Source organism: Cryptomeria japonica, chromosome 10 (assembly GCF_030272615.1).
Source record: "Cryptomeria japonica chromosome 10, Sugi_1.0, whole genome shotgun sequence".
NCBI lineage: Eukaryota > Viridiplantae > Streptophyta > Pinopsida > Cupressales > Cupressaceae > Cryptomeria > Cryptomeria japonica.
In genome coordinates this window covers 279,843,650-280,132,007 of record NC_081414.1, presented here as the reverse complement: position 1 = coordinate 280,132,007, position 288,358 = coordinate 279,843,650, and the positions used below count along the sequence as shown (strand labels likewise).

General features: G+C 36.5%; 1 protein-coding gene and 1 long non-coding RNA gene across 4 annotated transcripts; one reads left to right on the top strand and one right to left on the bottom strand.

Annotated features, from left to right (window-relative positions):
• The first annotated feature begins 90,765 nt into the window (after positions 1 to 90,765).
• LOC131075908 (MADS-box protein AGL24) lies at positions 90,766 to 272,529 on the top strand. Of its 3 annotated transcripts, XM_059213613.1 has the most exons (9): positions 90,766 to 91,313; positions 91,403 to 91,606; positions 100,877 to 100,934; positions 174,081 to 174,142; positions 174,242 to 174,341; positions 271,169 to 271,209; positions 271,303 to 271,484; positions 271,580 to 271,751; positions 271,874 to 272,524. In XM_059213613.1, exons 2-7 carry the CDS (start codon positions 91,425 to 91,427, stop codon positions 271,304 to 271,306), a joined length of 447 nt encoding a protein of 148 aa, XP_059069596.1. In that variant the 5' UTR covers positions 90,766 to 91,313; positions 91,403 to 91,424; the 3' UTR covers positions 271,307 to 271,484; positions 271,580 to 271,751; positions 271,874 to 272,524. The 3 variants fall into 3 exon arrangements, with proteins under 3 accessions (XP_059069596.1, XP_059069597.1, XP_059069595.1); XM_059213614.1 differs by having other exon boundaries at positions 91,393 to 91,606; positions 271,580 to 272,529; XM_059213612.1 differs by having other exon boundaries at positions 271,580 to 272,526.
• LOC131859633 (uncharacterized) lies at positions 262,734 to 267,287 on the bottom strand. Its single transcript, XR_009359260.1, has 3 exons — positions 267,007 to 267,287; positions 263,080 to 263,217; positions 262,734 to 262,939 (listed from the first exon to the last, which is right to left on the bottom strand). It is a non-coding gene; the product is annotated as an uncharacterized LOC131859633 (long non-coding RNA).
• Positions 272,530 to 288,358: the final 15,829 nt, after the last annotated feature.

The following is a 288,358-nucleotide window of genomic DNA, read 5'->3' as shown; positions in this document are numbered from 1 at the left end:
ACTGGTGCATTTAATGCAGTATGATTCAACGGTCAGGATTGAACCGTTTGAATTGCTCAACCTAACAGGTTTAGGGTTTAGGGTTTTTGCTACCGACCTATATGTTTCCTATAAGGTCGATGTTGGGTTTCTGTCTGAGGTTGTTGGCAAAAGTTGTGAGTCTCTATCCAAGGAAAGTGATACGTGATTCTTGCTAGACCAAAGGAGAAGAGATACTTGCAAAGTGAATGTGCAGAAGGAAAAGAGGAGCCTAAACGGATCTGCATTAGCATTAAGTGTTGTTAACGGATCATTGTAATACCTGTTGATCTATAACCACTTCAACAGTTGTAAAATCCCCTAACAGGGTAGCCTTAACTGACTTGATTCAAAATCCCTTAAATCAGGTGGTCTTAACCGGCTTGTTTCAAATCCCTTAACCGGGTAACTCGAGGTTGATGAGTTCTGAGAAGCTAGAGAAGCTTAGGAGATCCTTTCAGCTATTGAGTTCTTAAAATCCTCTAACAAGGTGACCCTACCGGGTTTAACCCTTAACCAGGTATCCCTTAACCGAGTGGTCCTTAACAGGATCGATTCCTACCAGAACCTATTGTAATGTCCTTAACTAGACAAGGCTCCTAACAGAGTGGACTTCTAAAGAGTTCAAAAAGTAGCTTGTGGGTGTTCATCCCCACCGTGGTTTTTCCCAGTTGGGTTTCCACGTGAAAAATATGTGTGTCATGTGTAATGCTTTTGTCTTGTGATGCTCTGTTTTATCTGTTCAGCACATGAAGGTTCTATGTTTTATGCCTGTCTATAAAACATATTGAACTCACTGTTGTGAAGATTTGATGATTAAGTTTACTAGTTTATGCATGAGAATATAATGATAATGTCGTATTGAGCTAAGAGAAAAGCTTATTGAGTGACCGGTTCATGACTAATTGAGCTATACTGGATGTTACCGGTTGCACTCTATTTTACCGGTATCTCTGTTTATCAGTCATTTGAGTATTTGTTGTCAAACCGGTTTTGGACTGTATTTGTGTTTGTACTGATTCACGCCCCCCCCCCTCTCAGTACATGTTTGGTACTAGTGGTTCATCATTGAGTTATCAATTGGTATCAGAGTGCTCTAGGTCCTCTGTGTTGTAAGCTTAACTGCTTGAGGAAAAGATCCTAGCCAAATGATGAAGAGGGAAGGTCCAAAGTTCAACAGGGAAAACTTTGGTATATGGAAAGACAGGATGAAGATATTCATCAAAAGCATGGGTGTTCAACACTGGAGTTATGTTGAAAATGTATATGTTGTTCCTACCGATACTCTCACTGATGACGAAAAGAGAGAGATACAAGAAAATGGGCAAGTCATGGAAGCCCTCATCAGTAGTCTATCTGACATTGAGTTTATTGATGTTCAGGACAAGGCAAATCCCAAAGAAGTATGGGATGCTCTTGAAAATATCTATGGTGGTGATGAGCATGTAAAATAGGCTAAGAAAGAGAGCTTGAGAGGAAAGTTTGAAGACATGTGAATGGTTGAAGGAGAGACCATTCAGCAGTATGGAATAAGAATCAAAACAGTTGTTGGAGAAATAAAGAGTGTAGGTGGCAAAATAGAAGATTCCACTGTGGTAAGTAAAGTCCTAAGATCCCTGTTGCCGGTCTATGTAATAAGAGTTACCGCTATTCAGGAGTTGAGATCAATAGACAAGTCTAAGGCATCCTTGGACTCCATCATAGCCAAGTTGATAGCCTATGAGCTGAATAGTTTTAATGGTAGTGTTCAAAAGATAGAATCAGATTTTAAAGCTTCTGCAATACCATCCAGAAAAGGAAAAGAGGCTAGCACTAGTGGGGAACCTAGTCAAAATAGAGAAATGAAGGATGAAGAGTTTCTGATGGAATTTGAAGCTCTTCTTGCCAGGAGATTTCCAAAAGGGACCGGTAAATACAAAGGTAAGCTTCCTTTGAAATGTTTCTCTTGTAACCGGATAGGACATATTGATATGAACTGTCCTAATAGTGACAACAAGGATAAACCAGAAGGGTTCAAGAAATTCAAAGGAGGAAATCGGAGAAATTGTTTTGTGGCAGTTGATGAAGGTGTCATAGATGAGGAATCAGAAGATGAAGAGAATGAAGACATTGTGTTCGTTGTTGTAAAGGAAGATGTGGCAGACAAGAAGGCTCTTGTCTACCGGTTTGATGATTCCAATGAGTGGATCATTGACAGTGGCTATTCTCACCATATGACTGGTGACCAGAGCAAGTTTCTATCCTTCGAAGAGTATGATGGTGGTGTGGTTCGCTTTGGCAATAATGCACCATGCATGGTCAAAAGCAGAGGGTCCATCTCTTTGAATGGAAAGAGTAGTGTTGACAATGTGTACTAGGTTGATGGTCTCAGACACAACCTTCTAAGTGTTGCCCAGCTAATGATAGTGGTCTCACTCTGCAATTCAAGAATGGAGTTTGCAGAATCAAAGGTGAAGATGGTAAATTGGTAGCCAGCGGCATGCAGACTAAAGGTAACCTATTTCATTTGAATGCAAATATAAGTACATGTCTTATGGCTAAGCTTGATGATAGTTGGATATGGCATAGGAGATTCTGCCATGTGAACTTTGATAACATTGTAAAGGCTAGTAAGATCAAGGCAGTTAGAGGGTTGCCGGTGCTGAGCAAACCGGATAATACCTTGTGTAGAGAATGTCAATTGGGGAAAATGTCTTCCTCAACCTTTAAAGGTAAATCTTTCACTGCTGACAACTTGCTTGATCTTGTGCATACTAATTTGTGTGGTCCTATGAAAACTAGAAGTGTGCACGATGATAGGTACTTCATGATTCTCACTGATGACTGCTCAAGAATAATGTGGGTCACATTCTTGAAAGACAAGTCTGAAGCTTTTGGAAAATTCAAAGCTTTCAGAGCATTAGTGGAGAAGGAAAGCGGTAAAAGGATCAAGTGTCTCAGAACTGATCAAGGAGGGGAATTCACTTCCAATGAATTCAACAAGTATTGTGAAGAATTTGGCATCAAGAGGCAACTGTCTGCCCCTTGGAATCCACAGCAGAATGGCCTAGTAGAGAGGAATAACCAGACTGTGGTTGAAGTAGCTAGAACTATGCTGATCCAAGGAAAGGTTGCTCACTCCTTTTGGAGAGAAGCGATGAGCACTGCAGTTTACACTATGAACTGGGTACTCATCAAAAAAGGTAAGGACAAAACTCCTTATGAGTATTGGACCAGTAAGACACCTATGGTTAACTACTTTAAGGTATTTGGTAGCAAATGCTACATCAAGAGGACTGAACATCAGGGCAAATTTGAAGCTAAATGTGATGAAGGAATATTTCTAGGATATTCCACCAAGAGTAAAGCTTTCAAGTGCTACAACAATAGGACTCAGAGAATTATGGAAAGCATCAATGTAAGAGTTGATGAATCCTCTGAGAAGACTGAGGAAACTAGTAGTGAGCAAGTTGTAAATGAACCATTTGCAACCTTCTAGGAACCGGTTGTTAGTCAACCTAGTACCAGTAACAGTGTTCCTGAATCAGTGAATGCTGATACTGATGAAGATGAGGATGAAGAAGAAAAGCAAGAAGAACCAGTTAAGACCATTCCTCGGTATGTCAAGTTGAATCATGATCCCAAGAAGATCATAGGTGATAAGGATGTAGGAATCCTTACTAGAAGAAAGATCAGAGAAAACTCATGTATGATCTCTGAATTTGAGCCTAAGTCATTCAAAGAGGCTCATAAAGATGAAGACTGGATCAAGGCAATGGAAGAAGAACTTGATCAGATAGAGAAAAATGGTACATGGTCCTTGGTACCCAGACCACAGCATAAAAATGTCAATGGCACCAAATGGGTGTTCAGAAATAAGTTGAATGAGGATGGCACAGTGATTAGGAATAAAGCCAGACTAGTATGCAAAAGATATGCTCAAGAAGAAGGTGAAGACTATGGGGAAACCTTTTCTCCTGTAGCCAGATTGGAAGAAGTTTGTATGCTTCTTGCATATGCAGCTTTTAAGAGGTTCAAGGTATATCAAATGGATGTAAAATCTGCATTCCTAAATGGTGTACTTGAAGAGGAGGTGTATATTGAGCAACCAGATGGGTTTTCCCTATCTGAAGACAGTGACATGGTATGTAGGCTACATAAAGCATTATATGGTCTAAAGCAAGCACCTAGGGCATGGTATGAGTGCCTACATTCCCATCTTGTGAAGATTGGATTTGAGAGAACAAGTGAAGATAGCAATATCTACTTGAAGTCTGAAGGAGATCAGATTCTGATCTGTGAAGTTTTTGTTGATGACATCATCTTTGGTGGAGATGACAAGGTGAGTCATGAGTTTGCTTATGAGATGAAGAAAGAGTTTGAGATGTCACTCATAGGGGAGATTAAGTTCTTCATTGGATTGCAGATCCAACAAATGAAAGATGGAATTTTCATCACTCAATCCAAATATGTCAAAGAAGTGTTGAAGACTTTTGGCATGGAAGATAGCAAACCGGTTGGTACACCAATGGTGACCGGTTGCAAATTGACAAAGGAGGACAATTCTGCACTAGTTGATGAGAAGGAATACCGATCAATGATTGGTAAGCTGCATTATGTAGTGCATAGCAGACCAGATATTGCACATGCAGTTGGCTTCACTGCAAGGTTCCAGAAGAGTCCAAGAGAATCTCACTTGAGTGCAGTCAAGCAGATTCTTAGGTATCTGAAGGGAACAGTTGACTATGGATTGTGGTACCCATACAACAATAAATTCAATCTGAAAGTATTCATAGATGCTGATTGGGCTGGTAATGTGGATGACCAGAAGAGCACAACCGGTGGTGCATTCTTTCTGGGTGGTAGACTGGTCTCATGGATGAGTAAAAAGTAGAGTTGCATCTCTCAGTCTGCAGCGGAAGCAGAGTATGTTGCAACTTTCATGAACTGCACTCAGACAATCTGGATGAAGCATGTACTGGAAGGCTTCAAGATCCCTGTATCTGAACCGGTAAGTATATTCTGTGATAACACAAGTGCTATCAATACATCAAAGAATCTGGTTTTACATTCTAGAACCAAGCATTTTGAGCTTAAGTATCATTTGTTGAGGGAAAAGGTTCAGAATAAAGAGATTGCACTGGAGCATGTGTCCAGTAAGGAGCAGTTAGCAGACATATTCACCAAGCCTCTCCCAAAGACAACATTTGTGCATTTGAGAGGTGAATTAGGGGTATTGCCCCTTTAGGAGGTGAACTAAAAGTGATTGTTCCACATCAGTCAGGTACTGAAAAGACAAACCTTTTGTTGATTGGTGTGAAAATGGATGCTACTCCTCAGGGGGAGCAACATGATGAATCAATGATGATTGTACCTCCACTTTGGCATTGTTGTCAAAGGGGGAGAAGGAGTGAAGCGAAAAGACATCTGCAACAAATGGGGAGAATATGTGAAGCAGAGAAGATATCTTTTGTATATTGCCATCAATGCCAAAGGGGGAGATTGTTGGCATTATGTGAACCGACATGAGCCTTATGTGAACCGGCATGAAGACATAATGATATTGTATGTTGTCATTGATGTCAATATGAGACATAGTGTGAACCGGCACATGTGATAAGTGAAGAAAGAGGAACCGGAATATGTGTGAACCAGTTTATATGCCAAAATGAAGCGGCATATTTGTTCAAAGTGAACCGACATGTAGTTATGGGAACCAGAACATGGAAGCATTGTATGACTACCGGTTAGTAGGCAACTTCCACTTTAGGGTTTCCGGTTGGAGTACCTCAAGTCTGTGTGCTTCAATCGATGATCTTTGTGTGATGAGTTAGCAGTATGATGGAGGATAGATCGTGTTGCCATGTAAGCTCTGTGTGCATGAAGGATCTTGCATGAAGATGACTATTCCTATCTACCTCGAGAATGTGCAAAGTCTGTCAAACGGTGATAACGCGTGATGGGTTATATGCCGCCATGAAAATGGTGGATAATGGATGATGGAGAATGTCTTGAGATCGATTCGAGACTGGTGCATTTAATGCAGTATGATTCAACGGTCAGGATCGAACCGTTTGAATTGCTCAACCTAATAGGTTTAGGGTTTAGGGTTTTTGCTACCGAGCTGTATGTTTCCTATAAGGTCGATGTTGGGTTTCTGTCTAAGGTTGTTGGCAAAAGTTGTGAGTGCGTATCCAAGGAAAGTGATACGTGATTCTTGCTAGACCAAAGGAAAGAAGAGATACCTACAAAGTGAATGTGCAGAAGGAAAAGAGGAGCCTAAATGGATCTACATTAGCATTGAGTGTTGTTAATAGATCATTGTAATACCTATTGATCTCTAACCACTTCAACAGTTGTAAAATCCCCTAACAGGGTAGCCTTAATTGGCTTGATTCAAAATCCCTTAAATCAGGTGGTCTTAACCGGCTTGTTTCAAATCCCTTAACCAAGTAACTCGAGACTAATGAATTCTGAGAAGCTAGAGAAGCTTAGGAGATCCTTTCAGCTATTGAGTTCTTAAAATCCTCTAACAAGGTGACCCTACCGAGTTTAACCCTTAACTGGGTATCCCTTAATCGGGTGATCCTTAACAGGATCGGTTCCTACCAGAACCTATTGTAATGTCCTTAACCAGACAAGGCTCCTAACATAGCGGACTTCTAAAGAGTTCAAAAAGCAACTTGTGGGTATTCATCCCCACCATGGTTTTTCGCAGTTGGGTTTCCACATGAAAAATATGTGTGTCATGTGTAATGCTTTTGTCTTGTGATGCTCTATTTTATCTATTCAGCACATGAAGGTTCTATGTTTTATGCCTATCTATAAAACATATTGAACTCACTGTTGTGAAGATTTGATGATTAAGTTTACTAGTTTATGCATGAGAATATAATGATAATGTGGTATTGAGATAAGAGAAAATCTTATTGAGTGACCGGTTCATGACTGATTGAGCTATACTCGATGTTACTAGTTGCACTCTGTTTTACCGGTATCTCTGTTTATTAGTCATTTGAGTATTTGTTGTCAAACCGGTTTTGGACTATATTTGTGTTTGTACTGATTCACCCCCCCCTCTCAGTACCGGTTTGGTACTAGTGGGTCATCATTGAGTTATTAGCGATAAGGTGTGTAAATACAAAATGACCTTATATGTAAGGAAAAGTCCCTTAAAGATCAATCAGTTCTATGCACATCAGACAATAGGTGAGAAATTAATAGTGTAGGAGAAGGCATGGTGCCTTTAATGTGCCTCCAAGTGCATGATAATACATGCAAGCACATAATAAGGTGGGGTAGGAAATATTTTCCTACTATAATAAGATAGCTCTAGGTAAATAATAATATATACAAGCACAACTATACAATATGTGTTAGACACAAGATACCGCTGATAGGGGGTGAATTAGTGGTTTCCAATTTTCTTCTCCCTTGATTACCTAAGTATGTGTACCGGTTAGCATCCTAATACTTAGTAGGCCTGTGGATAAGATAAGCCAAGAAAATGCAATGCAAGCATACACAAGGGCACATCACATGACACTAGTATATACGAGGAAAACCCAAGATGGGAAAAACCTTGGTGAGAAGTGGTGCTGGAGTCTATTGCTCCAATCTAGCCTCACAATGGAAATATCATTACAATGTTTAGGGCACCAACCCAAGGAGCACCAACCCCTGATTTAGGGCACCAACCCAAGGAAAACTAACCCCTGATTTAGGGAACCAACCCAAGGAGCACCAACCCCTGCACCGAGCTCCAACTCAGTGATCTTCAATGAAGATAAATCAATTGCAAATGTAATGGTATTGTTACAAATGAACTTTGTAACTCTTCTGCAAATCTCTTCACATGATCTTCTATCCAATTCACTTTCAGTTCTTTGCTTACCCTCTCACCGTTGCAGCCTTATTTCCTGCTGCAACCTTACCGGTTCAACCTCTTCTTCTTCTTTGTTGGTTCTACTCTCTTCTAGTTCTCCTTCCTCTCTATTATACTGCTCCTTATCACCGTTGGTCTTCTTCACTCAGTCAGATATCCATTATCTGATTACTTCTGGTTCTTAGCTTACCAGTTCTCTTATGTTTCTCACTGTGCTCTTCTCTTTTCTACAATCCTATTTGCCTCTTCTCTGTCGGTTCAATCACTACTGATATACTCCTCTTCCAAACTCAATGGCAGACTACTGGTTGCCAAACTATTGCCGATTGAACTCTTCAACCCTGTTTTCTCTCACACTCAGTCTCTTCTTCTTCTTCTTCTTCTCGTTGAGCACTTGACTAATTTTACTTCTTCACTAGCAGCACCACAATATAATTTAGCAGCCTCTATCATCAATTCTGACTTTCATATTTATAAACAAATCTTCCCGCCAAAAACCAATTCAAACTTCAAATGGTTAGGGTTTCTTCATCGACCTCGAGGCAAACCAAATCCAATCAGATCTCATTCCAGTGATTTACCTCCTGCAATGGATCAATCAACTCTTCCAATCATGTTGCCTTCAACACAAGTTTTTCATATTTAGCAAATATGGCAACCTGCATTCTGATACATCATTCTCATGTTTTATCGATTATCGTGCATGATGTGGTTTACTTCACCTACTCTTATTGGCTCGATTAGTGTGTCTTGGATCTCCTATGTTCATTTGACCTTGAACCGCTATCCTCTGCTACACGTCACATGAATCAGGAAGTCGACATAAATGTTGACCTACCACCATCTACCTCGCCGACATACACTACACCAATACACCACACCATCCTGTGCATGCATGCTTGCCACTTCTACTCCACGTGGCCACTCTGTCGGCATCCACCTTTTCTAGGTCATTTGTGTCGATCTGGATAGGGTCACCGACCAACCTCAGAACTAGGTTCATCTACCGGTTCACAAACCTTGCCGGTTATACCCTAACTGACATGTCATCAACCTTGCATCTTTCTTCTCTTCTAGTGGGATACCTTCACCGGTCATCACTCTTGCCAAAACACCTCATGCACCTTGTCAGCTTTACCAATGGACATACTTATCGGTAACCACCTTGACGACACCATATCATCAACCTTCAACAAACTCCATCTTCAATTTGACAATGTCCTATGTCTGCACTTGCACCAACTTTGCCTTCTTCATCATTTGACCAGTCCTCCTCTTAACTAGTTTTCCAAGATGGCAAGCACATTCTTCTTTCTTTGTAGAGGCAACTCAACATGTCTACCTTTGCAGATCTGGTACACATCTTTGATCTTAATGCACCTAAGGCAACTTAGTATTTCACCAGTTAATCCGGTGTGAGCCTTCAATCACTTGCCTTTAACTGTGTTGTCTTATCTCCAAGAATTATGATGCATTTCATGCATAATAGGAGATAAGCTCCACTTACCGGTGGGAGTGGATCCTTGTCATCTACATCCTGCCATGCACCAATGTGGCTTCCCTGTTTGAGCAACATATCTTCAAACAGACACATGTGATCCAGTTGGGGAACATTCACTGTCAGCCATCTCTGCAAATGGTGACTGCATCTTTATCCAGTGGGAGTCCATCTATTTGACATCCACACAACATAATGGTGGCCTGTACATACTTCACCTTCGGTGTCGATGTTATTTAGATAACATTCCCCCTCTTCATCACAATCAACTGACCAACATCTTTCTCTCTTACATATGCCATCATTTACCTGTTGTTATATCATATCGGTCTCTTTTCCATATATTCAACACAATTCAAACACTAACTTGTGTACCGGTGACTCCAATAGGTGTTGTTGCCAAATGACATTCTCTCCCTTATCGGTGACTTGCTAAGATAGGTGACATCAAAGGCATCACATCTGGTATGCATCAATAACAATACTACACATACATCTCCCATACCGGTTGACATCAATGATAACACAATGCCAACAATATGTGGTCATGAGAGAACATGTAAAATCTATCATCCCCACAAGGGCATGATAGTAAGATGGGGTTGAAAGAATTTTGTGACATGATAAAGATCGTAAGTGATGTAGAGGCACCAAAATCATAAGGTAAAGATGTCCTTCAAAGGCCAAGTAAAATTGTGTGATAGTCCAAGTAATTATATCAATGAATATAATAAGTGTGTGGGTGAGTAACATGTGAGCATGCAAAAAACTTTATTTTTTTAAATTTTCATTATAAAGGTTATAATTGAATATATAATAAATACACTAGGCACATAGTGTATGGTGAAAATATTATAGTAATATTACTATCATTGATGTGAATAATGAATTAGCTATCAAAGGAACTATTTTCATTGATGTCAAAGGAATATTCAATATGAAGTAATAGAGACAACAAAAAATTGAAGAAAGGATTGATTGAAGAAGACTAATGGTAGTGATTAAGATTAGAAATGTTGGCAGCAACAATGAAGAAAAACTAAGAGGGGAACAAGGGGGGGGTGAATCAATTTTCACCGGATTATACAATTTAAGCACAATCTCATATTTAATTAAGTGGAGAAATAACAAAGATGAACACAAAGACAACAACACACATAACACCAATATTTTGACGGGGAAAACCCGGTTAAGGGAAAATCCACGGTGGGAACCTACCCACAATAAGATGATACTCTGTAGTAGTATGTGTAAATATTATAATAGGGAATGCACATGCATTCAGGCACACTTCCTAGAGGTCATTGCTCAAATATGATGACCCAGAAGGCTCCAACCCTCAGGGAAGGTTCACTACCCTACAATAATATTTAGACCACAATCCGGTCAAGATGACAGTTCTAGTAAAGCACATTTGTCTGCCCTACTATAATCTTTGCTCAATACACCACATCGAAAGATAAATTTTCTTATGCGCACATACACCACTCTCTGATAATGCAAACACAACCACCATACCTAAATTACATGAATCTAACACCTATTTATATAATTCATCAACCTTGACTAAAGGTTGGCTCAAACCCTCAATGCCTAATTATAAAATTATATCACACGATACATAAATAAATCACCAGACCAATACAATGTCATTAACAACATAGCATGGACCTAAATCAAATCCTCAAATATGCAACACCACCATAAATCTCGCCAAGATCAACCGCAACTTGTTACACCACTAAAGATACCGCATAATAGGAAGAATATCACCAGACCCAAATGATCTTCAAGAAAATGCACAATAATCAATACGAACCACCAAAAAAAATAAAACATGATCAAGAAACACCAACAAGCACATTAGAACCATCCGCAATAGCTGCACCAACACCACTTAACCAAATCTTCATCGATCAACATGCTAACACTCAAGGACACTTAATAACAACAATTCAAACTAGAAAGATAACTTGCAGAGCACCAAATCATGTGCCATTTGAATTGAAGATACACATGAACATCTTAAACACTCTCCCAAATCCGCAGATCAACATTTGATCATACCGGAGCACAATGGATCAATCACCAAAACACTGAAAACCAATCTCCATACCAGAATCCACAACTCGACCAAATCGACACACATCATCATGAAATCAATAAAAAATGAAGTAGAGATACTAGAGATACTTCATTACTGAACCACAAATCCGCATCAAAAAACCAAACCAAATCAATTCTCTGCAATCACCGAATTACCAAAAAATTCTCAACAAATACCAAAACATAGGAATATGTTGACATCAATGACAACAACATATCCTAGTAGCAGCAATATCCAACAAGAAAGGGCAGTGATTAAAGGTGACTTTTGAAGACTAATATTTAGTCTAAAGAACAACAATTTATATGTTATAAAATAAGTGATTAAAATAAATTTGATTAAGGATGATAGAGGTCGACTATGGAAGAGAAATTAAAATAATATTTGATGTCATGGAAATGGGGAGAAGGCAACAACAAAGTTCAATGTTAATAAGTTGGTTTCAACCATAAAACCAAAACAAAGAACTAAAAACCATTCCAAACATATCAAAAGAGATTTCAAAAAAGCATGAAAGAAGTTTAACAAAACAAAAGAAAGGAGAAGATCCTCCCTAAGATGCTTCCATGATGCCTTTTGATGCTTCTCCCTTGTTCTCCCCTCTCCAAGTCCCAAATGAGTGTAGCTCTCAGCTTTTAGCACTAGCCATGGATGCCATATGGAGATTCAAGATGGTTGAATATGATAAACAAATGCTATGCAAACTGTGTAGATAGTGATGCTGTGAAAAATCTCTATGCTAATACCAATATAACAACAACACTCTAATGCTTCCTTCTTTGCTTGAGGAGAACGATTCTATTTATAGAAGAAATGGGGAAATAAAGGGTTAAGATTGAGCAATCTTAACAAGGGTTAGGATTGAAAGATATTCAATCCATGTGAGACTTTCAATACAATCCCATGTTGACAAGTGTCACCATGAGGAGGCTTGAGGAGAGATAAGGAGCATTAAATGCTTGAGGGGACATGATGGTTACCCTAGGGGGTTGGCTTAGGGTTAGGTTAATGGATATTCCTTTTATCCAAGGGATAAATGAATTTGCAAGGGTTAAATGGCTACCTTAGTCAAAGAAATAAATGCTTTTAAGAGACCCATGAGTCAAAAGGATGGTTAAGTTAGAGGAAAGTCTCTAACCAAAGGTAAAAGGTGAGTTAACCATAAATGGTTATGTAAGAGCCTTTAATGGTTTGGAAGACTTTAGAGGTTAACCATTTGAAGACATAAAGCCTTTAATGGTTATTGAAGACTTTGGAGGTTTTTGAGAAGTGACTTCCTTTTATTTAGGAATGTGACAATGATTAGGATAGGATTAGGCTAATTAAAAGGAGTTAGAAGAATCTAGAAGGGATTTAGGCATGCAAGTGGATTTTGTTGGAGAATGCAAGTGGGAGGAAATTTTGGGATTTTCAATTAAAATAAAATCATTTATTTCAATTAAATGGTGTAATTTGCATTTGGATAGATATTTAAATAAATATTAATTTATTTAAATGTGAATGTGAATTTTGGATTTTATTTAAATAAATTTTAATTTATTTACATGAGAAAAAGGAAGATAAAGCATTAAATGCTTGAAGACTTTGAGGGAAACCATTAAAAGCTTGAAAAGACTCTAAAAGGAAGCCATTAAGTTTGAAGAATTTAAGGGAAACCATTAAAGGCTTGAGAAGACTCTAGAAGGAAGCCATTAAGTTTGAATACTTTAAGGGAAACCATTAAAGGCTTGAGAAGACTCTAGAAGGAAGCCATTAAGTTTGAAGAATTTAAGGGAAACCATTAAAGGTTTCAAGTGGGTGAGGATAAATAGGATTTGAAATAAATAATTTATTTATTTAAAATATGGTGTGCAACTTGCATTTGTAGGAAAATGCAAGTGGGTGGAGGATAAAGATGATTTAAATAAATGTTAATTTATTTAAATGTGAGAGATGGGATTTTGGGGGATTTAAATAAATATTAATTTATTTAAATGTGAGAGAAGATTTAATTAAACAAATATGAATTATTTATTTAATTAATGGTCTGAATTTGGTTAAGTGAATTAAATCAAATAAATCAAATAATTTATTTAATTAATAAGAGAAGAGGGTTAAGATGAACTAATTAAATATTAATTTAATTAATTATTGATTGATGGTTAAATAATCAAATAAATACTAAATATTCATTTAATTAAGTGGACAGATTTATGTGACTACAATATTAAATGGGTAAACTTGATTATATGGGATGACTATACCTTGACAAAGGCAATGATCAAGTTTTTATTTAATAATAATAGCATTGATCTTCAGATGGAGTTGTAGATTAAATACTAGCAAACAATAAAAGGGAATTAAAACTAAGGTTTCAACTCCCTTGGTGGAATCGCCCGTCTTAGAGGCATGAAGATAGTATTTAAGAAGCTTAGGGTGGAGGTTTGAAGTGTGTGATGAAATGAAAAATCCACAGATTTAAAGTAGACCTACCACAATCCAAAATCTAACTTTGTATGGTGGAGTAAAAGAATATCTTTTGAAGTACAAGTAAGAGGACAACATGAGAAATTAGTGAATGTAAGAGAAAAATATTTTTAAGTATAATAGAAGATCCATGAAGAGTATATGATCATATTTGTAAGAGGTATATGCAAACTTGAAAGATATTGCATTGAATTCAAATTTGAAGGTGAGATGGGAGTTAGAAAAGAAAGCAATTAAAGGAAATATCATTTAGATTTTAGAAAAGATTTATGGAGATGATAAGAACAAATTTTGGAGTAGAGCTATGAAGCATATTAGAGAGAGTATTTGAGAAAATTTAAGGAGAATAGAGAAGACATATGAAGACTTTGTGAATACTCTATGAGAAAATTTATGACGACCTTATGGGAGGTTGTATGAAGATCTTGTGAGTAAACTTTAAAGGATTTAGAACAGGTTTTAAACGTGATTTAAGGTATAATTATAGAAGACTCTTAAGGTTATTTATATTGTATTTAAAGAAATATTTGGGTAAGTTGGTTATAACAGTTTTTGGGTTAGATAGATTTTGTTGTGATTAAGGTTGGTGCATCCTATCAAAAGTGACTAGAATCTCTTGTGAATTTGGTGCTCAATTGTGGGGATCGGTGTCTCTAGTTGGTTGTTGGGTACAAACTATTCAAGAGGGGATTGTTGTCTCTAGTAGGTTAGTGCCTACAAAGTTTGTAAAAGATTTTTATATAAGTAATATTTTATTGTGATTTTCTCTTGATAGAGTTTCCACATAAATATTGTGTTCTTATGTTGATGACATTGTGCAATTGATATTATTGTGGTTGTTAGTTTCAAAATTAAAAGTTTAATATCTTCTATTGATTCACCCACCCTATTAGTATAAGATTATTCTCATCAATGCAAAGATAATTCATGAAAATTAACACATGTATGATCAAACAATACCTTAGAATGAATAACAAGTATTACGAGTCAATTTGATCATTGATGGATATCATATATTATAAATATCAAATTGTTATAAGATAAGTGCCATAATAAATGCGTGATAATGACATATGACTTGAAAGTGTAATTGAGCAAGTTTTCATTATTGAAAATTTGTCATCATCAATTTGATTAGTGGTGTGCAAAAATGGGGTTTGTACGACTCATAAAGTGTGATTTGTAAAAGTATTCCTTACCATGTAGGGAGGATGCATAGTAAAAATTAACTTCATTTTCTGATAGCACCCTTGAGAGTTTTACCTCTTAGAGCTCAATTAGCATTTCATAATTTAACATGATGGAGTAGAGATGTAGTTGCATCATAACATGAGGTTATAGGGTATGCACTAGAATTGACCTAAGCAAGCAATTGGATGAGGTAAATTATTTTTTCTCTAAATTTTTAATTTTCATAAATTTTTTAAATTATAGAAAAAAATTTGATTTTTTAAAAAATAGTGCAACCTTGTTATTGTTGACTTTTGAAACTCGTGAATTTGATTAGCTAGGCATGAGATTAACTTTAGCTAGTATTATTTTGGCAACTTTTAATGATGTTATTGATTAATTGTAACGTAATATACTATCATTTTTGTATTATTTATGTATGTAAACTAATGTAAAGAGATTAGTGAATATCCATATATAATCAATAGCTACATAGTATGAGATTGCTTTATCCCAAATGCAGATCAAGTCTTGTTAGTGGTAGCTAGGGTGAGATGCATATGATCAATTTTCTACCACTATACTAATATGTGTATGCTTAAAAATTTGGTTGAGAGGTGGTATTTAGACACAAACGTATTTCCCCTTGCCACAAATAGGATCACGTTGACACTAGAGGATCTAGAAAGGATTAGCCACCTCCACATTGTGGTAAGGTACATGGAGATTTGCCAATAAACATAACAAGGTCATAGAGACTTATATTGTTGGTGTATTAGTCACACTAAATATGGATGGGTTGAGATTGTTACAATGAGATTATGCATTCTAGTATGTTGTATCAATGCAAGTAGTAGTATTAGTTATTGATATTATTATGTTGCTAGATAGTGAGGTTTCAATCATATCCTTTGTTTCATTCCTTGAAGAGCACTAGAGGCTCCTTGTTTGGGGTAGGCATAGTTTGGCCTACTTATTTGATGAATTATAGAGATTTATATATGATACATGGACTAAAAGTTGGTTACCATCACTAGTAGTAGCATGAATAAAACTAGTAGTTCAATGTGATACTAGTAATCAATGTTGATAGTAGGGTTAGGACCCTCAAGGGTTGGAAAGAATACATACCTTTAATTATCTCATATGTACCAATATTACATAAAGATAATCTTAATAGCTATGGAGGATTAGGTAGTTCAAGTGGTTGACTAGGTACTTGAGCATAATTATGAAAATGTTTTTGTTTAAAATAGTGATATATAACTTTGGTATTTTATAGAAAATGCCCCAACATTCATTTTTGTACACTTGTCACTAGTAGTCTTTATTTTGAGAGAGAGAGAGAGAGAGAGAGAGGGTCCCCCATTATTGACTTGAATTCTATAGAAGATGATGAGAGAGAGAGGGTCCCCCACTATTGACTTGAATTCTATAGAAGATGATGAGAAATATGATTAGATAGGTTTGGTTGGTGGTGATGATGTGGGGTTATATTATATCATTAGAGAGTGTGAGAAGGAGAGAGTCGCCCATTATTTTATACTTTAGATTCCCTTAATGGACCACCAATAGCTAGAGTGAACCAATAACCATTGAGAGTACAAGAACTCTAAGACTCCATTTGCCAACTTATACCACTTCAATAATTTCATATTGATAGAGAGTACAAAAATGGCGATCTAGGTATGATGTGATGATTTTTCTAATTTTATTCTAGGTATTTCATATTGTTTATATGTAAATATTGATGATTGTATGACATGTAGCTAGCGTAATAGATTAGTGGCACTCATATCCTTCGCCCCATCATCACACCTAGGGTATCCCATTAATTTTTGTAGATTAGATTACATTTGATCATGAACATGATGGGAATATTACCCTTGTTTTATTTAATTACTTAAGTATGCAAGGCCTACATGGGTATAATCAAAGTGTTTCATGATGCCATGAGGGAGATATGTTCCTTTGTTAGGAAAATCTAGGTAAAATATAGAAACAAATATATAATATATTTAGAGAGAGTAGATTTAGATAGAACATAGAAAGCTTTGACTAGATTTATATATTGTTAGATTAGATTACATTTGATCATGAACATGATGGGAATATTACCCTTGTTTTATTTCATTACTTAAGTATGCAAGGCCTGCATGGGTATAATCAAAGTGTTTTATGATGCCATGAGGGAGATATGTTCCTTTGTTAAGAAAATCTAGGTAAAATATAGAGACAAATATATAATATATTTAGAGAGAGTAGATTTAGATAGAACATAGAAAGCTTTGACTAGATTTATATATTGTTCAAGATAAAAAATTAGGGGCTTAGAGTATGATTTACATGAGAGGTCTAGTGTAGAAGTAGATTGAGGATGACAACCCATGATAATAGGTGAAGTGAGGAGGAGGAGGGATCATCTAGGGAGCCTCCCATTGATTGATATAAACTTGATTCTTATTAGGTTTCATATATACTTGTTATATTGGAGTTAAATCACTATTAATATTATATATCTTATTTCTCATGTGATTTAGATATTGTGACACAACATGAATATGTATATTTATTTTTAGATTTTAGATTTGTGCTTGTATTCTTTTTGTATGGGTGTATGTTCATGATTTTATATATATTCTTTATGTGTATAAGGGATGTGTCACGAGTAATCAATACACACATTCGTCATTAATAATCAATAAAAACTAAAATTTTTAATGGAATCCTTGAATAATAAATCAAATAGCATATAAGGAATCCTATATAATTGAATATTCACATGTAATGAATGAACACGATATCTATTTAAGGTTTATAATAGATCCAATATTAGCTTCTTTGTTTTCTTTTGTATTTGTTTAGAAAACATGTAACCTCTTCAAATTTGTATACTATTTTATAGTGCCCACCAATTTCTTGTAGTTCTAGAAATAAATGATTATTTTGTTCTTTTTTTTAGTCCTTTGTCTTTATATTTTAGCTTGTGCATAAGCTTATATTCATGCCTGTATATTTATTTTAATGATGGAGGAGGAGAAGGTGGCCCATTTGTATAAGTATGACTTACAAGATCGCTATCACACATTCATTTTTGTATGCTTCTTTTTCATTGTTGTATGTCTAAGTTATTTATCTATAAATGGATGGATCCATATAAAGAGATAGAATGTTGTAATATTGAAGATTAACATAGTTCTTATCAAAACCACAAGATGTAAAATCTAGTAGACCCTAATTATCACAATGCATATTAGTGTAAAAAGGGTTCATGATCTACATCCACTTGTGTTGGAGTAATTTTAGGACAATAATCTAAAAAATTATTAATTAGGTCCTTTATTATTTTTTCACTTAAGCTAAACTTAGGTGCTTTATTTTATCTAGGTGTTATGCTTTTTTAGTTGAGTTCACTTAGAGGCACTTCTGTTAGCTTTTTTAGCTTGTAGTTGAGCTTAATTTATCTCCTACTTTGAAATTTATTTAGTTCTTCTAATTTTAGGATTAGCTCATCTCTTTCTTTCTATAAAGAAAGTATTTCATTCATTATAATTATACCTTCAATATTGAATCTTCTATTCTTTTGTGCAATAATACATAATTCTTTAGCTATAGAGCATAAATATTTGCTTGATCTCTTTTGTGTGACAAGTGTTTTTCTTGCAGATGATTATTGGTTCCTGTGGTTGATCATCAACTTCTACAACTTGTATCCCAACTATGGTTTGTGCAAGAAATTTATTTGCTTACACACATTATATAATTGAGGATCAATAGATAATGATAAAGCTTATTATTTTTCCAAAATTTTACATATTGTTTCAAAGAGGAATGTATGAACCTCAACATGTAAGCATGTACAATCAAGAAGAATATAAAACTATGGATATCATGTGGAACAATGTGTCTAATGTGCAAGTTCTAACTTTTATTGGGAGAAAAATACTACCAATGCAAGATCTATCCACATTATAAATTACCTAATGCTAAAATTAAAATAGTTCTATATTAGAAGTGTTTATTTTTAATTAGTTTACTCATTCCTATATCCACGTGTTTAACCTATATTTCTTATCAACTAAATCTTATCCACTGCAAAGTTTTCATGTTTTACCATGATATATAAAGGTGATGCTCCATTAGTAGCTTTCACATATGGGAGTTCCTTTTCATAAAATAATATAGCTTGATGTTCCTTATGGCTAATAGATAGTGAAAGAGTTAATAAATGATGTAGTATAAGGGCTAATTTGTATGTTCTCTAAGAATCTTTACATAGTATCTTTAAAAACCACAATGAAAATTTGTCTTGTGCCTCTTCCCAATCTTTGGTGTGTATGCCCCACAAGGTTATAATCATGTGGGGGACAACATGAAAAGAAGACATGGTAAAAATATAAGCCATATGGATGTTAGGAGAACAAGGACTGTAAGATAAACCACAAACTTATCATTATGTTTCATACTATCCTTCTAAGTGTCGGGCTTAGCTTTAAATAAAATAAGAATGAACATGTGTGCTAGGTTCATAAATGTGTGCTAGGCTCAAAATGGGAGTGTAGACAAAATATGATAAGTTGAACTATTTCAACTATTTACAATATTAATAATACATCACCATCTAAACATTAATAAATAGAAAGTAATTTAAATAATTTCACATGCAAAGAAGTATTTGTAGGACCACCATAATCATCATGTAATAGTTCTTCACAAAGGCTTATAATATCATTGTGTAATATAGGATAAGGGAATATAAAATCAATAAGAGATACATGAAATCATAATGAATTATCATCAAGGTGTAAGCTATCAACATGTAGTATATGACCATGTGAAACTTTGTATTACCCTATAGCCCCTCATTTTAACTAAAATTAGTTATTGAGGCAAAGCCCTAATTGGTATTACAGAAGGGGTTCAAATTGAGAAGTTGGATATTAAGCTTATGATAGTCATCAATATAAGTATTATAATTTTTGGCTATATGATACTATAAAATCTCAATAGAAACTACTAATATTGATATAAACATTAATGTGAGTTGTATGACAAGGTAATATCCTTACAATAATATCTCTAAAATATTGATTATCCTTTTAATACATTTAGACTAGTTAGAGTTTAATAAGTGGTTGTGTGATTATCCTTTTAATTTTGTGTTTTCATATTCACATGTATGTATCTTTCTTAATTATGAAATCAAATTATATTTAACATGTAAATTTCTATTATGTTGAATTGACAATTATCACTCAATGATTGTGTAGTCACAGAAATCCGTCCATTTCAATTAAATAAATATTTTGTATTTATTTGATTAAAAATCCCACTAGACATCAGTTAATTAAATTAATATTTAATTAATTCATCTTCAAACATTCTCCTATTAATTAAATAAATTATTCAATTTATTTTAATTCATTCATTCAACCAAATTCAAAAATCAATTAAATGAATAAATCCTATTTATTTCATTTAATACCCTTTTCCTCTTTTAAATAAAATAAATAAAACATTTATTTAAATCATTTATCCCCCCACTTGCATTTTCCTACAAATGCAACTTGCACCCATTTATTTGAAATAAATCAATTTTATTTTAATTAAAATCCTATTTTCCCTCACCCACCAAATCCACTTGCATTCCTAAAACCCCTTCTAGATTCTTCTAAACCTTTCCTAATTAGCCTAATCCATCCCCTAATTAGCCTAATCCATCCCCTAATTATTGTCACATTCCTAAGCAACTTGGAGTCACTTCTCAAAGACTTCAAAGTCTTTGAAAAGCATTTAATGCTTTGTGTGTTCAACAATCTAACCTCTAAAGTCTTCCAAAACCACTAATGGCTCTTACATGACCATTAATGGCTCTTACATAACCATTCATGGTTAATTCAACTTGCACTCATATGTCTCCTCAAGCATTTATTGCTTTGACCATAGTTATCTCTTTTGCCTTTGCACAAGAGTTTATCCATTGGATAAATGCTTTATTCTTTGAATAAAGAATTTATTCATTCAACCTAACCTTGACCTTAACTCCCAAGTTAACTCTCAGGTCATGTCAAGCATTTAATGCTTATTCCCTCTCCTCTCAACCTATCTCATATGGACACTTGTCATCCTGGGATTGGGTTGAAAGCCATCACATTGATTGAATATCATTCAATCCTTACCCTTGTTGAGATTAGTCAATCTCAACCATCCATTGCTCCCTTTTTCCTATAAATAGAGCCCATTTCTTCACAATCCAAATCCTGAAAACTTGTATGCATCTAAGTTATAGAGAATTTTAGAGAGCATTTAGCATAAATCACTAATATCTTGTTATTTTGGCCTAAAATAAATCATTTTAGCACCATAGCATCTAATATTAGCTTTTATTCACATTTGCATAGCATTTTAGAGTACATATTTCAATCTTGAACCTCCATAAGCATCCATAGTGCAAAAAGCTGCTGAGAGCTACACTAGTTTGAAACTTGGAGAGGAGAGGAACAAAGGAGAAGGAGCTAAGAGCATGTTAGGAGGCATTTGGAGATGTCTCATTATATTTACTTTCCTAGTTAAATATTTCTTCATGTTTTTGGTGTCTCTTTTGATATGTCTGTTTAGATTAGTTTTTGGTTGATTAACACGAATAGTTTGTTGTGTTTTTGTGTGTTATACGACCACAGGCTTTTGTCTAACCATGTCCTTTTTGCAGATCATCATTTGGTGAACCCAACGTGAATCGAAACTTCCAAAAACAATCTTTAAAAAGGAAACTGACTTGTTTGAATGTTTAGCTTGACACATAGGTTGCGCTCTGGCACTTTTGATCCCATTTTAGCGCTATTGCAATTTGATATTCTAACGCTATTGTATTTACAATAGTGCTATTGTCTCAAATTTAGCGCTATTTCTCGTATATTAGCACTTTTTGAGGCTTAAGTAGCACATTCGTAAATGTTTTAGCACTTCTATTTTTGTTGTTAAAGTTTTGATTTTAGCGCTTTTGTCTTCTTTTTAGCGCGTTTGTGTTAAGTAGAACTTCTGTTTGCACACAAAATAGCACTATTGTAACAGAACATTGTAAAAAAGGCCATGTAACCGAGAAAATGAGTTTTCTTAGGCTTGTAGAAGCCCACCATATGTTCAAATTTTACTAACTATTCGTTTCTTGTGCAGGTTTAAACTAACTCCTTTTGTTGTTTAAAAGTTAAAATTTTTCATTTAATGCAATAAAAACTGAACAACACAAATTTCATTTCTCGCAAGTTAGGATGAATTTTGTTTTGGTGCTCTAAAAATGAACAACACAAATTTCCTTTCTTGCAAGTTAGGATACACTCTCTTTTTGGTGCTTAAAAAAAGATAAGACAAAATTTTATTTCTTGCATCAAACTAAGAATTCACAATCCACACTTCCACTTTTGGGCAACTAAAAGAACAATCAACTTGTCTTATTTTTGCCAAATGATTTACTTCATGCATACGTGCTCTTATTTCAGTTGACTAGGATTTCAAATTCTAGTTTACTCAAACACATTGCTTTGGAAGTTAAAAAGAACATCATGATTGTTGGAGCAACATCTCCAAATGGATAAAACATAATTGCAATGACAAGTTAAAAAGAACAAGTGGATTTTGTGTTTGGCACACTTGTGCAAAAGAGTTTGTCAAGTGGTCCTACTTCTAACACACACTATCCTCTCCCTTGGCTTTCGTGGTCCCAGGTGCAAGAGAAAAGTGTTAGTAACACTCAAGTTTTATCTTTTTAAGAGAGGCCTACCAAGAGACACATCACTCTTGGGAATGACCTCACGCGATAAATCCTTTGAGCCACTATAGAAATCAGGTGAGAGCGAAAGTTGTAGCCTTCGATATAGCTGTTCCTACAGTGTAACTTGCCGAAAGGACAAATGGGCCCCACCACAAGTTACAAGGCTCTTAAGTGAGTCACTGCAGAATGAACTTATGTCCAAAAACATTGAACATTACTAAACACCTTTAAATATTAGCCCACCCATTCTATTGATTGAGGATATTTGTGATATAATTCAGTGCAAGAGCATAGATGGTTTTTCTCCCAAGATACTCACCATACATATTTCCTTAAGTAGAAACATAGCTTTTTGAAAAGTCACTTGTGGCTTGATGAAAGTGATGACTCCCCCATCATAGGGATCATCTATTTGTTATGCTTGTGCAATACTTAGTATATCACATCCTTACCTGCCACGACGGGATTCATAAGGTATGTAGTACCAAAGTCAAAGAAATATCAAGATGCAAGCTGAATTTATCGCAACTAGCCATTTGACCTTAGGGATAAAGAGTGTTTGAAGTGTTTTCATTTTAGTCAAAGACCAAGTGCAAATTGAACCGGCTTCATGCTTTGGAAAACACCTAAAATACATTTAAAGGAAAAGGGTCATAAAAAGTCCAAGGATTGGGTTGATCTAGACCCATACTTATTTGTGCCTTTTGAGGCAACATTCTTGTGTTTGTGTGCTTGCTTTGTTTTCTTGTCAAAGAAAAATCAAAAATCAAATTCCAAGAACAAGTATTCATCCAACATAAACATTTCCAAACACCAACAAAAGATCAAAAACAAAGAGAAACAATCAAAATATCAAACTATATGACCATTCTTCACATCTTGAGAAAGAAGAATCTTCATCAAAACATCAACTTGAAGAAAAGACCATTGAGCTCAAAGACTCTTATCAAAAAGAGGAAATTCTTCTATCTTAATAGACAAATCTTTGTCTCTCATAGAGCCTTCTTACGTCACATGCATCTTTATCTTCAAGGGAAATCAAATGAATTTGATCAAGAGTCATTGAACCGCAGAGCTTTCACACAATATCGAGCTTTGAGTTATCACAAAAACAAAGGAGGCAAGATCAATCCTAACTTCTTTCCAAACATTTACATCACATATAACGTAGCTTGGGAAGAACCACCAACTCCCGAAAGAGAAGAGGAAGAATTTATCCCATATGTGACACAAAGATTTTATTGAAGTTAAACATTTCATCCATTATCATATCCATATCTCATCAACTCCATTCCAACTCTCAACACACCCAAAGGTTTTTGCCCTAAGTTCTATTCTAATATTGCTTGAATCAAATGCAAAACATCACTTTTTAGAGTGTCTCTACATCTAGGATAAACTTGTCCTAAGAGACATTTCTACGCAGGTTAAAACTAGTCTATGAGTGAATCCTCTCATTACTAGGTAGTTAAGTCTGTAACACATCTCAGATTTCTCTAAACCTTATCACATCAAACCTTATAAAAAACAAACAAGCAATTCAAGAAGAAAACTTTGGTCACATCTAACTTTAAAGTGCTAGAGATCCATATGCAACACACCACACCAACCATAAATCTCTCATTTTCATCAACAACTCATCATCATTTTCACCCAACTTCAACAAAAACTTATAAACAAAATGGCTCATACTAGATCACGATCTAGACAACAAGAAATTAAAGAAGAAGAGGAAGAAAATATCAATGAGTTCCAAGAAGCCCTTGGAGGAAATGTAAATGATGAAAATCCAGGCACTCCTACTCCTGCGGCAATAGAAAGGGTGCAACACAACCCTCTCTTCAATAGGCTTTTTGATGAGATACTCGAGAGTAATGTTGATGCTCACTTTTTAAAACTTGCTCAAGAAGGAGCCAAACTCCCCTCTGACTTTGATCTTGCACAACTAAGACAAGCATCAGAACACCAAAGTCATAATGAGGATGAAAGAGGTCAAGAACACATAAGATACAACTTTCATCAAGGTAATCCCCCTCCTCCTCCTCCTCCAAGTGAAATAGACATGTTGCGGCAACAAGTTGAAAATCTTGCCCAACAACTTCATAGTGGTGTAAAAACCAATCAATTTTCACTCAATGACATTTGTCCCTATCCCTTTGATAGGAATCTTCATATGCCACCTTTTCCCCGAGGGTTTGAAACACCCAAGTTCGAAAGGTATAGAGGAAAAGGAGATCCTCGTGATCATGTTAGAGAATTCCATTCAGCTTGCCTCAAAGTGGCACACTAGGATATATACCTAATGCACCTTTTTCCCCAAAGCTTGGGAGGAACAACCACATCATGGTTTTCCCAATTACCAGGTGGCATTAGGACATTTGAAGAGTTAGTCCAAAAATTCTTGGCACATTACTCACACAACATTGAACGTGATATCACCATGGCTAATCTATGTAACACTAAACAAAAACTAGGTGAGCTATTTTCAGTCTTTCAGCAATGATGGCGTCAAATGTCTAGCAGACATTCTCTTCAGTTACCTGAACAAGAACTAGTGGAAATATTTATTTCCAACTTAAATGACGAAATGGAATTTCACCTAGATGTAAAAGACACAGTCTCTTTCAATGACATGATCACAAAAGGCTAAAAATGTGAGCGGGCTCTCATCAAAAAAGGGCTTATCAAGATATATAATGAGCTAAAGGATGGCCCTTGCCCACGCTTCAATAATGACAAACCAAGCTTCTGGAACAAAAACAAAAATGTCATCAATGACGGGGTTGTGGATGCAAGAACTATCAAAAGTGCACAACCTGTAGTTCGATTTGCAAGACAAAATCCCCCACCTAAGACTAATAGAGTTGCTCCTCCAAATCAAGGCCGCATCACATCTCAAGATGAACCTAGACAGCGTCAACAAAAACCAAAGCGAACATACACTCCCTTACGGGAACCCATCGAAACAGTATTATGTCAACTGAATTCTCAAAATCTGGTAACCTTACCCAAAACATCAAATTATGAACCTTAAGTCAAACCTTCATGGTGGAGGGATACTGAACATTGCGATTTCCATCAAGGGAGAGGACATAAGACAAGCAATTATCATAGATTGAAAGATCTTATTTAGGATCTTATTGACCGAGGTGAAATCAAAATCGAAGGACATGACCCAAAGACAATAAACAATGATCATCTCATGTTTAAAAATCCACTTCCATCACAAGATCAAAGGGGTCCTTCCACTTCAGGGAGAAACATAGATACCACCAATTATATGATGCCAGTGAACCACCTATACGATGCCAGTGAACAAATTGCAACTATAACCATAAAAAATCTCAGCTCCACTTGCAATGTTGTTACACATCGCAACAAGATTACCATAAAAGCAGCTCCACAAGGCACCCCATCTATCCCAAAGCAGTATAACCTTGTGGAACAATTAGACAAAATGCCGACACTGATATCTATCTTAGAGCTATTGCGCCTATCTCCATCCCATAAAACAATCTTGGATCAAGCTCTCCAAGAGGCATCAGTCCCTCAAACCTAAATACAGATTAGTTCCAAGCCATGGTCGGAAATCTAAGATCATCACCTTGTTTCACTTTCTCGGAAAGTGACAACTCCTCCTTCCAGCAACCTCATAATGCCTCACTCCATATTGAAGGGTTTATCAACTAGCATAGGATCAAGCGAGTATTGATCGACAATGGAGCAGGCCTGAATATCTGTACTCTACAATTAGTCACAGCTTTGGGATATGCAATTGAATCAGTGGATCCCCGCAAGAAGATCATAATCAAAGCCTATGATGATGCAAAGTGTTCATCCAAAGGCGTTGTAGTGCTACCAATCTGAGTGGGCCTTGTGGTGAAACACATCATCTATCAAGTTCTGGACCTTCCTCTACCATACAATTTATTGTTAGGAAGACCTTGGATACACGCCATGCAAGTTGTTCCATCCACCTACCATTAGTGTATCAAGTTCCCTCATAATGGTGTAGAGATCACAATCCTGGGAGATGCAAACCCCTTTGCATATTGTCATAATATCAGTCATCAACCAGAGATTACCGTTCCTAACAATAGAGAAGCCATCTCCTCCACATCATATGTAAGTCTAGCCTCTCTTTCTAGTTCAAACACCATTATACCCAACCAAGAGAAGCTCAAAATGAAAATAGCAGAGGAAGGTCCTAGGGAATACAATCTCAACCAACTCTTTTGTGTGGAACAAATGCCTACTTCTCCTAGAACACATGGTAAACCTCAATGGTTACTTCAACAACCACTGATCAAGCCAGCATGTCCTTTGACACCATTCATCCTAGGAAAGAGTCAAGAAGAAGAAATGAGAGATGAGGACTTAGCAGAATGGATCTATAAAGATCCCATCACCACCAATATTCCACAAGCTAAGCTTCCCACAGATCAATATGGCAAAGGCCTTCTCATTATGCAAAGAATGGGTTATGATGGTCAGAGTGCTTTGGGACCTTGCAAGCAAGGAAGACATGAATCTCTATAGCCGGAATTAAAGCCCAAGGATAATACAGGACTAAGCTTTCAAAAGGAGATCTTTCCTAAGCTCAGATTCAAAGGAAAATCGAGCCAACCACTATATCAACCTATTACAAAGAGGTCACCTTTGATTATAAAAGCAACATCAAACACGATATCAACTTCCCCATTTAAGCTAAAAATCCCAGTGCAACCATCTACAATACCCCTCATCCCACCAATCAAACCAGCGATCCCATCAGCAATAGCAATAACATCAATAGGACCATTGGCAACAACAACTGTATCAGAACCCATAGCAGTATCTACGACACCAGCACTTCCACCACAAGTAGTAGAGTCAACACTACCGATACTCCCCGTATCGGATTCATTGATCCCTATAATCCTTCCTGCAGCACCAATCATTTCAGCTACAAAACTGGTCACACCTGCAGTGTTTAACTCAAAGGACATCCCAGTATAGTATAATAATCAGATACTAGAAAGTGACTTAGAGACCGACTCACATGAATGGGAATTTGATTCCATCCAGCTTAATACTTTAGATGAGGAAGACGCATCACCACCTCAACCTCATAAGGACATCCCTATTTATGGAGAAGCACACATAAAGACCTCTTGGGTTCCTGAGCTGGAAACATCTTCCACAGACCCTATGTCCCATCCTACGCCTGATTCTGATAGGGAGAGTACCATCAACAACCTTCACCACAACGTCTTAACCCTCACTGACACATCTAACAAACTTAACCTAATTGATGAGGTAATGCCCATTATCCATCCGGAACTCATCGAATGGAACCAACCTAATCCGTCGTGTCTTGACCTTTTCCAAAACGATGAGGTGATCATTGACTTTTTGGAACTACAGGATAACATACCAAGTGGGGATCACAAAGCTAGATTCGCCATTGAACTTAATAGTGCAACATACTTTGGGGCGGATGCCAAACCTTTTAGTTGCAAAAATATAACAATAAAACATGGATCTTCCAGTGAAAACCACACTGTGGCATTGTTTGATCCCACAAAAGTAAAAAGAAAGAGCGTATCCAATGGTGAAAACCTCTCTGAGGCACCAGAGGATGAAAGGTTTGACATTCTCCTTTCTAGTACACAGCAGGAACGGTTGACAATTCTCATTGAAGAGATAAAAGAATACAACATGGGGACTCCTGAAATGCCTCACCACATACATCTGGCATCTCTTTTAACTCCAGAGGAACAACCTAAGTTTGTAGAATTCTTCTAGAAGCGTCAAATCAACTTCACATGGTCATATGTAGACATGCCTGGGCTTGATCCTGATTTAGTCATGCATCACCTCACCGTAGTAGAAGGAGCCAAACCTGTCAAGCAAAAGCTTCACAAGATGCATCCTCAGATTGCAGTACTAGTCAAAGCAGAACTTAAGAAGCTCCTAGATGTTGGTTTTATTAGACCAATTGATTATGCAGATTGGATATCCAATATTGTGCCTATCGGAAAACCAAATGGGGGCATCTGTATCTGTACCAACTTCAGAGATTTAAACAAAGCATGTCCTAAGGATGACTTCCCCCTACTGAACATCGACATAATAGTAGACCTAATAGTAGGACATGCCATGCTTTCACTCATGGATGCTTTTCAGGATACAATCAGATAAAGATCGCACTAGAAGATCAACATAAGATAGCCTTCACATGTCCATGGGGCACATACTGCTGAAATGTAATGCCTTTCGGTCTCAAGAATGCAGGAGCGACCTATCAACGAGAAATGACCACCATCTTCCATGACATGATGCACACCATAATGGAAGATTATGTTGATGACTTACTGGCAAAATTACTCACAAGAGAAGGTCATCTATACATATTGGACAAAATCTTTGACAGACTGGAACAATATCATGTTCGGCTCAACCCAAAGAAGTGTGTCTTTGGATTAACCTCAAGGAAGCTTCTAGGATACATCGTCTCAAGCAAAGGTATTGAGGTCGATCCAGCAAAGGTCAAAGCAATTATGGACATGCCACCTCCAAAGAACATCAGTCAGCTAAGGACATTACAAGGATGACTTCAATCTATCTGAAGATTCATTGCACAACTGGCAGATAAGTGTCACCCATTTACACTCCTATTACACAAGAACATCCGATTTCAATGGGATACCAGATGCCAGCAAGCATTCCAGATGCTTAAAGACTATCTCATGAATACACCATTGTTGATTCCACTAGATACAAGTAGGCCTTTACTACTCTATATATCAGCAACAAATAAAGCATTGGGTGTACTATTGGCACAACATAATGCAGAAGGGAAAGAGTGTGTTGTTTACTACATCTCTCGCACACTAGTTGGCTATGAACTCAATTACACACCTATTGAGCGAGCTTGCTTAGCAGTAATCTTGGTAGCCACTAAGCTGAGACACTATCTGTTGACACATAAAGTAAAGTTAATTGCAAAGATCGATCCACTCAAATATTTACTCAGCATTGACAGGCCGCTTGGCCAAATGGGTGATGATTCTAAGTGAATTTGACATTGAGTATGTGGACTGTAAAGATATCAAAGGTCAAGTTATTCCAGATCAATTGGCCGATGCACCACTCATAGGCGATCATCCTCTTATTTCCAATTTTCCAGATGAAGAGATATTCATGATCACAACAGCACAACCATGGAAACTATACTTTGATGGTTCATACACTAGGCATGGCTCGAGGGCAAGCATTCTATTTATCACACCTCAAGGTGACAACATCCCGAAATCTTACAGACTCACATTTCCATGCACCAACAACATAGCAGAGTATGAGGCGTTGATCATAGGACTCAGGCTAGCCATACAATGGAAGTTACAAGAACTACAAGTATATGGCGACTCCCAATTGGCCATTCGACAAGCAACTGATGAATATCAAACTAAAGATGACAAACTCATGCTATACAAACAAATGGTCGACAAATTAAAGGCATCATTTACTACTATCACCTTTGAGTAGATACCAAGAGATCAGAATCGAGTTGCTGATGCTATGGCTACCATTGCATCTCTCCTAGATCTTCCACAAAATTCAACACGCTATGAGTTCTTAGTAGAACAACTTTGGATCCCCGCTTATGATATCCCTGAATCCGAGATGATATGTCACCTTATCGGTTCTGAATCCCCATGGTACGGTGAGTTCTATACCTACCTCCACGATCACACACTTCCTCCTAACCAATCGAATAACCAACGTAAAACCTTCATTCGTCGAATCGCTCGATATACCATTATTGTTGAAACCCTATACCGACGCAGTCTTGATGATACTCTTCTTTGATGTCTAGAATAGGATGAGATAACAAAGGCCTTGGAAGAGGTACATGAAGGAATTTATGGAACTCATGCAAGCAGTCCGTCACTCGCCAAGAAACTCCTACGCACTAGATACTATTGGCCATCTATGGAAAAAGACTCCTCCTACCTTGTCAGAAAGTGCAAGAAATGCCAAGTTCATGGAGACCTGATACATGCACCGGCACAGGAATTGCAACCAATCACAACACCATGGCCTTTTTGTCAATGGGGCCTTGACCTTGTGGGTAAAATCCATCCATCTTCATCCAACGGCCACAAATTCATTATTGCTGCCACCGAATACTTCACAAATTGGATCGAAGTTGTTCCACTTACCCAAGTCACCGGCAAGCAGATCCCCTCATTCATCCTCAATTACATCATCTGTCGATATGGTGTACCAATGTCCATCATCACAGATAACAGTCTTCCTTTCAAGAATCGGGATGTTCGTGAGCCTTGTGAGAAGTTTCACATCCAACACCGCTTTTCCACGCCCTATTACCCACAAGGCAATGGTCAGGCCGAAGCATGAAATAAAAACATATTAAGAATCCTCAAGAAGACAGTCAATGATGCCAGTCGTGATTGGCACGTTCAATTGAATCCAGCACTATGGGTATATCAAACTAGCATTCGAACCCCTATAGGAGCAACTCCCTACTCACTAGTCTATGGCGCAGAAGCTATCTTACCTATTGAGGTCGAGATACCATCACTACGGGTTTCCTTGCACAATCTCATCGATGATGAGGCATACAAAGTATCATGACTTCGGGACTTAGAGCTACTTGATGAGAAGCGACAAGATGCATACAATCACCTCAAGGCCTATCAGTGGCGCATGAGTAGAAGCTATAATCATTGGGTTAGACCTCGTACATTTGAGGCAGGCGATTTTGTTCTTCAAGAGAATCCTCATAACCGACCAAACCATGAACATCAAGGAAAGTTTAAATCAAATTGGCTGGGTCCATATGTTATCACTATTGTATTTGGGTCCGGGACATATCAGTTGGCTACTTTAGAAGGAGAACCGCTAGCAGATCCGATCAACAGCGTGCACCTCAAACGGTTTTATACATAAGATGCATAGAGCATCAGGCTCCCATACATACCGGCAAAAACACCAAAAACATTTAGATAAATGACCTGAAGAAAATACAAAAACATCAAAATAGTAAAGAAAAATCATGCATCCAAACAGTGAACAACCACTCTGGTGGCAGCTTGGGTAAGTACGATGGTGAAAACCTAGCAAACAGACACCACTTGTAAAGGCTATGACTCCATTGTCTTTCAGGCTTGTTGCGATCACATTTATTTCATACACACATCCATCAGTCCAAACCATGGCTTCTTATTGATCTGCAATCCAAGATAGTACTTCATGCGTCTTGCATCCCGCTTTTTCATAGTCATGTCTAAACTGGGGGCAATGCCCTTAACCTATTGATTAAAGTGGATTCTACATTGTTTTGTGATTCACTGAGTTCTTCATTTCAAAACTATCTCACAAACTACCAAAAACATTCAAAAATATCTCATAAAATACCAAAAACATTCAAAAATGTCTCACAAAATACCAAAAACATTCAAAAATGTCTCACAAAATCCAAAAACATCAGAAAACATTGAAAATCACACAAACACATGGCAACACATTGTACATACTCATCCGAGTAGATACCAAAATAGCATTGAAAAATACTCGCACGATGACCACCTATCAAATCGACCAAACAATCAACATCAACACTCAAACTGTCTTCAACAAGGATGCATCCTTCCTTACCAAAACAAAGACAAGATGACATTTTCTTTGACAAGAAAATTTTGTTTAAAGCTATCAAATGCTTGGTTGATTTGTCGGTTATTCATTCGTTTATATATATCAAGTTCCTACAGCATTGTTTGTGTATCTTCTGCGCATTATTCTGATGAAGTTCTGGGGCATGTACTAATGGTGTCTACGTGGGAAGTTCACTAAGCTATGTGATCATAGGCAAAATACAGTCATAGATCACTATGGCTTGCTGACTACATCTTATACCTCGACCATATGAGCATGAACCATTACCAAGGATCCATATTCTTTATTCTTTATATATGTTGTTTGCTTACAGGTACAATGCTCTTTCTTTGGTTCCTCCTCCCTCATCCAAATTGGATAAAGGTTTTTATCTCTTATTACGGTATGAACTTGTCTCAGGATATGATCAGCCCAAGATCAAGGAGGACAATCCAAGTCATGCATGAAAGGAGATGATCCTTGTCTGTTCCACAAGCAATACTCAGGTCAACTTGACCCACTATATCAAGTTGTTTGTATTAACTTGCTATATCAAAATCCATGTAAGGAATACTCAGGTCATCTTGAATCATTATGTCAAGTTGCTTGTATTTTCTTACAACATTTTAAAGCTCGATGATGAACAATAAAGCACTATAGATCGTCACTTCATTTCATTTGTTTATATTGCATTCTGTTGCATACCATCCATCCATTTACTCATTCATTATTCATATACATGATTTTGCATGCAAGTGTGAGCAAAGTTAAAAGTGAGTAGTTATGCGAAAATTGAGCTGGTTTTGGATACAATCCCGATAGAGTACTCTGATACATCATCAAGTGCATCATGCAAAGTCTAAAAAACCTTGCATTCATCTATCATCATCCCATCATCATTTCATTACATTTTAGTTGCATTTGCATTACTCTTTAGCCATTCATTAGCGTACATTTAAATATCATTTAGTTGCACTTACCCCATATAGTTCATTCTCATTTTACTTGCATTAGTATCATTGTATCCTTTCATTATTACCCTCATAACATTTAGATTCACTTACATAGATAAATGTCCTCATTTGCATTTCCTACCATGATTACTCATTACTATACATTCATTTAACATCCGTTAGTGATCATCATTTATCATCATTTTCACACTTATGTATCATACATTTGTTTAGGTTTCCATAGTTGCATACATTCATTTATCTATCCATTAGTTAAAGTGCATTCATTCATCCATTTTAGTATATTCTTATACTTATTTTGTCTCACTTAGGATTCATTAGATTACATTCATTATCCCTCTTAATTGCATTAAGGTGCAGTTATTCATCAAACATGAGTTGCATTATAATCACATTATCATTTTACTTCCTCATATTTTGACATTTAGAAATCATCATTTAAGCATTTGTACTTTACATTTTGTTTATCCACATATACATTCATTTTTAAACCATCTAGATGCTTATTCATAAATAAATCATTCATTCAAAAGCATTACATTAACATCATTGCATATCATTATCTCATCATTATATTATAAAGAACAAACTACTATCTATACCATCACAAATCATCATTTTCTTATGCATACATAAACATCATGACATTGCATACATTTGGCATTTTATCCCAAAACATCAAAAGCACACATATATCAACTTGCATCCACATGTTAGCATCCAACATCATACAACATGCATATAGACATCATGTAAGAATAAATCATCATAAAACATGCATATAGGAATCATCTCATAAACACATATATATAGCAAAGTACAAATATCCATCTAAGCATAACTCATGAAATCACTAGAAAGCATAAACTACATACATATCACAATGCATATCATGACAAAAATATGGGATCTCCTCATATATATCATCTCATGTATCAGAGTAAAATGAAGTCTACAAAATCGGCTACCAAGAGCCATCCAAGACATAGTCCAAAATGAAAATATAAATACATGCATGCAAAATGCTCTCTCAGATGCCACTCTGACCAGATGTTGCAACACCATCACCACTTGCTCCCCCACTAGTCCCTACACCATCTGATCTCTCTCTCCATGGAGGCCCCATAAAACCCCCACTAGCTACTGCACCACCTGACCTATCTCTCCGTAGAGGACCCATCACACCCCCACTGCTCTGCATCCTCTGCGACTGCTCTGATCTAGCCTACCGCATCTGTGAATAACTCAGTACCTGTCGACTAGATGGCACCTCCTTCTCATCTAGGCCCCACCAGTAATCCACCTCTGCACCTGCTCTCCATATCTCCCTTGCCAAAGCCTCCACAGACGGCCCCTATCCCGGTACTCCCTCCAAGACCTGTACTCTCTCTTGCAATTGGATCACCCTATCCATGGCCTGATCTCTCTCCTGTAGCACCACCGTCAGCTCTGACTCTCGTGCAAATAGCTGCACATCTCTAGCTACAACCTTCGCCTCCAGATCCTCCACCTGTGTCTCGACTGTTGTAAGTCGAGTCTACAAATGTAATATCATATGATCCCGAAGATCTCTAGTGGCTCTCTCCCTTGTATCCATAGGTGCTTCACCTGTAGCTCCCTCTCCAATGGCTCCCTCCCCTCTATCCATCGGTACCTCCCTCTCTCCCATACCTCTCCCACCCAATCTAACTCCTCCATGCATCCAAGGTCATTGTGATATCCGCAATGGCAAACCGCCTCTCCCTCTCCACTGAACTCAACCACCATCTCCACCTTCACCTCCAAATCCACCACCTCCACCATCCCCCCACCTCCACCTCCAAATCCACCACCTCCACCATCCCCCCCTCCACCTCCTCCATCACCACCATCCCCTCTCCCTCGTCCATCTACTATAGGTCCTCGACCTCCTCTCCTCCTCCATCTCCGTCCCCTCTCCTCCTCAAAATCTAGAATCGACTCTGTCGGATCTAATATCCGAGGAATCAGATGAGCCACCATATACTGCGTATACTCCTCCGACACCCCTGCATCTACCATCCTTGGTATTATATCACATGGCCTCACATGTAGCATCTGAAACTCTGCCAATGCCTGATCATAAGGTAGTACTGGCCCCCATGCATACCTCTCTCGGACCACTCTGGCATACTCTCCCAATCCCCTAGGCAATCCATGTTGCCGTCCAAACTGTCTCAAAACTCTGCCAGACAATTGTCTCTCCACATGGTAGGTTGTCCTCCCAATGAGGAATCGAGTCATGAATACATACGGCAATGCCTCCGCATCATCCTCCCAGGGCTCACACTCAATATAGGGTCTCCAGATCACTGCATCCGGATCATCTAGTGCCCACCACCACCACTTTAACTTCCCTAGGTGGGGCTGACTAATCATACCACTATACATATACACATATGGCTGGTCGACTGCCCGAAATCTCAGACTAACTAGTCAGATAACTAGTAGGTGCTCTCACACCCAAATATGCAGCAGTGTGACTCCCACTGCCAATGAGCCCCTCCCTCAGTATGCTACCTCATGAAGCTTCTGATATAAGTGCGCCAGCACGCATGGTCCCCATGCAAACCAGGTCCCCTCGGTCATCATCTGCTCAATCACCTACCCCCAACCAACAGCAAGTCCATGTGATCGACGATCTGGGCACAGTAGTCCCCCCATAATCCCTAACAAACTGCTAGTAATGGCTCATACAATGCAACAATATCCTCCCAGGCTATCGAACCATCATTAATATAGACGTCCTCATCAAAGAATCTTTGCACCGCTAGGGTCCCCCATGCTCTATCATATGTCACCAGCTCACCTCGAATGGGAATATGCATGATGTGCCATACATCCTCCAGTGTCACAGTCATCTCCCCCTGTGCCAAGTGAAACATGCATGTCTCACTATTGCAGCACTCTGCCAATGCTGTCATCAAACCGTGATTCATCCGAATCATGGGCATATACATCATATCATAGAGGCCAGTCACTACAATACAATCCACCTTGGCCTCTGTCAACTGATCGCGCAGATCCTCCTACACAAGTGCATCAACCATCATCATCAGTTGTTTTGTTTCAAATTTTCTTAAGTTTAAACCTAAACTATCGACAGATACTTTGATCAAGTATCTTCGAGTCTCAACAAGTAAGCAATCATGGCACACCTAGACTTCAACAGACATTTATCCTAATGACCTAAGTCTCATCAGGGTTGCTATGGTTCAAAACAACTCTCACGTCACATCTCCATCCATCCATCATTGGCATCCAGAGATTATTGTTTAATCACACTGCGACATTTATTTTTCTACACAAAAGCGCTATCTTGCACCCAAAAGCGTTATTTCTTCACAAAAGCGCTAATACCCTAACAAAAGCACTCAATAAATTATACAACAACGCTTAAACTACAAAAGCGCTACAGTAGCTATATAATAGCGCTACTTCACAGCAATAGCGCTCAATTAACTCCTCAATAACGCTAAACCAGCAATAGCGCTCAAACAGCTATGCAATAGCGTTCATATTTGCAAAAGTGCTCAAACAACTGCACAATAGCACCATTGCGACACAAAAGCGCTAATTAAATCATCAAAAGCACGAAAACACAGTTTCAGCGCTATTGTCTCAATTCAACTTGGACCTAGTTAAAAACACATCCAAAATGCATAAAATTCAAAAACTCAAATTCACATACTGTTGGTCTGTAGTCATCTGGCTGCTGGAATCGTCAAACTCGCTCTAATCGATGCTCTGCTACGGGTACCGACATCCTAACTGCTGCTTACTCTTCTAGAAAGTCACTATCAGAGCTATAATTTCACTATGGTCACGGATACGAATGAGCCTATTTTCATCCCTTTCTCCCTATATAAACCCTTTTGCCGTAACTCTTATTTTCCCCCACTCACCGTCGTGGTCCCCGTAAACTTCCCTAGCCTCCCATTTCTCCATTTTATCTATGATTTCTTCTATTTTTCACTAGCATACCTAACTTATCTTCTATCACCCCGCCAATTTTCATTCTTTTTAGAGAGATCGCTCGATTTTTTGACATTTTTCGGCCCATCTCTCGAGGGGGCATACCACCCATTAAATTAACATTTTATGGGGCATTTCTTCACACCTATTTTTCTTTCCTTGAAACGACGCGACAAACCGCACCGTCTCAAAGAGGGGAAAATGTAGTCACATAAATCTGTCCATTTTAATTAAATAAATATTTCGTATTTATTTGATTAAAACCCCACTAGCCATCAGTTAATTAAATTAATATTTAATTAATTCATCTTCAAACATTCTCTTATTAATTAAATAAATTATTCAATTTATTTTAATTCATTCATTCAACCTAATTCACAAATCAATTAAATGAATAAATCATATTTATTTCATTTAATCCCCTTTTCCTCTTTTAAATAAATTTAATAAAACATTTATTTAAATCATTTATCCCCCCACTTGCATTTTCCTACAAATGCAACTTGCACCCATTTATTTGAAATAAATCAATTTTGTTTTAATTAAAATCCTATTTTCCCTCACCCACCAAATCCACTTGCATTCCTAAAACCCCTTCTAGATTCTTCTAAACCCTTCCTAATTAGCCTAATCCATCCCCTAATTATTGTCACATTCCTAAGCAACTTGAAGTCACTTCTCAAAGACTTCAAAGTCTTTGAAAAACATTTAATGCTTTGTGTGTTCAACAATCTAACCTCTAAAGTCTTCCAAAACCACTAATGGCTCTTACATGACCATTAATGGCTTTTACATAACCATTCATGGTTAATTCAACTTGCACTCATATGTCTCCTCAAGCATTTATTGCTTTGACCATAGTTATCCCTTTTGTCTTTGCACAAGAGTTTATCCATTGGATAAAAGCTTTATTCTTTGAATAAAGAATTTTTTCATTCAACCTAACCTTGACCTTAACTCCCAAGTTAACTCTCAAGTCATGTCAAACATTTAATACTTATTCTCTCTCCTCTCAACCTATCTCATATGGACACTTGTCATCTCGGGATTGGGTTGAAAGCCATCACATGGATTGAATATCATTCAATCCTGACCCTTGTTGAGATTAGTCAATCTCAACCATCCATTGCTCCATTTTTCCTATAAATAGAGCCCATTTCTTCATAATCCAGATCCTGAAAACTTGTATGCATCTAAGTTATAGAGAATTTTAGAGAGCATTTAGCATAAATCATGAATATCTTATTATTTTGGCCTAAAATAAATCATTTTAGCATCATAGCATCTAATATTAGCTTTTATTCACATTTGCATAGCATTTTCGAGTACACATTTCAATCTTGAACCTCCATAAGCATCCATAGAGCAAAAAGTTGCTGAGAGCTACACTAGTTTGGAACTTGGAGAGGAGAGGAACAAAGGAGAAGGAGCTAAGAGCATGTTAGGAGGCATTTGGAGATGTCTCATTATATTTACTTTCCTAGTTAAATATTTCTTCATGTTTTTGGTGTCTCTTTTGATATGTCTGCTTAGATTAGTTTTTGGTTGATTAACACTAACAGTTTGTTGTGTTTTTGTGTGTTATATGATCACAAGATTTTGTCTAACCATGTCTTTTTTGCAGAGCATCAGATTGTATATGAACATATGAGCTATTTGATGTGACTTGGAGTTGTGATTGCTTAGAATGAACAACTCATAAGTAGAATTATTGAAATTTGGATTGCAACTAAAATGATTTATTAGGGTAATCTAATTATACTTGTAATTGTGTTATGCAAGAAGGTGGGTGAACACAAAATAGGAATGAGAGACAATAATACTTAAGCACATGCCTCTTGAAGAAGTTGCAAGAATAACCTTATTCACTTAAGAAGGGAATGAGAAATATAATTGTCACGCTTAAGGGTCTTATACTAAGGGTCAAGTTTATATGTGTTGAGAAGGTATATAATTTTTGGTCATATTTTGAAAGAGGGCATTATGGTTTGGAAACCCTTGGGTTAGGATAAAACTCGTATGGATCTTTGTAGTGAATTTTAAATAGGTCGATATGTGATATTGTCCTTTGGACTTGATGAGACCCTTTAAATTTCCACTTGTTTGAAAGTGATGGGTTATAGTTTGAGAGAGAATGTTTAGGGTTGAGACCCCTATATATCCTATGGATATTGAAGGTAAGGCTATTTCCCACTTCTCCTTCTGGAGAATATGTGGTTGAAGAAAAGAAGAGATGGTAGTAGTAGAGAAGAAGGAAGATCTCACACTTGGAGAAGGATATCAACTTGAGAACTCAACAAGGAGAGATAAGTTATCCTTCACTTTCATTCTTAGTTTTAGTATAGATGTTGATTATGGATGGATTACAAGGAAAGACAAGAGTTAGTGTGAATGCTAGGGAGAAGTGTGTTAATGAGAGATTGTTGTATGCTAGTATGATATCACCATAGATTTTCATGGTGTATATTATTTCCATCTTGCTCAGGGGTATGGTTGTGACCCTAGAGGTCTCATGATGCCATTAAGGATGGGAGGAGAGAAAGATTTCATTTTTTATTTTTCATTATTTCATCTTTAATGAAAAATCATGTGTTTGTCTTGAAAATGGTAGCATGTGGGATATTTTCTTATGTTTTGGTTGAGTTAAAATCATTTTGTGATGGAAAAGCAAGCTCTTAAATGATATTTTCTATTGTACTATCTCTAATGTAAATCGTATGTTCTTGAAAATGATAGCCTATGGAACATTTATGTGGATATTCTCCTTCTTCAATACTTGTGTGAATGGGAAAGCCTTGAGTAATTCCCTTCCTTCATAATATTCTAGTAAATAATATATGATGGTTGAGACATGGTAGTTTAAGAAATACCTTGTTGTGTTTTAGGTTGAGAAGTTTTGTAGAGAAACTCGTATCGGTTTTCTTTTTTTCTTTGGAGTACATTTAATGAGCATTTTATGAATGTCTAGAAATACTTAATTTGAGCAATATTTCATTGTGTTGATAAAAAGTATCATTGTGTAATGAAAGAGTATGCTATGTAAATTGTTGTTAAGATCAATTCCTTCCTACTAAGTGTGATAAACTTGCTATTTCAAGTAGTATAAGCAACGAGTGTACTATATTTAGATGGTTTAAAAAAAAGGATAAGAAAAGGCCCTATGATAGTAGATCATACTAAACAAAAGGGGATCCTTGTCTTATTTCAACTTTTGAGCTGATTGATTCTTATTAGTCACTTAAAATTTCAAAAAGAAAATAAATATAAATAATTTTATTAGTCACTTAAAATTTCAAAAAGAAAATAAATATAAATAATTTTTTTTGTACAATTCATACTAATTTAAGCATGTTGCTTCTTCTAAATTGCCCATGTTCTATCAGGGGAGTAATACTATAAAACTTGGCTAGTTGTAAATTCCTTGTCCTAATAAATTGCATCATGTATATGTCTGTGTATATTTGATGTATCCTAATATCTAAGTGCTTGACTTTACTATCAAGTGACAGGTAATGGGTATTAGCATATAAAGATCGGCTTGGAAGTAATCTTGCCATGCACATGCACTTTGGATCTTGCACAATTGCATTTAAAAATGTTGTTGTTCTAGGCTACTGAGGTGCATATAAATAAAAATAATCAACTTAAAGAAAATCTCCCAAGCTATGCATATTAGAATGAATACCATCATTCTTGACTCAGTTTTATATGTTGTTCGCAAGATATTATGATCCATCCTCACCAGTGTTTGTTGGTAAGTGTCCAACATATCTCCTTAAGATACGTGACGTGGCTCAACTCCCTGTAAATGACATTAGAGTGGGGTCAGAGATTTGAATCCACTGAAGTAACACTGATGGTGAGATATTTGTTGGTACCAGCTTCGACCAACTCAACTCTCTATAGTGTGAATAACCTCATGCACTAGGAGATTTTTAATTATTAGGAAAAATAAAGTTATCTGATGAAATAAAATATATTTTAATCTGGAGATGATCAAGATCGATATCCCATATCCAGGCATGGAGGTCAATGATGCCTCGGAGACGTACATTTGATCTGCAAAGTATAATCATATCATCACTAAAGTATCCATCGTTTTTTTAGAAATGCCACAAAAAATGATAAAATATAAACTTAAGCCATGCAAGTGTCAAAATGACTAAGGACTCAAAAGATTCACGACTAACATAGTTGAATCAATTTTAGACTTGACTATAGAGATTTATTCTTTGTTGTTGCATCACTTCCCCCTCATGTGCACTATATTCGCTCAAGTTGCTTCTGTGGGTCTTGAGTTGGACGTCTGCTCACCCTTGATTGCAATGATAATTTTTGCATGGAAAGGAACCAAATCAGTGCCACACAATATGAAGAAAACGTATATAAACTATTATAGTTGATGCACATATAAGGAAACTGCTATACAGACCTTGTAAGGCCGAAATTCACACTATTCTTAGAGTACGACTTGTACCGTACTATTTCATCACCCTCTATACGGTGGGATCTTTTAGCAGCGATCCTTGGTAGATTTGGGTGCGCTGTCGTCTCATCTGGCCTTGAGCGATAGATCAAATCAACTTTTAGCATCAGAAATAAAATCTTAGAAAGTGTGTGTGCACGAAGGATAATCCGTGCGAACTACCGAGAAAAGTAGTGGGGGGTCTCATTAACAGCCAGCCAAACTAGTTATAAATTATCATCTTTATTTCTGGAGGCGAGCTGTCACGTTCGGCTAGGGAGTCCAGTCACTTTCTACAGCAGTATCCCGACAAATTATGTACATATGATAGAGACAAGTTTAACTTTCGATAATATATAATAATACCAAAACATATGGGGAGCAACGTCAATCAATTGGCATTAAAAGTTACTCTTATTCAGTTAAGTTTGAGCAATACATGAATCACCTCGTTGCATGTAATCAAATGCGCATGTGTTTCTTTTTAGAGTTGAATTCTATAATGTTGAAAGTTTAAGGTTGGTGCCAGAAGACGTGGGCTGCGCAACAATGGGGATTTAAGTATTTGACGACATAGTGACCCTAGGAAGGACAGATAATTGAAACAATGTCTTCAAACTCTTAGTGATTCCTATCATGTTGAGCAATAAACTATGTTATATTAAATAGGGAAGAGGATCTCGTAGTTGAGCATCTTAATTTTGCGCAGAATCTTATGTAGAAATTTCAAAACACTCCCAAGTTTCAATAGCGGCTTCTTGGCAAGTCCTTGCTTATAGCTAAGGTTTCGAGGTCAAATCATCAAATATGCTGCCACATCAGTATGCTTTTTGCCAAGGTATCTAAAACAGCCAAAAAAAAAAGGTGAGACCTACAGATATGCATCCCACATGGTTTCGCAAATCATCAAATATGCTGCCGCATTAGTATGCTTTTTGCCAAGGTATCTAAAACAGCAAAAAAAAAAAGTGAGACCTACAAATATGCATCCCACATGGTTTCACAAAGACAATAACGGCTTTCTTTATTTTATTTTTATTCATGATAAGTTGCAGTTAATTGCAGAGTCTTTTCTTAGCTGCAAACTTTTTTATTTTTTATTTTCATCAATGCTTAATAAATCTGCACGTGTAGAATGTGACTGGCACTTATATTTTAGTTTTTTTGGTTCTTTCTATAGTTTGTTTTCTATAAATCTCTTACATTCAATCCATGCGAGATTATTTTTTTGGATCTTTCAGTTATTTTTTTAGCTTGCTATTATTAGCTTGTCTAATCTTAGAACTCAGTCCTATATATATGTAAGCTGCTACAACGTTTTGATGTAGGAAATTTCAATATAGTAAATTTCAATTTTAGATCTGTGGTTTTTCCATTTATCTTTGTCGTATGCACTGAATAGATAAATCTTTATTTTGTAAATAGTGATTTTGTAGAATTCATTTATGTATTAATCTTCAGCATTGTGTAAGCACTTAATTACTTAAACCCTTCAATTGGTATTAGAGATTGGTTGCAGACTTTTTCTATATGCAGATAGCACTTCTTTCTTGAAGAAATTTCAATGACAAATGATAACATATACTTGCGAATTCTGCTTTTCACTAGAGAGAACTATGAACAGTTCCGACTTAAGTATGTATGAGTGATTGTGTGCAATTTCAAGTGCGCAGTTGAAGGATTTATGCTCTGGATTACAACATAACATTAGAACAGAGCAGTGTTGCAGAGTTGAGTAAGATACAATATTTTGTGCTTAAATCGGAATTGTTTTTGGCATTTGTAGATGTTGCTTATCAGTTCAGACATTCCAATTATTATATGTAATCATTTGTAAGGCAATGAGTCTTCCGGATTGTAGCGCTTAATGCAATTTGAGCAGTGAGCTTTAGGCAGTGTGCTTGAATGCATGTGCATTCCCCCTATGTAATATTTTTATACTTCTATTAGAGTATATAATATTGTGGGTTTAAATCCCACCATTGTTTTTCCCTTAATCGGGTTTCCACGTAAAAAATCTGGGTGTTATGGTGTTGTTGATCTTTGCTTTGTATTTTTGTACTTTATTTTTTTTCATTTGCATTAAGTGGTTGAAAGAACAGGTTAATGAAGTTAAAAATTGCAAAACACTGATTCACCCCCCCTCCCCCCCCCCTCTCAGTGTTCCTTGATTCCAACAAATATTAGGTCTATAAGTAGAAAAAGTTTAGTAGTCCTCCAATCATAGGCCTATAGAGATATTTATCAACTCCTAGGGACTTATCACCCTTACTCAAATGACAACTAGTAGACATGGGGCTAGTCATTATTTAAGAATTTTTCATACAAAACTTCTTCAAAATCTCTTTAAAATACCTAACCCAAGATATAATACCATCGTCTAGTTGAGCAACTTGAAGTCTAGGAAAGAAAGACAACTCACCAATCATTGATATCTCTATTTTTTTTGCATTTTTTCTGCAAGTTTCTTACATGCACCATTATCTCTACCAATGATAATGTCATCAACATATAAAACAACTATCAAAAACTTTTCTTCCTTAACCTTAAAATAAATATTTCTATATGTTGTACCTGTTGGAGATTGTTGGTCATTGATGCTGCTAGGATATGTTGTTGTCATTGATGTCAACATATTCCCATGATTTGCTCCGGTGTGTTTGGGACGATCTTATGATCCGGTTAAATTGCAGTTTTGTTTTGTTGATCACTTTTTTGCAGAGTTCAGTATTTCCTCCAATATATTCCAATGTGATCAGATCTTGTGTTGAGATTTTGGGAGATTGTTTAAAATGGTCTTGTGTATCTTCATTTCAGAAGGTTCATAATTTGGTGCTCCGCAAGTTATCTTTCTTCGTGATAGTTGTTGATTAGTTGTGTTCTTGAACTTCTAAACGTTGACAGATGAAGATTTGATAAGTGGTGTTCATGCAGTTATTTCTAATGTTTCTAACGTTCTTGTTGGTATTTCCTAGTCATGTCCTATTTGTTTTGTTGATCCGCATTGATTGTTATGCAAGTTTTTGATGGTTTCTATGAACCGGTGATGATTTGCGTGTTATGCAGTATATTTGTTTGTGTAGTGTGTTGCAATTGATCTTGGGGTGATTTTCGGTGGTGTTGAGAGTTTGGGAATTTAAATTAGGTCCATGTTATATCATGTAAATCATTATATTGGTCCAGTGGTTGATCTTTGTATCGTGTGATGTAATTTTGTATTTGTGAGTTGAGGGTTTAGTCGACCTTGTTATCAAGGCTAATGATTTGTATATATAGGTATTATATTCATGTAATTTTGGGTATCAAGGTTGTGTCTATGTTATCAAAGAGTTGTGTATGTGCGATCAAGTGATTCATCCATCGACGTTGTGATTAAGAAAAGATTGGTGTTGTAGGGCAGAAATTTGTGCTAAACTGGAATTGTAATCAAGGATTTACAAATGGTATTCTTTCAATTCATTTCTTCCAGATTGTAGTCCGAATCTTGTTGTAAGTCAGTGAGACTTCCCTGAGGGTTGTAGCCTTCCAAGTCATTGTATTTGAGCAATGAGCTCTAGGTAGTGTGCCTGAATGCATGTGCATTCCCCATTGTAATATTTTCACATACTATTGCAGAGTATCATCTTATTGTGGGTAGGTTCACACTATGGTTTTCTCTCTTAACCAGGCTTTCCACGTCAAAATATTGGTGTTGTGTGTTGTTCTTTCAATTTGATTATCTTTTTTGTTACTATATTTTATTAGATCTATTTTTGTGATTAAGTTTGTAGATTTAGTGAAGACTGATTCACCCCCCTTTCAATCTTCCTCCTATTTGCTGGTAACAATTGGTATTAGAGCTAGATCCTTTAGTAGAATCTTAACCGCTTGAGGAGATCAGAGATGGCAGCTCAAGGAGTTATCTTTAAGAAGGACAATTTGAGGTTTGATGGAAGTAACTATGCTATATGAAAGAACCGAATGGAAGTGCACTTGAAATGTCTTAGTGAAGATTACTGGAAGATTACAAAAAATGCCTATTTTGCTCCTCTGAATGGACCGGTTACTACTAATGAGATCAAGGAAGCTAAAAATAATACTAGAGAGAAGGAAGCATTGCTTAGTGCCTCGACTGATTTTGAAATGACAAATGTAATGGAACTTTAGACCGCACATGAGATCTGAGAAAAGCTTGAAATCCTATATGAAGGTGATAAACAAGTGAAAGTTGCTAAGTTACAGAGTTTGAAAGGAAAGTATGAGACATTAAAGATGGGAGATGATGAGAATATACACTCTTTCATGGCTAAGATGAATGATCTAGTCCTAGGTATCGAATGTGTCGGTGGAACCCTTGAAGAAGATGAAATTATTGCTAAGGTGCTAAGATCTTTGCCTCCTGCAGACAAACATAAGGTTGCTGCTATTGATGAGATCCAGAGTGTGACTACAGTGACAAGAGATATGTTGGTTGGAAAGATTGTTGCCTTTGAGCTAAGCAAGTTTGGAGATTCACATGGAAAATCATAGATTGCATTTAAAGCATCAACATCTATATCCGGTAAGCATAAGTATGATCCTGATGAGTGTAGAATATCTAGATATGAAAGAGAGAGAAGAGAGATGGAAGAGCAATAAAAGGAGTTGTATGAGCTTGAAGCATTGATTGCCCGAAGATTGTCTAAAGGAGCTGATAAGTATGATGGAAAATTGCCTTTGAAATGTTTCTCTTGTAATAAGATAGGACAATTTGCTTCTAGATGCCCAAAGATAATGGCTAAGTATGACAGGCATGATAAGTTTGATAAGCATGATAGGAATGATAGATATCAGAAGCATGACAAGTATGAAATGCCTTACAAGCCTAACCTGAAGTATATAAATTGTACAAGAACTGTTATTATGTTGCTAATGAAGGTATTACAGATGAAGAATCAGAAGGAGATGAAGTTGTATTCCTTACCATTAAGGAAGATGGACCTATACCTGTTGATTCCATAAGTTGTACTATTCAAGAGAACACTTTAGCTGCTAAAGTTGAAGAGAAAAATGAATGGGTGATTAACAGTAGTTGTTCACATCATATGACCGGTGATAAAAGACAATTTGTGAGTATGGAAAGATATGATGGTGGAATAGTTAGATTTGGTGATGACAAACCCTGTGTGATCCATTGGAGAGGTTGTATTTCTTTTGATGGTAAGAACTTGATACTGATGATATCTTGTATGTTGAAGGTTTGAAGCATAATCTTTTGAGTGTTGGATAGATGGTTGATAAAGGTTATGATCTACAATTCAAGAATGGAAAATGCAAGATCCTAAATGCCTCCGGTATAGAGATTGCATCTGGAACTAAGACTGAAGGTAACATTTTTCATTTGAATGTCAGTGAGAAAAGTTGTTTGATTGCCCATATAGATGAGAGTTGGCTATGACATAGGAGAATGTGTCATGTAAATTTTGATTTAATGATTGAGATCAGTTCTATACAAGTTGTTAGAGATCTGCCTAAGACTGTTAAGCCTGCTAATCTAGTATGTAAGGAATATCAATTGGGTAAGCAAACAAGAATTTCTTTCAAGATAAAATAGTATAGATCTGATGGATTTCTAGATATTGTGCATACTGACCTGTGTGCACCTACAAATATTAGAACTATGTAGGGTGATAGATATTTTATACTGCTAATTGATAATTATTTCAAGATGATGTGGGTTGTCTTTTTGAAGGAGAAATCAAAAGCATTGGAAAAGTTCAAGAAATTCAAAGCAAAGTTTGAGACTAAGTCTGGTTTGAAGGTGAAGTGTCTGAGATCTGATAGAGGTAGGTGAAGTGTCTAAGATCCGATAGAGGTGGGGAATTTTGTTTCGGTGAGTTCAATTCATTCTGTAAGAAGCATGAAATTAGAAGACAATTATCTGCTCCTAGAACTCTTCAATAGAATGAAGTTGTTGAAAGATGGAATAAAACTATCTTGGATGTTGCAAGGACTATGTCGATTGAAGGAAATGTTTCGAAGATCTACTAGAAAGAAGCTATTATTACTGTTGTTTACACATTCAACAAAGTTCATATTAAAGGTGATACCAATAATACTCCTTACGAGCTATGATTTGGTCATGTTCCTACTGTGAGATATTTCAGAGTACTTGGTAGCAAATGTTATATCAAGAGAGATGAGGATATAGGAAAGTTTGATGCTAGAAGTGATGAAGGAATTTTCATGAGATATTCAACTACAAGAAAAGCCTACCAGTGCTACAATAAGAAACTGAGAAAGATAGTAGAAAGTGAAAATATGAAGGTAGATGAGAACCTTGGGAAAGAGATCAAAGCATGTGGATATGATGATGGACAACATATTATTTTAGCCCCTATTTAGACTGAAGAGCCTAATCAGAATGATCCGATAGAAACAGTTAATCCAGATGTTGTTGCTACTGGTGACGAAGTACAGGAACCTGAAAAATCAGAACAACCAAAAGACTTCAAGGTATGTAAGATTGAATCATTTTGAAAATTAAATTATTGGTGAATGAAGTTGGTGAAGTTGTCAGAAATAAAGCTAGACTGGTTGGCAAAGGATATTCACAAAAAGAAGGAATTGATTATGAGGAGACTTTTGCTTCGGTGGCTAGACTTGAAGTTGTTAGACTATTACTTACATATGCTGCTTATAAAGATTTCAAGGTAAATTAGATGGATGCCAAATTTGACTTTTTGAATGGTGATCTTGAGGAAGAAGTCTACATTGAGCAACCAGATGGATTTTCAGTGCCAGATGATGGAGACATGGTATGTAAACTGAAGAAATATCTTTATGGATTGAAGGAAGCCCCTAGAGCTTGGTATGCTAGAGTAGATAAGTATTTATTGAAATTGGGATTTAATAAAGGTGTTGCTGACAGTAATCTGTACTTTAAGATTGAAAATGATAACAACCTGATTGTTGAAGTCTTTGTTGATGATATTACCTTTGGAGGTGATGATGACTTGAGTATGAAGTTTATTAGTGATATATAGAAAGAATTTGAGATGTCTGTGATTGGTGAGATGAAATTTTTCTTAGGTTTGTAGATTTCATAGACTGGAAAAGGTATATTCATAAATCAAACTAAGTATGTGAAGGAATTGTTGAAGAAGTTTGGGTTAGATGACTCCAAACTAGTTGGATCTCCTATGGTGACTAGATGTAAATTGTCTAAAAATGATGAATCTTCGAAAGCTAATCAAAGTTTGTACAAATCTATGGTTCGTGGACTGCTATATCTTACTCAGAATAGACCAAACATTATGTATGTTGTGTGAATGGCTGCTAGATATCAAGTTGATCCAAAAGAGAGTCATGTCACTACTATGAAGAGGATATTCAGATAGCTGAAGGGAACTGTGGATTATGGTTAGTGGTATCTGAGGAATGATGATTTCATGCTATGTGTCTACACTGATGTTGATTGGACTGGTGATGTAGATGACTGGAAGAGCGCTATTGATGGAGCACTCTTTTTAGGAAATAAATTAGTTTCATGGGCTAGTAAGAAACAAGATTCAGTTTCCTTATCTACTATTGAAGCCGAGTACATTGTTGTTGCTAGTAATTGCACTAAGGTAGTTTGGATGAAGCAAATGTTGAAAGATATTAGTTATCTATGATGACCCTACTGTCATATACTGTGATAATTCCAGTGCTATTAACATGTCAAAGAATTTGGTGCAACATTCAAAGACTAAGCATGTGCCAATCAAATATCATTACTTGAGAGAGCAAGTCAGTGAAAAGAAGGTGAAGCTAGAGTATGTATCTACAAAGGAACAAATAACTAATATTTTCACTAAGCCTTTACTAGAGTATCATTTGGTGGAGTGGTCTGTTGTCTTTGTTGTGTGTCTCAGGGAGAGATAATCATGATTTAGTTATCTGTTTTGAGATATTTGGCATTGTTCTCAAAGGGGGAGAGAGATCATGTGAAAAAATGCTTTATATGTCTTGATCTTAGGATGAGTTTTCGCCGAAGATACTTTCTTTCTTTGCATTGACTGTTTTTCACATTCATATGTTGCCATCAATGCCAAAGAGGGAGATTGTTGGAGATTGTTGGTTATTTCTATTGCTAGGATATGTTGTTGTCATTGATGTCAACATATTCCTGTGATTTGCTCCGGTGTGTTTGGGAAGATCTTATGATCCACTTTTGCACTTTTGTTTTGTTGATCACTGTTTTGCAGAGTTCAATATTTCCTCTAGTATATTTTGGTGTGATCAGATCTTATGCTGAGATTTTGGTAGATTATTTGAAATAGTCTTGTGTATCTTCATTTCAGATGGTTCATGATTTGGTACTCTGCAAGTTATCTTTCTTCATGACAATTGCTGATTGGTTGCATTCTTGAGCTTCCAGACGTTGATAGGTGAAGATTTGATAAGTAGTGTTGGTGCAACTACTTCTGATGTTTCTAATGTGGTTGTTGGTGTTTCCTAGTTGTGAGCTATTTGTTTTGGTGATTTGCATTGATCGTTGTGCGATTTTTTGATGGTTTCTATGAACCGGTGATGATTTGCGTCTTATGCGGCATTTCTGGTTGTGTTGAGAGTTTGGGAATTTGAATTAGGTCCATGTTATTGTTAGATACTTGATCAGCCCCAAAGACACTGAGAGGGGGGGTTGAATCAGTGTCTAACCAGTGGATGAAATATTTAAACTTGTTTGTAACTTTATAACCCAAATTAATATACCAGTAAAAAAATAATAATGCAGTAAACAGAAACAAAAGTATAACCATCAATACACACCATAACACAGATATTTTTTGGCGAGGAAACCCGATAAGGGAAAAACCTCGGTAGGATTTTTGACCCACAATATTTACTCACAGGAAAATATGAATAAATATTACTTGTACAATAGGGGCCTGCACATGCAGGAAGGCCAACAACCTAGAATAACCAAAGTCTTTCTTGCCAATACCGGGAACCTCTTTTGTAAGATACAACATTAAGCATAATAGAAGATTACCAAAATGGAAAGTACCTTTCTTATCTCCTTTTATTTTCTTCAGATTGTCAATCAACTCATCTTTCAACCATTCACATATATCTATCTTAGCATCATTGTTAACCATATCATATGCACTTTTAATACATAGACTTGAAACTGGGTTCAGTCGGTTAGCATGTGTGGCCTTGTAACCTAAAATCATACTTATGAATCTAACATTGTCATCTTTTACATCATTAACTCTCAGGGATTTGTTGTCATGGGTTGCACCAGTTAAATTCATCACTGTGTTATTAGGAACCTTCTTAGTTTTACCTGGCCTGCGACCGGTGGAGGGTAAGCTAGTCACTGCCCTAACTGCTTCTCTAGTGATTTTATGAATAGAGTCAAGCCAAAAGAATTCTCCATGAACTCTGCTAAGTACAATCCTTACAACTTAGGAAATTTCGGGATGTCAAGGATTTCGACAAAACCTAGGGTCTCTATAACCTTATGCTCAGGTTTCACAGTTCCATTTTCATCACAGATAACATTTTTGTACATTTCCATGATTTCCTCATAACCTAATTCCTCAATATGGCAATGTATGTAAATTCTAGGGTCTTTTGCATATGCAACTCCTTTAGGGATTTTTGAAAAAGCACCTAGGGTATCATCATGTTTGGCTACTTTGGGGATAATCTTGAAAATGGGCCTAGAGCATTTAATTACTTCTATAACAATAGGGTTTGCAATGAATTCTGGAGCAGAGGAGGGAGCCATTGATAAATACCTTAATCTGCCTGATAGGTTTAGATGCTTGAAAGAACTTGCTTCACTTCTCGCTTTGGATGCCTTCGCTCGGGTTTCTCGCGCTCTCTGAAAGTTTGAATGCTCGGTGAATTAAAAAGAGGGAAAAATATTGATTTATAAAGTCTTTCCCTTCAACAACCACAATAAATGTCTGTCGGTTAAGTGAAACTTAACACATTTACCGGTAAAGAAGAAGTTCATATTCTTACCATCAACCGAGGGTAAAATTGCATGATTTTCAATTTGTTGCAATTTCCCCAAGGGTTACTTTTTAGTTGGATGAGAAATCTCCTGTCGATGGAGTGATACTTTGTTTTATCGGTGAAGGAATAGTCTCATCAACATTCTGATCTCTCTTTCTAATCCATTGTTTTGAAAATTCTTGCTTTACCTAATCTACCTTCTCTTTGCCTTTCAAAGTGAGTCCTTTATTATTTGCCGGTGATGCCTTGCTTCTACAAATTTCACAATATGTCCAATCTTGTTACAAGCATAACAAGTCACATTATTTTTCTAAACAACCTTTCCATATTCTATGTTGGTTTGTGTTCTGCATTGATTAGATAAGCGTCCAAATCTTCCACAAACATAACATCTTACATTCATTCTGCAATTTTCTGAATTGTGACCAATTTTGTTGCATTTGGAACATTGACTGGTGGGTGCAATAGTGTTCTGATAGTTTCTAGATCTACATTGATTTTCTCTATGACCATACTTGTTACAGTTAAAGCATTTCCCATTAAATTTGTAGGCATTAGGTTGTCTTACTGGTTTGTTGTGATCATGATTGTTTGCAGTACTAGAGCTTTCACCAACTTCAAATCCAAGTCCATTAGTGACTCCATTAGGTTTCTAAATTTTCAGCATATCATCAAGTTCTTCTGAACTTTTCTTGAATTTCTCTTTATGTTGATTTGCAGTAGCCAACTCATTTTCCAAAAATTCCTTCTATCTCATAAGTTCAGTTTTATCATGTTCCATGTGAATCAGATCTATCTTTAACATATCATTTTCATGACTGAGTCTTATATTTTTAGTTCCAACATCATTGAGTCTCCTAGTCAAGTCATCTTCATTCTTCTTTTTGTCTTCTGTGTCTTTACAAAATCTCATAGTTGTGTCTTGCATTTCATTAATCAAGGTCATGTTTTCTTGCCTCATCTTGCTTACAAGATCATTAAGAGTTTCCTTTTCATCATCATCACTCTGTATCTTCTCATGAAGTTCTCTTCTTTTGTTTCTAGCAATAGTGAGATTATCCTGAAGTCCTTGAATGAATTCCTATGCAATCCTTAGATCATCTTCAAGTTTGATTTTCCCCAACTTTTCTGCATCAAAGTCTTCAAGAGTTGTTTCCAATTGCTTTCTCAAGTTTTCCATCTGTACCAGTGTCAGAATCTTCCTCAAGTTGTTAGGCTTTTGAAAATAGAGGACCAATCTCTGATACCAATTGTTAGGATTGATGATAGTCCCAAAGATACTGAGAGGGGGGGTGAATCAGTATCTAACTGGTTAACAGAATTTCTGACCTTATTAAGTATTGTGCATTCCAAAACAGTGTACCGGTAAACAAGAATTAATGTAGTAAATAAGAACAGTAAAGACAACATAGAAAGCACACCGTAACACAAGATGTTTATTGAGGAAACCCAGTGTGAGAAAAACCTCGATGGGATTTGTGACCCACAATATTCACTCACTGGCCAATGAATGGATATTACTTACAAGAGGGGCCTACACGTCCAGGAAGGCCAATTGCCTAAAGCTCACTACTCAATTACAAAAGGAAGTCTCACTGACTTACAAGTGGATTATGAAAATCCAGTATAATGTACTGCTACAAAACAACATCTTCTATGCCAGGTTCAGTACCGGTTTAAGCTCATACAATAACCATAAACCCTTCTACAAAATTTGCCTTAATATTCGCTCTACATATCCATCATATCTATCCTCTATGCATATCACTCAAATGATCTACAAGATCTCATACTTATATATGATTCTTATTACAACATGCCATGTCGGCTTACAAAAAGATATTGCAATTAAATAAAAAATACAATAATCAAAATTTTGTCGACTAGGATGTCGGTAAACATTATTGTCGTTGTCGGTGTAGAGTCTGTCGGTGTCACTGCCTACCGGTGCCATAAGATTGCAAGGTTTCCATCAATGACAACACCTTCAATCACCTTTAACTATCGTTAGAGTGTGCAATGCCAACAGAAGTTCCTTCCATAAACTAATCTCCATAGATTCCAGAAACAGTATCTTCCTCAAGTTGTTAGAATTAGTCTTGAGGCATCAGGCTCTAATACCAATTGTTGAAATTCAAGAACACTGAGAGGGGGGGGGGGTGAATCAATGTTCTACCAGAATGGAGAATTTTTAACCTTATTAATACAACAAATCAGCAATCAGTAAACATAAAAGCATATAACAATAAGCAATAATGCAGCCACAAAGATAAACACCATAACACCATAGATTTATACGTGGAAACCCTCAAAGAGGAAAAACCATGGTGGGATGGGACACCCACAATATCTATCCACTAATAAGATGAATAAATATTACAATAAGGATCCTACACATGCAAAAAGGCCAACAACCTAGAGCACACTTCTCATCACAAAAGAGGTCTCACTTACAGAAAACATCGAACAACAATCCAGAATGAAGATTGAACTGCAAGTATAGCATCTTCGATGCCTAAATACAGTTCTGGTTAAGCTCAATACCAAAATCCTTAAACCTCTTCCACAAACCCAATTCGATCACCTATGATCGACTAAATCCTCTGCATGAATGATTAAAACATTGTTTGCATTTAATCCCATACCATAAAAGATCTCCATAACAAATGTAAAGAGATCTTACATCATATTTATCCCAACCCAGGACCTAAACAATTAGGTCGGCCACCTAAAAGATAATACAATAAATTCATAACTTAAACCTGCAATCTAATGATCAACCAAGTTGGCCAAAGACCGAAACAACATAATCCAATCAATGAATCCAATCGATAACACATCGGAAGCATCAACCCACACGTTACATAATCCGGTCCATAACCTAGAAGAATAACCACCAAACCTATAATAGGTCACCATAAGACAAATAAAATACCACGAACATGAAAATAATCAACATCTTGGATCCCTTTTAGAAGCCGGACCAACACCACTTATGAATAATATCAGAAAGATCTTCAAAAGCTCTACTGGTGAAACCCTCACCTAATCAACAAACCAGGCTTACCAGCATATAAGATAGCATCAGATCACCAAATCAATACCAACTAGCTGAACATATATCTTAACAACATGAATAGCAGATCTAAGCCAAAGCATACCGAAGTATACTGGATCAACATGATCTCACCAACCAGAAACCAAACATCCTACTGGGACCAACTGAATACCCATAAATAGCCAAAGCAGCTAGTCTTGACATCAATGATAAAACATCAATGCAACACATAATCAATTCCTCCAAATTGCCAACAATCTCCCCCTTTGGCATTGATGGCAACACTAGATGTGAAAAACATTGAAGTGCCAAGAAATGCCAAACAAGTCTCCCCCAATGGAAGACAACCAACAATCTCCCACGACATGATATGACAATAAGGTTTTGAAAAGAGATATTTGGTTCAGAACCAAACTCCCCCAATGGGATACAACCAATCTGAAATTCAGTTCCTCCTCCTTGTGCCAATAATCTCCTCCTCAGACTGAGATCCCTATTAAGCTCTGTATTTCACATAAATATCTCTCCCCCTAGTGTATATAACTCTTTATGTTTTTCACATGAATATATCTCCCCCTTTGACATCAATGTCATAAATTTGAAATAAATATCAAAGCAAAATCGTAAACCACTAAACCATATGGCTGACTACCCCCCCTAAGTAGTAGCATCATCACATCAATTGAGAATGAATGATAGCTCTGATAATGCATACCGGATTGATGCCAATCAACATCACTCAGGTCTCTATCGGAGGGCAAAAAACCTCAACCTGTCTCTCAAATGTTCAAATGATTCCTCAAACCAATGTGACTTCATTTGCTTCCACCTATTCTTTCAGATAATTATACTTGATAGAAATACCGAATTCATTGATATGTCAATAGCAACAGAGTTATCATAGTGAATAACTACCTGTACATTACAATCCAGTTTTATATCCCTCAACATATGCTTCATCCATAGAACCCGTGTACAGTTAGTGGCAGCAACAACATACTCATCTTCAGCACTAGATAAAGAAGTACATGATTGCTTCTTGTTGATACATGAAACAAGTTTCTTTCCAAAAAAGAAAGCTTCACTGGATGAGCCTACCTGGTTACTTATATGGCTATTCCAATCCACATCTGAACATGCTCAAGGTGTAAAGTCATTATAAAACAAAAAACATACCAGATAATCCGTGAAAATATCTGAAAATCCTTGCTACCAAAGCAAGGATTCAACTGATCCAATTCCTCTTCCATAGATTTCATCAAACATTCTTCCTTACAAGCTTCAATAACTGATGTCAGTACAATTAAAAAAATTAATCATACCTCATCAGCTGCCAACCTCTTCTTGTTCAATTATTTTATCTTCTGAATGATTCAACCTTACATACCTAGGAGTCTTCTGACTCTCTGTTCCTCTTCCCTGATCTTCTATTACTATAGAATTTTCTGATACTGCAAAAGTAACTGGTTCAACATTCTATTCTGGTAAAGATGTTACCAGTTCAGTTAAGACCATTTCCACTACCGGTTCTTGCTCATAAATTCTGATTTGACTTCTGTTATGCTCATCCACCTGGCCATTATTGCACTCCATAATTCTCTATAATCTCTTTTTATAACATCTATATGTTTTGCATTCATTAGAATAACCAGGAAATATTCCTTCATCGCATCTAGGATCAAACTTCCAATGAAATCATCTCTCTTGATATAACAATTACTACCAAAGATACTTAACTGTAGATGTATGACCAAACCATAACTCATAAAGTGACTTATCGGTAAACCAAACTAGGTCCAAGATCAAAGATCCAAGAAATCTTTGTTGGTTAACCTTCAAACTGACTTCCAAAGATCTAAAATAGGCTTTCAAACCACTACCAGGGGCAATGCAAGATCTATCATCAATTTGCCTCCGCCTAAGATGAATACCTTAGTTACTAGATGAGTTTCCTACCAATGCAAGAACATTATGCTCTACCAGTTGAGTAACCAAAGTATATCCTTCAACAAAATGAACATCTGGTGCAATTGATTCTATTGGCTGAGCTTTAGACTTCATAACCCACTTCTTCTCATGCTCCTTCTGAGTTTCATCAACCTTCTGCTTTCCTTCTCATTAGATTTATCACTTCCTGTCAGTGGGTTCTTGCTTCTATAAAATTTAGTAATATGTCCTACTTTGTTGCATGCATAACAAGTGATATTGTTCTTCTGAATTGCTTTACTGTAATCTTGACCATTCCTTGACTTGCATTGATTATCCATAAGTCCAAACTTTCCACATGCATGATACTTCATATTCATTCTAAAATCTTCTGTCCTATGACCATACTTCTTACAATTTGAACATTGGTTGAGAACTACATTATTATTCTTATTTTCTCTATTTCTACAATGCCTAGCCATATGACCAAATACGTTGCAAACAAAGCATCTACCATTAAATCTATATGCATTAGGTTGCCTTATGGTGACCTCTGATTCTAGTTGACCTTCTGATCTTCATTTCTAGTACCGGAGCTTTCTCCAATCTCAAATCCAAGACCTCTAGTATCTCCAGTGTCCCTTTGATCCTTCAATAATTCATCAAGCTTCAAAAATCTAACCTTGAACTTATCTTTGTATTCATTTGCAATAGTCAATTCATCTCTTAGGATTGTTACCATTCTTTTCAATTCTTTCTCATCATTCTGTGATTGCACCAATTCAGTTCTCAACACATCATTCTCATGAGCCAAGCTAATGCATTCCTCATATCTATCTTTTAGAGATATAGCAATATTTTTTTCATTCTTCTTTCGGTCCTCAATCTCCTTGGACATCCTCATAGTTAAGGCTTGCATTTCATTCTTCATGACAATATTGTCCTGACTCATCTTCTGATGTTGTTCCTAAAGGGCATCCTTCTCTTCATCATCCTAATTTTATAAAAGTTCTTTCCTTTTAACTTGGGTAGATGACAACCTCTCCTATAGAGTAAAAATGAATTCCTTCGTAGATATCAACTCATCTTTCATCTTCATATTCCTCAATCTTTTAGCATCATAGTCTTCAAGTTCTACTTGAAGTTCCTTTCGTAAACTGATCTCCAAGAGATTTCGGAAATAGGATCTTCCTTAATTTGTTCGACTTAATCCCGAGGCACCAAGGTCTAATACCAATTATTGTGATTCAAGGAGACTAAGAGGGGGGGGGAGGGTGAATCAGTTTTTTACTGGAATAGAGAATTTTAACCTTATTAATACAACAAATCAGCAACCGGTAAACATAAAAGCATATAACAATAAGCAATAATGCAACCACAAAGATAAACACCATAACACCATAGATTTATATGTGGAAAACCTCAAAGAGGAAAAACCATGATGGGATTGAAGACTCACAATATATATCCACTAATCAGACGAATAAATATTACAATAAGGGACTTGCACATTGAGGAAGGCCAACAGCCTAGAGCACACTTCTCATCACAAAAGGAGTCTCATCGAATATAGAAAACATCAAACAACAATCCAAAATGAAGATTGTATTGCAAGTATAGCATCTCCCATGCCTGAATACAGTTCTAGTTAAGCTCAATACCAGAGGCCTTAAACCTCTTCCACAAACCCAATTCGATCACCTATAATCGACCAAATCCTCTGCATGAATTATTACAATATTGTTCACATAATCCCATACCATACATGATCTCCATTACAAATGAAAAGGGATCTTACATCATATTTATCCCAACCCGAGACCTAAACAATTAGGTCGGCCACCTAAAAGATAATACAATAAAGTCATAAGTTAAACCTACAATCTAATGACCAACCAAGTTGGCCAAAGACCGAAACAACATAATCCTATCAATGAATCCAATCGGTAACACATCGAGAGAATCAACCCACACGTTACATAAACCGGTCCATAACCTAGAAGAATAACCATCGGACCTATAATAGGTCCCCATAAGACAAATGAAATATAGTGAACAATTAGAACATGCAAAATGATAATAATCAACATCCTGAAACCCTTCTAGAAGCTGCACCAACACCACTTATGAATAATATCAAAAAGATCTTCAACAAAGCTCTGTCGGTGAAACCCTCACCGAATCAATAAACCAGGCTTACCAGCATACAATATAGAATCAGATCACCAAATCAATAAAAACTAACTGAACATATATCTTAATAGCATGAATAGCATATCTAAGCCAATTCCATAAGCCAAAGCAAACCGAAGTATACCAGATCAACATGATCTCACCAACCAGAAACTAAACATCCTACCGAGACCAACTAAATACTAGTAAACAGCCAAAGCAGCTAGTGTTGACATCAATGATAAAACATCAATGCAACACATAATCAATTCCTCCAAATTTCCAACAATCTCCCCATTTAGCATTGATGGTAACAGTAGATGTGAAAAACATCCAAGTGCTAAGAAATTGCAAACAAGTCTCCCAAAATGGAAGACAACCAACAATCTCCCACAACATGATATGACAATAAGGTTCTGAAAAGAGATATTTGGTTCAGAACCAAACTCCTCCAATGGGATACAACCAATCTGAAATTCAGTTCCTCCTCCTTGTGCCAATAATCTCCCCCTTAGACTAAGATCCCTATTAAGCTCTGTATTACACATAAATATCTCTCCCCCTAATGTATATAACTCTTTATGTTTTTCACATGAATATCTCTCCCCCATTGACATCAATGCCATAAATCTAACATAAATATCAAAGCAAAATCATAAACCATTGAACCATACAGATGACTACTCCCCTTGAGTAGTAGCATCACCACATCAATCCAAAATGAATGATAGATCTGATAATGCATACTGGACTGATGCCAATTAGCATCACTCAGGTTTCTATCGGAGGGCAGAAAACCTCAACCTATCTCTCAAATGTTCAAATGATTCCTCAAACCAATGTGACTTCATTTGCTTCCACCTATTCCTTCAAAAAGTTATACTTGATAGAAATACCGGATTCATTGATATGTCAATAGCAACAGAGTTATCACAGTGAATAACTATAGGTACATTACAATCCAACTTTATATCCCTCAACACATACTTCATCCATAGAACCTATGTACAGTTAGTAGGAGCAGTAACATACTCAGCTTCAATAGTAGATAAAGAAGTACATGATTGTTTCTTGTTGATCCATGAAACAAGTTTCTTTCCAAAAAAGAAAGATTCACTGGATGAGCCTATCTGGCTACCTATATGTCTATTCCAATCCACATCCGAACATGCTCAAGGTGTAAAGTCATCATAGAACAAAAAACATACCAGATAATCCGTGAAAATATCTTAAAATCCTTGCTACCGAAGCAGGGATTCAACATAATCAATTCCTTCCTTCTAACAATATCCATTGCAAACCAATCAAGCCAAGTTTCAATAACATCCAAGACTGTGTGTTGTCATTTTCTAACTGATAGAATTCCTCTTCCATAGATTTCATCAAACATTCATCCTTACAAGCTTCAATAACTAATGTCAGTATAATTAAAAAAATTAAGCATACCTCATCAGCTCCCAACCCTCTTCTTGTTCAATTATTTGATCTCCTAAATGATTCAGCCTTACATACCTAGGAGTCTTTTGACTCTCTGTTCCTCTTCCTGATCTTTTGTTACTATAGAATTTTTTGATACTGCCAAAGTAACTAGTTTAGCATTCTGTTCTGGTAAAGATGTTACCAGTTCAATTAAGACCATTTCCACTACCGGTTCTTGCTCATAAATTCATATTTAACTTTTGTTATGCTCATCCACCTTGCCATTAGTGCACTCCATAATGCTCTGCAATCTCTTGTTATAACATCTATATGCTTTGCATTCATTAAAATAACAAGAAAATATTCCTTCATCACATCTATGATCAAACTTCCAATGAAATCATCTCTCTTGATATAACAATTACTACCAAAGATACTTAACTGTAGATGTATGACCAAACCATAACTCAAAAAGTGACTTACCAGTAAACCAAACTAGGTCCGAGATCAAAGATCCAAGAAATATTTGACGGTTAACCTTCAAACTAACTTCCAAAGATCTGAAACAGGCTTTCAGACCACTACCAGGGGCAATGCAAGATCTATCATCAATTTGCCTTGGCCTAAGGCGAATGCCTTAGTTACCAGATGAGTTTCTTGTTGGTGCAGGAACATTCTGCTCTACCGGTTGAGTAACTAAGGTATATCCTTTAGCAAAATGAACATCTGGTGCAATTGATTTTGTTGGTTGAGCCTTAGACTTAATATCCCACTTCTTCTCATGCTCCTTCTAAGTGTCATCAACCTTCTTCTTTCCCTTCTCATTAGATTTATCACTTCCTATCGGTGGGTTCTTGCTTCTACAAAATTTAGCAATATGTCCTACTTTGTTGCATGCATAACAAGTGATATTGTTCTTCTAAATTGCTTTACTATAACCTTGCCCATTCCTTGACTTGCATTGATTAGCCATATGTCCAAACTTCCCACATGCATGACATTTCACATTCATTCTACAATCTTCTTTCCTATGACCATACTTCTTACAATTTAAACATCGTCCAAGAACTGTATTATTATTCTTATTTGCTATATTTCTACAATGCCTAGCCATATGACCAAATGTGTTACAAAGAAAGCATCTACCATTAAATTTATATGCATTGGGTTGCCTTATCAATGACCTATTATTCTGGCCGACCTTCTGATCTTTATTTGCAGTACCAGAGCTTTCTCCATGCTCAAATCCAAGACCTCTAGTGTCTCCAGTGTCCCTTTGATCCTTTAATAATTCATCAAGCTTAGAAGAACTAACCTTGAACTTATCTTTGTATTCATTTGCAATAGTCAGTTCATCTCTTAGGATTGTTACGCTTCTTTCCAATTCTTGCTCATTCTATGATTGCACCAATTCAGTTTTCAACACATCATTCTCATGAACCAACCTAATGCATTCCTCAAATCTATCTCCTTGGACATTCTCATAGTTAAGGCTTGCATTTCATTCTTCATGATAATATTGTCTTGACTCAGCTTCTGGCATTATTCCTTAAGGGAATCCTTCTTTTCATCATCCTAATTTTGTAAAAGTTCCTTCATTTTAGCTTCAGCAGATGACAACCTCTCCTCTAGAGTAAAAATGAATTACTTCGTAGATCTCAACTCATCTTGCATCTTCATGTTCCTCAATCTTTCAGCATCATAGTCTTCAAGTGCTACTTGAAGTTCCTTCCGTAAACTGATCTCCATAGATTCTGGAAACATGATCTACCTCAAGTTGTTAGACTTACTCCTGAGGCACCAGGCTCTGATACCAATTGTTAGGATTCAAGAACATTGAGAGGGGGGGATGAATCAGTGTTCTACCCAAATGGAGAATTTTAACCTTATTAATACAACAACTCAGCAACCGGTAAACATAAAAGCATATAACAATAAGCAATAATGCAACCACAAAGATAAATACCATAACACCACAGATTTATACATGGAAAACCTCAAAGAGGAAAAACCATGGTGGGATTGGAGAACCACAGTATCTATCCACTAATCAGATGAATAAATATTACAATAAGGGGCCTAAACATGGAGGAAGGCCAACAACCTAGAGTACACTGCTCATCACAAAAGGAGTCTCACTAACTATAGAAAAGATAGGACAACAATCCAGAATGAAGATTGAACTAGAAATATAGCATCTCCCATGACTGAATAGAATTCTAGTTAAGCTCAATACCAGAGGCCTTACACCTCTTCCACAAACCGAACTCGATCACCTATGATCGACCAGATCCTCTGCATGAATGATTACAATATTGTTCACATAATCTCATACCATACATGATCTCCATTACAAAAGCAAAGAGATCTTACATCATATTTATACCAACTTGGGACCTAAACAATTAAGTGGGCCAGCTAAAATATCAGACAATATGATGCACTGCAAAAAGGATGTTAGGAAACACACAAGACATGCAAGTCAAACATTAGTGTTAGTAGTATCAATCATAAACAAAATACAAAGGAAACTACAATCCTAAGCATGCATATCAAGAGAGATATCAAACACTTTAAAGAAAGCATACAAATATGGAGAAAAGATACAAAACACTCCCAAATGCTCTCAAACATGCTCATAGCTTCTCCTCCCTTGTTGCTCTCCTCTCTAAGTTCCACATGACAGTAGCCCTCAGCTTTTTGCACTACTATTGCAGTCTAATGGAGATTCAAGATTTATGAAAAATGATTAAAAGTCTATGCAAATGCAAGATAAATATGAGAAATCCTAATTAAGCTATATTGATTTTAACCAAAATAACAATGTAGATTATGATTTACTCCTAAAATGCTGTCTCAAATTTAGTATAGATTAGATGCATACAAGATTTATGGATCTGGATTATGAAGGAATGGGCTCTATTTATAGGAAAAATAGAGAAATGGATGGTCGAGATTGAGTAATCTCAACAAGGGCCAGGATTGATGGGTTTATGATCCATGTGAAGGCTTTCAACCCAATCCCAGGATGACAAATGTCAACATGATATGGCTTGAGAGGAGAGGGAAGAAGCATTAAATACTTGAGATGACATGAAGGTTAGCTTAGGAGGTAAGGTTAGGTTTGATTTGAATGAATAAAATCATTATCTAATGAATAATGCCTTTATCCAATGGATAAACTCTTGTGCAAGAATTAGTGAGGATAACCATGGTCAAAGCAATAAATGCTTGAAGAGACCCATGAGTTAAATGAGGGTTGAGTTAGAGAGAAAGTCTCTAACCATGTGGGTGAGTTGAGTTAACCATTAATGGTTATCTAAGAACCATTAATGGTTTGGAAGATTTTAGGGGTTAACTTGTTGGAGACAAAGCATTTAATGCTTTGAGAAGTGACTTCAAGTTGCTTAGGAATGTGACAATATTTAGGAAATGGATTAGGCTAATTAGGAATGGTTTAGAAGAATTTAGAAAGTGGTTAGAAGATTCTAGAAGGGGATTTAGGATGAAAGTGGGTTTGGTGGGTGAGGGAAAATAGGATTTTAATTAAAATAAAATTAATTATTTCAACAAAATAGGTGCAACTTGCATTTGTAGGAGAATGCAAATGGGGGGGTAGTTTAGGGATTTAAATAAATGTTTTGTTATTTATTTAAAAGAAGAAAGGGGGTTAAATTAAATAAATGTGTTATTCATTTAATTGGTTTAGAGTGTGGCTTAGTGAATTAATTTAAATAAATTGAATAATTTATTCAGTTAATAGAAGAAGAGGTTGAGGATGAATTTAATTATATATTAATTTAGTTAACTAATGACTGATGGTTAAATAATCAAATAAATACTAAATATTCATTTAATTAAGTGGACAGATTTATGTGACTACATTTTCCCCTCTTTGAGACGATGCGGTTTATCGCGTCGTTTGAAAGAAAGAAAAATAGGTGTGAAGAAAAATGCCCCATAAATGTTAATTTAGTGGGTGATATGCCCCCTCGAGAGATGGGCCAAAAAAATTCGAAAAAGAGAAAGAAAATGGGGATAGGTAGAATAGAAGAAATTATAAATAATGGTCAAAGAATGGGAGAAAACGAAGTGAATACGGATAAATGGCAAGCCAGTGAGTACCCTTAGGTCATGCAGGAGAGACGGTGCAAATGCGGTGTTTGTGCTTTTGATTGATACTATACAATTTATCAAAATTGGTTGGACAATCTGGTGCAATCGGTTTAATTGCCCTGGTCGAGTCAAAGTGTGACAATTGATGTCAGTTGTTCGCTTGGACAAGATAAAGTCTGAGTAAGTGAATCAAAGTAACCTATTGTGACTTAGACAATTGATGTAATTGCCCGATGAAGTAGAGGTATCTGAAGTAAAATACTCGTTGAGACTTAGACAATTTATGTAATTTTTCATTGTGATTGTGTTTGATTGGTTGATCAATTGATAGTGTTTGTGTTGTAGGTTGTTTGTGGTGAATCATAGCAGCCTCGTTGAGACTAGGTCATTGTAATAAATGCATGTTGTAGTCTGGGTTTGCCATAATCGATTACCTCTTGAGACCCGAAGATACTTGATCAAAAAGTATCTGTTGATAGTCTAGGTGTGCGTGAATCAATGTGCCTATGTAAACAGAGTAACTTGCTTTTCTTATAGGATGACTTAGGATGGGAAACACAGCCCCTCATGTTAGAGATGGATGGTGATGAACGTGGCTTGATTGGGTTGATGGGAAATGATGTAGGGTATGTGATTTATGATGATGACCTAGATGGGGAGGGTGAGGGGGGGGATTCACTGTTAGATAGAAGGTATGGAGGACCTAGGAATTATTCCTATGGAAGAAGATTGACAAAAGAGAGTATGCATTTTCATTACTATGTATGAATGATATGCAGCAATATGGATGTATGGATGGATAGAATGCAACAAAATGCAATATAAATAGATGAGATGAAATGACAATCCATAGATTATTCATAGTGTTTTATTTTCATCATCGAGCATGGTAGTACCGTTCTTGGTTGAGGTAGCAGGAACCAAGTTTGAGCATTTCACCTGCAAGCAAGCATCATAAATAAAGAAAATTACCCTCCATTCGGGTTCATGCGCAAATGGTCTATGTATACGATGTAGTCAGTAAGACATAGTGATTCATGACTGTATTTTTGCATATGATCATGTAGCTTAGTGAACTTCCCATGTTGACACCATTAGTACATGCCCCAGAACTTCATTGGAACAATCCATAGACAGTAAACAAAACGATAATTAGGAACCATCCCAGCTACTCTAATCACTTGTGGATATCTTGGAGTAGCATAGGAACCTGATATGAATAAATAAATAACTTAACAAACCGACCAAGTATGTGGTAGCTTAAACAGAATTTTCTTGTCAAAGAAAATGTGACCATGTCTTTGTTTTGTAAAGAAGGATGCATCCTTGTTAAGACAGATGCGTGTACCTGTTTTGATTGATTTCTTGATTTGATAAGTGATCATTATTTGGGTAGCTCAAAATGTTTGTTTGGTGTCTTTTGCGATGTGTATGTACATAGGATTTTATATGCGTTGCAGTGTTTTTTATTGATTTTTGATGTTTTATCATTTTTTTTGGATTTTGTGAGTGTTTTTTAATGTTTTTGGTATTATTTCCAACCAATTTTGAATAAAGAACTCAATGAATCACAAGTAATGTAGAATCCACTTCCATCAATAGGTTAAGGGTATTGCCCCCAATTAGATGTTGATATGAAAGTGGAATGCAGGACACATGAAGTACTAACCCTAATTGTAGATCAATAACAAGCCATGGTTTGAATAATGAATGGATGGATGCAATGGATGTGATTGCAACATGTCTGAAAGACAATGGAGCCATAGCCTTTATGAATGGTGCCTGTTTGCCATTTTTTCACCATCGTACTTACCCAAGGTGCCACCAAAGTGGTTTTCACCATTTGGATGGATGATTTTTCTTTACTATTTTAATTGTTTTGTATTTTCTTTAGGACATTTTTCTGAATGTTTTTGGTGTTTTTCTAGTATGTGATGGAGCCTGATGCTCTGTACAACTTATGTATGCAACCATTTGAGGTGCATGTTGTTGATCGGATCTGCTAGCGGTTCTCCTCCTGAAGTGGCCAATTGATATGCCCCAGACCCAAATACAACAGTGATAACATATGGACCCAGCTAGTTGGATTCAAACTTGCCCTGATGTTCGCTGTGTGGTTGATTACGAGGATTCTCTCTGAGAACAAGATCACCTACCTCAAATGTACAAGGATTAACCTAATGATTATAGATTCTTCTCATTCGTTGTTGATAGGCCTTGAGGTGGTTGTATGCAGCTTGTCGCCTTTCATCAAGTAGTTCCAAGTTTCGAAGACGTGAGACTCGATATGCTTCATCATCTATCAGATTGTGCAAGGAAACTGATAGAGATAGTATCTCAACCTTAATAGGAAGGATGGCTTCTGCTCCATAGACCAGTGAGTAGGGAGTTGCGCCTGTAGGGGTTCGAATGCTAGTTTGATACGCCCATAGTGCTGGATTTAATTGAATGTGCCAATCATGGCCAACATCATTGACTGTCTTTTTAAGGATATGCAATATGTTCTTGTTTGATTCTTCGGCTTGACCATTTCCTTGTGGGTAATAGGGAATGGAAAAATGGTGTTGGATGTGAAACTTCTCACAAAGCTCACGGACATCCTGATTTTTGAAAGGAAGCCCGTTATCTGTGATGATGGACATGGGTACACCATATTGGCAGATGATGTAATTAAGGATGAATGAGGCAATCTTCTTGCCGGTGACTTGGGTAATTGGAACAACTTTGATCCACTTTGTGAAGTATTCACTGGCAGTAATGATAAATTTATGGTCGTTGGATGAAGATGGATGAATTTTACCCACAAGGTCAAGTCCCCATTGACAAAAGGGCCATGGTGTTGTGATTGGTTGCAATTCCTATGTTGGTGCATGTATCAGGTCTCCGTGAACTTGACACTTCTTGCATTTTCTGACAAAATAGTAGGAGTCTTTTTCCATGGATGGCCAATAGTATCCAACGTGCATGATCTTCTTTGTGAGTAAAGGACCGCTTGAGTGAGTCCCACAAATTACTTCATGTACCTCTTCCAAGGCCTTTGTTATTTCGTCTTGTTCCAGACATCGAAGGAGAGTACCATCAAGACTTCGTTGGTATAGGGTTTTGATAATGATGGTTTATCGAGTGGCTTGGCAGATGAAGGTTTTTCATTGGTTATTGGATTGGTTGGGAGGAAGTGTTTGATTGCAAGGTAAGGGAAGAACTCACCATACCATGGGCATTTGGAACCGACTAGGCGACATATCATTTCAGTTTCGGGGACATCATATGTGGGGATCCAAAGCTGTTCTACCAAGAGCTCGTAGCATGTTAAATTTTGAGGAAGATCCAGGAGAGATGCAATTGTAGCCATTGCATCGGTAGTTCGATTCTAATCTCTGAGTACTTTCTCAAATGTGAGTTGTAAATGATTCTTTGTAACTATCCACCATCCTTTTATATGTCATTAGCTTATCATGCTTAGTTTGTTACTCATCGGTGACTTGTCGGATGACCAACTGAGAATATCTATATACCTGTAGCTTTTTGAGATCTACATTCTTTTCCTTTTGCATTGTGTTGTGCCAGCAGTAGTCCTAATGCTGTATTTATAGCTGAAATATATAGTAATAGAGGTCTACTTGGATCTGGTGGGATCAACAATGGTGTATTCATCAAGTAGTCTTTAAGCATTTGGAATATGTGTTGGCACTTTGTATTCCATTGAAAGCATATGTTCTTGTGTAATAGATGTGTGAAGGGATGGCACTTATCAACCAATTGTGCAATAAATCTTTGAATTGACTCTAGCCGCCCTTGTAGTGTCCTTAACTGACTGATGTTCTTGGGAGTTGGCATATCCATGATTGCTTTGAATTTCACCAAATCTACTTCAATGCATTTGCTTGAGATAATGTATCCTAGGAGCTTCCCTGAGGTTACTCCAAAGACACATTTCTTTGGATTAAGACGAACATGATATTACCCTAATATGTCAAAGATTTGACCCAGTATTGCCAGATGTCCTTCTCTTGTTAGGGATTTAGCGAGTAAATCATCGATATAATCTTCCATTATTGTGTGCATCATGTCATGGAAGATGGTAGTCATAGCTCTTTGATAGGTTGCCCTTGCATTTTTCAAACCAAATGGAATCACATTCCAATAGTAGGTAACCCATGGGCATGTGAAAGCAGTTTTATGTTGATCTTCTGGAGCAATCTTGATCTGGTTGTACCCTGAAAAGCCATCCATAAGAGAAAGCATTGCATGTCCTGTTGTGAGATCGATGATCTTGTTGATGTTTTGTAAGGGGAATTCATCCTTAGGGCATGCCTTGTTCAAATCTTTGAAGTCTGTACAGATATAGATGCCTCTATTAGGCTTTCCGACAGGTACAATATTGGAGATCCAATCTGCATAATCGGCTAGTGTGATGAAACCAACATCTAAGAGATTTTTGAGTTTTGTCTTGACAAGCACATCAATCTGTGGGAGCATCTTTCTGATATTTTGTTTGACTGGTTTAGCTCCTTCTACCTTGGTTAGGTGATGCATGACTAAATCAGGATCTAAGCCAGGCATGTCTGCATATGACCATGCCAAGTTGATTTCACGCTTCTGGAAGAATTCCATAAATTTTGGTTATTCCTCTGGAGTTAGTAGAGATGCCAAATGTATTTGGTGAGGAGTCTCAGGGGTCCCCACATTGAATTCTTTTGTTTCTTCGATTAGGATCGTCGATCTCTCCTGATTTGTACTAGAGGGGAGGATGTCAAACCTTTCATCGTCAAGAACCTCAGAGAGGTTTTCAAATTTGGATACGCTCTTTATTTTTACTTTTTTGGGATCAACAAGTGTCACTATGTGGTTTTCACTAGAAGATCCATGTTTTATTGTGATGTTGTTGCAGTTGAAAGGTTTGGCATCTACCCCAAAGTACGTTGCGCTATTAAGTTCGATGGCAAATCCAGCTTTGTGATCTCTGCTTTGTATGTGATCCCATATTTCTAAAAAGTCTATGAGCGCCTCATCATTTTGGAAGTGATCAAGACATGGTGGATTCAGTTGGTTCCAGTCGATGAGTTAGAGGTGGATGATAGGCATGACCTCATCGATTAAGTTGAGTTCAGAGGAGCCGTTAGTGAGGGTTAATATAGATAAGTGAATTTCATTGATGGTACTCTCCTTGTCAGGTTTTGGTGTCAGATTTGACGTAGGGCCTGTGGAAGGTTCTTCTTGTTCACGAACCCAAAAGGTTTTGATCCATGCCTCTCCATAAACTGGGATATCTTTACGAGGTGGTGGAGGTGATGTGTCTTCCTCATCTGAAGTATTTAGATTCACTTAATCAAATTCCCACTCATGTGAGTTGGTCTTTGAATCACTCTCTAACATCCAATTACTGTACCATGTTGAGATGTCTTTTGTATTGAAGAGTGTATTGGTCACGGGTTTATGCACTTTTATAGGTGGGATTGTTGGTGCTGTTGGGAGGATTATCGGTGTTGTTGATGCTGCTACTAGGAGTATCGATGTTTTTGGTATAGTTGGTACTACCGCTGTTATAGATGAAATTATCAATGTTGTTGATGTTGCTGCTAGGACTATTGGTGTTGTGGATGCTACTAGTGCTGCTGCTACTATTTTTTAGTTTGGTAGGTGCGGTTGGTACAATTGCTAGGAGTATCAGTGTTGTTGGTGTTACTGCCAGGGTTATTGGTGTTGTTGATGTTGCTGCTAGGAGCATTGGTGTTGTTGATGGCTTTGATGCTACTGACGGGATTATTAGTTTGTTTGGTGTCATAGAAATAATCAAGGAGGGCCTCCTTGGAGTAACTGTTTGATACATGGGTTTGTTGGGTTTACCTTTGAATCTAAACTTAGGAAGAGACTCCTTTTGAAAACCTAATCCACTTTTATCTTTGGGCTTCAAATCAAGCTGGAAGGGCTCATGTCATCCTTGTTTGCAATGTCCCAAAGCACTCTGACCATCATAGACCATTCTTTGCATGATAGTGAGGCCTTTGCCATATTTATCAGTAGGAAGCTTAGCCTTTGGGATTTCGATATTGATAGGGTCTTTGTAGATCCATTCTGTGAGGTCCTCATCTCTGGTTTCCCCTTCCCGACTTTTACCCAGGATGAACTATGCCAAAGTGCATGCTGGCTTGGTGAGTGGTGGTTGAAGCAACTTTTGAGGCTTGCCATGAGTTCTAGGGGAAGTGGGTAATTGCCCAACACAAAAGAGTTGGCTAAGATTATATTCCCCAGAACCCTCCTCAGTCATTTTCATTTTCAACTTCTCTTGCTTTGGTATAGGGGTGATTGAGTTGGAAAGAGAGGCTGGACTAACATATGATGTGGAAGGGATAGCTTCTTTGTTGTTAGGTACGATAATATCTAGCTGATGGTTAATATTGTTACAATATGCAAATGGATTTGCATCGCCAAGGATTGTGATTTCTACACCATTATGGGGAAACTTGATACACTGATGATAGGTAGATGGGACGGCTTGCATGTCGTGTATCCAAGATCTTCCTAAGAAAATATTATATGGCAAAGGAAGGTCCAAAACTTGGCAGATGATGTGCTTCACCATTGGGCCCACTCTGATAAGTAATACAACAACTCCTTTCAAAGAACGCTCTGCATCATCATAGGCCTTAATGGTTATCTTTTTGCTAGGATCCACTGATTCTACCGCATATCCCAATGTTGTGACCAACTGCAAGGTACATATATTCAAGCCAGATCCATTGTCAATTAAGACTCGCTTGATTCTGTGTTGGTTTATAGATCCTTTAATGTGAAGGGATATGTTATGTGGTTGTTGGAATGAAGCATTGTCACTTTCAAAATGAGTGAGGCATGGTGATGACTTGAGACTGCCAACCATGGCTTGAAATTGATCTGTGTTGAGGTTGGCGGGGACCGACGCTTCTTGGAGAGCTTGATCCAAGATTTTTTTTTTGTGAAAGGGATAAGTGCAAAATCTCTAATATGGATATGAGTGCAGGCGTTTTGTCCAATTGTTCAACAAGATTATATTTCTTGGGAAGGGGTGTCATTCCTTGTGGCGTTGCTCTCATGGTAATTTTGCTATGACGCATAACAACATTGCATGCAGGATTTGGATCTTTGATGGTGAGTGTTGCAACTTGTTCATTAGCATCATAGAGGTGATTCATAGTATAATTATAGGTATCTTGTGTATAATTAGTTGTAGTATCTGTGTTTTGCCCTGAGGTGGAAGGACCCCTTTGATCATGTGATGGAAGTGGAAATTATTGAACATTAGATGATCGTCATTTGATGTTTTAGGGTCATGTCCTTCAATTTCAATTTCTCCTCTGTCAATGAGATCCTGAACAAGATCTTTCAATCAATGGCAATTGCTCATCTTATTCCCTTTTTCTTGGTGGAATTAACAATGTTCATTATCTATCCACCATGGAGGTTTGACCCGAGGTTCATAGTTAGATGTTTTCAGTAAGGTCACAAGATTGGAAGAAACCAATTGACACAATATTGTTTCTATGGGTTCCCCTAAGGGTGTGTATGTGTGTTTTGGTTTATAGTTCTGTTGTTCTTGTCTTGGTTCCTCTTGTGGTCCATTCGACCTTGATTTTGTGGATGAGTGATGGTGTTGTTTTTAGGAGGGGGATTTTTCCCTGTGAATCTGACCACAGGTTGTGCAATATTTACTGTTCATGCATCTACTACCCCATCATTGACAATGTTCTTGTTCTTGTTCCAAAATTTGGATTTATCACTATTATAACATGGATGAGGGCCATCTTTGGGTTCATTGTAGATTTTGATAACTCCCTTTTTGATAAGGGCTTGTTCACATTTTAATCCTTGAGTGATCATATCTTCAAAGAACTCTATGCCTTTCATGTCTAAATGGAATTCCATCTCGTCATTCAAGTTGGAAATGAATATTTCCACTAGTTCTTGTTCAGGCAAATGAAGAGAACGGCTGCTAGACAGCTGCCTCCATTGTTGTAGGAAAGCTGAGAACAACTCCCCTAGTTTTTGTTTGGTGTTGCATAGATCTTGCATGGTAACATCTCATTTTATGTTATGTGAATAATGAGCGATGAACTTTTGGACTAGTTCCTTGAATGTTCTAATGCCACCTGGTAATTAGGAAAACCATTGTGTGGTTGTGCCTCCCAAACTCTGAGGAAAGAGGTGCATTAGATAGGTTTCCTCATAGGCCACCTCTAAACAAGCTGAGTGAAATTCTCGTACATGATCTCTAGGGTCTTCTTTGCCCCTATACTTTTCAAACTTGGGTATTTCAAACCCTCACGTAAAAGGTGGCATATGCATGTTCCTATCAAAGGGATAGGGACAAATATCGTTAAGTGAAAACTGAGTAGTCTTCACACCACTATTGAGTTGTTGAGCGAGATTTTCTACATGTTGTCTCAACATGTCTATTTATGTAGGAGGAGGAGGCAGGGGATTCCCTTGATGATTAAGGTCATATTCGAAGTAATCTCTATCTCTTCCACCATCATTACGGCTATTTTGTTCTGATGTCTTTCGTATCTGTGTGGTATCAAAGTTGGAGGGTAGTTTAGCACCCCCTTGAGCAAGTCTTAGAAAATGAGCATTTGCATTGTTTCTAAGGATTTCGTCAAAAAGTCTATTGAACTTGGGATTATGTTGTGCTCTTTCTATATCTTATGGAGTGTGAGTGCTAGGATCTTCATCATTTGTGCCTCCTCCAATGGCTTCTTGAAAATAATTGAGGTTTTCTTCCTCCTCATCTTCGATCTCTAGTTGTCAGTTTCTCATTGATCTTGTTTGAGCCATGTTGTTTAAAATTTTTGAGGTTGGTGAAGGTGATTACGAGTTGGTGATGAAATGATTGATGGAAGGTAAATGTTTTGTGAAATGTTTAGAAGATGGATCTCTAACACTAAAGGTTTGATATTACCAAAGTTCTTTTGTGAATTTCTCTTGTGTTTTCAACAATTTTGATGTGATAAGGTATAGCAAGGTTTGAGATGTGTTACAAACCAAGTTGCCTAGCAATGAGAGGATACACTCGTAAATTAGTTTTAAACTATGTAGAAATGCCTCTTAGGATGATGGATCCTAGATGTAGAAACACTCTATAAGTGATTTGTTGGTTTGATTTAAGCAATAAAAAGAACTTAGGACAAGACCTTTTTGTGTTTTGAGAGTTGAATGGTTTTTGTGATGTGTGAAGGTGAAAGTGGATATAATATGAACCTCAATGAAAAACTTATGTCACAAAGCGGGTTTCTACTTCTTCCTCTCTCTCAGGAGTTGGTGGTTCCCCTCGAGCTATGTTGTAGGTGATACAAATTTTTGGAAAGAAAGCATGGTTGATCTTGCCCCCTTTGTTTTTGTGATAATTCAAGGCTCTATACTGAGTAAACGCTCTATTTTTTAAAGTCTCTTTGTCAAATTCATTGGATTTTCCTTGAAGATACAAATGCATATGATGCAAGAAGGCTCTGTGAGAGAGAAAAAATTGTCTATTGATATGAAAAACTTCCTTCTTTTGATAAGAGATTTTGAACTTAATTGTCTCTTTTTCAATGTAGTCTTTAGATGAAGACTCCTTTTTCTCAAAATGTGAGGGATGGTCATACAAATTGATACTTTGTTTCACTTTTTGATGTTTGTTTTTGTTGGTCAAGGTTGATGTAAAATTGTGTTGGATGAATACTTGGTTTAAATTTGTTTTGAATTTCTTTGACAAGAAAACAAAGCAAGCACACAAGCACAATAATCTTGCCTCAAAAGGCAAAATAGGTGTGGGTCTAAATCAACCCAATCATGAAGTCTTTGACCCTTTTCAATTGTTTTGTATGGTTTTCTCCAAAATCCTGAAGTCGGCTCAAATTGTTACTGGTTTGACACAAGACGAAGACAACTCAAACACACTTTATCCCTAAGGTCAATGGCCAGTTGCGATATTTTGAGCCCACATATTGATATTTCTTTGACTTTGGTACTACATACCTTATGAATCCCTCTGTGGTAGGTAAGGATGTGATATACTAGGTCTTGTGCGAGCATAATAGATAGATGATCCCTATGATGGGGGAGTCACCACTTTTATTAAGCTACAAGTAGCCTTTCAAAAATTCATGTTTCTACTCAAGGAAATATGTATGGTGAGTATCTTGGGAGAAAAACCATTTATTCTCTTGCACTGAACTTTTCACAAATATCCTCAATCAATATAATGGGTGGGTTTCTATAATAAAAGGTGTCTAGTAGTGTTCGATGTTTGTGGACATAAGTTCATTCTGCAGTGACTCACTTAAGAGCCTTGAAACTTGTGGTGGGGCTCATATGTCCTTTCGGCAAGTTACACTGTAGGAACAACTATACCCAAGGCTACAACTTTCACTCTCACCTAATTTCTATTGCGGCTCGAAGGATTTACCACGCAAGGTCGTTCCCAAGAGTGATGTGTCTCTTGGCATGCCTCTCTTAAAAATATAAAAGTTTGAGCATTACTAACACTTTTCTCTTGCACCTATGACCACGAGAGCCAAGGGAGAGGATAGCGTGTGTTAGAAGTAGGACCACTCTACATATTTTTGCACAAGTGTGCCAAACACTGAAAACACTTGTTCTTTTTAACTGGTTTATTGCAGTGTGATTTAAATGCTATTTGGATATGTTGCTCCAACAAACATGGTGTTCTTTTAAATCCCTCAAAGCAATATGGTGTCTAACTAGGAAAATGGAAATCCTAGTCAACCAAATTGAAGCACGTTTTTGCTTGAAGTAAAATCGTTGCATGTAAACAAAAATTGACAAGTTGTTTGTTCTTTTTAACTTGAAAAACATGAAATGTTGATTGTGATTTTTAGCCTTGCAAGAAATGAAATTTGTGTGTTTGTTTTAAGTCCAAAATGAAAATTTGTTCCTAACTTGCAAGAAAACAAAGTTTGTTTGTTTGAGTTTGTGGTTCTAATTAACTTGCAAGATGAAGTTCTTTTTGAGCCCCAAACTAAAAATTTGATTGATTTTTATAACCCAAAATGAAAAGTGAAGTTGTTTTTAATCCAAAAGGGAAAGTGAATTTTTTTTAATCCAACTTTAAAACAAAGTTAGAAAGCAAAAAGAAATTAAAATTCCTAACTTAACTCCTCGAATCCTGCAAAGAAGATAGCAAAAAACCTGCACAATAAAAACAATTTGTTAGTGAAATGAAGGTCTTGGTGGGCTTCTACAAGCCTAAAATTTTGATTTTTCGGTTACATAATATTTTTTTGCTACTTTCTATTACAACAACGCTACTCTGTGTAGACACAAAAGTGCTACTTTAATACAAATATGCTAAATGACTAACAAAAGCGCTAAAATAATGCCAAAGGCGCTATGAAATGGACAAAAGAGCTAAATTAATCGGTCAAATAGAATGAAAATTTTGTCAAACAGAGAGCGCAAAAGTGCTAAACTAGTGACAATAGCGCTATTTAGAGAACAATAGCACTAAAACAAGGACATATGCACTAATTTGCAGATAAAAGCGCTAATTCGCCAATAGAAGCGCTAAATCTCTAACTTTCAAAGGTGCTAAAGCATATTCAATAGCGCTAAAGCGCAACTTGTGTATCAATTTCAACAATTTTTCAAAAAAGTTACTAGTTTGATATCAAAAGGTTGCGTGTTCGATTCACGTCGGGTTCACCAAATGATGCACTGCAAAAAGGATGCTAGGAAACACACAAGACAAGCAAGTCAAATGTTAGTGTTAGTAGTATCGATCATAAACAAAATACAAAGGAAACTACAATCCTAAGAATGCATATCAAGAGAGATATAAAACACATTAAAGAAAGCATACAAAAATGGAGAAAAGATACAAAACACTCCCAAATGCTCTCAAACATTCTCATAGCTTCTCCTCCCATGTTCCTCTCCTCTCCAAGTTCCACATGAGTGTAGCCCTCAACTTTTTGCACTACTATGGAAGCCTTATGGAGATTCAAGATTTATGAAAAATGATTAAAAGACTACGCAAATGCAAGCTAAATATGAGAAAGCCTAATTAAGCTATATTGATTTTAACTAAAATAACAATGTAGATTATGATTTACTCCTAAAATGCTCTCTCAAATTTAGTATATATTATATGCATACAAGATTTCTAGATCTGGATTATGAAGGAATGAGCTCTATTTATAGGAAAAATAGAGAAATGGATGGTTGACATTAAGTAATCTCAACAAGGGCTAGGATTGATGGATTTATGATCCAAGTGAAGGCTTTCAACCCAATCCCAAGATGACAAATGTCAACATGAGATGGCTTGAGAGGAGAGGGAAGAAACATTAAATGGTTGAGATGGCATGAAGGTTAGCTTAGGAGGTAAGGTTAGGCTTGATTTGAATGAATAAATTCATTATCCAATGAATAATGCCTTTATGCAATGGATAAACTCTTGTGCAAGAATTAGTGAGGATAACCATGGTCAAAGCAATAAATGCTTGAAGAGACCCATGAGTTAAATGAGGGTTGAGTTAGAGGGAAAGTCTCTAACCATGTGGGTGAGTTGAGTTAACCATTAATGGTTATGTAAGAGCCATTAATGGTTTGGAAGACTTTAGGGTTTAACTTATTGGAGACATAAAGCATTTAATGCTTTTCAAAGACTTTGAGGCTTTGAGAAGTGATTTCAAGTTTCTTAGGAATGTGACAATATTTACGAAATGGATTAGGCTAATTAGGAATGGTTTAGAAGAATTTAGAAAGTGGTTAGAAGAGTCTAGAAGGGGATTTAGGATGCAAGTGGGTTTGGTGGGTGAGGGAAAATAGGATTTTAATTAAAATAAAATTCATTATTTCAACAAAATAGGTGCAACGTGCATTTGTAGGAGAATGCAAGTGGGGTGGTAGTTTAGGGATTTAAATAAATAAAAAATTATTTATTTAAAAGAGGAAAGGGGGTTAAATTAAATAAATGTGCTTTATTCATTTAATTGATTTAGAGTGTGGCTTAGTCAATTAATTAAAATAAATTGAATAATTTATTTAGTTAATAGAAGAAGAGGTTGAGGATGAATTTAATTAAATATTAATTTAATTATCTGATGACTGATGGTTAAATAATCAAATAAATACTAAATATTCATTTAATTAAGTGGACAGATTTATGTGACTACACAATAAATTCATAACTTAAACCCACAATCTAATGATCAACCAAGTTGGCGAAAGACCAAAACAACATAATACAATCAATGAATCCAACCAGTAACACATTGGGAGCATCAACCCATGGGTTACATAAACTGGTCCATAACCTAGAAGAATAACCACCGGACCTATAATAGGTCGTCGTAACCCAAATGAAATACCACGAATAATTGGAACATGAACATGATAACCATTAGCATCCTGAATCCCTTCTACAAGCCACACCAACACCACTTATGAATAATACCAAAAGGATCTTCAACAAAGCTCTACCGGTGAAACCCTCATCGAATCAATAAACTAGGCTTACCAACATATAAGATAGCATCCAATCACCAAATCAATACCAACTAACTGAACATATATCTAAATAGCATGAGTAGCAGATCTAAGGCAATTCCATAAGCCAAAGCATACCAGAGTATACTAGATCAACATGATCTCACCAACCAGAAACCAAACATCCTACTGGGACTAATTGAATACTGGTAAACAACCAAAGCAGCTAGTGTTGACATCAATAATAAAACATCAATGCAACACATAATCAATTCCTCCAAATTGCCAACAATCTCCCCCTTTGGCATTGATGGCAACACTAGATGTGAAAAAATCCAAGTGCCAAGAAATGCCAAACAAGTCTCCCCCAATGGAAGACAACCAACAATCTCCCACAACATGATATGACAATGAGGTTCTGAAAGAGATATTTGGTTCAGAACCAAACTCCTCCAATGGGATACAACCAATCTGAAATTTAGTTCCTCCTCCTTGTGCCAATAATCTCTCCCTTAGACTGATATTCATGTTAAGCTTTGTATTTCACATAAATATCTCTCCCTCTAATGTATATAACTCTTTATATTTTTCACATGAGTATCTCTCCCCCTTTTACATCAATGCCATAAATCTGACCTAAATATCAAAGCAAAATCGTAAACCACTTAACCATATGACTAACTACTCCCCCTAAGTGGTAGCATCACCACATCAATCTAGAATGAATGATAGCTTTGATAATGGATACCGGACTGATGCCAATCAACATCACTCAGGTCTCTATCGGAGGGCAGAAAACCTCAACCTATCTCTCAAATGTTCAAATGACTCCTCAAACCAATGTGACTTCATTTGCTTCCACCTACTCCTTCAAAACATTATACTTGATATAAATATCAAATTCATTGATATGTCAATAGCAGCAGAGTTATCACGGTGAATAACTACTGGTACATTACAATCTAGCTTTATATCCCTCAACATATGCTTCATCCATAGAACCTATGTACAATTAGTAGTAGCAGCAACATACTCAGCTTCAACAGTAGATAAAGAAGTAAATGACTATTTCTTGTTGATCCATGAAACAAGTTTCTTTCCAACAAAGAAAGCTTCACTGGATGAGCCTATCTGGGTACCTATATGTCTATCCCAATCCACATCTGAACATGCTCAAGGTGTAAAGTCATCATAATATAAAAACTATACCAGATAATCCTTGAAAATATCTGAAAATCCTTGCTACCAGAGCAGGGATTCAACATAATCAATTCCTTCCTTCTAAGAATGTCCATTGCAAATGAATCAAGCCAAGTTCTAATAACATCTAAGACCATGTGTTGTCCTTTTCTAACTGATCCAATTCCTCTTCCATAGCTTTCATCCAACATTCATCCTTACAGGCTTCAATAACTGATGTTGGTACAATTAAAGAAATTAAGCATACCTAATCAGCTGCCAACCTTCTTCTTGTTCAATTATTTGATCTTCTAAAGATTCAACCTTACATACCTAGGAGTCTTCTGACTCTTTGTTCCTCTTCCCTGATCTTCAGTTACTATAAAATTTTCGGATATTGCCAGAGTAAGCGGTTCAGCATCCTGTTCCAGTAAAGATGTTACCGATTCAGTTAAGACCATTTCCACTGTCGGTTCTTTCTCATAAATTTGTATTTGACTTATATTCTGCTCATCTACCTTTCCATTAGTGCTCTCCATAACTCTCTGCAATCTCTTGTTATAATATCTATATGCTTTGCATTCATTAGAATAACCAGGAAATATTCCTTAATCACATCTAGGATCAAACTTCCAATGAAATCATTTCTCTTGATATAACAATTACTACCAGAGATACTTAACTGTAGATGTATAAACAAACCATAACTCATAAAGTGACCTACCGGTAAACCAAACTAGGTCCAAGATCAAAGATCCAAGAATTTTTTGACGTTTAACCTTCAAACTGACTTCCAAAGATCTGAAATAGGCTTTCAGACCACTACCAGGGGCAATACAAGATCTTTCATCAATTTTCCTCTGCCTAAGGCAAATTCCTTAGTTACCAGATGAGTTTCCTGTTGGTGCGGGAACATTCTGCTTAGTCGGTTGAGTAACCGGGGTATATCCTTCAGCCAAATGAACATCTAGGGCAATTGATTCTGCCAGTTAAGTCTCAAATTCCATAACCCACTTCTCATTCTCCTTCCGAGTGTCATCAACCTTCTGCTTTCCCTTCTCATTAGATTTATCACTTCCTGCCGATGGGTTCTTCCTTTTACAAAATTTAGCAATATGTCCTAATTTGTTGCATACGCAACAAGTGATATTGTTCTTCTGAATTGCTTTATTGTAACCTTGACCATTCCTTGACTTGCATTGATTAGCCATGTGTCCAAACTTTCCACATGCATAACGTTTCACATTCATTCTACAATCTTTTGTCCTATGACCATACTTCTTACAATTTGAACATTGACCGACAACTACATTATTATTCTCATTTGTTCTATTTTTACAATGCCTAGCCATATGACCAAATATGTTGCAAAGAAAGCATCTACCATTAAATTTATATGCATTGGGTTGCCTTACCGATGACCTCTGATTCGGGTTGACCTTCTGATCTTCATTTTTAGTATCAGAGCTTTCTCCATGCTCAAATCCAAGACCTCCAGTGTATCCAGTGTCCCTTTGATCCTTCAATAATTCATCAAGCTTTGCAGAACTAACCTTGAACTTATCTTTGTATTCATTTGCAATGGTCAGTTCCTCTGTTAGGATTGTTACCATTCTTTCCAATTCTTGCTCATTATTCTATGATTGCACCAATTTAGTTCTCAACACATCATTCTCATGAACCAACCTAATGCATTCCTCAGATCTATCATTCAGAGATATAGCAAGATTTTCATCATTCTTCTTCTTGTCCTCAATCTCCTTGGCCATCCTCATATTTAAGGCTTGCATTTCATTCTTCATGACAGTATTCTTCTGATTCAGCTTCTGACATTGTTCCTTAAGGGCATCCTTCTCTTCATCATCCTGATTTTGTAAAAGTTTCTTCCTTTTAGCTTGGGCAAATCACAACCTCTCTTGCAGAGTAAAAATGAATTCCTTCGTATATCTCAACTCATCTAGCATCTTCATGTTCCTCAATCTTTTAAATTCATACTCTTCAAGTGATATTTGAAGTTCCTTCCTTAAACTGATCTCCATAGATTCTAGAAGCAGGATCTTCCTCAAGTTGTTAGACTTACTCTTGAGGCACCAGGGTCTGATACCAATTATTGAGATTCAAGAACACTGAGAGAGGGGGTGAGGGTGAATCCGTGATGTACTAGAATGGATAATTTTAACCTTATTAATACAACAACTCAACAACCGGTAAACATTAAAGAATATAACAATAACCAATAATGCAATCACAAAGATTAACACCATAACACCACAAATTTATATGTGTAAAACCTCAAAGAGGAAAAACCATGGTGGGATTGGAGACCCACAATATCTATCCACTAATCAGATGAATAATATTACAATAAGGGGCCTGCACATGCAGGAAGGCCAACAACCTAGAGCACACTGCTCATGACAAAAGAAGTCTCACTAACTAGAGAAAACATCTAACAACAATCTAGAATGAAGATTGAACTACAAGTATAGGATCTCCCATGCCTGAATACAGTTCTGGTTAACCTCAATATTGGAGGCCTTAAAAATTTTCCACAAACCCAATTTGATCACCTATGATTGATCAAATCCTTTGCATGAATGATTATAACATTGTTCACATAATCCTATACCATACATGATCTCTATTACAAATACAAAGAGATCTTACATCATATTTATACCAACCCAGGACCTAAACAATTAGGTTGGCCACCTAATAGATAATACAGTAAATTCATAACTTAAACCCGTAATCTAATGATCAACCAAGTCGGCCAAAGATCAAAACAACATAATCCAATCAATGAATCCAATCGGTAACACATTGGGAGAATCAACCGACACGTTACATAAATCAGTCCATAACCTATAAGAATAGCCACCAAACCTATAATAGGTTGCCATTATACAAATGAAACACCACAAACAAATGGAACACGAACATGATAGCCATGAGCATCCTGAATACCTTCTAGAAGCCGCACCAACACCACTTATGCATAATATCAAAAAGATCTTCAATAAAGCTCTATCGGTGAAACCCTCACCGGATCAATAAACAAGGATTACTAGCCTATAAGATAGCATCCGATCACCAAATCAATACCAACTAACTGAACATATATCTGAATAGCATGAATAGCATATCTAAGTCAATTCCATTATCCAAAGCATACCAGAGTATACCGGATCATGATCTTACCAACCAGAAACCAAACATCCTACCGGGACCAACTGAATATCGGTAAATAGCCAAAGCAACTAGTATTGACATAAATAACAATACATCAATGCAACACATAAGCAATTCCTCCAAATTGCCAACATAGTCTTGTTGGCCATTTGGTGGAATTGATTATGTGTTGCATTGATGTTTTGTCATTGATGTCAACACTAGTTGTTTGGATTGTTTACCGACACCCTTCTGGTCCGGGCAAGTTGAGTGGTTTTTGATTAACTTGGATCCGACATGATCCTGTAGACTCCGGTACAATCTGGTGATAAAATTGGCTTGTTCATGATACTTATACTCATATTTGGTCAGTTGGTTTTGGTCCGGGGATTGGATGCTATCCTTCTCGCTTAGAAGATTGGTTTCTGGTTCCGGCGAGGGTTTCACCAATAGAGATTTTGATGGAGATCTTTGATGAATTACATAAGTGGTGTTGGTGCAGCTTCTGATGGAGGTTTCAGGATGTTGTTGGTGATCATGTTTGAGACTTTCTGGTTGGAGATCATTGCTGAAGCGTGTGGACCTATACTTGGTCCCGGTTGATCTAGGTTATGGACCGACATTAATGTAACATGTGGATATGACCTATTGTTGTATTTCTGGGATGTCTTATGTGTTGATATTATTTGTTTGGTCTAAGGCTGACATGGTTTGTAATTATGTAATTAGTTTATTGTCTGGTGGTCAACCTGATTATTTATGGTTAAGGGTTTGTATAAATAAGATGTAAGATCTCATTGTAGATCATCATGGTTAATGTAAGAGGTCATGGTCAAGGAATGTAATGTGCGAATAATGTAATATCATTTAGGCAGAGGAGTTGGTCGATCATTGGAGATCTAATTGGCTTTATGTAAGAGGATTTAGTCCTCCGGTATTGAACTTAACCAGAACTGTACTCAGGCATAGGAGATGCTATCTTTTGCAGTTCAACACTTCTTCGGATTGTAGTCTGGATTTATATGTAGTCAGTGAGACTCCTTTTGTGATGAGCAGTGTGCTCTAGGCTGTTGGCCTTCCTGCAAGTGCAAGCCCCTTCATTGTAATTCACATACTTACTGCAGAAGTATTATCTGACTGTGGGTAGGCTTCCCACCATGGTTTTTCCCTTTATCGAGTTTTCCCTGTACAAATCTTGGTGTTGTGTGGATGGCTTTTATTCTGTGATTATTGTTTATTCTTAATTGGATTAACTGCTATTTCAATATTATTGTTTTGGGTTCTGGTATTAAATTTTAAATTGCTAATGCTTTCGGTAATCTGTGATAACTGATTCACCCCCCACTCTTAGTTGTCTTCCGGTTATCTGAACTATCTAACAATTGGTATCAGAGCTTTGGTCCTCTCTACAGTAAGTTTAACCGCTTGAGGAAGATCCTATGGCGACTAATAGTTCAAGTTCATCCAGTTCTTCTAGAGCTATCTTTCGAAGGGATATACCAAGGCTTGAAGGAACAAACTATACAATATGGAAGATTCAGATGGAAGACTCATCTAAGATGGCTTGGCAAGGAGATTTGGGAGATCACACAAAATGATATCACACCCTATAATCTGAGATCTAGAAATTCTCCTTCGGTAAACCTGCACAAGGATCTTGAGAATGATTGTAGAGCAAGAGAAGCCCTCTTGTGTGCACTTTCTGATCAACAAATAATGGGATTAATAGACAAATCATCGGGAAATTCTATATGGGATAAGTTATAGTCTCTTAATGAAGGTGACCCTACAATGAAGATTGCTAAACTTGATGGTTATCGGGTGAGATATGAAAACCTGAAGATGGAATAAGATGAAAGGATTACTGCATTCATGGAAAGGGTAAATGAGATTGTTATGGGAATTCAATGTTGTGGTGGAACTCTGAGGGAAGATGAAATTATTTCTAAAGTCTTGAGAGCCCTACCACCGGCTTACAAAATGAAGGCTAATGGTATTAATGAATTGAGAATAATGGCTAATACATCTGTCAACAGATATACTTTGGTTGGGAAACTATCTTCTTTTGAGCTTGAGGAATTTCGACCTTCTGGAGCTGTGAAAACTGAACCTTCTTTTCATGCATCTACATATGCAACCGGTAAGCAAGATTGGAAAGCTTTATATGCAAAGGAGTTAGAAGATATGAAGAGATAAGATGATGAGTTTGAGAAACTTGAAGCATTATTTGCTAGAAGAGTACCGAAAAGACCAGTAGGAAGTAAGTATGAAGGAAAAGAACCTTTTAAATGTTTTGCATGTAATAAGATTGGTAATTTTGCATCTAGATGTCCTGAAATAAATTCAAGATTTGAAGAAAGAGTTAAAAGATCATTTAAGCCTAACCCTGGATATCAGAACAAGTATAGATTCAAGAAAAACATAGACAAATCATGCTACATAGCGGATGAGGAAGGCATTACTGATTCAAATGATGAACTGGTAGAAGACTCTGCTAGTGGATCCGACAATGGGAAGGAATGGGTATTCCTGGCTATCAAGGAAGATGATTCGGCACTGGAAGAGAATGTACCTGAGGAGAAGGCACTTGTTGCTAAAATTGAGGACAAGGATGAATGGGTAATTGACAGTGATTGTTCACATCATATGACTGGAGATAAAGGGAAGTTTCTATCTTTGCAAGAATTTGATGGTGGACTAGTTAGATTTGGAGATGACAAGGCATGTATGATTAAAGGAAAAGGAACTATATCATTGGATAGTAAGAACAATACTCACAATGTTTATTATGTTGAAGGTTTGAAGCATAATCTTTGAGTGTAGGACAATTGGTAGATAACGAATTTCAATTATAGTTCAAGGATGGAAAATGCAAAACCATTAACAGTCTGGTAGGGCTACTAGGACTTGTAGGCCTTATTGCAGTAGTTGGCACGAACCATTAGAGGGAACCTAAATTGGTGATTGAAAAGAGTCTTCCTGACCTAGGGGACTTCAACCCAATCCCTAGATAGGCACTGATGAATTGGAGAGAGGACCAAACCTTGTTGGGCTATAGGGTCCTTAAGAATCACTAGAAGACCTTGTGAAACACTCAAGGTAAGTGACCTTGTGAGGAACCATTTAGGAAGGTAGGGATTTGGGACCTGTCAAATTGATCTTTCTATACCCCTAAGAGTCTTTTGTGATTTCTAGAGTCCTTGGTTTGTCCTTGGATTGGGGGAACCTATTCAATACCTACACCGGGGCTCTGCATCACTTCTGGTGGAGCTTTCTTTCTTGGAAAGAAGTTGGTTTCATGGATCAACAAGAAACATTCATGTACTTCTCTATCTACTACTGAAGTTGAGTATGTTGTTGTTGCTACTAATTGTACAAAATTTTTATGGATGAAGCAAATGTTAAAGGATATAAATGTGGATTGTGATGCACCGATAGTTATTCACTATAATAACTCTGATGTTATTGATATATCAAAGAATTCGGTATTTCATTCCAAGACAAAGCACATATCTATCAAGTATAACTTTTTGAAGGATAAGGTGGAAGCAAATGAAGTTAGACTGGTTTATGTGAACGCTAAAGAACAAATTGCAGATATTTTCACTAAACCTTTATCCAAGGAGTCATTTGAGTACCTGAGAGACAGATTGGGAGTTTTTGCTCCTCCAGTAGAGACTTGATTGATGCGGTTTGGCATCAGTTTGACATGCATTATCTGAGATACTATTCATTTCGGCACTGATGTGGGATGGTACTACTCAGGGGGAGTAGTCAGTTTTGAGATTCAAAGGCTTATGTTTTTGCTTTGATATTTCTATCAAATTTCTGGCATTCATATCAAAGGGGGAGAGATAGTGATGTGAAAAAGTAAATGTCAAAGGGGAAGATATATTATTCACAAGGGGAGAGATATTGATATTCAGAGCTATATGTAGATGAGTGTTGGCTATCTTCCACAGGGGGAGACTTGTTTGACATTTCTTGGTACTTAGATATTTTTCACATCTAGTGTTGCCATCAATGCCAAAGGGGGAGATTGTTGGCCATTTGGTGGAATTGATTATGTGTTGCATTGATGTTTTGTCATTGATGTCAACACTAGCTATTTGGATTCTTTACTGGCACCCTTATGGTCCTGGTAGGTTGAGTGGTTTTTGGTTAACTTGGATCTGGCATGATCCGGTACAATCTGCTGATGGAATTGGCTTGTTCATGATACTTATACTCATATTTGGTTAGTTGGTTTTGTTCTGGTGATTGGATGCTATCCTGCTTGCTTAGAAGATTGGTTTCTTGTTCCGGCAAGGGTTTCATCGATAGAGATTTTGGTGGAGAGCTTTGATGAATTGCATAAGTGGTGTTGGTGCAACTCATAATGGAGGTTTCGGGATGCTGTTGGTGATCATGTTCGAGACTTGGCGGTTGGAGATCATTGCTGAAGCGTGTGGACCTATACTTGGTCCCGGTTGATCTAGGTTATGGACCGACATTAATGTAATGTGTGGATAGGACCTATTGTTGTATTTCCGGGATGTCTTATGTGTTGATATTATTTGTTTGGTCTAAGGCCGACATAGTTTATAATTATGTAATTAGTTTATTGTCTGGTGGCCGACCTGATTGTTTATGGTCGAGGGTTTGTATAAATAAGATGTAAGATCTTATTGTAGATCATCATAGTTAATGTAAGAGGTCATGGTCAAGGAATGTAATGTACGAGTAATGTAATATCATTCAGGCAGAGGAGTTAGTCGACCATTGGAGATCGAATTGGGTTTATGTAAGAGGATTTAGTCCTCCGGTATTGAGCTTAACTGGAACTGTACTCAGGCATAGGAGATGCTATCTTTTGGAGTTCAACACTTCTCTGGATTGTAGTCTGGATTTATATGTAGTCAGTGAGGCTCCTTTTGTGATAAGCAGTGTGCTCTAGGTTGTTGGCGTTCCTGCAAGTGCAGGCCCCTTCATTGTAATTCACATACTTACTGTAGAAGTATTATCTGACTGTGGGTAGGCTTCCCGCCATGGTTTTTTCCTTTACCGGGTTTTCCACATACAAATCTTGGTGTTGTGTGGATGGCTTTTATTTTGTGATTATTGTTTATACTTAATTGGATTAACTGCTATTTCGGTATTATTGATTTGGGTGTCGGTATTAAATTTTAAATTGCTAATACTTCCGGTAATCTGTGACAACTGATCTCCCCCCTCTTAGTTGTCTTCCAGTTATCTGAACTGTCTAACAGTGATAAAGTGACTATGAGCTAATATGACACTTTTGACAAAGGTTTTGTAAACATTCAAAACTTATGAAACATAAATATGAAAGAATTGAGACAAATGGGAATTCATGAAGGTGAATATTTTTTTATTTTTTTTTAAGTGTAGGAGTAAAATGTAAACTTTTAGGATTCAAAAAGGATTTTTTGAGGTTTTTAACAAGGTTAAACAACAATAAATCGACACACCAAACAAGATGTTATAAAGATGTGAATTTGGTTAATATTATATTTAAATTGGCATAGTAAGACACCTATAGAGGCTACAAATCTAATTTTTTCCTCTATGAACATATTACTATCAATCCTTGTAATAAAGGTCAGGTCATTTGAAATAATACAATTCAATAAAAATAATATATCTCATTATAAAAAGAATTATTTGTTTTCCTTGCAAACATCGTAAGTAATTAGTCACTTTTTTTATAAATAAATTCAAGTTATTGAAAAATGTACAAGATAAATCAAAATTATTCATTACTCTATTTATTTGGCAAAATTATCTAATATTATGCTTTTTACATTATCATATAGAATTCTTACTCACATATGTACTTGATATAGCATAAAATTTATCTAATTGTAAAGTATTTAGTTGAAAGAAGGAAGATAAGTAAATTGAACTTAAGTCATTTGCATATAAGGATATTAGTTATAGTAAATACATAATTCTAATAACACTTAAAATTTTGTTTACTTAAACTTATCCTTTTGTTTTTTGTTAGGGGTCAAATAGGTTTAGAAGAGACTCGAAACCATTTACAAATAGATTTTGGGGGGTCCAAAACCTGTAGACAAAAGACTATAAGAAGATAGTTCATAGACAAACAACAACCAAATCTTAGACAAATAGCAGGTAAACAACAACCAACCAACAATGGAAAAGAGCTATTACAATATAAAGAGAATAACCATAAAACCAACCAGCTCAAGGATACCACCATCTTGAGCCTATGATAAAAATTGATTATCAATAAGAAGACAATTTTTAATCACCACTTTCCTTCGATTGAAAAGTATGACACCTCCAGCTTCCCAAAGCTCCACCTCAATAGGAGCCACAAAGACAACACTAACGACACTACTAGAACAAAGAGCATCAACAAACCCCCTTACCGCAAAACACATCTCCTGCAATACCCACCTCCACCACAATATGAAACATGACTACCTCTATATGAAGATCAAAATAAGAATCATCAAATAGTTGCTTGACTTCAAAATAGCCCACAAACTCACTCTCCACCTCAAAAGGAGACACAAGGGTCAGATCACCGAAATACAAAGGAAACTCCATGTGGTAGCACCAGAAGATAAAAGCAATGATATCCAAGATATCCAAAAACCAGTCAACATGGGGATCAAAAAAAGAATTGGTCATAGAGCACTCCACCTAAAGAGGAATAACTTGAGGAAGAGCCAAAGAGAACCCCCTAAAAACCCCACTAACCAAAAACAAAACTTTGAAACTGGGCCAAGAGAAAAAAGGCCACAATTTTAGCCAAAGGGGAAAACACAAAAAACCCCTTCACAACATGGGAGGCAACACCACCCAAACAAAATAGATAAATATAAACAAAGGGGGAAGAATCTCGTAGTTGACCCCTCAAAACAACCAACACAGAAAAGAGGGTGAAAGAAAAGATTGGAAGAATACTTGATCATACCCTCCAAAACAAAGCTCCTAAAACAGACAAAACCAACCCAAAATAAGCCTAGGAAGCCATACCTACAACCAACATCAAAGGAAATGGAGCACACCAAAGCCAAAACAACCACAATAAACCCAGGGAAAATAAAACCCCACTGCACAATAGAGAGATTTCTACCTATGGAATGGACACATAAAAGAGTCCCCACCTTGATCAAGACCACAACCCATCTGAAGAAAAGTAAAACACAACTCTCAGTGAGGCCCAAAAGAGAAAAAACTAACAACTCCCTCTAGAGTGTGAGCAAGAAAAATCTCCTTGACAAAATGATAGAGGAGACAACCTGCAACAAGAGTCATGAAGTCAATAGGGCGAAAGAAGAGGTTACCAACCCCCAAGGAACAACATAGGTCCAAATACCTCAAACAACACATAACCCCATCCATGAAACAGGGCACCACAAGATCGGCCAAAGAGTCCTCCCCAAAGAACAAGACCCCAATCCAAAAAGAACCAAGGTCCTAGATCAAAAAAGAGGCTCTACCACGCCAGATCTGCGGTGGAATAGGGACAAGAAAGGACAAAGCCACATCGGGAATCACCCTGCCATGCTAAAAGAGAAACACACATGCAGAGACTCCAACATAATCACTATTGGCAAGATAAGAACCATGGAGTCTAACGACCTCCATAAGCAATTGGCAACCAAAAGGGAAACCTTGGAACCAATCCACAATAGTCGTCGACTAGCCTCCATCATCATCATCATCATCCAAATCATCTGCATCTCCCATTCCATCTTCACTATCAGTAGATGAAACCCTACCTGCAACACTCCCGCTCATCGTCTCTTGCTCATGAGTTTTTTCTGAACAAAAAGATTTGTTGTTTGTTTTGTATTTTTAAACCTATCCTTTGTTTACTTTCTCTAATTTTTTGAGTAAAATTAAGGAATAATGCTCTCCAAAAATATTGTTTTCATATATTTACCAAATGTCTTTTGTGTTCAATAGGTAATATAATTAAAGAATGACATGTCTCACAAATACAATACCCTCATATATCCTTGTATTAAAAGAATCCAAGAAAGTTGCACTATATAAATGAATTGAAATATTTCAAACAAGGGATTCAATGCAGCATGTTCCTCCAAAATAGTATAGTTAGGTGGTTAGTTTAGAGTAGAAAACATAAAAAGATTTGATTAGTTTAAAGATGGAGGGGCAAGAGAAATATAGATATATTGTAGTATACATCCTTCAGAATTATGAAACTATGTTATACTATACACCCTTCAATTATAATAAAAAACCAATTATAGTTAGACACGTAATGAACTCGTGGGAACACAAGAACCAACACACACTCTGGGTTCTTCCATTCACTAAATGTGCACATCCATTTCACAGAGCCGCTTCCAGAGCTTTCCGACTGTCCCGACTCCCGTACAAAAGTTATTTGAGCTTTTTATCCAATTCTTGTAATAAAATCAATGGTTTCTCTTGTCCAATAACCTACCGCAACTCCGCGCAAGGAAACAGAGTAATTAAGAGATAACACAACCATTGAAGGATTTTTATTAACCACTATTTTGCGCGGACTTCAATGAAAGAATTTTATTTTTAGGGTACATACAGTGACTGCGACTCTTAACAGAAAGCCTCCTTCGCATATCATCTCCTCGGCAATTAATTGAAAGTGTACATTCCGAAACGTGGAAGGTGTTGATTCAATCCGGACAGCTTATACTGCATTCTGCAGGAAAAATCAGACAAATCAGGAAATAATCTTTCGTATACTACCCTGTAAAAGAGATAAAACCTACCTAAAATAGCATCGTATCTTATCCTTTCATTGTATACTTAAGGCTGGATTTGAGAGGTTTGATATCATAACCAGAGCACGGCTCGCCGGTATGGATGTTTTTCTGTATTTTACTTAGGGTTTCGTTAAGTTTTGCTCGTTCTGTAAATAATTGTGAAATTTCAAAAGTTCTTTGCAGGTAGAGTTTTTTGGGGTTTGAGATGGGGAGAGAAAGAATAAAACTGAAGAAAATAGAGAAAGTAAGGGCGAGGCATGTAACTTCCTCGAAGCGTAGGAAGGGTTTGATAAAAAAGGCTAAGGAGGTTTCCGTTCTATGTGACGCGGATGTGGGGCTTATCACTTTTTCTGCAACGGGAAGGCTCTTCGAGTACTCCACTTCCAGGTATCCTTCTTCGTGCCTGCTTTTTTTAATTTTCTGAAAAAGTACAGTTTTGACTAGATCTACATATACGAAAGTTCGTAGCTATGACGAATTCATGACAAGGCAGTCTTCATAAATATTTGCATACATTAACAGACGTACAATGCAAGTGGTTTTTCTGGACTTACGAATAGTGGTATTAAATTTGTATAATGCAAGTGATTTTTCTGGACTTGCGAATACTGTTATTAAATTTGTAGAATGTAAGTAGTTTTTCTTTCAGAGTTACTAATTTATCTGTATGTTTAAAAATTTATTAAAGTGTTTATGTTTTTTGGTTTCATTATTATTTTAGTTTAATTTTATTCAAGTTTGTGTTTATTTGAATTATTTATATATTTAAAAATTTCAGATTTAATCTAAATTATTATCGATTTCTATTATTTAATTTTATAGTATCAATTTTGCAGAGTGACAATCTTGTCTTCATTATTTCATATAATATTTCATGCTAATAAATTTTTTTTGTTTTAAATTCAAGGTATCTTATAAGAACAGTTAATGTTATAGACTCTACTCTTCATTTTAACATTAAAATTATTTTTTGATGCTTTAGCAACTTTCTTTAGTTTTTGGTGAAGAAGAAATGTAAATCTCAATTTTAGATACTCTTAACTTGTTGATCTTTTATCACAAATATTCACATTATAACAAAATCTAGAAAAAATTATACACATTCTTCTAATTTTTTTTTCACTTGTTGATGATATAGAAACGAGTTCTTATAATTTGAATATATTTCAAGATTGGAATAGATCTTGATTTTTGAGTGGATCAAATTTGTTTTGTGTAGGATGAATCCCATGCTTTCCTGTTGTCTTGAAGTGAAAAAACACTTTGTAACATGCAAGATTGGGTTGGTTGACCGTAGGCCTTGGAAATTATGTTTCTTAAATCTCTAATATTTGTTAATTTGTAATGATTGATTGTGTTAAAAAAATTGTGAGGAGATCACTAGATTGCAAGGGTTGTATTCTTCTAGATTGAACCCCTTTATTAGACCCAATCTATTATTGTGAAAGAATATCAAAGACAACAATCTCAAGCGTGTAAGAATTCTGGATGAATTTGATGTAGACTAAGGTTCCTTTGAGTGCTTCCAAGTTGGTTCCTCTAAATATCACGAAATAATAATAAATAGTATATACATGTACCAAGTTGATTCTTAGCAACTAGTAAAATAGGTGAGTTAAATTGAATTTGAAACCTAAAATTTTAGGGGTCAATGCCATGTGGTGTGAGATTGCAATTGCATGCTAAATATCAAGGTAGGGTATGAATATATAGAAATGGGTACATTGATAGGAAAATAATGAATATTATTGAAAAATGTATAGGAATATGTGTCAATATGATGGATTGTGTTTAAGTATGTGTAAATAGGGATGGATAAAAGAATAGAGAATGAACTCAACTTTGTACAAGTATACTTTTTCAATACGAGATTATGTTAGGGAATTCCATGATTAAATGGATTTAAAATTAATTGGGCTTATGAATTTTACCATTACATTTCTACATTTCTCCCTTATTTTGAGGTGCATATGAATTATAAAATGAGCATATACTTCAAATTCTATGAAAACTCACAATAAAGTAAATATTCGTACATAAAAAGGATATGAGGTTCATGTACATTATTGATAGCTTTGTGTGTTTCTCATCCTTAAAATCTGTATTCGAGGAACCTACAAAATTGAAAAAAGATATACAATACATTGCTTCTGTCATGAAACAAATGATATAAGAACTACAAGCTAACATTTCTATAAAAAAGATAGAAAGAAAAAGAGAGTCTACTTGTACAAAGTGGTAATTTGAAATGCTTTTTTGAATGCAACAATAACAAAGCGATATAAAACTTTATGCACAGCCATGTCATGTGGCAGAGGTCCATTTGGACACAATGGTGAGTCTTTGCATATGCATTTGTGGCTATTTTAATAGTCTATGGATTGAGTATCTCTCATGCAAGTAAAGATAAACACAACTATAATTTGATTTTACTATCTAAGCGAGAGAGTTGGTACAAAATTTTGTGTGTATAGAAAATGGTTCTACTTGAGAGTAAAATGCTATCACTACCTATCAATTTTGGCAATTTGAGCCGTCTGCGGCATCTAGATTTGTCACTTAACCATGAATTGAGGAGGTTGCCGGTTTCTTTTCAAAACCTGAGGCTCCTGGAGCATCTCAATTTATGGGAGTGTAGTCAACTCATATTCATGTCAGAAGAGGACTTAAACTGTCTGCAAAACATAACAAAGCTTAAATATTTGGTTCTCAATTTCTTCAAGTAATTGGAAGAGTTGTCCCATCACATTGCAAATAATGTGTCCTTGACAGAGCTCTATTTGGAGGGTACCAGTTTAAGGGGACTGCCAGATAACATTGGTCAACTCAGCAAGCTGAGAGGGATGCGGATAGAAAATTTGTCGTCGACAAGCTTGCCGAGCTCTCTTGGAGCTCATCTTTGTTTTCAAAATTTGCTAGAGTTGCCCAAACAGGATGTGTATATGAACTCTGAGCTTCCCATTTGAAAATGATCTCAACTATAGGTTTTAAGGATAGGGTGTAGGTGTATTTATTTTGATTAGTTTAAAAATATAAAATTATTTTCTTAAAACTATTTAAAAATATTTTTATATTCATTTTCAACATTGAATTTACATTTTGTATTTTTTTGTCTTTTAATAGAAAATATAAGAACAAGCACCCAGAAAGTGTGGGAAGGGCAATGAAAATCAAATCTGGAAAATATCCTTACATACACCCCACTCCATGTAATAATAGAAATTAATACCAAAATTGACAGCCACATCGTTGAAGAATGGGAAATTGGACACTCCACGCATGAGTCCTATCATATTTCATCAAGGAGTTAGCATCCTCTGGCACATGAACTTATTCGCATGAACTCCCTCATTGGCAAAGAAATCCACCACTCTATTGGCTTCACGGAAGGCATGAGAAATATAAACCTTTTGAAAAGATTTTGAAATGTCTAAAGTTTTATTAACCCACTTTTCAATAGTCCATGAAGGTTTTTGAATGCCCTTAAGGTATTGTATAATGTTGTTCGAGTCTCCTTCTAACCACACGATCTTGTAGGCAACAATAGTTTCAGCAAGGTGGTTTGTTTGACATCCCAAGGGGAGTGCCACTACTGAAAGGAACCTACCATTATCGTCATGTCTTCCTTTGTTATTTGCCATATTTAAAAGAGTCTAATATTATGTTTATCTAATTAATTTAATTACAAAATTATTTGTTTGGGTAAGATTTGTACCTAGATTTGTTGAAACTATTAGAGTTTGGATCTCAAATTCAATGGAAAGAATTAGTCTCTTCCCATAGATTACTTCATAGGGATTAAATCTGGCAGTTTCTTTTCATGTGATGTTGTAGGTCCATATTGCTTTTGGTAGTTTATTTGGCTAATTCTTTCTATTAATCATCTTTGTGTTTGTTAATATATTACGTAATTCTTAATTAGTTTGTGGCTTGACTTGTTCAATGGATTAAGAGTGGTAGGGAGATGAGTTTCTTTGTGTGACTTGGTATTGCTTAATAAAGGCTTGAATAACTCTTGACAAGAACTATGATCATTAATTAGATACAATAAATTTGGGTTCTAGTAATCATAAAAGACATTTATATACATTAAGTCAATAACTTCTTATCTTGAAACTCACAAACATTATATTTTTCTCCATTTCGTCACATAGCCAATGAAAACCAAAATATGTTTCTTTTCTTTTGATGCTAGGCTAATAGATCTAGTAAAAGAAAATCCCCATCTCTTCAAAGGTTACGCAACTAGTTGAGGATGAAGCAATATTTTATTTGAATGAGTGGGTTTGTGGGCCCATTGGTATTGGTCACACTACTTAATATATTTGTGATGTTTTTATTCCACAAGGGCTAGTAATATTGGATGCCCATAGGATTGTGCATAGTTCTTCTAGTAGAGCAATGCTCTTTAGATGGTTACATATGGTTACAAAGTGCTAGGATAAATAGTTACAATAAATGTATGAGTATTATATGAGAATTATGTGTGCTATATTTTAGAAATGATGATGGAGGAATGGTGTTGAATTTGGATAAAATCAATTCATCTTTGTTTAAAAATTAGTATTCTTAGTTTGATGATACCTCAAGATCTATATTATCTTAATAAACTATATGATTCAAATCTCAATACTACAAGTGTGATCATAATTTCCACAAAAATGATTAATTGTATGGATATAATTTGCATCATGTGAGAATGAAATATTAGAATGTATTTATATAAAATTACTTTGATTTAGCTTATTGATATTTGAGTTTGTCAACATAGTGTCTAGAGAGATAGTTTAAGAGTTTGTTAACTTGATGGGTTAATAATTTGTTGTAATTCAAACTCTTATAGTAGGTTGGATCGATGGTGATGAGAAATATTAAAAGAAACATACATGAACATGCATATGACTTATATGCAAATGTGAGTCTTGTCTCCTAGCTATTTAAGTATGATATGCTAGTTTCCTTATTTTTATGTATTCCTAGATAGACTAATTAGTTATATATTGAATACTTTAAACAACATTAAATAGAAGAATGTTGTACAAACATGTGTTAATTAATCATACAACTAGTAGAAGGGGATGGGAGACTTAGAATTTGATTTTGGAAAAGTGAGTTTCATGTTCATTACTACTCACCTCTAGATTGAACTAAGGTGATCTCGGGCCACTTAAAATGAAAGTTTGGGAAAAATGATATTTTTTATGTAGTTGGAGAGCACATGATTATATTGAGAGGGGGAGCGAGGGCATGAATTAGTATATCAACAAACTTTTACTTTTCAACACTTGATTAGTCATAGTAGCAATATTTCAAAAACTTAATCAATCACAAATGCAAGATATAGAAAGAGGAACACAAAAGAACACGCTATCTATGTGGAAACCCTTACAGGAGAAAACCACAACAAAATATTTATTTTGTATTAAAAGATACTTACAAATTTTGTAGGCACAAACCCACAGGAGACAACAATCCTCTCTAGATTATTTTGTAAGCACCAACCTATTGGGGACATTAGTCCCCACAACTGAGAGCCAACTTAGTAAGATAAACCAATCCATTTTAAAGAAAGGCACCAACCTCCAAAAGAATAAAGTGGTTAATATCCTTCTTGAATCAAATCTGAAACACCTTCAAAAATATGCTCAACTGGTTCCTTAAATATACTTATTCTCTTCAAGAATCTCTATTAATAGGTCTGCAAATATTCACCCTTAAGTTTTGCAATAAATAAGCTCCAAAGTCCACTTATTCTCCTCATACTCTTTAAAAAAATTGCTTAAAAAGGTCTGAAACTAACTACTCAAAAGCCTAATCAAGTTTGCCCACAAGTCTTAAAATTATTTGCTCATAGTCTTCACAAATTTTTGGTCATAAATGTTACTTAGATCTACTTAAAATTTCCTTGAATAGGAAAGATATTCAATGAATTTCTTGTAGAATAACCTCCGAAAGATTTCTTATTTATACCTATCAAAGTGCACCCCTTCACTAAAGATTACACGTCTTCATGTAGATTAGCCAATGAGGAAGAGGATTTTTTATTTAATTTAGGGTGACTCCCTATGCAAGGTCGAATCAAACTTAAAATTCATTTTGTTTTAATTATTTTTCTAAGGAGGTTGACGCAAAAACAACAACCCATTAATTTAATTTTGATTATTTTGAGAAATGGGTACTCGATATTAATAAGGTCAACCAACCAAGAGGTTAGCATTTGAACTTTTTAAAAAAGGATTAAATGACATCAACATAAATCCTTTTTTCTCATGAAGTCCCAATGCTTCACCTCTATGAGCATCACCTAGATGCAATGAGTGCTAAGTGTTCCATTCATTCTCATGAGAGATGGGTTCTTGTGAACCACTACTCATGAATCATGGGTAAATGAGTTTGACTCAAAAACTACACAGTTAAATCCTGATAGAAATATCATAATCTGACTTGCTATGGAAAATATCTCCTACTTATCCTTATTTCTACTTTTTATTTGGTCTAGCAATGTCTTGACAATAAATATTTGATATCAATGCCAACAATTTTTTAACATTAAAGGTTGAATATATCGAAGTACATGCAAGCGAGGGCTCCATAATGATGAGTAAATATTGAATATATGGGAATAAATGTAAATTAAGATAGATAAATATGGACAATGATCAAATCATGAACCAAAATTAAAACAAAAGTTTGTCATTGTTGATAAGTTATTACATTAAAATACAACAACAAAATAAATACAAATCTAAAAAAATTACATATATAATAATTTTATTATTATACTTTTTTTTTAAAAAATCATTAAATATATAATATTTCACATGTTTATGATTAAAATTCTTTCAGGTTCACACTTAATTTAGAGTTAGTGAGAGTACCCAACATTTAAAGATTGCAATATTGAGTTTAATAATGAAGTGAATTTGTCATGTTTTTGAATAGGGGAAAATAGATTTTGAAGGGCCCCTAAAACCCTTTACATCATTAGATCAAAAGATAGACATTAGAGAACACCAGAAAAGCAAAAGACAACAGACATAGAAAAGACAGCTAGGCCAAAAATAAAAAGCCAACAGCAGAAAGACAACACAAAGAAAATAAACACCAGACAATAGAAAAAGCAGAGAAGAAAAGGCAATCCTAGGTGAAGTTCTTTAGCAACTCGACAACTTCTAGCTCCAGTTGCTCCATGGTATCAACAGTCCGCTTGATATCATCAATGTCCCTGCTTTGGTTTTGCTTCTTTCTGGTACTTGCACGTGTTCGTTTTCTAGGACCCGCCTTCTTATCTTTAGGGGTACCATCCTTCTCCTCAGTAGTGTCCCTGAGGGCCTTTTCCCCTTGGACAAGTTCGAGTTTGCTGATAAGGACCTTGATACTATCAGAGGTGGCCTTTAAAATATTGTAACTCTGCTCCCCAGTCTTTTTGAGAGTCTTCTCAATCCATTCCATCCTCTTTCCAGTTGCCCCAGCTCTATCTTCCAGGGTTTGAAACTATTGCGTTGGGCATTTATGATTTCCTCTGCATTGCTGATAGATTTAGTAAGCTCACTTAAGCAGTCAGGTAAAAACCTAAATTTACCAGTGCCAATAACTTCCAAAGCTTCAAGTTTGCTAGCCTCCTAGACCTGTTTGGCTTTTATGCTTTTTATTTCCTTTTGAACCCAAAGGAAGACTTTATTGAAGCAGTCCATGTCGTTTTTGATACAGAGGTCGAAGTCTAGAGGGGAGCCATCCTGAGCCTTGTCTCCCACAAGGTCTAAGTTCACCTCCAGACTCACCTCCTTCCACTCTGCTGTCTTAATTTCCTTCATGGGGGTGTTCTCCCCAGTCAAGCCCTTACTGTGATCCTTGGAGCCGGTAGTAAGGGGAAAACGATTCTTAGCTCCCAACTCCTCACCTCTCAGCATCTTTACCCTTTTTCTTGTGGATTGAGATAATTTGAACCTTCTCACTGTTTGTCTACATGTCATCTTCAGTCTCCTCTTCTTCCTCGTACCAACTGTCATCGTCTCCCCCCTTCTATTTTTGACTAATCGACCCTTTACCCTGATCCTCTTGCCCATTTTTCCTTTTATGCTTGCTCGACTCAGTGATATGGGGGTCCACCTCGACATCCACCTCTGTGTCGTATCCATCATCATCCAAATCACCCAAATCCTCTTCCGACTCAGAAACCTCAGATATAGCTAGTTGAATAGTGGTGTTCTTGATATGGTTGTAAAGAACCACCATAAGACCCTCATGTAGAGCTAGATTGGTCTTGGGATTAGAGATAGCATCCATAATCCCAGCATTTAGGGCACATAACAAGTAGTAGGGGAGGGAAATTTTCTCCTTGTACCGGAAATGATTAAGAATAACAAAGTGCTAGATATAAATTCTGGTATATCTACCATCTAAAGTTATGAATTCCATGACAACAAACAAAATCCGTCACCAAATCAACTTGATTACCTTAGGGGAGTAGTAAGTGTGGCTTCCCTTCACCAGTTTCGCTTTCTCCACCTCGTCCTTGGGGAATTTCTTCACAACATCATCTGACAGCTTCTGGTCCCTGTAGAATTTGATTCCATCCATTGACATACCCGTAGCCTCAGCAATCATGGTTTCATTAACCTTAACCTTCCTACTACCAATGGTCAGGGTGCCCTTATTCCACCTCTTTTTGAAAATCCTAGTGATTTCATGCCTTTTTTCTTGCATTCTTTCCATGTAATCCGTCATTTTTGTTGCTTGCAGCACAGCCCAAACCTGGGGACGGTCCCACCATTTATTTATTTTTGTAGCCTCCACGCACTTGCGATTTCCCCCTATTTTCTTATCGATATTAGACAAATGTAAATTCCAACAAATACCACTCTTCTTTATAGACTTTCTTTTTAGCAAGGAAGAAGCCTCTAGAAGCAAATAGATGTTTCTTAAGCTTCTGCTCCAAATGGAAAGAAGCACCCACAAAGCATGCAAGATGTTAAGGCAATTAATAATGTACCTCCCTCTTGGTTGCTTACGATACCGTTTCATGATGTCACAACCACCCCTACCATTTCAAGAAATGATATCAAATCCTGCCTTGTTTTCTATGATATCTTTCATAATTTAAAATTTTATGTGCCACTTGAGGGAGCTTCCCCTCTCCATACCAAATCTTTATTTGCCTGCTTTGTACTGCCTCATTGGCAACCCAATTAGCGTTCTTGTTGGACTCTCTAATTCTATAATCATGAGAAATGTGATACTAGTTGAATCCCTCAAGCAACTCCCTAGCCATGTCAATGATTTTTAATCATCCACGAAGGTTGTTGCTTACCAAGGAAGCAATTGATAATATTTTTAGAATCCCCCTCTAGCCATGAATATTTGTCTCTTAGTTGATGAGCTAATTTAATAGCTTGGAGGGTGCCCATAGCTTCAGCCAAGTGATAAGTGAATTTGTCATGTTAGTTTATGCTTTTAAATTATGATATATTTTTGAAATTATTATATATATTTTTCACGTAATAAACAATTATTTTAGGTTAAATAACAGTATTTAATGTTTAAACTTGTGTAACTTTTTTTATTTAAGATTTAATTTATGTGGATTAATTTATTTTAAAATATATAATTAACATTTTTATATTAATTTTTATTTTCCATTTTTATTGTTTTCTAAAGCATGAAGATGATCTTGAAGAAATATTCTGAAACTTTTACTGGAATTTTAAATATCGAGGTAAATTTTCACTACCATATTTTTATTTATACCTGCTAATAGAATTTATTTTACAATTTTTTTATTCATTAAATGTAAAAGACATAAATGAATAGAAATATATGAAAATTCATTGCATGGATATCAATATATTCTTTAAATATAAGTTTTTTTTGTTTCTTCAATTAAAGAAATCTCTTTTATTTATGATTTAATGGAATCAAAGGAAATTATAATTCTATTGCATTAGTACTATAAGTTATGTAACTAAAACCTTGAGATAGATGCTTGTTTTGGAAAAAAAAATTAAAAAAAATCACGAAATAATTGACATTTAAAGTTGGTTATTCTATTAAGTAAAAAATGGAATTCAAATAGATTGACATCTATTTGTTTTGAGCTTCATTTATTTGTTTAAGATAATATCCAAGCAAAAGGCTATTTCTTGTTGAGATGAGCTTAAGGTCCGAGAGTTTCTTCATATATATATATATATTAAAGTATAAGTTTATTTAAGATTAAGCATAATATATATTTTATGCACATTAATAATTCTTAATAAGTCTTTCTAATTTTTAATAAAGATCATGCTTTGAGTTTTTTAAGTTTTTAGTAATATCTGTAGGATATATTTCTAAAATTATTGATAAATGATTGAAATAATTCCTTTCTAAAATTATTTTCTTGAGACAAGTTGGGTTTATTTAGGATGTCAAAAATCTTGAATGTAATCATTGAATTTTTATGATGTCTCCCTAGTCGTTTAAATATTTAATTTATTTAATCGCCTTTTCATGATAATTTAGATTAGTCTCATTTTTAACCAAATCTATTCCAACTATTAGATCATGAAGAACTAAATAGGTGACAAGAAGAGTAATCTAGGTTTCTAAGGTTTTAATTTTGAGGGTTTAATTCTCATTTAGCTAAGAATTATTTTCTTAACATTGGATGTAATATTTATTGCAATGAGTATTTAAGGAGTATTTATTAGCTATACATCACCATTTGAATATTTTAAGGTTCTGGAGGAGTATCCAATTTACCCATATTTTATAGTTTTTCATAATTCTAAAATAAAATCACTTGAAGTATTTTTTATTTAATTTTAGTAATATATTGATATATCATGCTATTGTATATAAAAATTTGGACCTTAATCTACTACATTTAGCATAACTTATTTTTTATGTTTTGTACTTACCACATTTCAATATCTTTTTTTTAAATGTATATATTGATATTAAATTTAGATGTTGGATCGCTATAACATTTATATATTAATTGTTTAATTATAAATAATTCTATAAGGAAAATGGTATGAAAATTTAGGCTCTAATCTCCTAAATTTACCACATATATTTTACTTGTGGCATTTCAATATCTTTATTTAAAATTTATATTGATAGGAAATTTGTATGTTGAATCACTATAAAAATTATATATTAATAGATAAATTTAGTTATTGTTCAATTACAAAAAATATTGTATAAGGAGATGGCATAGAAATCTTACCTAATATTGAATATTATGCTTCTTTGTACCAGATTCACCAAGGTTCATCTAGTATTTTCATGAGGCCATTCTTAAATAATACCATATTCTGCCATTCCTAATTTAGAATCTAACAAATAATTTGATTTATGATTCTCGACATAAGAAGTAGAATTAAGGATAATTTTAGAATCAAGGTCAATAAAAAAGTTACAAACTCAATTCCTATCATACTTTGAACCTTAATTACAATCGTTTGATATTTGGTCAAATGTATCTCCATAGCTACATGAGTATGGTTGTTTCACTAGATTTCTTGTAGATGATCAACTAAAAGAGCTAAATTCAATCTATTTTATACTTGGAACCTCAATATTATTATACCTTGATGTTTGGTTGAATATTGTTCCAAAACTACTTGAATCTAATGATTTGGATGGACACATCTATCTAATAATCTTGGTCCAATCCCAGATGCTTTATCCTTTAATAGACAATTATCATCACTCCTAAAAAGGTTATTGGTCAATTGGTCAATTGGTCTTACTACCTTTTCTATATAATTTGTTTTGGATAATTCCTTTCTATAATTATAAAAATTTCTCACCTCTAGAATTTATTGTGCATTCATTCAAACTCGTAATTTCTCCTATATGCAAATTGGAAAGACCTAAGTTTATTAGCTTAGTATCAACCTTCTTATTTACACTCTTTGAGATGACTCTAGTTGATCCTTTTAATTTTCTTGAAAGTAGGACTTTGTACCTTACATATTGCATCAAATAGTGTTGCAAGTTCTAAAGTTTGTACCTCCCCTTCAAATCAGGATACAATCCAATGATATACTAGTTCATCTTAGTCCAGTTGTCATGGATATTAGCAGCAAACTTTAGTAGACATAGGAATTTAAAATTATATTCCACCAACAAAATTACCAACCACATCAAAGAGTGGAATTTGTTCTTCTAGGTAGAAAACTATTTATCTTTTAGTATATTTACAACTTATTTTTAATAAAATCCTAAGTAACAATGTCACTATCAATAACTAATATTATCTCTTGATATTCATACCATTTTTTTTTTATTAGTGGTAAAATAGGTTTTGAAGGGACCCAAAACCCTTTACAAATGAATTTTATTGTGATCTAGAACCCACGTACATGTTGATGCAAAGAGATAGATCATAGAAAAAAAGTAGCCTTACAATATTTTGCAAGAAGACAGATCATAGACAATTAGAAGTGAAACAACAACTAACCAATAATACAAATAGAAAATTTAATGGTAGTAATTTTGAGTTGTGGAAACTTATGATGGAGGATATTCTCGTGGATAAAGAGCTATGGGTTGTAATAAATAATAAATTATACCACTAAGTATGAAACCAATAGATTGGGAATCAATGGATAGAAAGACTAAGGCTCTTGTGAAACTCTATTTGGTGGATTCTGTTCTATTAAATATTCATGAATAGAGTGCAACAATAAATTATTGGAAAAAAATTGGTGAAATTTATTATGCGAAATCCTTGTAAATAAATTATTATCTTGGAACTGAGGATGGTTGATCTATAATCAATCATTTGAATTCATTAAATATGTTAGTTTCTAAATTGATCTCCATTAGAGTTAAAATGGATGAGAAGAACTATTGTTTGATTATTATGTTTATTTTCTGATTTGGGGGAAAACCTTGTTATAACCATTGGAATTAGTAATACCAAGTTCAAGATGCATGAGGTGGTTACATCATTACTTTCTTAACAAATTTAGAAGAAAATTTATAATATTACTAAGGAGGCCCTTTTAGTTCATGGAGCTCTAATGAAAATGGAAGAAGATCTAAATCTTGTTAGAGATCCAAGTCTCTTGGTAAGTCTAAGACACTATGTCAAAATTATAGAAACTTTGGTAATTTATAAAAGAATTGCAAAGAGGAGAAGAAGAATAAAAGAAAAAAGGGAACAATTTTGATAATGACTTCGATAAATCATTCTAATATAACCGTGATGTCTTTGGCTTAGCCTTAATTATAGAGACATTAGAAGATGTGTGGCTTATTGATTTTGGTGCATCCTTCCACATAACCTCACATTAGGGTTGGTTTACAAGGTATGGAGAGTATTATACATGGGAAGGTCTACTTGGGTGATGGTTGTCCCTTGAACATTATTTTCTATGAAAGATTTTTTAATAAATTCCCTTACAAATAATTGGAGGGGATCAATGGCATGTTACATATCCTTGTTTTGGCATACAACATTTTATCTATAAATAAATTGAATAATGTAGGTGTGTACACCATTTTCTCTAATGGAGGACTAGCTAAGGGTGTTAAGATTGGTACCTTTTTGTAGCTTTATCTATGCACAATTCAATAGAAAATTTCTGCTATAGTGAATAGAACTGTAGAACCTTCACCTTCATCATTCAAACTAGCAAAAAAGAGGTGTGTTATAAACACAGATTGCTATCAAGAAAATATTTTTATGGCATTACAAAATTGATCACATAGGTAAGAAGGGTCTTTAGACTGGTATTAAAAGTGAAAACCTTATGGAGGGGTTGAATGATAATAATATTAAATTTATACAATTGTTAGATTTTACTTTGACAAAACTTAAATGAGACATTGGACTTAGTATATTTTGATATATTTTATGTTGCTAGTGTTTCTTCAAATTTTAAAATTATAAATATTTATGTATCTTTCATCAATCATTATAACGGGGTATGTATTTAGTCCAACAAAAGTAAAATTTATATATTTAGTAATTTTATAGATTTGAATGGTCTTTAGAAAAATTAGACTAGTTAAAGGATAATGTGTTTGAGAAATGAAATTGGTAGTGAGTTTTATTTAGCAACCTTTGATAGGAGTTATAAGTATCATGGAATAGAAAGGCATTAGACAACTCTATATTCCCTTGAGTAGAATGAAGTCGCAAAATGGACAAACAATAATTTCATGAAAATCTAGGAGCATGCTTTTGTGGGTTAGTATAAAATAATTGCTTTAGCAAATATAGTTTACATGACTTGTTACTTGGTTAATAAGTCTTGTTTATTAGCTTTTGTTAAGAAGACACCTATGTAGGTTAGGAAAAAATCACTTATTGATACTGTATGCCAAAAATGTGGTCTTCAACCCGCAAGAAGAAAAACACTTCAAATACACAAATGAAGCATTGCATTAGAGTTAGAAATCATACACAAGTTAGTGGATTTAGAACTCCTAAAATTGCCTCATTGTCCTCTATCTCTAAAAATCTTCAAGATTCAAGGTGGCCCTCACTTGGAAGAGCACTTTATCTCTTACATAACAACTTAGAGAACGAGACTTTAGTGATGTGCTAAGATCAAAATGGATGCAACTAAGATCTTAGCTAAGATGAGATGATGGATGAAGATAGGATGCAAGATGCAAGACTAGATAATTAAGATATTAAATGTATTCCAAATTGAAGATTAAATGATGCTACATGAGTTAATTAAACTAGATGAGTATAAAATACTATGAGATGATATGCAATTAACTAAATGATATGCTAAAATGAAGCTAAAACACTAATCCTAATTCTAAATGGCTTGGATGCTTGAATATGGCTTGAATGATTGAAGATGACAAGATGAGCTCCTTAACTTGCAAAATGACTATAATTTAGATGCACAAGATTGAGATATCAATTGAAGGAGAAATGGGCTCTATTTCTAGAAGAATTGGAGAATTGGATGGCCAAGATTGAATTGGCTTAAGGAGGGTCAAGATTGAAAGTTATCAATCCATGTAAGATTTTCAACCCAATCCTCCCATGTTGACAAGTGTCACCATGAGATTGCTTGAGAGGAGAGGGAGGAGACATTAAATGCTTTAGAAGACTAAATAGTTAATCCCACGTGGGCAAATGCATAGAATAAAGCTTTTATCCAATGGACAAAATCTTGTGCAAATCTCAATGTGTTGAAAATGTGAAGTTTTTTAAGAGCATTAAAAGCTCTTTGGAGACCTTGGAGGTTATCTTGTTGGAAGGTAGATAACCTTCAAGACTTTTGTGTGAGTCCTACAAATTTGGGGAACTCAACAAAGTTAGCTTGTTGAAAAGATAAAAATTTAAATGCATTTCGAAGACTTTCTTATAAAATTAGAAGTGACTTCCCTAAAATTTAGGGATGTGACCATGATAGAAGAATTAGACTAATTAAGTGGGTTTTGAGAGGTTCTAGAAGAATGCTTAGGAAGTTAATGGAAAATGTAGGAGAATGCAAGTAGGAGAAATAAGAATTTTTAATTAAAATAAAAAGATTTATTTCAACTAAAATGAATGCAACTTTGCATTTGGATAGATATTTAAATAAATATTAATTTATTTAAATGTGAATGTAAATTTTGGATTTTATTTAAATAAATCTTAATTTATTTAAATGTGAATGTAAATTTTGGATTTTATTTAAATAAATCTTAATTTATTTAAATGAGAAAAAGGGGAATAAAGCATTAAATGCTTGAAGACTTTGAGGGAAACCATTAAAGGCTTAAGAAGACTTTAAGGGAAACCATTAAAGGTTTGAGAAGACTGTAGAAGGAATCCATTAAAGGTTTGGATTTGTAGGAAAATGCAAGTGGGTGGAGGAAAATATGATTTTTTAGATAAAATAAAAGATTTATTTTAGCCAAAAGGAGATACAACTTGCATATGTTGTAAAATGAAAGTGGGGTGAGGGAAATAGAGATTATTTATTAAATGAATTTAATTAAAATGGAAAGGGGATTTTAATTAAATGTTGAATTTGATTAAAATGGCTAGAAGGGGATATTTAATTAAATGTTGAATTTGGTTAAAATGGCTAGAAGGGGATATTTAATTAAATGTTGAATTTGATTAAAATAGCTAGAAGGGGATATTTATTTAAATGTTGAGTTTAATTAAAATGGCTTAGATTGAAGAAAGCGGGAATTAATTAAATCTTTAATTTGATTAATGGTTGATTAGAAAAAAAAGGGATATTGATGAAACCTTAGTTTAGTCAATAGGCAGATTAGGGTAATTAATCAAATGTAAATTCATTTAATTAGTTGTGCAAGTTTTAGGTGTCTGCATTTTGCCCCTCTTTGAAGTAACGTGTGAACACATGTTGATTCATAGAAAAATGTTTGATTTGTCGTCAATTTTTTTTTGATATGATGTTGCTTGTCCAAATGTCGATATGATGCCCTAGATATGAAAAATTGTATCGATATGAAATTTGATGATAGAAACAATGTTGATATGAAACTGATATGATAATGCCCCCTCGAGAGATCATTCGTGCCTTAAGGGCATGAAGGATCTCTTGAAAGAAGAATAATGTTATATGAAAGATAGAATAGTGAATAGGTTGATGACATGTATGGGTTTGATTGGATTGATAAGATTGATCAGATTGATTGGATTGATAGAATTGATAATATTGAGATCAAGTCTGGTTTCAGGAATGACACCTCCTGTATAAGACAAAGATGATCAAAACGTTTGGTTTCAGGAACGGTATATCTTGTATAAGACATGATCAAAACGTCTGGTTTCAAGAAAGATGCATCTTGTATAAGACATGATAAATGATAATTGGACAAATGATGAAGATATGAAGCTTAAGAAAGATTCCATGATGATGCATTAGATATGCATATGATGGATGTAATGATGAAATATGATGATGCAACTAAATGTAATGATATGTCACTAAATGCAATGATTAAAATGATATGCTACTAAATGAAATCTAATATGCACATTAACATGATAATTCAACTAATGCTTGATATGATATACAATGATAATGCAGCTAATACAAGATTAAAATGCATTCTCGTTCCCAAATGTTGCCATCTGTTTGGATCAAATTGCTAGTGCTTCCTTTGTTTTCATAATCGGGCCTTGATATGTTGAAAGTTGATACAAGCATCATGGTATAATTAAACCATAATGACCTGAGTATAACTTACATGGATTTTGATATTGCAAGATAGCACAAGCGTTGAGGTATAATTGAACCAAGATGACCTGAGTGTTGCTTGCTTAAACAAACAAGATTAAACAAGAGTTAACCTTAGGGCAATGCAAATCCGAAATGTCCTCAGTGATATGCCACCTAATTGCTTCGTAGGAAAAATTTACATGGTAAAAGGCTTCACTCACATATAGCAAAAAAAGAAAACATCACATTCCTTCCTTGCTTCTCTAGTTGTGAGACATCGTGGAGGTGCTCAGGAGATATGGTAAGCAAAAAATCAAAACCACAAGTAAACATGCATGCTATTTGAAATGTATTTTTATCATATAAAAAATCTTGCAAGTATGATCTTTGTTTAGTTGTAATCAGTTCAAAGATCCTTGATGTTTTCCCTCTCGTGTTTTTGCTCTTACGTTGATATGTTCCTCGTTGATTGGCACAATCCTTGTTTTTTTCTTAATGTGTGTTTGATCTAATGCTAAAACTCAAAGCTGAGATGACCCAAGCAAGGTCAATATTTTGCCTCCACCTTAGATACTACTCGATATGGATATGGACAACTGATCACCAAGCCATGGTAGGATATGATACAGATAACTGTTTAGATAAGCAAGGACATGGACTACGCTAAGTATGTCCGGGATAGGTGCTGTGTGACAAAGTTTTCTTTGATGGCCATTGGCCTAGATCAGATGGTGCCAAGATATGTACAAGCACTTATAGATACAACAATTTCCTATCACAAGTACCGTGTGTTGCTAGGTTTTCACCACTTGTTTTTATTGCACTTTTTTATTTGATTATCTATTTTTTCTATTTTTCTTGCTTTTAATTTTTTTTTTTTGTGTGTGTCACAAGGCACCTGTTTGCCAGTTTTTCACCATAGTGACGCTTTTGATATCTTTTTAATTTTTTTTTTTCTTGCTTGATCCGTGTATTGGACAACTCAAGTGTAGAACCTCTTTAGATGAATGCTATTGGTAGGCTCGTCGTGAATGTCCGCTTCTGATGTTGATAGTTGATAGGCCCCTGATCCATAGGCAGCTATGATAACAAATGGTCCCAACCAATTGGGCTCAAGCTTCACCTTCTTCTCTCAGTCTTGTTGATTGTGGGGATTCTCCTTTAGGACAAGATCACTAACTTTAAAGGCCCTGGGAATGACCTTATGGTTCTAGCTTCTACACATTCTTTACTGATATGCCTTGAGATGGTCATAGGCACGTTATCGTCTCTCATCAAGAAGCTCTAGTTCATGCAACCTATTCACCCGATATTCCTCATCAGGGATGAGGCCTTTCAAAGATACTCAGAGAGATGAGATTTGCACCTCAAGAGGCAAAATTGCTTCTGAACCATACACCAATCAATATGGTGTAGCCCCTGTAGGTGTCTGGATACTAGTCCTGTATGCCCAAAGTGCTGGATTGAGTTGCACATGCCAATCTTTGCCAGCATCATTTACTATTTTCTTGAGGTTTTTCAAGGTTTTTTTGTTTGATGCTTTTGCTTGGCCATTCCCTTGAGGATAGTATGGTGTGGAAAAGTGATGTTGGATATTGAATCGCTTGCATAGCTCTTTTACAACCTGATTATTGAAAAGACGTCCATTATCTGTGATGATGGAACTAGGGATGTCATATCTGCAAATGAGATAGTTGAGGATGAATGATGAGATCTTCTTTCCAGTCATGGTGGTCATTGGGACTGCTTCGATGCACTTGGTGAAGTACTCAGTGGCTGTGATGATGAACTTATGTCCATTTGACGAGGAATGATGAATCTTTCCCACTAGATCGAGTCCCAATTGATAGAAAGGCCAAGATGTGGTGAATGCTTGCAACTCTTGTGCTGGTGCATGTATGAGGTTACCATGAATTTGGCACTTATGACATTTCCTAGTAAATTGATAGAACTCTCTTTCCATTGTCAGCCAATAATATCCCATTCTCAAAAGTTTCTTGGCAAGAGTAGGACCACTTGAATGCATACCACAAATACCTTCATGAAGCTCATGTAAGGCGAAGTTAGATTCATTATGATCAAGGCATTGAAGAAGAGTACCATCTAGACCTCAGAGGTAAAGTGTCTCAGTGGTTAAGGTATAGCGGGCAACTTGTCTGATAAAGCTTTTTTTTTGGTTGTAATATAGGGCGAGTGGGAGGGTATTGTTTTTGAGATAGTCATAGATCTTCCTGCATAGAGGGGAATCAGAACCGGTTAGGGCACAAATGACTTGGGATGTGGAATTGTCATAGGCTGGGAAAAACAATCGCTCCACTAGGAATTCGTAATGATTTTGTTTATCTGTAATTTGTAGAAGCGAGGTGATAGTGGCCATTGCATCAACAACCCTGTTGTCTAGCCTTGGAATCTCCTCAAAGGTGATGTGCACAAAGTAGTTTTTGAAATCATCCACCATGCGTTTGTAGGGCATTAGCTTATCATCCTTTGTCTAATAGTCATCATTGATCTGATTGATGAATAATTGAGGGTCTCCATAGACTTTAAATTCTGTGATTCTCCATTCCACGGTACTTTGATTCCTGTTACTAAAGCTTCGTACTTAGCAATGTTATTGGTGCATGGGAACATTAATCTGTAGGATCTTGGAATTGTATGTCCTTCTGGAGTGACAAACATGATGCCAGCACTCGATCCATGTTGTGTATAGGATCCATCAAAGTATAGGGTCCATTGCTTAGGTGTGATAGTGAGCACATCCATATCCGGAAATTCCACCTGTAGTGGGTGTTGGTCTGGGAGTGGTGCTTCTGCCAGTTGATTTGCAATTGCTTGTCCTTAGATGGCCTGTAGTTCTGTGTATTGAATGTCAAACTCACTTAGGATCATAACCCATTTTGCTAACCTCCCTATGAGAGCGGCTTTGCTGAGTAGATACTTGAGAGGATCAATTTTTCCTACTAGCTTGATTGTGTGGGCTAGCATATAGTGGTCGAACTTTTGGAAGGAAAACACCATTGCTAAGAAAGCCTTTTCGATGAATGTATAATTGAGTTCATATCCGTTCAAAGTCTTGTTGATGTAATAGATAGCCCTTTCTTTGTCTGTTGGACCTTCTTGTGCTAGCAGTGCCCCCAATGATACTTTCATTGCTGATATATAGAGGATGAATGGCTTGCCTGCTATTGGTGGCACCAAAACTGGTGGATTCATCAGGTATTGTTTGAGCTAGTGGAATGATTTTGCACATTTGTCTTCCCATCTAAAAAGCACATTTTTATGTAGTAGATGTGTGAATGGGAGACATTTGTCAGCTAATTGAGAAATAAATCGTCTAATGGATTGTAGTCGACCTTACAGAGATCTGAGTTGGCAAATATTCTTAGGAGGTGGCATCTCCATGATAGCCTATACCTTGGCTGGATCTACCTCATTGCCTTTTTTTGATACTATGTAACCCAAGAGTTCTCCATATGTGACCCCAAAAACACACTTCTCAGGGTTTAATCTGACATTGAATTGTTCCAGTCTTTGAAAGATCTTATCCAGGATGTCCAAGTGTTTTTCTCTTGTGAATGATTTGGCTAGTAAGTTATCTACATAATCCTCCATGAAAGTATGCATCATGTCATGGAAGATTGTTGCCATGGCCCTCTGATAAGTTGCACCAGCATTTTTCTAGCCAAAAGGCATGACGTTCTAGCAATATGTTCCCCATAGATAGGTGAATGTTGTTTTATCTTGATCCTTTGGAGCTATCTTGATTTGGTTCTAGCCAGAGAAACCATCCATGAGGAATAACATAGCGTGCCCTGCTATTAGATCAACAATAATGTCGATTCTTGGCAAAGGAAAGCCATCTTTCAACCATGCTTTGTTGACATACCTAAAGTCTGTACAGATTCTGATGCTTTTGTCAGGTTTAGAAACTGACACAATGTTTGAGATCCATTTGGCATAGTCTATAGGTTGGATGAATCCGACATCTAATAACTTCTTCAACTCTAGTTTGACCAATAATGGCACATGTGGATTCATTTTCCTTAATTTATGTTTGACAGGTTTAGCTCTGGGAGTGATGTACAAGTGATACGTGATTAGATTTGGATCTATCCCTGACATGTCTGCATAAGACTAAGCAAAGTTGATTTTCTTCTCTCTAAAGAATTGGATGTAGTCTAGTCGTTCCTGTTCTATCAGTGATTCTGCCAGATGTATGGTTTTTACTGTTGCTTCAATGTCGATATTTATTGATTGAGTTGGCTTAATCAAGATTGGTGACCTCTCCTTATAATGTTTAGGAAGAGTGACAAGTCTCTCATCTTTAGGTGCCTCAAATAGGTTTTCACCCTTTGATACGTCCTTTATTTTCACTTTTTTGTTTTTTTGATCTAATATTGCCATTAGATGGTTTTCATGATTAGATCCATTTTTTTATTATACTTTTGCTACTGAGAGACTTGGCACTCCCCTGATTCAAGATATTGTTATGTGGTTCACTGGTGGAGCATGTTTTGGGGTTAACTGAGCAAAGGTATTGAATAATAGTCTCATTGTTTGGGAATATAGGTATATCATGGTGCTCGGGTTCTTCTGAGTCTATGAGGTCAGGATATATGAGCGGTAGGGAGTCATTTTATGGGTCAAGATCAGCTTTCGTAAGTGTCATGATGGAGATATTGTCATTGTTGTTTATGACATCGGTGAGGTCTATGATATTCTCGAGGTTTTCGATGGTACTCTTGTCGACATTGCCTCATTCGTATTGTCGTTGCTCATTCTCACTAGCGTCATAGATATGTTGTGGTCCGAATTCAAATGGTCGAGATCTTGAGCCTTGTCCCTCATGAGAAATGGGTGTGTATGCGTGGATTGTATCCACCTCAATATATTCAATAACATCACAACAACTATCCCACTCATATTCATTGGAATCGGTTTCAGAATCATTGTCCCAGGTTACCTCGCTAAATCTGACAGGTATATTGTATGGTGAGAAAATATTACTGATAATTGACACAAGTTTAGTAGATTTCTCTGATTAGGGATTGGTGCTTGTTTGTACTCTTTGAATTTGTTCATACAATGTTTCCTTTCTGAGTAGCAATTTCTTTAGGTTGCAGCTCAACCTTGGTTTGATCAGGTTCTTGTACATGATGTACTTTTTTATAAGAAGCTTCCTCCCTTTGAATAGCGAGTTCTTCTTGTTATTTATTGTTTTCTTCATGTTTTTGGTCCTTCCTTGTCTTTTCTGATGCTTGGTTAAGTGCTTCTTGCCGTGAGTCTTTGCTATGTTTTTTCTTTTCTTTCCATTGAGGTCTTTGATTGCGATTTTGTTTTGCACAGGCGGAACATGTTGGCCATACCCAAGTCCTATTTTGTCTTTTGCAAATTGTGAATGAGGTTGTATGTGTTCTATGATGCCTTCTTGGCGCTTGCCAATAGGCCATTTTCCTTTGTATCCCATTCGTTGCATGATCGAGAACCCATTTCCATATTGTTCTGTTGGTACGACTACTTCTAGAGTAGCAACTCTGATTTCTTCCTCATCCTTGTATAGCTAGCTAAGGATGTCTTTATCTTCTAATTCTTTAGCCAGTGTGCCTATTTGGATAAATTTACCATCAAACTTTGTGATGGGTTGTATTGCCTGATGTCTTGATGTGGAAGGTTGTCCATAAGACCTTGGTGAAGTTTTTGATTAAGGAAAATTAGGTTTTAAGGGACCCGAAACCTGCTTACATTATGATAGAAGAACAAGAAAGAAACAAGAGAAGATAAGAACAAGACAAAACAACTGCAAAAAACCAGCAGTGAGGACAAAAGGACAGCAAAGAGCCAGCGAGAAACTGGCATCCAAAACCCAGCATTACAAGTCAAATAAAAACTTTTATAGACTCCTCAGCATTCTTAACCAACAACATCATGGCCTTAGCGGCTTCTCTGAGATCATTGTTCTCTTGTTTCAACTTAACGTCTTTCGTTTTTGTCTCCATATCAGTGGTGGTCTGCCTGGTCCTTCGCCTGGAGATTTGATGAGTAGAGCTGGAGGTCGGTATATCTTCAATGATTACCAAATCCTTTTTCTAATTTTTCCTCTCTAAGTGATCCACCAAGGCATTCATGTTTTGAGAAGAAACTCTCAAGACCTCAAGACTGTGGTTCATGAAGCTTTTCAATGTCTTCTCAGTTTGAGCAACTCGATTGATGATGTTATCGTTATCCGCCTCAATATTTTCTTTTACAATTCTAATAACATCCTCTAGATGTTTCAAATCCTCTTTTATTAGGTCTTTTTCCGACCAGTCCTGCATCTCAATTTCCTCGTTAGCTTCACTGATTTCCACCTCCTCACTTTTTTTCCCCAAATTTGTTTCCTTAATCAAACTGTGTATCTTATTTTACGGGTCCCTCTGTTTGCTCTGAATGCTTGTTATATTGTCAATAATCCACTTCTGGAGATTGAAAGACTCTAGTGTGCAATTTCGGGTATTATTCAATATAGTATTCGTCGAATCCCTACCTTGCTCAGTGCTCACGGATTTAGGGTTGTCTTCCTCCATTGAGTTCGGGGCAACATTCCTGCTATCCAAACCCATAGGGTTAGAATTAGGGTTTTCAGAATTGGCATCTTTTTTCCCTTCCTCCTCTTCTCCAACATTCTCTTCCTTCTCACTCTCCATTTCAGTCTCAACCTCCTTCCCCTTATCCTCCTCCAAATCATCATTCACCTCTGTGTCCACAATATCAATGTCAGCGCTCCCTTTTTTATGTGTAGGGGCATTAAACAGGTCATCATCAGACTCAGAATCATTACAACTCTCATAAACATGTGCATTAGTTACTAGGTAATCATCCTTGCTAACCCTAGCTTTTTCCTTCAAGTGTTCGTAAATGAGCAAAATAAGCCCTTGATGGGCTATGGGGTAAGATTTGGGCTTTTTGGCATGGTCAGCTAAGCTCTCATTTAGAGAAGCTAAATAAAAGGGTAGAGAAATCTTAACCCTATTGCGGAAATGATTGAGAATTGCATAATGATAATTATAGACTTTAGTAAATCTACCATCAACAGTAAGGAATTCCATCACAACCCTTAACACTTTCTACCAAAAAGACTTTACCTGCTGGGGGAGGTAGTAAGAGACGTTGTCTTTCTTTGCAAGCCGAGCCTTCTCATCCTTAGTTTTCAGGAAGTTTTTAATTGCTTCAGCAACAAACTTCCGGTCTCTATAGAATTTTGTTCCCTCCTTTTGGAGTCCCGTGACCTCCGTAACCAAATCCTCATCAATCTTCCAGGTCTCCCCAAACAAAGTGACTTTGTTGCTATTCCAGGCCCTAGTAAAGCCTTGAGACACCGAATTTCTGCTACCATACAACTTTTCCATATAATCGATGAATCCATATCTATGAAGCCTCCTCCACACTTTCTGCTCACTCTTCCAGTTCTCGCAACCAGAGGGCTCATTCTGGTTTAAGTTACCTCCCATATTGAACAGCAGGTCGAAGTCTCCAATGGTGTATCTCACAATTTGCAGACCAAGATTTAACCACAGATTTGGGGTACCAAAACAGAGTCCCGTCCGTGATTTAAAAAAATAATAATGGCCGCACAGATCCAACACTTATTATTATAATCCCCATCACACATATGGTCATAAAAACGATGCCTAATAGCAATCATTAACTGACAGTTCATTTGCCCCCAAACTTTGTCTTTGACTTTCAGACCCCAAAAGGTAATCATGATTTTAACTTGACCCATTGATACGGTCAAATAATAATTGCTCCCTAACATCCCTTTTATATTGGGCCTCTCCGATATATTTAACATCCACCTCTAAATTGACCCCTTCATTAGCTAAAAGGTCCACAACCTTATTGCCTTTCCTTAGAGTGTCAGTTATGAGGATACTAACATAGTCATTTAATAACTTTTTAGCACTTTCAATCAAATTAGTAATATTCCAAGATGAGGAACTAGTACCTTTAAGAGCTTGAATGATGTTGAGGGAGTCCCCTTCCAACCAATTTTTTTAAAATTTGAATCCCTGAGCAAGCTGGAGGCTTTTTAGCATAGCCCGAGCTTCAACCACATGATTATTTTGGACCCCAAAAGGAGAAGCAATAGCAGCAATACAAACACCTTGAGCATTTATGATGACTCCTCCCCCATCGACCTTCCCAAGGTTGCCTTTAGCAGCCCCATGAAAATTCACCTTAATCCATTCATAATCAGGAAATCTCCAAACAATATTATCTCTCCTTGTCTTATTGTGGATTAAGTTCCATTCAGTAAAGATGCCTTTTTCAATTTCATTCATGTCAGTAAAAAACCATTGTTTATTGTTCCTGTGAGGAATATTTATGTTATCTTTTATAGCCCTACATACTTTTTCATGTTAGGTCTCGGGGACAACTGAGAGGGGGGGGGGGTGAATCAGTTGTCCAATGAATTCAAACAAAAAACAACTTAACCAACTTAATGCTTAATACCGGTAAACTAGCTAAGTATGCTGGTAGACAGTTTTAACAGTTAATTGCTATATTGGTAAAGATTAGTGCATGAAACATAAAGACAAAGTCATCCACAACACATAACACCAATATTTGTACGTGGAAACCCTGTAAGGGGAAAAACCACAGTGGGAAACCTTACCCACAATCAGATGATACTACTGCAGATAGTAAGTGTACATAAATGGGGTCTGCACATGCAGAAAGGCCAAGTGCCTAGAGCTCACTGCTCAAACACAAATGGGAGTCACACTGACTACAATTGGATGGTTAAATCCAATAAGAATGTACTGCTCAAAATAGCATCTCCATATGCTGGATTCAGTACCGGTATAATGCTGATATGCTTTCACAAAAACCTAGCTTCACCTTCAAATGATGTCTGCATGTATAGCTCTGCTTAATCTCGCATATACCTTCACACAATTCTTTTTCACATTCCACACTTGATCTTACAAATAAGATCTTACATTTATACCATAACCTAAGACCAATTTTAGTAGGCCGGCTCTACAAGATATTACAATAAAAACATTTTACAAACAATATAATATCCGATGCAATAACCGATTGAACATGTCGGCTTAATGCATTTACAATAATAATTAATCATCTTCATAGTATGCCGCGCTGATCTGGAAAAGATAAACCTGTCGGTGTAACCCTGGACCTATTTGCCGGTAAAAGCAAATATACAAATATGAATATACCAATGATTAATTCATTAAGACAAGATGTCCACACGATGTCTTCGATATTACCAAGTGTTTTCCATATCTTTCCAAGTGCCGGTGATCATTATATCCTGCCGGTGTACCATATACCAGTAAATATGCAATAGTTGCTTGCCGGTGAATGTTGTTGGATCTCCAAAGTGCTAGTGTTTTAGTAGGTGTTGACATCAATGACAAAACCATACCAAAATACCAACAATCTCCCCCTTTGGCATTGATGGCAACACAAGATGGAAAAACCATCAAAGTGCCAAAGTAGAAATGCCAAATACCAAAAACCAACAATCTCCAAAAAGATCATAACCAGAAATCAAAATACATACAGAGAGTAATAATCTCTCCCAAACAACAATCTCTCTCCCTGGGAGCAACATGTGTTTTCCTTGTGGTTTTCAAAGTTTTTCCATACCAATCTCTCCCCCTTTGACATCAAATGCCAAAGTTACAACAAAACCAAGTTCATATACAAAATACCAATCAATTCAATATACCAACTACTCCCCTTGAGAAGTAGCTTCCTCATCAAAGACCGGAATAAAAGATTTGTCTTTAAATTCTGTCGGTTGATGACAATCATCAACTTCCTAAGTTTCTACCAGTGGGGGTATGACTCCAAGCTGGTCTATGAGATATTCAAAAGTCTCCTTAGGTATGACTCCAAGCTGGTCTATGAGATATTCAAAAGTCTCCTTAGGCAGAGGTTTAGTGAAAATATCTACAATCTGCTCTTTAGTATTCACATAAACCAGTTTTATTTCCTTTGCTTCAACTTTTTCCCTTAGAAAATTCAGTTTGATAGAAACATGTTTTGTTTTAGAATGTTGTACCAGATTCTTAGATATATCAATTGCTGCAGTGTTATCTAGGATCTGTTCTGGTGAAGAACATTGCAAGACCTTAACCGGTCTGGTTTCTATTCTGTAGATAGTGACTTGTGAGTTCCATCTCACCGTAGTTTTTCCCATTTGGGTTTCCACGTCAAATATCTTGTGTTATGGTTGTATTGATTTTGTGGGTGAATGCTTTATTTGCATTTTGGTTTGCATGTGTGGTAATCGGTCTATCTGTTAAACTGTTTTACCGGTTTATCTTCAGACTGTTTAAGTGTTTTAGTGCAGTGATTTTGGCATACTAATTCACCCCCCCTCTTAGTATTCATCAATTGGTATCAGAGCCAACCTTTCTATAAGTTTAACCACTTGGAAAGAGATATGGGGGAATACACCTTGAGGGAACTTACTAAACGGCTCACTCAGTCTGAGCAAGCCTATGATGATCTTATGGTCAAAGACAAGGCATCTCAAGCAAAAAGGAGAGAACATGCACAAAAGCTGATGGAACTATCTAAAAATAGTTCTGCAGATGAAGCAGATATGGAAGCCATGATAGCAGAAATAAATAAGTTGAATGAATCAAACTCCAACCTAAGAAAGGAGTTGGAAGGACTAACTATCCGATTTAGTCAAGAGCTTGAGAATAGGAGGAAAGCTGAAGATCTGGTGAAGAACAGAGATCATGAGATCTCCAAGTTGAAACAAGAGATTAGTACGCTGATTGCTCACCTTCATGAGAGCTAAATGGAAAAAGAAGGAGTACAAGATGAACTGAACATAGCCATCTCTGAAAATGCAAGCCTAATGGAGACAAATATTGCTATTTCCAAAGAACTCTCTGAGTCAAAGGAAATACTTGCTAAGTTCAGCAAAAGTACTGTTAAGCTAGAGAAAAAGCTTGAGACATCTAGGCCAGTAAAGAATACTAATGGACTTGGTTTCTCTAGACATGAGGAAGGAGAATCCTCAGGAACAAATGCTGAAGCATCAAAGAAGCAACCAACACTCAAAGGAAAAGGTAAGCAAAAATTCAAACCTGTTTGCTTTAACTGTCTTAAAGAAGGACACACTACCAATGTATGTAGGAGCAAAGCCTACAATAATTTTCTTTACTTTATTAACAATGTACCTAGATCCAATAAATTCAATGGTCATTGTTATGCAAGCAACAAGTTTGGGCATAGAGCATTTGAATGCAGGTCTGTGATGAATAACACCGGAAGATATCCTCAAAGGACCCAAGGAATTGGTCCTAAACCTTTTGTGAACCGGAACCACAACCGGTTTAGCGTTGTCAATCATCAGCCAAGAAGCGGTGGCCATCAAGCGGCAACCAGATGGAGAGAAAATTTTATGATCTGTCATGGTCATGGTCACACTGCTGCTACATGCAGAAGGAAGAATGGAAACATGAACAATGGACCTTGGAGAGTGCCTGGATTGGTTTGCTATCACTGCAACAAACCGGGTCACATTGCAAGATTCTGCAGAAGCAGAAAGAGTATATTTGATGATATACCGGTCACTCAGGAAGGAGAAATAGATGTTGAAACTGTTCAAGCGGACATGAACAAACTTGGAGGAAGAAACCAACAATGTTGGAAGAGGAACCGGTTTCTGCACCTTGTGTGGAAATATCGGAACCGACAAACTAAGCTTCAAAAGGCTTAGGGGGAGCAAAACAGGGAAATGTTTTCGAACCCCCAGTTTACACTGGTAAAAGACCTTAACCGATATGTGATACCTGTCGCATGGCAAGAAGACCGGAAACGGTAAAAGGCAAATTAGGGTTTACGCCCTAATAGAGGAGCATTAATGGCGGTAGGTGAGAGACATGTATAAAAGCATTTTTCAAATCATTTCTCACTATCTGTTTTCGAGCAAAGAAAAGTTTTTCAGAGAGCAGAGCGAAGAAAAGGCGATTTGAGCTGAGATTTCAAGAGATTGACAAATCGTGAAGGAGATTCAAATTCAATTTGCAAACGGTCAGGTGAACACAAAGCGGTGATTCGACAACCAACGGAGTGTGGAGTGAAGGAGAATCCGAAAGCCCTAAATTCACGTTTTAAAGGTATTTTTCGAGTTCTTAAAATATTCTACAATGGCTTCCGCATCTCATACCAGTTCTAGTACATCCATTAAGTCTGAAGGTTTCATTCAAAGGAAGTCAAAGTATAATGCCCTATCACAAGTTCCGGTCGGAGTGATAGTGGAAGAGGGAATTTCTGACTATATTGATTGCAAGATTGAAGACCTAGGGTCTCTAGCCATCCACTCTCAACTAGGTCTATTTTGTGGAAAGGACAAGAAAATCAAACCGGAATATAGTATCTTAGAGAAAAAGAAACTCCATAATGTTGTATACTTTCTGGAAGACTTTATAGAGGATCATATTAGGATCATTTTGAGCAGAGCCCATGGTGACAAGATGTACCTGGAGAGGACGTATGATATCACGCCAAAAGCAATTCATGCAGTCACCGGTTTCTACAACATCGGGGAAGTGCTAGCCCTAAGAACGGTAAGCAAAACTAAAATGGCCAAGCTCACCGGTTCAACAAGCGACTCACGAGGCATGACAGTCAACTCCATCAAGGATGATCTTGTTAAGTATGCCTGCATGGTGATAGGCTACAGAACATTCTCAGCCAGCAGGATTAACTCTGTATCTGCTGCAGCAGTAAATGCCACTTACCGGATGATTAAAGAGGATGCATCATTTGACCTGTGCATCGGTATACAGAGGCAACTCCTGTCTAATCTGAAGTCGATCAAACAGGATAATGCACTGAGATTCAAGTTCGGACAACTATTGGTTGGGTTGTTCTTCTATTTCCAAGGCTACTTTCCTGGAGTAGGAGATGTCCAGTGGTCTCATGACCAACCGGTAACCAAGAAGATCAAGGAAAGCATTCAAGCTATCAGAACCAGTTACCCTGATGTGCTGAACAAATATTTTGATGAGTTCAGACAGAAAATGAGCCAAAGGATGAGGATCTCAGGTGATATTGTTAAGAAATATGAAGATGACATCTGTTTCACCATCCAGGTGGACAAATGCCTAATGGAGGTTGTTGAGCCTAGAATGGAAGAAGTGGAGCCAATGGGCTATGAGGTGATGTACGATATGATCGAAGGGTATGTCTCAACCCTTATTGCCTCACCTCTTGACCCTAAGGAAAAAAGGACCAGAACCTATCTGAAAAGGATTGCACCGATCGAGGAACCCTCTGTTAAGAAAGGAAAAGAACCGACAGCAAAGAAGGCAAAGGTAGTACCTGCAGCATCGACACCAGCTACTACTGCAACTCCAAGAGTGACCAAGCGGTCACCTACAAAGAAGAAACCAGAAGTGGCACCGACAAAAGTCTTTGAAAGAAAAAGGAAGACTAAGTAAAATGAATCGGACTCTGAGGAGACTGAGTCTGATGAAATGCCAAAGAAGGCTAGACAGACAAAGAAGATGAAGAAGAATGAACCGGCAGCGTCTGCACCGGTAAATATCGATATCTCCTCATATAAACCTTTGACACATTGTCAAAGAACAGTAAAGAATATTAGGAGAAAATTACTTCATGACTTAGTAGATTATTATGATGATTTTAGTGATGAGGAGAAAGAAGAAGTACTATAGGAGATTATTATTTATTTGTGTAAGAATGACCGGTCGCCATCAGAGGTTAAATCTCAGACACCGAATTCATTATATAAAGCATTAGATAATAAATGGCGCATTGCCATAGAAAAAGAACATGAAATTAGGGAAAAAGTCTTTGCACAATACTTTCCCGACCTCTCCAACTCAAAATTATTTGATGTTTTGGACCAAAATAAAGGACTCTTCTTCACAAGGAGAAGAAGACTCTGGCTGTTAGAGGGAAGAATTGATGATGTTGAAAAAGACACTCATTAGCATATGAATCATGCTATCCAAGCTCACAAAGCACGTATGGCCAACTTGCAAGCGGAAAAAGAACCGGTTATATCCAAACCGGATGAAGTTTTTGATGAAAAAGGAAACCCGGTTGAAGAACCAATCGACACTATTGATGTCAATGCCCTGGACATAGAAGATGTCACTTAGGACATACCTTTTGAGGGAACAGAATAGGTGCAACAGGCCGAATAGGGTAGTGAGCAACCCGAGGACAGACAGGAAGCGGCTGAGGAACGGGCAAAGAAGAAGAAGAGGGATGAAGATGAGAAAAAGCAAAAAGAGGAAGAGAAGAGAAAAGAGGAAGAGGAGAAAAGAAAAGATGAAGAGAAAAAGAAACAAGAAGATGAGAGGAAAAAGAAAGAAGAAGAGGATAAGGAAGAAAAGAAGAAGAAGGAAGAAGAGAAGAAGAAGAAGGAAGAGGAGGATAAAGAAAAGGAAAAGCGGAAGGAAGAAGAAAAGAAGAAGAAGGAAGAGGAAGAGAAAAAAGAGGAGAAGAGGAAGGAAGATGAGAGGAAAAAGAAAGAAGAGGAAGACAAGGAACAAGAAAAGAAGGAAGCAGAGAACAAGAAGAAGGAAGAAGAAGACAAGGCAGCGGAGAAAAGCAAAGCGGACAAGGCAGCGAAAGCGGTGAAGAGCACACAGATGGAGACTCCGAAGGCAACCGGGAGTCAAGCCAAACCGGCTGATATCTCCAGTCCTATCGATCTCCAATCTGCAAGTGAATCGGAGGTAATGCAGAGCATCAAGGTTGCTCAAGAGCGCCTTGAAATCATTCGAAGGAAAAAGGAGCAAGATATAATTCAAGCTGTTGTAGACACCCTTACCGGTTTGATCCCCGGTACCAATCTTCCCAACACTGAATCATCACTAGCACAGCTTAAGCTACTATGTAATCTAGTGGATGATCAGGTGCAGAGCCTGGAAGAAGCAGTTGAGGCAAATGTCAAGAAAGAGCATCAAAAGGCTCTTAACATTTCTCTGGTAAAGAAGTTGAATGAACTCTGGTCTGAACTATTGAAAGACCAAAAGGATATAAGGGACGCTTTGGATGAGGGAAACCTGCTACTAAGCAAAATCTGTCAACCCCATCTATTCTACGATGATGTGCTAGCTCAGAAGCAAAAACTTCAAACGGACTTACAGTCTTATTTGAGCACATTTAAGCCACCTTATGATTCCTTTGCAACTTATGGGCAAACCTTTCACCGGTTTCAGATCCAGTCAGCCAAAGTGGAGCAAGAGATTAGTACACGGTCTAGAGATTTGTAGGAGCTTTAACTGGTTTTACTTCCACGACTGCAAATTCTTCAGAAGTGTTATTTGAACCTGGATGCCTTGACAGTTACGCAGGAGATGAGCACAGTTGATGCCATGGAAGAACAGGTCTCCCAGATGCAAACAGAGAAAGAAGTGGCCACCTCCCTACTTGAGTCCTGGTCTCTATCAATGAAACAATTTTTGCAGGACTATAAATCGGTTTTTGACAAGTATTATTCCTTGTTGTCATAAACTTTTATTATTTTAATATCAAATGGAAACAGGGTTATTCCGCGGTGCTTTGTCATTGTTGGCAAAGGGGGAGAAGTACTCTATCTATTTTGGAGAAGTATAGGGAGAAGTATCTGGTTTTAAAATTTTGCTATATGCTTTGATATATGCTATATGCTTTGATATCTCAATGTTTATGCTCTGTATGCAAAATTGATATACATTGTATTGATTAAGGGATAGTGTATATGCTTAGGGGGAGCAATTTTTGTTAATGGCATGTTTTTGTTGTAAAACACTTAGATGTTAAAATTTTATTCTCCTAAGTGTTGCCATCAATGCCAAAGGGGGAGATTGTTGGCATTTTTGATGTTTATGTTGTGATTGTCATTGATGGACACACACTTGCATTGAGATCCCCTTTATATGTATGAGCTGGAGCTCAACCGGTATCTGTTCCAACTGGTATGTTGTATTCTAGTCTTTAGACTATTGGTGATTTTACAGAATGTGTTTCCCGGTCTGAAGCGGAATGTCGACCCCAAGCAGTTCGTAGATCTCAAGCAGTACGAGGGAGCAAAGCGGCATAACACATTCTTACCAGTCTTCTTTTTTGTCAAACCGGCAACCGGTATTTTGTATGAACCGGTAATACTCTGTGATGAGTTACCAATTGACATTTTGTTATGAGTTACCAATCCACTGATTGTTTGACGGTGCCGGCACACTGGCGGTGCTTCTTGTGTTGTGTTACTGAGTATGTCTAGATTCATTGAACCTAGGAAATTGAAATGTAATCCTATTGGACCGACATGAAATCAGACTCCTTTAAAAGGACATCATGTCTAGGGTTTTAGGTTGTTGCTGAAAGGGTTAATGTTGAGCTAGGGTTTAAGGTGGTTGTTGAGTTGTTGTAAGAGCAATCTTATCTGAGAAGATCAAGTTGTAACTAAGTGAGAGATAGAGAAGACTGAAGTAATGCTGGAATGCATTAGCTGTGAGCTATACTGGATCTAACCAAGCAGTCTATGCTATTAGATAGATCAAACAACTTGTTGATTACTCACATCTTTGACAAGTCTGTAGCCCTTAACTGGGTAGGCCCAAAAGCCTTTTGTAAAATCCTCTAACAAGGTGGTTCACCTCTGTGAATCTAAAATCTTCTAGCAAGGTAGTCTTTAATCGGACTTATCTCCTAATAGAGATTGAGATTCCTAACAGGATCTGTTCTGGTGAAGAACATTGTAAGACCTTAACCGGTCTGACCTTAACTGGTCTGGTTTCTATTCTGCAGATAGTGACTTGTGAGTTCCATCTCACCATGGTTTTTCCCATTTGGGTTTCCACGTCAAATATCTTGTGTTATGGTTGTATTGCTTTTGTAGGTGAATGCTTTATTTGCATTTTGGTTTGCATGTGTGGTAACCGGTCTGTCTGTTAAACTGTTTTACCCGTTTATCTTCAGACTGTTTAAGTGTTTTAGTGCAGTGATTTTTGACATACTAATTCACCCCCCTTCTTAGTATTCATCATTATCATAATAGATAGTAATAGGTTCCTTGCATTTTACCTTTATGTCTTTCAACATTTGCTTAAGCCATAGTACCCGTGTACAGTTAGTTGCTGCTGCAACATATTCTGATTCTGCTGTTGATAAAGATGTACAACTTTGTTTCTTACTCAACCAAGAAACTAATCTATTTCCAAGAAAGAATGCTCCGTCGGTGGTGCTTTTTCTATCATCCACATCTCCCGCCCAATTTGCATCTATGTATGCACACAGATCAAAATTTTTATCTCTAGGATACCATAATCCAAGATTTGTAGTGCCTTGTAAGTACTAGAAAATCCTTTTTACTGTTGATTCATGATTTTCTCTAGGATTACTATGAAATCTTGAAACAATACATACTGCATTCATAATATCAGGTTTGGTTTGTGTCAAATATAGTAAACCTCCTATTATAGATTTGTAGCTAGTCAGATTAACAGGTGTAGATTCATCCCTTTGTGATAATTTGTCATTTGTTGTCATAGGTTTGCTTACCAGTTTAGAGTTTTCCATCCCGAATTTCTTAAGTAACTCTTTTAAGTACTTGGATTGACTCAAGAATATACCTTTATCAGTCTGTGAAATCTGCAATCCTAAAAAGAATTTTATTTCCCCAATCATAGACATTTTAAATTCTTGCTGCATTTTAATAGAAAATTCCTTACATAATCCATCTTCTCCTCCAAAGATTATATCATCAACAAATACTTCTATAATTAAGATGTCATCATTAGTTATTTTGTAATATAAATTGTTGTCTGAATTTCCTTTAGTAAAACCAATCTTCAAAAGATACTTATCCAATCTTGCATACCAAGATCTTGGAGCATGCTTTAATCCATATAGAGATTTCCTTAACCTGCAAACCATATCATTGTCATCTATCAAAGAAAATCCATCAAGTTGTTCGATATAGACTTCCTCTTCAAGATCTCCATTCAAAAATGCACATTTAATATCCATTTGATAAACTTTGTAGTTCTTGTGTGCTGTAAAAGCCAAGAATAATCTGACTGCCTCAATTCTAGCTACCGGTGCAAAGGTTTCATTGTAATCAACTCCTTCCTTCTGTGAATATCCCTTACACACTAGTCTTGCTTTATTTCTGACAACATTGCCATCTTCATTAAGTTTGTTTCTAAATACCCATTTGGTTCCAATTACATTTTTATCTTTAGGCCGGGGAACTAATGTCCAAGTGTTATTTTTCTCAATTTGTTCTAATTCTTCTTCCATAGCTTTAATCCTAAATTTATCTTCACATGCCTCATTAACAGATGATGGTTCAATTTGAGAAATAAGACATACCTCTTCATTTGCCAATCTTCCTCTTGTCATAACTCCTTTAAACTTATTTCCAATTATTTGATCTTCAGAATGATTCAATCTTACATACTGGGGTGTCTTTGTTTGCTATTGTTCCTCAATTACTGAGGAATCCTCAAAAGGTACCGGGGTAACTGGATCTTCATTTTGTACCGGTGGATTTAGTGTAGGTTCATTTGTCAAAATTTCTGTTGCCGGTTCATAGTCTATAAACCTTGAAGTTCTTCTGAATTGTTCATCAATCTTTACATTTGTACTCTCAACAATTTTCTGTAATCTTTTGTTAAAACATCTATATGCCTTGCTCTTAGATGAATAACCAAGAAATATTCTTTCATCACTTCTAGGATCAAATTTTCCAATATACTCATCTCTTCTGATATAACATTTGCTTCCAAAAATTCTGAAATACTTAAGAGTAGGAGTATTACCAAACCATAGTTCATGAGGGGTCTTACCGGTTTCACCTTTGATGTGAACTTTGTTGAATGTATAGACCACTGTACTGACTGCTTCTCTCCAATATACATGTGGTAGGTTTGCTTTTGATAACATACTTCTTGCTACATCCAAGATAGTTCTGTTTTTCCTTTCAACAACTCCATTCTGCTGTGGTGTCCGAGGTGCTGATAGCTGTCTTTTGATTCCATTCACTTCACAGAATGTATTAAATTCCTTAGATGTGAATTCTCTTCTTTGATCTGATCTTAAACATTTGATTTTCTTACCGGTTTCATTTTCAACCATTGCTTTGAACAGTTTGAATTTTCCAAGTGCTTCTGATTTTTCTCTGAGAAAAGTTACCCAACACATTCTAGAATAGTCATCAATGATTAGCATGAAATGTCTATCACCTTGTAAGCTTTTAGTTCTAGTTGGACCACATAAATCAGTGTGAATCAAATCAAGAGCATTATTGGATTTTTCTAGAATACTTTTGAAACTAGCTCTAACTTGTTTTCCAAATTGACATTCCTTACATACTATATTGTGAGGTTTGACAATTTTAGGTAGATCTCTAACTGCTTTAGTAGTACTAATCTTTACCATGCAATCAAAGTTTACATGACAGAGTCTCTTATGGCATAACCAATTTTCATCTATATGTGCAATCAAGCATGTCTTTTCACTGATATTCAAATGAAAGATATTAACTCTAGTCTAATTACCAGTTGCAATTTCCAAACCAGTTCTATTCATGATTTTGCATTTTCCATTCTTAAATTGTAACTGAAATCCTTTCTCAACTAATTGACCAACACTTAAAAGATTATGCTTTAATCCTTCAACATAGTAAACATTGTTAGTGTTATGCTTACCATCAAGAGATATTGTACCCCTTACCTTTGATTGAACAAGCTTTGTCATCTCCAAATCTTACTAAACCGCCATTGTATTCTTGAAAGTTCAAGAATTTACCTTTGTCTCCTATCATATGATGTGAGCATCCTGAATCAATGATCCATTCATCCTTTATTTCAACTTTAGCTGCTAGGGCTTGTTCTACCGGTTGAGCAGTAGGTGCCAGTTGATCTTCTATTATAGCAACAAAAACCCATCCATTGTCTGCTGGATCCTCATCAGAATCATCAGTCACACCTTCATCAACAATGTAACAAGATTTGTCTTTATTCTTCTTAAATTTGTATTTTTGATATTCAACATTAGGCTTGTATGTTCTTCTAGCTTCTTCTCTTAGTCTAGCATGTCTATCAGGGCATCTTGAAGCCATATGACCAATCTTATTGTAGTTAAAACATTTAAAGGGTGCTTTACCTTCATACTTACTTCCAACTGGACCTTTAGACATTTTCCTTGCAAATAGTGCTTCAAGCTCTTCAAGTTCTTCATTTTCTTTCCTGCTTTCTTCAAGTTCTCTTGCATAAAAGGCTTTCCAATCAGATTTGTCAAATGATGGAGCAGATGATGTTGATGCTTTAAAGGCCAAATCTGTCTTAATAGTAGCAATAGGACCAAATTCTTCAATTTCAAAAGCTGAATGGTTTCCAATCAATGTATCCTCTTAAAACTTTTGAAACAATTTCATTCTCACTTAAAGTTCCTCCACAACATTTAATACCCAAAACAATTTCATTTACTCTTTCCATAAAAGCAGAAATCCTTTCATCTTCTTCCATTTTCAGATGTTCATACCTGACCCAAAAGCTTTCAAGTTTTGCAATTTTGACTATGGAATCTCCTTCATTCAGTGTTTCCAAATGATCCCAAATAGCTTTAGCAGTAGACCTATCTGATAGTCCCATGATTTGTTGATTTGATAATGCGCTCAAAAGTGCTTCTATTGCTTTGCAATCATTTTCATCATCTTTTGTCAAGTTAGCTGGACTAGGCTGACCAGGTACAGCAACAGTATAACCATTCTTTTTAAACATCCCAGATGTCTTTTCCAATGCAATTTAGATGTGTCTCCATTCTGATCTTCCATATGCCATAGTTGGTTCCATCAAGTTTAGGACTGTCCTTCTTGAAATAGTTAGTAGACATTGGATCTCTTCAAGTTGTTAAACTTCTGCAAAAGAGGACTAAGCTCTGATACCAATTGTTAGGTCCCAGGGACAACTGAGAGGGGGGTGAATCAGTTGTCCAATGAATTCAAACCAAAAACAACTTAACCAACTTAATGCTTAATACCGGTAAACCAGTTAAGTATGCCGGTAGACAGTTTTAACAGTTAATTACTATACCGGTAATGATTAGTGCATGAAACATAAACACAAAGTCATCAACAACACATAACATCAATATTTGTACGTGGAAACCCTGTAAGGGGAAAAACCACGGTGGGAGACCTTACCCACAATCAAATGATACTATTGCAAATAGTAAGTGTACATAAATGGGGTCTGCACATGTAGAAAGGCCAAGCGCCTAGAGCTCACTACTCAAACACAAATGGGAGTCACACTGACTACAATTGGATGGTTAAATCCAATAAGAATGTACTTCTTAAAATAGCATCTTCATATGCTGGATTCAGTATTGGTTTAATGCTGATATGCTTTCACAAAAACCTAGCTTCACCTTCAAATGATGTCTGCATGTATAGCTCTGCTTAATCTCACATATATCTTCACACAATTCTTTTTCGCATTCCACACTTGATCTTACAAATAAGATCTTACATTTATACCATAACCTAAGACCAATTTTAGTAGATCGGCTCTACAAGATATTACAATAAAAACATTTTACAAACAATATAATATCCGATGCAATAACCGATTGAACATGTCGGCTTAATGCATTGACAACAATAATTAATCATCTTCATAGTATGTCGTGCTGATCTGGAAAAGATAAACCTGCCGGTGTAACCCTGGATAACCCTGGACCTATTTGCTGGTAAAAGCAAATATGCAAATATGAATATACCAATGATTAATTCATTAAGACAAGATGTCCACACGATGTCTTCAATATTACCAAGTGTTTTCCATATCTTTCCAAGTGCCGGTGATCATTATATCCTGCCGGTGTACCATATACCAGTAACTATGCAATAGTTACTTGCTTGCCAGTGAATGTTGCTAGATCTCCAAAGTGCTAGTGTTTTAGTAGGTGTTGACATCAATGACAAAACCATACCAAAATACCAACATTTCAAAGACCACCTGAGAGGTGCACTTAGCTTGCCTAAATATTCTGTTATTTCTCTTTTTCCAGATTCCCCAGCAAGTCATGGGAAGGATCAGGGACCAAAGGTTCTTGATAAGAGGAAATTTAGTGGGAAAGGACCATTGCCAAATAATTTCCTTGAGACTCTTGTGCATAACCCAATCAACTTTCCAATTCACCCAAAACTTACTCCTGATTTCCCAGGTGAAGGAGCAATGGATAAACAGATGATCAACTGATTCTTCCTCTTTCTGGCATAGCTCACATCTGTTAGGGAACATAAAACCTCTTCGGACCAAATTATCAATAGTAAGGATCCTATTGTGAGTAGCAAGCCAAAAGAACATGTTGACTTTAGGGATAAGAATTCTATTCCAAACTTTACCCCATATAGGGTTGTTGATCTGGGTAAAAGTGTTTTTATAGGCTGAGGCAACCGTAAAGTCACCCCTTGGATAACTCTTCCAGAGGAAAACATCATCGTAATCTTTGTTAATAGAAAAGGACAACAACTCCTACTGAAGCAGGGAAAACCGAACATGTATAACATCAAGCTTAACCCATCTGTTCTCCTGCCAGTAGTTACACACCATAGACCCAAACCTCCTTTTACATTCCTCAATAACTTGATTGTAGTCTTGATTAAAGAGAGGTTCATTTTTCATCCAAGGATCCTCCCAGAACCTAATTTTGTCACCTTTTCCAAGGACCCATCTAGCTCCAGCTTTGGCCACTTTTATGGATTTAATAATACTATTCCAAATGAAAGACCCAACAGGGATATCTTCAGAATTGAGGAGATCCTAGAGAAGCTGACCATGAATATATTTGTGAAACCAAATCCGGTTCCAATCTTTCTTAATGTCATAAGCTCTCCATATTTGTTTAGCAAGAAGGGCTTTACTGAAAGTTTTGAGAGCTTTAATACCAAGACCTCCTTTTCTCTTTGGCTTACACACTTTGTCCCAATCAACCAAGGATAATCTATTTCTTTCTTCAACCCCTGACCAAAGAAATCTCTTCTGAATCCTTTCTAAGGCATCAACAAATTTAGCTAAGATGCCAAATAGACTGAGAGCATAGATAGGGAGATTCTGGAGAGTAGCTTGAAGAAGCTGCAACTTTCCAACCTGAGATAAAATGTATCCTTTCCAGCCAACAAGTTTTTTGTTGAGTTTGTCAATTAACATATTCCAGAAGGAATTTGGGGGAACTAATCCCAAAGGGGGACCCAGATAAGTGGAGGGGAGCATTTCCACCTTGCACCCAATAATTTTAGCAATTCTCTGCTGTCTTATGATAGGAGTATTCATGAAGTATATAGCAGACTTGTCCCAATTGACTTGCTGGCCAGTAGCCAAAGAATAAGAATTAAGAGCACCTTTAAAGGCGATAGCCTCCCCAACAAAAGAGTATCCCTTTAAGATAGTGTCATCAACAAACTGTTGGTGAGAACAAAAAACATTAGTAGAGGAAGGTTGAAAACCCTTGATAATTTTATTCACTTTCATTTTTTGGATCAGTCTACTCATGGTCTCTGCCAAGATGGTGAAAAGGATAGGAGATATGGGATCTCCTTGTCTGAGCCCCCTAGATGATTTAAAGAATTTAGAAGGAGATCCATTAATGAGAATTGAAAACAATGGGGTGGAGATCAACTCTCTAATAATTTTGATTATCTTCTCATCAAATCCAAAAGCCTCCATAATTCTGAAAAGAGCTTGCCAATCCACTCTATCATAAGCTTTCGCCAGATCCAACTTTATCAAAAATCCTTCTTTATTGGCATAATTGAGGGAGTGAATATTATCATGAACAAGAATGATAGTCCAAAATCTGCCTGCCAGGAACAAATCCTTTTTGCTCCTCAGAGATGATGAAGGGGAGGATAGCCAAAAGTCTGGAAGTCAAAAATTTAGATATGATCTTATAAAAGGAGTTACATAAACTTATTGGCCTAAATTTTCCCATGGAATCCGCCGCAACCACCTTAGGAATTAAGGCAATAAAAGTGGAATTGATTTCCTTAAGGATTCTTCTTGAACCAAAAAATTCTTTTATCGCATTGACCATGTCTTTTCCCACAATATGCCAAAATTCTTGGAAGAAGAACATGGGGAAGCCATCAGGTCCCAGAGCCTTATCCCCTTGAAAGGACAAGAGAACTTTTTTAATTTCCCCAGTAGAGGGGATAGCAGAAAGGGCCTTATTTTGATTAGGATTAATAATCTTGGGGATGATGTCAACCAGATCCTGTTGTTGGGTATAATCAATCTCCTTGCTACCAGTGAGGAGTTGAGAAAAGAAACTAATAACTTCATCCCTAATATCATCCTCATTATGAAGAATTTTTTCCTCAACAATTAATTTGGAAATTCTATTCGCAGCTTTATGTGACATAGAAGTCATCTGAAAAAATTTAGTGTTTCTATCCCCAGCCTCTAGCCAAATAGCCCTAGATCTCTGCCTCCAATAGGTTTCCTCCCTTGAAATAATGTTGTGAAGTTTGATTAATATATCATCTTCCTTAGCTTTTGGATACTTTTTATAGCCATATTTCTGTATTGAGTTTTGGATCTGATCTAATTCCTCCTTCAACTTTTTTTTTGAGTCAAAAATATCACCAAAGACGTTCTTGTTCCATATCTTAATGTTATCTTTGATGTTTCTAAGTTTTTTGGCAACTTTATACATGGCTATTCCATTCACATCAATATTCCACCAGTTGGCAATGGATTTTTCAAGAGAGGGGTAGGAGATCCACATTTTCTCAAACTGGAAAGGGAAGCACTGTTTACTCTTAATGGACTTAGCAACAAAGGCAATGAGATAATGATCCAAACCAATTCTATTGACAACTGACAGGGAGCATCTATGAAGACCTTGGTGAAGTTGGCAAAGTTTAGATAGACACAATACTCTTCAAAAGAGTACTCCCCCATACCTTGGTCCTTTACCTTCATCTTTTTCTCAAAATTCATAGATAGGGACATGAGTTCTTCTTGATGGTTGGATACTGAGGAAGCTTGGGCCTCCCTGTTATGTGGAACCAGGCTATCTTGAGCTGCCCCCATAGGATTGAAATACTGAAAAGGGTTATTATCTATAGATATTGAAATTTCCTGTCCATTGTAGGGGAACTTGATACATTGATGGTACGTGGAAGGCACCACTTGCATTTCATGGATCCATGGATGACCCAATAATATATTGTATGTCAAGTTTATGTCCAAGACTTGGGACATAGTGTCTCTTTGTACATGACCTACCTGAATGAGTAGTATTATAGTTCCTTCAGATGACCTCTCTTCATCATCATAAGCTTTGATAGTGATTTTCTTTTTGGATCAATAGATTGCTGAGAGAAGCCCAATGCACAAATAAGCTTTAGAGTACATATATTGAGACTAGATCCTCCATCTATTAATACTATTTTTACTCGATGTTTATAGATTGAGACCTCGATATGGAGCGGGGTGTTATGCGGATGACTCAAGGAGACATCATCATGTTCCAAAAAAAAAAATTATGTGGCGCCGTCATATTGCCCACCATGGCTTGGAATCGATTGATATCCAAATTGTTTGGAATGGTTCTTTTGACAAGAGCTTGCTCCATGATATCCTTGTGTTTTGGTGAAAGTTTGAGCAACTAAAGTATAGATATCTGAGTGGTTGTTCTCTGTAGTTGGTCGACCAAGTTATATTGAGTCTTGGGGAGAGTTGTTGATGTTGATGTGTTCCCCTTCAAGACATATTTCTGCGCTCTTGTTGTCACATTTATCGACGCATGTTCTTATTTGTCTTTGATTTTTATGACATTCACTTGATTGTCATATGTCGATATGTGATTGATGGTGTTTTCGTATATGTGATTGATACGAGCTCCTTTGGTGTTGTTTGGCGTTGATGCTCCTCCCTTGTCGTAATTGGGAAGAGGATATTTGAAAGCTTCATGGTCACCATTGGTTTTATGACCATCGACCGTTAAGTCTCCCTTGTCTATTATGTCTTGAACTATGTTCTTCAACCTCATGCAATCATTTGTGCTATGCCCCTTATTTCGATGATAATCACAATAATGTGTCATTCCACCATGGTGGTTTGACTTGGGTTCAAAGTTGCTTGTGGTTGGCAATGTGATGATCTTATTAGTTCTCGAAATGCTGATTCCAAGGTTTGTCCTAATGGTGTGTATATTTGTCGATACGGGAAAGTATTAGTATTGCTTCTTTGGTTTGTATTGTTCCCTTGGTTGTTGTTGTTGTTGCCTTGGTGATTTTTATTGTTTGACGTGGAATCTCCTTGGTTGGTATTTCATTGATAAGTGTTAGTGCCTTGATTAGAACTTCTTTGATCAATATTGGATGGTGTGGGTTGTCTGATAATGTTAACACTGGTTGTTTAGACTTTACATTGTTGGCATCAATTACCCCATCATTAATAACGTTTTTGTTTCTTGTCCAAAATCTGGACTTGTCTGAGTTGTTGTTATTGTTTTGATTGTTAAAAGTGTTATTGTTTGACAAACTCACACCTTCCTTAAAGAACTTCAAGGTTCCTTTCTTGATGGAAGCTTCTTCTACTTGGATACCATTTTGTATTAATTTTGCAAAAGATGGTATACATTGTAGTTTGAGATGATAACTCATTTCACTATTCAGATTGTCTATGAAGATTTCCATCTTTTCCTTTTCAGGCACATCTCGTGGATATCTTGTGACCATGCACCTCCATCATTGTAGAAACACCATGAATGTTTCAATGTTCTTTTGTTTTGTATTGCACACATCAAGCATGGTGATCGTGTGTTGGATATTACAGGAGTATTGTGTTATGAATTTATTCACCAACTCATCAAATGATTTGATGGGAGGTGTGAGTTTTGACAACCACTCCATTTTTTTCCCTCCCAATTTTTTTCGGAATAATCTCATTAAGTATGTGTCATTGTGAGCAAACTCCAAGCTCATAGTATAAAATTCCCGAACGTGATCACAGGGATCACTCTTACCATTGTATTTGTCATACTTTGGTATATCTGAATTTGGGGGAAAAGGTACCATGTTCAATCTCCTATCAAAAGAATAAGGACAAATTTTGTCTAATGAGTATTGTACAGTGGTTCCTTGTTGCATGTCCTGTATTTGTTTTTGAAGTGTTTGGAGTTGTTGTGTAAGAACAGTTAGGGGTGCATTTGTCCTTCGCTGGGGAGCTTCTCCTTTTTATTAAGATTGTCCCAATTGCGGGTATGGTCTTGTTTGTGAGTGTTATCTTGTTCATGGGTGTGATCTCGGTTGCGTATGTTTTCTTGATCGTACACTTCTTCTTCTCTTAGTTGTTCTTGATTGTTAGCATAGTTTCTCATCCTTGTTCGTGAAATTATCTCATCTGTATTCCTTAAAAACTTAGGAATATTGACTCCTTTACTAGTAAGCATGAGTAGATATTTTTTCTTATCTACTTCTATAAGTTTTTCTATGAGTTTTTGGAAAGCCGCATTCTCTTGACATTCTTGGAGAAGTTCTTCGGTGATCTCTGTTTCTCCCATATTTTCATATTCATCAAAAGGATTGGACAATCTACGAATCAGGCTTGATTTTGGTTGTGATTCCTTCTTTTTGTTTCTCTGAGATCGAGTGATAGTGGGCATTAATATATGTCTACAGTAATGAATTTTTCTTCTTCTATTGGGGTTCTTGGTGGAGTTGGTGGCTCAGGTCGAGCTTCGTTGGAAGTGATAAAAAACTTTGGAAATAAGGCAGGGTTAATCTTTCCTCCCCTATTAAGGCGTTGGTTGAATGCTGCTTTCTGAATGTAAGCCCTAATTCTCAAAGGTTCTTTGTCAAATTCGTTGGTTTTTCCTTGGATATACAACCGCATATGACGCAAGAATGCGCGATGTGATGTAAAGAGTTGATGGTTGATATAGAGAAATTTACTCCTCTTGGTAAGTGACTTAGAACTAGGTTGTCTCTTCTTCAACTTAGTCTTTTGATGAAGACTTCTTATTCTCAAAATATGGGGAGTGGTCATACATAAATGAGCAATGGTGATGTTGATGTTGGATATAGATACTTCGTTTTAGAAACTTAAGTTTACTTGTCAAGTAGAAGTTTAGTTTGATTCGCTTCCACGACAAAGTGTGTCAAATGATATGAGTCAAGTTTCACCATGTAGAAACTTAATTTGATAACTTGGGAACCTAACTAGGTATTTGTTTTGATAGGATTTGTTGGATGGTGGAACCTTTCATCACTATTTTGATACTCCTTAATTTTGTTGGATGAAATTTGATCTCAAGAGAGTTGAAAATTTGATACCTTTTTCTAAGGGTGCTTAATTGGATTTGAAAATTCTCTTCTCACCAAGGTTGCTCGTTGGTCTTTGTTTTGAACTTGATTGTTATATTGATTGATTTGCAAGATATTTTAATGTTTATGACAAGAAGACATAGCACACATGAAAACAATGGTCATCCCTATGCTAAACATTGAGTGCATGTTTTGTGAGGATGTTTTCAAATCTCCAATGTTATCACTGGTTTGATTTACAACAAAAGACACATCAGATAGACTCTTTATTCAAAATGTCATTGACAATATCATAGCCCACTATTCTTGATACTCCATCGGCTCAAACAACCTTGTCACCCCCTAGAGGATGACTGGTTTTTTTCCTTTTGCCAGAAATTAACCCAAAGTGAATTTCTTCATAGTTGAGTAGTTATCTTGGGAGATATATGGTGAGTGATCTTGGGGGCGGATTCTTCCCCACCCTTGCACTATGATATTTCCAATGTATGGCAACTGACTTGGTTCAAAGATTCTAATGATAAGGCTTGTAGTAAGAATTCCGTTCGATGCAGTAAATGATAAACTCAATTAAGAGGCTTCCCAACCTTTAGAAGAAAGACTTTTCACATCACAAAGATACTAGGGGAAGGCTATCAAATACATACTTCTGTTGGAGGGGATTTTCCTCAGCCTTCACATTTGCTTATAGTGGGTTGGTAAACTTGACGATAAAGTCGTTCCCCACTTGGGTTATACCCTTCACATTAGCTCTTTCGAGGCTCCAGGAAGGTAGACCCTCTTAAGGTTTTAATGCTTTGAAAGTAAATAAAGCAATGAAAAAGTGGATTTGACTTTTTGATCACCCAAATAAGGGGAGAGCATATACCTACCACTTTAAGACAAAGTAAACAAAGTTCTTTTTAACTTTCCAAAGCAATGATTTGCTAAGTCCTATTTTGGAGATGTTTCTCCAACAAGCATGGTGTTCTTTTAAGCCCTTCACAAAATGTGTGTTTCAAAACTTTGGAAAATAAACGTGGTCAACAAAATAAAATCGTGTATTTGTGAACAAAATGAAAATTGTGTAACCAGTCATCAATGAGGTTTTTTTATTTTGTACCAAATAAATGAGGTTCTTTTTAGTTTGCACCAAAATAAAAGTGAGATCCCTTTTAACTTTGCAAAAAAATAAAGGTTTGTTTGCAGTTCTTTTTAACCTTTTGCAAAATAGGAAGTGAGGTCTTGTTACAAACACCAAAGAAATGATTAGGTTCTTTTTAGTTTGCACCAAAATGAAAATGAGATCCTTTTTAAGTTTGCAAAAATAAAGGTTTGTTTGTAGTTCGTTTTAACCTTTTGCAAAATAGAAAGTGAGGTCTTGTTTTAAACACCCAAAGATATGATGAGGTTCTTTTTAGGTCCTTGCAAAATAAAAGTTAGTTCTTTTTTAAATCCCTTTGTAAAAGAAAATTTTGAGAAAAGAAATCAAAATCTACTTTAACTCCTTGGAACCTGCAATAAAATATTAGACCTGCAAAAACCTCTCAAAAATTTAGTTCATATGGTGGGCTTTACAAGCCTAAAATTTCCTTGTGTTACAAAAATTAGCTCTCTTCCTATTACAAAAGTGCTACTCTCACTAGTACATTCAGAGCTGATTTGTGACGAATTTTTGTCGGAGTGCCGACAAAATCAACCGTCGAAAACTCGGAGCCAGATTGGTCAACGATGCCATGCCTGTCAAAAATACGACAATCCAATGGACTCTGTCGACGCTGTATGTCCGCCGATTACATTGTCGGTCGAAAGCTTGGTATTCGTCGTAATTCCGACGATGATAATTTTTATCAAAAAAAAATAATTATTATCGATGAGACCCAGCGATGTCTCATCGATACAAAAGAGCCATCGAAGAAAGGAAACGCCGATGAATTCCAGAAAGGACTCACCGAAGATAATAACTTCATCGACAAAAGATATCGAACCTGAGTCTGATTTAAACTTTTAGGGATGAGAATTAGAAAGCAACCAGACTAGGAAGATTTTGAAAGCTAAAGTCAAACTAGGAAAATTCTAGAATTTGTTAAACAAAGTCTGATTTAAAAAAAAAAGAAAAAGCAAACATGTTCTTCTAATGAAATTTGAAAAAATTGATGCAGAAAACCTAGCACAAATCTGATAATCAGAATTTCAGAACGAGAGAAGGAAATTTGAAGTTCAAAATCTGAGAATTCCGCCTTGACCAAGCTTTAGACCTGAAAGAAATGAAGAAATTCCTAAGAGAATTGCTTCTGCTTTGTCTTTGAATGCCTGAATTCTTCCTAAGAATCTGCTATGAACCTGCATTTACAATTCAAATTTGCCTAGAACTTTGGAAAGGATGCTTGGAAAAGTTAGAATTCCCAAGGATGAAGAGAAAATTGTGAATAGTAAATTGCCAACGTTGATGTTTATAGGCAACTCAAACTTTTCTCTGCCTTGTTTTTTAGTTTTTAAAACTTAAGGGCAATTCCCTTTTGTGTTTTTAGAAGCTTCTCTTCTTCATGAGCGAACTTTGCTTTATTCACTCTATTTCCAAACTTGGCCTTGTTGTATTCCCTTTGCCAAGTTCAAACCTTTTTATTTGATCCAACACTTAGGCAAATTGTGCTTTCTTGCTTTAATTTGTTTTTTTTCTTTTCCTTCGATCACTTTGCCAAATTCAAACATGACTTGGGCGAATTCTTGCTTTTCCTCTCTTTTTTGTTCTTACCAAATTTCCAAACATGACTTGGGTGAATTCCTTCTAATTCCACCTTTGCTTTAATTGTTTTTCTCTTTGTTTTTGTTTTATTTTACGTCTTCCAAGACTAAGCAAATTCGTCTTGTGTTCAGCTTTTTTGTTCTGGTCCACATTTTTATTCTCAACTTGAGTGAATTTCATCCTTGATTCTGACTTTGCTTTTCTTGTTTTAATTCACTTCAACTCAACCAAACTTTCCCCTCTCAACTTTGGCGAAGTTTATTCTTGCTTTCTTTTCTTCCAAAACTTACCTTTGTCCACCAAAGCCAGACTTCATCATGACTTGGGGAATATTTCCATGCTGCTAGGCAGACTTTGCACATTGGTACGCAACTTTTCACATGAAGTAGGGCGGACTTTGCTATAGGTGATAACAAAATGATGTGTTGCATAACCCATGATTACATCAATGATACACTTCTCACATCATAAACAATATGAAATAGAGAAAAACCAAGATCTGAATTCAATGGAAGAAAATCAACATCAAACAACAAAATCACTAAAAAATACCTCTACCACTCCGAAGTTGACAAAACCAGCTTTTTGTCAATATCTAGGTTGTGGAAAAAGGCCTCTGTTTGCAAAAGTTATGCAAAAATGAAAAAAGGCCAATATTAGGCACTTTTGAAGCACAAGGGGGCTACAATTGACTGAGCCTTTAGTTCGCCATGTGACCATGCCTAACGTCGCAGGTGAAAAATAAGCCCAGGCTATGAAGATAACAATTGCACGAATTTTGTTGGGTAATCCATTCCACAAAAAGATCCTCAATCTTCCTCAAGCTCCACGCCACTGTGAGCTCACAAGAACTTTCACCATATAAGGCAAACGCTGCCACATATAAAGTGCTTAAAACCGAGTGATGCAGGCAATGTGGGATAATAAGACCAATGCACAAAGGACACGAGCCCATCACTATATATGGTTTTGCCTCAACCAAGCCCTAATGTGAGACTTTATAAACTTTCCTTGAAGTCAATAAATCGACCAATAGGAAGCCTCGAAATATATAACCATAGGGCCAAAACAATCAATCGGCCAAAACATGAAGAACGTTGATCACCATGCAAGGAGTCGCACCAAGAAATAGAACTCGTCGATGCAAACTTGGTATAAGCTATCAATCAACAACAATAAACGCCCACTAAAAAAGCGACCACCTCTGGTTAATGAAGTGTACAAGGCAAAAAAGGATGATAGGTAATAATATAGAGAAGCTTACCAATGATGAGGAAAAGTGTAGGCTGCCAAAGTTCTAACGTAAGCCCTCTGAAAACCAAAACTGCCTCTTCATTGATCTAAGCACCAAGCCAAATAATGTGCTTACAAAACAGGGCACATGACAATAAAGAAAATCAGACTAAGAAAAATAATACCCAATCAATTTGATTTGAAAGACTCCACCAAGAACATAAATCTTAGCCAATGAAAACAAATGCATTGATCATCAAATGAAATGCTAGAAAAGGGAAAACCACAGCTAATAGGAATGATCAATGTCTTCAAATACGGCCTAGCGAACACAAGAAGTTCCCAAGCAAAACGTTAGTCTGATCGGACATGAATAAGCCGAAATGAATATGAGCCTGTCAAAATAACAGAAAGGGCTAATCTGCCAAGTAAGCTTCACGGGCCTATGAAATACAAATCGTGCCAAATAACAGTGGAAGCCATCCAAACTAATGGATCTACCAACGCAGCCAATACTATAACAAAGAATAAAATTTGAAGGAAATATCACCAATTTGGAACTCTCGGGACTTCAACAACTCAGGCTAATGATAACTCTCAATGAAAGGGGGCGTAGCATTGTCTGCTTTGATACCATGTTGGTGAAACCACCCAACCCAATAACAACAATCTACAAATAAACAACAAAGTGGCTTGTCTGGAAATTGTGAGGCAACTATCAATAGTGAATACAGAACATCTGATAAGCCATAGGAAACAATCAATTGTACTTGGGTTGTTAGTATTTTCGGATTTTATTGTGAAAAGTTCAAAGAGTTATGGCCTGCTGCAGACAAAATTGGAATATTATGGCATGGCTATGGGGGATCCAAGGCCCAATTTTGATCCTGAAGGATACATAAGGATAGCTTGGTCATCACAAAAGTTGAAGGCTAGAGAGCATAAATCTTACCTACCGGATGATCTCATTAAGAACATTGGTAGAGAAGAGGCCAGAGTGAACTGAATAAATTTTGAGAAAGCAATGCAGGCTTATAAATGGAAGCTTTTTAGAAGGAAAATGGATGAGAACGTGTTACAAAATATTGAAGACCCCTTGGAGTTGGCCAACAAACTTATGGAGCATGAATTGAAAATACTTAAGGGAGTCCCCACTCATGTTTTTAGGGATTATATTGATACTATTAGGAATACAGAGCCTTTGGCTCATATGTCTCCCACTTCCACATCTGGCATCATTCCATTCACTCCTCGAGAGGATTACCCTTGGTTATGCAGAGGATACACTGATAGACTTGGCAATAGGAGAACTGAATGTCCGAGAAGTGGCTGACATTAGATTCTTGGAGCATGAGGATTTCATTGCTGATAGTGACTTCATTGCTTCCAAGGAGTTCACCGCATTCCTCTATCAACATAAAGGATTTCAAATTAAGAATAACATGAGAAATAGTGAAGAAGAGCAGCAGCTTCAAAAGTTACAAGAGGAGATGGATCTTGTGATGAGAGAAATGACACCTGAGAAGGGAAGACAGTTGCTTAAGGAAGCTGGTGTGCTATTATACTCTAGATGGGACATGAACTCTGCCTTGTTGTTTGATGGATTCCTCAAGAAACAAGACCCAAGTAGGCAAATGATGCCAAAAGAGATTGACAAACTCTCTAGAGGATCAGGATATGATCTAGATCAGAAGGCTCTTCTACAGTGGGCTATCTATCCCAAAGATAAAAGACGTATATTGGTTGATACAGAAGAAGCTTTTGGACATTTGATGGTGCAGTAGGTTGGAAAGACTAACCCTAGAACAACTGCCAAACTAAATTTGGATGTCGCTAAACTAAACCAAGATCAGATAGAGTTTCTGGTCTGAGAAAATTCTACATACAAAAGCCTATATGAGAAAACCGATGAAGAAAAATAGAGGTTGCAAGCAAGATTGCTTCAAATTGATACAGGTACCAGTCAAATAGGGATGACATATGGTGTTGACAGAGATGCCATGGATGCCTTGATAGACACTATGTATTGGAGGAACATGGCCGAAAAGACATCTCGACAAGTAAAAAAGGAACAACAAAAGATGGATAAGTTAGTTCTCGAGGTCATTGAGCATAGATTCGACTGTATGGTGCAAGTTGCAGAAATATATTGGAAGACATACACTGGAACGGTCAAAGCTTTGAAAGAGCATGAAAGGCTCAAGTCTCGGTTGGAAGGCATGATGAATGACAACAGTCTGATGAATCCATGTGAGAAAATTGAAGCTGAGGCTTACTTGAAGTCCCATGATGAATTGACAAATCAATTAAGGAAAGAGCTTCAGAGGATGGATGATGGGAATACCCCTAGGGTGCCCTTTTTTTACAGTAATGGTGAGTATCGATGGAACAGTGGAAACAAGAGTTCAGTGATGAGAAGAATCGAGCAGTAGCAGAGTTGGATTTTGACAAAGAATCGTCACTTTGTGTTAACCATATTCTATCCAATCATATCCAGACAAAAAGCGACATGAGGACACTAAACAATGACGTTCTAATGTATAAAGATGATAAGTACATTGAACACATAGGAATGCTGAACTTGTTTATCTCCCAGTTTGTTAACAAAAGTGCTAATTAATAGTTATGTGCTGAAAAGCCACGATGCTTGGTGACAATGTATACCCTCATATAAATGAGGGAACTTTTGTAACAATAAGGATCATTAGAGAAGAAGTAGAATATAGCCTCAGGCTTACTATTGTACCATTTTGCGAACATACATAATATAATCAGTCATCTTTCCTTTGTGTATATGTTGTGGATTACTGCATCTTTCTGTAGGTAGTTGCTTGTGATATTATCTAAAGGAGATAAGGTTACTTGTGTTCTTCCAGTAAAACTCTGTGTTTCATATTGTGGATTTGAATAAAAGATTTGCTTGCGAATATAGTTTTGTATATAGTGTGCCTGCATATTATATCAACCATGGTGCGCTTGCATATGTATATAGTTTTGTTTATAGGTGGAAAGCCTGAGGTTCAATGTCAAACTTGGTTGCTCTGATACCATATGTAATATTCCATTAATTCTATACTTAAAGAAAATAAATTGTGATCTATATTAAGATAAAAAATTGAGCATTTCAAAATAAAACATAACTACTTTAGTTGAAGGAGAAAACTAACTAAATGTTCTTCAACATAATAAGAATCTAACTAATTTATCTAAAAGGAAGGTAATCTTTTAACAATAAAAAATATTGAACAAATATTATTAAGCTAATCAATATGAGAAAGGAATTCAAATGGCAAGTTTCATTTTTTAGGGAAGAGATAAAGATTTAGAGGTTACAATTCATTTAACTTTCCAACTGAAAGTTTTTATATCAAGCCTCGACATAGTTTGGAATAGGGAGAGCATCATCAAGGGCTTCTCCATTCAATTGTAGACTTGCCAGTCTCCCATGCCCCTTCATTGGAAGAGACCCAACCCTTCATGAGGGTGCATTCTAAGGATTGGGTCTCTTTTACATCTGGCCATCTGATCTTGGTGTTCAAAACCTACACGCAACTAGTCAGTCACACACTATAGGTAACCCCTAACTACTATGACCATTTGACTAGTAGGTGTATCTAGTTCATGTGATCTAACAATCACTTAGATAAAGCATCACCATCTTGGCCAAGTTTTTAACATTGCAAGCACCAATGCGTTGTTAGTGTTCTCCTCCCTTGCTCGACTTGTACATCCAATTCTTGAGCTCAACAAACTCACTAGTTACCAACCATCTAAACAAGCCATCTGCTTAATGTATACTAACAATAATGATTATTAACGACCATCATATGATAAATAGCATACACTTGAGCCAACTAACTCACTGGTTTACTAACAAACTATCTAGCGAACTGCTTAATGTCTACTAAGAATAACGGTCATAAATGACCATCATAAGATAATTAACATACACTTGAGTCAGTTGATTCATTGGTTACAGAACTTCTAGGTTTAGCTGATCCAGTTCGTTAAATAACAGTCTCATGTCTACTGACATTAACGGTTTACAAGGACCTTCATGGGATTGTGACATAACCCTATAAGCCAACTGCTACAAATCCCCTATCTCTAACAAGCTTCAACTGTCATCATGGAATTAAACCTAATACAACATTGGTTCCCTTATTTAGTTAAATTAACACATCATATTATGACTCAACAAAAAATACGGTTCTAATATATTTTTTTGTCTTTGTATATTCCCAAAAGTATGCATCTAATTGATGATAAGAATCCTTCTTCAGGTCTTGCAACCATGGAGATTGGTTATAATCTGATTATAACCGATGTGCATTGATTCCAAGATAAACCATATTCAGTTGAACTATGAGTTAAGAGTGGAAAACAAATAAACATAGAATAGATGCAATACTCGGCTATTATGCCCTCGTGGGCTAGCAAACATATTCTATAGTGAATGCTTTGAGGTTGCTACTCAACCATACTATGCACAAGATATGAATGCAGTATTCAATTTTCTTATGAATAAGGTAAGACAGTGTATTCGATGAAAAGTAACAGAATATCGTCATGATTTATATCTGTGAATAAATTTATCTTCCTTAAGTTCAAGACTTGATAATGAATGAGTAAATCATTTAGGCTCTACAATTTATCTTAACAAGAAAGATCATGAACATGCAATAGCTATACATCGGCTACTCAAGGCAAAATTTACACGGCTATGCAAGACAAAATAATCACAGTTAGGCATGATAGTATGCTCACAGCTATCAGAGCAAGATTCTTTTCAATTTATTTTACTTTTTCTTTTAATGAGTAATATTTCCACAGTCAATTATTCATACACGATTAACCTCTGCATTTCAGTCAGATATGAAATAGATACATACCTGATGTGAGAGGAAACGAGGAAGGAAATACCCCTCGAATGCAACATTTGCACGACTATGATAGAAGAGAATCTGGAATAGTCTTTGTTTCCTCCTTCTTTCCCCACTACTAAAAGTTCACATATGCAAAGGAAAAACAATTGATTATATTATATATATTCTCCAAAATAGTATAGTGGTAAGCCTGAGGCTATAATCTACTCCTTTCTCTAAATTTCCCTCTATATAAAAGTAATATAATATCTAATACTACATTAATAGTAATCAAATTTGCTAAATGTAATATAATATATAATACTACATTAATAGTACTTAGAATTGCTAAATAGATAAATAAGTTTTTAATCTATAATGTAGATATATGTAAACTTTCAATCTATTAATCGTAAATGCTTTTGGATATTAAGTAGATGATATCCAGTCCGATAAATATACGATATAAAAGTATGGGAAGAAGTGAGCAAGGTCTTTTACATATAGGGTAATAAAAGTAATGAATAGTGGCCCAGAATTATTCAAAAGGTCAAGAAATAGAGCAAGCTCGAGAGTCAAATTCAAAAGACAAAGACATCATATGATCATTGAGCAGTGATCTGAAATGCAAATTATAGCAAGGTATTGTGACTATAAGATAGAAACCATCCTAGGAGCCTCCAATATATCAAAAGTTGAGAAAGTAGCAAGCTTACTGTACAAAGACAGTGATCACTATAAAGTTGCAGTCAAGTTCAAAGCATTGATTTGTGGGAACAAAGGGTTTTATATGGGGATTAATAAACATGCATTAGGAGTTGTCCTCCTTACAAATAGTGCAACATTAAAAAGGTATTATCAAAGCTACAACCACAATTCAAAGAGGAAGCTTACAAAGATAGGACAAAGCTAGGTACAGTCATAAGTCAAGACAAATACATAGTTGAAACTCAGTCCAAAATAGTGAAGAAGTGCAACAAATGACATGAGAAGTCTAAAGAAGTTTTATAGCAATCATGAGTCAAGGATTAATGAAGAGATTTTTTGCATCCATGATAGAATCCTTAAAAGCATCCATGATATAATCTCAAACACACTTTTTACCGTTCTCTTGGTGATTGTGCCCAATTGTGTATGTCATGCTTATGTATGAAAATGGCATTTTGCAGCTTTCCACCGACGATGTATTTGAGATGTCTTTGATTTAGATATGGCATGAGCTTAGTCGTAGAGTGAGACTAGGGAGTTGGACCATCTCAACCATGGTGCACCTGCATATGTATATAGTTTTGTGTATTCATTAAAGATTTTCATTTAATTTTAATCAACTAAAGAGCAATATTCATGACTTACAAGTAATAAAAAAACTTACAAGGATGAGGCATATTCATTACTTACAAGTAACAAAAAATCTTACAAGGATGAGGCATATTCATAACTTTTGCAGTTCGACCTTGGATATCAACACTAGAAGCAACTCATATTGTTCATGTACATACAAGACAATATGGGAGTTCATTATACCCAGCAAATTGTGGTGTTGTTGTTTGTGTTGGCTCTGTTGGACCCTGCAATTAAGATCCAATATTCATTATTCAATAAGATTATTTGTGCAACATAATGAAATATTGAAAAGTGTGTTATCTTGTTGAGCTTCTCTTGGTTTTGAGAATAGTTTAATATTCTCTACTTAATAGGGCCAACCATGTGAAGGTGGAAGCTCATTTGGCCCCTCCCTCCCCCCCCCAACATCACTCTAAATTCCCCGTTAACATCTTATAACATTCATTCATTCATTCTTTCTACCATTAATAAAACATAGCATTCATTCATTAATATCACATAACATTCATTAACACATAACATTGATTAACATTAATTAACACACAACATTCATCAATATTAATTAACACATATCATCCATAACCATTAATTAGCACATAATTACATTCACCGGCACATAAAAATTAGTCATTATCAAATAAGTTAGATTACAATCATTTCTTTCTTTGAAGCTATGAAAAGACTAAGTGGAACATCAGTTTCTTCATCATTTCCCCCCTCTGCAGATGTTCCGCCAACTGCTCGTGATCTTGATGTATGCCTAGTCCTATACTGAGGACGAGGACGCTGAAGCGAAGGGGGGTCCTCTGCAATAACAAAAAAATGGGTTAAATTCAAAAAAAATTTATTGTTACAAGTATTTCATTAATTTATAGAACATAATTGTTGTGCTCTTTACCTGATGGGGCCACATCATTTTGTGTAGCCTCAACCTCAACATGTTGAACACCCTCTAGATCCTCTGGAGTTGAAATACTAAAGGTTACATTAATGCTGAACACCAATTGCAATTATATTTGTTTAAAGCAATAACAGTGGTCCTCTTTACCTGAGTGGAGAACATCGCGTTCTTGATGTTGTGTACCCAGATCATGCTCCACTTGCTCACCACTGACTACATGCTCTAAAATATTAACAAAAAAGGTTACATTAATTACTACTCTAATTACAAATTAAGATGTTTAATTGTATTAATAGCTAAATAAATCAATTTGAATAGCAAATGAATACCTCCACTACTGGGATGCACATCAGGACCTTCATGTGCAGGTGGTGTTTCACAATTAGCAGGTTGCATTCCAATGACATGCACATTGTTATCATTGCTTGCTTATTTAAAACAAATATAGTCACTTTATATTGGAACTCAACAACTCTGGAATGATGTTCTTGTTACTACTTACTAAGATTGCCATTAGTCTTATGTTCAAAGTTATTCTATATATTCTAGTCGGTTACTTCTACCGAATCTTACAATCGGTAAGCACAGAACAGTCAGTAAGCACAGTGCAGTCGGTTATAGAAGAAAGTAGTCACAGAGTGTAGTATACACCGAACACTCTACCGAGTAACACTCTATGTCTACCGAGCAGCAAGAATGATATACCGAGTGAACACACACCGAGTGAAACGTGTTACCAGATTCACTGAACCTGGACATATATGGGAAACGTGTTACAATGATTGAGGAACAAGTAATCGTTATCACATTGGAAATTGCACTTAAAGATTGTGTATGATTTTGAGGTCATCTAACCAATGAAATATTTTGCATGGTTATTCATTCAAGAAATCATGTTTGTAAGATCGAAGCATGGACCAGATCACCGACATAAGAGATCTATTTATACAGTATGAATTCAAGATTAGATATATGTGCAAGTATATATGTGCATGTGTGTGTGAAGCAAGACATGTACAAAAAGGAAAATCATAAGATATCACAGAATGTTATGACTGTTACAGTTGACAGAGAAACACAAAAGTCACTGAGAAGGATTTCAGAGAATAGTCAAGGAACAGAGTAAACGAAAGGGTTTACCAAGTTACTATATGGGTTACCGAGGTATGCTATAAGCTAAGTAATATCATTTTGAGCACATAGAATTTGCTATAACATTTCAGATGTAAAGTTGCAGATATTTGTAATGATTTATTGTAATATTTTGAAGTTGTAAGAGAAACCTTTAACAGGGTAAAAGACTCTAACAAAGTCTATAAATTGTAAAGCCTTTAACCAGGTGCAACATTTAGAATAAGTGTTGTAAAATTCTTTAGCAAGGTAGATCTAACAGATCTTGATACTCTTAACAGGGTAAGCTATCAGAAATAGCTAAACATGTAGCTCTAACCGAGCAACCTTTATTATTGCAGTAGTGAAGTTGTGGGTGTCATCCCCACCGCAGTTTTTCTCTCTAACCAAGAGTTTCTGCGTAACCAAAATATATGTGTTATGGAGTGAATCATGTATGATTGTTATCTATTTGTTTTAGCATTATATTATGTTACTGCACTATTCAGTTTATGCTTAACAGTAAAGTTATTGTTGAAGAAAAGTTTTGAAGTACTGATTCACCCCTCCCCACTCAGTACATTAGCTTTCCATATTGGGCCTAACAGTTCTTGATGTTAGATGCATTTACCTTGTTTAATAACCCATTGATACTCTTCTGAAGGGCATCCCATGTCGTGCGTTGGTATTCCACGCTGCTCTTGTCTTCCACATCTTTCATCATTTGAGCCAGCTTAAATGGGGGAAAGTAAGACATAATAGATTAGAAAGGTCCACATATGCACTAGAATATCTGGGCATGAACCTGTGGAAAATTTGTTGGAAAATTGTGGGTTGCCCCACAGTATGCGCCAAATAATGTATGCCAAAATGCGGTCTTCAACTTGCGAGAAGAAAAACACTTCAAACACACCAATGAAGCATTGCATTAGAGTTAGAAATCATACACAAGTTAGTGGATTTAAAACTCTTAAAATCACCTCATTGTCCTCTATCTCTAAAGATCTTCAAGATTCAACGTGGCCGTCACTTGGTAGAGCACTTGATCTCTTAGATGACAACCTAGAGAATGAGATTTTAGTGGTGTGCTGAGATCAAAATGGATGCAACTAAGATCTTAGCTAAGATGATCGATGAAGATAGGATGCAAGATGCAAGACTAGATGATTAAAATGTTAAATGTATTCCAAATTGAAGATTAGATGATGCTAGATGAGTTAATTAAACTAGATGAGTATACAATACTATGAGATGATATACAATTAACTAGATGATATGGTAAAATGAAGCTAAAATGCTAATGCTAATGCTAAATGGCTTGGATGCTTGAAGATAGCTGGAATGCTTGAAGATGACAAGATGAGCTGCTTAACCTGCAAAATGACTATAATTTAGATGCACAAGATTGAGATATCAATTCAAAGAGAAATGGGCTCTATTTATAGAAGAATTAGAGAATTGGATGGCCAAGATTGAATTGGCTTAAGGAGGGTCAAGATTGAAAGTTATCAATCCATGTGAGATTTTCAACCCAATCCCATGTTGAAAAGTGTCACCATGAGATTGCTTGAGAGGAGAGGGAGGAGGAATTAAATTCTTTAGAAGACTTAATGGTTAATCCCATGTGGGAAAATTCATGGAATAAAGCTTTTATCTAATAAATAAAGATATTATCCAATGGAAAAAATCTTGTGCAAAGCTCAATGTGTTAAAAATGTGAAGTTTTTTAAGAGAATTAAAAGCTCTTTGGAGACCTTGGAGGTTATCATATTGGAAGTTAGATAACCTTCAAGACTTTTGTGAGAGTCCTACAAATTTGGGGAACTCAAAAAAAGTTAGCTTGTTGAAAAGATAAAACTTTAAATGCATTTAGAAGACTTTCTTCCAAAATTAGAAGTGATTTTCCCAAAATATAGGGATGTGACCATGATAGAAGAATTAGACTAATTAAGTGGGTTTTGAGAGGTTCTAGAAGAATGCTTAGGAAGTTAATGGAAAATGTAGGAGAATGCAAGTGGGAGAAATAAGAATTTTTAATTAAAATAAAAAGATTTATTTCAACTAAAATGAATGCAACTTTGCATTTGGATAGATATTTAAATAAATATTAATTTATTTAAATGTGAATGTGAATTTTGGATTTTATTTAAATAAATCTTAATTTATGTAAATGAGAAAAAGGGGGATAAAGCATTAAATGCTTGAAGACTTTGATGGAAACCATTTAAGGCCTATGAAGATTTTAAGGGAAACCATTAAAGGTTTGAGAAGACTCTAGAAGGAAGCCATTAAAGGTTTCAAGTGGGTGGGGATAAATAGGATTTTAAATAAATAATTTATTTATTTAAAATTGTGGGGCAACTTGCATTTGTAGGAAAATGCAAGTGGGTAGAGAAAAATAGGATTTTGTAGATAAAATAAAAGATTTATTTTATCTACAAAGAGATGCAACTTTCACATGTTGTAAAATGCAGGAGGGGTGAGTGAAATAGGGATTTTTTTATTAAATATTGAATTTAATTAAAATGGAAAGGGGATTTTAATTAAATGTTGAATTTGATTAAAATGGCTAGAAGGGGATATTTAATTAAATGTAGAATTTGATTAAAATGGCTAAAAGGGGATATTTAATTAAATGTTAAATTTAATTAAAATGGCTTAGATAGAAGAAAGAAGGAATTAATTAAATCTTTAATTTGATTAATGGTTGATTAGAAGAAAAAGGATATTGATTAAACCTTAGTTTAGTCACTATGCATATTAGTGTAATTAAACAAATATAAATTCATTTAATTAGTTGTGCAAGTTTTAGGTGTCTACAGATACATACAAGAGAATTTGACTATGAGGGATATGATCATATGCCTAGAGGGGAGGTCAAATTTGGAGAACAAGAATTGTAAATGCATCTTCATTGGTTATGACATTGGTGTGAAAGGATATGTAGCTTTGGGGTACTATTGTTGAATGAATTTTATATAATAAAAATGTTACTTTTAGAGAAGCTAAGCCTTCTCCTTTCACTCCTTTACAACCACAAAATTGGTAAGAAAAATATTTAGTACAGGAAAACCGAAATATCAAGGAATTTAAAAGTAAAGCCCATAAAGGACCTAAAGAGCACGAGAACTCATAGAGCTCATATAGTTTCAAAGAGGAGGTGGAACGGATACACCTTAGCTCTCGATGAGGTCTATTTGGCACAAATAGTAGCCAAAAAGATATTCTCCCCCTTATAGATATATTTTTTTACTTTGATTACTAACATGATGAGCCTAGAATAAAAGGAGGTTAGAGCATGGGTAATGTAAATTACCAAAAAATCCCAATTGAATAAGAAACAAGTCTTAAAGAAACATAGTGCATGGGTTCTATTACTTTTTCATGATAGACATAAACAAATTCAATATAAATGGAAGTTTAAGAAGAAAATTTCTTGAGATGAAAATATTGATATGAGGTTGGTTGTAAAAGGTTATTCTCAAGTTGAGGGAATTTCAATTATGATGATATTTTCTTTAGTTTCAAAGTTGACATCCATTCAATTCCCTCTATCACATAAGGGAGAAATTATTCATTTGATACATTTTTGTAAAAAATATTTTCTCTCCTAGGGTTGTATGAGGAAGAGTGAAGGGCTTTCACATATTTATAGGAAGAAATCAGACTTTGTTCACTATATTTTTCTTCTCTTCATTTGTGTTTTGCATTTTTTATGCATCTAGAAATTTTTGTTGTCAAACTCACTAAGTTTCTAGTGATTACGCAACAAAAACAATGGTGAGTACTCTTGAGAAACACAATGAGTTTGATTGGTAAGTTAAACTATGAGGAACTTGGTAAGGTGAAAAACTTGCGAGTACTTGTTGACTTAGCTAGTGGTCACCAAGATTACCAACTCTATCATGGAGAATAAAAAATAGTTTCTAGGGGTTTCATCATTTAAATTGGTAATTGTATGCTTTTTGAAGCTTATTGAAGATATTCTTAGCTCACCACTGAGTCCAAATTATTTGAGGAAGTCATATATTCTTTTTTCTAACATCTATATTGGACACTAGTGGATAGATATTGAAGTATTTGATGTGGGAGTTTTATTACTAGATCCAACAAGTAATCAAAATTACAGAGCATTTTGGGTCAATTTTGATGTTGCCATCATGCTTGGAAGAGTTGGAAATCCTAAAATTAAGTGCTAAATCATTAATTTTGGAAAATTTTACAAAAAGGAAAAGCAACTGTTCAGAGAATTGAACAACCCCCAAGAACCAATTTGTACTTCGAAAAAGATTGTGCCTCAATATTGAATTACAGGGTTTGAAAATAAATTAAAAAAATTAAAATTTTGTTATTTAAATAAAAGTAAAAAATAATGAGAAATATTGTCTTAAAACATAGTACCTATGTAGAAGTTATGTAAAGTACATACATGCATAGGCCTTTTTTTGGGCATTATGCCTAGAAAGAGGCCACATGCCTTATAAATGATATAAACCCATAAGCATGGGGTTAGGCAATGCCTTTGGCTCCCTTTTTAAAGTTTATGATTTTTTAAAAGGCATTTATGTTTGACTTAGCCTCATAGGCATTATCTATTGTGAACCTCATCCAACTTAGCCTTTAATTCTATTATATATTAGGCAGGCTTTGTAGCTAATATTTGACCCTTATACCAAATCTTACCCTACATATTGCAAATTTTTTAAACTTAGGAAAACCCTAGATTTTTCTAACGGTTTGTTAACTTTAGCAAGATCCTATATTATTTGAAAATCTAATTATTTTAGCAGCATCCACAAATTTGGTAATAATTCCACCAAATTTTGTGGTAGGAGGCTTTTCAAAATTATGACCCCTCTCTGTTGATATGTTGCACTTTGAAGACTCATTTTGTGGGCTCTTGTACTTATTTTGTTTAGTATTTTCTCATTTGGTGTAATTTTCTATGATCTACACATTGGTGAAGAAATTTTCTTATTTTAAAGCATGGATTTTTGAGAATCTATAAATTATGTTAGGTAATATTTACATAGTTCTCATTTTTTGAAGTTTAAAGTTGTATAACTTTTGCATACAACCTTAAATTGAAGTGATTGTTCATTTGGAAGTGCATTATTTTTATGTGCTTTACAATGGTGTTGTTTATTTTACTTGGTATTAGCTAAAAAATATACTTTTCACATACGCTAATTGCTTAAGGATTTGTAAGAGAATTGAAGTCAAGTCTACTCATTCTTTCTTGCTAGTAATTTTAACTACACTAAATATAAGGTGCCAAATTATACTGCTTTGGGTTTCCTTCATTGAGCTAACTAAGGGGTTTGCAAGTGGTGTATTTGTGCTTGTGCTTTTTTTCCTTCACAAGTGGGTCTCTTTAAGTTTGATTTTCTAACACCATACAACTATACCAAGTGGCATAAAATGGGTGGAACACCTTTAATGTGGTGTAAATGGAGTCTTAGCCTAAGAATGTTCTGATTAAATGAGAAAAACAGGTTTTAAGGACCCGAAACCTTTAACAAAAGAGAGTAATATAAAACATTAAGAGTCCTGAGCATAAGAACCACTAACAGAACGACTGACAAAAAGGCCAGCAAACCAAAAGGACAGCAAAAAAAAAAACAGCGAGGAAACAAAGAAAGCGCTACACAGCTATAGTCTTCAACAGATCCTCCGCCTTCTTCACCAGCTGGTCATAGGTGGCCCCAACAACTTTGAGATCTTCCAGGTCCTTGTTGGGTTTGTTTTCTTTCTTTTTTCCTTGGAAGAGTATGATGGTGGCATGGTTCACTTTGGTAATGATGCACCATGTATGGTCAAAGGTAGAGGGTCCATCTCTCTGAATGGAAAGAGTAGTGCTGACAATGTGTATTGGGTTGATGGTCTCAGACACAACCTTCTGAGTGTTGCCCAGCTGAATGATAGTGGTCTCACTCTGGAATTCAAGAATGTAGTGTGCAGAATCAAAGGAAAGAATGGTGAATTGGTGGCCACTAGCATGCAGACCAAAGGTAACCTATTTCAGCTGAATGCAAATATCAGTACATGTCTTATGGCCAAGTTCAATGATAGCTAGATATGGCATAGGATACTCTGCCATGTAAGCTTTGATAACATTGTGAAGGCCAGTAAGATTAAGGCAGTTAGAGGGTTGTCGGTGCTGAGAAAACTGGAAAATACCTTGTGCAGAGAGTGTCAACTGGGGAAAATGTCTTCCTCAACCTTTAAAGGTATACCTTTCATTGTTGACAATTTACTTGATCTTGTGCATACTGATTTGTGTGGTCTTATGAAAACTAAGAGTGTGCAGGGTGATAGGTACTTCATTATTCTCATTGATGTCTGCTCAAGAATGATGTGGGTCACATTCTTGAAAGATAAGTCTGAAGCTTTTGGAAAGTTCAAAGCTTTCAGAGCATTAGTGGAGAAGGAAAGCGGTAAAAGGATCAAGTGCCTTAGAACTGATCAAGGAGGGAAATTCACTTTCGGTGAATTCCACAAGTACTGTGAAGAACATGGCATCAAGAGGCAACTGTCTGCCCCCGGACTCCATAGCAGAATGGCCTACAAGAGAGGAATAATCAGACTGTGGTTGAAGTAGCAAGAACAATGTTGATTCAAGGAAAGGTTGCTCACACCTTTTGGAGAGAAGCGGTGAGCATTGCAGTCCACACAATGAACTGAGTACTCATCAAGAAAGGTAAGGATAAAAATCCTTATGAGTATTGGACCGGTAAGACACATGTGGTTAGCTACTTTAGAGTGTTTGGTAGCAAATATTACATCAAGAGGAGCGAACACCAGAGCAAATTTGATGCGAAATGTGATGAGGGAATATTCCTAGGGTATTCCACCAAGAGAAAAGCTCTCAAGTGTTTCAATAGTAGGACTTAGAGAATTATGGAAAGCATCAATGTGAGAGTTGATGAAACCTCTGAGAAAACTGAGGAAATCGGTAGTGAGCAAGCGGTAAATGAATCGGTTGTAACCTTCTAGGAACCGGTTGCCAGTCAACCAAGTACCAGTAAGAGTGTTCCTACACCGGTAGATGTAGATGCTGATACCGATGGAGATGAGGATGAAGAAGAAAAGCAAGAGGAATCTGTTAAGACCACTCCTTGGTATGTCAAGCTGAATCATGATGCTAAGCAGATCATAAGAGATAAGGATGTAGGAATCCTTACAAGAAGAAAGGTCAAAGAAAACTCATGTATGATATCTGAATTTGAGCCTAAATCATTCAAAGAGGCACATAAAGATGAAGACTGGATCAAGGCAATGGAAGAGGAACTTGACCAGATAGAGAGAAATGGTACGTGGTCTTTGGTAACTAGACCAGAGCATAAAATGTCATTGGTACCAAATGGGTTTTCAGAAATAAGCTGAATGAGGATGGCACAATGATTAGAAACAAAGCCAAACTGGTGTGTAAAGGATATGCCCAAGAAGAAGGAGAAGACTATGGAGAAACCTTTTCTCTTGTAGCCAGATTGGAAGGAGTTCGTATGCTTCTTACATATGCAGCTTTTAAAGGATTCAAAGTATATCAAATGGATGTAAAATCTGCATTCCTAAATGGTGTATTTGAGTGTATATAGAGCAACCAGATGGGTTTTCCCTATCTGAAGACAGTGACATGGTGTGTAGGCTACATAAAGCCTTATATGGTCTAAAGCAGGCACCTAGAGCATGGTATGAACGCCTGCACTCCCATCTTGTGAAGATTGGATTTGAGAGAACAAGTGAAGATAGCAATATCTACTTGAAATCTGAAGGAGATCAGATCTTGATCTGTGAGGTATTTGTTGATGACATTATCTTTGGTGGAGATAACAATATGAGTCATGAGTTTGCAGATAAGGTGAAGAAAGAGTTTGAGATGTCACTCATAGGGGAGATTAAGTTCTTCATTGGACTGCAGATTTAGTAGATGAAAGATGGAATCTTAATCACTCAGTCCAAGTATGTCAAATAGGTGTTGAAGACCTTTGGCATGGAAGATAGAAAACCGGTTGGTACACCAATGGTGACCGGTTGTAAACTATCCAAAGAGGATGACTCAGCATTGGTTAATGAGAAGGAATACCGATCAATGATTGGTAAGTTGCATTATGTAGTGCATAGCAGACCAGATATTGCACACGTAGTTGGCATTACTGCAAGGTTCCAGAAAAGTCCAAGAGAATCCCACTTGGTTGTAGTCAAGCGGATTCTTAGGTATCTAAAGGGAACTATTGATTATGGATTGTGGTATCCATATAGGAAGGATTTCAACTTGAAAGTATTCACAGATGCTAATTGGGCTGGTAATATGGATGACCGGAAGAGCACAACCAGTGGTGCATTCTTTTTTGATGGTAGACTGGTCTCATGGATGAGTAAGAAGCAGAGTTGTATCTCTCAGTCTACAACAGAAGCAGAGTATGTTGCAGCTTTCATGAACTGCACTCAGACAATTTGGATGAAGCATGTATTAAATGGCTTCAAAATTCCTATATCTGAACCGGTAAGTATATTTTGTGACAATACTAGTGCAATTAACATCTCCAAGAATCCGGTTTTACATTCTAGAACCAAGCACTTTGAGCTTAAGTATCATTTCTTGAGGGAAAAGGTTCAGAGCAAAGAGATTGCACTGGAACATGTTTCTAGTAAGGAGCAGTTAGCAGACATATTCACCAAGCCTCTCCCGAAGTCTACATTTATGTACTTAAGAGGTGAATTAGGGGTGCTGCCCCTTCAAGAGGTAAACTAAAGGTATATGCTCCACATCAGTCAAGTATTGCATAGTCAAATTTTTCTTCAAGATTGATGTGTGGAAGGATGCTACTCCTCAGGGGGAGCGGCATAATGGAACAGGGAAGCTTGTGCCTCCACTTTGGCATTGTTGTCAAAGGGGGAGAAGAAGTGAAGTGAAGAAGATTTCTGCAGAAATTGGGGGAGAAGATGTGAAGTGGAGAGATATCTTTGTATATTGCCATCAATGCCAAAGGGGGAGATTGTTGGTATTATGATAACCAGTATGAGGACATGATGACATTGTATGTTGTCATTGATGTCAATATGTTCAAGAAGAGAGAAACCAGTATGTTACCAAGAACCGGTATATGTAAGAACCGGTATATGTGCCAAAGTGAACTGGTGTGTTTGTTCAAGGTGAACCGGCATGTGAACATGGGAACCTGCACATGGAAGCTTTGTATGACTACCGGTTGGTAGTCTCAACTTTAGGGTTTCCGGTTGAAGTGCTTCAAGCCTGTGTGACTCAACCGGTGACTTTGTGTGATGAGTTAGCATTGTAATGAAGAACAGATCGTGTTGCCACATCAGCCTTGTGCGCGTGAAGGATCTTGCATGAAGGAGAGTGTTCCTATCTACCTCGAGAATGTGCGAAGTTTGTAAACGGTGAAAACGTGTAATGGGTTATCAACCGCCATGAAAGCGGTGGAAAACGAACGATGGAGAATGTCTTGAAATTGGTTCAAGACTGTTGCATTTAATGCAATGTGGTCAACGGTCAGGATTGAACCATTTGAATTTCTTAACCTAACAGGTTTAGGGTTTAGGGTTTATTCTATAGACCTATCTGTTTCCTATAAGGTCGATGTTGTGTTTCTTTTTGAGGTTGTTGGCAAAAGTTGTGTGTGTGTATCCAAGTGAAGTGATACGTGATTCTTGCTAGACCAGAGGGGAGAAGTGATACCTGCAAAGTGTAAGTGCAGAAGGTGAAGAGGAGCTAAAGCGGATCTGCATTGGCATTGGGTGATGTTACCAGATCATTGTAATACCTGTTGATCTCTAACCACTTCAACAGTTGGGAAATCCCTTAACAGGGTAGCTTTAACCGGCTTACTGTAAATCCTTTAACATGGTGACTCAAAACCATTGAATTCTTGAAATCCTCTAACAAGGTAACCTTTAACAGGGTATTCTAGCCATCCCTTAACCGGGTGATCTCTAACAGAATCGGTTCCTAATAGAACCTATTGTATCAGTCTTTAATTGGACAAGGCTACTAATAGAGCAAACTTCTAAAGAGTTCAAAAATAGCTTGTGGGTATTCATCCCCATCGTGGTTTTTCCCAGTTGGGTTTCCACGTGAAAAATCTGTGTGTCACGTGTGGTGTTATTCATGTGATGGTTTAAGTGATTTGTGTCTGAAGGTAAATCATGTCGATCTAGCTGTTTATATATCTTTGATGATAGATTACCTGTTCATGCACTAGGGTGAAATGGAAATGAAGTATTAGATTGTATGAAAAGATAAGTGTCGACCAGTTTATGCTTGTCTCAGTTATTCTGGGTTTTGTCGGTTGTACTCTGTTTAAGACCGGTGTTACTATTTGTCTGCCAAAGCACAATGTCTACTAAAAAACTGGTTTGATTCACCCCCCCCTCTTAGTACCGATTTGGTACTATCCGTTCATCATTGAGTTATCAGATACTAGAAGAAGAAGTATACATTGAGCAACCATATGGTTATGCTCTGACTGATGAGAAAGACATGGTGTGAAGATTGCATAAGGCTTTATATGGATTAAAGCGGGCACCGAGAGCATGGTATGAAAGGATTCATACACATCTGATGAAGATAGGTTTTCTGAGAACCAGTGAAGATAGCAACATATATCTCAAATCTAAAGGAGATAAAATACTGGTCAGCGAAGTTTTTGTAGATGATATCATATTTGAAGGTAATGATGACATTAGAAATGATTTTGTAGATGAAATGAAAAATGAGTTTGAAATGTCTCTAGTGGGAGAAATAAAAATTTTCATAGGCTTGCAAATACAACAAATGAAGAATGGTATTTTCATTACACAGTCTAAATATGTGAAAGAGGTCTTGAAGACATTTGGTATGAGTGATTGTAAACCAGTTGGGAAACCAATGGTTACAAGTTGTAAGTTGTCTAAGGAAGATGAATCCACATTATTGATGAGAAGGAATATAGGTCAATGATTGGAAAATTGCACTATGTTGTTCACAACAGACCAGATATAGCTCATGCAGTTGGGCTAGTTGCTAGATTCCAGAAGAATCCTAAGGAAACACATTTGATAGCAACCAAGAGAATTTTTAGATATTTGAAAGGTACTGTTGACAATGGATTATGGTATCCATATGGAGGAAACTTTGACTTGAAGGTGTACACAGATGCAAATTGGGCAGGAAATGTTGATGACAGGAAAAGCACAATCGGGGGAGCATTTTTTCTTGGAGGAAGACTTGTTTCATGGAGTAGTAAGAAGAAGAGTTGTACATCACAATCTACTACGGAAGCTGAGTATGTTGCAGCTTACATGAATTGTACCTAGGCTATCTGAATGAGGCACATTTTGGAAGGTTTTAAGATAAAGATTTCAGAACCTATAAAGATCTTATGTGATAATACAAGTGCCATAAATATTTCCAAGAACCCTGTTTTGTACGCACGAACCAAGCATATTGAATTGAAGTATCATTTCTTAAGGGAAAAAGTGCAGAGTAAATGTGATCTTGGAGCATGTTTCTACCAAGGAGCAACTTGCTGATATCTTTACTAAACCTCTGCCTAAGACTACTTTTGAGTATCTTAGAAGTCAGCTAGGGGTTGTACCCCTTCATGAGATTAGTTGAGCATGATGTAGATTACATATCTCGAAGCTACTTGCAGAATTTTACAGCAGGATTAGTGTAGGAGTGGAATTATTCAATAGGGGGAGCATCAAGTTGCAGGTTATTGATTCTGAACAGTGACATTTGATATTACATGTTTTACTTTCAATTTGGCATTGTTGTCAAAAGGGGAGAATAACTATGTGATTTATAGGATTGTCAGAGAGAAGGAAGACAAGTGGAAGACAAGGTGAATACTTGGTAATGTAAACCAAGATTCTTATTCACAATCACAACAATCAATGGTATTTGTATTTCTATCAATGCCAAAGGGGGAGATTGATGGCTTTTGCATGAAGATTGCATTAATGATATGTTATGTTGTCATTGATGTCAATTAATTGGTAATGATATTGTTGTAATGATGTTTTGTAACCGGTAGGAAGAGCTAGTGAAGGAAACTATAACCGGTAGGAAGAATTTGTGGAGTGAACCGGTATTGCTATGTATTGGAGAGCTGAACCGGTAAACCCTACCTATTGATTTGATAAACCCTAACCGATTAAGTTTGGTAAATTGGTTATATTGATTTATGATCTGATAATGAGCGGTAATGATTATGACACGTATGATTATTGTATGAAGAGAATTTGAAAGTGTTTTTGGCGCATTGTTGAAATAGTTTTTGTCTAGAGAATGAGCAAATATATTGCATATAATGTGAATCACATGATGAGTTACTGAGTTCGATGAAGCGGTGATCAAGGAGCGATCGAGGTTTTCTTGATTGATGTGCAGAGATTGCTATGTAATCCAATGGTCATAATTGAACCGACTTGTTTGTAATCTCTATGAGAGAATTAGGTTTTTGTTGTGTTACCGGCCTAATTGATTTATTTATAAAGTCGATGAGTTGTTTAGTTTCAGAGTTGGCAAAGTTTTAGTTAAGTGTGTGGTTGTCGAATCGGATGATGTATCTGCAGTTTGAGTAAAGGCAAATAGGAGCATGAAAAGCATTTGAACAAGCAAGTTTAGTGCTATTCAAACAGATCAGCAAACTCCTGTTGTTTTCTAACAATTACAACATAATTGAAATCCCCTAACTGGGTAAGCTCTAACAATTTTGGTGCATTTCAAATCCTCTAACCAGGTGATCCATTAGCTTGGATTTCAAATCCTCTACCAAGGTTACTCCTTACAGGGTATTGCTTTTGACAAGGCATTATAACGGGACTTTTGTAAAGCTTTAAAAGGCTAGGCTCCTAACAGGGCGAACTTCAGAAGAGTTCAGATAGTTATCTTGTGAGTCTCATCTTACCGTGGATTTTCCTATTTGGTTTTCCACGTCAAAAATATTGTGTCAAGTGGTGAATATTTTTGTGCTTGATTTTCTTAACTACTTAATCCACTTTGATAAGTCATGATAACCAGAAGCATTATGAAATGAAGTTTTACTTATGTTAGTAAAAGCATTTGGATGTTTATGAGTTTGAAGTTATTTACTGTTAGTTTGTTGTAACAGACAACCGATTCATCTTGAGAGTTTTTATTTTGACAGTGATATTGCATTGATAGTTTTAAGTTTACTTTGAGAGATTGATTTTGAGATTGGTGAAGTTAGTATCAGTTTTTCTTTCTACTGATTCAATCCCCCCCCTTTCAATAGTTGACCGGATTCTTATTCTTTCATCATACCATCAATCCTAACCGCCTGTGATTTAAATTGGCTTTTGGCTGGAAGAATGGGCTATAAATATGCAAGCCAAAGGTATTGTTAAGTGCTGCTGAATGGAAGAGGATAGAGTTGCTGCGAAGTGATTGAGTGCTTCATGAGAGAGTTAGATCAGTCAGAGTGAAAATAGCAGAAGATAACAGTGACTGAGTGAGTGAAGGTTAAACCGGTGATAAGATTTGACAAAGGGTTTAACCGGTATGGTTTGAGCAACTAGTATAGCAGCTAGATTGCATCAGAGAAGATAACTGGTAGGTGCTTGTACTGACGGGAAGACTGCAGAGGGTGTTGAAGTGCATCTCAGTGTAGGAGAGATACGGCGAAGCAGTTGCAAAGAAAGGTAACCGGTAAATCAACAACAGAGAGAGGTGAACCGCTGCAGCAAAGAAGGTGTCTCACCAGCAGAGTGAAGTATATGAAATGCCTACAAGATTCACTTGTAACAGTATAACTACTTTTTTATTTGATGCTATCATTGTGATCACTGAGTTGTAGGTCGATGCAAGGGTTATAGCCAATAAATCAGTTAGGGGTTGGTTCTCCTTAGGTTGGTGTCCTAAATCAAGGGTTGTAGCTCCTTGGGTTGGTGCCCTAAACTTTGTAACATATTTAATTGTGAGGCTGTATTGGAGCAATAAACTCCAACAATATTGCTCACCGAGGTTTTCCCCATCTCGTGTTTTTCTCATACATACTGGTGTTATGTGTTGTCCCTTTGTGTGTGTTTGTATTTGTGGTGGTCTCTCCTCTAACCAGTAAGTCTGCATTGAGTTAGAATCCATGAACCGGTATGCTCACCTAGAATAGTTGAAGGGAAATTTTTTGAGAACCAGTGATTCACCCCCCTCTTAGTGGTGCATTGTGTCTAACAATTGGTATTAGAGCATAGGTACCCTGTTTATCAAGCCTTCTCTCACTAGGGTTGATCCTACCTAGGACACAATGGTAAAGTGTGATTCAATCCCTACTCATTTGTTTAATGGATCAAACTATGCCATTTGGAGTTGCAGAATGGAAGTCTACCTTTCCTCCCTAGGTTATGATGTCTGGATGGTGGTTATTAATGGTCTTCCTAGGAATGTTAGTCCTCCCACCGGTCCTCAAGAAAAAAGAAGATCCTTGTGAAATGATGAAGCCATGAAGGCTATTTTTAGAGGACTAACTATTGATGTTCTCTCACAAGTGGGTAAGTGAAGATCGGAAAAGAGTATGGGATAGAATAAAGAAGCTTTCTATGGAAATGAACCCTGCACCACTAGATCAGTTTGTGAGAGTGAAAAGAACAATGCAATAGACACATGTACAAATGACAAAGGCAGATCAGATTGTTGTTGTAGCAATGGTGATGAGGAGACTCATCTCTGCATGGCCCATGAGATAGATATTCGGTATCACACATCAAAAGGGGATAATATAGATAGGTCCCACCGATTTGATGTGTCTGGTAGTGATAATGAAGAAGATGAAGATGAAGGAGATAAGGTAGATAGATCTATCCAGCAAGATCTATTTGATAGTGAAGCTGAAGCAGAAATTAATCTTTAATGAGAGCTTGTAAATGCACTTGAAGAACTCAAAAGAGTAAGGAATGAATACAAGCTATATAAGAATGTTGCCATTGTAGAGAAAAACCGATTGATAAAATGCCTTGAAGAATCTGAGAATTGCATCTCAGAGATGAAGTCTCACAAGGAAGATACCAAGCAGTGTCGATGCAGTGATCTAGCCTCTAAGCTTGAAGTAAAAGATAAAGAATATCAGAAGCTGCTTGGATAAATGGAGGTTCTCTGAAATGATCTCGTGAAATGTCAGGATGAGCTCAAGGTAAGGATCCGGTTTGACAGCAACAATGATGCCTTGGACAAGATGTTGAAGAAGCAAAAACATGCCAAGGACATAGAAGAATTAGGAAGTGGTCTCGGTGAATGCTCGACTAGCAAGAATGTCTCCCACAATGACATTCTGTTTGTCTCCTCAAATGGAGATAGCACGGGACATACCTTCACTATCCGGAATACTCCCCGGAAGAAGGTTGACCTTACCACAACCAGTGAAGACTTGCAAACAAGAATGAAGACCGGTGCTGCAAGAAGGAGGAACAATGCAGATCCTAAAGGTAAAGGGAAGGTGGGAGAAGACAGCCTCATCGAAAGCAGGAAAATGAGAAGACAACAAAGAAGACCTCCTTGCGGTAGAAGACAAGGAAGTGCTACTGCCCACAGAACAAACCAAGTGTGGGAGAAGAAGAGATCGGATGGAAGAGCTGCACAAAATGGACAACCTAAAATCCATCCGCAAAGAAGCAGAAATGGAGATGCTAAACCGACAACATCTCCCCATGCATGGAAGAATAAATTTGCAAGTCATATGCCCTCCTTCTTCGGTTATTTGTTTGCATGTCATGGTTATGGTCAAAGGGCAGAAGATTGTAGAAAGAGATCTAGAAGGAATAATCTAGGATCTGATAGACATCATGCATATGAGCATAATATATCCAAGAGTAGATGCATGCATATCCCCTCTTCCGACTATGCTAGGAAGAATCCATTTGTTGTTCCTAATAATGTAAATCTTGTGTGTTATAACTGCAATGGATTAGATCATAGAAGTTATGAATGCAGGAAGAAGAATATGCATTCCTATGGAAAATAGAGGAATAATCATGCTCAGTGTGAGAGCAGTTACAGGTGATATGAGCAGCATAGACCTGCTTTGAACAAGAGGAGAAATGTCCCTGTAGGAGAAAGAGGTCCACCAGTTTCAGTTGCTAGTCACAACAACATGACTAGAAGAAGATGGTGAAACCGGTATGCTAGAAAATTCCCCAATCATGAGGTTGGGATGGATGTTGTGTGCTACTATAGTACTACTTCTAGTTGTGATGCAAAATCTGGAAGAGAAAGGACCTATCAGTGGAAGATGGCAAGACCTACTCTCAAGCATGAAAATAGGAAGAAGAATGAGACCAAGCAGGTATGGAGGAAGAAGAACATGGACCGGTGCTGTGCATTCAATGAACAGGTGATATCTCCTAAGGCTTAAAGGAGATGTAGGACCTTAGGGAGAGTAGTATATTGAATTAGATCATTCACTCCCTCAGTGAAGGACACTTGGAAGAACAAGGTGCTGCCGGTATGAAGGAAGAAAATGAGATGATAAGTCTTTGTAGAGGTTGTTGTTGGCATTGAGTTGTCATTGATGTCAACCGGTATTATAGGCTATCGGTAGAAGTATGTCAAATTGGTATGAAGAAGATTAAACCAACATAAGAAAGATTAACATGAAGGCTTGTCAACCGGTATGGTGGAAGGCAAGTAGTTATTGAGACTATCAGTAACCTTACTGATATGAGGAGAAATGCAGGCGTGTGCTAGCATGTTGAGTGATAACCGGTAGAGCATAAACCGGTTTGGAGGTTGGTTGCCTGTTTATGATGAAGAGGCAGAATGTTAAAATGATCACAAACCACCGGAGGTGAAGATGTGCACTACTGATTAGCAGGAGGAGAAGGTCTCACCAGTAAAGGCTTGTGCCAGTATGGGTTTGGTGAATATTAATGTGTAAACCACCCTTGTGTCGGTGAGATGAGTATATGATCGATGTGATGCCATGTGGAGCTGAGGTGGCAAATACGCAAAGGTCGGTGAAGTTTCCATCGACATGGTTGTTGAAACAACTAGTCGAGACTAATAAAACAACCACAAATCACGGGATGATAACAGATTGATGTGGCTTGAGGAAGAAATACTGATAGAGAAAGATTAGGAAGTTGTTGGCGCCTGGATCGAAGCAAAGAAATTAGACTGCAAGTGGACCTCGCGAAGGAAATAGTTGGGTCATAATTAAGTTGATAGATTTCAAGGCCGAGGATCATGGTCGGGATTGCTATCTTTAGCAAATATACATTGGATAATGGAAAAGGCATATAGATGCATTCCTCAAGTGCAGGTGATTGATCCAAGGCAGATCGGATCGGATCTGATGTAGATTTAGTCGGGTGAAGGAAACCTAGCCACCCTTAGTTTGAATTGATTCTTGGTGGGAAAGCTCAAGTTTAAAGATAATGACTTGAGACTGTGATTGTTGCTGCTAAAGAGTGAAGGCAAGTGTGAAATTGTTGTCTAAGAGACGAAGAGAAAAATAGTTGAAGTGTTTATGAGTGAAGGCAGTATCGGTAAGGAGAAGCAGAGTAAATCAGTGTAACGAACAAACCGATGAAGTGTGCATTGAACACATAGGTGACAAACCAGCGAAAGCTGCACCTGATAAAGAGTGATCAAGTGTGAGTTGAAGAAAAAAGACATTGTGAGAGGGGACTTAGAAAATTTATCAACAAAGAAAACTTGCAGAGTAGGTGGAGAGAATACAGACCGGTAAGGTTGAAACCGACGGAGCAAAATATTGTAAGGTTGCAAAACTTCATTTTCAACAGTGATTTTATTTGTATAACTGAGTTTTATATTATTTTCACTAAGTTGGAGCTTAGTGTAGGGGTTATAGCCTATAAATTGTGTAGGGGTTGGTGCTCCTTTGAGTTGGTGCTCATAAATTAGGGGTTGGTGCTCCTTGGGTTGGTGCCCTAAATATTTTAATCAGAGATTCTTTGTGAGGTTGGATTGGTGCAGAAGATCTCCAACAGCTATTCTCACTGAGGTTTTTCCCACATTGCATTTTCCTTGTATATCTGGTATTGTGTGATGTATTCTTGTGCATGTGTTATGTTAATGTTTTAGCAAGTCCTTTCACACACCTTGTTTGCACTATTTGAGCTACCAGATAGCACTCAATTTATTTTATATATTACTGGTATCTCCCTGTTGAGGTGAAAGTGTTTAAATAACTGATTCACCCCCCTCTTAGTGATCCATTGTGTCCAATAGCTCCCTTGTCTACACACCTTCAGATCAGTGTTGGATCACTACAATTGTGTCAATCTATGACAAGATAACAATTGGAATCAAGTACAAGGTGACACAAAATGTCAGGAGTCTCAGGAAGGGGTTCCAGTAGTAATGATGGACCAGTACAGGAAACCGGTATGTGCAGGATGTTATCGACATGAATACTAACAGGTACTTGTAGGTTATGTAAGACATTGAGGTTGGAGATCATTACAATAGCTCCGATAGCATGGAATGTGGAGTTTATGTCTCAAGTGGTGTTGATAAAGACCTGAGAGATATATGGTGGTTCGGTTGTTGATCATGCATATTTTTGGGCTAACCAGTTTAACTCTTGGCACAATGATGACATTGTATGGCATTGTGTACATCCAGGATCATGTCATAGGTTGTGGTGAAATAATGGATCTGAAAGATCATCAGATGATCACATATGCAAAACTCAACAGGTATATGGAGATGATTGGAGTCTCAGTATTGAACCTTAGATGTATGAATCAGGGGGAGTTCAAGTGTTTATGAAGCAGAGCTGGCATGCTTGAACTTGTAAGGATACTGACTGCCCAAATTGCAGATGATGAAAATTACAGTAGGAATACCCAGGAGAATTTCATGGTCGAGGGTATCTACTTGTCTTTTGGCTGGTTGTATTCATAGTACAATCACATTTGATTATAAATAAATTTGGGATCAAACGGGAGGTGATGCAATTTGACCGACAAGCAAGTAGTATTCACTAACACATCTTTCTGCATTTGAGTGCTTTAACAAATAGTATCATATTTGCATACTCAATTGGTGTCAGTTGATGGAATGAGTCCTCCATCTCTAGTATTGTGTCTTGAGAAGATTTAACAATTTGTAACAATCGGTCTCAAAGGAGGAGATACCTCCGGAAAAGAAAAAGGGGAGAAGGATTTCTGTCAGTGTTTGCTAGAAACAAGGAGGAGTGAGACCCTGATAGTACCCTTTTCCATTGTTGTCAAAGGGGGAGAAGGATTTTGTAGTATACAACATACTACATGTGTTATAATCCATGGTATGTCAGATACTACATGAGTTGACATAAATGCCAAAGGGGGAGATTGTTGGCATTGTGTTGTCATTGATGTAAACCGGTATGGGATGACTATGGGTAGAAGAGATGTTCGTGCAACATTGTCATGTAGGAGTACAAGATGAGACATCTTTGATATCACCTTGTGTTGCAGAACACTGGTACGGTAAGGAAGAGAATTTCATTCAGAGGAATGATCAGTGGAGTCACCAGTGCACAAGATTAGTGCTTAACTTGTGTGGATGAAATGGATAGGTTACCGATACAGTGTATCATCGGTAAGAAAGAGTATGTCAACTGGTAAGTGAAGGGTTGACAATGAGTAGGATGCTTGGATGTTGTTTGTGATGGAGAGGTAGAATGTTACCTAAATTACATAAACATCGGAGGAGAAGAATGAACAAGTCACTGTTATGTTGTGCGGATGCAGAACAACATGACTCCCACTGGATAAGTAATGCAGTCACCATGTGAAGTGATGACTGACAATGAATGCGCCCACACCGGATCACATGTGCCTGTTTGAAGATATGTTGCACAAATAGGGAAGCCACATGAGTGCATTGCAGAAAGCAAATGACAAGGTATCACTCCACCGGTAAGTGGAACTTATCTCCTATTATGCATAATATGCATCATATTTCTGTGAGATAAGAAGAGGTAAAACCAGATGTTTAAAGGCTAACACTGAATCTACCGGTGAATAAAAGGGATGCCTCAAGTGCATGAAATCATGGATATGCATTGGACCGACATAGAAGGCATGTTATGCCACCAGAACAGAAAAGGAAGAGTAAAGAATTGATGAGTTTTCCAACTTGACAAACCGGTTGAGATGACATTCAGTCTAATGATGAAGAAGGCAAAGTGGAGCAGTTGAAAAAAGAGAATGAAACCGGCAAGCAAATTCTTTAGATAGAAACCGTTGAAGGTTGATGACATGGTGTGATCAGGATGGCTACTGGTAAGCATGAGAACCAGTAAGGAAGCAAAGAAGGTAAGAGATGTGCTTCTACCTGATGAGAATGAGCATGCTATGGATAGACATGTCTAGCGACTAGTCAAGGTGTTCCACCGACAGTTCAGCAAAGAGCAGACATGAAGGTTGATTGGTAAAGTATGAGATACTGGCAAGGTTAGTGAACTGACATAAAAAATAACCGGTTGAGTGTTTGGTTGGTGATCCTATCTGAACCGACACAAAGGTCCAAGCTGGCAGTTAGTCAACAAAGGTGCCACGTGGAGTCAAGGTGGTGGACTTGCATGCAATGGTAGATGGAGTGTGCACCGATGAGGTTGTTGCAGAGTTCGTCGACATTAATGGTAGATCCAATAAATCATGGGATGTGTGGCTGAGGCGTTGCAGAGGTTTGTGGCTCGAGATCTAGGGAAAATTGATTGTGCAGGTTAGGTTGGCGAAGGAAACAGCTAAGCCATTTATGGCGTTTGACCAAGGGATCAACTGATAGATTGAATGCAGAATGTAAAACATAGAAAGCATGTTCTAGAAGGCACGAAAATGGCAGTGATGTGAAGATAGTTGTCTGGGCGATCAGATCGAATAAGATCTGATTGGATTTGGTCTGCCTCGAGGTTGAAGAGGAAACCGTAACCGCCTGTGATTTGAATTGGGTTTTAGCGGGAAGATTGGGCTATAAATATACTAGCCAAAGATATTTTTAAGTGTTGTTGAATGGAAGAGGATAGAGTTGCTGTGAAGTGATTGAGTGCTTCATGAGAGATTTAGATGAGTTAGAGTGAAAATAGCAGAATATAACAGTGACTGAGTGAGGGAAGGTTAAATCGGTGATAAGTGTTGACAGAGGGTTTAACCGGTTTGGTTTGAGAAATCAGTATAGAAGCTAGATTGCATCAGAGAAGATAACCGATAGGTGCTTGTACCAATAGGAAGACAACAGAGGATGCTGAAGTGCAGCTCAGTGTAGGAAAGATCTGGCGAAGCAGATGTAGAGAAAGGTAATCGGTAGAGTGTAAACCAGTAAAGAAGTAGCAGAGAGAGGTGAACCAGTGCAGTAGAGAAGGTGTCTCAACGATAGAGTGAAGTATATGAAATGGTTACAAGATTCACTTGTAACAATATAACTACTTTTGTATTTGATGCTATCCTTGTGATCATTGAGTTGTATCTCGGTGCAGGGGTTGTAGCTCCTTTGGGTTGGTGCCCGTAAACTAGCCGGGGTTGTAGCTCCTTGGGTTGGTGCCCTAAAGTTTATAACAGATTTCATTGTGAGGCTAGATTGGAGTAGTAGACTCCAACAACATTGCTCACCGAGGTTTTTCCATCTTGGGTTTTCCTCGTACATACTGGTGTTATGTGTTGTCCCTTTGTGTGTGTTTGCATTTGTGGTGGTCTCTTCTCTAACCGGTAAGTCTGCATTGAGTTAGAATCCATTAACCGGTATGCTCACCTACAATAGCTAAAGGGAAAAATTTTGAGAACCACTGATTCACCCCCCTCTGAGTGGTGCATTGTGTCTAACATCCTTCGAGTGTTGATTAAATTAAATGATAAATCATAACAAAATTCATCATGAAAACATATTTGAAGACAACTTGTTGTAGCTTGATGGTCCTTGTACTCAAATTTGCTCGAGGAAGAATATTTTCTCTTGAATTAGAATGATAACTTATTGTTCAAAGATATGCAAATCAATTAGAGATGATACCTTTATGTGGGGTTCTCAAGGTATTTGCACTTTTAGGTTGATCTTCAATAGTCAAGTTAATTTATTGTGATCGGATCACAAATGGTGATAATTGACACTTTGACAATTTCAAATTTGGGCTTTTTAGGAGGGACTATGGTGCCTAGTGCCCTAGTCCACTAGGAGTATGGTCCTAGACACCTTAGTCTACTAGGACTATGACATTTAGAGCCATATTCCATCCATGAAAATGAAATAGAGGAAGATGTGGAGTGCACAGGCCCAAAACATTGGATCATGTCACCTCATAAACTTATGATGACAATTTGGACATGAAAACGCAAAAATAGGCTAGAAATGACCTAGAAGGAGGCACACTAAAGCGAGGGACCAAAAAGGAGTGTGAATTTGTGAAGGGTTTACAATTTATAATGTTACATTTAATACCAACTTTAGCGGGAGTATGAAATTATGCTTATACTCATAGTAAAGTAGAGATGAAGAGATAGAGCATATGTGGACAAGACAAGCTACGGATGGATGACACTAATTTTGAGGGATGACCAAGCCCCCAAGAATAGGATTCTATCAATCTATGCAAAAACCTTCAAATATACACAAAGCAAATGCCACTAGTACTAAAGCAAATAAAAGATTCCAAGACAGCTAGTTGAAGAAACCTTGATTTCAAAAATGTCTTAAGTGCTAATATCATTATCAAAATGTTATTGTAAGAGAAAAGTGGATTATAAAAAGAATAAGGATATACAGTCATCTATGAGACAAGAAGGCATGAATTTCACTGACAATTGACACTTCAGCTGAAATTTTTTCAGTAACGGACATCAAACAAGGTATAAAGAATCTGGCAAGTGGTAAAGCATAAGATATTGATGGTCTACAAGTAGAATTTTAAAAATGGAGAGTTGAGCTCCTAGCTCCACATATCAAGTAGATTTTCAATGGAGTTATCCGAAACATCTTTCCAGTTGAATGAACAACTAGTATTGTTATTCCTCTCCACAAACGTGGATATGTCAATAATCCTTCTAATTACTGTACTATTATGGTCAACCCTCTCTTTGGAAAACTTTTTGGGAGTAAGATAGAACGTAGGATCAGTAAATGGGCGGAAAAAGAGGGAAAAAGGGCTAGAGGACACGTTGGTTTCTGATCAAAACACTCCAACATTAATCATTGCATTACGCTAAGACATTTCATTGAAAAAGTGTGGGACAATCAAGGTGAAAAAGCCTTTTGTTGCTTCGTGGATTTTAAGAAAGCCTTTGACACTGTGCCTAGGGACAAGATTTGGTGTAGAATAGAAGAACTTGGTTTTCCAAAGGAACTTAGGGTTGCTGTTCATAAACTATATGAGCAGGTTAGAGCTAAAATCAAAACTAAAGATGGAATGTCTAAATTTTTCGGCAGCGTCATCGAGGTCAAGAAAGGGTGTCCTTTATCTCTCACTTTGTTTGGCTTATATATTGATAAAGTTGAAGAGTGGTTAAACAATACCAAATGGGGAAGGTATCCAGTTGGCAAGATATGTGGTGAAATTGCTTTTATATGCTAATGATCTTATTCTTATTGCAAAATCTGCACAAGGTTTGAGAGAGCACTTGAAGGATCTTGAGTTATTTTGTCAGGAAGTTGGGATTTAAGTGAATACCACCAAAACCAAGGTCGTGATCTTTTCTTTGAAGAAGAGGCAACAACAGGTTGACTTTATATTCGAAGGCAGCCCCTTGGAGGTATTGGTTGAATATAAGTACTTAGGAATTGACTTCCACAATAAGCTCAGCTGGGAAACATGTAGATAAAAAAAGATACAGGGGGGTTGGAGAGCTTTATACCTTCTTCAAAGTAGATGTAGGAAAGCGGAGTTGTGGGAGTGGAAGACTAAGAAAATATTTTTTTGGCTTGCTAGTGGTTCCGGTTATCTTTTATGGGTGTGAAGTTTGGGGAAATAGCATGTTATACTTCAAATGGAGACAAATAGAGAGAGTACAAAAGAATCTAATCACGAGCAGCCTCAAAGTCAAATAAACAATACCATATGAGATCCTTTTGGCTGAAGTTGGTATGTACCCAATTGAGGTTTCGACGGTCATTCAGTTGTTATTTTACTAAAAAAAGGTAGAAAGTATGGATAACAAAATAAGTCATAGGAAAAGGACTTGGAAGAAACAAAATAACAAGTGGATGAACAAGTGGGACATAAATTTGCACGACTGCCCCAACAACAAAGAGGAGATAAAAAAGTGGGTCTTAGAGAAATTTAGGAATGCCATGTGGATAAACTAGCTAGGAGGCAAAAAACCGTATTATATTAAAGAATTCAACCCTACTTGGGCACATGAGGAAAATGAATATTTGAGATCCACGACCAACGGTAAGGCCAAAATTCTAATTGCATAATTAAGGACTGGATCTCACCATTTGAGATGTGAAACTAGTAGATGGAAGGTTCCTAAAGAAGAGTGGGAGGAAAGAGCATGCCTGTTTTGCAGCAAGAGGCTAGTAGAAACAAAATGGCATTTCATTATGGAGTGTACAACATATGAAGACATTCACAACCAGTTTGGGAATGAATTAAAAGTAAATAGTCTGAACGAGCTTTTTGAAGAGTTAAGACTTCACAAAACAACAAACCTCTTAATCAAGATTCACAAGAGAAGATCCAGCATGGAAAAGAATTTGAAACTGGGATAAGTTGAACCTCTGGGTCCCTTACGCCGTTGGGTCTCATGGACATCATTAAAATTCATTCATTCATTCATACACAAGAAAAAAAAGTGCCAAATATGCAATTTTGATCTGTGCACTTTGTTCTGTCTCTATTAATAACAAGATTGATAAATATAAATAAAAAGGCATGTCTTACAACCTATGTACCTTTATCTTCCATTTTTAATTATGTAATTTCATATTTTGATGAACCATTATAATAGATACAACTCTATATTCATTATAATAATTTATAATAAAAACAATATTTTATTATCATTATTAAATTAAATTTTTATTCTTAAATTTTTTTAATAACTTAAATGTTTATAATCATATTCTATTAAATTTTTTAATTTATCTTATTATATTTTTATTATCAATTTAATTTTAATTATTGCAATGTAAATTAAATATTTTTTATTGATATATAATAGAAATGATAATGTGACATTTTGTGTAAAGTTTAAAGGTATACTAGCCTTACATAATTTACTAATTTTTTTTCAAGGTACTTGTAGGCTGATATTGAAGATTTAGGAAGGATAAAAGAAGAAATGCAAAACAACCACCGTACTTTAAGGTAAAACATAAGTAAATGTTATTTGAAATCATGAAGCAAGTATTTATTGTGAGTAAATAGTCTTTTTTTAACAAAAGATTTGTTATTGCTTTTTCATAGGCATATGGATGGAGAGGACCTTCAAGAGCTAACCATGCAAGAGTTACAAGAGATGGAACAAAAGTTGGAAGTGGGACTACATAGAATTCGATCAACAAAGGTATACTGTTATTTTATTGTAAGGGGAAATAACATGTTTCACATAAATAAGCAATTAATTTTAATAAATAAATAATCTAATTTAAGATAAAAAGTTGAGACAAATTATGTTTTTGATTACTTTAGTAGGGAAGGGGCCCTGAACCCTTACAAAACAACAAAACTAGAGAGCAAGAGCACAACCATTGGCATTAGATACCCAGTTAGCACAGAGACAACTCTCAAAAGTAATAAAAAGCTAACATACCCACATAACTAAACATAATAAGCTTATCCAACTTCCTATTATCCATAATACAACTACTAGCATATGATTGAAAAGAGTCAATAATCATATTAGAGTACTTATCCAAATAGAAACACCCAACATAAGGTACACAAGCCTATTTAGATAAAATTCCAAAGTTAAACTAATACTATCAACTTTTAAAATTAACACGGACCAAAAAAATCACCAACCTAACAACAACCCAGTCGTCCTTGATGAGGTTTCGCTACCGCACAAGCCACTGCATCTGTTTCTTCTAGATCTCAGGGTACAACGTGTCCTCTTTTTGCTCCTCTTGCCAATTGACATCCTTCTTCATTTTCTTTGCTTTTTTCTTCATCTTGCTCTTTCCCAAGACAAACCCCATGGTTGCTTTCCGTATGATTCCATCAGTAATAACACATAGGGAATTTAGGCCCTCACCCATTAATTGATGTCTTTGCCTATACTCCTCCACCTTCACTCCCAATTTCATGACCTTAACTTGTAGCTCAATTATTTGGTTTTTCTATTTCTTGGCACTAAAATTCTCCTTTTTAATAGGAGAGTCTTGGGAACAGGGTACCATTTCCACATCCTCAAAAGTATTTTGAGGCAGGGAGTTCTATTCTGAAACAAACCTTGTCCTCCAGAGAACCACTCAAATTCTCCAAATTGTTCTTATTGTCCTCCCCTTGTTCCACCACTTGCACAGAAATTCCTCATCCTCCATCTCCTTACTAGAGGAGTTGTCATCATTATCAAGGGTAAAAACTTCCTCCAATTCAGGGGAAACATCTTTGGCTTCAATTTTTTCCTTTTTGTCTTTGGCAAGGAGATGAGCTGACCTTCATTCACTAGAACTACCCTCATGCTTCTCTTTTTCATTTAGGTTGTCTTCATCTGCCTCAAAGCCATGCAAATATAAGTCAATTGTAATGTGCTTCTTGCTAGAATCCTTTCTAGTCTTTCTAGCCTTAGCCAAGTTATTATAAGGGGTTCTATCTTTTCTTTTTTCAGGATTAGTCTTGAGTAGGACAACTTCTAGGGATTCTCGTTCTAACTCGATAGAGGTTTTTTTACCTTTAGATTTGGCAATAGGGTTATTCTCATTCATAGGCAGAGGGTTAGTTTCAATGAGTTCAATTCTCACATATGAGTGTTGGGCCTCATTTATTTTCTCAAAATTCCCTAGTAGGGTTAACAAATGGCTATGGCAAGGATTGTGGTCAAACACATACTTATACAAGACATAAATAAACCCTTGGTAGAGATCGATTGCCTCATTCAAAATGCTAGTAGACATCAAAGTGAAAAGATAATATGGCAAGTTAATTCTCTCACCATGCCTAATTTGGTTCAAGATATGGAAACAATAGCCGTGCATAGTAGTGTATCAGCTATCTAAAGTAAAATATTTCATAAGAAAATAACTTGCTTTTGTATAGGGTTTAGGGAGGACCGAGCGATCATACCCATTCTACACCACAACCGGCCTTTTGCCCTTCTCAAAAAACTTCTTCAGATAATTCTTGTAGTCACTAGTGCTTCTTTTCTCAACTTTCTTGCCCTCATTCCTCAACCCAGACACCCCCGCAATTAGCTCCAGTGAGACGACAAAGGAGATTCTACCAATTGAAACTTCACCATTCTGCTAGGAGTTGCATAATATCGACGAGAGAACTTTATTATAGCCTTTCATGGCAAGGAAAAAAGGCATCATCCCTGCTCTAGAGAAAAAGTCCAAAACCTTTTCATTTTTTGGACCTCTTTGCAACTTTTTGGCTCTTACCTCTTCAATGAACCCCCCATGTTGATAAACAAAAACATAGTAACTTTGTTAAAGATTTGAAAGCAACACAGAGAGAGCCCACAACTCATAATTCTAACTCCACCAAATGATGAACAATTACCAAAAAAGTAATTTTTAAAATGATCTTCACCACTGCCCTTACAAATGAAAAAGATATTTCACATCATGAAAAAACTTGCCAATATGAGAGATACAACTGCTGCCTTTCCATCTAAATATTTCCTCATCCTTAGTCATTAAGGCCAAGTGCTAAAAATAGTGCTCCATACCACTGACATCATAAATAAAATTAAAATATTTCTCTCCACCATAAGTCCTAGTAGGAGTCCAACATGGTCCCCACAACACTAACCAGGTCAGCATCCAAGTCATCTCCATAGTTTAAATTCAAAAAAAAATGGTGCTCATTCTCATAACAAAAACAAAAACATCCAAATCATTTCTTCATTAATACCAGTATAGGATATTGAGTTGGACAAAAATGGCTTAGCCCTTTCCTTCACCAAATGTTTTTTAATCCTAGTAGGGCTCTATAGATAATTGAAAAAAACCCATTCATTATGGTTTAATCCTTGATTAGCAACTTCATCAGATGCACTATTCCCCTCCCTGAAAATGTGCTAGATCTTAATTTTGGAAAAGAAGCTCATAGGCCTTTTACTTTCTTCCACAATATTTTTTGATTTCTCAGGGAATATTTATCTTTCCATTCAAGTAGTCTATAATAAATTTTGAGTCACCTTCCAAGATGACATTTTGACAATTTAAATTATACAGGTGCCTAGGCCCTTGCCAAGTAGCTATTGCCTCCACCCTGTTAGTAGATCCTCTTTCTAGATTTATATAGTACCCTTCTATCAAATGTCCCCTCTTATTTTTGATAATGCCTCTTGCTCCTGATAAACCAGGATTTCCCTAAGAGCAACCATCAAAATTGCGTTTGACCCATCCATCGTTTGGAGGGGTCCAATGGTAGTCTTTTCTTAATATCAATTTATCCCAATTCAATTTTAGAAGATTCTGAGTTATGCTCCACTGTTGTTTTATTCTTAATTCCAATAGACTCAACATTACCTTAGAAGGGCTGAAGGAAGCAACATTCACATTCTCTTTAATTTGTTGTTTTATTATATGGAACAACGCTTTAGTGTGTTGAGGCTATTCTCTAAATATCCCGTTGTATCACTCCTTCCAAATATTTCATGCAATGAAAGGGGGGATTTGAGACCACAAGTTTCTTATAACTAGATGTGTAAAAGGATTGTGATTCCACACTCCATTAAGTACTTCATACTCTTTGGAAAGGTCCACATTATCATAAAATTAGCCAATAACTCCTCCCATATATCCTTTGCAAATTTGCAGTGTAGAAAGATATGGCCTATAGTTTCAAAATCCTTGCAGCAAAGAGTGCACCTATTGACAAGAGAGAAGCCTCTTTTATTCAATTTATGTATTGTTAGAATTTTACCATGGGCAATAATTGACCAGAAACAATCAATTTTTGGGATTAGGCTTTTAACCCATATCATATTCCAATTTAATTTCGCCTTTGGATCTTCCTTAGTAGCCTTTTAAGCAATTTTAATTGAGAATGCACCTGATTGATTATGATGCTATATCCATTCATCCTCTTTATCGAGAGAAAAAAAAAGGTACAGTCACCCAGGGTAGAGGCTAACGACTGTGCCTCCACCATCATTTGTCTTATTTTATCACTAGAGATGTTTTTGTTGTTCCTAACTTGATCCATAAAGTTTCTCCACCTGACTAGATCCCCTTGCTATGAAAGATAATCATAAATAGAGGTGCCACAACATTGGATTAGGACCTTTTCAATCATACTAAATTGGTTCAAGTTAGTAAGAGATTTATCTTTTAACTAGAAATCATCCTAGAACCTGGTACACCTTTGATTTCCAACCAATTTTTTCCCTCTTGTTCGTAATATAGACCTGATTTTGGATATATTATTTCATATGTAGGATCTAGATGGCACCTCGTTGTCAAGAAGAAGAATGCTACTATTGGCATTGTTTAAATATTTGGTTTTGAATATTTTGGCCCAGTCCTTGACACCTTCAACCAACTGCCATCCAATTTTAGAAATTAAGGCCTTGTTGAAAGGTTTAAGTTTTCTTATCCTAAGCCCTCCATCTTATTTGGAGCTGCACACTCTATCCGAAGATACCAAGGACATTCGCACTTTTTCTTCTATACTGGTCCAAAGGAAACATTTATTATTTTTTCAATCTTGTCAACCACACATCCAGGCATCTCAAAAAGAGAAAGATAGTAGACTGAGATGTTCTGTAAACAATACTTGACCAATTCGACTTTAACAGCCAAACTTAGAAGTTTTTCTTTCCATCCTGAAAGCTTTTTCTGAAACCTTTCAATTATGCCATTCCAAAAAAGATTCGTAGGGTTTTTAAAAATAAGAGGCAGTTCCAGATAGGAGTCCAGAAAGGAAGCAACACTACAAGGAGTAGTTTAGTGATTTTAGATTGAAGATTAGGGAAAACATTCAAAAAATACATTCTGCTCTTTTCATAATTATTGTATTGACCAAATATCTTGGCACAATTATCAAGGATCTCGTTCTAGCCTTTAGCTTCAGAGATGTAGGCTTCCCCAAAATTAATAGTGTTGTCCTTCAATTGCTAATGGGTGATAGGATCCATAATAGAAGAAACTTTAATACCTTTTAATCTATATGCCTCTTTAAGCGTTTGGGTATACCTCTCTGAGACTTTGGCAACAATGATGAACAGGTAGGGAGAGAGAGGTTCTCCTTGGCAGAGGCCACAACCATAGGAGAAGTATCCATGAAGGCGATCCATTAACTAGTATAGAGAATATCGGAGTGGTAAAACATTCTACAATTATCCTTAGAAGTTTTTCTTAAAACCAAACTTCTTAAGCACTTCAAAGAGGAAGTTCTAGGATACTCTATCGTAGGCTTTTGAGATGTCTAATTTGAAAGCCATACGAGGTTTTCTACTATGTTATATCAAGTGGACCAGTTCATGAATGAACTGTGATAACAACATCCATAATATGCCTCCTTTGACAAAGCATTTTTTGTTAACATATATCATTTTGTCTAGCACTAATTTGAGCCTATTAACAATAACTTAAGAAAAAAAAATTATACAAAGTACTGCATAGGCTAATAGGTTTGAAATACTTAATGAAATAACATTATCATTTTTTGGAATGAAAGTAATAAAAGTATAATTGATTTGTTTAAGGAGTTTGGCAAAATTGAAGAAGTCCTTAGCAGCATTGAAAACATCCACTCCAACAATATCCTAGAAATCCTGAAAAAAGTTGGGGGGAACCCATCTGGTGTCGGGGCATCATAAGCCCCAAAAGAAAAGACAACCTCCTTCACCTCCTAAAATGAAACTTTGGAATTAAGAAGTTTCAGGTCCTCATTTGTGATAACCTCGGGAATAACCTCAAGAAAGCCATCACGGTCCCTAAAGCCACCCCAACCATTATTGTTTTGATTTACAAAGAAGCCAACAACAAGCTCAACAATCTCCACCCCATCCTCTGTTATAGATCCATCCTCCTTTAGTTATCATATTTTGTTCCTACTTATGTGCTTCATAGTAGACTGGTGAAAGAACTTGGTATTCTTGTCTCCTTTTGTGAGCCATTGAATCTTAGATTTTTGTTTCCAAAATACCTCTTGTTTTTTATTTAGTCTAAACCATTTCTCCCTCAGAAAAATATCCTCCAAATATTTATCTTGAGACACAAGATTTCCTTCAATCTTGTTCTGTATGGCCTTCAACTTGGCTGAAATTGTCTTTTTTATACAAGGATGTTCCCATAGGAGCATTTTTTCCAGCCTCTCACTTTGTTTCTCAGCAATTTTAGCTTTTTGGTCACATGAAACATGGGGGTGCCATTAAGCGAAACATTCCACCATTACTCAACCAAGGTTCCAAAATTCAGATGAAGATTACACATGATCCCATATCTAAACAAGTAGCGCCATTTTTTGACACCATCCTCCCATGAAAAAATAGTAGCATTATGGTTCGATCTTGACTTTGGGAGGGAGGTAAGTGACAGGGAGTCAACATTTCTCTAGTTACTTGAGACCAATAATTCTTCTAGTCTAACTTGGATAAGGTTTTGTCCTAGTCTTCTGTTGGTCCAAGTGAATTTTGAACCATTAGGTCTATATCCATCAGACCTGCCAAGGAAATAAAGTCTACGAGGTCATTCATACTATCATAATAGTCTTCAAGGCCACCAAACTTCTCAGAGGAATACAGGGGGGATTTGAAAACCCCATCCAACATCCATAAGTCACCTAGGGAGCTCGAAATAAAGGATGCTAGCGAAGGCCAAAGGCCAACACAAGGGGACCTTGCATTGGGAGCATAGATATTTATTAGGATCCACTCAAAGAAGGTTTGCAGGCTCTTTAGTTTGACAATAAGACATTTTTTGGTAGAGTGGATCAATCTACTTGTAAAGGAGGTTAGACTCCACATAGTAGTAATACCCCCTGATCTTCCTTTAACATCACTAACAAAGAGCTCAACAAAAGGCCAGATGGCCTTGACAGTTTTTTGAAAGGTTTTTAGATCTCATTTTTTATGCCTGTAGCACCTGAGAATATCATATTTTTGATGGAGCAACATACATTTTGACATACGCTGTTTCACAAGTCTATTTAAGCTTGCCACGTCCCAAGATAGGATCTTCATCAAAAAACAAGTTCCAAGAAACCACTAAGTCTTGAGTAGTTCAAACATCTCTCATTTGAGGGACACACATTTGCTTTTTCTTCTTCTTTGTTTCCGAGAGACCATCCAAGGTCCTCTATGTTTTACTAGCAATATCTCTTGTTGCATCCTTGTTTCTGGTGTCTTTCTATGATGGTCTACCAACTCCATTCTCACCTCCCACATCGACTTTCATCTTCTTTTCATTTTTAGCACCTACTTGAGTCCAATACAGGTCATCCTCATCTTCTTCATCAAAGATCTTTCTTGACTTATTGGGTGTGTGAATTGAAGAAAACCCAAGGATATGTAAGTTTTCTTTAAGATTAATAAAATTGGCCTCCGATTTCTCCTTGGGGTTCCCATTCATATTGTCCAAATTTATGTTCACCTTATTAGGATTTAAGCAACTTATGGCATTCTCTATTTTAATTTCTCTTGGCTTGACCATTCAAGTGGTCTGTCAAGGTAGCTCAACAAAGTTATTTTTTAAATCCACAACCATATCCACATCTGAAATCCCATCTTTCTCAATATTATCCTTTAGACTATTTTGTGGAGCAATATTCAAACTTTGCTAGGGATTAGGCCTCAAGATCGGATTCGACTTCATCCAAGAAGAAGCAGTTGTTAGGTCATCCAACTACTTTTTCTTGTTTTCAAGAGGTTGTTCTCAATATCCTCAATTGAGGGAGTAGGCACAGATTTGGGGTCCCCTTTTGGTTGTGACCCATTGTTCACCAATCCCATGTCAAGTTGAGTAGGAGTATTCAAAGTCAGTTGTTTCTTACCAAGCTATTTTTTGCAGTCGGAACTAAGATGACCATATCTTCTGCAAGATTGACAAAAGGCTAGAATTTTAATATTCTATAGTCTGATCCTAAGACCCAAGCCTAGAAAAGAGTCAGACCTAGGTAAGCATAATATTGTTAATAGCCACATTAACACAAATTTGAGCAAACACGAGTCTAGATTTGGATTGCGTGATTCTATCCACCGCTATGAATTTACCAAAGGAATTAGCTATCCCTTTAAACATACCCAAGTTCCAAAATCCTAGGGATAACCCAAGAAGATGGATAGAAGTAGGTGCAGCCACTCCCAAGTCTTTCCGAGGGTCCATTTTCATAGGGATAAGAAATTATTACTGACATAAGTCCACGAACCTTTCATAAGAATCATGACTAAATCTTCATGATTAACAAAACTAAAAAGGAAAAAGCCATTTTCCATAGCATTGATAGATACACTGCCTTTAAGTTTCCACCTAGCACTAGTCCATTTCTTGACCTAATCAATAGAAGGTTGAAAAGAAAAAAACTTTCGAACAAGAGAGAGGCTAAGCTCAACAATAGCCATATTGAGTAGCACATAAATAACCTCAACATGTATCTCTTTCATGATGCAACCCACTAGAGGATTTACCCATTTTAGGGGGACTTCCCCCTAACAACTTATCAATGAATCTGTTAGGTTCCTGATCTACAAAAAAATATTTAAGATGGTACTAGGGTGAGGATGGAGGTGGAACATTTACCTCGATCTAAGAGTCAACTTTCTGACTTTGCATAGAGGAATCAACAAGGGTCACATGATTACAATATAACTATAACTATGATATTTATTTTTTAGTCTGATGCGTGTTCAACTAAGATATTTAAGTTATCAACTATTTTGTCAACATGTTAGAAAATTAAAACTTTAAAACACTTTTTCTAAACTAAAATAATTATGTTTGTTGTTGTGGTTGTTGGACTCAAGGAACACTGAGAGGGGGGGTGAATCATTATTCTGCAATTTTTAAAATTCTTAATCTGTCCTTTAGACCATTGATTCAAATCAACAAAAGTAAAGTGTAGAAACACAAAGCAAACAACAATAACACCATAACACCGAGATTTTTATGTGGAAACCCGGTTAAGAGAAAAACCACGGTGGGATTGAAACCCACAATATTAATATACTTCTAACAGAGTATAAAAATATTACATAAGGGCAATGCACATGCATTCAGACACACTACCTAGAGCTTACTACTCAATATTTACAATAAGGGCTACAAACCAAAAGGCTTATTGCCTTACAAAATGATTACATATTATAATTGGAATGCTTGAATTGATAAATAGAATCTATAAATGCTTGAATTAGTTCTGGTTAAGCACAAAATACTATATCTTACTCATCTCTGCAACACTGCTCTGTTCTGATATTCTGTTGTATTCTAGAGCACAAATCCTTCAACTGCGCACTTGAAATTGCGCACAATATCTTATACACGCATCACACACCATCATTGATCTCCGAAATGATCATATCAATCGGCCTAATATATCCGCATGATTAATTTAGATTTATTTCATGTCGGCCCAAAAACTGCATAACACATAAATGAAACGTGTTACCCAAGTCGACTTAATCCAATCCAAAACAATGAAGCAGACCAAAAATAATTGTCCACGCACTTGCCGCATGTCAGTACAACAACCTCGAACACACAAGCAACCATCAAAATCAGTCTGCATGATCCACACAGAATCTTCACACGTTGTTGCTAATGAACACTATTTTACTCAAAAACATGTCTACCGGATCTCCCAACTTACACAAGACTTATCACCAGAGGCCACAATCCTGGAATAAGGCATATTACACAACCACAACGCATATTTGATATTCGCGACACCAAAAACTCAACACAACCGATCAGCCAACCAAAAAATTGTACACTTTGTCGGATGCCCTATGTGTTTCACTGGACCTCAATCAATCTTCCAGTATGAATGAATTATGACTTGCAGATAGAATATCTGACACTAGTTTCCATCAATGACAACATTTGATCATCAATGTAGTGTCTCTTGCCAACAGTGGTTCACTTTAATTATTATGAAATCAACCTCCTCCCATAGTAATTGAAACTTTGTAAGAGGATCTAAAATTTTCTATTTTTTTAAGAAATTATTTACTTTGATGTCTACAAATTGTGTTTAAAAAGGGTGGTGTTGACAGGGATTGTTTAGGAGTTCCCTAGTCTAGGTTCATTCTCCTCTAGTTGAACTTTAGTTACTATGTCAATAATATAATATAATGATCAAAGATAACTAGTGATCATGCATATATGTATTGTGCTAATGTAATGTTGATGCCACATGATAATGGTTTGTTTTCCATAGATCCTTTGTTCTAAATATGTTCCATGATTCCTCTTAATTTTAATGTCCTAGTAATGAATTAGGGTTGACTAGTTTATAAAATCCTAACATTCAAATTTAAATATTTGCACTTTAGTTGGATCATAATGGTTAGTCAGAAAGGATAGGCATGGGCCATATTTAAAGGTTTAAATTTACACATGTTTAGGGGTCAAATTCACACTCACATATCTAAATAAGGTTCATTTACTCATTATCAAAATCGATTGAGTGTGATGGAAAATTGAGAAAGAAAATTGAATCTAGAAACTTTGGATGCACAATGAGGGAATTGGGTGAGAAATAGATTATTTTCTAAGTAGAATATTAATCATTTTTCATGTTATTCATTGCACTAGGATCAAATTTGGTCAAGAAAAGTAAAAAATAAATGGGAAGTATATAAGGTATATTTTTTTACTATTCCATTTATCCTCCACTTAGAATTGATTATGAGCTACTATGAGGATATTTGCTAGATAAAATGAGTAGTCAACAAGAAAGTGAATATGTACACACTCATAAAGTGTACAAATAAGTTGCGTAACATTTTGTTATATTATCCTCATAGTAAGTGTTCCATCTTGAAACTTATCATAATAAAAGAAAAAACTTCAATAAGTTTCATTTATTAAGAATTAAAAATGTTAGGATAAAAGTGCAACTTATCTTGTAATCCTTTGTATATTTTATGTAAATTGAGAAAGTAAGTGGTAGTAGATCCTATACGAGATGTGGAAGTTGAAGGAAAAAATCTACTTGAAGAAAGAGATCACTAATTTCTTGTTTCATAAGAAGAGAAGAAATCTCAAATATGTCTAATGAATATTGGTTGATATTAGATAAGAAGACATAAATAGATCCTCTTAACAATGGACCAACGAGCGGGAAATTCAAATTTCAAATAGGTTGATGGTGGAATTTTTGTGCCTGGTGTTGGTGATCATGAAGGTTCCCAGGCCCCCCAGGGTCCTGTGGGGGACAAGGCGACAAACAAATAGGTTGAAGATAAAGATTCCAAAGTAGGGGACCCACATGATAGAGGTAAAGTAAAGAAATGGACGGCTCTATTTGGAGTTAGGCCTTTCCATCATTCTGGACTTCCAGAAGTTAAAAATCTTTCTGATCCGACGACAGGGTTTTTTCTATATCTATGTCAGATAAGCTATTTGATTTCTCTGTCTCTGGTCTGGCTATGACTTTGGTTGGGCAATTTGTTGGTTTTAGACCTAACATTGATATTGTTAGGAACTTTATAAGGAGAAAATTCTTTCTCAAAGGCCAAGTGGATGTGGCGTCTTTACCTAGGGGGTTTTTCTCCTTTGCTTTTAATAATGAAGAAGATTTGAATAAAGCACTCTGTGAAGGTCCGTGGATGTTCGGCAAGTCAACTTTGGCTTTACAGAAATGGGCTCCTAAATTACTGTTGCATGATTCCTTCTTCGTGTCGGCTCCTATGTGGATGCGTCATCCTGGCCTTCCATTGAAGTTTTGGAATGAGGAGGTTTTTAAAGGGATTGTGGGCTCCTTTGGGGAAAACCTGTCAATCGACCCAATGACTGCAGCCAAATCTAGGTTGGTTTTTGCTCGTATTTGTGTTAATGTTAATCAAATGACGGATATGCCTCAATCCATTGAGATTTTGTCTAAACTAGGGAAATGGACCCAAGTGATTGAATATGAATCTCTCTCGTTTGTGTGTTTTCATTGTAAAAAGTCGAGTCATTGGGGGAAATCTTGTCCTTCCAAGAAGGGTAAGAATAGTAAAACTAATAGTAATCCAAAGAAGAAATGGAAAATGAAAGGGAATAATGATGGTCCACCTTCAGAGTTAATCCCTGAGAAAAGGCGACCGAGTTGGAAAATGAGGAAAATAAGGGTATGAATAACTAAAAGGAAAACTCTGATTGCACCTGTTCTAATAGTCAAAAAGAAAGTAATGAGGAGGGAGAGGATGGTACTTAAGACCTGGTTCAAAATACGGAATCTGTGGATTTGAAGGTTGATCTTATCATCCAGGGTAAAGTTGCTGATTTATCCAGTAATGATGTTTCAACTTCATCTAATAACAAGGAAAATGAGGAAGACTTTAATGAAGCTCGGGATTGTAATATCTTGGAAACGGTGCCTTTGTTGTTATTAACCAATGGAAGTCCTAAGCAGATTGAAAATATGAACCTGAACTCCCAATGTAAAACTCCTACTAGAAGTATAGAGACGGTGGGTCTTGAGAGAAATCCCTGGATTTCTGGTAATAAAGAAGGCAAGTCAAATAAGGTAGGACCCAATGGAGGTATTTCAACCAGAAGCAAGAATAAGAAGGTTGCAGATGTTGGAAATCAGAACAAAAAATAGGGGAGACCCTATCTAAAGAATCAGAGGGAACAAGAAAGTTGGAAGAACCGTGCTGATGGAACACAAATTTCCATCGAGTCAACCTTATCTCTGGTTAAATTATGAAGACAATTTCATGGAATATCACAGGGTTGAACTCCCCCCACAAGAAGAATGTGTTGCGTAATATTGTTAGAGATCATAAACCGAATGTAGTTCTTATTCAAGAAACTAAGATGTGTAAGGATAAAGTGAAAAAAAATAGAATTTTCAAAAATAATGGGGTGACTCATACTCACTCAGAGGGTGCCTCAGGAGGCACAACTATCTTTTGGAATCAGAATTCCATTAAAGGTAAGGAAATTGCTTCAGGGGTTAACAGGACCTCAGTTTTGCTTGAGCATATTAGGGATAACTTTGTCTGGGTTATCTCTAATATCTATGTGCCTAATACTAAAGCTGGAAGAGCTAAATTTTGGAGGAGTCTGGCAAAAGAGAGACAAAGGTTTTTAGATAAAAGCTGGATGATTATGGGAGACTTCAATACTCCCTTAAAACAGGATGAAAAGATGGGAGGATTTCCTTTGCAGTTAGATGGAAGACAAGATCTTATGGACTTTATCAAAGATCACGCTTTTATGGATGTGAATCTCAAAGGGATTAATTATACCTGGACCAATAGAAGAACTGGCCCTGATCTCATTCAAGTTAGGTTGGATAGATCCCCGATCTCCCCCGATTGGCTCTGTAAGTATAATTGTTCTCTGGCGTCTATTATTAAGGTTGGTTCTGATCATTATCCTATCTCTTTCACCGCCAATCCTTCTTCCTCAAAACGTAATTTTCTGTTTAGATTTGAAAAAGCATGGTTATCCCACCCCTCTCTGGAAAACTTAGTTTCTGAGTGGTGGAATTCGGAGGTTGAGGGTACTACTTTATTCAGTGTGGCCAAAAAGCTTAATATTATCAAAGCCAAAGTCAAAATCTGGAATAAAGAGACTTTTGGAGATATCTTCAAAATGAAAGCCAATATTAAGATAGATATTAAAGAAGTTCAGGATAAAATTCAAGAGGGGCCTTTCTGAGGATTTGAGGAATTCTGAAAACAGGATGCTTTCCAAATACCATGAAATTATCTCTAATGAAGAAACCTTTTGGAGCCAAAGATCAAGAGCGTTATATTTGAAGGAAGGCGATAAAAATACCCGGTTTTTCCCCGTGACTGCTCTTAAGCATAGGGCGGCCAACAAAATTTCTAGTTTATCTAGTAATAGGGGTATTTTGTCGGATGAAGATGAAATTAGAAAGGAAGCTGCGGATTTCTTTAGTAATGTTTTGGGTGGTGAGGATTCTCTAGATATCAGAAATCAAGACCTTCTTTGTCAAGCTATCCCTACCAGTTTAAATGAGGATGACAACAAAAATCTTTCTAGGATCCCTTCGAATCAAGAGATAAAAAAGACAATCTTTTCCTTTCTTGGAGACAAGTCTCCTGGTTCGGACAGATTCCCTATGTTCTTTCAAAAAATTTGGAATATTGTGGAGAACGACATCTGTAATGGTGTTAAAGAATTATTTGGGTCTAGATGGCTTCTCAAAGAACTCAATGCTACCTTTATTGTCCTCATCCCTAAGATCTATGGAGTTGATTCTCTCAATAAGTTTAGACCTATTAGTCTTTGTAATTCTTTTTACAAGATAATATCTAAGGTGCTCACTTCTAGAATGCTGGATATCCTTCCGCGCATAATTTCTGTCCAACAAAATGGTTTTGTTCCTGGTACACAGATTCTAGATTCCATCATTTCGGTTCATGGGATCATTCATTCTCTAACTTTCGCTAAAAAACATGGCTTTTTTCTGAAGTTGGATATGTTCAAGGCCTATGACAGAGTGAATTGGCAATTCCTTTTCAAAATTATGAAAGCTTTTGGGTTTGGGGAAAAGGTGATTCAGCTATGTTCTCAGTTGACTAGTACGACCTCTTCTGCTGTTATTATTAACGGATCTCCCTCCAGTTTTTTTAAAAGTTCTAGAGGCCTAAGACAGGGGGATCCTATCTCTCCTATCTTGTTTAGTATTTTCGCAGAAAGTTTGGGAAGATTTATTATGAGAAGTGTGGAGGAAGGGAAAATCAAAGGCCGTAAGTCTTCGTCATCCAACTTAACCTATACTCATGAACAGTTCATTGATGACTCTATTACCATGGGAGAAGCTACCATAAGAGAAGCTAGAAATATGAAGATTGTCATGGATTCCTATGGAGCTGCTTATGGGCAAAAAATAAACTAGGATAAGAGTTCTTTGTTCTTCATCAACACCCCTGTGGATAGACAAAGAAGGATTGAAAGGATCCTTGGATGTAAAATTGCAGAGTTTCCTTCTACTTATCTGGGTCTCCCTTTGTGCTTAAAGCCTTCGGAGAATTTCTGGATGAAGCTGGTTGATAGATTTAATTCTAAACTAGCTAGGTGGAAGGGAGCCCTCCTCAACCAAGCGGGTAAGGTGATGATGCTTAAGGCTACTCTTCAAAATTTGCCTATCTATTCCCTTAGTCTGCTTAAGATCCCCATGAAGTTTGCTGAGGCCATTGAAAGAATACAAAAAAAAAATTAATGGCCGGGAGTGGAAGATAAAAATAGAATCCCCCTTATTGCCTGGAATAATATTTGCACTCCTAAGGCTTTTGGGGGCCTGGGAATAAGGAGCATTATGACTATGAACAATACCCTATTAGCTAAACAAATTTGGAGAATGAAAGGGGAGGAAAGGGAATGGAATTCCATTTGGAAAAGAAATACCTTCATATGCAACCGCCCGATGAAGAATTTATGGATAATTCCTTCCTTGTGGATGGCTCTGCTATTTGGAATGTTGTTCAAATTGCTTAAGTCTGGGCTAATGCTGGAAGAAAGTGGAAACTGGGTAATGGGAGAATTATCAGATTCTGGGAGGACAGATGGCTAATGGATAAACTGCTGGAGGAAATCTCCATTCTTAATGAATGGAAAGACTGGTTTAAAAGCAGGTATGGAGACCTTGTTAGGGACTATTGGAGAAATGGTAAGTGGATTGAGTTTAGCCAGGTTTGTTCGGGCCTAAGATTTTTGGAGACCTTGCTCTCTTCCAAAATCTTCATGGAGCATTCTGAGGATTTTATGATTTGGAAGGAAACTTTTGATGGGTGATATTCTGTTTCTCCAACTGTCTCTATACATTACAAAGTTCCAGATGAGATTCCTTTGTGGGTGAAAGTGTGGATGAAGAATTTGACTCCCAAAAATAATATCTTCTTTTGGATCTTTATCCAAAATAAGGTTCTAACCCTTGATAATCTCCATAAGCGTGGATTTGTTTTTCCTAACAGGTGCTCTCTTTGCTGCAGGGAGGAGGAGTCTGCCAGCTAGGATATTTGGAATATTTGGAAATCCCAATTCTCAAGGAGTCTGTCAGTCAGGATATTTGGAATATAATTCTTAACAAGTGGAAGTTGAGCTGGGTTTTCCCGTACTCTCTGGAAGAGTTCTGGTAGCAAGGGTTTTGCCCTAGCTCTAATTCTAAGAATGTTGAGCTTTGGAAACGTATTCTTTCCATTGTCATCTGGAACATCTGGAAGGAGCGTAACAACAGGATTTTTAGGGAAAAAAGTGTGAACCCTGAAGTGGTGGTGGATAAATTTATAGAGGGATCCACGATTGCTTATATGGCATTGATATTGGATTATCTACTAAAGAAGATTTTAATGAAAGATGGAACCTTTCCAATTGCATAAATAGCAAGGATAAAGGAAGAGAAGGTCTTTTCTAGAGATTTTCTCCCCAGGGATGGATCAAGGCCAATTTCGATGGGGCATCTAAGGGAAATCCTGGCAATGCTGGATATGGGGAATTGTCAGGAATTTTGCTGGAGGTTGTATTGTGGATGTTGCTGGTCCTTTGGGTAACCAAACGAGCCATTATGCTGAAGCTTCGATTGCCCTTAATACTCTGATTATTGCTAAAAATCTCAATCATGACAAATTATGGTTGGAGGGAGATTCTCTTAATATTATTAAATGCCTAAAAGGTGAAGTTGAGCCTTCGTGGTCCATTGAAAATATCATTTTTAAGGCCAGAGAAATTATTACTAGTTTTAAATCTGTTATTATTGAGCATGCCTTTAGGGAAAAGAATGTCGTTGCAGACGGACTTGCTAACCTTGGCGTTATATCCGAAAAACAAAGCATATGGAATGATGAAGATAATATTGAGTTCAATATTAAAGACCTCATTAGAAAGGACAAAATTAAGGGAAAAGAAAGATTGCATTATAATCATGGTTGTATCAATGATTAAACATCAAAACTTTAAAAAGGATATGATAGCTTATCAGAAGGGTCTACAGAGTTTTAAATAAGAATATTAAAAATTTGCATGCTTTGTGGGTTCTTATTTTCAAGTATCCGAGTGTCATCTGGAAGCTCGCTTTGAATTTGCTGAAGAAGAAAAATTGCAGGATGAATTCAAGAATGGGAGGTGACCTTAGAAGTGAGGAACCCGATAACCTTTCTAGATGGCAGGAGATGCCCAAGGTCTAGGCAAAGCTAGAGAAGGGTTTTATGACGCCGTTCATGGAAAAACTGGTGGATTATGACAAAAGTAGAGTTAACTTCATGGTTACTAGAGTGACTGAAAACTGGACAAATGACACTTTCAAAATCCATGGTGTGAAATTCAAGCTGGACCCAGACCTCTCTATGGTCACAGGTATGCCCCATACTGGTCTCAATTTATTTAGGAACTTGAAAGTCTCCAATAATGCTGTGAAGCTCTCTTCGCGTAAAGATAAGAAGAGAGCTAAATTAGGCAAAGCATCTAGGGGGTATTATGATACGTCTAACATTAAAAAAATTTGGTGTTTTGTGCTTAATGCCATCATGGAGTATATCATTGTGGAGGGCCACTTCACTAGGGTCCATACCTATCACTTTGTGCTTCTAAACCACTTTAGGCATGAGAAAAGGGTGTCTCTTCCTTATTACATTTTGAGGTCCCTGTCGTGCTCGTTGAACAAGCACGGTAAGAATCCCTCTTCTCCTGTGATACATTATGGTCTTATTTTGCTCATTTATGAGCAATGTAAGATTTTGGCGATTCAGGAAAACAAAAGGCTGTCGGTGTCCTCGAGCAAAGGCAAGAGGAAAAGTGAGGATTTTGGGCCCAACAAGGATGAGCAGAAACAAAGTAAAAAGGCTAAAAAAGGCTCTGCGGAGAAAAATGTGGAGGACACGGATTTGGGCCATAAACATAAGGATGTGGAGGTTGATCCTAAGTATATGGGAAAAGAAGGTAGTGATATGGAGTCTGATGATACTGATAGGGTGGAGAGCTCGAAAGATGAGGAAGTGGGGGAAGAGGAAGGTGGAGAAGAGGAAGATTCCGATCAGAAAAGCTCCGTCAAGGAAACATCGAGAATGGACAGTGGTAATGAGAAAAAATCAGGAAGAGGATGAGGGTAATAAGGAGGAACCTACCCACAATGCGAGCCCTGGTGATCTCAACAACCAGCCCATGGAGGAGCTGGATAACCAGAAAAAAAATAGGAGGACAAGGAAATGGAAACAAAGCTAAACAAGGATAAGGAGGATACGAGCATGGAAAATGATAGAGTTGGTGATGAGATGAATACTAGTACGCTTATCATGGATAAGCTTAAGAACCAGTCTGATGCTCGTCTAGGTTTCAATAGATGGGTTTATGAAAGAATTAATAAAATGGAAAAAAAGGCTAAACTTTAGGGAGAGCAGGGACATAAAGGTGAAAGTAACCTGGAGCAATAGAAAAAAGAAATGGACGAAAAGGTGGAGAAGCTAGAAGTTTAGATTAGCAAGCTGGTGGAAGGGAAGGCTACCATGAAGAACTTCCTGATTTTGATTCCGGAGATCATCAACTCTGCGACTAGGAACGTGGAGGAAATAGCCAAATACCTTGATGGTCCCAGCCCTACCAAGTCTATTGTGGACCTTGATGCTGAAGAGGCTTCTACTGAGGCTGGAAATGTGGATAGTGGTCCTGGTGGTGCGGCTAAAAGGACTAGGGCGAGCTTGAAAAAGGATGCCTTGGCTTCTTCAAAGGAAATCCTAATTCTCAAGGAGAATATCAAAGAAATGCAAGGGATTAGCGAGAAATTGGCTAATGCCCTTAAAAACATAATGGAATTTGTCTTTTTTCTGTTTTTGCTGGTTGTTGCTGGTAGTGTTGGACTTTTGTGCTAGCTTTTGTCCAGTTCTTTGTTGGTTTTTCTGCTGTCTGTCTCGTTTAGTTTCTTAATGCCTTTATCTTTTATGGTTCCTTTGTAAAGGGTTTCGGGGTCACTTCAAAACCTGATTTTCCGATAATAAAAAACTATTCAATTGCATTTTGTAGATTCTTTCATCTTGAATATGTTTTAGAAGTATGCCACTTAGAAGCTAGATGGATAAGGATAGATGATATCTTTAAAAATGGTTGTACTCACTAAAAATTGAAATATGGTGATTCTATTATGAACCATTCAAATATGTCTAATTTGATTTAAGTTCTGCTTGATTTTCTAATTATTATCTAATTATTAAGTTTTAAAAAGAACCAGTGCTCCATTCGGATGCATCCCCCCCCTTTTTGGCTGCATCTCGAAAATGGGGACATCTCTGGGATGGGGGGATGGGGATGTGATGTCTCCCACCATCTCGCCACCGCCACCCAAGTGCCGCCGGAGACAGGGTAACGTCTTCGCGTCTCCCAAGGAGACATGGAGACATCTCCACGTCTTCTTGGGAGACATCTAGATGTCTCCCCATCCCTCAAGAGTCGTGTAGACGTCTACCATCACCCCCACATATATGCAATGTTTAAAATTAATTTTCTTTTAAAAAGTGAGTTTTGTCATTTTGTCTTTGATTCTAGTCTCTTTTGGAATGCTATTGCTATTAGTATTTGTATTTGGCTACTCATTATAATGATGAATCATGCAATCATCTTTATTATTATAGACTTTGCAATGGCATCAGATATTCATATTTTCCTTTTTCAATATAATATAAATCTCCAATTTGACAATTTCAGTTGTCAAATTTTATTTAGCAATTACTAATTAGCATTGAAGAAATCTTGGTATTTAGATTTAGTATTTCAAATTTTCTATAGTTTCATTTGAAATGTAATTCTTATACTGTTACAGTTATCCTGTCATACATCTTTTCAAAACTAGTTTTTCAAGTACTATATGTATATGTATAACTATATCACCAACACTACCCCGCAACCCCCCCTCTGTTGTCCCCCCGTCCCGCAAACGTGTCCCTGCATCCCCCCGTCCTGCAAACCTGTCCCTGCATCCCCCCGTCTTCAACGTTGGTGGAACACTAAGAAGAACACAAATGCATCTTACTACTCTCTTTACTTAATTCCTGGTAAAATTTGATTGTTGTCATTAGTAGTAGTGGGGTAGAGCCAAAAATGCATAATATTATTGCTACTCTACTTTTAGAGGAGATGAGAAATTAAACAATGAATGAAGGCTCAAAAAATGATTTGCATGTACAAGGAATACTCAATAGAGGGGTCTAGTCATCAAATAATTATAGAGCCTTCCCTTAAGAGAAGCATGCTATTATTGTAAGACACCTTATTATAAGCAAAGAAAATTGCTTAAATAAAACTCAAGGCACCAAGTAAATTTATAATTCTGATGGATAATTTAAGAAGTCAAAGATGTATATAAATTCTAGGCACAAATGTTGATATAGCATTCCAATGAATTATTTAGATGCCTACTTTCATAAATTTTTATATAAATAAATCAAAGTAGTAAATATACAATTATAGTCTTTTAGATTGAACCATTGAGGCTTTCAATCTATGGAATATGTGCAAAACATACATGAGTATTGAAGATGATAAGATGTCACAAGTGAAAGGGTTTTAATGATAGGAATAGGAGAAAGGAAAATAATATGAATGCTGTAAATAGAAGGTCATATAGATATTCATATTCATAGCATCTAAGATGTGAGAGGGGTACAAGAACATAGGTAGAAAAGAAGAATAAGAGAATAAGGCATTCAAGGGGAGATTATAAAGGATTGGTCATGAAACATACATCTAAAGGGAAAAAAGGATAAAGTAACATGGACCATGAGATTTAAAAAAATAATTATTCTCTAAGAAAGGGCTAGCATATGGAATAAATAAATATCATTGGTTCTTATAATAAAAGAGTAACTTATGAGATAAGAGAACATAGGATAATAAGTGAGGAGGATGAGTTATCAATTTTGTAAAGTTATTATTTAAAGTGGACTACATTTAATGAGATTACCTCCATGGGACCAAGAATCCAAATTACATCCTAGTAAAACATTGGATTTGAAAGGGTGTGGATCAGTCCAAGGAATAGATAGAAGATGATAAAATGATGGACTAGGAAACATAAAGAGAGTAAAGATATTGAAGTTGAATTTATATTTATCTAGGGATTTACAAAGGAATGTGAGGCACAATATTAAGCTTGTTGTAGAGCCTTAGCATAATATTTATTATCGAAAGTGTTATCTTGTTGGTTAATTGTAGGGAAAGTAGTAGAAAATGAGATACAGGGGTAAGTAGCACATGTGATTAAGTGGTTTGGAAATGTTCATTGGGGGTCTCATTTTGTAGGATTACATGTGATTTAACCTTGCACATGTATATTTTTTAATGACTAAACATTGTATAGGCGGTTAGTACTTAATAGCAGTTAAGAATGCAGTGACTAAAACTATGAGTTTCTGCATCTTCGCCTTTCTTTGCCTCTATAAATGGTTGCCCTCGTCGTTGAATAAATAATGAAGCATTCCTCTCCTTCATATGTTATCAGAGAAAATCATGTTCTTGTACTTGTGCGTTGGAAGTTGATTGTTTTGGCGGTTTGTAGATCAAGATTTAGATCCTGTACTAATTGTCATTGAGGAAGAGACGATTTGTATGAATTAATCCCATTTACAGATGGAATGGAGATTAGGAAGCGTAGCCAAGTGAGAGAAAAGCTGTCTTTGCTGATGGATGCGTGATGTGATAATGTTGTGCTACAATGTAAGGGACTTAAGAGAAGCATCTGATCTCTAGGAGTCGGGTAAGGATTGAAATAGTTGATTAGGCCGTTATGAACTTGCGCCTGCACTGAAATATGAGATTTGACGATATCTGCAGATCCGAGCAAGTGAGAAATAAATGAAAGTTCTGCAAGCCATATTGATTTGCCTGTTGCTGTTACACATTACTGCGATCCACTCACTGGTTCTATTGAGGATGGAATTCAACGCAGAAGGAGAAATCAGATTATAAAGATGAGGCATTTATCCTGCACTTTACAAATTGTGTTGTCCGTTCCCATTACTTACAATGTAACTTAATGACTATTTCATCTCCTTTCGTCATTCTAATTGTGATTGCAAAAAGAAGAAACAGAAAGATTTACACAATTATTTTCAAGTGGACATATACTGTGAAGAATTGATTGCATCTAGTCAAAAATCAAGCAAAACAAAAGACAGACCACAAAACACACAATAGTAAGTTATGAGCGGCTACCTTTTCTTATGAGCGAATACCTCATAATCACTGCCACCAGTCTTCGTGGGGTAGTGTTCATGTTTCTCAATTGCAGCATCAAAGGAATCAGATTATATGGTTAATGATCATATTTTTAGTAAATAGATTCTTCTGAAGTATGACGCATTGGAGTTGACAAGCTATTTGAAAAATATACTTCTTCTTCTTCTTGAAACCTGAACCTTTATGCTGGTAACACCACTCACAAAGGAAGAATTTATGAAGGTCGGCATAGTTTCATTGTGTGGAAATTTTGGTTCAAACAGTACGTAATTGGTAGAAGTAGTTTCTGTAGCAACATTAGTTGTGAGTGTGTTCTTGAGCTTGTATTATTAGTTTTGGGTTTACCATTGAAGACTAGAAGAGAGTTCTGGGCAAAAGCATGGATGATCTTGTGATAGATATGAAGGGAAATGGAGCATTCCAATATAACCTCTAAGATCAGTATGCATCTAGAGTATGATGGTATTTCTTCAAAATAGATTATAACATGCTGATACGAGCACATATTTCTATGTCATAAAAGCAGAAACAAATATAGTTGGTTTTCCATACATTAAATTTAAAAGGAAAAATGATGCAATCTACAAATCTAAGAAAATTTCAGCAGCATTGCGGCATACAAATTCAACGCTCTAAAATCATGAAACAAGAAGAATGAGATAGAAGAGAGAACACATATATACGTGATAAAAAACCTTTTAGATAAAAAACCCTACACTACAAAATGTCAAGCCAATGTATTATTCAACAACAAGTTACAATACATTTTCAAGCTCTAAGCCTTTAAATGGAGGTTTACATCTTGTTCCATCTTGGAGAAAATTTGATAGCATAACCTGTATGCAATTAACTCCTCTCATCTCATCAAATCAGCTAAGACATCAACATATATGTAGAGCTCAACACAAAGAGATAGGCACCCATGGTTTCTAAAACTATCTTCAATGCTTAAGAGGTAAGTTGTGTCATAAAAAGAATCTTGATATTCCCATGACACAGTTCTCATAGCAACTTCCAAGGAAACAACACCTATCTCATCCATAATGGTCATCTTGCCAAATACAATGTAAGTACAACACAGAAATTACTAAGACTAGTAATAGGCACATTTCTTACCTCACACTAGTTGTCAAAAATGAATTTCACCACAAATGTCATTTGCTAAAATACAACTCCAATACATAATAGAGGTTGAAAACCAAGACCCTTTAGTCAACATAGGAAATTGTCAAATCAATTTCCATTCCAAAATGAAAATATATGACAATATCTTCCCAAAACATATCATCTTCCAAGTGGGTGCCAACTTCCTGAGAAATAGGAAATATGTTACATCATCACCTATCATGTAGAATGCCACCTCACCAAGAGGTCCCACAAAGTGAATGGCAACTTAGGAAGTTGATAACTTAGGATAAATTAGTTAGGCAACAATTTATTAAATAATTCAACATGTTAGGATTCTTAAGGCTAAGACACCTAAATCTCAATATTCTCCCACTTGTCGAGGACCTGTCTGGAGTCTACAACATCAACTTCTAAGGAGCCAAAATGATGAAACCACATCATCAATGTCGTCCATGAAATCACATAGATCTTGAACATGCTCTTGTGCTCCAATCAAGACATTCACAATAATATCCATGATGTCCACCATCTCAAGCAACAATCCTTGTCATCCTCCAATATGCTACCTATAGAAGAAAGGAACAAGCCAAGGTGAATATGCACCATTCCAAAGATCACAAGCATAAGATCACAGTGATATCAACTTGGCTACAGGATATTGCCACCACTCCACTATGCTCGCAAGCTATATAGAAGCATCAACAATGTCAACTTCAAAGCCCATAACCAAAACACAATTGTGAAGTAATCCTCCAGAAAACAAGATAGAACATCAACGAAAACAACAATCTAAGCGACTACTCCCATCCAACTAATAAAACCGTGAGATTGAAAAATAGTACCCACAACAAGTGCTAATCCATCGAATCACACATACCTCAAAGGTATCCAACAACAGTAAACTCATGCCACTAGCATAACCAACCCATAAATTGCAAGCACAATTTGCATGTGTAAACAACTTGATGAAGACCAAACATATCTAGGAATTTCCATTGCATGGGTAATACCATATCCAAAGAGATCAAAGTCATATTTAGTCTACCAATTACAATACATTAAAAATGTAACCATGTAGTACCAAGAACCATCCACAAAGATATGCAAATCCTATAAGCAAAATTGCTACAAAAAACATATCTCGCAACAAGTCTCCATAGCTCTCCCAGGTTCTCCACATCTAACAAAGGAAAGAGATAAACGAACCTACATGTCATCACCAAAAAATAGTAAAGTACAAGTGACAACATATGACCACAAACTAGTGATCACCATAACTCCTCCCAAAATCTTAAAAAACAATGTTATGTGAATCCAAACATCTTGGAAGATAACCAAGACCAAAGAGAGAACTTCCCAATCATAAGCATGTAGCATGTCCTACTACATACACCTCTAAATGCAAATTGTGCCAAATATGATCTTCTCCACAAGCCCAAGAGAGAAGCCACAACAACATCCAAACCCATTCAACCTTGAGAGATCAAAAATAAAGTATGCATCATGTATATATATGGATGTAAGCCTCTCAAAGAAGACCATACTACTCCATTTCCCATTTCAAGGAAATAAACTACTACAATCCCCTATGATCATCATAAAAGAAAACATATACCAATGAGATAACCATGATTTCCATCTCTCACAATGTATTCTTCATTGGTATTTTGGTATGGTTTTGTCATTGATGTCAACAACTACTATCACTTATCAACTCTGGCACTTTGAAGAATTGGAAATATTCACCGGCAAGCAAGTGACTTATGCACAGTCAATGGTATCTGGTACACCGGTAGGATATAATGTTCACCGACACTTGGAATGATATGGAAAACACCTGGTTATGTCGAAGACATCGTTTGTACACCTTGTCTTGAAGATTTGTTAATTGGCATATTCGTATTTGCATATTTGCTGTTACCGGCAAATAGGTCCAGGTTATACACCGACAGGCTTATCTATTCCAGATCAGCACAACACAATATGCATATGTTTTATTATTGTTGTATATGCATCAAGCCAACATGTTGAATCGGTTATTGCATCGGATATTGTTTTATTTGTAAATTGATTTTATTGTAATATCCTTTAGAGCCGACCTACTAAAGTTGGTCTTAGGTTATGATATAAATGTAAGATCTTATTTGTAAGATCAAGTGTGGAATGCAAAGGAAAAGATAATTCAGTATATGTGAGAATAAGCAGAGCTTTACACACAGACATCATTTGAAGGTGAGGCAAGGTTTTTGTTAAGACAATCAGAACTACACTGGTACTAAATCTAGCATAGTAAGATGCTATTTTGATAAGTACATCCTTATTGGATTTAACCATCCAATTGTAGTCAGTGTGACTCCTATTTGTGTTTGAGCAGTGACCTCTAAGCGCTTGGCCTTTCTGCATGTGCAGACCCCATTTGTATACACATATTATCTGCAGTAGTATCATCTGATTATGGATAAGGTTTCCCACCGTGGTTTTTCCCCCTACAGGGTTTCCACGTACAAATATTGGTGTTATGTGTTGTGGGTGTTATTGTGTTTCTATTTCATGCATTAATCTTTACCGGTATTGTAATTAACTGATAAAACTGTCTACTGGCATAAAAGTTTGGTTTACCGGTATTAAGCATTAAAGTTGGTTAAGTTGTTTTGGTTTGAATTTATTTGACAACGGATTCAACCCCCCCTCTTAGTTGTCCCTGGGACCTAACAATTGGTATCAGAGCATAGTCTTCTTTTTGCAGAAGTTTAACAGCTTGAGGAGATCCAATGTCTACTAACTATTTCAGGAAGGATAGTCTTAAACTTGATGGAACCAACTATGGCATATGGAAGATCAGAATGGAGACACATTTGAATTGCATTGGAAAGGTCATCTAGGAAGTTACAAAGAATGGCTATATTGCTCCTACTCTCGGTCAGCTTAATCCACTTACCTTAGGAAAAGATGAGGAAAATGATTGCAAAGCTAGAGAAGCACTTTTGAGTGCATTATCATATCAGCAAATCATGGGATTATCAAATAGATATATTGCTAAAGCTATTTGGAATCACTTGGAAACATTGAATGAAGAAGATTCCACAGTGAAAATTGCAAAACTTGAAAGCTTCCGGGTTAGCTATGAAAATCTGAAAATGGAAGAAGATGAAAGGATTTCTACTTTTATGGAAAGAGTAAATGAAATTATTTTGGGTATTAAATGTTATGGATGAACCTTAAGTGAAGATGAAATTGTTTCAAAAGTTTTAAGAGGATTGCCACCGACATATAAAATGAAAGTTACTGCTATAAATGAGTTAAGAACAATGCCTAATACATCAGTAACTAGAGATACATTGATTGGAAAACTTTCAACTTTTGAAATTGAGGAATTTGGTCTTGTTGCTACTATAAAGATAGATTTAGCTATTAAGGCATCAACATCATTTGTACCATCATTTGACAAATCTGATTGGAAAGCCTTTTATGCATGAGAACTTGAAGAAAGCAGGAGAGAAAATGAAGAACTTGAAGCACTATTTACAAGAAAAATGCCTAAAAGTCCAGTTGGAAGTAAGTATGAAGGTAAAGCACTCTTTAAATGTTTTAACTATAATAAGATTGGTCATATGGCTTCTAGATGCCCTGATAGACATGCTAGACTAAGAGAAGAAGCTAGGAGAACATACAAGCCTAACCGTGAATATCAGAGATATAGATTTAAGAAGAATACAGATAAATCTTGTTATCTTGCTGATGAAGGAGTCACTGATGATTCAGATGAACATCCAACAGACAATGGATGGGTTTTTGTTGCTATAACAGAAGATCAACCGACACCTACTGTTCCACTGGTAGAGCAGGCCGTGGCAGCTAAAGTTGAAGTTACGGATGAATGGATCATTGATTCAGGATGCAGAATATAATGGAGGTCTAGTAAGATTTGGAGATGACAAAGTTTGTTTAATTAAAGGTAAAGGTACAATATCTCTTGATGGTAAGCATAATACTGAGAATGTTTACTATGTAGAAGGTTTAAAGCATAATCTTTTGAGTGTTGGTCAATTAGTTGAGAAAGGATTTCAGTTACAATTCAAGAATGGAAAATATAAAATTATGAACGTAACTGGTTTGGAAATTGCAACTGGTAATCAAACTAGAGGTAATATCTTTCATTTGAATAACAGTGAAGAGACATGCTTGATTGCACATATTGATGAAAGTTGGCTATGGCATAAGAGACTTTGTCATGTAAATTTTGATTGTATGGTAAAAATCAGTACTACTAAGGCAGTTAGAGATTTACCTAAGATTGTCAAACCTCACAATCCGGTATGTAAGGAATGTCAATCTGGAAAACAAGTTAGAGCATCTTTTAAAAGTATTCCAGAAAAATCCAATAATGCTCTTGACTTAATTCACACCGATTTATGTGGTCCAGCTAGAACTAAAAGTTTACAAGGTGATAGATATTTTATGCTAATCATTGATGACTACTCTAGAATGTGCTGGGTCACTTTTCTCATAGAAAAATCAAAAGCACTTGGGAAGTTCAAACTATTCAAAGAAATGGTAGAGAATGAAATCGGTAAGAAAATCAAATGTCTAAGATCAGATCAAGGAGGAGAATTTACTTCTAAGGAATTTAATGCATTCTGTGATGTGAATGGAATCAAAAGACAGTTATCAGCACCCCGAACACCATAGCAGAATGAAGTTGTTGAAAGAAAAAACAAAACCATCTTGGATGCAGCTAGAAGTATGTTATCTAAAGAAAATCTACCACATGTATATTAGAGAGATGCACTAAGCACAGTGGTCTATACATTCAACAAAGTTCACATGAAAAGAGAAACTGGTAAGACCCCTCATGAACAATGGTTTGGTATTACTCCTACTCTTAAATATTTCAAAATATTTGGAAGTAAATGCTATATTAGAAGAGATGAGTATATTGGCAAATTTTATCCTAGAAGTGATGAAGGAATATTTCTTGGTTATTCATCTAAGAGCAAGGCATATAGATGTTTTAACAAAAGGTTGCAAAAAATTGTTGAGATTAAAAATGTGAAAATTGATGAACAATTCAGAGGAACTTAAAAATATATAGACTCTGAACCGACAACAAAGATTCTGACAAATGAATCTATATTGAAGCCACCAGTACAGAATGAAGATCCAATTACACCGGTATCATCTGAAAATTCCACTGTAACTGAGGAACAACAGCAAACAAAGACACCTCGGTATTTAAGACTGAATCACTCTGAAGATCAGATAATTGGAAACAACTATAAATGAGTTAAGACAAGAGGAAGACTGACAAATGAAGAGGCATGTCTTATTTCTCAAATTGAACCATCATCAATTAATGAGGCATGTGAAGATAAACACTGGATTAAAGCTATGGAAGAGGAACTAGAATAAATTGATAAAAATAACACATGGACATTAGTTCCCCGGCCTAAAGACAAAAATGTGATTGGAGCAAAATGGGTATTCAAAAACAAACTCAATGAAGATGGTAAGGTAATCAGAAATAAAGCAAGAATAGTGTGTAAGGGATATTCTCAGAAAGAAGGAATTGATTATAATGAAATCTTTGCACCGGTAGCTAAAATTGAGGCAGTCAGATTATTCTTGGTTTTTGCAACACACAAGAACTACAAAGTATATCAAATGGATACTAAATGTACATTTCTGAATGGAGATCTTGAAGAAGAATTTTACATTGAACAACTTGATGGATTTTCTTTGACAGATAACAAAGATATGGTTTGCAGGTTAAGGAAAGCTTTGTATGGGTTGAAGCAAGCTCCAAGAGCTTGGTATGCAAGATTGGATAAGTATCTTTTGAAGATTGGTTTTTATAAAGGTAATGCTGACAACAACTTATACTATAAAGTGACTAATGATGACATCTTGGTTATAGAATGCATGGTTGGAAAAATTATGGCAATGGAGAAAAAGGTTAACCAGATGGGAGATCCCAAGGAAATGGAAAACAAAATGAAAGATTTCAGCACCAGAATTGATAAGGTAGAGCTCAATGTAAAGAAGATAGCCGATCAAAACTTCCAAATCCTCAAATCCTCGGTGGACAACATGAACATCCTTATTAACAGGTTTGAGAATGATGCAGATAAGGAGGGTGATAAAGAGCAGTCGAACAAGAAAGGGCATGAAAGGAGGACTAGAGCGAACACAAAGAAAAAAGGTGACATCGAAGGTCGTGAGCTGGAGGATCTGAAGACCTCAGTGAATAGCATGAAACAAATGGTTGTTCATGCTAAGGAAATTATGAATAGTATTTAGTTTCTGTTGTTGTCCCTGTTTAGGTCTCTTTGCTGTCTTTTTGTTTTCCTTTAGCTGTCTATTCCGAGATACTTTATTATGCTTTGATGTGTTTAGTTGATCCCCTTTGGTGGGTTCATTTTGTTTTTTAAAGTGACCAGGCACTTTTTTTAAGCAGTTCTCTCTCCTGGCTTGTATAAGGTTTGGGTACCTTTCAAATACCTGCTTTTACTTAATCAAGACATCTTGGTTATAGAAGTTTTTGTTGATGATATAATCTTTGGAGAAGATAGATTGTGTAAAGACTTTTCTATTGAAATGCAGCAAGAATTTGAAATGTCTATGATTGGAGAAATAAAATTCTTTTTAGGATTGCAGATTTCATAGACTGGTAAAGGTATATTCTTGAATCAATCCAAGCATTTGAAGGAGTTACTAAAGAAATTTGGGATGGAAAACTCTAAACTGGTAAGCACACCTATGACTACAAATGAGAAATTATCACTAAGGGATGAATCTACACCTGTTAATCTGATAAGGTACAAATCTATGATAGGAGGCCTACTGTATTTGACACAAACAAGACCTGATATTATGAATGTAGTATGTATTGTTTCAAGATTTCAGAGTAATCCTAGAGCAAATCACGAATCAACAGTAAAAAGGATTTTCTGATACTTACAAGGCACTACAAATCTTGGCCTATGGTATCCTAGAGATGAAAACTTTGAATTATGTGCATACACAGATGCAAATTAGGCAAGAGATGTGGATGATAGAAAAAGCACCACCGACGGAGCATTTTTTCTTGGTAGCAGATTAATTTCTTGGTTGAGTAAGAAACAAAGTTGTACATCTTTATTAACAGCTGAATTAGAATATGTTGCAGCAACAACTAACTGTACACAGGTATTATGGCTTAAGAAAATGTTGAAGGACATAAAGGTAAAATGCGAGGAACTCATAACTATATATTGTGAGAACACTGCAGCAATTGATATATCTAAGAATCTGGTATTACATTCTAAAACTAAACATGTTTCTATCAAACTGAATTTTCTGAAAGAGAATGTTGAAGGGAAAGAAGTAAAACTAGTTTATGTGAATACTAAAGAGCAGACTGCAGATATTTTCACTAAACCTCTACCTAAGGAGACCTTTGAATATCTCAGTGACCATCTTGGGGTCATACCCCCACCGATAGAGACTTAGACAGGTGATGTTTGTCATCAACCGGCAGAATCAACAGAGAAATCTTTTACTTTGGCTTTGATGAGGAAGCTACTTCTCAGGGGGAGTAGTTGGTATACTGGATTGGTTGGTATTTTGTATTTAAATCTGGTTTTGTATTGGCTTTGGCATTTGATGTCATCAAAGGGGGAGAGATATCTATGGAAAAACACTTTATCTTTTGGGGAGAGATTATTCATTTGGGGAGATTGTTATTTTGAGAGAAATTGATTACTCTCTGTATCTGTATTTTGATTTATGGTTATGATCTCTTTTTGGGAGATTGTTGGTTTTTGGTTTTTGGCATTTCTGTTTTTGCACTTTGATGGTTTTTCCATCTTGTGTTGCTATCAATGCCAAAGGGGGAGATTGTTAGTATTCTGGTATGGTTTTGTCATTGATTTCAACACCTACTATCACTTATCAACTCTGGCACTTTGAAGAATTGGAAATGTTCATCGGCAAGTAAGTGACTTATGCACAGTCACCAGTATCTGGTACACCGGTAGGATATAATGTTCACCGACACTTGGAATGATATGGAAAACACTTGGTTATGTCGAAGACATCGTTTGGACACTTTGTCTTGGAGATTTGTTCATTGGTATATTCATATTTGCATATTTGCTGTTACTGGCAAATAGGTCCAGGTTATATACCGGTAGGCTTAGCTATTCCAGATCAGCACGACACGATATGGAGATGTTTTATTATTGTTGTAAATGCATCAAGCCAACATGTTGAATCGGTTATTGCATCGGATATTGTTTTATTTGTAAATTGATTTTATTGTAATATCCTTTAGAGCCGACCTACTAAAATTGGTCTTAGGCTATGATATAAATGTAAGATCTTATTTGTAAGATCAAGTGTGGAATGCGAAGGAAGATATAATTCGATATATGCGAGAATAAGCAGCGCTTTACACGTAGACATCATTTGAAGGTGAGGCAAGGTTTTTGTTAAGACAATCAGAACTACACCGGTACTGAATCCGGCATAGTAAGATGCTATTTTGAGCAGTAAATCCTTATTGGATTTAACCATCCAATTGTAGTCAGTGTGACTCCTGTTTGTGTCTGAGTAGTGAGCTCTAGGCGCTTGGCCTTTCTGCATGTGCAGACCCCATTTGTATACACATACTATTTGCAGTAGTATCATCTGATTGTGGGTAAGGTTTCCCACCGTAGTTTTTCCCCCTACAAGGTTTCCACGTACAAATATTGGTGTTATGTGTTGTGGATGTTATTGTGTTTCTATTTCATGCATTAATATTTACCGGTACTGTAATTAACTAATAAAACTGTCTACTGACATAAAAGTTTGGTTTACCGGTATTAAGCATTAAAGTTGGTTAAGTTGTTTTGGTTTGAATTTATTTGACAACTGATTCACCACCCCCTCTCAGTTGTCCCCGGGACCTAGCATCCTTCACAACCATCTAACTACAACTCAAGGTCCAGTAATATGAAAGAAACGCATAAAGCACATAAGAGGAAAATAGGTCATATCTCTCAAGTAATAAACCATTGAGTAGACCAAGATTGGGAAATGGGGATGCTTGTCCAAGATATCCTTGTCAACACGACTCATCCAAGAACAATCTCCTCATAGGTCTATGTTTAACTCACTCCAACTGACAAATCATGAAGGGTAATCATCTAAGCACATATATCTCATCTCAAGAGAACTACAACCTTACCTATGTCTCCTTGTATCTATTAGTACTAACAAATTATCAATCCATGCTAATGTCCAAAAGCATCTCTGTATTCACATGAAGCTCTCAAGCATATGACCAAATGTACCCAATACAAAGAGAACCATGCAAACCACTATCAAAGCTCCAATCATGAAAACATGAACCCATCATGATATTATGATATAACCATCGTTACCTATGACATCACATGCTCTAAGTGAACATACCATGGTCTCAAGAGCATTGTATTATGCCAAAACTCTAATGCATAATCAAGAGTATACAATGACATAACACCAAACATACTCTAAACCAACATCACCTGTCAAGCACCACCAACACCTTAATAAGTCAATTCAATAGTCCTCCATGGAATCAATATGTTACCCATCCTCAAATAGTGTACATGCAAAGGTGAAAGAACCCTTTTGTGGCAACAGGATCTAAGAATCCCTCTAAACCATCTGGATCACTAAAAAGGAACATCCATCACCTTGTGATGAATACATAGTCATTGTTAATACTCCCACTAAACCATGCTACCAAGCTCTCTAAGAATCACATGAAATGAAATCAAGATCTCCAAACCAAGGAATACACCATGCTAGAAGACCCCATATTCAACTATCCAGGTACTCACCCATCATCCATCCTCTCATCTCAAAAGAAACCACTCCAATGCATAAGTGACCACAGACAAGGCCAACTAACAAGTCTAAATTTAACATTGAATCAAACCTCGTGGATATAGATATTCCTCATGCGAGTCATCCCACTGCAACCAACTAGGCTGTATACACCTACAGATCGCATGACTCATAGATCCAATTGTTGAAACATGCAACCCCATTATTGCATTAGCAAATTGCAAAACTGAGATCTCAAAGAGAATAATCATGTAGACAACATGACTCAAGCATCGAATCAAGCACATATCTAATTGGCTAATCATGTCCATATTGAACACCATAGTCTAGGAATGCATCAAGCATCACTACAAGAAAGCTAAGTGACTAATAATGTACCAACATCTCCATGCAGAGGCAGTGTCACACTTCCTCTCACCATACATGGCATATACATGTAGAGTTGCAACTATCTCATCCAAAGTCACTCTGAAGAAGAAACGAGATCTACAAAAATAGCTTTTTAATTTTCCACAAAAATGCAAATTTTCTTGACCGTGAAAAATAAAAAAAACCACTATGTTTGAGAACACCCATACAAATCTATACCCACTTCACATCTGGAAGACTTAAAAGTCTAAAAACACCAAAAGATTAAACCAAAACAATGGAAACATTATCGTATATGAGCATCACCATAGATTTTATGCATAAAAATTATAAAACAGTTAGATCCAAGGAACATGAATGCAAGCCATGCAAGTACAACCATCCATAAAGAAAAAGTAGTTCACGAATTCTAGACCCATTTATAAACCAACTCCACAACCACCACAAGTACATACATTCGAGGGAGATTAGCTATTCCAAAAGCTTCCAAATTATTCAATGATCAACTTCGTAGCCTTCATGAATTTGGGGATAATGAAAAAAATGCCTAATAATATCAGGGACTAAAACAAGTACCCGGTACAAGCACATTCACACCATAGCTTAGACAATTCAAGTTTCTCCATATTGCCAGGGAGCCTAAAACAAACACCAAACATGAAAATATTGTTGCTCACAACCATAAAATGTAACATCGCCACCATGCATTAGGGTTATAATGTTGTCAACTAGGAGATCTAGATCAATATCATATTAAATAAAAGCTTGTGATCAAACTTCATGAAACTTTATCTTCACCATTCTTCAAAATGCCTATTATCTCTTGAAAATCTCAATTGATTGTAAGACATCCACTCATCAAGGATTAATTATTAACCAATTTCTTCAAAACAATTTTTTTCAAGCTTTCCAAGCTAAGAAATATTAACAGAAGAAATACCCAGAATCTCAACACCATGAATCCTCACATGCAAGCACATGCAAATCATGGAACTAAGCTTTGATACCAACTGAAGGGAAATGGGGTATCCCAATATGAACTTTGAGATCAGTATGCACCTACAATATCATGTGTTTCTTAAAAATAGATTGCAACATGCTGATACAAGCACATACTACTATGTCGTAAAAGTGGAAACAAATATAGTTGATTTCCTATTAATTCAAACTTAAAAGGAAAATTATGCGATTTATAGATTTGAGAAAATTTGAGTAGCATTATGGCATACAAATTCAATACTTTAGAATTATGAAACAAGAAGAATGAGATAGAAGAGAGAATACATGAATGTGTGTGAAAAACCTTTTCAGGTAAAAAACCCCAATCCAAAACATTGAGCTAATGTATTACTCAGCAATAAGTTACAATACATTTTTAGGCTCTAAGCCTTTACATGGAGATTTACATCTTGTTCCATTCTGCAGAAAATCTAGTAGCAAACCCTTGTAAAATGAACTCCTCTCCTCTCATAAAATTATCCAAGGCATCAACATATATATAGAGTTCAACACAAAGAGGTAGATGCCAATGGTTTTGAAAACCATATTCAATGCCTAAAAGGTAAGTTGTGTCATAAACAACATCTTGCTAGTCCCATGACATGTTGCTCATAGCAAGTTCCAAGGCAACAACACCTATCACATCCATAACATTCATTTTGCCAAATACAATCAAAGTACAACATAGAAATTACTATGACGAGGAATAAGCACCTTTCTTAGCTCAGAGAACCTATCAAAATTGAACTTCATCATAAATGTTGTTTGCTAAAATACAATTCCAATGCATAATAAAAGTTGAAAAGGAAGACTATTTAGTCAACATAGAAAAAGTTGCCAAATCAATTTCCACTCCAAAATGAAAATTTATAACAATATCTTCCCAACACATAGCGTCTTCGAAGTGGGTGCCAACTTCCTAAAAAGTAAGAAATATTCCATATCATCACATGCCATGTAGGATGCCACCTCACAATAGGTCCACAAATCGAATGACAACTTAAGAAGTTTATAACTTAGTATACATCAATTAGGCAGTGATTAGTGAAATCTAAGCATAAATGCATTACATAAACACCCATTATCTTTGTTTCTCTTGTGATCGTACATTAAGATCCTGCATGCATAAGACATTATTCTTCATCCTACTAAAGCAGTTTAATCTCTTCCTTGAAGAGAAGAAAAAACAAGATGAACACCAGAACTTGCGAGGACAAAGTAAACAACCTTTGATCATTAACTTCATAAAAAGTGCTTTTACATGTTGGAGATAATGGCAAGGCAAACAATAAACATTGCATACATTCTTGGTTACAACTACTCAAAGTATAAAGCACCTACAAACTGAAAATACAACTCTTAGTGTCATTAAGTTTTGCACTACACATAGCTCTCTTGGAGACAAAATCTGGAATTGGAACTTCCTAGAACCCTTTCAGAATGAGAAAGAAAGAGAATAAGAAAGTGCAAAGAAAACCCTAGAGAAGCCCTAGAATGCTTCTCATTGGTTTGTGGATTTTCAAGATTTAAAATTGAGTCTTCAAAATCTGCACCTTGACATTGGATTTTGCAAATTTAAAATTCTGCACTCTCCCATTCTCTATCTTGAATCAACACTTTGAGTCTGCTAAAGATCCTTCGAAAATCTGAAAAAATCTCCTTCCAATAGCTTGTTAAACTTAAATTTTGCTCATTGTCCAAAACCTTCTATTTTTAGTTGTTGTCCTGCTCCTTTTGCAGTAGACTTTTTCCCTTTGATCCATAAATATAAAATACCTCCTTTGCTAGAAAGGTGCTTTGTCATATCACTTTCTTGCGTGAAAACAATTTACCTTTGTGTAAACAACTTTCAGATTTATCAAGATTGTCCTTTTACTACAATTTTTCATTTAGTGAAAAATAAAATAAACCCTTTTGGGATAGTTGCTCAGTCACTTTCACCTTTTGTATACTCTTCCTTTTGATTGTCAACCCATAGCATTCATTTTCTCTTTGTGGCCAAAAACAGAAAACCTTCCTCTTTGTGATAGTCACTTTTTGCACATTTCCCTTTGAAAAATACTTTATTTCTAATAAGTATTCATCTTTTGTACCTATTTCATCCTTGTACTCTTGCGAGAGAAAGACATTGTCATTGTGCCTTACTATTGGTATGTGGCGACTGATCATGCAAGTACTCTAGACTCATTGGGCGAACATCTGGCAAGCGGAGCTTGCCAGACGATTTATTGTACGTACAAGAATATGAGATAACGTGAATACGAGAATACCTGTATGGGGAGAAGATTATGAGAATATTCCTTTCGGGTTAAAATTATTCTTTGTTAGCCGACTTTGTATGTTGTCCTCAAACTGTATGTTATAAGCAGATGGACTGCATAGGACATGTGATATGTTGTACTGGTTTACTGGATAATAAGAAAATATTGGATGGTTGTGTTCTGTGGATGTAGCCCATCTTGGGTGAACCACGTTAAATCTTTGTGTTATCTGTGTTATGCATTTTCTTCATCTTTTGTGTTTGTATCTGCATATAATTGTTAATTTATATTTGCTCTGGATCTGCGTAAACCCAAAAAATTAGTATCAGAGCTGTGTATTTCTATAAATTGACAGGGACTTTCAGATTTGAGTGGGAGCAATGGAAGAAACCAAATTCAAGGTCGAGAAGTTCAACAACTAGAATTATGAGTTATGGAAAATGCAGATAGAGGATAATTTGTATCAAAAGGATTTGTGGTGGCCATTGGAAGGAAAGACAAAGAAACCGATCATGATGTCAGATGAAGATTGGGATAGTCTGGACAGAAAGGCAGTGGGAACCATTCAGATGTGCCTTGCACCATCTGTAGTATGCAATATATCAAAAGCAACAACGACAATATATTTGATGTCAGCACTAGCTAAACTGTATGAGAAACCCTCAACTTCGAATAAGGTATTTCTTATGAAGCATTTGTTTTATATAAAAATGAGTGAGGTAGGATCTGTAGCAGATCATTTAAATGAATTTTATACAGTTACCAACCAATTGTCTTTTGTAAAAGTTAACTTTGATAAAGAGGTTAGGACTCTCTTAATTTTATGTTCTTTACTAGAAAGCTGGAATAGCTTGGTTATGGTTGCAAGTAACTATGTCTCTGGTACAAACACTTTGAAAGTTGATGATGTTGTTGGTGTTATCCTAAGCGAGGAAATGCGACGGAAAATCACAAATGAGACTTTAACATCACCAGGTACTGTTTTGAATGTAGAGAACTGGGGAAGATCTAAGGAAAGAGGAAAAGGCCCTAGGCGTGAGAAGTCAGGAGGGAAGTCAAAGAAAGGATGCTCTCAATATAGAGGACGAAAGGATTGGTGGTACTATGGAAAGCCAGGACATTTAAGGAAATATTGTTGATCTTGGAAAAAAAAAACAAGGAGATGGAAATGAAGATGACAGTAATGAAGCTAATATTGCAAGTAATACTTTACAAGATGCATTGATTATGTCTTTAGATAATGTTAGTGATTCTTGGGTAATAAATTATGGGGCTTTATTTCATGCCACACCCCATAAAAAATATTTTTTAGATTATGTTTAAGGTGATTTTTGATAGGTATATTTGGGTGATGGCGAGCCCTACTAGATTGTTGGAAAAGGTAAGATAAAGATCGTTACAAAATGGAAATAATTAGTTATTGCAAGAGGTAAGGCATGTTCCTAATTAAAGAAGAAATTTAATTTCTACAGGACAACTAGGCAGTGAAGGCTACATAGTTACCTTTACAGACAATATCTGGAAGGTCACTAAAGGTGCATTAGTAGTAGCTAAAGGTGAAAAGGTAGGCACATTATATTTGTGTATTGGTAATACTTATTCTACCTTAGCTACTATAGAAAAAGTTGTAGGGATAACTACAATAAATGTTGCAAGGACAGATTCAAAACTGTGGCACCATAGTCTTGCGCACATGAGTGAGAAAGGGATGAAAGTCCTTCACTTTAAAAATTTGTTGCCAGGATTGAAGGAGATATATTTAGAATTCTGTGAAAATTGTGTTTATGGTAAGTGTATGCGGGAAAAGCAGGTCGATAGAACTCAATATGTGGAAAACGGAGCTCTATGGAGCCTTGCTCACACACACACAGGACTTCTTGGTGCAAGCTATGGAGTAATGAAGTATTACTCAACTTCCCAAGGTTGGTCCCATGGTTCTCTATCTTACAATGTCCCTCAAACCAATGTTTTTGCTCTCAAATCACTGAGCAAAATGGTTTAGGGATGGCAAATGCAAGAACGAGGGATGCTTTGATAGATTTTAGTATGAGATGCATCCTAAGCTATGCATGATTCTAGAAATGCAATAAACTAGATGATAAGATGACAAGGTTAGTATGAGTACTATCCTAACATGATATATTTAGTCTCTGATTGAGCTAAAATGATAAAGAAATTATTCTAAACATGCATATTTAGACTAGTTCCTGATTTAAAAGAGGCTAAAATGATGAGCATAAAAATGATATGAAAGCTTGAATGTATTTGAGCATAAGTATGATACTACAAATTTGGAGGATGATTTCAAATGGAGGAATGAGAGCTCTATTTATAGCAAAAGCAGGGCAATGGATGGTCAGGATTGAAAGAGTTGATCAAGGGTTGAGTTTGAAAGTTGGGGATCCATGTTTGCAATTTGCACCAATGAAATGGTGACAAGTGTCAACATAGGGTTGGGTTGAGAGAAGGGGTTGGAGACATTAAATGCTTGAGAAGACCTTAGGGTTATCTAGAAGGTAAGGGTCAAGCCTAAATTAAGATTACCCATTGGATTAAGAGTTAATCCAAGGATAAACCCTTGTGCAAATGATTAAGAGATAATCATGGTCAAAGCATTAAATGCTTGATGAGACCCTTGGGTTGGATGAAGGTTGAGTTAAAAGAAATTCTTTAACCATGTAAAAGGGTTTGAGTTAACCATTAATGGTTATGAAGACTTTGGGGAATTAAGTGGTTGAAGGCTTGAAGCCTTTAATGGTTATCAAAGACTTTGAGGAATTAAGTGGTTGAAGGCTTGAAGCCTTTAATGGTTATCAAAGACTTTGAGGATTTGAGAAGTGACCTCCCCTTGCTTAGGGATGTGACAAAGTTTAGAAGATGGGTTAGGCTAATTAGAAGTGATTAGAAGAGTCTAGAAGGGATTAGAAAGGGGTTTAGGAAGGCAAGTGGGAGATGTAGGAAAATGCAAGTGGATGGAGGGATAATAGGATTTATTGAATTAAATGATTTATTCAATTTGGTTGCAATTTGGGGAAATTAAATAAATTAGATTTATTTAATTTAGGATAACTATTTAATTAAATTTGAATTTAATTAAAATTGGATAGGGGGAATTTAATTGAATAAAATGATTTATTCATTAAATGGGTATAGTGAATTTAATTAAGTAATTTACCTAATTAAATAGAGGAATGCGGGTAATTTAATTAAATTGGATTTAATTAAATAGAGAAATGAACATAAAATATTCATTTAGGAATATGGTCATTTTTATACGTCTACAGTAAGCAAAAAAGAGTCAAATTTCTGAAGGTTGGGAAAGAGAAGAAGAGTGAGAAATTAGAGCTTGTGCAGTCGGATGTATGGGGACGGGCTCAGGTATCATCTCTTGGGACATTATTTTCATGATCTAATTCTATTTTTAGGTAAACAAAGAAGAGTGAGACATTATTTTCATGCTTAGCTCCCATTGTTGTTTAAATCATATGAGTTGAGACTTAGTCCCATTACTTGTAGGAAAAAGAGGCATGCCAAATAAATGGGTCTATTGGTTGAAGGAGCAGGATAGAGGAGAGAAAAAGATATAAGGCAAGACTCGTGTTTAAAGGTTTTACACAGAAAAAGGGAATATATTTTGATAAAATATTTTCTCCAGTTATGAAAATGACTTAAATTAGAACTGTTCTAGTCTTGTGGCTGCAAAAGACTTGCATCTTGAACAACTAGATGGTAAAACAATTTTTTTCCATGGGGATGTGGAGGAGGAAATCTACATGCAATGACCACAAGGATATGAGGTCAAAGGTAGGAGGAATTAGTGTGTAGGTTGAAGAAGAGTTTGTATGGCCTAAAGCAAGCAACCCGACAATGGTATTTAAAATTTGACAGTTTCGTGGCTGAACAAGGTTACCACAAATCTCATTCTGATCATTGTGTTTATTTTAAGAGATTGGATAATGGCAGTTATATTATCCTGTTACTTTATGTTGATTACATGCTTGTTGTTGGGTCTAACATGCAACATATAAATGAACTTAAACATAAATTAGTAAAGTCATTTGCTATGAAGGATTTGGGTGTAGCTAAGAAAATCCTTGGTATGAGGATTTCACAGGATAAGAAAAATAGAACATTAACTTTGTCCCAAAGTGAGTATATAAAGAAGCTGTTGAAAAGATTTAACATGCATAATGCAAAAGCAGTTGGTACACCTTTGGCTAGTCATTTCAAATTGACTAAGGAGATGTGTCCTAAGACGCAGGAAGAGGTAAATAAAATGTCTAGCATCCCATATTCATCAGTTGTTGGTAGTCTAATGTATATGATGGTATGCACATGGTCAGATATTGCACATGCAGTGGGAGTTGTGAGCAGGTATATGAGCAATTCGAGAATGGAACATTGGAATGTTGGCAAATGGATTCTCAGGTATTTTAGGGGTACTACTAGCAAGGCATTATGTTTCAAAGGATAAAATGTTTCTCTACGAGGATATGTTGACTCTGATATGGCAGGGGATATTGATACAAGGAGGAGTACTGCAGGGTATGTTTTTACTGCAGGGGGAACTGCAGTTAGTTGGATTTATAGATTGCAAAAGGTTGTTGCGCTTTCAACTACTGAAGCTGAGTATGTAGCTGCTACTGAAGCTAGCAAGGAGATGATTTGGTTAGAATATTTTTTTGGTATGAGAATATGAGAATACGAGAATATGATAATACAATAATATGAGAGTACAAGAATACAGGTAGGAGAATACGTGTATGGGGAGAAGATTACAAGAATATTCCTTTAGGGTTAGGGTTATTCTTTGTTAGCCAACTTTGTATGTTGCCCTAAAATTGCATGTTATAAGCAGCTGGAATGCATAAGGAATATGATATGTTGTTGTACTAATTTATTGGATAATAAGAAAAGATTGGACAAATGTGTTCTATGGATGTAGCCCATCTTGGGTGAACAAGGTTAAATCTCTGTGTTATCAGTGTTATGCATTTTTCTTCATATTTTGTGTTTGTATCTGCATATAATTGTTAATTTGTATTTGCTCTGGATCTGTCTAAACCCTAAAACTTACCCCCTTTCCTTGACTGAAAATACTTTCTAGTTTGTTGAGATTTGTCTCCTTTCACAATTTGCCTTTGAACTTAAAATAATCACCTTTGGGCAAGTAACTCTGCATTCATCTAGAAATATTCTCCTTTTCTAAAATCTATTTACCTAAGTGAGTGAAATTTTACTTGTACCTTGATCTTAACTGCCTAAAAATGAGCAGATTTACACCACTCACATGCCTTTTCCATTAAAAGTTTAACCTTTTGTTGAAATTTTTTTTAAGCATCTTTAATAGGATCATAGCATACAAATTTTTGCTACCTCCATTATCTCTTCACTGGAACCCAAGGTGAATTCAGTGACAATATTGACATCATCCATCTTCAGCAGAGTGTTAATAACATCGTTCAAACTCCTATTAATTCAAAAGCTCAACTCATAGGGGATCTAAGTTTCATCATAAGTTCTAATATCAGTGACCCCCTTTATCCCTTTTATGCACATATTGCATTTTGGTTTCAAGCTACGTGAATATTTTCCTTCAAAATATAACATTTTGTTGCCTTCTCCAACCAATATTAATATTAACAGTGATTAGCACAGCAAAATCGGACTGCCCATTTATACTCAAGGCTGAACCGAACTCTATGTGATGGTGATCTATTTGCTCCCTCTACGACATTGTAGGGAATGATAGGAGCCAATCAGAATGCATTCTAGGGAATTCCTTTAGTGTGACCTTAAAACCTTGCACAACACTCATTTTTGATATTTTTATTTGAAGTTGTTCTTGCCATACATCTTACACAATCACGCCACAACCATCACTACCTATTGTTAGCAGCAATCAAGAAGGAAGACTGAGAGGGGAGAGGGGGGTTGGGGGTGAATCAGTCTTCACCGGATTTTATAAATTAAACTCCAAAATATAAATTGATAAACTGCAGCAATAAATAGATAAGCAAATTAACAACACATCAAGATTTTTGACATGGAAAACTCAATTAAGGGAAAAACCACGGTGGGAACCTACCCACAGTAAGATGATATTCTGCAGTAGTATGTGAAAATATTACAATGGGGAATGCACATGCATTCAGGAACACTGCCTAGAGCTCACTGCTCAAAAGATATTTGCCCGAAAGGCTACAACCCTTAGGGAAGTCTCATTGACTTACAATAAGATTCAGACTACAATCCATAATAAATGAAATGGAAGAGTAGCATCTCTAAATGCCTGATTACAATTCCGGTTAAGCACAGATGTCTTCTCTGCAACACAAATCTCTCTTCAATCATAACATCGAAGGATGAATCACTTGTTCGCACATAAACCACTCTCTGATAATGCAGACATAATACCGACACCAAAACTAAGTGAATAATTCACCTATATATACAACTCATCAACCTTGATAACAAGGTCGACTAAACTCTTAACCCTCAATTCACAAAATTACATTACATGATACAAAGATCAATCACTGGACCAATATAATGTTTTACATTACATAGCATGGATCTAATTCAAATTTCCAAATGATCTCATCCACCAAAAATCACGCCAATATCAAGCGCAACACGCTACACCACCATAAATACCGCATAACACGCAAATCATCACCGATTGATGTAAACCATTAAAAATCGCACAACGATCAATGCGGATCGCCAAAACAAATAGGACATGACTAGGAAACACCAGCAAGCATGTTAGAATCATCACAAACAGCTGCACCAACACCACTTATCAAATCTTCATCGATCAACATCAAAAAGCTCAAGAGCAAAACCAATCAACAATTGCCATGAAGAAAGATAACTTGCGGGGCACCAAATCACGAACCATCTGAAAACAAGATATCCCAAACAATATCCCAAAACCTCAGAATAAGATCTGATCAAACTAGAATATATCAGAGGAAATATCGGATTCTGCAAACCAGTGACCAGCAAAACCAAACTACAAAACCAGATCAGAAGATCTTCCCAAACTCACTGGAATAAACCACAGGAATATATTGACATCAATGACAACATCATATCCTAACAGCGGCAATGAACAACCATATCCAACAACTCCAACACCCATGTGATGCATTATAATGCTACCAACATTCACTCATGCGAGTCATGAGACACAAAGGTGCTTTCCTGTTTATACAATGCGAACCCGTTTCCATTCACATATTAATCTGCCCTTTGCTATTTACTAGTTTGTGCTTTTTTTTTCTAACTTTATCCCTTCTTTTGCACATTGAAGTGGTTTTCATTCAGTCCTCCCTCTGCACGATGAGGCACGCAGATTCAATGTTCGGTGCATCCTGGACTAAGCAACCTACACACCCAAATCGCCTTTATCTCCCAACACAGTATTTTTCTATGGCTTCTTGCTCTGGAGTTAAGGGAGAGCATTGATTTATGGTTAATATGTGCATTTCATCCCAATCGGGTTTCCATCGATGCTCTCAAAATATCAGACCAATGCATAATAAGTGGCCTTCTACTACATTCTGCCCATCGATACCAAACCTTATTATTCCTTCCATGGGGTTTGATGTATTACTCATAACCTCCATACTTTTCCTCCAGGAAATCATGAGTGCGTATCTCATCGTCTGCCCAGGTGCTTTTTTGCTTGTCTTTCTTCTTTCTGCATCACTGTTCAACACCACAGAGCCACGTCAAAGTCATGATGTGCTACGAATCCAAGGGCTCCGACAACTTCCTTTCAGAGTGTAGCCACTACTTAAGTTCAGTTGACTGCATTCACTCATTCTTGTCACCATACGCTTTCTTGATGTTGTTATTTCTTCCTTGTTCCTGTCTATGTTTAGTCACTTTGTTCCCTGCCCAATTTTCTTAATCTTACTTAAAACTGTTTTGCCAGTGCAAGGAGCTATCATCATCATCACTTCCTTTGTAATGCATGATCAACAGGCACCAAGGAAATATTCTATGCAATTGGATCTCCTTATGCATCTTCAGGATCAAAGTGGCCTTCTTAAGGATACCATCATGCTGTCAGTTGGAGAATACAGAGAGCACAACCAACCAAAGTATCGTGGCGCCAATCAAAGGAGTGAATTTGAACCACTATTTTGCTCTGTTTCATTTAATTTCTATTTCTTGCAATAGTAACATTGTCCATGTTGCTCTCCAAATCACACATAGATATATCATAATATTGTGGTTTCCTAAGCTCAGAGATAAATGAATCCCCTTCGCACTGCAAAAATTGGATACCTTGAAGTCTACCTTCACCTTGCCTCTTTTGCTCGCAACATTATCTTGTGTACCTGGGCTAGATCTTGAAACAAGCTTCACGTTGATCATGAGCTCCTTCATCATGGAACCCTAAACTCTTGTCTTCGCAGGCGTGCACAAAGAGATTTTCGTGTTGACACCCTCTGTTCACTTTATCTTTTGTTTTACACCCGCCCCGCACTATTTTTTGATGTCCCTTTTTTACCTGCGGGATGCTGGGTATTCATTCTCCTTGTAACGGCACGCTCATTGGCTTGCCCGCAATGTTCCTTTTGTATCCAACCCTTGGTCCCGAGGTGTCGGGAAGAACAAGCTTCTTCCCATTCCCGTTGCCCCCCACTGATTTTTGTGCTCTCATAAGTCACGTGGGGTGAAAGGAGAGTCACCCTTCTCTCCCCGCTGGCCCGCACCTCCTTCTCGTGGCCATTAAAGGTTGCACGGGGTTGAAGTAAACAAGAGGCTTTTAAATTTTTTTAATAAATTATTTCCTCCTTGCACATGATTTTCAATCATGTGGGCCCGCCGTAGCTTTCTCCATGCTCATACATTACCTTGAGGGAAATAGATTTATATTTGCATAGTATTTTGACTTAGCACTTGAAAGCTCCCCTTTTCATAGCTTGGCAAATTATAGCTCGAGATGTATTTTCCTTGCCTTGTTAATGTTGACAAATATTTAAATCACTATTAAAATGATACAAAATATTTTCACTCTATTTGTTCATGTGAGTCATTTCAAAATATTTTGAATTAACCCTCTCTTTAGTATTGCCAAACACCTAGATTGATAAATGATCCAAATAATCCAGGAATTATATTATTTAAATTGGCTCAATTTAAATAATATTCATTTCACATATCAAACTTTTTTTTGGTCTTATGGGCCCTATCATCAGTCAAGCCTCGGGTTGGCCCAACTAAAAAAAATATCATTCTCAAACAACTGATCGCTGAAAATGACCTGATACCCTAGCTGGATGTGTTTTGGATGCGGAAACTCGAACAGGCTTTCATTAAATTTGATATTTTTGCAATTCTGAGTTCAAGCCAAACCCACTTGAGTAGCCTCTAGAACTGGCTTTGAAAACTGATCAAAACACTTGATTAAGTATGTCTTACAAAGAATCCATAATGCCCAACCATAACCCTTGTCGATTCTTGCGGCAAAAGATTTTAATTTATGAAGTTGCCTTTTGAGTTGTTTTCAGAAAATGCACTTGTGAAATCAACCTGAAACCCCTTCAAACGGTAATTTGAAAAAATATTAAAACTCTGTTCCAGAAGCTGCCACTAGGTAAGCTAACACATTTGGGTACCCTGAGTAGATGTGCAAGAGGGTAAAATATTAATCTCCCAACTTGCCCTCCTTGAAAACTTCTGAACATGTTGCTTGAGAAACCCTGAGAAGTTCATTTAGAATGGGTCTTGAAAACTAATCAAATGATGAGCTGGAGGGCTATAAACTGGGCCAAAGGTAGATAATTATGTAGGGAATAATGGGGTACAACCAATTTGATGTGCAAGTCGATTGGGTGTGAAATAAAAATTTACATGTGGGGCTATAAACTGTTGTTTGACATAGTCCAGTTTACAAAATTGAACTTTTTGCAAACATAACAGACTTTGAAAACCTGTCAAACAAATTCATGGGGCTATACCACTTGGCATGTGCAACCATCAGTTTAACATAATCTTCAACTGGCACAAAGATGCAATACCTCAAAGAGGGCTTACTCAAAAAGGTGAAACAACTGCAAATTTACAAACCAACTATGGACCTCCAAACAAGGACTTCACAAACATGTCAAAACTGATCAAAGGAGGTTGCAAATGGACACAGGGAATCTCTAAAAGGTGCATAACAGTTCTGCAAGAGAATTTCTCATGACAATCAATGTGTGCAAAAATACAGGCTCCCAAAATGAGCTACTTGAGCTTATTCAACAGGATGCATTCTGAATTCAAAAATCAAAATTTCGAGCCTAGGAAATTTTGAAGTTCCAACAAAACCAACAAAATCAAAAACTTGATCCTTAATAACTTCTTCTTCCTCTCTTGCAATTTTCTTAATTCTATTAACTCTTCCCACAATTCAATTGGAATATCTTTTCTAAATTGTTCTGCAACAACATCTAATTCAACACAATACAATAGAAAATCTTTTATAATACTACTTTTATCTTCATCATGGGCCTTAATGTAGAGATCACCTACCTCTTTTGGATTTTCTCTTTGTGCAAGCAATTCAAATAGGTTCTTTGCATTAAGTGGTCTCTTGAATTTCTTGACCTTTGGCTTCTGAACGTGTATCTAGTATTTCTCTGGTTCTTCTTCTTCGGACTCAATTTCTATTGTTTTCCTCTTTGCTTCTTTTGGATTCTTTTGTTTTGGGGAACTAGATTAGGGAAGTTCCTTCAGTGACTTATTTTGCAGAGGCTCCAGATGAAGCAACAAGTCTTCTAAAACACTTGTACTCAGTAACTTCCCCTTCAGTTAAATTTGCTTTAGCCATTGACTCTTGAACAACTTTCTTCACATTCTTTTCTTGGGTGTTCTTTGAAAGTTTCATGTCAATCTTTAAAAACTTTTCAGTTGTAGTTCTAAACCATTCTTGTGTTTCATCAATAGGGCTCTTTAGCAGAACCTGAGTTGTGCCCTTTATCATTTCCTCAATGACTTCATAGCCAAAAGGTGGAATCCAATTTTTCTTGGCATGAAAGCTTCCATATAGCATTTGTCAATTGTGAACACAAAAGTAATATCATCTTTGTATTTCTCAAACATTTCTTTAGGAATTATTTGCCTCCTCTACATATTGAGCTAGAAAAGGGAGAAATAAGCGGTGAATGCATCTTCCCTTGCCAATTTCAAAGAAGGAATATCCCCAAAATCACTCAAACTAGTAATGGCCCTCATTAGATCCTTGGTGATGAGATGGGTTTGATCTAACCACATAAACTCATTGTGAAATCTACTAAGTGCCAATCTAACCCATTTTTCATCATGGCAAAAATTCAGAAAATCATGCCAGGTGTTCAATCTCTTTTCAACAAGGGTTTTAAATTCAGGTTTTACCTGACTGCTCTTTGCAATCACCTTTTCTATCCATAGATCCAGTATTTTCCCATGGTGACTGAATTCATCGAGCTTTACATGAATATAAGAGCGGATGTCTTCAACCAATACAAATCCAATGGGTATGTTAGAGAATGTGCCAGTCAGATCGACCTGCATTGCCTTATACGGAGTTTACTCAATTTCTAGACGGGGCTCAGTTGCAATATCAACAACAACAGGAGTGTGCATGGTCGTAGATTCAACAAATTTCAACTCAATTCGATTAGCTGGGAAAATCCTAATTGCCTTGATCGCCTTCAACACTTACAATTCCTCTTTGATTCATGGTAAAGTAAAATTTGTCAAAAAGTCCTCCTTTTAACCTTTCATCTACTACTTCACATTAAATTCTTATGCCCTGTCATCCACTACCTCATTTTCTGTAATGATGTGCCAGACTTCCGTGATGAGTTATGATTTCAATAGACTTAGCCAGACCTCCACACACTCTGCTATGGCATTAGTGCAGCCTCACTTTCTTTGGTAGAGAAAGAGTACGAAATGCTAAAATAAAAAGTGACATCTCTAAAGGTAGATCTAGAGAGAGGAAAGAAACAAGAAAGGAAAGCCAAGTGTAGTAAGTCTGAGAAGATGGATATGAAGAATCCTTTGGAAAACAAAAACGATGCAAGACTTGAATCCAGCAAATGTTCGCAATCCAACACAAATCACAAAGAGGATCCATCGGTGGCAAACGTAGTAGAGTCCAATAAATCCACCAAGGAAGATAAAGCTAAGTCACCGGTTGAGAAATAGATAAGTAAAAGAAACAACTTATTCACTGGTTCTTGTTATAAATACAATAATATAGGTCATAAGATTGTAGCATCTGATGTTTACCGGAGCTTGTCTTGACTTGCATTGGTTAGCTTTATGTCCAAAAATATTGACTGTATAACATCTACCTTTAAAATGATTATATCTATCTTGGTTTATGAATGATTCCTACATTGATTAGCTTTGTGACCATATTTAATGCATGCATAACATCTATCAGAGAAAAGGTTAGAATTTTGATTTATGCTATTCCTACATTATACTGTCTTGTGACCTATTTTATTGCATTTATAACAAGAACCATTGAAGAAGGTGTTTATCTTACTTACGTGTTGCTTGACCAGTGACTTACCTTTATCTTCCTTGGTGGATTTATTGGACTCTACTACTTTTTCCAGAGATGGATCCTTTTTGTGATTTGTGATGGATTGTGAATATTTAATGGATTCAAGTCTTGCATCCTTTTTGTTTTTCAAAGGCTTCTTCACATCCATCATGTTCTCAGACTTACCAGACTTGAGTTTTCTTTCTTGTTTCTTTTATTTCTCTAGATGTCACTTTTTGTTTTAGCTTTTCGCACTCTTTTGATTTGCATTTCACTATTTTGTTCAAATACTCCTTAGTCTTCTTATTATATTCACTTTTGACTTTCAGATCTGCAATTGTGCCATTTGCTCGCTTAAAATATTCACTGACTTCATTATGCCTTACTTTAAGCTTCCAGATTTGCTCTATTAGCTCCTCAATGCATTCATTTGCCAGCTGGACATTTTCTTTCAGATCTTTGTTTTCTTTTTCTACTTCCTCAAGATCCTTGAGAGCATTCCTAAGATCTTTGCTTAAATCCATAGGTTCAACTCTCTGAATCTCCTCTGAGTGGTTTAACTCTTCCAAAGGACTTAGCTTTGATACCGATTATTGAATATCTAGAAAACTAAAAGGGGAGAGGTGAATCAGTATTCTCCTTGAACTTATTAAAACTTCTAACTAACCAATCATATAACATAATTTAATGCAATAAAGAAAATTAACATAAAACATATAACATCAGATTTTTACGTGGAAAACCCAACATGGGAAAGACCACGAAGAGAGTGATCTCTCAAGTATAGTGTAATATGTAACCAATTACATAGTACAAGGGGTGGCTCACTGTCAATGAAAGCTCACTGCTCCGAGGGCTTATTGCCCAAATACAAAAAGGCTCACTTCCGAATGATAGGCTTATAGCTTGAGTACAAAAATTAAACTGCTAGAGTTGCATCTGACATATGCAAGAATCGCAGTTCCATGGGAGTGCACAAACTACTTTTATATCCTATGTACATGCACCGCATAATAACATTCACAACCATAAATTTTTTCACATATACAATATGTACAAAATAGTCATTTTTCAACAACAATGCTTCTATCTTGCAAAACTGATGGTTATATATATCTGTATCAAATATTCTGATAAGTCGACTCAATCAGAGAAAGGATGAAACCGGAAAGCACACACACGCTACAACAAAATAACTTCATAAGATGTTGGCTTTAGTCTTGAATCCAAAATACCTCATTGAATACACTTTCTTCATATCCGGATAGGACTGAATCCAAAACTTGCCATATAGAACATGTCTTCATCATATCCAGATGGAGCCAAACCAAGATGCCTTCCAGTAAAGTAGATATCAAAACTCAAAACTATACGAAGTAGGCACCAAACCAAGCATACATACATTACATAATAAATAAGAAAAAGAAATGGATCAATAACATATGCTAGAGCAAACTGTCAAAGCAAAATATAAGCTAGAACCAGACCAAACCACATCAATGGCATTGTGGAGGGGAAAAAGCTAGACCGAGTGACTAGGATCTAATCCCACTTTTTCCAACACATTGGGAATACTAAAGAGCTTAGGGAGATAGCACACTTTGTCTACTTCTTGTGAGAAAGAGAGAGCAAAGGATTATCTCTTAGGGTTTCTATTCCTCTTGTTGTATATGAAGAGAAGATGTGAGAAATAGGGTGTGATTGATTAACTAGACTAGGAGATGAACAATGAAGCATATATGAACTAAAATTATAGAAACTTATAGGACTGAAGATGAGATACTGAAAGCAGAGCAGGGGGAGGAATTTGAATGTGTACCTAGTGTTGAAAAATGAGCCAAACTGACTTTGACAAGGGTGCCACGCCCTGGTCCTATTTATGCAAACAAGAAGCTGCTACTGAGAGATTGCAAACTTGAGGTCCTGAGCTTCCACCCTACCAAATTTCACCTAAAAGTGGTGGGACCAGGTGTTGGCATGATTGGCATAACTAATGCAGATCAAGAATGGTGATTGAACCGGTAAAGGACTATTTGTGATGACATTGTGATGAAGAGATTGAGATTGCATGATCGAATGACTTTGATCAGTTATGTGTGTTGTCATTGATGGCAAATAATGTTTACTATGTTGTATTTTGTCATGTAAGTCTTTTTGGTCTACCAGAAATACCTTATGGGTATTATAGATAGTGAACTGGGAATTAGGACCTTAATCGGTAAACGGGGAATGTTTTGATTTAATTTGATGATTGGTGATGATTGAAGTGTTGTGGTTTGGAATGTGAGCTTGTATCATTTTAATATATATCTGAACGGAACTGCATCATGTTTTGGTTATCGGAAATCATGTTTATAATTCCTGTTGTATTTTTACTAGGGTTTAAGGATTGGTAAAGAATTCTCTTAATCGGTAATGATTTTTGGTTTGGTGGTGATCTACATCAAGTTCAAATGTTGGTAATGATGTGGCACAAACCATGTGAATTGTTTGAAAGATATTTTGGCGCATTTGGAGAGCGAATTTATTGGGAATATGCAAAGTGATTAACGGAGTATTCTAAGGGTTTGACTTTGTATTAGATCGAGATGTGATGATCATTCAACAGTTGTAATTGATTTGTAATTGATTGTAATGATTCATATGATGATGAATGATGATCTATAATGAGTTGTAAAAGATCTGTGATGATCTATGTTGTAAGTGTTAGGGTTTTGTAACTGACTAAGTTGTAAAGGTTATTTATGTCGGTATAGTTGATGTTTGGTGTGTTGGTGGTTTTGAGAAAAGTGTGAAGCCAAACCAAAGTATGAGATCTGCCAGATATTAGTAGATTTGGAGCCTAATTGGATCTAATCAAGAAAGCAGTTAAGTGTTATACCCAGATCATTTACCGTTGTTCTCTAACAATTGTAAGAATCAAAATCCCTTAACCGGGCAGGTCCTAACAGGCCTTACATTGTAAATCCCTTAACCGGGTAGCTCTGTATCAGAGTGTTAAATCGTCTTGTGAGGTTGATCCTAACAGGTCAAAGCTCCTAACAAGGCTCATCATCTAAATCCCTTAACTGGGTGACTCCTAACAGGGTCTGCTCCTAAGAGGGCATCATTATAAGCTTCTAACCAGGCTAGGCTCCTAAGAGGGCGCATTCCGAAAGAGTGCAATTTTTTTGTGAGTACCAATTCCACCGTGGTTTTTCCCTATTTTGATTTCCACATGAAAAACATGGTGTTCATATGGTGAATTTTTTTATGTGTTGTTATGTTTTACTTTTAGTTTATGCATATTGATGAACACTTAATGAGTTGTTCAGATAAAATGGTTTAATAGTTGGTTATCAGTGATTACCGGTCATGGTAAAGAGTTTATTACTGGTTTATGTTTGATTTGAAGAAGTTTTATAAGTTCCAGTTTAAAGATTGAAATTATTGCTAATACCGATTCACCCCCCTCTCATTATTAACTGGATCCTCTAATATTATCAATTGATATTAGAGCATTGGTCCTCAATGTGCAGAAAGCTTAACAGCTTGAGGGAAAGATCCTGAAGAAAGATGATGGAGGGTCCCAAGTTTACCAAGGACAACTACCAGATATGGAAAGACCGGATGAAGATATACATTAAAGGATTGGGTGCTCAGTATTGGAATCATGTGATGAAGAGGTGTGTTGCTCCTACTACCATCCCCTTGAAACTAGATGAGCTTAAAGAGCAACAAGAAAACATTCAAGCCTTGGAATTAATTGTAAGTACTTTATCTGACTCTGAGTATATAGATGTTCATGTATTAGAAACTACATTTGAGGTATGGGAGAAATTAGAATTGATTTATGGAGGAGATGAACATGTTCAAAGAGAAAAAGAAGAAAGTTTAAGAGGGAAATTTGATGACATGAAAATGGCTGGTGGTGAGAACATTGCACAATATGGTCAAAGGACTAAAGAAGTTGTAGGTGGTATTAAGAGTGTCGGAGGTAAGATTGATGATGATATTATTGTTAATAAAATGCTTAGAACTCTCCTACTACAGTATGCTATTAGAGTTTCTGCAATTCAAGAACTGAGATCTATCTCTAAAGATAAAGTCATTGTTGATTCTCTTATTAGAAAGTTGACTGTGTTTGAGTTAAACAACTTTGATAATAGTGTTTCAAAACCATCTGAATCTTCTTTTAAAACTTCTGTTACCATTACTTTTGTTAGGAAAGGAAAGGATATTTGTCATAATCATGACTGCAAGTCTAGTCATGGCAGTAGGAGAGGTGAGGATGATAATGAAGATCATCTGATGTAACTTTACGCACTATTGGCTAAAATATTCCCTCTGTACCGGAAAAGGAAGATGTTGATTGATGGAAGGGATTGATGTTGTCTTCGAAGCAAGAGACACTGCTGAGGATGTCAAGGAGTTTCTTGAGAAGGACAAGCACATTTTTGATGATCTGACATTGTCCCAAGGGCCAATTAACTTGGATTTTCTCTCTCCCATCTAGAAGCTAAAGCTAGCATCACTTGCACAAGCTAAGGAAAGAGAGGACATCTTGAAGTCTCACATAGAGGACAGTGAGCTTGTGAGTCTTGCATTCGGTATCCTGGAAAAAATAATGCCTACATTTCAAAAGGATACATCCAATTCCCCTTCTGATCAGCTGAAAAGTTTGATCAATTCGGTAAGTACTCATTTTGAGTCATTAGAGAAGTCAATTGAGGTCAAGGTCCACAATAAAATTAATGCCAAGAGGCTTAGGACATTAAAGAGAATTATCATCGATGATGAAATTATGTTAGATACCTGTGTCAAGAGAATTCAAGATGTAGTGTCTACAGGTGGCAATATCTACAAATCTTGATCTCAAGAAGGGCTAGGACAACCATTTGAGCTCTTTGAAAAACATTTTTGTAGATATTTTCAAGCTTATGTAAGTTAGTAAGGTTTGTGTGTACATATGCCATTGTGTATAGAATTTTGTGTAAATGTTTGGCATGCAGATCCCTACCTCTACCATTGATGTCAAAGGGGGAGTGTAGGGTAGTGAAAAATGTTGCATTCATCTCAAGGGGCGTTTCGAAATTTTGAATTTTTGAGTTTTGCAGTGTATATATGTTGGTATTGACTTCGACACTTAGTCATTTTTTACTAAGTGTTGCCATCAATTCCAAAAGGGGAGATTTTCGGCAAGAGACACTGCATAGGTCATTCGGTGTTGTCATTGATGGAAACCCAAGTCAGTTATTCCATTTGAAATGTATGATCTGATCCTACTGAAAGTCAGATTAAAGATTTGGTTAAGTCCGGCGAGGTAGAGCAGAGCATCAGGCAAAGTGTAGTATTTTTGTTGGCATTTCATTTCGGTTGAATATTTTGTGTTTCCAAGCTAGAGGAAGATAGTTAGATGTCTGAAGTACATTATTACAGAATCTGAGCCTCTAGTGATAATTGTTGTGTGAGTTAGAAGATCCACAGTACAGGTTTTTGAGTGGAACAGTGTGGTATGGCCGACTTGGATAGTTGATCGTTGTGTGGAATTGATGGGTAATTTTGGTGATTGTTTTTGTGATTGATGATTCTTAGCCAACATTTGGGAAGCGTGTGGACAATTCTTTTTGGTCCTCATATGCATTGGAGTTAGGAATGAGATGACTATGTATGCACATTTCATTATATGTATAGTGTTCTTGAAGATGACATGTAGAAGACCTAATTTCATATTGTGGATATATAAGACTGATGTATATGATCATTTTGGATATTAGTGGGTATGTGGAAAGTGTTTGTGGTTGATTGTGCACAGTTTCATCATGCGCAAGTGAAGGATTTGTGCTCCGGAATATTGAAGAGTAGTGTAACAGAATAGTGTGAGATTAAGCGTTTTGTACTTAACCGGAACTATACTTTGGTATTTGTAGATGTTGTTTTTTTCAGTTCAGACATTCGAATTATCTTTTGTGAGAGATATTGTAAGATGAGTCTTCTCAGGGTTGTATCCCTTCTCATTTTGAGCAGTGAGCTCTAGGTAGTGTGCCTAAATGCATATGCAGTTCCAATGTAATATTTCTATACTTCTGGAAAGTATATTTATATTGTGGGTTCATCCTCACCGTGATTTTTCTCTTAACTGGGTTTCCACGTATAAAAAAATTGGTGTTATGGTGTTGTGGACATTTACTTTATGTGTTTGCATCTATCTTTTGTTGATTTGCAATAAGTGCTTGAAGGATAAGTTTAATAAGGTAAAAAATTGCAGAACACTGATTCACCCCTCCCTCTCGGTGTTCCTTGATTCCAACATTTTGTATGGAATTTTGGTATGCAGATCCCTGCCTTTTCCATTGATGTCAAAGGGGGAGTGTAGGGTAGTGAAAAATGTAATATTTATCTCACGGGGAGTTTCGGAGTTTTGAGTTTTTGAGTTTTGTAGCGTGTGTGCATATGTGGTACTGATTTTGACACTTAGTCTTTTTTCACTAAGTGTTGTGATCAATGCCAAAGGAGGATATTGTTGGCAAGAGACACCGCACAAGTTATCAAGTGTTGTTGATGCAGGAGCACCAGAGTATTTCAAACCAGTTGGAGCAGTTAACTATGGAATTGCTTGGAGATCGTGGCATTTCTTCATGTTTGAGAATTTAGCATTGTTGATTTGGATTTATCACCTTGAGTTCGTTGTCTTTATCGTATTCAAGATTCATGACATTTGGATTTGATTCCAGTGAGATATTGATTCTGGTATTGGTGTGTTCTTACTAGTTAGTCTTGCAGTATGTGGACCAAAGCTGAATTGGGTTGCGGTTGATTCCCGTGACTTGTGGACCCTTGATCGATGTTTTTTGAGCCTTGTCTGATGTTTTCGAAGGACCGCGTGAAGTTCTAAGCATTTTGGTGATGGTCTTGGTGATTTGGGCTGACGTGTTATTGTTTACACATTTCATCATTAACTGGTTGGTCTTTGGCCAACTTGATTGAGTTGTTGTTTCTTGTGGATGGTATAAAGGGAAAGTTTAGAGATTCATTTCAAGACAAAAGAGAGAGAAGATAGAGGACAGAGGTTGGAGAAGGAAGAGATCAAGCAAAGATGTAGATTCCAGTGAGATTCTAGTCCGATAGGACTGAAGTTGGGATGGCTGAGGTCTGGATTAGTGCAGAACAGTGGAAGCTGTTACCAGATGATTTGTTGAGAGGATGATATACGGATCATATATCTAAGTTATAAGAGTTGTTTTGTAGTCTTGGGTTGTGGTCCAACATGTGGCATATGTAATTCATTAAAATATTATAAGAATTGTTCATATTGTTTACCGGTTATGTATTTTGTGGTGTTACCGGTTGCTCTTTCTGCTTTATCTATGTAATGTTACTGGTTACCGATATATCTTGCTTGGTGTTTGTGTTTAGGTTGCAAGGCAGGGATGTCCTTCATTGGATCTCCCTACCTTGACTGCATCAAGTGGTATCAGAGCTGATTTGTGAACCTGTTGTTGGAGAGAGTGTTGATTGTGAACTGGTTGGTTGGAAAGGAAGTTCAAGTATCTTGATGAAGCCATAACCGATAAAAACCCTCAAAAGAGTCAATCGACTTATGCAGTGAGAGAGACACAAAATGAACACAAGAAAACATAGAAAAGTCATATAAATAGATCATATTCAAGCCACAAAACTTCTGACAATCATCCGATAATCATCAGATTATCATCAAAGAACATCTGGTAATTAACCGGTTACATGCAGGATTCAAGCTAGAAGCAACCCAACCGGGACTCTAAAGATCAACTAGATCACCACATGTGAATCTCAATCCTTATTCCAAGTTCTATTACCTATATCCCTACAAATGATTACATTACATCATATTTATACCCACCAGAACATATCTGGGTTGGCCTTAAAGGATTACATTCACCAATGCAAGAAAATGAAACGTGTAATTAGGACAGCCCTAAGATTTAAGAAATCTTTCCAGAAAATAAAAACCAAGTGATGTGGTTTAGAAGGAAAGTCGGCCACACGCCAAAGAACATCGAACAAGACCCAAGATGGATCCACATACCAAGAATCGCGTTGGTAATGAAGGAAAACCAACTCTCGTAAGCACAAGAACTATCTCGGGAACCCAGAAACAACCAACCGGAAGCGATAACTGACCGAAGAAGAACCCAAATAAACAAGAAATTTGGAATCAACCACATGAAACTTCCAGGAAACTGCAAACAAGATCTGCCATGAAGGACAAGCAACTACTAGTACATATCGATAAGAATACAAAAACTGCACAAAGAACTAATCAAGAACAAACTGAAAGGAAATGGTTTTTGTTGATGTGCAAGATTGCTCATCAACCAGGGATGCTCTTGCATCTGACAACCCAAGTAGAAAAAGATGTTCCATGAGAGGCAACTCATGAACATCTAAAATGATTCAGAATGAAGATCTCGTGCTCATTTTTTATCCAAACATCTTCTTTGTCTTCCAATCTCTGCTCTATCTCTCCTAGTGCCTCAACCGACATCTCTAACCTATGACTCTCTTTGTTTCTCTTTCTTTGATTCAGATCTGCATATTGCCTTTGTTTCTGCAATTCTGATTTGGTTCTTCTACAAGACTTTATCCGGTTTGTTACCATCAGCTCCCTGTCATCCGTTCCATCTATCCATCAAACTCATCTGTCAAATCCTTCTGCCAACTCATGTCACTCTCTAGTGTAACCTCTGCAACTAGTTCTATTGGATCTTTCTTCAAAACCTTTGGTATGACCTTTGCAACTAGTTCTGTCAAACCTTCCGGTATAACCTCTACCACTGGTTCTTTCAAACCTTTCTGTATAACCTCTACCACCGTTTTCCTGCAACTTTTCTCAGGACTCAAATTCTTCACCTCCTTCTCCTTCAAAGAAATCAATGTGAACTTTTGTCCATCCTTTTCAAGAGTAATTAAGTTTCTTCCACAGTCATAAATAGCTCCTCTATCATATTGCCAAGGTTTTCCCAACAAGAAATGCCAAACATTCATTGACACAATATCATATAAAATTTCATCTCTGAAAGGCCCAATATTGAAACTCGCCCAATATTGAAAATCACCCAACACTACTCCTTTATCTCTATCTTCTGATAATATTGTAACCAACTTACCTCATAAGGACAAGGATGCTCAAGCCTCTTCAACCCAAAACACAAACAAAAATGATCATGATCCATCTCGGCCACTCTAAATCACTCAGTGACATCATCGACCAACATAGGAACTTGATCAAGGATAAATCAATGAAAGATAACTCACAAATTCAAACAAGTCAAGCAACCATTTTGATCTTCGTTGTCAAAGTGATAGTGTTGTGATGAAAGGATGATCATGCAGTCTGGTTTCAAGGAATGCAGTACCTTGTCTAAGACAAGACTTAGTCTGGTTTCGAGTAAACCACACCCTGTATAATACCTATGGTAATGTTGACAAAAGGATCGATAATGTTGATGTTGTTTGAATGATAAGATAACTTTGATCAATTTGAATGCTTGGTTGGTTAAAAAGTTCATATGTTGATATATGATTTCGTTAAGTGCAATGTTTAATGTGTTTTTGTTTTGATGACCATGTAGATGTCTGTCTATGCATAAAAGGAAATTTTATTAGTGAAAGGAAACAAAAGTGATTGTTTTGGGATTTTTTATGTTTTCCAATTTTTAGGGTTTTTTTGAACTTTTTAAAAAAATTTGTCCCTTTTTCAAGGAATTTTACAATGTTTTTGGATTATTTCACGACATTTTATGAATATGTTTGTATTATTGCAGTATATTTTACAATTTTTTTGTGTTATTTCAGGACATTTTTAATTTTTAGGGAATTTTTAGGATATTTTCAGGACTATATTTGATTTTTATGGATTTTTCAAGACTGTGATTTTTATTGATTTTTTAAGGATTTTTTTAAAAAGATTTTTCCCCTAGTGTCTAGCAAGGCAAGCAATATGACAAATGGATAAAGAAGCTTGCTGAAATGTTGTTGGATAAGGGATTGGATATGACAATGTAAAGTAATGGAATGGCATGATGAACATGTCAAGAGGTTTTGAAACAATGTTTTGCATTTTATGTCGTTATGTCAAATCAAGATCAAGGGATGAAAAAGAGTGTATGGACAATGATAGGATATTGATAGGATAAGTAAGATCAAAAATGGATAAAGGAAATAGATTGAAGCTTGCGATGGGCTAAGGGATAGTGACAGAAGATTGTGATAGGCCAAGGAATAATGACAGAAGGTTGCAATAACCCAAGGAATATGGATGAAAGGTTGTAATAAGCCAATGGATAAAAGACCAAAAGCTATGATAAACTGAAAGTTGTGAATAAGATGCATGTCATTCATGAAAAATTCTTAGCCTTGTCAAGATCAAAGGTGAAAAGGAAATATGGATAATGGATAGGACGATAGGATAATGGAGGGTAATGGAGTAATGAAGGGCAATAGGATATGACATGATAATGAAGTAATGAAGGGAAATAGGATATGATAGGATAGCATAATTGAAACCTGCCCCCAAGTGTGGAATGAAAGATGATAAAGGATTATGCATGATGATTGTTTGCCAGGTTTTCATCATGGTTCTTACCCAAGCCACCTGTTTGCCAGGTTTTCACCAATAGACGAATTATTATTCTTTACTTTTTTTTCTTTCGTTTTTTTATTCTCTTTTTTTTATTTTATTTCACAAGACGGCCATTTCCCAGGTTTTCACCAAGGTGAATATTTTTTTTTTGACTTTGTTTGTATTTTCTTTTTTTTTATTTTGAATTTTTGACTTCTAGCAGAAAATGGACATGTGATAGGGGATGGAAGAAAGGCTCAAGCATATTGTTGTTTGGATAGTATCCTTGAAAAAAGTGAACCATGATCATTAAAAGTATGCTCAAAGATGTTGGCAGAATTATAACATGGAAATGAAATGGGACTAAGGCAAGGATTTATGTAAAATATTGGATAGGATGGATGAAAGGATGGAAAAGAGGTGCTAGATAATGGAGGGGGTATTGGAAGAATTTTGATTGAGTGGATGGAAATGTTGGCAAGATCAATATTGGCACACACCTTGAGGGGTGTTGGACAGATGGAGGAATAGTGGATTTTGGATATTGAGATTTGGATGGAGGGAAGGCTAGGGATTTTGGGACATAAGGACACCAAATGGATGAAGGAGGTGATGGCGGAATAGATTTGAAAGGTTTGGATGGAGTAATAGTAATTTTGGATGCCGAATTTGGATTTTTATTTAGATTGTTGTGCTTCAAGGAGCCGCTTAGGAATCCACATGGTTTTTGATTTTTCATGCTTTTGTAGTTCCTTGGAGTGCATTGCCTGCACGAGGGATTTAGGAACCCATATAGATTTGTACATTTCTTTTTTTTTCTCAGTGGGCCTTTGTGGCTATTTTTCTTTTTCTTTTTCTTTTCTTTAACATGTCGATTAGATTGGACATGTTGATCCTTGAATACATGTGGATTGTTGGACTTATAAATTTTATGCTTGGCATCCAAATTTATTGCAGGCAGAAAGGAATGTATACATGGATAGGAATGATATGAACCTGTCTGTTGGATGGATGGAAAATTCTTAAGGATGTGTGCCTTTGTTGATCCTGCATAGGTATGAAGGGATATAAGGACCTAAAATAGATGGAAGGGATGAAGGGGAAGGCGTATGTTTGGATTTAGGTGGAGGGGAACCAATGTCTTCAGAGTGGGTTGTGTAGCCATGACAATTAAGATCCTCTTTGATATTAAAGGGTTCTTGCTTGTGAATGTCTACCTCTTTACCTTTATGAATATTTTGACCTGGAGGATACTCTTTGCTTTGGGAAGAAGATGTGATTCCATTATGAGGGGCATATGATATGATGGGAATGATGAGATCATGAGGTGGATCAGATTGGACCAAAGTGGAGGAACCCCGTGCGCATGTAAGGGACTCATGAATATCTTGCCCCAACATGTTAAGATCATGAGGGGGATCAAGATCAATTATAAGGTCTTTAGGTAGAATAGGAGGAATGATAGGTTCTTCTAGAGAGATGGAATCTTGTGGGGTATATGAATCTAAAAGGATACTTTGATCTTGGCAAGGAGGAAGATCATTGGATTCCTCTTTAAAGATTCTCTTCTATTGACTTTCAATGGGATCATTGGAAAGGATGGGAGGAATACCTGGATCTTGCTTAGGGAGTGGAATGTCAATGGGACTTCAAAAGGTGTTGTGTTCATGATATGGAAGAGGATCATTTGGGATAAGAGGGACTGGGATATATTGATCTTTCTCAAGGAGTGGAATGTCAATGAGGCTTTAGACAAGGATAGGGGGATCTGTTGGCATTACAATACGAACGATTGTTGGCATTTCAATATCAGGAGAATGTTGATATTCAGTAAGGATATTGAGAAGGTTGTTGAAGATTATTGATATAACTGAAGAAGGATGATAACTATCTTTAGAATATTATTTTGTCATTGATGTCAAGAGATTGATTATCTGATTCAGTATGATGTTGCCACATCTTGAGAAGATTGATTTGAAGAGAATTAAGATGTTGGTAAAAGACACAGAAAGAATGTGATGAATAAGGGGAGAAATAAGTTATTCAATGGGCAACTATTACCAAGTTAGACAATGATGAGATCATGATGTTTAGATTGTTTTGATGTCCTACATATTATGTTGATTGTAAGGTTAATACTATACTATGTCACCGAGCAAAGAACCTAGTCGGTAAACCCTAAGGTTATCGATATCGGTTAATGAAGGCGAAATGTCTACCGAGTAAAGTTTAGTATTTATCGAGTTGCAACCAAGTTATGATAGTGTGCATGGGATGGATAAAAACATTATTTAATGAAGGACAATGATTAGCTGGAAATGTATAAATGATTGGTATGTCGTGCATGAAGTTTGTTAAGGATCTATGGAAAAGGAAAATTGGCAGGAAGATCTACAGCGCAGATTGAACCACAATAACCTTGTGCAAGTTCCAAGAAAGGACTGCAAGTCCCGAGGCAAGGTAAAACATTTTGAGATCGAAGGATACATTGAACCTGGTCAAGTTTGAAGATCTGATGGCTAAGATTGATCATGGGAAATGTGATCAAGGAGATTAAGCGGTTAGCAATTGTCTATAAATGAGGAATTGTTGATAAACAATGTATGTGGGCAAGTGTATGCACAGGGATGCTACATAGTGATTACCGAGCACAGAAGCTTGAATACCTGTTTGAATAACAGAGTAGAAAGCCCAGCAGAGGGATAGATAAGTCTAATGACTTGATTGTTTTGAACAAATAAGAATCTGCTTTAGCATTTTAGATGTGAAGTTGCAGATAGATTTTTATTACTGTTAGTTTGTAAGTGACAGAAAATCTCTTAACCGAGTGGACTTAATAGTCTTATATGTAAACCTTCTAGCAAGGTAACATTCTAAATGAGTGTTTGAAATCCTTTGACAAGGTCACTTCTAACAAAGTGAAGATCCTAACAGATCTGAGGGAAATCTCTTAACCGGGTCACATCTAGCAATGTGTTTGTAATCTTTAACAGGATTTGCTTTTAACCGTGCATACTCTAGAAGAGTATATTTCTTAGTGGGTCCGAAATCCCACAGCGGTTTTCCCTATTTGGGTTTCCACGTTAAATCTGGTGTTATGAGTGTTATGATGATTATATACTTATGAGTTTGCATGTTTAGCAGTTTTGGTTATATTGCTGAAGTATAAGTTAGCGAGGTTGAATCTGTTGGTTTTATGGAAGATTAAGTTTGTATGATTCACCCCCCCTCTCATCTTGTTAGCTATTGGCATATGTACTTACATTAAGTATCAGAGCTTTGGACTCCGAAAGAAAAAGTTTAAAAGTACTTGAGGCAAAGATCCGAAGATGTATAAAAGGGATGCCCCGAAGCTGAACAAGTCAAGTTTCTCCACATGGCAAAAAAGGATGAAGCTACATTTATCAAGAATTGAAGAATATGCAACATATTATCTGGAGAATGATTAAATTGCACCGAGCACAAACCCTATGACCTTGGAAGAGATAAAGGCAAAGCAAGAACATATTCAAGCTATGATTGAAATTACATCAGCACTGACCGACTCAGAGTTTAATGATCTAGAAGGCTGTAATGATGCAAAAGCAATGTGGACTAAGCTCATATCTATGTATGGAGGTGATGAACATGTTCAAAGGGCAAAAGTAGATAGTCTAAGAGGACAACTTGAATCCATGAGGATGAATGAAGGTGAGAACATAACCCAATACAGTACAAGACTAGAGGAGATTGTCAATCAAATTAAAGGAGCAAGTGGAAGTATTGAAGAAAAAGATATAACAAGTAAGTTGTTGAGAACCCTTCTACCAGCCTATGCTATTCGAGTCTCTGCAATCAATGAATTGAGGTCTGTACCTAACATGCAAGTTTCGTTAGATGCTACTATTGGTAAGCTACATGCATTTGAGTTATGTAATTTTGATAACAGTGGGTCTTCGGTAAATAAAGTTGAATCAGTTGGCATTTTTTATGTTTATGTTGTGATTGTCATTGATGGACACACACTTGCATTGAGATCCTCTTTATATGTATGTGGTTAAGCACAACTGGTATTTGTTCCAACCGGTATGTTGTATTATAGTCTTTAGACTATTGATGTTTTGCAGAATGTGTTTCCCGGTCTGAAGCGACATGTTGACCTCAAGCGGTACGAGGGATTAAAGCAGCATAACACATTTCTACCAGTCTTCATTTTTGTCAAACCGGCAACCGGCACTTTATATGAACCGGTAATACTTTGTGATGAGTTAACCCCCCACCGATTGTTTGATGATGTCGATACTGTAGCGATGCTTTTTGTGACGTATTACCTAGTATGTCCAGGTTCATTGAACCTAGGAAATTGTGATGTAATCCTATTGGACCGACATGAAATCAGTTTTCTTTATAAGGACATCATGTCTAGGGTTTTAGGTGGTTGTTATTGTTGTTGCGATAGTTGATATTGCGGCTAGGGTTTAAGGTGGTTGAAAAGTTAGAGAGATTATGAATGTGTAGAAGACTGAAGTAATGCAATAGTGCATTAAGAATGAGCTATCAATGATCTAACCGAGCAGTCAGTGCTATTAGCTAGATCAAACACTTGTTGATTACTCACATCTTTGACAAGTATGTAGCCCTTAACCGGGTAGGCCCAAAAGCCTCTTGTAAATCCTCTAACAAGGTGGTTCACACCTATGGATCTAAAATCCTCTAGCAAGGTAGTCTTTAATAGGACTTGTCTCCTACCAGAGATTGAGATTCCTAACAGGATCTGATCTGGTAAAGAACACTATAAGACCTTAACCGGTCTAACCTTAACCGGTCTGGTTCCTATTCTGCAGATAGTGACTTGTGAGTTCCATCTCACCGTGGTTTTTCCCATTTGGGTTTCCATGTCAAAATATCTTGTGTTATGGTGTTTGTGCTTCTGTGGATAAATGCATTATTAGCTATTTGGTTTGTATGTTTGTTAACTAGTTTGTCTGTTAAACTGTTTTACCGGTTTACTGCTAGTCTTGCAAAGTGTTTAAGTGCGAAGATTTTTGGCATACTAATTCACCCCCCCCTCTTAGTATTCATCAATTGGTATCAGAGCCAACCTTTCTATAAGTTTAACCAGTTGGAAAGAGATATGGGGGAATACACCTTGAGGGAACTTACTCAACGGCTCACTCAATTTGAGCAAGCCTATGATGATCTTATGGTCAAATACAAGGCATCTCAAGCAAAAAAGAGAGAAGATGCAGAAAAGCTGATGGAGCTATCTGAAAAGAGTTCTGCAGATGAAGCAGATATGGAAGCCCTAATTGCAGAAGTAAATAAGTTGAATGAATCAAACTCCAACCTAAGAAAGGAGTTGGAAGGACTGACTATCCGGTTGTGTCAAGAGCTTGAGAACCGGAGAAACGCTGAAGACCTAGTGAAAGAAAGAGATCTTGAGATCTCCAAGCTGAAACAAGAGATGAGTGCCCTAAATTCTCAACTCCATTCAAGCAAGGTGGAAAAGGAAGATATGCAAGGAGAATTCAACACTACCATCTCTGAGAATGAAAACCTGTTGGAAACAAATGCTACTATTTCCAAAGAACTCTCTGAGTCAAAGGAAATACTTGCTAAGTTCAACAACATTACTGTCAAGCTAGAGCAAAAGCTTGAATCTGCCAAACCGGTCAAGAACACCAATGAACTTGGTTATTCCGGTAATGAGGAAGGTGAAACCTCTGGTACAAATTCTGGAACATCAAAGAAACAACCGGCATCAAAGGATAAAGGTAAGAAAAAGTTTAAGCCTGTTTGTTTCAACTGTCTTAAAGAAGGACATACTACAAATGTGTGTAGGAGTAAGGCTTACAACAATTTTCCTTATTTTCTAAATGATAAGCCTAGACCCTATAGATTTGATGGTAACTATTTTGCATGCAACAAGTATGGGCATAGAGCATCTAAATGCAGGCCTGTTATAAATAACACCGAAAGATATCCTCAGAGGACCCAAGGAGCTGGTCCTGAACCTTTTGTGAATCGAAATCACAACCGGTTTAATGTCTTCAATCATCAGCCAAGAAGCGACGGTTATCAAGCGGCAACCGGATGGAGAGCAAACTGTATGATCTGTCATGGTCATGGTCACACTGCTGCAACATGTAGAAGGAAGAATGGAAACATGAACAATGGACCTTGGAGAGCACTTGGATTAGTCTGCTATCACTGCAACAAACCGGGTCACATTGCCAGATTCTGTAGATCAAGAAATGACATATCTGATGATATACCGGTCACTCCGGAAGGAGACATTGATGTTGACACTGTTCAAGCGGATATGAACAAAACCTAGAAGAAGAAACCAATGGTGTTACAAGAGGAACCAGTTTCTGCACCTAGTGTGGAAATCACGGAACCGGCAAACTAAGCTTCAGAAAAGCTTAGGGGGAGCAAACGACAAAATGTTTTGAACCCCCGGTTTACACCGGTAAAAGACCTTAACCGATATGTTATACCTGTCATTTGGCAGAAGACCGGAAATGGTAGAAAGGGCAAATTAGGGTTTACGCCCTAATGAAGGAGCATTAATGACGGTAGGTGAGGAATATATTTAAAATCATTTTACAAATCATTTCTCACTATCTATTTTTCAAGCAAAGAAAAGTTTTTCAAAGAGCAGAGCGACGAAAAGGCGATTTGAGCAGAGATTTTGAGAAATTGAGAATGCGCGAAGGAGATTCAAATTCAAACTGGAAACGGGCAAGTGGAGAACACAAAGCGGCGATTTAGCAACCAACGAAGTGTGAAGTGAAGAAGAATCGACAAGCCCTAATCTCACGTATTTCAAAAGGTATTTCTTGAGTTCTTAAGATCTCTATCATGGCTTCTGCATCACATACCAATTCTAGTGCATCTGTCGAGTCTACAAGTTTTATTCAACGGAAGTCCAAGTATAATGCCCTATCACAAGTTTCGGCTGGTGTGATAGTAGAAGAAGGAATTTCCGACTACATAGACTGCAAAATAGAAGACCTAGGGTCTCTAGCTATCCACACCCAGTTAGGTTTATTTTGTGGTAAAGATAAGAAGATCAAACCGGAGTTCAATATTTTGGAGAAGAAAAAGCTCCACAATGTTGTCTACTTCCTGGAAGATTTCATAGAAGATCACATAAGGATCATTCTAAGAAGAGTCCATGGTGATAAGATGTACCTGGAGAGGACACATGACATCACGCCGCAGGCAATTCATGCAGTCACTGGATTCTACAACACAGGGGAAGTGCCAGCCCTAAGAACGGTAAGCAAAACTGAAATGGCAAAGCTCATCGGATTAACGAGCGACTCACAAGGCATGACAGTAAATCCTATCAAGGATGATCTAGTGAAGTATGCATGTATGGTGATTGGATACCAGACATTCTCAACTAGTAGGATTAACTCTATATCTACTGCAGCGGTAAATGCTGCTTATCGGATGATAAAGGAGGATGCATCATTTGATCTGTGCACCAGTATGCAGAGACAACTCCTATTGAATCTGAAGGCGATCAAATAGGATAATACCCTTAGGTTTAAGTTTGGACAACTATTGGTAGGGTTGTTCTTCTATTTCCAAGGCTACTTCCCAAGAGTAGGAGATGTTCAGTGGTCTAGTGACCAATCGGTAACCAAGCAAATCAAGGAAAGCATTGAAGCACTTGGAACCGATTACCCTGATATTCTGAACAAGTATTTTGATGAGTTCAGAAGAAAGATGAGCCAAAGAGTGAGGATATCAGGTGACATTGTCAAGAAATATGAAGACGATATCTGCTTTATCATGCAAGTAGATAAATGCATAATGGAGGTTGTTGAGCCTAGACAGGAAGAAGTGGAGCCAATGGGCTATGAGGTGATGTACGATATGCTGGAAGGGTATGCCTCTACCCTTATTGCCTCACGGCTTGACCCTAAGGCGAAGAGAGCCGGCAACTACCTAGAAAGGATAGCATCGGTTGAGGAACCACCAACAATGAAAGAAAAGGAATCGGCAAAGAAGGTGGCAAAGGCAATGCCTGCAGCATCGACACCGATTACTACTGGAACTCCAAAAGTGACCAAGCGGTCACCAGCCAAGAAGAAACCGGAAGCTGCACCGGCTAAAGTGTTCTAGAGAAAGAGGAAGACAAGGAACACCTCTCCAGACTCAGAAGAAACCTTGTCTGAGGAAAAGCCAAAGAAAACACGTCAAGAAAAGAGGAAGACAAAGGATGAACCGACATCATCTGCACTGGTAAATATTGATATCTCCTCCTAAAAACCTTTGACACATTGTCAAAGAACTATCAAAAACATTAGGAGAAAAGTATTGAATGATTTAATTGATTATTTTGATGACTTTAATGATGATGAAAAGGAGGTGGTGGAAAAAGAAATAATTCAATATTTATGTATTAATGACCGGTCCCCTTCAAAAATTAGATCTGAAACACCGGATTCTTTTTATAAGTCCCTAGACAATAAATGGCGCATTGCCATAGAGCGCGAATAGGAAATGAGAGAAAAAGTTTTTGCTTAACACTTTCCTGATGTATCAAATTCAGAACTGTTCGATGTAATGAACAAATACAAAGGTCTTTTCTTCATGAGAAGAAGAAGACTCCTGTTATTGGAAGGAAAAGGTAAGTAAGTGCTCAAGGATACACACACTCATGCTCTAGACGCTCTGAAGATGCATCGATTGGCTGAAGCCAACTGACAAACTAAGAAAGAACCGATTATATCCAAACTGGATGAAGCATTTGATGATGAAGGAAATCTAGTTGATGAACCGGTCGACACTATTGATGTCGATGCCCTGGACGGAGAAGATGTTACCCAGGAGATACCATCTAAGGCAACAGGTCAAGAGCAACAGGCTGAACAGCAGAAGAAAGTTGAGGACAGACAGGAAGCGACAAAGAAAGAGGCCGAGCAGAGGAAAAAGGAAGAAGAAGAGAAGCGGAAAAAGGATGAAGAAGAGAAGCGGAAAGAGGAAGAAGAAGAAAATAAGAAAAAGGATGAAGAGGAGAAGAAGAAGAAGGATAAAGAGGAGAAAAAGAAGAAAGATGAAGAGGAGAAGAAGAAGAAGGAAGAAGAGAGGAAGAAGAAGGAAGAAGAAGATAAGGAACAGGAGAAGAAGAAGGAAGCAGAAAAGAAAAAGGCTGAGGAGGACAAGGAAGCAGAGAAGAGGAGAGAAGCGGAGAAGAAGAAAGCGGAAGAGGACACGACAAGATTTGCGGTGAAGAGCACATAGATGGAGACTCCGAAGGCAACCGGGAGTCAAGCTAAACCAGCTGATCTCTCCAGTCCTATAGATCTCCAGTCTGCAAGTGAAACGAAGCTAATGCAGAGTATCAAGGTAGCTCAAGAGCGCCTTGAAATCATTCAACGGAAGAAGGAGTAGGATGTAATCCAAGCAGCTGTGAATACGCTTACCGATTTGATACTTGGTACAAATCTTCCAAACACCGATTCATCACTAGCTAGACTAAAGCTCCTATGCACAGTAGTAGATGATCAGGTGTAGAGCCTTGAAGAGGCAGCAAAGGCTAATGTCAAGAAGGAGCATCAAAAGGCTCTTAATATAGCTCTGGTGAAAAAGTTGAATGAGCTCTAGACTGAACTGAAGAAAGAACAAAAGGATATAAGGGACGCTCTAGATGAGGGGAATATGCTACTCAGCAAAATCTGTCAACTCCATCTGTTCTATGATGATGTGCTAGCTCAGAAGCACAAACTTAAAAAGGACTTGCAGTCCTACTTGAGCGCATTCAAGCTGCCTTATGATTCCTTCACAACTTATGGGCAAACCGTTCACTGGTTTCATATCCAGTCAGCGAAATGGGAGCAAGAGATTAGCACTTGGTCCAGAGATTTGCAGGAGCTACAACTGGTTCTATTCCCACGCTTGCAAATTCTTCAGAAGTGCTATCTAAACCTGGATTCCTTAACTGTTACACAGGAGATGAACACAATTGATGCCATGGAAGACAGAGCAAGAAGTAGCCACCTCCCTACTTGAGTCCTGGTCTTTGTCGATGAAACAATTCTTCCAGGACTTTAAATCTGTTTTTGACAAGTATCATTCCTTGTTGTCATAAACTTTTATTATTTTTAATATCAAAAGGAAACAGGGTTGTTTAGCTGTACTTTGTCATTGTTGGCAAAGGGGGAGAAGAATTCTATTTGGAGAAGTATCTGGTAATCAAATTTTGATTATATGCTCTGTAGATCTCAATGTTTATCCTCTTTATGCTCTTTATACATTGTTATTGTATTGTCAAAGGGATAGTGTATAAGCTTAGGGGGAGCAATTTTTCTAATGGCATGATTTTGTTGTAATACACTTAGATGTCAAAATTTGATTTTCCTAAGTGTTTCCATCAATGCCAAAGGGGGAAATTGTTGGCATTTTTTATGTTTATGTTGTGATTGTCATTGATGGGCACACACTTGCATTGAGATCCTCTTTATATGTATGTGGTAAAGCACAATCGATATTTGTTCCTGCCGGTATGTTGTATTATAGTCTTTAGACTATTGATGTTTTGTAGAATGTGTTTCCTGGTCTGAAGCGGTATGTTGACCTCAAGCGGTACGAGGGCTTAAAGCAGCATAACACATTTCTACTAGTCTTCATTTTTGTCAAACCGGCAACCGGCACTTTGTATGAACCGGTAATACTTTGTGATGAGTTACCCCCACCGATTGTTTGACAGTGTCGATACTGTAGCGATGTTTTTTGTGACATATTACCTAGTATATCCAGGTTCATTGAACCTAGGAAATTGTGATGTAATCCTATTGGACTGACATGAAATCAATTTCCTTTATAAGGACATCATGTCTAGGGTTTTAGGTTGTTGTTATTGTTGATGCGATAGTTGATATTGCGGCTAGGGTTTAAGGTGGTTGAAAAGTTAGAGAGATTATGAATGTGTAGAGGACTGAAGTAATGCAATAGTGCATTAAGAACGAGCTATCAATGATCTTACTGAGTAGTAAGTTCTATTAGCTAGATCAAACACTTGTTGATTACTCACATCTTTTACAAGTCTGTAGCCCTTAACCGAGTAGGCCCAAAAGCCTCTTGTAAATCCTCTAACAAGGTGGTTCACACCTGTGGATCTAAAATCCTCTAGCAAGGTAGTCTTTAATAGAACTTGTCTCCTAACAGAGATTGAGATTCCTAACAGGATCTGATCTGGTAAAGAACACTGTAAGACCTTAACCAGTCTGGCTCCTATTCTACAGATAGTGACTTGTGAGTTCCATCTCATTGTGGTTTTTCCCATTTGGGTTTCCACGTCAGAATATCTTGTGTTATGGTGTTTGTACTTCTGTGGGTAAATGTATTATTAGTTATTTGGTTTGCATGTTTGTTAACTAGTTTGTTTGTTAAACTGTTTTACCGGTTTACTGCTAGTCTTGCAAAGTGTTTAAGTGCAAGGATTTTTGGCATACTAATTCACCCCCCCTCTTAGTATTCATCAGAATCTGCATTCAGTTCTTTTCATATTAGTGAATCTGATGATTACAATGTTGGTATTTTGGTATGGTTTTGTGATTGATGTCAACACCTACTAAATACACCTACTTTGGAGATCCAGCAACATTCACCGGCAATCAGTAAACTGTTCAAAACAGTCACCGGTATATGGTTAACCGGCAGGATATAATGTTCATCGGTACCTGCATTGACATGGAAGACACCTAGTAATGTCGAAGACATCATGTGGACACTCTTCTTTGAAGTAATAATCATTGGCATATTCTTATTTGCATATTTGCTTTTATCGGCAAATAGGTCTAGGTTATCTAGGGTTACACCGGCAGGTTTATCTTTTCCAGATTAGCATGGCACGCTATGGAGATGATTTATTATTGTTGTAAATGCATTAAGCCGACATGTTCAATCGGTTATTACATCGGATATTATATTATTTGTAAAATGTTTTATTGTAATATCTTGTAGAGTCGACCTACTAAAATTGGTCTTAGGGTATGGTATAAATGTAAGATCTTATTTGTAAGATCAAGTGTGGAATGCGAAAAAAGATTTAAGGAAGGGTATATGTGAGATCAAACAGAGATATACACGAAGACATCATTTGAAGGTGAAGTTAGGTTTTTGTAGAAGCATATCAGCATTACACCGGTACTGAATCCAACATATGAAGATGCTATTTTGTGCAGTACATTCTCATTGGATTTAACCATCCAACTGTAGTCAGTGTGACTCCCATTTTTGTTTGAGTAGTGAGCTCTAGGCTGTTGGCCTTTTTGCATGTGCAGACCCCTCTTTGTACACTTACTATCTGCAGTAGTAACATCTGATTGTGGGTAAGCTTTCCCACTGTGGTTTTTCCCTTTACAGGGTTTCCACGTACAAATATTTGTGTCATGTGTTATGGATGACTTTATGTTTATGTTTCATGCATTAATTCTTACCAGTATAGCAATTTTCTGTTAACATTGTTTACCGACATACTTAACTGTCTTACCGGTACTAAGCATTAAGTTGGTTGATAAGATTTTGGTTTGAATTTATTAGACAACTAATTCCCCCCCCCCCCCCCCTCTCAGTTGTTCCCGGGACCTACATACAATGATAGAATGAGTAAGTAGTCTGAAGGGAATCACAGTGGAGCAAGTGAAAGATTTCGTAAGAACATGGAAGAAGTGCACAAACTGTATGAGGAAATCAAGAAGCAAGAAGAGTTTGAAGCATTATTAGCCAGAAGGTTACCGAGAGGAAAAGGTAAGTATAAAGGAAAACTACCTTTAAAATGTTTCAATTGTGATAAGATAGGACATATGGCTTCTAATTCCCCTGACAAAGAATCTAGTGAAAAGAGAGAATACTGAGATAACAGGAAGAAAGACAACCAATACAGAGGACACCGAGACTTCAGAAGGAGAGATAGAAAGACATGTCTAGTAGCTGATGAGGAATCCAACGATGACAAATCTGATGAAACTAATATTGAGGAAGTTGTTTATGTGGCTATTAAGGATGGATCTGATGAAGAAAGGTATGAAGAAAAAACTCTAATATCTCACATAAATAATAATGATTCTTGGATCATAGATAGTGGATGCTCACATCATATGACAGGTGATAAACACAAGTTTGTTAAATTAGAAGACTATGATGGACGCTATGTAAGATTTGGTAATGATGCACCATCTTCGGTGAAAGGTAAAGGATCTATAACACTTCTTGACAATGCTAAATGTGATGATGTATACTGGGTTGAAGGTTTGAAATACAATTTGTTGAGTGTAGCACATCTAAACAATATAGGATACCGAATAGAATTTTTGAAAGGAATTGTCAAAGTTCATGACAAGCATGGAAAGTTAGCTGCTATTGGGACACAAACAAAAGGTAATACATTTCATCTTGACTCAACTAGGAACAAATGTCTTTATGCAAAGATAGATGGTACCTGGTTATGGCATAAAAGGTTTTGTCATGTAAATTTTGATAATCTGATCAAAATAAGTAAGAAGCACCGAGTCTTGAAAAACCAAAGAATGCTATGTGCCGAGGATGCCAGATGGGTAAGATGACAAGATCAAGCTTTACAAGTAAGTCCCACACTTCAAAAGGAACATTTCTTGGTTATTCTTCTAGAAGTAAAGCATTTAAATGGCTGATCAAATCATCTAACAAAATAGTAGAAAGTGCAAATGTGAAAATTGATGAATTTGTAGAAAGAAATGATGAAGGAAATTCCAAAGAACCAGAAGATTATGAAGAATTCATTTATGTTCAACCGAGAAGTCCTACCGAGAAAGCTACTGAAGAAAATGAAGATAATGTCCAGTTACCGAGTGATGAAGAAGATCATACAGAACCTACCGAGCCTATATTAGCCAAATATGTCAGAAGACATCATGCATCAAGTCAAATTATAGGAGATAAGGATGATCTAGTGATGACAAGGAACAAACTGAGACTGAACACTCGTTTGATATCTGAATTTGAACCGAGAATAGTGAAAGAGGCATTTAACAGTGAAGATTGGGTAAATGCTATGATAGAAGAGATTGATCAAATCAAGAAGACTGACACATGGACATTGATCCCAAGACCGAAGGACAAAAATGTAATCAGTACTAAGTGGATTTTCAGAAACAAGCTAAATGAGAAAGGTGAAGTCATTCGCAACAAAGCAAGAGTAGTTTGGAAAGGTTATGCTCAAGAAGAAGGAATAGATTATGGTGAGACTTTTGCACCTGTGGCTAGACTTGAGGGAGTAAGAACATTGTTGGCATATGCTGCTTTCAAAAATTTCAAGGTATATCAAATGGATGTTAAATCTGCATTTTTGAATGGTATACTAGAAGAAGAAGTTTACATTGAACAACCTGAAGGATTTGTTGAAGACAGGAGTAAATATCAGGTATGCAAACTGAACAAAGCTTTATATGGTCTGAAACAAGCACCTAGAGCATGGTATGAAAGCCTGCACTCTTACTTAATCAAGATTGGTTTTATAAGGACAAGTGAAAACAACAATATGTACATGAAGAAAGATGAGGACAATGGAATATTGATCTCAGCCATATTTGTTGATGATATCATATTTTGTGGTAATGACTCCCTGTGCAAGAACTTTGGAAATGAAATGTGCAAAGAATTTGAGATGTCACTAATCGGTAAGATAAAGTATTTTATAGGTTTACAGATATTGCAAATGAAAGATGAGATTTTCATTACTCAATCCAAATACATAAAGGAAATCTTGAAGAAATTTGGAATGGAGGATTCTAAACTAGTAAGTACTCCTATGACTACTAACTGTAAATTATCAAAGAATGATGAATCTGCATCTGTTGATGAGACACTTTACCGACCTATTATTGGAAAATTGCAATATGTTGTGCATAGTAGACCAGATATAGCACATGCAGTAGGTATTGTAGCAAGATTCTCTGCAGATCCCAAGGAAACACATATGATAGCAATCAAGAGAATTTTCAGATACCTGAGAGGCACTGAAGATTATGGCTTAGTATATGAAAAGAGAAATGGTTTTGATTTAAAAGTTTATACTAATGCTGATTGGGCAGGCAACATTGATGACAGGAAAAACACAAGTGGTGGAGCTTTCTTTTGAGGAGAAAGACTAGTGAGTTGGCTTAGCAAGAAACAAGGATGTATCTCACAGTCAACAGCAGAAGCTGAATATGTTGCTGCAGCATTAAATTGTACCAATATAGCATGGATCAAACAACTGTTGGAAGGTATAAATAAGAAAGTTACCGAGCCAGTAACTATATTCTATGATAATACTTGTGCCATTAACATTTGAAAGAATCCAGTGATGCACTCTAAGACAAAGCATATATCTATAAAGTATCACTATCTCAGAGAATAAGTTCAAGAGAAGAAAGTTGTGCTGGAATATATCAGTTCAAAGGAGCAATTAGCAGATATCTTCACAAAGCCATTGCCAAGGGACAATTTTGAGTATCTCAGAAGCAAGTTAGGGGTCCTACCCCTATCTTCTACTCACTGACCGAGTTCGGTGAAAGCATCAATTCGATGAATCTACAGAATATTATGTGTGGATTGATGCCGATTTACGCACTTTAGGAGGTCACCTAAAGTTGTGCAGGAAAAAGTGAATAGAACCAGTTACTCTGACCGAGACTGAGATGTTACACAGCAAGGCAAATCACTTCACAAAGGAAGAAATCATGATTTAGTTCTTTTACTTTTTGGCATTGTTGTCAAAGGGGGAGAGGACTAAATGGTTGACTGAATGAAAGCCCAAAATGATGAATAATAGAAGACTAATGACAAGGGGAGAAGATTGCAAAAATGGAAAAGACTAAATGCAATACAACAACTCAGTAGTCTAATGAGAAAGGAAGAAGACTTTAGAAGATTTTAACAGCTCAAGGATAACAGGAGAAGTCTAACAGCAATCTGAATCCGAATCAATTTGAATATCTTGTTGGTATTACCATTTAATTGTTGGTTTTGCCATCAATGCCAAAGGGGGAGATTGTTGGCATTACAGTACGAAAGATTGTTGGCATTTCAATATCAAGAGAATGTTGATATTCAGTAAGGATATTGAGAAGGTTGTTGAAGATTATTGATATAACTGAAGAAGGATGATAACTATCTTTATAACATTATTTTGTCATTGATGTCAAGAGATTGATTATCTGATTCAGTATGATGTTGCCATATCTTGAGAAGATTGATTTGAAGAGAATTAAGATGTCGGTAAAGGACACAGAAAGAATGTGATGAATAAGGGGAGAAATAAGTTATTTAATGGGCAACTATTACCGAGTTAGACAATGATGAGATCATGATGTTTAGATTGTTTTGATGTCCTACATATGTTGTGATTGTAAGGTTAATACTATACTATGTCACCGAGCAAAGAACCTAGTCGGTAAACCATAAGGTTATCGATATCGGTTAATGAAGGAAAAATGTCTATCGAGTAAAGTTTAGTATTTATCGAGTTGCAACCGAGTTATGACAGTGCGCATGGGATGGATAAAAGCATTATTTAATGAAGGACAATGATTAACTGGAAATGTATAAATGATTGGTATGTCGTGCATGAAGTTTGTTAAGGATCTATGGCAAAGGAAAATCGGCACGAAGATCTACAACGCAGATTGAACCGCAATAACCTTGTGCAAGTTCCAAGAAAGGACTGCAAGTCCTGAGGCAAGGTAAAACGTTTTCAGATCAAAGGATACATTGAACCTGGTCAAGTTTGAAGATCTAATGGCTAAGATTGATCATGGGAAATGTGATCAAGGAGATTAAGTGGTTAGCAATTGTTTATAAGTGAGGAATTGTTGATAAACAATGTATGCGGGCAAGTGTATGCACAGGGATGCTACATAGTGATTACCGAGCACAAAAGCTTGAAGACCTGTTTGAATAACAGAGTAGAAAGCCCGACAGAGGGATAGATAAGTCTTATGACTAGATTGTTTTGAGCAAATAAGAATCTGCTTTAGCATTTTATATGTGAAGTTGCAGATAGATTTTTATTACTGTTAGTTTTTAAGTGACAGAAAATCTCTTAACCGAGTGGACTTAACAGTCTTATATGTAAACCCTCTAGCAAGGTAACATTCTAAATGAGTGTTTGAAATCCTTTGACAAGGTCACTTCTAATAAAGTGAAGATCCTAACAGATCTGAGGGAAATCACTTAACCGGGTCACATCTAGCAATGTGTTTGTAATCTTTAACATGATTTGCTTTTAACTGAGCATACTCTAGAAGAGTATATTTCTTAGTGGGTCCGAAATCCCACAGTGGTTTTCCCTATTTGGGTTTCCACGTTAAATCTGGTGTTATGAGTGTTATGATGATTATATGCTTATGAGTTTGCATGTTTAGCAGTTTTGGTTATATTGTTGAAGTATAAGTTAGCGAGGTTGAATCTGTTGTTTTTATGGAAGATTAAGTTTGTATGATTCACCCCCCCCTCTCATCTTGTTAGCTATTGGCATCTGTACTTACATTAAGTATCAGAACTATCAGGATCATCATGAGTGTCTGAAAAAGATGGGATTCTGGTGAACAATTGGATGGAATGTTAAGGTTTTAGGATCTTAACCTTGATCCATTTTAGGACTCAGTTCTTCATCTTCTAAATTATCCTCTTGACATGGGGTTGGACTTGGGATATGCGTAGGAGATTCTAGCAAGGAATCACTACTTTGACATGAGGGAGATGAACATTGAATGGGATCCTTTGAAATAGGTTTGATGGGAAATAAACCACATGGTGGCATTGGGTCTATCATTTATGAAGCATGGGAGGGACTTGTATCATAAATTGGATTAGCTTGGTAATAAATTGTGGATAGCCCTTGGGGGATTTCATCCTTAGGTGTATTGTTTGATGAGTATGATATGGAAGGTTCTTTCAAAGTTTTAAAAGGTGTAGGGATAGATTCCATTAGAGAGTTAATTTTCTTACGAGGGGATGAACCGTTGCTAGACACAGGTACACGATTTTGATCTTTCTCAAAAGAATCACTTAGGATTTTCTTTAGGAGATGTGTAAAAGAGCTACCTTTCTTTGGAGAGGCATTTGAATCCTTGCAAGGTTTTGATATGGTTGGATTTTAATTTTGGACTTGTTTGAATTGGCTTTGGTTATGGTTTGGTATGAGTTGTAACTTTTGGTTTTGAATTTTTGGTTGTAGTTGTTGATATTGATTTGTTGATTGCGTTTGTTGTTGATAATCCATTATTGGTTGAACCAATTATTGACATTATTGACATTGTGTGGTTGGTTGAGAATATTGTTGAAATTGCACCATTGATGACATTGGTTGGACATGTTGGATCATTGGTTGGATTGGTTGGATATGTTGAACTATTGGCTAGATTGGTTGGATATGTTGAACTATTGGCTAGATTGGTTGGATATGTTGAACCATTGGTTGTTGTTGTTGGATGATTGGTTGTTGTTGGGTCATTGGTTGTTGATTCAAAATTTTATTGAACAAGGTTTGATTTGGGACTTGGTTGAATTTTGTGTTCGTTGCTTAAAGTTGTTTCATCATGTCTATTTGTGTGATGAGAGCTAGTATGTTTGATCATTCAACGAGAGATTTTACATCAATTGGCTCAAGTTTTGGGTTTGGACAGTTAAATTTTTGAAATGTTTTCATCATCTGGGATCTAGACTTTTCTATGTTTTTCACTTTTTGTATAAATATCGTTGTTTCTCAAGCTAGTTTTTCTTCCAATTTTCATATTTGGACACTAGTTTTGTCATAAAATTTTTGATACAATTTTTGGGATATGTACAAATTGGGTTGACATGATCGATTGTTCAATTGTGATGACATGGTCTCATAAGAAAATTGGGATCTCATTTCAATAGGCATGTCATAATGCATTGCAGCTAATGGAATTGACAAATGCAATCTAAAAGGATGGCAATGCAACTTTTATTTTTGGTCTTTTTTTAGTTTTAAAGAATAATAATGAAATGCAACTAAATGCAACCTTAAAAGATGATCATGCAATCTAAGGCAAAAATGCAACCTATGTTTTTGGACTTTTCAAGGTTTGGACAAACTCTTGGAATGCAAAACTAAAGACGCAACCTTAGGAAATTGAAATGAAGTCAAGACCTTAATTGACAAAAGGACAAATGACAAAATGACGATAGGACAAATGACAATGTCTCACCTAAACACTTGGATACTAAGATATGTTGTTGCATAGCTAGGTCGGATCCCTTCTAGGGCCGACCTAGTGCACGAAATGCCAAGTGGCCTATCGGTCTTGGCATTTGGATATCTCAATTGTACGAGTCTAATTTGGGGCAGGCCCTATTTGGGTGAACCACTTGTTTGTAACTTATGATTAAGTTAAATGTAACTTGCAACTAAGGGAGACTCATATGTAACTTGTAATATATAATTCTGACCCTATCCTTGGCGCAAAAAGTATATGGCCGACTTAAGGTATATTAGGAGGTATTGATTCATATATATACAAGATCATGATTGTATCAATGGAGATTAATTCAATAACATTAAGGATGTGTAGAGTAATCAGGGTTGACAATAAGAGCTTATCGTCTATGGTTGGGAAGGCAACAAATATGATGTTTTCCTATGGTTAATGAGCACTACCATAAAATCAACATGGTATCAGAGCGGGTTCCTCCTATAGAGCTTAACCACTTGAAGGTAGATCCTATGCTTTTGAGGGAAAAGTCGATTACCGAGCCTCTCAACTTAGACGTGAGCATTGCATATGCTCTGCGGCAAGTAATGATCGTTGAGGTGTCGATGATCGCCATAGATTTGTCATTAGTGCTCAATGACAGATTCAGAATGATGCCTTGGCGTTGAAATTCGCCAAGCCTGGTATCGAAATGCTAATGTTAAGTGGAGTCGCTATGGACATCTCTGTCCGTTTTAATATTTTATATTCAAATTCTTCATTCGGGGAGGAGAACATATTGTGGAGGATTCTCTTCGGATATCGTAACACTTTACTAGCAAATAAAAGTGACGGAGATCACTCGCTTCACGAGGCTTGTGGCTAGAGACATCAATATGGTGACAACAAGCATTGTGAGGATTCAACAAAGCTATGCAAGTAGGTACACGTGCTATTGACTGCTCAATGTAATGGAAGGTTGAGATCGAGCAGCATCATAGTGGCGAGTTTTGTGATGATCACATTAAGCCGTAGACAAATGTGAAATGTGTGCATATGGGGTCAAAAGCGAATGGAGGCACCTATCGATCAAGAATGGTGGAGAAGGCCTCCATGCAATAACGCCTTGCAAAAACTCTCACATTATCCTAGAAGCTTCGAGAGTCACATGAAGCATTTGTTTCGCTGAAGCCCGGATAGGCATTGGATGATATTCAAAATGAAGGTCTAGTTATTCGAGTTCTTACCTATGTTGCTCTTGAAGATCAACTGATGTTTGTCCTAGGATGAGCACTATAGCTTAGCATTCTCGCACACCCTGCTATAGGTGGTTTTTTGTCACATTTATGTGGTTGGTCCATCACTTTGTTGTGGATGGTATTAAAGGCAGTTCTTCAGATGATTCTTAAGCTATGCACGAAGCCGATATTATGGACAGATGATGAGTGATGGCTAGGGCCAAATGCCACACATCCATCAGATCATCACTAGGTACTTCGGTGTGATCAATCCAAGTGAATGGAATTCCATTGCTGAGCAAAATTATAAAAGATAAGTACTCTTTATGGTTGAATAATGTTCATTAATTTTTCATTAAGTCATGCTACATCATTGAACAGTGAATCATGTATTGACATTTTCCTTGACTATCATTATCTCTCTGAAATGCTTCCAGGACAAATCAGAGATTGCATTCAAGGAAGGAAGATTGCTTGCATTTCTTCAAAGAGGAAGAATCAACATTCAGAGGGAGCCACGTCATCATGAAGATTTGGTTAATGTATTTTTCTCTACGATGGAGAAATTTGAGGTGAAATCCCTTGTTAATGAGTTCTTCTATGTGAGGGAGAAATTTGAGGTGAAATCCCTTGTTAATGAGTTCTTCTTTGTGAGGGTGAAGTTCGAGGTGCAATCCCTTAGTGATGCATTCTTCTCTGGGAGAAGTCTGAGGTTACAACCCTCATTCCACTCTCTACGAGTAGGTATGGTGGATCCACCCTCTGCGAGTAGGCATGGTGGAGATGCATTCTTCTTTGGGAGAAGTCTGAGGTTAGAGCCCTTGTTCCACCCTGTGCGAGTAGGCATGGTGGAGCCACCCTATGCGAGTAGGCATGGTGGTAATGCACCCTTCTCTGGGAGAAGGTTGAGGTAAAATTACTCTTCCACCCTCTGTGAGTAGGCATGGCGAACCCACCCTGTATGAGTAGGTATGGTGGGTATCGTGGAAGAAATTCCATGATGTCTTGTTCACCCTCCGGGGGTAGCTATAGTGAACATATTATTCATGAGAGTAACCATGGTGGTAGTCACTATGTGACCTGGTTATTCTGAAGGAATCCTCCCTAGCTAAGAGGGAATGTTGTTGTGTAGCTAGGTCGGATCCCTTCTAGGGCTGACCTAGTGCACAAAATACCAAGTGGCCTGTTAGCCTTGGCATTTGGATATCTCAGTTGTATGAATCTAATTTGGGGCAGGACCTATTTGGGCGAACCGCTTGTGTGTAACTTATGATTAAGTTAAATGCAACTGACAACTAAGGGAGACTCATATGTAACTTGTAATATATAGTTTTGACACTATTGATGTAGACGTATGGTTCCAACAACTTGAAAATGCTCCAAGTTGCTCACTTGCTCAACTGGCAACCCAATCCCTTTCAAAAGAGATTTTCCCAACCAGACCTCACACCTTGACAAGCAATGGATCAATGTATCATTTCAATTTTTTTCATCCCCATAACCCCCCACTGAGACATTTTACAAAGGCTATCAACTTTGGTTTGTCAACCCCATAGGCAAAGTGCTCAAAAGTTGCTCAAATGGCTCACACCCCTCGAAAATGGTTCTACAAGTCCACAAAGACTCAAATCAGGTTTATTAGGATCCAACAACCTCCAATTATGGTAAACAACCTTCAAATTGGGTTGATCAAGTCTCAAAGAGGTCAAAGTGCAAAATGGCTATTCTAGCCAACTAGCCCTCAAAAGTGACTTTTTGGTTTCTCTCCCAAAAACTACAAAGGACAAAGCAATTTTATTTTATATTCACCATTAGAAAACTAGGATAGCACTTTTTCCAAAAGGGTTTGATCTGGAACCTCCTACAAATACCATTTCTAGTAAACCCTCAACTAGGCTAAATGGGGCTAAATGAGCACTTTAACAAAGCAACTACCCTCCAAACCTGGAATTTCTCAAGGGAGGAAATTGGAACACCTTGGGGTATCCAAATAATTACCAAATACCAAGTTATAGCTTTTGGTTTGCATTAAAACTAAAGTTATGGGGACTATTCATGAATTTTATTCAATTCCCACAACCAGTCACATAGAGATGCCTGGCCAAATTTAATAAAATCTCACCCAAACTGCATCCTTTCGGTCTGAAACCTTTTGGATACTAAAATAAACGTCCAAATCCTCCATTTCACCAAGTTTTATAATTTTCCCATGGTGGATTTGGATGAAATGGGAAATTGAAGTTGAAGCCCTAGGAAAGGGCACTTTTCCGGGCTGTTTGGATCTGTTACAACTTTTCTCCCTCAATACTCGACCTCCAGACCTCTGGGTGGATTCAAAAGAAAGGTATTTCACCCCTCTAATTCCCCATGAAAGAATTTTTCAATTTTGAGGTCATGAAATTCCGTAACAACCAAAATAACAACAAATTTTCTGGAAAATGTAGTTTTTTTATTGATTTCAAATATCAAGTTTTACAAATTTCAACCACAACAACCCCACATGAGTTTGTTGAGGCATTTTATAGTTTTACCAACATGTTCAAACTGATTTTAGATGGTTATGAACATTGGGCAACCAATTACAACAACTTTTATCATTGGGCAACCAATTACAACAATTTTTGACAATTTTTGCATTTTGCCATTCAAATTTTATCATCAACCTAGAGACCTAAAGACATTGAAATGGATCTAAATAGACAAAAAAAACCTTGAATCCCTAATTCTACTTATCCTAAGTCCCTTTGACCATAGTTGACCATAGGGTTTATAATGCACCCTAGGCCACTAGGCCTTACAAAATGGACAATTAGGACCTTATTACAAAACAAAACATAAACGAAGGATTCTTTGATCCTTACCAAAACCTTGCTATCAAAAACATGAAGTTTTCAATCGATAAATTATGAAATTGAGGCTTGTGTCCCTGCACCACCTATCCTTGGCACCAAAAGTATATGGCTGACTTGAGGTCTATTAGGAGGTATTTATTCATATATATGTAAGGTCATGATTGCATCAATGGAGATGAATTCAATAACATGAAGGACATGTAGAGTGCTCAGGGGTGACGATAAGAGCTTATCGTCTATGGTTGGGAAGGCAACAGATCTGATGTTTGCCTGTGGTTAACGAGCACTACCATAAATTCAACAAGATAGGTTTGACAAAATGATGTTGATAAAAGCACAAATTTTGGACAAAAAATGCTGGACAAGGTCAATACTTGCTAACAACAACTTAGGGTTTAATCTAAAGTTTTAATTTTTCAAGTTTGGCAAAACCAAATTTTGAGACTAAATGCAAATTGGCAATGATAATGACAAGACCTAAGGATATGATACGAATAATGATATGACCTAGGGATATGATATGATATGACAAAATCAAGCTAAGAAAAGATTAGGGTTTGTGACAATACAATGATGAGGATATGTAAGTACCAATGACTTGGAATATGCAAAATGTAACCTAGGCAAAGACCTAATTTTGGGATAATGATAATGCAATGAAAATGAATGACCAAGGCCTAGGAAAATGATTCTAAACCTAAGTGAAAGTGGAGATGGATGACCAAGCAACGAACCTAATATGAAAGGAGATGAATGTATGCCTTAAGACCTAATCTATGAAAGAGTTAACCCTAAGTGACATGAATTTTGAAACAACGATTTCCAATGTTTTGACAAGCCACTTTTATGAAATCTTTTTGAATGTTGGATGAATACTTTTAAATGTTTTTGGACCAAGTTTGACTTTGTTTGGACACTTTTTTGAACTTTTTGAAAAGTTTGTTTGAAAATAAAGGTTGAATATGATTGCTTTTGAAGGTTGTTTTGATTGCCAAATGTTTGCTTGTGAGGTTGATTATGTCCTTTGTTGATGATTTACTTTTAACAAGCATGGAGAGCAGAATGTTTGTTTGAATTTTGCATGAAAATAAAACATTCAAGCACAATCCTAAGGTTGACGAGGACAATACTTGTTGAATCCCCTTGCAAAATAACACATTTAACCGGATAGTTAGAAGCTTGGTAGCACTGGCTCCCCTCCATGACACTCTCTTCTCGGGCATACGAAGCTTTGAATTTTTGAAGGACCCGAAGATCCTGAGAAATTTATTATCTCAAATTGAAGGGCACGTGAGAGGTTTCTTTGGCATGAGCGTATCACAACATCTCAGTTAACAAGTAGAAGGATTTTGACAATCTAAAACAATGGATTATTTAGTTCAGGACTCTTTCAGGCATCCATATACGCTCTCTCCCTCGAGAGGCTTCCTTCCTATAGAACACAGGTACTAGGGAAGTCGGCGTAGGTAGGCAATTAGCACCCGTCATGAAGACTTTTGTCCCATGTATTTTATATAGTGCCTAAGAGGTGACTTGGGTTTAGCCCATTACCACTCTGGCTCATTTTCCCCTCACCAGTCTTATGGGCTCTCGAGGGGACAGGCCCTCTACCTATAAAATGAAAAAAAATTTAGCATCGCTAACACTTTTCTCATACACCCAGGACCATGAGGGCCAAGGGGAGAGGATAGTGTGTGTCTATTGTGGGACCACTCACACGCACAAGTGTGTCCAAGCAAAGCAAACACAAGAAAGAAAAAAGTTCTTTTTAGTGCCCAAATCCAAATGTTTGCTAGCAATGAAAAATAAGACACTTGTTTCAAATTTCAAGTCTTTGACCGCATCTTGCACCAAATGTATTAGTAGTTTATATTTGGTCTTCTCTAACACAGAAAAAGACAATATCTGCTGTAAAGCGGAAAAATTGAACCCTAGTCGTTCTCCCCTCCCCAACTCCAAGGAGAGAGAAGGGGGAGTCACTAGGGTTGATGGTTTTCACTTAGGAGAGACTTTACATTCAAAAGAGGGGTTGAAACCCACAAGATCCAATCCCACGCAATGCAAGATTGGATTCTATATGAGTTTCAAGGGTTAAGACATCAAGGATACCCTCTTTTGTAAAGAAATGTAGATAGAAAGATTGAACTAGGGATGCATGTAAAGTAGGAAGATTCGCTTATAAACAGAGATAGGGATATGGGATGAAGCTGCGGACCTGGAATTAGCAGTAAAATGTCGGGACGACGCTGTCCTGCAAATTTGAGCGAAAGTTGACGGGACGATGGTGCCCGGCGTGCACACGGTCCTCCGGAAAATCCGCGAAATGAAGGTGGATCTGTTCATCTCTGCACAAGGATTCCAAATCTTCAATTACAGCCGCGTACTTGCAACCTACACACAGAAAAGAGAGGATGATTGGGGGGTTAGGGATGAGGGGTTTGCCTTTAGGTCAAACCCCGGTTTTGGAATTAACCAAGAAATGAGAAATGCTGTAAATGTAATGTAAAACAAGTACTAATACCTTGTTGTAAGGATGTTTGTATCCTTATATGCGAAGGTATAGATGTTGTTGTATGTTGTATGTTGCATGTTGTAGTATGTGATCTCCTCTTCAATGGTTGAATCCTTGTCTTGAATGCAACACTTAGCCTTGAATGGAGACTTAGAATGCTCAATCGCTTGAAGGAAATGCTTGAATGCTTGAATGTTTGAATATCGTTTCCACATCTTGTACACATCCGTCCTTCCTCCCCAAAATGGGAGAGGAAATGTAGTTTATATACTTGTCAATTAGGGTTAAAAGACTGATTTTTTCGACCTTGGGCCGACCAGGAAGTACTATTTTCCAAATTGCAAACATAAAGACCTGAAGCCCCATAGGAGACCGGGCCCAAAATAGGGCCAGGGACCAGGGCGTTGGGCGCCATGGTCCTGGGGGACCAGGGTGCTGGGCGCACTAGTCCTGAAGGACCAGGGCGCTGGGCGCTATGGTCCCACCTCCAAGGACAACGGGGTGCAAGGAGGATCAGGCCAGGGTGCTGAAAAATGCAGTTTTTGGTGTCGTGAGCAAGTTTCGGGGTCTCCATTCAAGTTCAGTGTTGCGTCGCCATCGTGAAGACCCAAATGCGGTCGAAATTGCAAGTGTCGCAATTTTAGGACGCTACATCTGCAAATGAAATGAAATTGCCATGATCAAAAACCAAATAAAACTGTTATACCTCTAGTTTTCCCTCTGCACAGGCGCATAATAGTCAAACACAGGCACAAATCAGTTGAACATAGTCTTAGATCAGATGAACACTGGTGCATAATACCTTCATACAATGTAGAACACCTACACAGGTGCAGAACACCTGCACACAGGTGCAAAATACCTGCAAATAGGTGCAAAAGTGCAGTGCACCTACTAAACAGAGACAATCAGTTAGACATAGAGGAAATTTTGTAGAATTGAAGCCCTAGTATGTATTAAAACCCTAATTTTGATGAAATTGGACCTATCTAACCTCAAAATTAACTATAATTGGATTATGTGACTCAATTTTGAACATTTTTAAGTGAATCCTAATCTATTGAAATAAATGGAAGCCTAAAACATTGAGAATGCAAACTTTGAATCTTCCCTAAACAAAATGCAGAAGTTGTGACTTAAAAACTCTAATTAAGTTGATCATGCGGATTTGAAGTTCATTAATTACCCTAGTTAGCCTATATAATTTCATTCATTCTTTTTAAACCTTAATTAGACTAAAAATGATCAAATTGAAATAATTTGCAAAAGTTGAGTTCATTAAAAGTTCAATTTGAAATGTTTTTGTTCCTTTTAAAGACAATTTGTATCAACAAAGAAGTGTGAAATGTTTTTGTTCTTTTACCAAACCCTAATTAAATCTAGATGAATTCATTTTAATCCTTTTTTATTAATGTTAAACCTATTTTAACCCTGCAAAACATTAGAAACTGAAAAGATTGCAAAAACCAAGTCCTATTTGCAAAAATGCCTAGGACATTGCACAGATGTAGGTCTCCTTGATACAACCACAATTTGTCTTAACAGAAGCGCAAGAAACTTCTGCATAGGCACAAAACACCTTTGCAAAGGCACAAAAGTCCCGAATCACCCTAGAAAGGTCCTTTTTCCAGCAAAATTTCAACCTACAATCAAGAAAAGAACTCAAAACACAGAAGATTATCCATGTTCACATTGGCTTGACCACAAAATGTAACTAGGAAATTGCCGGAAAGACTCATATCATAAATTAGTTAACCACGAAAACTAACAAGCTATGAATAATAATCCGAACTCAATAAATGAAAGCATGAACACAAGAATCAAAAGAAGCTAAATGCAAACCAAAACGCAGAATCTCCTTCGTGTGATTCCATTGTTCTTCTTTCACCTTCAAAATGGATGTAGATCTCACCTACTAACACAAATGCAAGTGAAAAGCAAGTGGATTATGGGATGAAAATACCAACATAAGGTTACTCGAAGCATGGTTAGGATTAAAGACTTGAAATGAGCTAAATTTATAAGCAAATTGATGAGGATTCGAAAAGGGCAACAAAATCAAAATTCGGCATGACCAGTACAAGATTATGACAAATTGGATGACAGATTTTGCTTCATGATTGATGACAAAATAGCTTTAAAAAATATGACAAATTTGGCCATGAAAATAGCTTCATAGATTATGACAAAAAAGGAATCATGAAAAGGGGAGAAAATAGGGAGGAATAATTAATGGGAATTTGAATTTTGAAAATTAGCAAATTAAGAATTTAGTAAAATTATGATCTCATTTATTAATTAGTCCTCAACAAAATTAGCCAATTAAATGACTCATTTAATTGTGACATGAGAGACTTAGGATAAATAAATAAATTTATTTAACCTAGAGGGAAATGTTAATAGGATTAAATGATTAAATCATAAAACCCTAGGAGAAAGAATTAGAAATGAAATAGGCCAAGACAAAATTGAAAAATATGATATAAAGTTGATCATGATCAAGAGATTAAATGACGAAGACTTGATAATTGATAAGAAACCAAGGTTGATTGATGAAGATCAACGACAAATTTATAGATGACAATTAATAAGGATCAATGACTAATCGATCCAAAATTCCCGAGAATTGATGATTGATTGAGATTGCTGACGAATCGATCAAAGATTGATAAAACGTCGATTTGATGAAGGTTGACTTGACAAAGATGGATGACGAATCAATTGAAATTGATAAGGAGGATGATAATTGACAATTGGACGAGATACAAAGTGATTCAAATCGATTGAAAATTGATGAAAGATGATTGACAATTGATTGAAAATGATTGAAAATGTTGAAGATTTAGGACAAAACCCTAATTTGATGCCAAGTAGGGTTGACGATATCCAATTGACGTGATAAAGTTGATCACGACCAATGATTGAAATTCGAAGATGATATTGACAAAACCTAATTGAAATGCAAGGGAATTGGAATTGACTTGGAAAGAAATGCAGAGGAAAGATGCACTGTCGACAAACAATAAAGATCAAATGCACGATATAGAAGAAATGCTAATAAAATGTGAAAACCCTAAAAGAAGGTCATGTAGACATGTTAAAGTATGGCGCTGCAAGCGTTGACCTTTTTTAGATGCCTACAGTAACAAAATACAAGACAAGGTTATACAACATGATCATAGCAATCCATGGATTCTATGTTTTCCAATAGCTTTAGATAAAAAAGATCAATCATCACTCATCAATCTTATAGACTATGTATTGAAAGATCAGGGACCTGAGGAAGTGGCAACTATGTCAAGTAACCTAGGATGCCTCTACATGGGAACATAAAAAGTGCAGCAATTGTAGGCCTCACTCTCCCCTCCACAAGCCAAGCCTACAAAATGTAACCCATCTACATTTCCACAAAATCCTGCAGAAAAGATTGTATTAGGTGCTTCTATCAACCTTGTATTTATGGCCTTGGGGTGCATTCTTGTTTGTAAGGTTCACTTCCCAATTGAAAGGAAAATTGAAAGGAAAAAGATATATAGAAAAAAGGAAGTAATAGAAACAACAAATCATGCTACCACTAGAATTGCATTTCAGTTCATGCTATCAACACACACAATATTAAGTCTTAAACTGCCATACTGTGTATAAACTATTAAGTAGAGGGTCGATTTAGTTATGGAAAATAAATCATTTGTATGTTGGCGTATGATGCTTGTGGAAGAACAATCGACAATTAGTCCTGCAGCAATTCTGTCATGATTTGGTTTGGAATACAAAGTTACAAACTACACACTTCCAATTTTGTAATATTACATTGGTGTTCAACCAAACAATCTAAAGTAAACCAAATAACCATTTCTTCGAATGTCATCTGGCTTGTTCTGATTCTGTTTTTCAGGTAGGTAGGGGTTTGTCAAAACCCCCACATTTCCAATAAGGGGTGTGCATTATGGGTTGCGAACATAACTCCATCTTACCCTAGGGCCTGGACCATAACCTAACAAACAAACATTGGTATTCATATTTTCTTTAAGTTAAGAAACTTTTTTGAGAGAACCAACCTCTTCAGGGCTGCAGCAGTCCATGATCCAACATTCCTCTCTGGCATCTCCTTAAATAGTTTTCTCCCTTCCCAAATCAGTCCATTCTGCGCATAACCTACAATCATGGAATTCCACAGATTCAAATCTCGTTCAGGCATCATCTTCCCAAAAACCTCTTTTGCCTCATCTAAACACCCATCATGTAAACGCAACACAACTAACTCAACCTCCAGGGTAGACCTTAGGAAAAAATTAATGAACATATTACTACATGTACTTTGCATTTTGTTGATGTTGGAAACAAGCCACACCCAGACCAACGATGGACTGGTCCAAGAGGGGTCAGTAGCTCAGTGGTAGAGCACTCCACCAGCATATAGAAGGTCCTAGGTTTGAGTCCTAGCTGGTCCATGTCTCAACATTGTATCAGAGCCAGGTCCAGGCTAGGAACCCCAAGCAAACGAGAGGTGTGGCTTAAGGGGGGTGTTGATGCTGAAAATAAGCCACACCCAGACCGACGATGGACTGGTCCAAGAGGGATCAGTAGCTCAGTGGTAGAGCACTCCAGCAGCGTATGGAAGGTCCTAGGTTCGAGTCCTAACTGGTCCATGTCTCAACACATTTGCCATCATTATACAATCCACCCTGCATTACGCACATGGCCATTGTAACTGTCTCCGCTCCTCGGCTTTGAAAAACGTTTGGGAGGAAACGGATTTGAAAAGTATGCAACATGTGTGCCTACTTCATTTTCCATTTTTCGTTACTCAAATACTCAGATCTTCGTCGATTCTTGTAAAATATATGTCTCCTTTGCAAAACCCCTAAAATGTTAAGACAAGAACCAAAGGGAAATTTGAAATAGAGAAGTAATCTTTGTCAGGTGTAACAAGTGTTATCAGGCACCGTTAAAATCCAGAAACTATTCATCCCGTGCAAGATTGACCCTTCATTAAGGCAAAACCTTTGACAAGATTTTTGTTGGAGTGTAATTTCTTCCGGTGGAAGTCAAGTCAGCGTCCAGTTCTACCGCTAATCTTCAGACACCATGAGCCATTAAATCTCTAGTTACAACCAGTTAGCTAGTCATGGAAACAAGTTAATTCCATCAGTCATGCAAAGGACTGTATGTTATAATTCTTTCCAGAATTTTCTATATGCTCCTGAATTCCTCTTTAAAAGAAGAGATCTAAATCAATTATCGGAAAGCAATAAAAAATATGTGTCTTTGGTGTTGCAGCACATCATATTCTGTGTGTTCATATTTTCTGTGTGTTTTATAATTCCTGTGTGTTTCAATTTAATTTTTTGTGTTTGTTCTGCTCCTTCCACCCCATCAAAGTGGTATCAGATATCAGCAGAAGATCTAGAGGATTGGTGTAAGAAAAATTTAATTCTAATTTGCAGTTGTTAGTGCAGGATTATGTTGAAGAAGCTAGAGAAGAAAAGGCTATGTAAAAAAATCAAAGAGCTAGGTTTGAAGTCCATATTAGAGCAAGTTTGATAGGAGAATGAAAAGCTTGTGTCTTAATCAAGAGAAAATTGTCAGTGCAGGCAGGTTGTGGAGAGAAAGCAGAACTTTTGAGTTTAGATTGCACTTGGTCCAGATCACTCCAACACTTTCCACACAAATACCAGGCCAAACCCATAGAGTCCATCTGTTAACCACAAAATAAATGATGACTTCACAAAGGAAAACATTGACGCAAAAAACAATGACACAAGTCATTCCCACTTTAAAAAACCAATATTTATCATCGCCCAACTCAATGATAGAAGTGTCTACATAGAAGCTAGAATGCTCCAAGTGTCATATTCCCGTGTAGACAACAGGCGATGATTAGAAACATTAAACAGTACATGTACATAAATATATATATTTTCAATACATAAATTATTTTTACCGCTTAAAATACGTTTTATCTTAACTAGTGGGAGTGATGAAAGGACGTGTCCATTCCCAAGCCACCTCCGGAATAGATGCCATGTTTCAAGGGGAATCGCGTGGTTTCAAAGAGGTATAAACCCGCACCCCAAGGAAACATGGGAGAGGAGGTGACAAGGAGAGAAAGGCAAGGATAAGCATCCAACAGGTAACTTCGTTTCTAAGTAATAATATTTATTTCAATTTTCATAATTTATGATGCCTAGACAACCATGAGGACTACCTAGGGAACGCATCAGTCAGCAACGATGTGAAAGGGCAAGTCGTTGGTTCTTCCCAGCGACGAAGAACTAGCGCCTAGTAAGCATCCCTCCCCATCGCTAGCAGGCTGGTACGTCCCCGAGCCAATCTGCTTAAATGTCGAAATGATGAAGTATGTCTTTGTGCAAGTTGTATTAAATCTGCTTTCATTCCTCATATAACAATAATGAATATAATTTAACTAGTGGCCCAAATTAATTGCTAAATCGGTTCCATGCCTAAAAATGTCTTGCCAAATGAACTAAGCACATCTGCAATGTACAAAAGGGTAAAATGAACTTAATCTTCATGCTAGATAGGTAACTTGCAATATCAGGTTTAGTATGCTACATTAAAATACACTTTAGTGACAGATAGAAGAATAAAAATAATTCATTCATTCTCAAACACAACTAATAAGTACAGAAAATGAATACTAATTAATGATAGTCATGTTTATGCAACTAGACACAAATATAATGAATTAATCCCTACAAATTTATATATAATGGATAAATGTTAACCAAGTAATATAGTCATGAATCTATGTTTTCTGTAGGCATTTATTATCTTCCTGATATCCTCTGTTTGTTAGTACATTCAAGATAATGAGTGCAAGCCAGGGGTATGTTGGGCCCATCCTTAGGTGGCCCTATTAGCCATAAGAGACGAGATGGGTTTGGATGGGTAGCCCAGCCAACCTGGAAAGTCCTCAAAATCTAGAATGGGTTGTATATGTATTTTGTGCTGCAATAATTATGTCACTGATCTAATATTACTGCTGACATATAAAATGAAATATCTAAATATTGTAAGAAACCGTAAATCCTTTTATAATCATAAATCCAACCTTCGATAGATAGATGAGACCCTAATTATCAGAAAGGCGAGGCAGGTACAGCAAAGGTTCATTACACCAAGCCTTTGCACTAAGTAGATTTGTTGAAAATCGAATTAAGAAACTAACAAGCATATGCACCTGGCAGGTATAAAAACAAATTCCACCGTCTGTGCCTCCACTTTGGGCACTTTTGTAAAATGTGGACGCATTGATAGGGTGCGTGAACTGTTTGACAGAATGCCTCAAACAAACTGTGGTCTCCTGGAATGATAGTCAGTAATGTATTATAGATATTTATGTTTTTACACCGGGGATAAACATCCATCCAAAGCACAAAGGGTAGAGGAATTTGGACATATGTAATACAAATGCCTTGATTAGCATATGCAAAATGTGCGGACACACATAAGCCGTGTGGACCGTTTGCATGCAGGCCATGTTTCTCGTAGCTCATAACTGCATCTTCTGTTGACAATCTGCCACCACACCTAATTATATGTGCGTTCTCTCCTCTCGTTATATGAGCCGAGCCTCAAAAATTCTGTACACACGTCTGAAACCCTAATCACAGAGTACCAAAAACCTTTCAGTTAATACTTCCCCTATAAAATATGCAACTTAAATGATGCAGCTAGCAACCGGAAATAAATGTAGAATCAAAATTAGATTTTGATTGGTTGTTAAAGAGTAGCTGTTTAACGATGTCCCTTCGACTTTAGTTCCATGCATGGCTTCATGCATGGCAGGAACTAATAAGAAAAATATTAATATAGGACGAAATATGTGAATCCTCACTAGAATATACATTAGAAATGTGATCAATAATAGCTTATTGTTCATTTTTAACATAATGTATGATAGTAATATCAAAGAAAGCGAAAGATAATGCTCTATAGAAGTAGAGGAACGAAAACAGAAAGTAGGAAGAATATTATCAGTTTTAAATAAATTAACGTTATGTACTGAATCATATTCAAAGAACTCATAATAGTATTTAGATAAAACTTATTATGTTCAACATCATGTTTTTAACAAAGCATTATTATATACGATGAAGTTAGAGAGACAGAAAGGAGAAGATAAAAGGTTGGAATTAGGATGAAAATATGCTTAGACTAAGTGTTTGGAAAGTTTAGTTAAGTGCAAGGATGGTAAGCTAACTTTTTTATAAGAATGGATAAGGAGGATAAAAGACAGATAAGATTAAGGAAAGTGTTGGGAAATTAGGTGGTCTTATTGTGTTAGCTTATAAGGATTTTATAAAAGTATAAATAAATGTAAGGATTATTGGGGTGGTCTAGACAATGCAATGATTGAATATTTTAAGAAAAGGATGTGGGAATGCTAAGAAATATGAAAATTAAGGATAGGGTGAAGAATCACCAAAGATAGGAAAAATTAAGGTTAGAGTTATCTAGCATAAAGGGATACTAAAGGGAAAATTAATGTATAGGAAGGGATGGAAAACTAGGAACAAGGTGGTTAGCCTATGGGATACAGAAGTAAATTATAGAAAAAGATAATGATAGTGTTGGGACGAACTAAAGACGTGAATAGTGGGAAGACTACGTGGGTGGGGAACCTATGGGAGATGTTAGGTAATGGTCAGGAATGATACAAATATGTCTTGAAAGTGGTTTCAGGTCAAATTAAAAGTGGGGCAAAGAGGATGGGTAAACAAGGTGTTTAAATAAGGGGAAGTGGTTTTGTAAAAAAGGAGATAGGTCTTGTGAGGAGGAAATGTGAATAAAAGTATGAAGGTAAGATATGATTAAGAGATACGAAAGGTAAAAGGAATATTCTAACATTCAAAAGAGGTGTTGTTAAGAAGAGATAAAAGGAGAGAGGTAGCATTAAGATTATGTTGGGTGTTGGGAGAAAGAGATAAAGGTGGGTGTAGGAGATGTGGAATAGGGTGAATGCAAATGGATAAACTAAGAGAATTATTTGGCTTCTAAAAAGGGTGGATAAGCTTTGAGGTGTTAAAGGCTATTGGAATGTGGAAGAAAGATACTAGCATATGAAGTTGTTTAGAAAAAAGAATAAAGTTAGGATAAAAGATAGTTTTCAGTTTTTAAACTCATAAAGTTAGAAATAAAAGAGTGGGATTATAGGTTGAAACATGGGGTGTCATCGGGGAAAGGAAAGAGGAAGATGGAGGAAGGCGGGCCTAACAAGGATGAGGGGACATAGAGCAAAAAAGGAAAAAAAGCTACCGTGGAGAAAACTCAAGAGGACAAGGGTAATCAAAAGAATACAGAGATTGATTGAGAGGACATTGGAAAAGATGGAAGTGAGATGGAGACTGATGGGTTTGAAGGAGAGGAGAGTTGGAAGGAAGAGGAAGTGGGGGAAGAGGAAGGAGGAGTTGAGGATGTTTCTGATCAAAATAGTCCTACCCACAGTGTGAGCATAGGAATTGTTAACAGCCAGCCAATGGAGGAGCAGGACAAGATTAATGAGGAAAGGGAAATGGAAATTGAGCAGGAGAAAGACAAGGAAACTGAGAAGGAGAAGGACAAGGAGAATTTGAGCAGGGATCAAGATAAAGCTGGAGAGGGGATAATTCTGGATAAACTCAAAAACCAGTTTGAGGCTCATATGGGTTTTGACAGGTGGGTTTATGAAGGAATCAAGAATCTGGAAAAAATTGATAAGCAGCAGGAAGAGAAAGGGAAGAAAGCTGAAATAAACCAGGAACAGTGGAATAAAGGTATGGAGGAAAAAGTGGAGAAGCTGGAAGCTCAGATTGGCAATTTGGAGGAAGGAAAAACAGCTATGAAAATTTTTCTGGTAATGATTCCAGATATCCTTACCTCTGTGACTAAGAATTTAGAGAAAATTACCAAGTTCCTTGATTGTTCCAGCACCTCCAAACCTGTCATGGATCTAGATAGTGATAAGGATGCTATCGAGGCAGGGATAGTGGAAAGTGCTCCTGGTGGTGCGGCAAAAAGAACAAGGGTAAGCATGAAAAAAGCTGATGTGGCATCTTCCAAGGATATCCCTAAGCTTAGGGATAATATTAAAGATTTGCAAGGGATTAGCGGAAATTTGGTTAATGCTTTAAAAAACATTAAGTAATTTTTTTTCTATCTTTTTTATGTTATGGTTGGATATGGCTAGTTTTGTTGGGCTTTTTTGCTGATTTTTGCTCATAACTGTCTGGTTTTTTGGCAGTTTGTGTTTTCATGTTGCTTAATGCTATTAGCTTTTAAGGATCTTTTGTAAAGGGTGTTGGGATGCCTTCAAAACCTGCTTTTCCCATTATCAAAAACATCGGGTTTGGAATAAGAAAGAGTGTATGAATCAAAAAGTAAGGTTTATAGAACAATATAATAAGTATTTGTAAGAAGAAAGAGGGTGAGAGATCAAGATTAAAAAAATAGGTATTTAATGGTCCATAATAGAAGCAGGAAAGTATAAGGATGTCAATTTCACCAGATTAAGGTCTATCTGAATAAAAGAGGGTGGGAGATAAATGTATTTTTCAAATAGTATATAACAATTAGAGAAACAAACAACTAAATTGACCCATAAATAACTTGTATAGGAGCAAAGACAAATAGAATATTTAATAGTTATTTTTTAAATGAAATACTAAAATGGAGAGGGCAGAAAAGGAAGTCATCAACTTACTTATAGAAACTGATATTGGGACTTCTTTATGACAATCCAGTGTCATGTTTCTCCTATGTTTGGCATTGACACTCTAGTATCTTTTTTAATATATGTTGGAGTAAAGAGATGAGATATTGATTGTTGAGGTCAAGAGACTATCTCAATCAATTCTCTATTTGATTTACTTAAACTTCCACTAAAATGATTTTAGAAACTAAATGTAAATACAAGAGAGAAAGGAACCAAAAATTATTAATATAAAAAAATCTGAATGCAATTACTTAAGACCTACAACCTATAACTTGTGAATTGAAAATTATATTATTTTATCTATAAAATATTTAACTATTCTTATTATTTATTAATTTAACTTCAACCTGAATCAATGTATATGTAGTGATTTCAAAGATATTTTTCTTTTGACTTTATCTTCTACTTCTCTACCTATTTCTAATCTATATACAATAACATTATTAAGATAAATTTAGCAAACTTAATTGATAGCTAAATTCCTTTGTTTCATGGGATAGTGCGGGTCAGCAATGGACATAAAATGGAATATCAGCAACTAAATCTTAACAATGGAATTTTGAAAGAGTTTTTTTTTTGTGTATCTCAAATCCTTCCCTTGTCAATAGATACATTGAAATTTTCCTTGGCTCATTCGTATTGTAAGCAGACCAAATTGAGGAGGAGAATGCTTATAGATTTCACCTGGAGGTAATTCAATTTTCTGGAATTGGCATTTTATATTCCTTTTCTCTGCATTTCCTCGCGTTGATTAAAAGAAAGGTGTATCTGCATTTTGAGCAGTTGAAACAGCGGTTCAATTTGGACAATAACACTGCAGTGGAACCCTTGTTGATTGAGCCTGTGGAAACCCGTGATCATCCTCAGTCATCTGAAAGTAGTACACATAATTCTTGTACTTCCACGAGACAACATAAAAAGAGCATTCAACACGATGAGGCCTCAGACAGTTCCTTGCAATTGGGGTAGGCTACTCAAACTTTTTATTCTAGTTGATTGGATTTATTAGGCATTATTGAATGATTGATAAGATAATTACAGAAAATGTTTGCTGTTTCAGGTTGTCCATTTGATACCTGGTTTGGTATTATCAACGCTTCTGATTCGATCATATCCCTTGTTGATTAAAACTTGAATATATTGACGGATTAAGGATTTGACGTCGACATTAAAACTGCACTGTTAATTCTGATTTTATCATGTGGTAGACTTAGATGGCATGTACTTTGTTGGTAAAGATTCTCATATTTCTGATTTCATATTCATTACGTATAAGCTGAATTATTATATTATATATCTGTGATGTCATAACAAACTTGTCTCATTGGACTGTTTATATGGACGTGCCAACCAGGTAGAGGGTTAAGGCTTAATGGAGGGAGAGATGTGTGCAGGAGGGAAGGAGGATATGTTTTTATGGGAAATTTCTGTCAGGTGTTTTCATGATGGTGAGAAATAGAGCAACCGGGTGTAGATCAAAGAGATAACATGTAAAGATAGTCTAAGATGACTTTCTCGGATAATAGGGCTTTAGCTAATAAGGTGGGATGTCAAGCGATTTTGTGTATCACAAGAAAGGCAGATTAAGCACCTTATTGGCACGAAGATCACCAAGGAAAGAAGTGATTTTTTTATTAGAGAAACATTTTACTTGACCATTATGAGAAATTAATGAACCATTTAAACCGGCCAATAAGGACTTAAGGGGAAGAGTTTAAAAAAGTGTATAAGTAGCAAAAGAGGTATTTTTGGATGAAGGTTGTTGAACCAGCATATTCTTGTGGATTAGAAAATTTTCATTGGGTAGATAGAGAAGGAAAAGAGGATTTAGGGACATTGAAGTTGACGAAGGATTGTTAATTTATATGTGTAAGTCAAAGGTCAACGTTAAATTGTGTCAGATTGTGCTTGGTTCAGAATCTAGTATGATTATGCATGAATAAGTATTTTGTGTTTGTGAATTCATGACTCATAATGTCTAAGTCAAAGTTGCTATTTCCATGTATGAGAATGATTTATTGTAGTGGTATTCAAGTGGACTAGTGAGAAGCAAGACTATGCATTAAAATTTTGATCTTGAAGTTTCAATTAAGTTTGTTGTTGATAGTATGTTGAGAATGGAGGTTCATAGTCATTTGTCTTTCAAGTTAGATAAAAGTTGCCTTTGTCAGTCTATCTGGTCATCTTGTTAGAGATGGAAGTATAACTATCTTAGTTTAAAGATAAAAAGTGTTATTTTGTGATAATGAGGTGTTGAATTGAATATCAAGGTGGTGCTATGATTATGACTATTTCAATTGAAAAATGGATAGTGGCTCCCATAGTGAGGTGTTCCCTTGTTCATTTGTGTTCACGCTTATTTCAAAGTGCTTATAGCCCTCCTAAATTAAGTCATGATTGAATTGTAAATCAGATGTTAGATGTGTGCTTATATATATTCTTTATTGTACGTATGAGTTTGGGATGGTTACATCCAAGAAGTATAAGCCCTGGAAGATTTGAGTGGAAGAAGTTACTATTATTGGAGGGGATGAAAAAAGCTACATTATTAAACAGGTTGCAAAAACTGCTACTTGTTATACATACCAACAACATTGTTGTGAAGTTGAATACCCTTTTTGTGAGGGTGTTTAGATGGAAAAGAAGCCTTGATACTTGGGTTAGTCCTTTAAGTCAAGAAGGTTGCACTTTAGTGTGAGACATTGGTGAGCTTTTGTCCCTTGCTTGTAGATATAATATTATGCATATTAAGAATAGTTATATCCATTATATTCACATAAAATCAAATGCATTTGGGATTTGACATATAGGAATAATTTTTAGGAGAAACTCTTGGATTGACCTTCTTCTTATATGTTGTAGGCATAAGTAATAGTTGAAACTTGAGAATATCCCAAATTTAAGCTTCTTGTAAAGGTCTAATGAGTCTATGGTCAATTTTGTAATAGGTTCTTGTAGTGTCTTGTTATTTATTAGCGAATCCGATCTTATCAATTCAGACTCATGTTAAATTAATGAGAAAACTCATACTTCCATTCCTTAACTAATTTATATTAATTTAATAAACAATTTAAAATTGTTCTATAAAATTTAATAGATGGCCTTTTGATGTATTTGATTTGAAATGGGATTTCTATGACTTATACTTGATACCTATAATGTGTAGCTAGCCTCAAGTCTTCATATGTAAGAAAAACGTAAATGAGGAAAAGTCAATTTGAATATAAATTCTTAGATATTTTATGTGAAGCACTGTTGTATGCTTTTCTTCTAATGACATATAAACTAGGTGACATGATCTATGAGAGCAAGCCACGATTGCATCCTAATCCATGCCAATGCAAATTCAAATTAAGGGCCCAAATCTTTTATGATTGATATAACCATTGGAAGTTGATTATAAAATGAAAGACAGCTTGTAAACCATAACTAGATCACATATGGGATCATGAAATGATTGTTTGCTTATCCTTGGTCATAAAAAAAAGGAGTTGGTTTTGAACCAGGTGTTAAAGAGTTGGTTTTGAACCAGGTGTTTTGTTTTTCGGTGTTTTCAGCATAAGTCAGATTGTATGGTAATGGCCCGACAAGCTATATGCGCCCAACATCCAGTCAAAAGAAAGTCACAGCACCTGTTGGGGAGTTGAGGATAATAATACCCTTGCTTAGTTAGAGGCCTTGGGGTCATAATGCTCAGTTCCTTCTTGTTAATACTTAATAGAATGTCAAAGGGCACCATGAAATAATTTTGGGGGCCCAATCCAAGATAAAATAAAATAATGTCAATATATAAAAGAAGACTCAGTTAGATGTTTAAAAGGCAAATAATAGAAGTGATCCCGTATCTTGTTTGAAGGACCTTTAAAATGATGTGAAGTGCCAAATGGAGTCGTACTGCTTTTATCTTCTAGACCTAATTGCCATTAATACAGGGAAGCTATACCGGTTACCCTTCTGACTTCCTCTGGCGTGTTTGTCATTTGAGCCTTCCATCTTAGTGGTTTGCACCTCAATCATCGATTTCATGCTCTTACAATGTCATTTTCGGTTTGGACGCCCAGCAGCGAAAGGAGGATTATTTTGGTTCATATGAAAGAGAGGTTGCTTCCACTTGACCTTTTAAAATATTGTAAACATTGTAATACTCATCTTATTTTTAAATTATAAAGTATGTTTGATGCATAATACTTATAAATATATGTACATATCAATTTTTCAGTGTTTCCTTTCATTGTTTTTGTTTCTATTATATGTGACTCTATAGTCCAACTAAGATAGGCATTGATCTTGGTTCCACTTGACCTTTTTAAAAATTTAAACATTTATCTAATTTTTAAATTATTAATTATGTTTGATGCATAATAATTATAAATATATGTACATATCAATTTTTCAGTGTTTTCTTTTATTGTTTTTGTTTCTATTATCTGTGATTATATAGTCCAAATAAGATAGGCATTGATCTTGGTTCCACTTGAACAATCTGAAATCATGAAAATGAAATCAAAATATTTGTCATTACTGTAAGACTAAAATGGTCAATTAGTGCATCCATAACCTCATAATATATCTATAGATTTATCATCAAGGGGTGAACTCACAATACTGGTTCCCACTTTTTGACCAACTTCGACACTTAGATGAATATTTTGAAAAAAACCTTCACTTTCTAACACCTATAACGTTTAAACCGTTAAGAATTTGAAGATGATATAAACTGGTGATTTTTAACATCTTGTTTGTAGATTCTAAATATATTTTTTGCAAATTTGTTTGAATAAAATTTTATTGATTTTTCCATCTCCCTCAAAAGTAGTTGTTTACAACAAAAAACATTTTTTAAGAGTGATGTGTATCTTGAAATGCATAATTTTTTTTTCTATAAATGATAAAAACTTAATTCTTTTGAATTTTGGTTTGTAACATCAATACCCAGGGCATGCACTTGGTTTGATAGTGATATGTTGAATATTTTCTATTTTATTAAGTTTTGAAGTTCGACTAATTATAATTTGGATATAGGTGTATGTTTGAACACATAACTTGTTCTATATATATCAAAATTCAATTTTCTTTTTTTTGTTAGAAAGAAAACACCAATACCTAGAGCATAGATATTTTTAAAAAAAAAATTGAATTATTTTACCATTTTTCCCAATGCATTGAACAAAGAAGTTCATGTTCGGTGAAAAACCTACATTCATAAGAAATAAAATAAATATATATTAATAAAATTAAATATATTAAAAGTTATACTATTTGGAAAGCTTATAATAAGGACTAAATAATTTTTAAAATAAACTTTTAAATGAATTAATTTGACCCCTCAAAAGCTAATGTAAAATTGGTTTTTTATCAGCATTTAATAGATGCAAAGGAGACTCCATTGCAAGTATTATTTAGAAGTAGAGGTTCTATCCAAGAAATTTTGATCTAAGAGCCTTTTATTTAACTCTCTTCAATTAATTACTTCAAATGGGACCTCTTAAAGCTTAAATCATTATATTTTTCAAAAAATGTATGATTTTAGCAAAAATCAGGACATACCAAAAAGTGGGAACCAGCTTTGTGAGTTCACCCCAAGAGATTTGTATAATGAATCTATTTCAAGAGGGTATGCTTCCAAATTTTTATCAGCTATATAGTGGTTTTAAGATAGCTAGTTGTTGTTGGCTTATTGATAAGCTTCAGGACTAGGTGATTGAGTTAGGTTTGGCTTGTTCAACTATAAAATTCTCTCAGTTTAATGGTTGTATCATGTAGGTTTTATCCAAAGTCTAAAACCTTCATGATATTTGTACTTGAAATCATGTGCTCTTAGCTTATATTTGATGGTGGCTCGATAGGCGAGCGCAAAGCCTCTTAAATCACATACTCAATGTCTTGAGCCTTGTTATTTGATTGGCTCCACCATCTATGTTACTGAGTATAAAATTTTCCTCGCCAATCAAATTATGTCTTATGCTATACTTATTAAAGTTGTACAGTCTCTGCTTATTATATATGAATCATAAATTGATTATATTGTGCATAGACTAGTGCAGTGCAATTTCATCAAAGCAATCTAAGTCCAAAGTTGCACTCTCACATTATTACAACTTGTTTCTCTAAAGTATCTTCATACTAGGTGGACCAATCCAAGAAATTATCATCATTTATTGTGTCTACATTGATCTTGAATATTTAGAGTGGATCTCCTCCTGCAAACATGGGTGGTACGAGTCTTGTTTCATTTGGTCAAGTGGCAACATCCCATTGCAGCTCAAAGTCCCTTCTCAATGAAACTTCATGGTCAGGCTCACTCTTCACTTCTACAGTGTACAATGAGCCTAGGAGATAATATTAGATTATCTCTTGTTGCCTAAGTGTTTGCAAGTGTTGATATTTGATTGTAGTGCACAAGTCTTTTCTAGCATAGCTTAATACCATTGATTTCCTTTCAAGGTTGCAATATGTTGACAATTTTTCCCAATGGTGACAAGGTTTGAATGAGAATAGTCATTGCTATTGATTTAAATAATATTTTTATGACTAGCTAGTACTGAGTGTAAGCATCCAAAACAAGTGTCACTATCTAATTGCATAAGATAATCCCTTTGCAACACAACCTTATAAGAATGCATTTAATTTTTATTTTTTTTATTGGGGAGTAAAATTTGTGTGGTTTATTAGTTCCTGTCCCGCATGGAACTATTTGGCAAGGGTTTCTATTAAATAGTTATTAAACATATGTTTGAATAGTCAATACCATGACTCGATTTGTACTATGTTAATACTATGCTAAGTTCTATATAATCTTTAAAATAGAAAAGTGATCAATTTTTAACCATACAATATTATAAGATTATTTTGGAAGTTTTTATTGGCTGAGGCAGAGATGTGGAGAGGTAAGCTCCATTCTCAATGCAAGAGAACTGAAGTACTCACTGGTAAGGAGGGGCCTCAAAGAGATCAATCAGATGGGTCAGAAAGAGTAAACACAATGAAAACACACAGATATGATGGAGCCAATGCATAACAGATTGATTTATTGCATGAAATTTGATTACATCCAACCGGTAACAATTGGGTTACAACATACCGGCACACAAGCTTGGTAGAATAGGTCAAAATTGGGACCTTGAATCGAAAGATCTATCTTCTATGTATAGATTAGATATCTGATTCTTTGATTGATTCTCAATTGATTACATTCTAATGCGTAATTACAAATATATATATTGATCCAAAAGATCCAGTCAGCCCAAAAGGGATCAAAACCCAAAGAACAAGACCTAACATGAAAATAACAAAGGTCGACCTCGGCCAAGAGATTCCTCTAGAAAATCCAAAGGATGAAACGTAGAAGGTCGGCCACATGCCAAGGAACATTGAAATCAATGCCTGGGGCTCTGCAAGCTTCAGAATGGGTTCTGGTAGATCATCAGAATAGGTCTTAGGCAACAGATAACAAGAAATTGTCATGGAAACTGATAGTGATATCTTGTCGGAAAGTGCCAAATGCGATGCGGTCTTGAAGCAAGAAAGATGATCAAGTCTTCAAGTAGAATCCAACTCTACAGGATTTGGTGAGCCAAAATCGGGACACATAGAAAGGAAAAATGAAACTGCAAATATAAAATAAAATAGAAAGGAAAATGTATTTGGTTGATGCAAGATTGTTGTGAACCAGGGATGCTCCAGTATCAGACATCTGGAGTTACTAAAAAAGTGAGCCTCTCACTTTGCTAGGGTCAGAGGAAAACCAAGGCAGTCTGCCTTTGCCTGAGAAATCCAAGATGAATCTTCAACTGGTTTGTCCTTCCACTTCACAAGATATTCCTTATATTGACTGCTTCGGGTACTATGCCCAATCCTATTGTCCAAAATCTCTTCAATCTGATCTGGTTCTTTCCGGGGTAACTGTTTCTCCAGGTCTGCAACAAGGTCCAAACTTCTTCATCTGCAAATTATTATAAGTTCCAACCGGGAATCTCTCCTCTCTTAGATATACCATCAATTCATCACCAACTTGAAATTCCTTATGTCTCCTTTTCTCATCTGCCTTCTTCTTATATTTATTGTTAATGTATTCCGAATGTTGTTTAACTTAAATATGCAATGTTGCCATCTGATTTGCAAAATCTTCTACTTTTGAACTCTTTCAGTGTTCACTACTAATGTCTCTCAATTATTCTATACCTCTAGGGTACACTCCGTTAACAATATCAAAAGGTATTTTTCTGGTACTTCTATTCATTGAATTGTTGTATGCAAACTCTACTTGTGCAAGGATCAAATCTCAACTTCTGGTTTTATCTCCTAGCTAAACATCTCAACAAGTCTCGCAAACTCTGGTTAACAACTTTTGTCTATCCATCAGTTTGTGGATGAAAAGTAGAACTAAACTTCAAATCTGTCTTCATCTTCTTCCAAAGTGTTCTCCAAAAATAGCCAACAAACTTAGTTAGTGTCTTTGTCTGAAACTATGCTCTTAGGTAATCCATGCAATCTCACCACTTCCTTGAAAAAGAGGTCTGTTACATGTAATGCATCTGATGTCTTCTTACAAGGTATGAAATGAGTCATCTTCAAAAATCTATCCACTACCACAAATATAGAATCATTCCCTCTCAATGTCTTAGGCAATCCAAGTACAAAATCCATTCTTATATCCTCCCAAGGTCTTACTCGTACTGTCAAAGGTTTATACAATCCCACATTCTGACTACCACCTTTTGCAACTTGACAAACTCTACAACTCTGCACATATCTCTTAACATCCTTATGAATCTGGGGGCAAAAGCACTGCCTACTCACCAATGCAACTGTTTTGTCAATGCCAAAATATCCAGCTAGTCGTCCACTATGTTTCTCCTTTATCAGGTTCTCTCTCATGGAACTTTTAGGTATGCACAATTGAACTCCCCTGAATAACATTCCATCCTGAATAAAGTAATCCAATCATTTGCTTCTATCTACCATAACCGATTCTCTACATGCTTTCCAAGGTTCTGCAAAATCTGGGTTTTCATCATATGAGGTCTTCAAATCTTCAAAACCTAATACTGTCACTCTCATCTCTGTCAGGAAATTCCTTCTCCTACTCAATGCATCGACAACTTTGTTAGATTTTCCACTTTTATGCTTCAACACAAAGGTGCAACTCTGCAAGAATTCTGCCTATCTCATATATCTTTGATTCAACTTACTTTGACTGTTGAAATACTGGAAAGCTTGATGATCTGTATACAGCACAAACTCCTTAGGAAAAAAGTAATGTCTCCATTTCTTCAAGGCTTGAACTATGGCATAAAACTCCTGATCATACACTGAATATCTCATCTGGGCATCATTCAATTTCTCACTGAAATAGTCTATTGCTCTCCCTTTTTGACTCAATACTGCTCCTATTGTTATTCCACTAGCATCACAATCCACTTGAAATACTTTTTTGAAATCCGGTAAAGCTAATACAGACTACTCAGTCACTTTCTACTTTAACAGCTCAAAACTTTTGTTTTCTCTGGTGGTCCACTTGAATTCCTTCTGATCTCTCATGGTCTCAATCATAGGGTTACAAATTGAACTAAAATTTATGATAAACTTCCGGTAAAAACTAGCCAACCCATGAAATGATCTTACCTCCCCAATGCTTTCCGGTGTAGGCCACTCATTCTTCATGAAAGTACACTTCTTAATATTGATCATAAATTTTTCTTCTCTCAACCTCTACAAAACTTGTCTTAACTGCAACAAATGCTCCTCTTTTGTCTTCCTAAAAATCAGAATGTCATCCAAATACACAATAACAAACTTACCCAAGAATTTCTTCAATACCTCATTCATCAGCCTCATGAAAGTACTCGGTGCATTAGTCAATCTAAAAGGCATCACCAACCATTCATATAGTTCTTCATTTGTCTTAAAGGTTGTCTTCCACTTATCACCTTGTCTGGTCCTGATCTAATGATATCCACTCTTCAAATCTATCTTTGTAAAGTATTTTTCTCCACTCAAACAGTCCATTATGTCATCCATCTTAGGCAAAGGAAACTAGTATTTCACTATGATCTTGTTTATTGCTCTCAAATCGGTACACATTCTCCACTCTCCATTTTTCTTAGGTGCTAATACTGCTGGTACTGCACAAGGGCTCATACTCTCCCTGATCAAACCTTTCTTCAACAGGTCTTGCACTTGTTTATTCAGTTTTTCATTCTCTGGCAGTGTCAACCAGTGTGCAACTTTGTTAGGCAAACTAGCTCCATGAACCAAGTCCATGCAATGACAAATACTTCTAATAGGTGGCAATCCATTACGTACATTATCTAAAATGATGTCCTCATATTCTGACAGCAGATCTCTTATCTCTTCTAGGTGTTCTCCTTCCAGTTCCGGTCTCTCAGTCTTCTTAGGAATTAAGGCAAAACACACATTCTCATGTCTCAATCCATCCATGAATTTCCTTCCATCTACTAAATAGATTTTGGCATTCGTACAAAATTCATTCTTCAAAGGTTCCTCCCAAGGTAACAAGGTTTCCTTCATCCCATTTTCCATAATAGCGTATGTATTCTTCCTTCCATCATGTATTTCCTATCTATCATACTGTCAAGGTCTACCCACCAAAAGATGACAAATATCCATAGGTATAATATCACACAAAACTTCATCATGATAATTCCCAATTTTTATTTTTACCAAACATTGTTCACTTACTAACAACTTATGTTCATCCTGAATCCATGCTATCTAGTAAGGCTTAGGGTGTTTTAATCTCTCCAATTTCAACTTATTCACCATCTCTTTTGAAACAATATTATCTGAACTACCACTATCGGTATGACACACAACTCTCTTCATCATCAACAGTTCTCCATCTTCCATTTTATTGTCTGATCTTATGGGGTTTGCTTCCACCACTACTGCTCTTCCAGTAGCCTCTATCTTCTTACATTTGAATGCATGATGTCCTTCTCCTCCATACTTAAAGAAGGTTCCTTTGAATGCCCTCTTGTCTTATCTTCCAAAGTTCTCATTCCGGTAACCATCCTCCGATAGAAATTTCTATCATCCTTCTAGTATGAATTACCTTCTTTGCTCACTTCCTCATCCTTGTTCTGATCTGTACCGGTTCCTCTTCCTTCAGTATATCCTCTTCCTCCTTGAAATCTTCCTCCGGTAAACCTTCCACCTCTACCTCTCTGTTTGTGCTCATGTCTTTTGTTCAATTTCTCTTCAGCCATTAGGGCATACTGGTAAGCTTCTTCAACACTCTCCAATTTGATCATACTGAGTTTATCTTGTATAGACATCCACAATCCGTTAAAATATCTTGCAATTTTATCAACTTCATCATCAACATGTCTGGATCTGATGTTCAACTTGTTAAATGCTTCGGTGCACCCCTTCACACTAGATTCCTTCTGTCTCTGATTCTTTAACTTCCAGAACAAATCCACTTGATAATTCGTCGGCACAAAATTTGATTTCAACTTAGCAATCATCCTATCCCATGTCTTAATCTTCTATTTACCTCTTCTCTATCTATCAACTTGCAAATGCTCCCACCAAAGAGATGCATGACCTTTCAACCAGGTACAGGCATATTTCACCTTCCTCTCTTTTGCAGTGTTTTCAAAATCAAAATACTTCTCCATCTCTGAGATCCAATCCATCAATTCATCTAAATCTAACTTCCCATCATATTTCAGTGGGGTAAAATGAGGTTTAGTGTTTGCCCTACTCAAAACCCTTAAAAACCTTTCTTCATTTGGATCAACCGTTGGTAGGTTTACTTGTTCTCTCTGGGCTTCTTCTCCTTCATCTTCACCTACATCTTCAATATGTTGGCCTCTTCTCTGGGCTGTCTCTACAGCTTCTAACCGGGCTTCTATTCATTGCAACATCTCCATCACAATAGGGTTTGCATTCCCCCACACACTGCCATTCCTAGTTCCTCTTTGCGCCATCGATTCACGCTAGTACTATGTAATTTCAAGTCGGATCCGCAATCGGCCACCCTACAATAAGAAATTCAGGACACACAACCTTCGAAATGAAACTATGCTCTAATACCACTTGAAGCAGTCACTGGTAAGGAGGGACCTCAAAGAGATTGATCTGGACTGGCCAACAAGAGTAAACACAACAGAAACACACAGATATGATGGAGGCAATGCAAAGCAGATTGATTTATTGCATGAAATTTGATTACATCCAACTGATAACAATCGGGTTACAACATACCGACACACGGGCCTGGTAGAATAGGTCACAATCGGAACCTTGAATCAAAACAATCTTCTATGTACATATTAGATATCTAATTCTTTTATTGATTCTCAATTGATTACATTCTAATGCATAATTAAAAATATATATATCGATCCATAGGATACATTCGGCACAAAATGGATGAAAACTTGAAGAACAAGACCTAACATGAAAATAACAATGGTCGGCCTCCGCCAAGAGATTCCTTCAGAAAATCCAAAGGATGAAACATAGGTCGGCCACATGCCAAGGAACATTGAAATCAACGCCCAATGCTCTGCAAGCTTCAAAATGGGTTTCGGTAGATCACTAGAATAGATCTTAGGCAACTAGTAACAAAGTAACAACCAATAACAAGAAACTATCATGGAAACTAGTAGCGATATCTTTCCAAAAAGTGATCCAAATGCGATGTGGTTTGAAAGCAAGAAAGATGATGAAGTCTTCAAGTAGAATCCAACTGCATAGGATCCGGTGAGCCAAAATCGGGACACATAGAAAGGAAAATTGAAACTGCAAACAAAAAAAAAAACATAAAGGAAATTTTTTTTGGTTGATGCAAGATTGCTATGAATCAGGGATGCTCCTGCATCAAGAACACACCAAAATATATGTTCTAGCATTGCGTTGCAAGTTTATAATTAATATAGCTAACAATAATTGAATAGTGTTAGTTTCGAGCACAAGAAGGAATTGTTTCAATAGTCTACATTTCTTGACTGTACATTCATATTGTGAACTCCAAACAGCGCAGCTAACAACAATGCAATTGCTTTTGAAGTTTGTGTTGGAATCCAAGAACACTGAGAGGGGGGGTGAATCAGTGTTCTATTGAAATGGAGATTTTAAACATTATTAATACAACAACTCAACAATTGGTAAACATAAAAGTATATAACAATAAGCAACAGTGCAAGTACAAAGATGAACACCATAACACCATAGATTTATACGTGGAAAATCTCAAGGAGGAAAAACCACGGTGGGATTGGAGACCCACAATATCTATGCACTGATCAAATGAATAAATATTACAAAAAGGGGGCTACACATGCAGGAAGGCACACTACCCAGAGTGCACTACTCATCACAATGGTGTCTCACTGACTACAAAAGACGTTAACCACCTCAAAATATTTGGACAACAATCCAAAAATAAGAACTACCTGTGATAGTATCAAAAATGCCAAATTATAGTTCCAGTTAAGCTTAATACCGGAGGTCTAAAACCTCTTACATAAAACTAACTCGATCACCTATGATCGACCAAATCCTCTACACAAATGATTATTACATTATTTGCTCCTTTCCTATTCATACATGATCTACAATGAGATCTTATATCACTTTTATACCAACCCGAGACCTAACCAATTAGGTCGGCCACCTAAATGATAATACAATAGATCCTTTACATAATCCTGAAATAAAATCATAACACATGTCGGCCTAAGGCCAAACAAACATTATTCAATCAATAAAACATCCTGGAAGTGCATCAGAGGATCCACCAACACGTTTCATGTAACCGGTCCATAACCTAGATAACACCAGACCTAAATTATATCCACACACGCCAAAGCAATAACACCAATCAGTCGAGGAACGAACACAATCACCATCAGCATCTTGAATCCCTTCTAGAAGCTACACCAACACCACTTATGCATTGCATCATTTTGGGATCCAAGAACACTGTGAGGGGGGGGGTGAATCAGTGTTCTGCCGGTAAGATAAGATTTTATCTTTTTATACCATACACATATAAACCGATAAACAAATAAACATATAACTTGAAGAAAATAAACCATACACATGAATGAACACCATAACACATAGAATTTATACGTGGAAAACCTCAAAGAGGAAAAACCATGGTGGGATTTGTGACCCACAATATCAGTTCACTGGCCATATGAAAGACATTACATAAGACATTACATATAATGGGGGCCTATCCAAGCAGGAAGGCACACTGCCTAGAGCACATTACTCATCACTAGAGAGTCTCACTGACTACAAGCTTTTGCTGAAGTAAAACAATTAAAATGAACTCACAAAATGCATCTGCTATGCCAAATAGAGTTCCAGTTCTAGCTCTACTTTGTACCGGTTCATAAACCCTGAACACTAGTATCCGTATCACCTTCCCTCCAAGAATGTCTTACAAAAAATTTACAGATCATTGCATGATACAATATTCTCATACAAATGATATTCGCATTCACAATCCACATCCACAAGTGTTATCCTCATATTAAAATCATGATATATCATAATGACCTAACACACTGACCTATATACCCATTACAAACAATATGCCTTATGTCAGCTTACAATACATTACAAAAGATATTCAATGTCAGCCTTGATAATAATTACAAAATGATTTTCTAAATAATTCCTCCTTGATGTTGGCTTCCTTGAAGTACTTGATGTCGGTGCCTGTGTAACCCTGGATACTCCAATGTCGGTGTCTGCCAGTAAATGCCTCCTAATGCCGATAAATGACTTCCATCTGATCTTGTTACCATCAATGACAACAAAATGAATCTGATGAGTTTCAATTACCAACAATCTCCCCTTTGGCATTGATGGCAACACTCATGTGAAAAATGGATTCCCTTTCGGTTCAACTAAAATATGCTCCCCCTGAGCAATACACTCCTTCTGATATTCTGATGTCCTTCCCATATGTTCATGTTTGATATTTTTCTGATATTTTTTACATATATACACTTCCCCTTTGGCATCAATGCCAAAAATTGGTGAAATAATTGAAAGAATTCAGAACAAAAGAATGAATAAATACTGTTTGTTTTACCGGAGCTTGACTAACTTCAAAATTTTTAGGTAAGCCTTATCCAGCAACTGTAGGTATGTATTCCAGCCGGTTTTGAAAGTTTCAGATATGGATGCTAGTCCACTTAGTAAGTGTTCCAGTGTTTCCTTCTCTTTGACTTCTGTTGGTGTGGGTTTAGCAATGATGTCCATACACTCTCTTTTATGTACATCCAGTGAATCCAATCTGGGACTCACCAATCCTCTAAGACTCCTTTCTCTCCAAATGATTTTATCTCTCTCCTTCTCAAAAAAAAAAATTTGGTTCTCCAAGGACAAAATTTGTCCATCAACATATGTTGTCAGTGAGGTTAATCCATCAAAATAATTAGCAATGCTAGCTACCTTATCATGTAATTCCTTTAATCTGCTATCTACATTTGCTGTAAGAATTTCTATGTCACAACAGACCCTGTAGATATTTGTAAATTGTTTCAAACAATTCTCAATAAGAATGAGTTTAGCTTCAATTTTCTTTTTCTCTGTTTCAATGATTTGGTCAAAGGCGGATTTCTTAGCCACAGTAAATCTTTCTAATGCCTGTCGGTCGGATATCTGCTACAGTGATTGAAAATGGTTAGATATGTGCTCTGTTAGTGTTTTAATCTTGCCGAAAGGGCTTGCTTCATTCTCAATCTGACAATCAAGGATTAATTTATGCAACACTGTAACTGATTGATCTGTTATTCCCTTATCTGCAGATCCCTCCTTTAATAGTTTTCAAGTAGTCATCATCATTAACTCAGTTGGACTCATCTCAGTGACTAATTTCTTCTCAACTTCAGAAGTGTCAATTGTTAAAACCTTTTCCGGGGAATCAATATGAACTGCTGGTGTAGACTCAATTCCCTTTACCTTATCTTTTTTAGCACTGGTGGCTTCGTCACTTGGTGCAGTGTCACTTACTGTCGGTGGAGTATTATCCATAATATTCACAGTATCCTATACATTGCCTTTCTCAAACATAGTTTGTGTCGATACAAACTGTACACTTTCCTTTACTGTCAATTGTGTTTGTATATCTATAGTTACTGCCGGTTTAGTCAAAGTTGGAGTTGAACTTCCCAAAATACCTTTCCCTTTTGATTTATCTAGAATGGTGGAAGTTGTTGCGTTAAGAAACTCTTCATGAGATGTAAGAAAGTCTGGATTCTTGTGGAAGAATTTTGTGCAACCCTCACTGGTCTCATTTATCTCCTCATTAACTCTACCTATCATTAGGCTTATTTGTCGGGGTAGATGTAACTGGTTTTCTCTTTTGTATAGGCTTCCTTGTCGGAGGCAGCGGTGCAGTAGGTTTAGTTGTCTTTCTAACAAGTCTCCTCTAAGGCTCCACCACCTTCTACTCTACTGGTGGCAGATCTACTTTCTTCCTTTGTACCCTTTTGAAAGCTTGATGTTCATTGTCCTTAAGATCAGAATCATAAGTGATGGTAGAAATGTAAGCTTCAGGCTACTTTAGTTCTGCAGTACTAGCCACTGCCGGTTTGGATCCAGAACCCATTTCAGTATCTATTCTATGAATGACATTCTGCACAAATGTAGACATCTTTTCTATTTTCTTCTCCCTTCTCTTCCTGTTGAAGCCAATTTTGACTTCAAAGGCCTTCTCTTCTGCCATGCCAAAATGCTTTGTTTTGCCATCGAATGGGGCATCTAGCAACATTTTTGCATAGAGGTCCAGAATGTTATCATCCACCTCATATCCAAGTTTTGTAACCCATATGGTCCTTGGTTCAACTGCTTCCATGAGGGTTTCATCGATCTTCACCATGTAATAGATATCAGTGGAGTACTTCTCCACAATGTTCTTTGATAACCTCTCCCTCTGCCTCATGTATTCTTGGAATGTTTTAAAATAGCCCCAATGTTTCTCATCTCTGTCGGTACTAAGACTAGTGATTGCTTCCTTGATCTGCACACCTACAGGTATGTCATGAGCCCAATGCTTCTTCCCTAGCCCAGGTAGCTCATTCAGGAAGTAAATCATTAAACAAACAATCAAATTTTTGTATCTCAAAGTTCCTTTTTTAACTCCCTCGATCTTTCCAAGGTTCTGTTAGGGTTCCCACAGATACGAGGAGGGGGGGGGTGAATCAGTATCTGACCGGTAATGAAATTTTCTTAAAATCATGCAGAACATAAAGTAACAGTGTACCGACATGCAAGAATTAATGTAATAAACAGAATCAAAAACATCCACATGAAAAGAACACCATAACACAAGATGTTTAACGAGGAAACTCGGTGTGGGAAAAACCTCGGTGGGATTTGTGACCCACAATATTCACTTATTGGCCAATAAGAGAATATTACTTACAATAGGGGCCTGCACATGCAGGAAGGCCAATTGCCTAGAGCACACTGCTCAGTGAGAAGTCACACTGACTTACAATGAGGATTATGCTAATCCAATAGTCTTTACTGCTTTATAATAGCATCTTTAATGCCAGATTCAGTACCGGTTCTTTCTCTGTTCTTTACATATACCCTTGACCTATAATTCGCACATTAGGTCTATCTAATAATTTTCTTTATGCTTGCTTCCCTATCCCTACAAATGTCTACAATGATCTCCTTTATATACAAGAGTCATTTTACAATTTGCCAAGTCGGCTTACAATAGTAAACAAAATATTACATATCAAAAATCCTGTCGGCCTCTGTGCCGGTATACATCTTTTCTTCTGTGCCGGTGCCGGTGCTGGTGTAGAGTGGTCTTGTTGATGCCAGTGCACTG

What these genes read in the sequence shown, in the direction of transcription:
- LOC131075908 (XM_059213614.1), top strand. Translation starts at nt 91,425, where the DNA reads ATGGGGAGAGAAAGAATAAAACTGAAGAAAATAGAGAAAGTAAGGGCG. An exon ending in AACAACCACCGTACTTTAAG is followed by an intron (nt 174,143 to 174,241) that starts GTAAAACATAAG and finishes GCTTTTTCATAG; the next exon opens with GCATATGGATGGAGAGGACC. An exon ending in ATAGAATTCGATCAACAAAG is followed by an intron (nt 174,342 to 271,168) that starts GTATACTGTTAT and finishes TATTGTAAGCAG; the next exon opens with ACCAAATTGAGGAGGAGAAT.